The 288,358-nt window shown below is 38.9% G+C and overlaps 2 protein-coding genes across 2 annotated transcripts; one reads left to right on the top strand and one right to left on the bottom strand.

Moving 5' to 3' along the window:
* Window positions 1–69,080: 69,080 nt before the first annotated feature.
* On the top strand, window positions 69,081–263,245 carry CNKSR2 (connector enhancer of kinase suppressor of Ras 2; the record flags this gene model as incomplete). The annotated part of the gene is made up of 22 exons (XM_083362658.1): window positions 69,081–69,144; window positions 110,472–110,635; window positions 112,692–112,894; window positions 113,391–113,478; window positions 117,877–117,918; window positions 125,733–125,852; window positions 134,741–134,800; window positions 146,845–146,913; window positions 154,661–154,807; window positions 175,178–175,311; window positions 179,184–179,395; window positions 182,670–182,759; window positions 189,904–190,115; window positions 194,956–195,004; window positions 195,734–195,906; window positions 197,621–197,694; window positions 198,648–198,719; window positions 209,872–209,939; window positions 211,049–211,149; window positions 213,111–213,639; window positions 262,420–262,616; window positions 263,030–263,245. The coding sequence occupies 22 exons, from the start codon at window positions 69,081–69,083 to the stop codon at window positions 263,243–263,245; spliced, it is 3,084 nt and encodes a 1,027-aa protein (XP_083218784.1).
* A 3,827-nt stretch (window positions 263,246–267,072) lies between these two features.
* KLHL34 (kelch like family member 34) lies at window positions 267,073–270,972 on the bottom strand. The gene is made up of 2 exons (XM_083362670.1): window positions 268,742–270,972; window positions 267,073–268,044 (listed from the first exon to the last, which is right to left on the bottom strand). The coding sequence occupies exon 1, from the start codon at window positions 270,564–270,566 to the stop codon at window positions 268,794–268,796; it is 1,773 nt and encodes a 590-aa protein (XP_083218796.1). The 5' UTR covers window positions 270,567–270,972; the 3' UTR covers window positions 267,073–268,044; window positions 268,742–268,793.
* Between the last annotated feature and the right edge of the window lie 17,386 nt (window positions 270,973–288,358).

Raw genomic sequence — 288,358 nt, 5'->3', positions numbered from 1 at the left:
CCTGCTTTACTGTAGGTTTCACTCTGACTAATAAAGGTTATATGCTGGAATAAGCAGCACTGAGAGATGGTCAGAAGGGCCTAGGTGAGGGCGGGGGATAGCTTTGAAAGCTTTCTTGTTGTTGGAATAAGCAAGATCCAGTGTATTGTCCGCTCTGGTTGCAAAGTGCACATATTGATGGAAATGTGGCATGGTAGCTTTTAAATCCACTTGGTTAGTCTCTCACTGCAGTAAATGCACCCTCTGGGTGAGAAGTTTGTAAGTCACTGATGGTATGACAGAGAACCTTCAGGGCCTCTTCTCTGTTTGCATGGGGTGGTGGTGGTGGATATATACAGCTGTGATAATAGTAACAGAGAATTCTCTAGGCCAGGGGTAGACAACCTCGCTCTTTTATGACTCGTGGACTTCAACTCCCAGAATTTTTTTAAGCTATGCTGACTCAGGAATTCTGGGAGTTGAAGTCCACGAGTCATAAAATAGCCGAGGTTGCCTACTCCTGCTCTAGGCAGATAGAAGGGTCTGCATTTGATGGTCAGAAGCTCCACATCTGGGGAGCGCAGATTTGAATACAATGCTTTGGTAAGGCCACACCTGGAATACTGCATCCAGTTTTGGTCACCACGATGTAAAAAAGATGTCAAAACTCTAGAAAGGGTACAGAGAAGAGCAACAAAGATGATTGGGGGACTGGAGGCTAAAACATATAGGGAACGGTTGCTGGAATTGGGTATGTGTAGTTTAACGAAGAGAAGGGTGAGGGGTGACATGATAGCAGTGTTCCAATATCTCAGGGGCTGCCACAAAGAAGAGAGAGTCAAGCTATTCTCCAAAGCACCTGAAAGCAGGACAAGAAGCAACGGATGGAAACTAGTCAAGAAGAGAAGCAACCTAGAACTAAGGAGAAACTTCCTGACAGTTAGAACAATTAACCAGTGGAACAACCTCCCTCCAGAAGTGGTGAATGCTCCAACACTGGAAGTTTTTAAGAAGAGACTGGACAGCCATTTGCCTGAAATGGTATAGGGTTTCCTGCCTGAGCAGGGGGTTGGACTAGATGACCTCCAAGATCCCTTCCAACTTCTTCTTCTTCTTCTTCTTCTTCTTCTTCTTCTTCTTCTTCTTCTTCTTCTTCTTCTTCTTCTTCTTCTTCTTCTTATTATTATTATTATTATTATTATTATTATTATTATTATTATTATTATTATTATTAAAGAACTGTAGCTTTATATGAAAAACACCTGATGCATTACAGGGTATCAAGTTTAAACTACCTCCACGATGGTATAACCTGGGCAACATTCTGTCTTAAAAGCAACTAAAAGTGTACCCAATCAAACTGGAATCAAAGTGGATATTGCATCTTTCACAGTCAAACATTACAGAGGCAACAATTAAAAAATAAAAAATCTACTTTAAAGTACACTTTGTTGCATCTCAACATGTATAGGTTACAACCTATGATTTAGAGGTAAAAGATGGAGATAGTTATATATCTTGGAACACAAAAGGATGAGTTGCAGAACATCTATTCCAGATCACATCTTTCTGGGATGATTATTCTGGATCCAAGTCATAAACATGGAGACTAAAATGAATGAATGAACCTTTATTGTCAAAGTACAACCATGTATACATTGAGATTGGCTAAGCCTCCCTTTGTGCCCCCACCCCCAACTTACAGTGACACACACCCTCCATCTTATTACACCATGTGAGCTAATTGCACAATGCACCGGCCTTGCAAGTCAATCATGCATAAAGTTTATAAAATTATTTCCCGTTCAAAAGTCTAACAGCCCATGGATAAAAGCTGTTCTTTAGCCTGTTGGTACGGCTGGCTATACTCCTATATCTCCTACCCGATGGTAGGAGAGTAAAGAGATACCGTCCAGGGTGTGAGTCATCCCTGAGAATTTTCCTCACTCTTCCAAGGCAGCGAACCCTGGCGATGTCATCCAGTGGTGTCAGGGGACATTAAATAATGCAGGCTTGCATGACCTTTCTTTAAGCTGGACTTCAATTTTAAGGGAAAAAAAATGGACCAGTCCAAAGATTTTCAGCAGTTTATAATAGATGACACAAAATTGGATTGGATAGTTAATATCCTATAACACTAAAAAAATATAGTAACATAATGTAATCTAACCTAACTATAAACTTGTGCAATTAATAGACCAGGACATTTGGACAAAAATTTCATCAGTATGCTAAAGATATCTAACTCTATATTTCAATATAACTTGAGTCACAAGATGCTCAGTAGGTTCTGCATTGTATTTGAATGCTGAACAGGGCTTATTAATGATTCAACTTATTAATAAAATCTTGAAACAATGAAAAATTGTGAATAAAGTGGTTCTCTGCTCTGGACTTCAAAGGATTCTGAGCTTTGAGTGAGGCACAGTAGGTGCTTTGCTATCAATATGACAGAATAACCTTCGTGACAAGGCATAGTGCCTTTTGCCATCTTTTGACATATCCCAAACATTTTCCTTTGCAACAATCCTCATGAATGACATTTTACCAAGTCTGCAAAGAGCAAGCTGGATAAGGAGAATATCTGTAGATTATAGCAAGAAACTCAAATGTACTATGATATTGCTGTGTACAGAGTACATAAAATGAGACTATTTTCACAATGCAATTAATAGACCAGGGGATTTGGACTCTGTACAGTCCATTTTCCCTACTCAAATACATATTAAGTTCAAACAGGCCTTACAGCACAACATTAGTGCTTGTGATGTACATGAATATGCACCGATATACAATCTGCTGTGCTATAGACTCACTGGTTTCTGCTAGTGGAGATGCGAATTTTTGTATGTGTGCATGCATGTATGCATTCATCTGGAAAGGTCATGCCTTAATATTTGCACTAATAGCACAATCATATACTAAGCTACATGTTTACTGCTTTAAGTACAGTTAAATCAGTACTACTTAGAAACAGCGATGATTTCAAAAACCCATAAAATTGGCCTGGGAAATTCTAGGATATTGAGACTGAGGTGGTATGTGGCAGCAATGACAAATGGGTCATGTACTGCATGAGTGACCCAGATATGCAGTAATGAGGAAAATGGAATGCTCCATCTCTTCTTCTGCTGGTCCCCTCATTTCTGAAAATATAAAATCAGTTGTTCCCCCAGGGATTTGTTTCCAACCATAGTTGAAGCACAGGGAATCTTCATAGATTAAAAAAAAAGTAAAAAGAAAGCTCAAATAATCTTGACAGCATTATATCATTCAGTGTTAGCAAATAAAAACAGTATTCACAAATTAGCTGGCTGTCACATGCAGATACAATTAAAGTACATTGAAGGTAAACATAAAATTTTGGTACCTATCCACATACTTATCCCCTTATGCACCAGAGACAAATTCCTTGTACGTCCAATCACACCTGGCCAATAAAGAATTCTATTCTATTCTATTCTATTCTATTCTATTCTATTCTATTCTATTCTATTCTGTTCTGTTCTGTTCTGTTCTGTTCTGTTCTGTTCTGTTCTGTTCTGTTCTGTTCTGTTCTGTTCTGTTCTGTTCTGTTCTGTTCTGTTCTGTTCTGTTCTGCCCTGCCCTGCCCTGCCCTGTTCTGTTCTGTTCTGTTTCGTTCCGTTCCATTCCATTCTATTCTAAATTTTCTACTCTATTCTTATTCCTATTCCTATTCCTATTCCTATTCCTATTCCTATTCCTATTCCTATTCCTATTCCTATTCCTATTCCTATTCCTATTCCTATTCCTATTCCTACTCTACCCTACCCTACCCTACTCTACTCTATTCTTCTAATCCAGCCTGAGAAGCATGATTTTTTTTTGTAGTTGATGTCAGAAAAAAATCTTTCTTTCAAATGCTGTATTACTGTTGCATTTGTTTAGCAATCATTACAGGTAGTTGAGTTATAACCATAATTGAGCCCATAATTATGATTGTAAATTGTGAAAATCATATAACAGGTCACCATGTGACCAGACCCAATTTTAAAACGTTTTGGACAGCAGTCATTAAGCAAATGCAGTGATTGTCAAACAAATGCTGTAGTCATTAAGTGATCCCATTGTTCATTATGGTACACTATTTTTGTCTAAATCTGAAAGTAAATACTTTTTGTTTGGCAAAGATATCATAAATTGCAGGCCACAGCAAACAGTGGTTTATGCAGGATGGTGGCTCAGTGCCCAAAATGTGGTCATGTGACCATGGGAGTGGAACTGGACATCAGAACTTCAAAAGTGGGTCATAAGTAGCATTTTGGAGTCCATTGTAACTACAGACAGTTGCTAAGTGACTGGTTGTAATTTGAGGACTACCTGTAGTAATCTTTGGCATTTTGTTTGGTATATTAATATTCATCCATTGGGCTTGTAGTAATGGGAATGCTCCAACACTGGAAGTTTTTAAGAAGAGACTCGGCAGCCATTTTCTGAAATGGTATAGAGTTTCCTGCCTGAGCAGGGGGTTGGACTAGATGACCTCCAAGGTCCCTTCCAACTTTTATTATTATTATTATTATTATTATTATTATTATTATTATTATTATTATTATTATTATTATTATTCCTTATTTATAATTATTGGTTTATGATTGTACTAGATTTCATTTACTGAGAAAGAAAAGTTCAAGTTCATTTGGTCCAGTTTACTTTTGTGACCTATCCAAACAATTTTCCTCTCCCACTCCCTAAACAATAATTTGTTTGAAATTATAAGTGCCTCTGCAGCATAGGAACATTTTTTAAATCTGTATAAACAAGGCTGTGCAGGGGAAAAGGAAAATACCTTAAAGTAATTAGTGTTTTAACAATTGCAAATGTAATGATTGGTCAGATTCTGAGAGCTATCTTGTCTGTCAATGCTTATGAACTACTTTGAGAATTTTAATTTTAATTTTAATTGTTTTTTTTTCTTTTTCAGGGACTGTTGTAATTATTTTTAATTGTTTTTAACTTTTGTATTTCCTGTTTTAAATACCCTGTAAACCGCCCTGAGTCCTGCGGGAAAGGGCGGTATATAAATCCAATTAAATAAATAAATAAAATAAAAACAAGGCTTCCGGTTCTGCGCAGCTAGCACCACAGCTGAGGGATCAAGATGATCCAAGCCCTACGGCTGATTTCTCTCTGTTTGGGGACACTAAATGGGCCCAAAGCCACCCCGGAGATGTGGCAAGAAAGGAGGGAAGCCCTGCCAATCCTGGGGAGATGGTGGTTGATCCAGACATCTGGGGAAAGCTCTCCAAAAACCTACAGAAGAAAGGCTAGCGTCATTTGTGACTCTAGCCCAAGCTACATGCAGCTGAAGCAAAAAAGCACTGATTGTATACAGTGTGCATGAAATGGGTAAGAATATTGATCTTCTCTCTTCTACCTGACTGATTTCCTAAGAAAAAAAAACAAAAAAAAAAACCAAAGTAAAAATCCTCTGAAAGTGAGAGGGGGTGTGTGCCTTTGTTCCACCCTCTCTAAACGGAAGTGGCGAATTAAGTTTAGGGGGGGAAAAATACAGAAAATTGAAAGATGGAATGGTGCTGACATCTAGTGGTGGATAAAAATACTGCCCTAAATATACAGCCCAGAAAGAAAAGCCTGTTGTCATGACCTTCAGGGATTTGACTAAACAAAGACCAGCTGTAACAAAAGAAATGAAAACACTGTGGACTATATACAACAGGGCTTTTCAACCTTTTCACCCATTGTACCACTTTTAGGATATGGCAACATCTGAGTACCACATTGCCTAGCAAGGTGTCAAAAACTTGATGACCAAAAAAAGAAAAAAAAGAAAAAATGTGATGAAGTACAGGTAGTCCTTGACCTACAACAGTTCGCTTAGTGACTGTTTGAAGTTACAATGGCACTGAAAAAAGTGCCCCCCAAGCCACAGCTGCACAAGACACCTGTCTGCCTGCCCAGCAGTGTTCTTCCTCCTGTCCGAGGTTTTCATTGTTTTAAGCATTTCTGTTGAGGATTGGCAGTGGGGTGAGGTGGGGGGTGTTTGGTTTTTATTCTCCCCCATCTGCTGGGTGGTTGCAGCAGGTTTTGGTCACTTCACATGACTCTGGGACACTGTGACCGTCATAAACATGAATCAGTTGTCAAGTATCTGAATGTAAATCACAAGACCCTGGAGATGCTGCAACATTCCAGCTGATTGGTGTTTCTTCTGGGCTCAGAAGTGCCAGGATCAGTGCCAAGCTCGAACTGGAGCCTGGCACTGATCCTGGCGCTTCCATTGAGCCCTGACAGCCCTGCAGCTCCAGCCATCTTTTGCACAGGCTTGTGTGGTGCTGCCATTCCCCTCCCCTGCTGCCACTTTTCTAGGATGGTCACGTACCACCTGCCAGGTGCCAATGTACCACAGGTGGTACCTGTACCACTGGTTGAAAAGCCCTGTAATATACAGTTATTTAGATTAATAGGCCACCAAATGAAGAGTCTCAAGGTGGTTATAAAATTTAAGCAGCATAAGAAATTCAATATAAAACTGCATTTAATGGAGCAAAATAGCACTCAATATTCTTACTCAGCTAGTTGTCATTTATTTATTATGTTAAATGGTAAAAACTGTCATTTATGTACTGCATTAATAGTAAAAAATATATATAAATAATAAAAGAAACAAGAAAAGGGCATCCAAACAAAAACATTTTTAATTTCCCTTCTCTCCTTCGCCACTACCATTGCAATAAACCCTACATACATTCTAGAAATCAGATTCTACTAAAGAAGATATTATATAAACTTAGTTTGATTACTTTTCTTTCTTTTTTTTTATTGAAAAGTTTTAAAAATACAGTTTTCCTTTAAAAAAACCCCTTCGCCCTCCCTCCTCCCCTCCCTACCTCCCCCCTTCCCCCCCCTCCCTTGTATTTTCAGAATTTTCAGAAATTTATATTTCTGAGCTTTTGAAGTAAAAATCCAAAATATCTTCCTTTTCATCTTTTTCTAGATTTCACTTGAAAAGAGAGGTCACGAGAATCCCAAAACTGATTAACCCTGACTGATACAATAGCAACCTACTCTACTTAGTCTTTTTTATTCCTTCAAAAAAGGAATTCATTCTTCTTCTCTCCTCTTAAAACTGTAGTAACAGAGAAAATAGTTAAATGGTACTGTCAGAGTTGCCTATACTCAATCCCTAGTAAAGAAAAAGCCTTGACTCCATAGAATTAAAGTAAAGGTACTTTTACTAGGAAAGAAGTGACAAGGCAAGATCTTACACAAAAACGTGTGAAGCATCAAATTTAAATAAACCCTAGAGCCCACCCACCCCCTCCTAGCTAGGCAACCAGTGTTCAATTATCGACCAAGAAGATGTTTTGGGAAAGTCTCTGATTCAAGTGCAGCGTTCCTCCCTTCTGAATACCAAAGCTAGGACAGTTGGCCTTGAGGATGGTAAATTGTAAAGCTAGCAGTTTCAAAGCTTCTCAAAGCTTCTCAAAAATTTCCATTCTCACTTCCTGCATGCTTCCCTCCCCAAGTGCCCATTGCTCCCCCTCCCACTGTTTCCATGGCAGCTGGCAGCAAGCTGGCAAGCAAGCAAAGATGCGGGCTGACAGGTACATCCTGTGTTTTTTTTTAAGAAATTTGATATGGATCCTAACCCCTGTATTTTTTATTAAAAATAATAATATTGGTACACTAAGGAAAAGTCTTGGATACAGGATCCACAGTGTAGAAAATCTGTATAGATTTTTAAGGACTGCTAATTTGCATTCATATGATTATTAAGTATATTAGGCATAGTTTTGATTTTACTAACATCTTTTCAGAAAAAGAGACTTCATAGAAAGCCTGGAGGAAACCTGGAGTAATCCAGAAGCAGCCTGAATATTATCAGAGGAACACGCCTCATCTGGTTCTCATGATAATCCCTCTAATCCTATCTTAAATCTTTCTGTGATTTCCAAATCTCTCTTCTCATATATCAGCTCTCAAGAACAAATACAAGAGCAGTCTCATCAGGTCTTCAGAGTGCTGTAAGAATAGCCATTTCTTAGAGTCAAGGCTGTGTTATCAATTTAATGTTGCTTGAAAGGAAAAGCCTACTTAAAAAGGAAAAAAAATCTACTTGACAGGAATAAAAACAATAATCTAGTTGAGGGGCTGGAAGACCTCAAAATATGCATGTAAAGTCTTGTTTGATCTAACACTATTCTTTTAAACCTATTATCTGTCAGTTTCTGCAACTGGTGGGTGCTGTAGGCAGTAATTCATGAAGATCTGTTGACCAAGTTTGTGTGTTAAAGTAAAGGCGAAGAATATAATCTAATGGTATTCCTTCATTCTACTTTATCAGAGAAGGTGCTAGAGCAGTGGTCCCCAACCTTGCTGCCTCTGTGGATCAGCAGGGGCAGGTGGCGGAGGTGTGGGGGGAGTAAGCGTTGGTTTCTTGCACCCGTGCAAATGGAGCTTCGCATGCTCGCCTGTTCCCAACGGGCCACAGACTGATACTGGTCCACTAGATGCAGCTATAAAAATGTTAATTTGTTTAGTGATATGAGATCTTATTGCATAGATCCTTTTAATATTTGCACTGGCTACCTATATATCATCAATATATGAGAATATGTGTTTATTTGCTGACCATCTTGGGGAATACTTGTAGAGGAATGCATACATAAACTCTCATTTAAGGCAAAATGAAAAAGAAAAGAGGAGATAATTATCCTGAGAAATGAGGAGGCATGAGAAAGATATTCAGAATAGCTCACCTTGAGTCTAATCAGAGGGAAAGTCTGTTATTATACCCTAAAACAATAAAATATTTATATATTTCTTGTGCTGTTTCCTGACTTGGTCAATCTCAAATGGCTGACAATGATATAAACATTATAAAACAATACAAAAGACAATTTATGTCTTCAAGTGATGAAGAAAAATATTATAGCTGTAAAAGATTATGAAGCTGAAATATACAGCTTTAGATTGCTATGCTAGTATCATAAGGGTGAGCATGGTCATTCATGGACGTTAAGTGAATCACATAGTTGTTAAATGAAGCTGGTTTCCCCCATTGATTCTGCTTATTGGAAGGCCTCTGGAATGTTTGCAAATGATGATCACATGGTCCTTGGATGTGCAACTGTTGCAAATACAGGGCCAGTTGCCAAGTCCCTGAATTTTGATCATGTGACTACTGGGACATTGCAATGGTCATAAGTGTAAGGACTGGTCATAAATTGCCTTTTCCAGTGCCCTTGTAACTAAGAACAGTTTTACCTGTAAAACGAAACTGTCCTCCTCTGAAGAACAAAATAGATTCTTAAAGAGCATTGTTAAAAATGTGACAAAGAGTTATACAGTCAGAGTGACTCAGCTTTTCTGTCTGTTCTGAATGTCCTGGCTTCACCCACAAGCTGTTTAGCTTTGAATTATGTAAGAACGTTACTGACTGTGCTAGAAAGTTAAAGGAGAATAACCAGATAGTTTCTACAGACTTTGATGTATTAATTCCTTACGGAATGAACATATATTTTCATAAAATATTTCCTGTGGAATGAGTAAAGAATTAAGTGCCTAATCACAGATTATTCTGGGCACAGAGTTGGATGAATAATTTCTATTGGTACTGTTATATATTTGGTTCTTTAGGCATTAAGCGAGACAAAGTGTTGAAACAGCAAACAAGTTTATTAACAGAAGTAGCCATAATGGCTGATGCATAGCTATTTATACTGTTAGCCACTTAGGCGGCAACCAATAGGTTTAAAGAAACAGTTTCCCGCCCAAGCCTCATTATCAGCTTGGAGACAGCCAATCTGGCTTTCAGTAACCGTTACATAACACAGAATCTAGGTCAAACATTAAGCAAGTGATCAGACATTAAGCAAGTGATTAAAACAGTTATAATAATAAATAATAAACCTTTATTGTCAAAGTACAACATGTGTACATTGAGATTAGCTGAGCCTCCCCCCGTGCTCTCTCCCCCCAACACACAGTGACAACAAACCCTCCATCCTACCACACCATGTGAACCAACTACACCATACACCGGCCTCCCAAGTCAATTCTGCATAAATTCACAGAGATTATGTCCGATTTAAAAGCCTAACAGCCCACGGATAAAAGCTATTTTTCAGCCTGTTGGTATGGCTGGCTATATTCCTATATCTCCTACCAGATGGTAGGAGAGTAAAGAGATACCGTCCAGGGTGTGAGTCATCCCTGAGAATCTTCCTCACTCTTCCAAGGCAACGAGCCCTGGTGATGTCATCCAGTGGTGTCAGGGAACAGCCCACAATGTCTTGTGCTGTGCTCACTACCCTCTGTAATACTTTCCTTTCCACAGCTGTCAGACCAGCATACCAAACCACAATACCATACGAGAGGATGCTCTCTATACTAGACCGGTAAAAGAGGGTCATTAGCCATTGTTCTTCCGCAAGACCCTAAGAAAGTGAAGCCTCTGTTGGGCCTTTCTAGCCACCTGGGTTGTGTTAACTTTCCAGGTCAGATCTTCACAGAGGTAGACTCCCAGAAATTTAAAGGAGAAAACTCTCTCCACACAGTCCTCCCCGATGTAAAGTGGGGCAGTTTCCTCCTTTTTTCTCCGGAAGTCTAACACCATCTCTTTCGTCTTGCCAATGTTTAGGTGCAAGTTGTTGTTACTACACCATATGGATAGTTTTTGTACCTCCGCCCTATATGCTGTCTCATCCCCACCTGTAATAAGACCCACCACAGTAATGGCCAATACATTACACCCCTTCCCCCTAGATAGCTCAAACCCTCAATTGCTTTACATAGTCTTGCAGATATTTAGGCAGACTTCTTGACCGTTCTGAACATCTAAGGGTTGCAGGGATCTCCTGGTCTACCTGCTTGCCTGCCAAGCTGGGTAGACCCAGGTTCTGAGGTCCAGGGTAGTCGGTTTGCCTCGAGTCCCTTTGGCTGGCTTGTCGCGGTCGGCCCAAACCAAAGTCCAATTGTGTAGCAAGGTCTGCAGGCCTGTCTCTCAGCTCAGTTTGTTGGCCCTGTTCAGCAGGTACATTCTGTCTGTCCAGGGAAAACTCTCCTACAGCCATTCCCACGTCTCCTTAAGAAAATGTTCTGTCAGAGTGTGCAAGCTCCTCTGTTGGACCACAGTCCTGTGGGCCCTGTGTGCAGCCCTCTTGAAAGTCCTGAGCTGGTGACTGATTTGCCAGCCTTCGATGCAGCTGGTCAATGTGCCTGCAAATGACTCGCCCATCTTCCAGGACCACCTCGTACAAGAGTGGTCCTGTCACCTTAACAACCACTGCTGCCACCCACAAAGCCCCTTGCCCGTTACTCCAGGTCCAAACCTGGTCACCAACTTGAAGACTTCTGGGTGCCTTTGGCTGTGCAGAGTCTGAGGCAACTCGGTCAGGGTGTAGCCTGTCCAGCTTGGTGATCAAGCATTGGCCCCATTGTAGCTCGGCTGGGCTTCTGCCCATGGCTGTGTAGGGAGTTGTGCATTGGGAAAGCAGGAAATCTGTCAGTCTGTGGTGCCAATCCCCTGTGACAATCCGTTTCAGGGATTCCTTGGTTGTGCAGACCATGTGTTCCACTTGGCCATTCAAGGCCGGGTGAAAGGGAGCTGACTGAGTGTGCCTTATGAGATTTGCCCTGAGGAAGGACTGGAATTCTGAAGTGGTAGGATGCCCACCTCTCTGGGTGTGTCACGTTGAATTCTTTGAGCTTTCCTACTTTCACCATAGTGAGTTGCTTGCGTTGCTTGTTCCTCACATTGCCTTGTGCTGCTGGCTTCTGCGTTGGCCCTAGGGCGTGGTGGTCTCCAGCATGGCTTACTGGCAGACCAAGGGGGGGGCTCACCCCCTAGTGACTTCAGGCTCTTACGATGAAGCAGCACATCCCACCTTCGTCACCACTGTCATATGAATGAATGAATGAATGAATGAATGAATCTTTATTGTCAACCATGTATACATTGAGATTGGCTGAGTCTCCCTTCTTGCTCTCCCCCCACCACAACTCACAGTGATAACATATTCGGTTCTTTAGGCATTAAGCGAGATGAAGTGTTGAAACAGCAAACAACTTTATTAACTCAGAACAGAAGCAGCCATAATGGCTGGTGCACAGCTATTTATACTGTTAGCCACTAGGTGGCAACCAATAAGTTTAAAGAAACAGTTTCCCGCCCAAGCCTCATTATCAGCTTGGAGACAGCCAGTCTGGCTTTCAGTAACAGTTACATAACACAGAATCTAGGTCAAACATTAAACAAGTGATCAGACATTAAGCAAGTGATTAAAACAGTTATGGCCAATACATTACAGGTACTGTGGCATGTGAAGAGAAATGTTCTTTCTATGCTGTGAACTTGGATATAAATTCTCATTAACTATGCAGTTAAAAACAAGGAAAATATAACTCCTAGTGGCATCAATTAAAACTTTTGGTAGTGGAGGTGGGAGGAGAAAGGTTACAAATTTGTGATATTAGTGCAAGCACATTTTAACCAGAATATTATATGTCTGTCCACTTGGAGCTAATAAAAGCTTTGCATGCCTGATTACAAGTCTATAGATTGTGCATATGCAAAAGATGCATATACCAAAAGAAATAAAAATTATGGCCATCCAAATCAATTCAAAATTCTACAACAGAAGAGATAATACGGTGTTGGGTAGTTAACCTTCTGCTCACATCTCTATCTCTTCATCCATCCATTCACCTATTAAAACAAACCTGGTAGTAACTCCTACAGTACATACATGAAAGAAAATACGGAATTAAAGGTCATTTGAATATTAAGCTGCCTTAAATTAGATCAATACCATTCGTGGAAGATAATATTGAAGAAAATAGAACATAAGCCACATTGCATTTCCTCTCTGCTTGTTAAAATGGCTTGACTACATCATTTTACAATGGCTTAATCCATATGAGTATAGAATACAGGTAGTCCTTGACTTATGACCACAGTTGAGCCCAAATTTCTGTTGTTAAGTGAGACATTTGTTAAGTGAGATTTGCCCCATTTTAGGACCTCTCTTGCACAGTTGTTAAGTAAATCACTACTACTGATAAGTTAGTAACCTGGTTGTTAAGTGAATCTGGCTACCCCATTGGCTTTGCTTGTCAAAAGGTTGCAAAAGGTGATCACATGACCTTGGGACACAGCAATGGTCATAAGTATGAACCAGTTGCCAAGCATCTGAATTTTGATCACATGATCATGGGGCTGCTACAAAGGTCATAAGTGTGAAAAATGGTCATTGTGTTTACCAATATTACTTTATTAAAAATTATGCATTTGATGCTGTCACTGCGTCTTGTAATTTGATGGGATTTTACATTATTTTTCAACATGGGGATGCTACGAAGATTGTAACTGTGAAAAATGGTCATAAGTCACTTTTAGTGAATGGTCACTAAATGAACTGTTTTAAGTCGAGAACTACATGTTGTCTGTGGAAAGTTGGCAGAGATGAGTTGTCTGCGGTGAGCTGTCCCATTCCGCCTAAGAGATGTTTATCTATAAAGTTAAGAAATGTGAACATTGCAGCTTTGCCCCCATCTTGTTTAAGCACCTTTAATTCCATTTTAATTGGGGAAGTAGATGGAAATAGTAGGAACATTCAAGGAATGTGATTAGGCAAGGGTAGAAATCTTGATTTTAATGGAAACTAAACTTGAATTACAAATAATTCCAAAGAGAGGCAGAAAACAAAAGAAAGTAAAATAAATCAATGTAGCTGCACAGAAAGCTTAGTAGTAAGAAAGAATGCTAATAAGAAGCCCAGAACTGTAGAGATGGTGTCAGGAAAAGCTCAATGCCCAAAATGTGCTGAAACTGGTGAAAGTTTCTGACTAAGACTTCTTTAGTGATGTTTAAAATAATTTTTTTTAAAAGTTTACTAGCTACTCGGTGAGGACACCAAAAGAGTATCAAAAACAGAACTATTCAATTTTTATTTTGTTTCCCTCTTCAAAAAAAGGCTATATGTGTTCTACCAGAATACTTGTAAAGAGAAGTATGGTTTGCAGGAGAGAGTAGAAATTAGCCTGTCAGTTTTCTTCATCCATATAAAACACTGAAAGAGAATGTTGCAAGTTATACAAAACTTCTCACATATTCCCAGTTGACAACTTTCTGTTTTCATAAAGCTAAACTTCGTGCCATGGCCATTCAGAATATTTTGGCTCATGTTATAAACATCAGACTGTTCTAAAAACGTTTGGCTTTTAGCAATTAAAAAAAAACTTATTTGAGTTTGATATATAGAACTGATTACAAAAACATGAAGTTACTTAACCACAGTGTGGCATCATAACGATCTACATTTAGCAGATGGAAAAATGGAAGAGGCTTCTACCATGCTAAGTTCACTATATAGGAATGAACTGTCCATATCTTCAAAGCCTCCTGATACAAATAGTTTCAAAAAGAGATTGATTTCTGATAGTACTACTGTATATACTTGTGTGCAAGAGATTTATTCCCCCCTCCAAAATAGTCTATTTCTTAACTCATTAGACAGTAGTGGTTGTGCTGAGATGTGATGGAGGCAGATATAATAACGACCCAATTTTTCAGTGTTTGGCCTTTGCATCAGTGGTGGTGTATATATACAGAGTAATGAGATAGTTTTTAATTGTTTTGTTTACTGAATCCACACAACAAAGAATATTAAAAAGTCTCCCCAAATGCTACTCAGCAATATTGTTTTTAAAAGTACACATATTATCCAAGCTATTATTAGCACCTATCAAGTTCATTCTCTCCTTAAATAGCAGATATTAGTTTTGATAAACAACCTAAATTCGAGTGTTATGGGTAGGTTGACATCTACCTAAAAGAGAGTTATCAACATAGTCATCTGATACTGGTCATGTTTACTTTATGCATGTCATGACATCATCATGTAAGACACAAATAATGTAATTTTTTTCCAATCAAGGCTGACATAAATTACATAATTTATGTCACTTTGTGCTAATGTTAGGATTCACTTGATGTCACTTGTCCCCTACAGACATCCACAATTAGTAAACAGTGTAAGTATTGCATATTCTCAGATAGTAGTAAATTGGTGTCCACCATAACGGGAGCAACTCAAATATATAGCTTGCTAAGAGGAGGGCACTACAGGAGGGCACCTCCTGTAGAGGAGAATATAGGACAGAAAAATCAATAAGACTAGCCATAAATCTAGTGCAACAGTCAAAAAACAGGCATAAAATAACAGACACAGAGATTAATTTACCCAGAGTGAAGTTTAGCAAGCGAAAGTAATAAATTGAATCAAGGCAATGAAAATTAACATTGTTCACACCATTCAAAACTTATATGTAGGAATAACACTCTACACAAATTCATAGAAAATGGCATCCTATGCAACTCCTGAGTAAATCTTTATTCCCAGAAATCTGGCCTTGAACTTCTGTGCTTTGTGATTCTGTATATCATTCCACTATCCCTCAGCTATCCTGCAAGCTTGGCAGGAATAAGATGGGTTAGGTGGGAAGCTAGAAGGATCTTCAATGTGAGGTGTCTAAGATACAGGTTTAGAAGGAGAAGGAGCCTATTCTTTCCCTGGATTCCCAACCATGTATGAGACTTCAGGCAAATCGAACTGAGTCCAGGGTGTCTCTTTTTGTCCTGTGATGATTTATTAGTGGGATAACTCAGTTGGAAGAGCTGCAGAAAGTAGGAAAAAGTGGGAAAGAGATTGTTTGAATGCAAAATATTTTGGTGGTTAAGCTTATTCCAAAATTACATAAAACTTGGAAGACTTATTATGTGTCAAGTGCAAGCGACCAGATCCACATGTGTAGGGTTCAAGCTAACAGCTTTGTTGTATCCCGCTTCTAATACAGGAACCTCCTCACACTGCTGTCTTTCCTTGGAAACATCTAGATAAGGTTCTATGGAGCTTGGGAGAGGGTTGTCAATCCTGGACCTCTTGTGGCTGCACAACTATTCCAAACTAATTCCCCACTTGATTCCTCCTCCCTGCCTGGCTGGGCATTTCCCAAAATCATGTGTTTCTTCTGACAAGACCACCTTTCTATAAATACTCACATATTTGGCACAAATATTCTCTCAGTAAGAAGAAAGGGTAAGCAACATTCTTTTCTCTCAGGTTCATTACTTATATAAAAGCCAGTACACATATCTTTCTATATACTGTATGAAGGCTTCTCCTCCATGGATTCCTCAGTATGAGCATCCCAGAGCAAGTAAAATCCCAAAACATTAGGAAATTCCTGGATGCCTGACAAATCAGCCAATAATAGTCATAGAGAAATCACACTGTGCTGGACCAGTATATATTCAACTGCTCCATTTTATATCTAGTTTAGGAATTAAGAACTGTGTTAGTGTATTTAGCATTTACAGGGTTAATACAGCATCCTTAGCAGCATTGCATGTAAGAACATGTAGCATTTACAGGGTTAAACTCTATTTCCTCAAGAGATGGTGTATGGGTATTGTAGTATAGCTGTTCAGTGAATACCATGCTTACCTAGTTAAGTGGGTGGAGCTTCATAGTTTATGGCAGGATTTCCTGGCTTGGTGCCAGGGCTTTTGTCCTCTCTCTACATGAACCCTAGCCATGTGGCTGGGTGATAACAAGCTCCGTTTCAACATGTAACCTTGCACAGGATGGAAAGTTCGTCATTCTTTTACCTGATGAGATGGGTCCAGATTATGACCTTCATTCTGGAAGAACCTTTGCTGTAACCCTGAGTTATTGACTAAGGATGCCTGTGAATAAAATAATTTGTTCATCCCATCCATTTGAGTTTTATTCTGGCTGTCTCACGTGGAACCAGCAATCACATCTCTGCTTGAAACAGCACACACACCATTCAAAAGAGACAATAAAGAAAGCTAAGAAGGAAACAAAAAGACCAGAACACATCCTCTTCAGCCAGGTAAACAGTGATTAATACCAGACAAACAACCAAGCAGAAAACTATAATCAAGGAACTACCAAGGAGAAAATCACACCCCCACCAACCCTGGAAGGGCAAGCTACTGTATATAAACAGGGAGCAATCCCTCTACTCTCTAGCATTGATTATATTACCTAGTCAAGTAATGAAATGTCTGCAAAAAACAACCAGCTCAGAGAGTTCCACTCTATAATTCAGTGCTGAGCTACACATATTCTTTTCTACTGACAGGCTTTCCTCCTTTGGGTATTCTTTATTCAAAGAGGTCAAGATAAAGAGACTACCTTAAGAAGGAATTTGGAACTCTTCAGTCCATTGCTCTATCAGACATGTCAAACTCTCGACATCACATGATGTCACGCAATGTATCGGGACCATTTTGCCATTGCCGGCAATGGGGTGGGCACGGCTTCTGCATGACACATCTGGCCCGCAGGCCGGCAGTTTGACATCCATTGGTCCTGCTAGCAGGCATAACTCTGCTAATCTCAGAGTGCCAATAGCTGATATAATTAAGGTTTCAAATGTTGAGAACCCAATGCTCCAGAGCTTTCAAGTGACAGTAACTTAAAAAAAAACATGTACTAAGAATCAGATGACAATTCCAAATGATATTTAAAAGCAGCCTGCATAAAGCACATTGCATTTTTAAACCTATAAAAACTAGAACAAAATACATGAAAGTCCTTTTTTTTATCCAAATAAGTTTACACACCTAGGGTCTCAATATTGGCCTGCTATACCCTATCAAATCATGTATAGCAGAAAATATGCACAACCTTATTTGGATATGTAGGCCTTATTTGTATAGCAGGCCTACATTGAGACCTATAGTCTGATTGTTGACACAAATGAGCATCGATTAACACCATGTTAATATCAGATCAAATGTTAATTTGGTGTTAATCTACACTCATCTGTGCCAACAATCAAGAAGTAAATAATACCCCAATTAAGGCATAACAGTAAACAGTATAACAGTAAACAACCCAACTAAAAAAACCTCCAAGACCATTCCTACCAACACTGACAGAACAAGCCATTAGAATATAAACATCTTTCCCTTACTAGAGCTGATGATGTTATCTAGTTTGAATGATGAAATGACTGCAAGAAAAGAACTGAGCTCATAGAGCACCAACAACCTCTTCAAGAAAGACAAGGCTTGGTATTATTTTATAAGCCTTATAATGATTACAGTCCTTTCCAGATAAATAAAATAAACTTTTTTCTCCCAATCCCAAATGAATATGTCTTAAATATGAGACTTTTGGAGGATTTGGATGAACAAGTACTTGCCCACAGAGGTAAAGTTTACAAGGTTTGGTAGCGCTCATTAACTTTCTTTGTAGCATTCAAGTTGAGTGGGTGGGTGGGTGTCAATATGATACCAATATTAGAATAGTCAACACATGCTCATAACAAATGATTCACCTCTACCCCCCTCCCTTCAAAAAGAAGTTAGAGTGAAGTTAGCTGCTGTAGTAGCAGAACATTAACCATCTTACAGTACTTGGAGTGTCAGCATCTCCAATAAAAATAGAGAGAGAACAACACTAGCAACAAATTATCATATCCATCTGCTTTATTTTTTTTTTATTTTTTTTGCGAGAAAGAGATTTTTCTCTTAATTGTTAAATAAAGTCTTCAGATAATGTCTGCAGAGTGCTTTGAATTTATGGAGTGTGTCATGTTAAGTGTTACAATTATTGTCATTGACACACCTGACCCATACAGATAAAACCCTGAGGGCTTTTTCATTGGGATTGAAATCTGATATGAAGGTGAAAATGAGTAATAATGAAACCTCGTAGGTTCTCTGATACTATATGCTGTATTGCAGGGGTCCCCAAATCGCAGGCTGCAGCCCAGTACCAGACCACAACCTGTTTGGAATCAGACTGCAGAAGTGGCAGGCAAGTATGTTCGTGTGCGCAGCTCCACTTGCACGAGCAGCGGGTGAGCACATGTGCATGCTAAGCTCCATTTGTGTGACCAGTGTGCCCACTGCTTATGCAAATGGAGCTTCATGTGAGTGCTTGCCCACAACTTGTGTGGAACCATCCCCTACACCTCCCCGCTGGTCCATAAAGCTGAAAAGGTTGAGGACCAGTGGTTTTTTTTGTAAAAGAAAAAGGTGCCGGAACTCACACATGTCATACAACCTGCCTTGCCTACCCAACAAGGTTCCATCCAAAAAAGGTGCCGGAACTCCGTTCTGGGCGTTCTATGACAAAAAAGCCCTGTTGAGGACCACCACATTATTGGACTTAAAATGTCCGTATTTACTTTTTATACTAAATAGCTGTTAGAACATTTTAAATATTTCAGATTATATTGCAAACATGGATCAAACACTGTAATTTAATGATTTTTTAATTTTGATTTTCATTTTTTACTTGTATGTTTTAACTTTGTTCTTAATTTCATTTTTAATGTGTGCTTTTATTCATGTATTGTTTTATTATGTTGTTGTAAACCCCTCAGAGGGCTTAGGTGAGATAGGTGAGATAGAAATCTATTAAATAAATATAAATATATACAGTATTGAAAAAACAACAATCCTCTAAATATACAGCCTATTCTAGACCACTGGAATTTCAGGTTGATTTATGTAGCAAAGACATTACATTACAAATCTTGATGGTTTATAATTTCATTTGTTCTTTAACCTTACTGCACTCCTCATAATAGGACTTTATTGACTGCCAGCCTTCTTATCTTTTATATCCTTTACTTTTATCAATTTTTCTGGTCAATTAACTGAACCTAAAAAAACCCCAAACCAGATTACAGCTCCAGTCCTCAAATTCTTAGTTGCAAGTTACTCTGAATTTATAGATCCACTCAGGACACAAAAGGTTGTGGAGACTGAAATGTAGGGCTTTTTTTCTCATAGAACGCTCAGAACGGAGTTCCAGCACCTTTTTTGCATGGAACCTTGTAGGGTAGGCAAGGCGGGTTGTATGACATGTGTGAGTTCCAGCACCTTTTTCTTTTACAAAAAAAGCACTGCTGAAATGTGATAATTGTAGCCAGATACTTTTAAGGCATTTTAATTATCAAGTAATAGAGGAACCAGTAGGTGGGATTTATATGTTGAAACATAAAAGATATTAGTTCCAAATTTTATTAAAACAACTTATTAAAATCTTTGGGTTTTTTCTCTCATTTCTCTTCTTGCTGGGACAATATATCTGGTGTCAAGCATAAGAAATCAGGAGCCGCAGCAGTTCAAATGAACAAAGGTTTAGTGCACGCTAACATTTTCTACAAGAATCTGAACCACTAACAGTCAAAGCAAATTAGCAGTAGATAAGGGTCAATGGAATTCAAGATGGGCTAGATTTAGATCTCTTGTGGGCATGAAGGCACTCACAATGTTAATCGTTGTATCCAGTGCTTTTTTTCTAAAAAAAAAAAAGGTGCCAGAACTCTCATCTTGTTAATCTTTTATTTATATAATTTTATTTATATATTTATTTATATAATTAAAAATTATATATTCAATTCTTAACATAAATTTAATTTATTGTATTTAAGGCAAATGTTCATAGTAAATTCCAAAGTTTTGTCCAGTTCTCGTCCAGCAAATTTTTGAGATTTGAGCCAAATTTAATTCATAATTGCCTTTAGTTTTTTCATCTGTTTTTGGCTTAGATGAAGTAATGCATCTTTCAGGCATTCACCAGAATTTGTTGTGAGCATCTCCTTAAATACAAACAGCTCATAAGCCGGACCTACCTATATTAGCAACCACATTATTGGTGGCTTGTGCATACCATTTTAAAGATATGATAACATTGATTCAAGTGAATGAGATGCTCCTATAACCCAAAATGCATGCTATTAATTCATCCCTGCCAAAATAGTTATTTTCATCAGACTTAGTTCATGATGAACTTAGAACACTAAAGTCTGTTTTATCAAATTTATCATGAAGACAGCATAGTAGGCTGCCATAGGGGTGAAAAATTGTGGGATAGCCCCTCCCCATGTTTATATACTGCAGGTGGGTATAGTAAAGTTGGAATATTTTTTTTGTCTACTTGGAAAATGATGTGTTGCACTTTAATAGAGGAGACAACTTTTGCATATATAGTATGACATATATTGAGTTCCTTTTCGAAGGACAAGCAGTGGGAGATAATAGATGTCTAATACAAGTGGATATGCTGCCTTCAACATATATGTGCTTAATTGATGGAGTCATGTTACTGACAAGATAATGAATTGCAAAGAAATTGTTATTAATACATAAGTTAAACATTTTGTTTCTTTTTCTTTACAACTGCTGATAAAAAATGGCCTGGCTATATTCAAATTATACACACAGGAGAACAGGCATAGGTGAAGGGGAAAGTGTTACAATTCAATCTATTTATGAATATGAATGAATATGTCCATAATTGCCCAGTGTATTTTAACAATGATATAGAACTGTGCTATGAGGAGCTTACAATTTACATTTCTTATTCTTGGGGAATTAATGACAGAAAGAAAATGGATTGAAAAAAGTAGATGCAAAAGTAACATTAGATAAATATGAGAAAATATATTTGCATGTCCTTAAGTAATTTATGAAAAAAAAATGCTTAAGATTACCACTTTAGGTAGACGTACAAAATCTGCAAGAATTCAGATAACCACTAAAATAGTAGCCATGAGACACAGTTCCTGGCTGAGGGTGGTGACCCTCAGCCCCTCCAAGCCATACGGGATGATATGGTCAAACCAGGTTAAGTCAGTGAGCAGTTCAGGGCCAATCCGTGTGAGGTGATGTGTCTCCCGCAAAGCACACCAATGGTGCAGAGCTTGCAGTCACCGAGCCAGATGCCAGTGTGGGGTGGTGGGAGGGTGAGGGCAGCGGGCAGGCTGGGGCAGTGGCAGGCATCGCGGGCCAGGCACTCCAAGGTGGCCATGTAGGTGCGCAGAGTGAAGAGGCGGCGGCGCAGGTCCAGCACCAGGTAGGCCACCAGCTGGCCTGGCCCGTGGAAGGTCAGCTGTCTGCCATGCCCCATGCATGCCACCCCTGTGCCGAGCACCCACAGCCGCCCCACCAGCACCGCCTCCACCCGCCCCGCACAGCCCTGCCATGTAGAGCGGCCTCACGGCTCCCACAGCACCATGGCATTGCCACTCCTGTCTCCTCCAGGTATCTTCAAGACTATCGTTAAAAAGAGGTAAAGAGGGAAATCATGTCTGCCAGGCCTCGCCTCCCCATTGGGTCAAGGGTCTTGCAGAGGGCAGGGTGGACTTGAGAAATGTGAGTTATTTGTGGAGGGGGTTTCTTTGCCATTGCGTTTTCTCCTTCTGACTTGTGGTCAGCCTGGCTGACATGAGGTGAGCACGAGGCAGGCGTGCACATGGACTCCGCTTTTTTGGCAGGGCAGAATTAAGTGCTGCTCCCCACCTCCCACTCCTGGTCCTCTCTCTTACTTACAAGTAGGAGATGGTGTAGTTGGGCAGCAGGGAGGGGTGCAAAGTTCCTGCCAACTCGCCTTTGTTGCAGACAACTTGCATGTACAACATTTGCCGGCCGGGTCTTTTGGCATGCTCAGCCGCAATTCCTATCGGCTTTTGAAAGCCAGTAGAGGGAGTAGCACAGCTTGTGCAAAAGTTGAAAAAATCCATCAAAAAAAGGTGCCGGAACTCCGTTCTGAGCATTCTATGAGACAAAAAGCCCTGGTTGTATCTCCTTTTTTCTTATTTTTAAATGGAACATTTTCTGCTATGTATATGTTTCTTTTTTATTATTTTTCTTTAAGCAGAATTGTAACAGCTGAGAAGGCTATTTAGCCACTGAGTGCAGCTATATTGAGTGCAGGAATCTAAATTAAATCCTCTCTAAGAGTGGCTCACTAGCCTCTGCTTGAACAGAATAAGTGTTCTGTGATTGCTTGTCACATAGTATTCTCTGTATAATATGATAGTGCTGTTGAAAGAAAAAGTCTTCATCAGGGTCCAGTCCAAGCTGGGAATAAACGAAATGGAGACTGCTTTAGGAAAGAAGGTTGTAGTTTTTTGTGTTTGGAGTTGTTTCCTGTTCCTGTGGTATGGACTATGACCTGAGCTTTTGAGTGTGTCCTTTTTGGTATTCTGATGGTGGGAGGACTTTTATGTCCTAAAAGTCATATCCTGCTTTCCTGGGGCTGGGGAGAATGGCTATGTCCTGTGTTGGATTTTTTGGTGAGGGTTGTTGGTTCTAGGGATCTTTGTCTTTCTAATCCCATCAGCTCCAAGCTTCCTGGCTCCAGTCTTTCTGAAAAGATGATCAAATCTACATTTCTAAAAGCTGGCCTGCTTGCTTTCTGCTTGGGGGAGGGAGACTGGGGGGGTGGGGTTCTGCCTAAGATTTTCTATTATTCTTTTGGGAAAATATAATATTCTGTCCTTTTTAATATCCCCACCAAAATATTTCCTTCTCTAGGAGGGTGGGTGGATGCTGACTTCCAACAGTGTCAACCATCCCATTTGGCACATTCCAAAAAAATAAACTCCTGGCACGTAATGGTTATCAAGAGTAAAACTTTATTGAAAGATCCATTTAGGCACAGCAGAAGCAAAGTCAGTTCCCTTTTCCTCCCTATGGGCCACCCACAGTTCATTGTTCACCAATCCAATGTAGTCCTTTTGTTTTGGGAAGACAGTCATCAATTGAACAGTTCACAAGATACAACCTTGAGGTGTAAACTTTCTTAGACAACAGAAGGCTCACATGCATTCCTCAGCTCTCTCCCCTCCCTAGGAATTTACCAATCCTCCTCCAGTTTCTGTTTGGCAAACTGGGAGCTGAAAGCAGGTGCAACACTGAAGCTGAGTCAGCTGGTTTTTTTTTTAGATTTTCTTTTTTATTAGTTTATCGTATAAAATACAAAAACAAAATAATAGGAAAAATAGGAGAGGGGAAAGGGAAGGGAAGAGTGTAGAAAAGAAGGAAAAAAGAAATAAAAGGTGTTGACTTCTGACTCCCTTTGGTGCAGTAAAATAAGAAAGTAATATCAAATCTCAACTTTTTCTTGTTATATAATAGTAAAAACTAGCCATTTCTATATCAACAGATCTATCTACTTGGTAAAACCCAAAATCAAAGTTTCATTTTTTTCCACTTCAAATACAAAGTCCAGAAGTGGTTTCTAAGTAGAAACAAAAGTACTTATGTTTTTTTTTTCTTTTATCAAAGCAGTCCATTTAGCCATCTCTACTAACTCCATCAACTTTTGCAGCCATTCGTCCATTGTGGGGATCGAAGTGTCCTTCTATTTTTGTGCATAAAGTGATCTTGCTGCCGTCAAATATATAACATCAAAGTTCCAAAAAGAATTTCCAAGTCTTTTTCCATTAAACCCAAAAGAAAAGTTTCTGGTTTTATTTTTATATTCACATTTAGAATCTTCTGTATTAAAATATAAATCCTACTCCAATATTTCTTTTCTTTATCATATGTCCATCACACATGATAAAAAGTCCCTTCTTTACATTTACATTTCCAGCATTCATTTGAAATATCTTTATACATTCTTGATAACTTATCTGGTGTTAAATACCAATGATAGATCATCTTATAAAATTTTTCTTTTAAATTGTAATTTAGTGTAAATTTTAAACCTTTTGTCCACATATTCTGCCATTGTTCAAGCTTTACATTATATCCAAAGTTGCTTGCCCACTGAATCATATAATGTTTTACATATTCATTTTCCAAATTCAAATTCAATAATGTTTTATAAACCTTAGCAATAATAAGTTCATCACTACCGCACAGTAGGATTTCCAATTCATTTTTAACAAATTCAAACCCATAAGTCTCTTTGTCTAATTTAAATCTTTCTTTCAATTGTAAATACATAAACTAATGGCAGACATGTTCTTCTGATTCTAGCTCTTCCTTAGGTTTGAGGATAGGATCACCAGGATTAAATGATATTATTTTACCATAGGTCTACCAGTCTGGCTTTGACCCCATTTCTTTTCTTAAAAAAGCTTCCTGAGGGGACACCCAAAGAGAAAACCTTGTTTTATATTTATTCCAAACTCTTAGAATGGCACGTCTAACAAAGTGGTTGTTAAAATCAACATTTACTTTAATCTTATCATACCATAAATACTGTGCCATCTAAATCCTAATTCATCACCATCTAAATCAAGTAGCCTCTTATTCACCCATTCTTTTAGCCAGACCAAACAACAAGCATTGAAATACAGTTTCAAATCTGGTAAACCCAAACCTCGTCTCCTCTTAGCATCTTGCAGTAGCTTATATCTAATTCTTGGGTTTTTTTCCTTGCCATATAAACTTAGAAATAACCCTCTGCCAATGTTTAAATGAAGGACCAGTTGCAAGTATTGGTAACATCTGAAACAAAAAAAAAGCATCTTTGGTAAGACATTCATCTTGATTACATAAATTCTACCCAATAGTGATAAATGCAGTTTATCCCATCTTAATAAGTTCTTTTTAATATTGTTCCAGAGAGGCACATAGTTATTTTGAACAGTTTTGTTTTGTATTTGTCAATATGACTCTCAAATATTTCACCTTTTTCTCAACCCTAAATCCAGACTTTATACTCAATATATCACAGTCCTATGGGGCCATATTCTTAGAAAGCATTGTTGTTTTCTGTCTGTTTATTTTAAAACCCACTAAACCCCCTGTAATTCTTTATCTTCGTAACATCTTGACCTTCTTTCAGTAGTAGCACAATATTGGCTTCTTTCCACTATGAGGTATCTTTCCCCCCAGTAATATATTGGATGGTTGGCCCTGAGGAATTTCTGGCATGGGCACAAATTCCACTCCATTAGCTACCCGGAAAGGGGTAAATCCTGTACTACTATGTATAGAGTTATTGTATGCTACTTCTGTGAAAGCAGAAGCTTGGCACAATTGGTCTATTGATAATTAACATAACACCATAGGTACTGCTCCAGAACAGAGTTCTCTCATTCACAGGTTCCATTGGTACTCAGATGATGGGTGGAGTTTATTCCTTGTGAGTAGTCTATAATTGAGGAATTCACGCCAAAAAAGTTTATGTGAACTGCACATAAATGATGCACTTCGGGCCTCTGGGCAATCGATAGATGTGGTGCATGAACATTTTAGCCAGGGATCGGGTGGAGGGCCAATCTCTCAGGTGAGCCACCAGGCCATGGAAGTCTTGGATGTACTCTGCCACTGGCCACTTGCCCTGCTGTAGGGAGTGGATGCAGATCTCCACATGCCAGGCTGCTGCAGGGTCCTCAAACCTGTCTTGCAACAGCTGCACAAAAACATCCAATTCTTGCAACTCTGAGCCCCTTCGTTGTGGAGAGACACCAGTCATTTTACTGCATCTCCCTCTAGGTTAGATGTGATGGAGTTGACCTGGGCGCACCTGTCCAGGTACCTTGCTCCATGGTGTTTCATATAGCTCCAGACCTGAGTCAGGAGGTAAGCCACACAGTTGGGCTTCTCATTGAACTGAAGTCTGAAGGAAGGCAGCACTTGGTCCTCTTGCACTAAGATGTACCCGGGTGGCAGCCCCATAGTTTTCTGGAGAGAGGGCTCCCTCTGGTCTCATCCCTCCATCCACTTCTCCATCAATTGCTGATGTTTCAAAGCTGCAATCTCCTGGTGGGGTCCAGATAGGCTGCTACAGTGGAGAGCTGATTTAATGTCAACTGTCCAGTTGACATTTCCAGAAAAAGAAATTCCTGGGACATGATTTTACCAAGAATACAATACTTTACTGAAATGTTACCTTGGCACAGAAAAAGCAAAACCAGCTCTGATCTTACCACTCAAAGGCTTGCTTAGTTAAACAATAGATTCCCTCACTCCCACCCACTGGGTATTCACATTCTCCAATAGTAATATTTTTTCTGTGATGGCACAGTGGTTAGAATGCAGTACTACAGGCTACTTCTGCTGACTGCCAGCTGCCAGCATTTCAGCAGTTCGAGTCTCACTGGCTCAAGGTTGACTCAGCCTTCCAACCTTCCAAGGTTGGTAAAATGAGGACCCAGATTGTTGGGGGCAATATGCTGGTTCTGTAAACTGCTTAGAGAGGGCTGTAAAGCACTGTGAAGCAGTATATATGTCTAAGTGCTATTGCTGTTGCTTCCTGTTATGGAAACAGTCCACTTCTCCTTTCGAGCTCCTGTATGAGTGACCTTGGCTCTTGCTTGCCTAGATATCATCCATCCCACCTTTGCATTCCATTGTCAAGATATGAGTGAAAGAAAAAAATCTAGTTGAAAAGGCAAATCAGTCTTGGCATTTTTATCTATAAATGCTCGGAGCTCATCCATCTCTTTGAGGGTCATCGAGTACATCTTTGGCATGGGCTGCTTACCTCCTGGCATGATCTCTATCACATAATTGGTGGGTTGATGAGGTGGGAGCACATCTGAATCTCTGTTGCTAAAAACCTCAGCCAAGTCACGATATTTTGCCAGAATCAGCAGCTCTAACCCATTTCCTCCTGTTAGTGTATTCAGTTTCCACTTTTACTTTCTTAACCACAGGCACATGGCTAGCTCTTTGCACTTTCCCTGGCTCTTGCCAATTAGCTGCTTTTCTCCGCATCTGTCACTTATCTTTATCCCAACTCACAGAGGGGTTTCACTTTTGTCACCACATCAGACGTAAGACCATGGCCTTAGTCATCCCGGGAACTACAATAAATCTAATAGGTGCATGTGGCACTTCTGGCCTGGATCTCTGGCACGTATAACAGGCCTTGACCCGATCCTCAACCTCCTTGTCCAACCCGGGCCACCAGAGGTAGCTCCTAGCCAGTGCCTTCATCCTGACCACCCCCGGGTGCCCTTCGTGTAAGGAGTCCAATACCCTGGCGCGTAGTGCGGGTGGAATGATGACCCTGCTACCCCAAAGGAGGCACCCTTTGTGTGTGGAGATTTCATCGCGTCTAATGAAATAGGCCTGAAACTCTGGTCCCGGGGATTTGTCCTGCCACCCTGTGCAAACCCATGAGTGCACCCTGCCCATGATGTTGTCTGTGGCTGTGTGGCTGGCAATGTCCTTGGCAAGAACTGGGCACTCGGGTAGTTCCTGCAGGGCTAGGATCTGTGTGGCTGGTGCTGGGTCTGGGTCGTGTGTGTCTAGGGGCAGCCTACTTAGACCGTCTGCGTGGCCCATCTCCTTCCCTGGCTTGTGTACCAGCTTGCAATTGTATGCTACAAGGAAGATGGACCACCGGAGCATCCTGGGGGACAGAATCTGGGGGGTTTGCCTGTCTGTGGTGAACAGGCCCAGGAGTGGTTTGTGGTCTGTGAAGACAGTGAACTCCCTGCCATATAAGTAATCGTGGAATTTCTTGATTCCTGCCATGATTGCCAGGGCTTCTTTGTCTATTTGGGCGTAGTTTCTTTCTGCTCCAGACAGTGTCCTAGAATAGTATGCTATGGGGACTTGTGCCCCATTGGGCTCAAGGTGGCTTAGGACAGCGCCCACACCATAAGGGGATGCATCGCAGGCGATACAAATGGGCTTGGACTCGATGAAATGGGTTACTGTGGACTTGTCCGACAGCAATGCCTTCAGGGCCTTGAAGCTCTGATCATGGGTGGCCGTCCAGGCCCATGTTGCCTGTTTGTCTAGCAGCCTGTGGAGCGGTTCAGCGATGGCTGCCTTGTGTGGGAGGAATGTATGGTAGAAATTCAGCAGACCCAGGAATGCCTGAAGCTCTGCTTTGTTCTTGGGTGTGGGTGCTAGTTTGATGGCACTCACCTTGGATTCTGTGGGGTGGATTCCCCTGGCGTCTACTCTGAACCCCAAAAATTCTGTGGAAGGAACGCCTATGCTGCATTTTTCCTTTTTGAGTTTGAGGCCAGCTGTGCGCAGCCTTGCCAGCACTTCCCTAAGCCTCCCTGCCAGTTCCTCTGCTGATGCTCCTGCGATCAGGATGTCATCAAAATAGGGGCAGACTCCTGGAATGCCCTTGAGTGTCTTTTCCATAACCTCCTGGAAAATGCCGGGAGCAACACTGACTCCAAACTGCAGCCTGTTCACCCGGAACGCCCCCCTATGGGTTACTATGGTTTGGATGTCAGCTGTTTCCCTAGTGACCGTGAGTTGCTGGTACGCCTGTGCAAGATCGAGCCTTGCAAAAATGGTGCCGCCTTGGAGGGAAGTGAGAACGTGGCTGACCGCGGGAACCGGGTAAGCGTGCGGGTTTAGGGCACGGTTCACCGAGCACTTATAGTCAGCGCAGATCCTTATTTCCCCGTTGGATTTGAGGGGGGTCACGATGGGGGTTTCCCACTCCCCTCCATCTACAGGCTCTAAGATTCCCTGGGCCACCAACTTGTCTAGTTCGCGCTCGATTTTGTGTTTGAGCGCAAACGGGACTTGCCGCGGCCGGACCCTAACAGGGGAGACGTTCGAGTTAAGCTTGAACGATATGGGGCCCCCGGTGTACTTGCCTAATGACCCGTCGAAGACGTCGGCGAACTCCCGGCAAACGGCCTCAACGGAGTCCCCCTGGATCCGATGGATCCCGGATACTGAGATTCCCAGGGCCTCAAACCAGTCCAGCCCGACCAGGCTGGCTCTGCGGCCCTCTACCACTACAATGTCCAGGTGCCCTTCGCGACCCTTAAACCCCACTGAAATGGTGGCCTCCCCCTTCACCTTGACCGGCGAATTCTGAAAATCGGTCAGGGTTAATTTAGTAGGCCGTAATTTAATCCGTTGCTTGCTCCGGCTAATTATGTTTGTTAAGGGTCTCGTCCGAAATAATAGAGACCGCTGATCCGGAGTCAAGCTCCATGCTGCAAGGGACACCTTGCAAACGGATTGTTAATCTAATTTTGGGTTTGAGCAGCCGGCGGCTACCCGTGTGGTTAATGGCCAGCCGGCTCTCGACATAGCCAATTTTTGTTTTGGTGGGGGCCCCAGTACCTTCGAACGGTGGTTCCTCTGGCTGCAGCTCGTGGATCTCCTCTCGGGGGCGGCGGCTACGGCAGACGGTGGCTATGTGGCCTGTTTTCTTGCAGGCCCGGCACGTGGCGGACCGGAACTTGCAGAGGCTGTGCATGTGGTTCCCACCACACCCTGCGCACCTCTGGGGAACGGCAGTGTTGCTGGGAGGCCTGGGCCTGTCTGGGCGTCTGGCTCACTGGTAGGGGGTCAACTTCCGCTGGAGGAGGTCGATGCTCAGGTCGTCCTCCTCTGTGGCCCCTTGCCGGTGGACGCTGGTTGTCTGGTTGCCAGGCCGGGTTCCCTGGCAGGCTTGGACGGCCCCGCAGGCCGCTTCGTGGGCTAGGATGGCGTCCTCGGCTTCCTGGAGAGAGACCTCCTCTCTTTTGAACAGGCGCTCCTGTAACCGCCTGTCACGTAGGCCGCAAATCAGCCGGTCCCGTAGTCGCTCCTCCAAATTTGTGAACCTGCAAGCGACGGCAGCTTCCCGTAGGGCGGCGAGGAAGTTGGCGCCGGTCTCGTCGGGGCGCTGGTCCCTTTTCTCGAATTGTGACCGTGCAGCCACCTTGGAGCGCCGGGGCCTGAAATGTGCGTTGAGCCTGGCCACGAGGTCTCGGTACGCGATGGTGTTGATGGCCTCCTGGGGGAACAGGTTCGTGGCGACTTCCAGCAGCGCTGGTCCCCCAAGGCAGAGCAGGGCGGCCGCCTTTGCACCGTCCTCCGATATCTGATTGAACCGCATGTACAGTTCAACGTGAGCCAGGTAATGGGTCCAGGTTTCGGGGCAGCGGGTCTCGAATTCGCGGGGTTGTCCGGCTCTAGCCATGGCAGCAGTTGGTCGTGGATGTGGCACTTGGCGTTGCTGGTTCGGCTGGCGGTCGTGGGGGGAAGAAGGAAAAATGCCTTTCCCTTCAGCTCGCGGAGCGTTTCCCCAGTGACTTCAGCTCTTGGTCAGCAGCAATCCCACCTTCGTCGCCACTATTGTGTAGTGGGTCCGAAGCAAGAGAGACGCCAGCTGGTGTGTGAGTTCAGCTCTTTATTGGAAGGGGAAGTGAACTGAGGAATGAGGGCTACCTGGCCTCCTTATATACCTGGCCAGGTAAGCTAACAGCCAATGGGGTTGGCCCTAGGTTTCCCGCCGAAACTGTCCAGGCCAACGCCCCCTGATGGCTGTTGCTATGCAGATGCCTGCATACATAACACCCTGGAATGTAAAGGTTACCAGAATAAAACTTTATTGAAAGATCCTTTTAGGCACAGCAGAAGCAAAGTCAATTCTGAGGTTTCCCTCCAAAAAGCAACACAGGTAAACTCCCTTCTCCCCCAGTGGGCCACTCATAGTTCATCATTTACCAATCCAAAGCAGTCCTTCTGTTTTGGGAAGGCAGTCTGTACTGTTTGAACAGTTCACAAGATGTGACCTTGAGGTGTAAACTTTCTTAAGCAACAAAAGGCTCACATGCATTCCTCAGCCCTCCCCCCTCCCTAAGAATTTACCAACCCTCCCTTTCTGTTTGGCAAACTGGGAGCTGAAAGCAGGTGCAACGCTGAAGCCGAGTCAGCTTTGACAGATAGTCTACTTATTTGGTGGTAATGATTTAATTATATCTGATTGAAATAATTCTTATTCTTTGTACTAGAGTAAGTGTGGTTGCCTGATTGGTATGAATTCTGATAAGTAAGCTACTACTTATCAAAATTCAATAAAATGCAATGAAAAGTAATGCATTCAGTATCTTCTAAGCAACTTCAAGTTTTGTTTGAAGGACTTAATTAGCTTGATACATACATTCCAGGCAGGAACAGTCCGTATTACTTAAAATAGATTAAAAACATAGTTTTAGCAGAAAAACAAATGCTGTTTTGCACCTGTTTTTATTTTTTAAATTGTAACCGTTGTAGCACCTGCAATTTATATCTGTAAGACATAAATATCAATTATCAGAAAAAACTTGTCATTGTCTTCAACTGTGCAGAATCACTACAAATAGATACAGTTTATAAGGCAGCACTTCACTTTTTAAAATCATATAATTGTGATTCAATCTCCTCTGCCCTTCTTGATTGACTGATTGAGTGCATCAAGTTGGTTTTCAACTCTTCGTCACCACATAGAAAGATTTTCTCTGTGATGATCTGTCCCTAACCTGATCTTTCAGTTCTCCCAACAGTTCACTCATTGTTTCTGTAACTGAGTCCATTCACCTTTCAGCTGGTTATCCTCTTCTATTTCCTTCCACCTTTCTCAGCACTAGAGCCTTGACTAGCATTAGAGCTCTTTGACTAACAGTAAACAATATTCCAATGAAGGAATCACCAACACTCCCACCAACACTGACAGGGCAAGCTACTTTTATATTAACAGATAAAAACTCCACTCCCTTCTGATGATGTTACCTGGTTTGAGTAATGAAATATCTGCAAGAAAACAACCAAGTTCAGGACTCCACAATTCAATTGCAAGCTACATATATTCTCTTCTATTGGCTCCATATTTGTGTAGACATTAAGAAATGTCTAGTTTCAACATTGATTTAGGCTCATACAGAAGGGTAAGGGTTTCGTTTCACCTGACCTTTTTTTAAAAAAAAATCTTCACCAAATTGGCAAAATCCTAATATAGAAACCAAAATTGGTAGATTTCTTTATTCCTACAGAGAATTTATGGGTGAATATTCTGAGATCACAAATCCCTTATAGTTAACCATATCTGTGGTGCTGAGCAATAATTGATGTTGTTGTTGTTTTGTATTTTATGAGGCTTTTCACCTTTATCAGATTTATGGTTAAAAGGTATGAATATTGAGAGATTTATGCTGAAAATAGATGTGTGTGTAGAGGGATAAGGATGTCACTCAAGTTTTTAAAAAGAATAAATGGCAAGAAAAAAAGAGAATTCTAAATAATTATATTCCATAGAAAAACAAAACACACCAATCCTTACAGTTGTCAAAGACTTATGGAAGTAAAACCTGATATTTTTAATGTTGAAAAATGTCCAAATTGTAGGCAACTGAATGAATATGCAAATATTGATAATCCCATCTGAAAACCTTTTCTCAAGTCCTGTTTCTTAGCCATAGCATGTCACTGTCTGCAATTTTGAAGGCTGATACCATAATGTTCCCTTTGGTGCAAGGTTTTGAAGGTATATTGAAGTAGTGTGTTGTTCAATAACTGAAGGAAATCTCTTTCTCAACCCCTAAAGAGCCATGACTCATTGTAATGAAAAAAAAATGTCCTCTTGTAATCAAATCTTGTTGCTGATGCACCTGCACGTATCATGCTTTTGTACAGTGCTTTAGAGTTGGTACATTCTACCCAGAATGATTCTTGAAATGCATATTTACTTCTAAATATGATTTTGATGCAAACATTTATTCTCTTTTGCTTTTGAGACTGGCTTCTTTCTGGAATAAACAAACAAACCCAGCAATACAATAAACTCCCAAATTCAATTTAAAGCATGCAATTCACATTTTTATTTTTGAAGGAAGAAATAATAAAGAGCAACACAAATTGACCCACTTAACACTAATGTAGATGATCTGTAGCATACTGCATGATCTGTATGAGTATAAAATAATGTGTGGGTAGAGGAGTGGCTATTTGGAATACCCTGAAATACTCTATTTGGTTCTTGAATCATCTCCCTGAGATACTCTGTTTGCTGTGCTAAATGTCACTCATTTATTTGAATCCAGTATTTAACTGAAGCCCTCTTACTTTGAGATTGCAATATTATGCCTGTTTCCTTGTGATTGAGACCTACTGAAATCAATGGAGTTTGGAGTTGAGATGGAAGTGACATTGGAACTCTTAAATATAGAATGAAGATTACATCATTCAAATGCTAATCAAGCTTAGTATACAATATAAAGAAATACATTGTTTCTATTTCCTTATAAGTCCATCTTTTTACCAAATATTTTTATTTATTTTTTATTTTAATTCCATTTATATCCCGCCCTTCTCCGAAGACTCAGGGCGGCTTACAAGCTTAGCAGTAGCAGTATTATAAATAATATCTGACTGTGTTCAGCAGAACTCGTAATTGGAATGTGTTGTTTAATGCACATAAATATAATTAGCTCTTTGGAGTGCTCCTTAAATTTAATCAAAGCAAAATCATGCTAAGAGAAAAAGGTCATCAAACAGAAGTATATATATATATATGTATATATATATATATATATATATATATATATATATATATATATATATATATATATATATATATATTATTAACAAAGCCCTTGAGGATGTATTACTATCCTAAATATGGAGGAGCCAGATGCTGTCTTGGCTGCTGATAGATTCAGAATCAGACCCCAGCATGGCAACAACAACAAAAAAAAACTTGTGACCATGGGATATAAAGCCCTATACTTTGTGCAGAATTATTTGCAGGCCAGCTGAGTTGAGAGTGGAGGCCTGAGGCCACACACACACACACATATATCTATATGTTCTGACTTCTGATTGGTCTTTAGCCAAGCTGGTTTCTGATTGGTGCAGGTTGGTGAGGATTTGTCTCTGATTGTTTTTTTGTTTAGTGCCCAAGCCTGATTGCTCTTTTGGTGGTATCAGTCCTTTGTTTATGCTACAATTGACTAACGGCCAATTAGAAGTCAGGAAAGCTAGCAATAAAAACAGGAATCCAGTCAGTCCCTGCTTAGTTACCTGGGTCTGCATAGCAGATTTTCTTGCCCTGAAATGATCAGACACAATTGTTGATGAAATGGTAGGAAATCTGTTGGACAGTCTGTGGTCACTAAACCCTGAAGCCTAACAAATACTAGCTGTGAAAATCTACACTACTATCTTAGGAGGACTTGGGATATTTGGAAAGAAATACAGAAGCACAAAATCTGTACTCAGGTTCACTCATGCCCTAGTCACCTCCCATCTTGACTATTGCAACATGCTGTACATGGGGCTGCCCCTGAAAAGCAACTGGAAGCTCCAGTTGGTGCAAAATGCAGTGCCCCCTCATAATTTTGTGCAAACCTTGGTGTGCACATGTATCACCTCTTCTGCCGGAGCTGCATTGGTTGCCGATTTGCTTCTGGTTGCAATTCAAGCTGCTGGTTGTAAACTTTAAAAGCCTTCATAGATTGGGACCAGGTTATCTGAGGGACCATCTTTTGCCAGTCACATCTACCTGACCGACTAGAGTGGGGAGGCAAAGAATGTTGCAGGTCCCATCCCCTAAGGAGACACATCTGGCAGGACCCAGAAGACACCACAGTCTTCTCTGTGGTGGCTCCTTCCCTCTGCAATATCATCTTCCAGAAATTAGATTGGCCCCCATTCTAACACTCTTTTGGAAGGCCCTGAAGACATGGTTCTGCAAGCGTGCTTGGGGAACCCAGAGCAGGATAGAGTCCATTAAATGGTTTCATGGCTGGTATGAATATTTGTTGTCACTGGGGTGGGTGGGGTTACTATTTTTATTTTTTATTTTTATTTCTTTTATATTATGTTTTTATGTCGTATAGGCCGCCTTGAGCTGCCCTGTGTGAGTAAGCAGCAATATAAATTTTCTAAATAAATAAAAATAAATGACAAAACAAAATGTTTTTGAGGAGTCAAAGTATACGAAGATGCAGTTTTGAAAAATATAAATTTGTAGTCAGAAATATAAATGTGATGGGAAACTTAATTAGAAATATGTGGTGATGACAACTTTTGTCAACCAAATGCCCTTCTGATATGTGGCGAAAAGAAATCTTAAAATTCCTAGAAAGCATAGTATGTACAACTTATGATAGAGAGGTGAGAAAGAAACAACCAGAGCTGCTGATTATGCATATTAGATGCTCATAAAAAGTGTAAGTAATTTCCTTCCTCAGATTCTGAAAACACTTAAACACATATATTTAAGTAAGCAATCAAACTTCCTTAATTTCATGTGAAGAATATTCCAGTAATGCCATACATGATTAGCAAATGAGGCATCAAAGCTTAGAATGGTCTATGGTTGAAAAACCTTAGTTAATTTAGTACTTTGTATGTAGACACACATGCTTGGATCAGTAACTGTATAGGATTGCTATCTATACTCAATGGAATGCTCTATAGACATGCTCCCTGTCTCTCTTCAAGCCTGCTTACCTAACCTTACCTAACAAGTCATGTCCCATCTGTTTATACTTTAATTATCTAGGCAAAAATGCCTGTAAAGATAAATACATAAAGTCTATTGTAGCACATGCATACGTATGTTCCAATGATATTTTCCCCTCAAAGTTAAGGAATATGTGACATAGATTACTGACATTTCATCTTTCTTTTTCATGCAGAAAAAGAATTATGCTTAAAGGCATTATATATGCCTGCTGTGTAATTACATTAATCAGAAAGAGCTTCATCTTGGTGTTCTTTTACTGTTACTATGGCAGCACCCACATGTTTGCACAGAACAGATCTTGGCTGGGCCCACTCTTGAGCAGTCTTACAAACTTAGATTTCAAAGGAAGGCAAGTGATACACAGATATGCAGCTGAAAAAGGATAGGCCTCAAACACTGCAATTTCTTAACTTGCCACAATCCTATAGGTATATATTTATATTTTATATGTGTATGTGTGTGCATATATGTACATGTTATAATGTTTAATCTTGCCCTCTGTCCCTCCTCTTCCATTACTCATCTCTTGGCTGCTCACATACAGTAGGTAACTGTGCGAGCGCAGGGATTCATAAGTCTAAAAGCCCAGCTATACATAGCATTAATGTCACTGTACTGCCTTAAAACCAAATAACCCCAGACAAAATTATCAGGACTGTTGTACATAGAGGCACTTTTTATCCCTAGACACAATATTGATGGAAATTGCCAGGACCAAGTTGTTTGGCAATTAACATAAGGGACAAAACTGACCATGCTAGCTACTACTATCTTAGTAGGAAATGAACACATTTTATGGAGATCAGTATTTTGTGTGTGTGCTCCCTATCCTAAGCAGGACAGTAGGAAACTGAAGTTTAAAAAAAGGTATCAGGTAGTCCTTGACTTACAATCACAATAAGGACTGGAATTTCACTTATAAATTGTTGTAGTTGTAAGTTAAGGCACTCATGTGACCAGACCTGATTTTTCAACCATTTTTATTGCGTTTTTTAAGTGAATCACTCAGTTAAGTGATTTTGTATCACTTTTCAGCAATAAACACTGGAAACCAGAAAAAAGCATCACAATTTGCAGTCACATGAGTATGGGATGCTGCAACTGGTCATAAAATTAAGCCAGTTATCAAGTGTCCAAATTGCAATCATGTGTGTGTGTGTGTGGCATTTTACAATGGCTGGAAATGTACAATGGCTATAAATTATTCATTCTGAGGCCAGTTGTTAAATGACCAGTTGTAAATTGAGAACTTCTCTCGTGAAGATTACCTCAAATAAAGAACTAAATTTTGGCTGGATTTTTCTATGTTGTTTGGACTAGACTTGACAGAAACCTAATCACATTCCTTAAGAAATAATACCCACTGAAGCCCTAGTTTTTCTGAGTAAACACAATCAGGATCACATTGTCAAGTTCAATGAGTCAATATTTTTGACCTTGGAGTGACACTTGTTCTATTCTTTTTAAGATCTGGTTCTATCTCTAACAGTGCCATCTTTTCAAAGTTGCCTTGAGGACAGTGGTGTCAAATTCAGACCTGACCTTCAGCAGTGGTAGCACTGTATTCTGAAATTCATTATCTATCACCATCCCATAGTTTTACATAATTCTAAAATATCTCAAAACTTCTGCTAAACAGGAATAGAATAAGCTGAAGTGTGGGAGGACTTTGGCTGAACAACTCTTACCAAAAATAGCAAGACAAGTCAAACACAATGTTCCTTATTTGCAATATTTTGAATTAATAAACTCTTGCATACTCTTTATCACTTCTCTTCATTCCTTTGAAACATTTTTCTTTGATATGGGTAAAAACGTGATACATTCACAGTACAATTTGATCTTTCAGGTATATCTTGTGAATAGACCAGAAAATTATATTGGCACAATGTGCTTGTTGAACTAGACTGCCTAGTTAAGTAACAGGTAAAGGAACCAAGTGAAGTTAAAGATTTGTCTGGAGGTTACATTCACTTTAAAAAGGCAGTAGTAACTCTATTGCTTATTCTGATGCATCCAGCTATCCCCACAGATAGAGACTTCCTATTAAACATTGTGAGGCTACAACTGAGCATAACAAATGGGGGTACTTTCATGCAACTAGACCAGCCCAGAAGTAACTCCATGGGTCTGTGATCTCATTGTCACCTACACTATATATGGCAGTTGAGATAATTTATTTCTAGCTCAGCTGCAATGTAGCTAGAATTTTACAAAGCTGAACTTTCTATGTGCAGTGTTAATGCTCTGCAGAACTTATACTGGGTCCATGTTGATATCTTGCAACATCAAAAAATGTACATCAGTTTTCCCCTGTAGTATTTTAGTTTTTATCTTATTACAGTTTTTTAGATCTGCCATGCTTGGAATGACATATAAGCCTAGTAGAACAATAATTTAAAATACAATAAAAATAAACATATGTCATCCTGTCTTCTTGGACTCAAGCCAATCTCTGTTTCCTCTCTATTGAGGTTCAGCTGGTGTACCATCTTGCTAGGATGCTATCATTGCTGCAGGCGCTATTAATGTAATGGAACAAATAAAAAAATCAATCTTCCTGGCTCTCTATCTGTCCTTCATTGAAAATATTCTTTTTAAAAATGCCAGAAAAATGAACAACATGAACTAAACATTGATGGAGTAGGGCACTGACTTAATGTAGTTATTTGCATTCAGTTATTGGACAGCTGGAAAGAAAATCTGATTGAGTCACACAGTTCTCATCATATTGAGTTGGCAGTCATGAAAAACATTCCAGGTATTTTTTAAAAATTGAGGAGTAGAAACAGTGGTGCTGTGAAGATCCACCAAGAGATGTGCCAAAATTGGCAGAATCCATTCACACTTACTTACCAGTGTAATACTAAATTCAATGGTGCTATTGTCTGTAAAAGTGCTAGTTATTATGCATCAGTACTTTAAGTCAGTACTTCAGTCAAACATTTTAAATATATACATGCAAACACTTTATTTACTGTACTTATGTAAGTAAAGTAAATAATTTTATTCACTTATGCATTCCCTTACAATGAGAACCATGTTGTACTGATGATCACCAGCTCTTTCTGAGGTCTAAGATATCTTGCAGGATTATAATTTAACTTTTCTACACAATTATAGCTAAGCTCATAAGATGCCCTGGATCACAAACTAGTCACACACATTTTAGTTTAGTGTGATCTATGAATTTAGGATGTGTAAAATGTTCTAATATTTGAAAGGTTGAAACAGTGTTCAGATCTTGACACAGAGTATGTATTTTCCAAACATTTTTTTCAGGTTAGAATAAAACACACTGTAGGGAACAAAGCTTGGCTATTTCATGCTTGTACAAATGAAGTTTCTTTTTTAATTTCAGTCAAATTGTATAGCAACAGAAAATAGCCATGTCCTTACTGGTATTGGTTTATACTAAATCAAATTACATATAGAGTTCTCAGTCAAAACTGAAATTAACTTAGTACATAGATAAGCTGAACCGGTAGTGGACTTTGTCCTCTTGTAGAACAAGGATGAGGAAAGCTGTAAACAAGGATGAGGAAAGCTCAACTAATCAATTGCTAAAGTGAAGTTGCAAATTGTAAATGCCAAGATAATCATGGATGGACAGAGTTGATTTATTTAGGTTATAGAGTAGAAGCATAAAGTCATAGGGCTGGAAGGGACTTTGGAGGTCTTCTAGTCCAACCCCACGCTCAAGGCAGGAGTTCTTATACCATCAGGGACAAATAGTTGTCCAATCTTTTCTTGAAAACCTCTAGCAATGAAGCACCCACAACTCTGGGAGGCATACTGCTTGATTGACTACTCATTCTCACTGTCAGGAAATTCCTCCATATTACCAAGTTGGTTTTCTTCTGACAAGCTTCCACCCATTGCTGCTTCTCCTGCCTCAGGTGCTATGAAGACTAAATCAACCCCCTTTTCCCTGTGATAGCCTTCAAGCATTGGAAGACTGCTATCATATCTCCCTGAAGTCATCTCTTCCTTAAGCTAAACATACCTAGTTCCCTAGTTCATCATACAATTCAGACTCCAGACCCCTTATTATCTTTATTGCTCTTTTCTGAACTCTTTTTAGCGTCTCAACTTCTATTTTGTATCATGGTGGCCAGAACTTGATGCAGTATTTTAAGTGTGGCCTCACTAGTGTAGTATAGTGTAGTACAGTACTATCACTTCCCATCATCTTGATGCTATCCGTCTTATTGATGTAACCTAGGACTATGTTGGCTTTTTTAGCAGCTGCAACACTCTGCTGACTTATAGTGATGGTCCACAAGGACATCTAAATTCTCTCACAGGCACTACTGTTGAACCAGTACTGCCTATTCTGTACCTGTGAATCTGGTTTTTCTTGCCTAAGTGCAGGACCTTACTTTTTTCACCACTAAACTGTATCTCGTTGGGTAGTGTCCAATACTCTGTCAAGATCTTTCTGAATTTTGAGTGTATGTGAGTGTTTGTATGCATGTACATACACATTTGTTTGGTTGGTGTTTTTTTTCATTTATATAAGGTCAAATTCCAAATGGACTATCTGGAAGTACTCTAGGCACTATTCAGAATGTTTTTTGTGCCTTCTTAATATTCAATTTCAGATTGCCTTTAAAACCGAAGATTCTATGTGTCAACGTTCTGATAGATGAGACCATACAAATCAGAACTCCGAGGCTAGAGGTTTCCCCAAAGAACATGTTTATTGGCTACATAGTATTGGCATGGTCAAAAGTGAAACCAAGTCTGAAATCCCCTTCAAAGGAAAACACTATTACAAAGTTGAACTTCCCACCCCATTGCTATGCAATCAGCTACGTTCCCCAATAGAACAGTTTGGCGGGCTTTCCCAAGCACCCCCCCATCTAACTGACAGAAATGACCTTGGTTCCCATGGGACAGTGAAGTGTTTAGACTAGCAGAAATCCTCCATACCTCCTCCTAATTCTACAGCAACTTAAAATAAGCAAGATGGCTGCAGCCAGGTTCATTGTAGAGTTGACAGTGGGACCCCCCCTAGGAAGAAAGCAAGTCCTACAAAGAAAACATAAGCTCAGGTTAGGAATTCCCCCCAGGTTCTGAGGATGCTTGTCATGGATTTTTTTTATTAATCCGTCTGCCTTCACATTGGTATGTTTCACCCAGGTAGCTTCCAACAAGAGGTAACCTTTCCACTGAACCAAATACTGTAACTTTCCCTTATGTAATCTAGAGTCATGGATGCATTTTATCTCATAATGAGTTTCTCCCTCTACTAAAAGCAGGCCAGATGGTTTCTTAGGGATTGGCCTTAAAGAAGACTCTGTGACTGATTTTAACAAGCTGCAATGGAACTCGGGGTGAACCTTCCCTAATAGCCATGGGAGTTTTAATTGAACTGTGACAGGATTTATAATTCTGACTATGGGAAAAGGACCAAGAAATTTAGGTCCTAACTTCCTACTTGGTAATTTTAGCCTTAGATATTTAGTAGAGAGGTAAACCTTCTCCCCCACATGAAATGGCTTCTGGGGAGATTGCTTTTTATTAGCCTGTTCTTTATACATCTTAGCAGCCTGGGCTTTGGCTTTTTTTAATGTTTGCTCAAACAGTTAGCAAAGAGATCACCCACTGATCTAAGATATGCAAAGCAGGAGATTCTTGAGGGTATTCGGGCATAGGGACAAAGTCCTGACCAGTAGTTATCTTAAACTAAGTAAGTCCAGTGTTACTGTCTACAGTGTTGTTGTATGCTACTTCGGCGAAAGGCAGGAGGTCTGCCCAATTAGTCTGTTGGTAATTAACAAAACACCTGAGATATTGCTCCACCATTGCATTTGTATGTTCAGCCAATCCATTTGTACTTGGATGAAAAGCAGATGAAAGCCCCTGGATAGACCCAATTAGTTTTACAAACTCCCTCCAGAATTTTGCAGTAAACTGAACTCCCCTATCAGATATAATTCTTTGTGGTGCTCCATGGAGTCGATAAATATGTTTTTAAAACAACCTGGCTAGTTTTGGGGCAGATGGGTGTCCCGAATAAGCAATGAAATCAGTTTGATTTGAAAAGAGTTAGCTGCACAGGTGGCACAGCTTTTTACATAACTTTCAATGTCTTTTTTCATGCCTGGCTACCAAAACTGCTGCTGCACAAAGTGCAAAATTTTTAGAAAGCCAAAATGACCAGCTGGTTTTGCATCATGACTGTGTTGAAGGGCTTGAATTCTGAGGGATGCCAAAAGGTATAGTTTTGACCCCTTCCAGCCTAGTCTATCTTGAAAACTCAATAGTCATCTATTGTCTTTGAACCAGGGGTTTGTTTTTAATTCCTCTTTGAGTTTTTTTGTGAGTTGACTGGCTCATCGGATTTTCTGAGTTTGCCCTCTCATGGTTACTTGAGAGGCTGATTGTGGTTGAGGAATGATGGAATTAATAATTTCCTCCTGGCGGCTTTTATATTGGGGCATTCTAGACAGAGCATCTGCCAGGAAGTTCTTTCTCCCAGAAAAGTATTTGAGGGTGAAATTAAAATGGTTGAAATACTGCACCCATCTTATTTGCCTGGGTAAAAAATTTCTAGGAGTTTTTAGTGCCTCTAGGTTTTTATGATCAGTCCACACTTCAAAGGGCACTTTAGTCCCTTCCAGCAAATAGCGCCAAGTTAACAAAGCCCATCTCACTGCAAAAGCCTCCTTCTCCAAAACAGCCAATCATTGTTCTGTGTCCAAAAGCTTCCTTGAGGTATAGGTGCAAGGTTGAAGGTCACCCTTGTTATTTTTCTGTAGAAGAACAGCACCCACAGCAGCATCACTTGCATCAGCCTGGATGATGAATGGCTGTTCCGGCTTGGGGTGTTTAAGAACGGGTTCTGCTGCAAACAGTCTCTTTAAATGTTCAAAAGCTGCCTGGCATTCCATAGTCCATTGTAAAGGCTGACAAGGGTGAGGTTTTCCCCACTTTCCTGGTCTTTAATAGTTCAGTAATTGGCATAGCGATTTTTGCAAAAGAGGGGAGGAATTGTCGATAGAAGTTTGCAAACCCCAAGAAGCATTGGAGTTGCTTACGGGTTCATGGAGGTTGCCATTCCAGCACTGCTTTGACTTTGGTGGGGTCCTTCTCCACTGCCTCACTAGAGATTCAGTAGCCCTAATTATTGGGGGCATGTCTGATGAAATTTGCATTTAGAAAGCTTAGAATAGGGGCTAGCTTTTAACAGTTTCTTAAGCACCTTTCAAACTAACTTGACGTGCTCCTCCATGGTTTCAATGTAGATGAGGATATTGTCAAGGCAAACCAATTCCCTTGTAAAGGTGATCATGCAACACCTGGTTTATCAGTTGCATAAATACGGCAGGGGCTCCTTGGAATCCAAAAGGCATTACTTTGAATTGAAAACTCCCTAGCGGACAATTGAACGCTGTTTTCCATTCATCCTATTCCTTAATTTGCACCCAGTAATAAGCCTCTCTTAAGTCCAACTTTGTGAAGATCTTTCCTATGGCCAGGTGGGCCAGCATGTCTTTCATCAGAAGGAGGGAGTACATATTTTCTACACTGACAGTGTTTAACCCTTTAAAACCCACACAGAGCCTCAAAGACCCATCTTTCTTTTCTTTGAATAGCACTGGAGCAGCCATGCATGATTTAGCAGGCTGGATAAAGCCTCCGGCCAGGTTCTTGTCAACGTATTTTCTCAGTTCCTCCATCTCTCTAGGGATCATAAAATACATCTTGGACTTTGGAAATTTGGTATCTGGTAGAATTTCAATTGCACAGTCAGTAGTTCAGTGAGGAAGAAGTGTATCACATTCCTTCTTGCTACCCACCCACCCCGCCGCTAAATCACAATATTCACTGGGAACAAGTTGGATCCCTGGTATTCATTCTATGGCAGCCTTTAACACCTTGAGGGGTTCTCCCTGGTTCCCAACCACAGCAGCCCCCTTTACTTCACTAAGGTCAGTGGGTGGAAGGGATCCTTTCGCCAATCTCAGAGTCCTCACACCATTGTCTCACCAGATGTTTGGTTGCCACTTGTCAAGCCATGCCAAGCCTAGAATCACAGTCTCCTTCATCTTAGGGACCACCACAAAGCAGATGATCTCCCAATTCTGTCCCAACTCTAAATGCAATGGCTTGGTTAAGTGCATCACAGGGGACCCATCTGCCTGTTCAAATTTCATGGCTAGGAGCAGCAGTTTCATGTGAATTCCCAGCTTAAGTACTGTAGGGAGGTTGATTAGGCACCTGGTGCAACCTGAGTCTATTAGAAAGTCTAAGTCTGTTTGGGCCCCTGTCTTTGACACTATAATTTTGGCAGGGATAGCAAAAGGTAGGATGGGTCAACTTACCATCGGATCATCTTCACCATCCTCATCACTCTCATAAGGGACCAGAAGGGGCAGATGCTCAATTGGAGTGCTTGTTTCTCCCTGAGTTGGAGAGGAGATTTTGACAGCTTGCTCTGTTGGCCCCAATTAGACTTCTCTTGTCTGGCTCATGGTGGTTTCCTCGACTTGGCAGCTGGAGTGGGTGAGCTCCTGATTTGGGGGGGCATGAGCTAGGCACTCTGTGGCTCAGTGACTTTGCTGACCACATATGAAGTGCTTGATGGAAGCTCCAGTGGGTGCTTGGGGAGTGCTGGCCACTGAGGCAGACTGGAGGTGACATCCAAATTAGTGTTTCTCTGGTCCTCACTACAGTTTCAATTCTGCAATGGTCGGCTTCCAGCTCTATGTCTATGGTCACCACCATTCTATACCACTCTTGGAGTTTATTTGGAACCCCAGTAGATGCATGCTTGGAGTAGGTCACAGTCCAGCCCCTGTTTGAAGTGGTGAATCAGTGATTGCTCTGGCCACTGTCCCAAGTCATCTGTGACTCTCCAGAATTCCTGGACATATTCTTTCACCGGGCAACCACCTTGTTTTAAACAGTAGATCTCTTTTTCTGCCTGCCACTCTTGGGATACATCCTCAAAACTTGCCCTCAATTGCTTCATACATAGGTTCACATCTTGCAATTATGGAGCTCCCTCGTCATGCAGGTTGGTCACCCATGCATCTGCCTCCCCCCCAAGTTGGCTGTCACTGCATTCACCATCATGGCATCATCAGGGTAGGCATAAGCATAGTGATTGAGGTGGGCCCACACTTGGTTTAGGAAGAAAGGTAACTTCTTGGGGTCTCCATCAAACGTGGGCTTGATCAGAGGTGGCTTGAGATGTTGCAGTGCCAGGTACACTGGCTGCTGTGCAGCTTGTTGATCCCAGGGCTGTGGCCATATTACTCTCCAGAGCTCTCTCTGTTGAGCTCTCGGGCTCACGGCCCAAGGCTGCTGCAACAGGCTGGGTTGTGATTGAGGGCTTGAGATAGCTGCTGACAGGGGAGTGGGTGACATGGCACAGGCCCCAGCAACAGGACTGGGACTTTGGCGGGGAGGTGGCAGTGATGGATAGGGCTTTTCCTTAATCCCTACCGAACACTTGCATTGGGTGGCAGGAGCCACCTCTCTAACTTCCAACTGATAGAACTTCTCCTTTAGCTGCTCAAATGAGGGACTGTGGACTGCTGTCTGGTACTTCCAGTCCATAGAGTCATCCCAGCCAGTTGGCCCCTTCCCCTTCCTCCACACTGTGGCTCCCCTTCCTCCACACTTTGGATGCTTCTGCCTTGCGGAGGTGCCTGTGCCTGACAGAAGTCTGCCAGGGTTGTGGTTCCCTCTTGCTGCAGCAACTTTTCAGGTTGAATTATCCTACTCTTCGGATGAGCCCCTGTCAGTAGCACATCTTCAGCAGCTGAAGCAGCCACTTGTGCTCCGATGTCTGAATCCCCACTGTGGCCAGAAGCAGATTCATCTTTTTTCTCCATAACAAAATCTTTGCTGACTCTTCGCTCTCCTCCCAAAGTGGTGGGTAGGCAGCCAGGGCTCAGCACCCCAGAAAAAAACCGCATTTTAAATGAGACTTGGTTTAATGTCAAGGTTCTGATAGACAAGTCCAAACAAATCAGAACTCCGAGGCTAGAGGTTTCCTCAAAGAACATGTTTATTGGCTACATAGCATCGACATGGTCAAAAGTGAAACCAAGTCTGAAATCCTTGTCAAAAAGAAACACTATTACAAAGTTGAACTTCCCACCCCATTGCTATGCAATCAGCTACATTCCCCAATAGAACAGTTTGGCAGGCTTTCTCATCAAATGCTCAAGTCCCCCCCCCCATCTAACCAGGAGAAATGACCTTGGTTCCCAAGGGACAGTGTAATGTTTAGACTAGCAGAAATCCTCTATACCCCATCCCAATTCTGTGGCAACTTAGAATGAGCAAGATGGCTGCAGCCAGGTTTGCTGTAAAGTTGACAGTAAGTTTAAATCAGTTTGCTTAACTTTGATGTGGATACACATTTTATGCATACTTGTGTTCTCTGTTGATGTTGAGCTTTAGAGTACAATGTAATGTAGTAGTTTTTCTTTTATACTTTCAATATTATTCATTCAAAGTGACACATTTTTTGTTTATAGTCAAAATTTATTGTATTGTATTGTTATTTATATGCCCTGTGAACCGCCCTGAGTCCCTAGGGAGAAGGGCGGTATACAAATTAAATAAAACGTAAACGTAAAATGAAGGCAGGCAGACAAATTCTATGGACCAATAGCATTTTGCTGTTTTTTGCTGAGCACATGCACATTAGACAGAGACAAATCCCTCTCCCAACCTGCCTATAAATTCCATGACATGCTTTGCATAATAGGTGAGGTGACAGTCTATAGTGATTGCTATTTGCCCACTGAAACTACAGAAAAAGTTTAATATCTGCAATAAAATATTTGGGATAGTAAGGAAGGAGAATGCTTGTGTTTCTTCAATATCTTTCTCTAAAAGTCATTGTGGGGGGGGGGAAACCCAGAAAAGATATTTATAACTTATGGTACAAAGAGCAGATTCTTATTCTCTTTTGGCACCAGATTGCCTCCTAAATATCTGACATTCCCTCTCTACCATCATCAAGTTTTCAACTCTGCAGTAATCTTTGAAATGATATTTTAAAATTAAATCTGTGAGAGGAAGAAAAGGCCATGTGAGTGCCTATTTAAGCCTTCTGCTCAAGGTCTTACATGTCATCTTGCCTAGTACAATTTCTTTGAGCCCTCAAACAAAATGTTATACATTAACACAGAATAGAAAACCATCACCATGTGGCATCTTCATCTAAACACATATAAAATCATTGTTGGTATCATCAATAAGTAGGTTGTTTTCTATTATCTTTAATAAGTGTGATACCTCTGTGAAGGTTTTAAATGTAATGTGGCAATATGTTTACATTTTGTCCCATTCATTTACCATGGATTATAAGGGGCTTTTTTTAAAAAAAAAAAAAGATTCAAGAATTACAACCTTCCACATTTCTATTTTTTCCATTTTGCCTATTTGGATGTTCATTGGTTGGTACCCAAAACAACATGTTTAGGTATGTGAGCTGATAGTATTGTGATGTACATAATAGATCTGGCCATTTTTAAGAGTATAAGATGGATAACTTTGCTTCTTTGAAATGAGATGTACCTTAATGGTAATAGTCAGAAGGTCTCACAGTGTCTGTTTGGGCATGATTTCTTCTTAAATAGATCAAGTTGTAGTGACAATCCTCTGAATCACTGTTGGATTATTGGATGAACTGTTTATAGTGACATAATTCAAACATACCATATTTTCCGGCGTATAAGACGACCCGGTGTATAAGACGACCCCTGACTTTTGAGAAGATTTTTAAGATTTTTCGTCTTATACGCCGGAAAATGCTTACATGCCAGTTGCCAAGTGTCCGACACAAGCCCGATTCAGATTCAACCCCGTCTGATGCAAATGGTGCAAAGCCACGCGCTCTTCCAGGCCAGACTCTGCAAACAGCACGCCAGAAGCTGCAACCACCGCAGGAACTCTGAGTCCCCGCCTTTCGGCAGCCTGCACAGCCAAGCGCGATTCGGCTTTGAGATAGCATTTGCAGACGGAGCAGCCGCCGCGTCTGGAGCCAAGCCCTGCCCAGGAGACGGTTGGCCAGGCGAGCCCGGAAGACGCGCTAGAGAGCCGGGCTTGGGGCGACTATGCTGAGGCCGGCTGGCGAGGCTGGCTGGTGGCCATGCCGAGGCGAGGCCGGCTGGCGAGGGCCACTGCATGGTCTGCGGGCAAGAGGGGCGCCAAGTACCGCTGTTCCGCACTCCGTGACCAGGCAAGCGATTCTTCCAGTCGGCGTGGGTAAGGTGGTGCCTCGGCAGAAGCAAAGGTGCTCCCTTCCTACAGGCGTGACATTCAGCGGGGCCCCTCTTCGCAGCACGCTGCACGGGCCTCACCCTCACCCGTCTCCCCATGGACGCGCCTCCCTCGCTACGGGAGCCACCCCCGCCATCCCTGCACGCCACAGACGCAGGCCCACCTTGACTCGTCGTGAGCCTGCCTTCCGCGCGTCGGCTGCTTCCTCCGACCGGCAGCTGGCCAGCGCGCGCACATGCAGGACAACTCTGCCAGGTCTTGCCCGGTGCCAGTGGGCTCCGCGGCGTCCATCCGGGCTGCAACGTGCCTAGACACGGTGTGGGCTGGGAAGTTTGGTGCCAACATGCTGGCTGGGAGGCGGCTTCGGAGCACGTTGCCGGGGACTGCAGAGAGGTGAATATTTCCGGCGTATAAGACTACCCGGCGTATAAGACGACCCCCAACTTTTGAGACGATTTTCATGGGTTAAAAAGTCATCTTATACGCCGGAAAATACGGTATATCTACAGGTACAATTTGAGCTACATTTAACAAACATGCAAAGCTACAACAAAGCTAAACATGAAGCTATTCCGAAGTTACAAACCCTGCAGTACCCCAGTGGTCATTTGTCCTTATGACTGACTGCTGCAGCACAACCCTCCCTCCTATTACCCTCCCATCCTGCCACCATACCAGGTTCCACGCACTCCTCCCCAACCCCTGGCACCATTCACTCACTTACTTTTCAAACATATCCAGAGCTCAGGAAGTCAGTTAAGGCCGCTCCCTTGTTTGGCCATGTGGCACAATCTAGGAGAAGAATTCCTGTCCCTTTTGCTTCCGTTGCGATCCTTTCCTCCCCAGCCAGCCTAAATTGGTATGATTTCTTCTTAGCCCTGCCAACATAAGAGTAGCATAAAGCTAACACTGGCAGAGCTAAGAAGAAATCATACCAATTTAGGCTGGCTGGGGAGGAAAGGATCACAACAGAAGTGAAAGCGATAGGGTTTCTTCTCCTCAGTTGTGCCTTGTGGCCCAGCAAGGAAGCAGCCTTCTCTACCCTGATTTCCTGAGCTCTGGATATCTTCAGAAAGGTAAGTATGCAATTGTGATGGGGTCGGGTATGGAGGAGTCCCACGGGGCTTTGGGGAACCCAAGGGGCAGGACGCAGAGTATGGGATATTTCAGAGAGTGGGGGAGGCCTTCTGGGTGCACCTCTGCCTGCACTAGGTCTCCCACATTTCCCCCCACCTCTGAGTCACCCATGCTCTACCTAACAACCTGTGCACTTGTTTAACAAATGAATTGGGGAAAGCAGGGAGGGGAAGGAGTTAATTATGCATTTCATTTAATGTAGTCCTCAACTTCTGACACAAATGGGCAGGCTCCATTACTGTCGTGAGTTGAGGACTATTTGTAACATATGGCAACTAATGGTTGCCTAATTATGAGTCTTAGGTCCCAGGTAAGGCACAGATTTATTGCAAAAGATATATAACAGGCCCCAAATATGAGAAACAAAACAAATATTATATACACTGTTCTGACTGACACAATGCTAACCAAAAGATCCTACACTGCCTGGGATGACATATGCAAATCTGTATTAGGAAGGGGATGGTTGGTTTGGCTTGGTGCCTCCCTTCTTCCTGCCATCTGCCTTTTTCCTGACACCACGGTTACTCTTCTTTCTTCTGCTACTGACAGAGTCCCTGCATCATACCTGGTTATAATCTTACAGGATAGAAAGCAAGACTACTGTATATGGATTTCTACTCTACTTTCCCTAACCTCCAGAGATCTTCAGCTACCCAATTAGGGGGTCCCCCTGCAGTTCCCCTGCCACAGTTCCCTCTTAGCTTCAACCCCTGAAGCACATTAATGGTCTACCTTAGGAATTTTCTTTACTAGCAGAGCAAAGAGGCTTGCTGCAGGAACTGAGGTGCCATTCAACTTCCCCTCAGTTATGGTAACAGCATCTTTCCAAATGAAGAATGCTTTACTTGCAGAGTAATGGCTGCCACAAACATGCCCATACAAAAACACAGACATTTGCTTAAGTATAGATGCCCTGTGGAGAGGCCCATCCTTATTTGTAGCTACCTGCTGCTGTAGCCTGCCACCTCTCCTCACCCAAACCGAGAGTACAGTTACTTTTCGAAGCATGCACATTGTCCCTTAAAAGACAAAAATAAGAACAGAAGAAGGGTGTTAGTTGAAATAACATGATTTTGTTTGTCTTTGGCTTATTTTATTTCTTTTTTTGCATATGTGTGCGTGGGGGTGGGGTGGGGGCAAGAGAGAGAGAAAGGAGAACAAATGGAAATGAGAGGTTACATTGCCCTTCTAGATGTTTTAGTAAGTTCCCAGTGGGATTGTTCTCCTGAACAGGAAAACAATATAATCTTTTGTGGAGTAAATAAATTTTTGTGCATATGTGCCATATTACTTTTTAGACAAGTCTAGATTGTACTGCAATTAGTAAAATACAAATTCATGAATTCATAGCTGCTTTTTGTCATGTTTTATTTTAGTGAGCAGGCATTAAAAGAATTCTATTGTCATGGGGAGGGGGTGGTCTGCAAAAAAAAATGATGTTAAAAAGGGACCCTCTAGTTGAAAAGTTTAGAAATCACTGATTTGCATTAGAAATTATTATAATATTTTTGTAACAAGCTGGTGTGGTTACTATTGTGATATCATTTCTTGCACTTTTTATTCCTTGTGTTCATTGCAGCTGGATTTTTTTCTCTGTGTTACCATTCCAACTACTGTTGGGGATTGTTTATACTAAGTAAACTAGTTTATACTATTGCAAGATTTGGAAGAGATGAACATTACAGACCAAAAGGAACAAATAGTCAAAAACATCCTTGAATCTGCTACACCTATAGCACTGCTGGAAAAACACTTGGTACAGTCAAAAATCTCTGATGAAACTATTGATTTAATGAAAAAATGATGGTCAATGAAAAATATAGGAAGTTCACTAATCAATTAGAGTACATTGAACTTTGCAAGACCCTAAGAAAACATATCCAAGGTGAAATGCATCATTTTAATGTGAAGCTTGTGAAAAAGGCAATTGAAGAAAACAAAGAGATTAATAGAGCAAAATGCAAGCTTATAAATACAAGAAAGAAGTTTTTTGCATTAAAACATGAAGATGGCCATGTGTGTAGAACAAGACATGAAAAGTTAGAAATAATTGGAAAATATCTAATCAGAGTTATACAAAGATCAAGATCTCTCAAAAATAACATCAACCATGAAAATGGAAATGCCAGATATCCTGGTGGAGGAAGTATCAAGTGCCATAAAATCAATAAAAAATGGGAAAGCTTCAGGAAACGTTTGTGTTACGTTTGAAATGCTGAAAGCTGATGGTCACAGTTTACACAAGATACTAGCAAAACTACACAGTACTCAAGATGCCTCAGAGAAGAAAAGATACCAGATGCATGAAAAAATGCTTATGCACAAGAAAGGGGCCCAAGATGATTTAAAGAATTATTGCCCAATACACCTTCTTTCAGTCATCTACAAGGTTTTTTACCAAGATAATAGCAAAAAGGATATTGAGAACATGAAATGATGCACAGCCAAAGGAGCAAGCAGGGTTCAGAAGTGGCTACAGCACAATGGATCACATCCAGGTTGTTCAACAAGTTATTGGAAGGCACAACAAGTACACCATGTCTCTGTGCATGGTTTTCATTGACTATGAAAAGGAGTTTGACTCAATATTCCATCAAGCAATAATTAATGCATTGCTCAACCAAGGTGTAGACGTTGCTTACATAAACTTACTACAATCAGTATATGAAAAAACAATGGCAACAATTTGCCTTAATGATCTTAAAGTGGAAATCAGCATAGATCAAGGTGTATTACCAGGTGATACAATATCACCTATCCTTTTCTCAGCCTGCCTTGAAGAGGTATTTCATAAACTAGACTGGGCAAAAGATGGAATAAAAATCAATGGCACCTATTTAAATCACTTAAGATTGGCAGATGATGCTGTTCTCTTCTCACAAGACCCAGAAGAGCTACAAAGACACATACAAGAGCTGCACAAAGCAGAAGAACCATTTGGCTTAAAAATAAACCTGAAAAAGAGCCAGATTATGTTTAATAAATTCACTAAAAAAGAAAAAAAAACATATCTGGACACGAATTAGATGTAGTAGACCACTACATACTGTATACTTTGGCCAAGGGATCTCAATGGTAGATGATACAATAAAAGAAAGTGAATGGTGTGTTAAATGTGGTTGACAAGCATTCAGCAAACTAAGCATAATTTCCAAGAACAACCTTCCCCTATGCCTGAAGAGAAAAGTTTTCAATCAGTGTGTGCCAGCTGCTCTAACATATGCCAGTGAAAGATGGACACTAACCCCACAATCAATACAAAAGCTATGAGTGGGACAAAGAGCCATGGAAAGATACATGCTCGGCATTACAAGACAAGATAGAAAGAGCTGCACATGGATTAAAGAACAAATGAAAGTATATGATATCGTCAAGAGAGTAAAAGAATTGAAATGGAAATGGGTTGGTCACATAGCAAGAAGAACTGATGGCAGGTGGACCAAGACAGTCATAGAATGGATCCCACTTGATAAACAGCGTCCATGAAAGAGACCTAAAACGAGATGGATCGATGACATCAGCAAATATTGTGGGCCCAATTGGCAAAAGAAAGCTCAGGATGGTAGTGGTTGGAAACATGTGGAAGGGGTGGGATTTACCTTTGCAGAATGCATGCTGATCTTCTCTAACAAAGCTTGTTCCTCTATAGCCTTTTTAATATATATATATATATTATATGTATATAATTTTTACAAATTTTCCTGCGGCAAGAATTTTATCCTAACTGTGCTGAAATTTTGATAAAAAGCTTTAAGAAAAATGGTGTCATATCGTCCACTAACCATTTTCTACTTCTAGCCTTGTTAGGAAAAGTAATGCAACCTAAAGTGAATAATGTCACTTCCTTTTTCGCTCCATATACAGAATTATCTTCCAGGTTTTCTTGTATAAACATGGAAAAATCCAAGCTATATTCTATGACATTTGAAGGTGCATAATTAGGTCAGTATCATAAGCAATATAGCATTTCTGCTCAGGATTTATTCTGAAAAAGTTAGGTTCATTTTTCCTGAATTAATATGCAGAAGATCTTTAAGTGTGTGCCTGATTTTTAAAGTATCTCCTAGGAAACGTTATCTACTGATATTTAGGCCAGAATCCAGGTTCTGCTGTTTCTTATGCCACAAATTTGCTGGACTACTACAAAAAGTAAATTTTAGTAAGGTTTGCATGTTTATTTGATCTATAAATATTCTACAAGAGAGCATATTTCCACATTTAAATTATTTATAGTAGGAGTGCAGAATAACAAAAGTAGTGTGAAAATTTTAATACACTGAAATTCTTGGTGATTCTTAATCTTTTTGTGTTTGTGAGAAATTTTGATACAGGTTTCTGTAATCTTTCATCATATGTCAGAATTACATAAAATAAGAAATGAGGATCCTGTTGTTACTGTTATCATTATAATATATATCCCATTTTAGTGAACTCAACGTGGCATCATATAAAGGGCTTCCTTCTGTTGTAAGTAAAATTTAATGCGGTTCCAAGCCGGGAGAAGGCCACAGGAACCAATGAATTTGGAAGCAGGCTGCAGGAAAAGAGGTCTCCATTTACTTAGGAATCAGAAGCAAAGTGATGTAGCAATCAGTTCTGGGACAGCTGACAGCCTGGCATGGCAAGTAGAGTGATTTTTATATCCTTTTGGACCTTTGAGATTGAGATGCCTGGTGGGGTTATTTGATTAGATTAATAGTGTGCCTTTCTGTATTCTAGTTGTCCTCATTTGATTTCTTGGGTGGTGGTCAGCTCAAGGCTAGCCTTGGGGAAAGGTGGGAAATGTAAATTCTGTATGACTTTGTGTTTTCTGACTTAATCCTGTCAATTAAGCCCGACTCAGTATAAAATGCAGAAGCAGCTTCTTGCTACATTTCTAGCTGGCTTTGTTTCTCACTAATGGATATAGTGTATCCATTGACAGAGTTTATTCTTACTGGGGTTACTTGAGGCCATTCTGGCTGGGAGGCAGGGATTGCTTTAGCTTCTGTGGATGGTTTTCCTTTGCCTTCTCTGGGGGCATGGAAATAAAGGGAGAGGGGGTGTCTTAAAAATTTTTCTACACTTCATTTGATCCCCACCACAAAAATCTATATATAGCAGGAAGATCTAATTTATAACTACCCAATAAGCTCTATGTAAGGATTTAGATATGCTTGGGAGTAACATGCTATTTTATGCTCTAATTTCATGAAAATGCCACATCAGAGAGCAAACATTAGCAACTATTGGGACTGAATTGGTTTTTCTAGTACTACTTGGTAAATATTTAGGAATTCCAGTTGAATTTTGTCTCTGTGCATGGGACTTCAAAGTGAGAATTTTAAGTTAAAAAATGAGGTAAGAAACTGATTTACAATGGGTTCCCATAGTAAAATAGTAAACTATTTTATTTATTTATTTAGCATATGGCATATCATACATGGACTAGCAATATATATTAACATTTCACCTAGATTAGTAAAACACAATAAAATATACAGGTAGTCCTCGAGTTATGAATGTAATAGAGGCTGCCCATCCATTTGTAACCCAAGGATTCGTAGGAGTGAATCTCGTATCTTGAATGTGATCACACCCTGCTTTCGCCCATGCATTTGGTAATCTAATGCAGGGCTTTTCAACCTTTTCACCCATTATACCACTTTTAAGATATGACAACATCCAAGTACCACCAGTCGCCTAGCAAGGTGTCAAAAAAAAAAAAAGGAAAAAAGTGATGAACACAGGTAGTCCTCGACTTACAACAGTTCACTTAGTGACTGTTCAAAGTTACAATGGCACTGAAAAAAGTGCCCCCCAAGCCACCTGTCTGAGGTTTTCATTGTTGTGAGCATTTCTGTTGAGAATTGGTAGCGGGGGTGGGGTGGGGTGTGTTTGGGTTTTATTCCCCCCATCCGCTGGGTGGTTGCAGCAGGTTTTGGTCACTTCACATAACCCTGGGACACTGTGACTGTCATAAATATGAATCAGTTGCCAAGGATCTAAAGGTAAATCACAAGACCCTGGAGATGTTGCAACATTGCAGCTGATTGGCGCTTCTTCTGGGCTCAGCAGAAGCACCAGGATCAGCGCCGAGCTCCAGCTGGAGCCTGGTGCTGATCTTGGCACTTCCGCTGGACAGCCCTGCAGCTCCAGCCATTTCTCACTCAGGCTTGTGTGGTGCTGCCACCGGTTCAGCTCATTCCCCTCCCCCACTACCACTTTTCTAGGATGGTCGCATACCACCTGCCAGGTGCCAATGTACCACAGGTGATACCCGTACCACTGGTTGAAAAGCTCGGATCTAATGTGTGGCTGAATGTGCGGTTCATTAAGTAAACATGAGGGTGGGGAAGGCCATGGGAAGGCCTAGTGATGGAACAGGCCACCTGCTTCAGACCACCCAAGGCCTCCTCTGACAAACTGAAATACCTCATTCTCCCTCCCCTGGGGTCCCCACAATTGCTTTCCCACCCATCCTACCACACTGGGTCACTTACCTTGTGAAGATCTGTCTCCTCTCCAGCCTGTTTCTTTGTCTGCTCCGTGTAAGAGCAGAAGGAGAGCTGGAGAAGCACCCTGCTTGCCTTCTCTGACTCACCAGGCTACCGGCCATTTCTGGAGTGATGGGCAACTTTGGTAAGTCTCCTCCAAAGGCTTCCAGGCATGGCACAGAAAACATTTGCACGCCAAAGTGAGGTTTGGGGCAATGAAATCACATTGCTTCAAGCCTCCTGTTGGTGTGTATACACTTTTCGGCCAGAGGCTAAAAGCTTTTGGATGCCCTGATCTCACAGGAAGTCAGGCACCCATTCTCTGCAAAAGCGGATGGGTGCCTGAGCATGAGATCATGGCCTCCAGAAATTTTCGGCCTCTGGCTGAAGTGTTTATTCTGGATGGACCTCCAGAATCACATGGCCATGGCCAACCTCCGTTCTGGGCAGCAGAGGCCTGGAGGAGGAATCAGCCACCAAGAACAGACCTCTGGAGCCACATGGCTGCCATCCCCAACCTCCATTCTGGGTGACAGAGGCTTCAACACCCAGAACGGAGGTTGGGAACAGCAGCCGCATGGCTCCAGAGGCTTGTTCTGGGCACCAGAAGCCTCCTCCAGGCCTCTGCCACCCAGAACAGAGATTGGGGGAAGCGGCCACATGGCTCGAGGTCTGTTCTGGGCATCGGAGGCCTCCTCCAGGCCTCTTCCACCTAGAATGGAGGTTTGGGCGGCGGCCACATGGCTCCAGAGGTCCGTTCTGGGCATTGGAGGTCTCCTCCAGGCTTCTGCCACCCAGAACGGAGGTCAGGGATGGAGGCCACGTGGCTCTGGAGGTCCGTTCTTGGTGGCAGGGGCCTTTTTTAAAGGCCTCTGCTGGCAAAATGGAGGCTGGGGGTGATGCACACATCAACCCAGGGCTCCATTCTCAGCAGCAGAGTCTTTTTGCAAAGATGGCAAAAGGCTTTGCAAATGGAGGGAAGGCTTCAATGTTTCAGCCCTTACCTTCATTTGCAAAGTTTTTTGCCACAGATCTCGTCCAGGCCTCCGTTTGCAGAGAACAGAGGCCAAATTACTGTGAGATCATGCCAGATCAGTAGCAAGAGGTCTCACACGTGCTCTTGACGTACTGTAGGCCTCCATTCTCTGTGAATGCATCGAAGGCCTGGAGCAGCGAAACAGCCAAGAAAGCAAATACTGTCTAGATCTTTGGAAGGTGAGTATCCACAGGCCTATTGCCTAAGGAGACCCGGGGGTGGGGAGGAGGGAATAGCCAGGGTGAATGTTGCAGTGCCTCTGCAGTCATTTGTAAAGGTGAATGACCGCCATACTGTGGCAACATTAATAATTTCAGGACTTTTTCGTAAACACTAGGGGGCACTTATTGCATAACTTTGAAGATCACTTAAGGGAATGTTTGTAACTCGGGGATTACCTTAAATGTTAAAAAGATCTATGTTCAAATACCAACATCTAGGCCATCTAACCATTGAAACACGTCTTTTATATTTTAAAAAATCAGATATTGAACTGGTATATGCCCTCATCTTAAGCCAGTCATATTGTGATTTACAGTTTGATGTGGGATCCTGCAGTCACACTGAAGAGAGAATACAATGCCCCATTTATATAGAGTCCCAGCAGACGCTGTGTGAGGTGCAAATCCTATTTAGGATTATCCATTGCTGATGTAGTAGTTTACACCCTGGTAGCTTTTTTGTGGGGTCATTTATATGTCTTCCTATATCTGGGTATTCAGTGACCTTTTTGGCTTTCCATTGGGAATTGATGTTAAAGCGAAGTGAACTCTTAGTGAAGTGGTAGAAATGTAGAGCACTCTGAAGTTCAAAGATGGGATTGAAGGAGAAAATGGCATTAGCTAGGGCTAAGCAAATTACTTTCCCCTCTCCAATCACTTTTCATGGGCCCTCAGAGAAGCAATAAAAATGCCAATATATCCATAAAAATGCTTAGAAGGCAAAGGAATACTAAGAACGAGGTGAAGAAATACATAGTAACATGTGACCTAATATAATATAATTGCAATTAGTTTACTAGTTCTTTCCAAGCAGCCAGTTTCAAAATAACTTTGCAGATAGGCCAGATTCAATTTTTGGAGATTCTGCAAAAGCTGGCAGAATTTGAGGGATTCCTTATAATATACAGTACATAATTCTGTATGGCTGCTAACATGATCTTCCACATGTAAAGTTGAAAGTCTGATGAAGGAATTAAAATGAAATTCTTTACAAAAGTGATTGTCTTCAACTGTCTTTAGATTAGGATAGGATTTCACTTGACTGTTGAGACAGCACAATTTATGATGGCCTGTTTTTCTGTCAACTCAAGGACTGAAGTTATGTCTGTTAACATGGCTATGAAGAAGGGGCCTAAGTTTAACTACTGTGGTTTAAGAAAACAGATGTTGGGCTCTTCTGTCCCAAATCCTCTCTTCCCATGCCAACCGACCACCTCTGTCTCATGGATTCTTCCATGGCTGCTGTCTCCTCCTTCCATTCAGAGGGACACTCTTCTGGATGAGTCTTGGTTGTGGACTCTTCCCAGAACTCGGACTCATCCAGCTCGCTGTCATAAAATGACATGCTGTGCATGATCCCCAGGGTAGGGGCGGATGCCTCTCCAGTTTGACCACTTTGCAGATCTTGCCTAATGTAAGTTCTTGCCTCCGCTAGTGCTCTCAAGAAAGCAGAACTCTTGAAACCAACATAGTTTCAAACAGGAACTTGAGAAACAGTGAAATCAGACAGACAAGATCTAAAGAATTCCCACTTCCGGTTTGCGTGCGTGGCGCTTCTGGAAGCGCAGGAACAGTCCGCTTCCTGCTGTCCGTTCTTTCTTTTTTGGAGGACCCTGAAAAGGTCAAAAATCACCCTGGAGGGGCGATTACTGCGAGGAGGACTTCCCTGCAATCGCAGAAGTTTTAGTTATTTAAATGTGACGATAACAAAAGCATAAAAATGTGTTTTGAATTAGAGTTAAAGGATTAGATGATTAGATCTATTGAATGCTTAAAGTTTAAATAGATTAAATATATTCTCAGCTATGGTTAAAAAGAATAAGAAATTGAGGGAATAAATATATATTAAATTAGGAGGGATACATATTTTAAGTAGTATGTTATTTTTGTATTTCAGTGTTTTGGTCTTTTTTTCTTTTCTTTTTCTCCTCTTTTTTGTCTCTCCTCTTTTCTTTTCTCTTTCTACTTTTTTACCTATTGATTAAGAAATACAAAAGTATGAGAGGGCTTATATGGAAAAAACAGAATTAAATCCACCAATGTAAATGTAATTAATTGTTGAGAAAACTGTCACTAGTAAGAATATTTAGAATTTGGGGGGAGAAATAAACTGAAATAAGCACAGTAACAGGATTTACAATAAGGCAACTAAGATGACAAATAGGAATATTGGAAAAACTATATACTTAATTGTTGTTTATCAAAATAATGAGAATTGTTTTAATCTAATGTTTGCAAATAAAGATACTTTGGGGAAAGGGGAAATCAATTAAAATTAACATATGGAATTTAGATTATAGAAATCAATTGTTAAAGATTGTCTTATAAATGGTACCCAGACAACATACTGAAATTACTGAATGATTTATGTTCTGTTAAAAACCCCCAATAAATATATACAAGATAATTTGGAATGATATATCAAAAGATAGTATTTTAACAATTGATGTATGGTTAAGACGACTTTTAGAATATATTGTTACTTTTGAACTATATTATAGAATCTAGAATTTTATATATAAAAGATAGTATTTTAATAATTGTTGAACGGTTAAGACAAAAAATATCTTTCTAATAATTGGTGATTTGTTAAGATGAAAACTAGACTTTAATGGTAAAACATAAGAATGTTTTGTAATGAACATGTAAGTTTTGGTAGACAAGAGAATTATTCTTTATTGAAATAGGGCACGGCTTTTCAACCGGTGGTATGCGTACCACTGGTGGTACGCGACCACTGGGTTGGTGGTACGTGGTGTCGCCTTCTTCCCCCCCACCCCACATCACGCCCATGCACCTGCCTTGCTGTGTTGACCCGTCAGGAGCTCTCCTTGGACTGGAGTCCTTCTGCAGAGGTCGGGCCGGCTGTATGCATCAATCAGCTGGCGACTCCATAGGGCTGGCCCTGACCTCTGCTGATGAGCTCTAGTCTCCCGGCAGCAGCTCTGGCCGGTGAAGAGGCTGGGAGCGAGGTGGCAGCCCGACCTCCATGGAAGGTCATAGCTGCATAGAGATGAAGCCCCACCCCCAGCCCACAAGCCAGCATCTGGTAACAACATAAGTGGCAGTACAGAGGCCTGTTTCCCCCCCCCAGCAGGTCAGGCCCTAGCCAGCCACCATATCCTGCGCTGCACCAAGCCACCTCCCTGCACTCCACATCCCATGGGGATTCTCCCTCCCCACAGTTGCCATTCCCCCGTCACTGCGTCACCTATCAGCCGGTGACCCCCTGGAACCAGCCCCCGCCTCCGCTGACGTCGGCCGGCGAGAGGATGCACAAGGGAAGGTGGCAACTGGCCCCGGCCTCTGCTGGCTCACTCTCCCACAGGGCTTGACAGCCACTTTGCAGCTGATCATTGCTTCTTTGGGGCTCTGAGGGCTCAGTGGAAGCACCAGGATCAGCGCCAGGCTCCAGCTGGAACTCGGTGCTGATCCCGGCGTGTCTGCTGAGCCCAGAAGAAGCACTGATCCCTGCTCACACAGACACACAAAGATGTGTGAGCAGTTACAGCTGAAGGCGTTTCAGCCTTCAACTATGGCTCCCAGTGCTTGCTCCCTCACAGGGCTCCTGATTGGCCCTGCGCCAGGCGCCTGCCCCCTGGGAGAAGTGCAGCCCTGTCCAAGACATACATGGCCTGCTCGTCTCTCATCGCCCTTTGCAGGCCTGCCATAAAGCTAGACGTGAAGCGCCCGGGGAAGGAGCCATAGAGGTGGGCGGGTGGGTAGCGAGTCCCCTCTGAAGCGAGGCTGAGATGCCACGTCCTCCCTGACCACACTCCATCTGTCGCCTCAGCGCCACACCTGTCTTCTGTGTGGCCACCACCATCCTTTTCCAATGGCCACATCCCTGAGGAGGCCATTGGGCACCACCCGCCCAGCCCCAGGCTCTGCCCCCACCCCGCCGCTGCCATCTGAGGGTGGATTTCTGGCCTCCCTCTGCGTGTCTCCCATAAGGAGCAAGGCCCCTCATGCCTTCTGAGGCAGCCAAAGCCCATGTGGGAAAGAACGATCTTTATGGAAGCAAAATAAGCCCAATTTCGGGACTTTAAGGGCAACTGCAATGGAAGCATGACTGTGTCTGATACCTCCCTATCTTGGACTTCAGAAAGTGTTTTTTTCTAAACCAAAAGTGCCTGGTAGCAAGAGGAAATAATGGGGAAAAGAGACAGGGTGGGGTGGGGAAGTTGGACTGGTTGAAAGCACAATTGCTCGGAGAATGGAGGAGAAAAGAAGAGAAGAAGCGACCCAAAAATCTTGGGGAAGAACTGGAAAAACAAAAAGGTGACAAAAGAAGAAGCCCAGAATTGTGTACTGCTGAGAATGAACTGAGGTTGGTGGAGGAATAAAAAGAACTTCAAATACGATCAAGTTAAAAGAAGAAGAAAAAAGGAAGGAAGGAAAGAAGAAAGGTAGGGACAGTGGGAGAGAGGGAGGGAAGGAAGGAAGGGACAATGGGAGAGAGGGAGGAAGGAGGGCACCCACCCCAGTCCCACCACCCTCCACCAGAGACCCATGGATTCCCCCCACACAGGCACCCTGCAACCTGAGTGATGAGCTGCCCACCCCGGCCATTGACTTCGTTTGTCAAAAAGTTGCAAAAGGTGATCACATGACCCTGGGACACTGTGACCGTCATAAGTATGAATCACTTGCCAAGCATCCGAATGTAAATCACATGGCCCTGGGGATGCTGCAACAGTCATAAGTGTGAAAAATGGTCATAAGTCACTTTTTTCAGTGCCATCGTAACTTCAAACAGTCACTAAGCGAATTGTTGTAAGTCGAGGACTACTTGTACTTTATCATTTTTTCCTTTTTGTTTTTTCGTCAAGTTTTTGACACCTTGCTGGGCGACTGGTGGTACTCGGACATTGCCTTATCCTGAAAGTGATACAATGGGTGAAAAGGTTGAAAAACCCTGAAATAGGGAATTGTGGGTTACCCAAAAATTAAGCTTTCTTTTGTATATTATAGGCTAATCTAGAATATTCTATTGCAATTAGATAAAAAATTAAAAACAGGATATTGATATGTATTAGTGAAAATATATTGAAAATTTTGTTAATTGACTAGGTTACAACTAGAAGTGCATTAACTTGATTATTTTGACTATGTGATAACTAAGGGAATCAGAGGGAATCCCTGTTGATGCAACCTGAACTATTTACAACTTGTTATCTGTTATTTTGACTACCCAACCACCATATTGCTTCACAAATACATGTATATGTAAATATTAAAAAATCAATAAAACTTATACAGAAAAAAAAAAGAATTCCCGTGCAAAGCAGTATGTTAAAACTACCCTTTGCAAACCCCTCCCCAATGCCCAACTGTCCAGTTCATTTCCAGCCAATCCACAGGTGTGAAGTTGTTATGGGAACCGGAGCGATAAGGGACGGTTCCGTGATGCATCATCTCTACCAGGCTTGGACATAAGGCAGATGGCCCCAGGCACATTTCTCCCCCTTCTTCACACCCAGGAGGATTCATCAAGTATGGATAGAACAAAGCAAAAGAAATACATAAAATACATCCGCTAACCCCCTCCCAAGCAAGCAAACCCCTCCTCCTCCCAGAGTGGCAGAGCCCTGAAAAGGATATGGAGGAATCTGACATGCTGCCCCCCCGGCTTTAAAGAAGGAATAGTGTCAGAACACAGAAAATAATAAAATGGGAGAGAAAAAAGACAAATGAGTTTACAGTTAGTCCGGCTTGCCCATTTAAGCAACCTGGGGGCTCTCACATGTTTTTTGTGAACCCATTTGTTTTGGGAAGCAAAAAGGTCTTTCCAGGCCACCAAATATTGGGTTACTCCATGGTGCTTGTGGGAGTCTAAGACTTCTTTAATTTCAAAATCTTGTTCCCCCTCTACCATTAAAATGCACTGGCGCTGGGGAAGCTGCTGGCCTTAAAGGTGAGGTTATTTTGGGCTTTAATAGGCTACACTGTCATGGTTCTGATAGATGACACCATTTAAAAGAACTTCAAGGCAAGGATTTCTTCCTTAAAGAACATTTTATTTAGGAAACAAGATATTGGCACATACAAAGGTGTACCCAAGACTAAAATCACCCCCCTCTCAGGCTACAAAGTAACAAGTTGCAATTCCCACCCCAAATTGCTGTCATAAATCATATTCACCAATTATTTCAAAATGTGGGCTCTCCTCCCAGCTATTCAGCCCGCCAAAACTCTTATCAGGACTGACCTTGATTCTCACACAGAAGTATTGTTATGGCTGAGAAACTTAACATCCCCCCTCCCCCTCCTTCATCTAAAATCTCTAAACTAAAATGTGGCAAGGAAGACAAAATGAATAATGGCTTCAGTTCAGTTTGTCATAGCACTGACATAGAGCGGAACACCGGGTGGATTTGTCTTAGGGTTTTTGGGAGTTCCAGTTCTACTGTAACAGGGTTTATAATGCGTTTAATGGGAAATAGTCCCACATATTTCAGGCCCAGTTTCTTTGATGGTTGTATGGACTGCAAGAATCAAGTGGACAGGTACACTTGGCCCCCTACTTGGAACGGCTTAGGTTGCATACTCTTTTTATCTGCCTGAGCTTTATACGCTGCTCTGGCTTCATCAAGTGCTTTCCTAACCACCGGCCAGATATTTTGCAGCTGCTTGATCCATTCCTTAAGGAAAGGGATGGTGGGTTCATTATTGGGTAATTCAGGCATGGGATTGAATATCTGTGCTGTGGCTACGTGGACAGGGGTATACCCAGTGCTGGAGTGTACAGCATTGTTATATGCAACTTCAGCAAATGGTAACAGGTCAGTCCAATTGTCAATTATAGTTGATGAAGCACCACGGATACTGCTCCAGAACCAAGTTTGTTCTGTTCCCCCATTCATTTGAGGAAAATGACTAGAGCTCAGGTCCTGGTCAGTACCCAAAAGATCCAAAAATGCCCTCCAGAACTTAGAGGTGAATTGGATCCCTTTGTCTGAAATTATACATAGTGGCACCCCACGTAGGTAGTAGAAGTGGTGCAGGAACAGTTTTGTTAGGACCTTGGCTGTTGGGATTTTCTGACAAGGGATGAAATGGGCCTGTTTGGAAAACAGGTCAGTCACTACCCAAATAACTGTATTTCCTGTGCTTTCAGGCAACTCCACAATGAAATCCATGGAATCTCTCTCCAGAGTGTTGAAGGGCTCGCAACTGGTTGCAAAAGGCCAGGCGTTTTTCTTTGCCTTCTTTTTGCTACCTCACATAGTTCTCCACATCCTTCTTAATGGAAGGCCACCAAAGTTGTCTCTTTAGTAGATGTAAGGTTTTCACAAAACCAAAGTGCCCCGTCACCTTCGAATCGTGGCAAATTTGCATAGTTTTCAGTCTTGCTAGCAGGGACGTATAATTTTCCCCCTATCCATGCCAGTCCTTTCCTCACGGAATAAAGGTTTTTGTGACTGAAGAACCAGCCGTCTTTTTCTAGGGCTTGTTTAAACTCCAAAGCGGTTGTGGTGTCTAGTGAGGGAGTTTTTTGCCTGTGCTCTCATGGCTGCTGATGCTGCTAACTGCGGTTCTGGGAGCATGGATTTAATCACTTTGGTTTTAACACTATTGTATTGTGACAGTCTCGACAAGGCATCCGCCAGAAAGTTTTTCCTCCAGGTAAATAGCAGAGGGTAAAATTGAAATGCTGGAAGTGTTGTGCCCACCTAGCCTGCTTAGAGGACAACTTCCTTGGAGTCTTCGGTGCTTCCAGATTTTTGTAGTCAGTCCAAACCTGGAAAGGGATTTTATTCCCTTCTATGAAATGCCTTCATGTGAGGAGGGCCAATCTTATAGCATAAGCCTCGTTCTCCCATACCACCTAGCATTGTTCTGTCTCAGTTTTTTCAAGATATGAGCGCAAGGCTGTAATCAGCCCTCTTCATTCTCTTGGAGCAGAACCGCCCCCATGGCTACATCACTTGCTTTGGCTTGAATGGTAAAAGGGTTTCTCTGGGGATGGGTGTCTCAGTACCGGTTCCGCAGAAAAAAGCTTGACATTCCATGGTCCATTTTAGTGGCTGGCCACATTTTGACTTGTCCCCCATTCCCTTAGGTTTCAGCAAATTTGTGATAGGCAGGGAAATTTGTGAGAATGAGGGGATGAACTGTCTATAGAAGTTGGCGAAGCCCAGGAAACTCTGCAGTTGTTTTCGGGTGCGTGGGGGCTCCCATTCTAACATGGCATGCACTTTCTCTGGATCCATTTCCACCCCCTTGTGTGAGATCCGGTAGCCTAGTCAATTTTTTCTTTGTGGAATTTGCACTTTGAGAGTTTAGTGTGTAGCATGGCTACGTGGAGTTTATTTAAAACCGCTCTGGGCAATTCCCTGTGCTCAGCTTTAGTTTTGGTGTAAATTAAGTACAACAAAACCCCTTTGTATAGGTGCTCATGAGCACATCATTTATCAGCTGCATAAACACGGCAGGGGCCCTTGTAATCCAAAAGGGAGTACCGGTACTTTAAATTGAAAACAGCCTAAGGGGCAATTAAAGGCTGTTTTCCACTCGTCTCCCTCTTTGATCCTAGCCCAATAATATGCCACTCATAAGTCCAGAATCATGGCATTAAGATCCTTATAGTCCATGCAGAGATGAAGAGACCCCTCCTCCTTTTCCCAAAACAATACTGGGGCTGCTACCTGGGGTCGTGCTGGCTGTATGAAACCCCAGGCCACGTTTTTATCCATAAATTGCCGCAGCTCACCTAGTTCTCTAAGAATCATGGAGTATATCTTGGAATTTGGCAGCTTGGCCCAGGGGACAATTTCAATGGCATAGTCTGTGGGCCGGTCAGGGAGCTTATCTGAGCCCTTTTCGCTGAATACCTCCGCTAAATCATGGTATTCTCTGGGTATGCCTTTTAATTGTTTAATTGTTTCTCGATCTGATTTCCCTTCTTTGCTCTTGTGGCTTATAGGCAGGGGTCTCAGCTCCTTTGGAAAGCTCAAAGAAAGATTCCTAGCAGAAATGTAACAGCCACTTGTCATCAGCTATTTTAAGTCCTATACAAGCATTCAGATTTTCTGCACAATAGTGTGCAAAATAATAATTCATTAAATATGGTTCAGTTTGTTGTGCACATTTATAAAAAAAGCTATATACTGAATAGTTTTAAGAATTAACTAAAATTTATGTATTCAAAAATGTCAAATTATATCTGATACTTTAATATTTTTTCTTCCTTTCTATGTGAGAATGAGCATGTTTGATACATGGTGGTCATGCAAACATTTGGCCTTCCAATTTTGCAAAGTGGTATTCTCCAAAAAGTTCATACATGTTTTTAAAAAATATTTCAGTTAGTTCCAAACACTATATTTATTCTTAAACATAAAGTTAGAAGCAGATTCTGACACCTTGATACTAGGAATAAACTCAGTATAATGTTTCACTAATTCGCTCATTAGTGTTTCAATGCTCTTCCTACTTTTTAAATATGAACATATTGTCTTGAGATACTCCTATATATTTTACCTTTAAGGTAACTCTGTAAAGTAGATGAATCTGGGGTACATTACTGACACCTTTAAAGTTTCAATAAAATGTTCCTGGCTAAATATAGTTTTGATTCTAGGTCTTTGTCCAACATTCAGATTGCTATACCACAATCAGTTTGAGGTTTGAATCAGTCCAAATCCAGTTCAAATCATGAAGTGTGAATTGATGCTGACATGTGAAATTAGATTTTGAGAAACAGAATTCCAATAGTCTACATGGGAAAAGACAAACACAACTGCAAACATTGGGCATAAAATTTGATAGCAAACTCTAAAGTATGCCAACTTAAGGGAAATTGGTATGCAGATTTTGAGTTAAAACAGAATAATAGATATTCCTGGGTTCAAAGCAAATCTCTGACACACAGCTCTGGAACATTTGTTTATTGTAAGATAAACTTATATAATAGAAAAACATAACATTCACTAGCATTCATATACAAGTACATATAGACTATGTTTCAATCAATTTAAAATGGTGCAGTTTTAAATTCCATTGCTTCAATAGGATGTGAAGCTGAACCCTCTGCTTGTTTACTCAGAACTAAGCACTGCTGTGTTTACTATGTGAAAAATTGCAGTTTTAATCACAAGAGACATCAGCTGTTTTGTGACTATCATATTTAATATTCTGGCTTTTGGAAAACCTGATTCTAAACAATGATAATGAAAGGTAATGATTAAGCCCAGGATTACATCTCTAGCTTGACAGAGGAACCCATCTTGATGCTACTTGATAGAGGAGTCTTTAAAAAGCTATAAGTTGTATACAGGGAAGGAATGAGCATGCACCATGAAGTATTCAGATAAACTTGTTTTTCAATATAAATCTCGGTATAATAATCTGAAGCTCTTTAAGTATTATGATCCTATATGTGCTGTTCTCTTTTCCTCAATTATTTTTCCCCTTCTGGTCTTTTTCTTCACTCACCCCTTTCTCCTCCACTGAACAAATACATTCCTTGTAAGACAATGTAGTATTTCATCTTTATTCATCCCAAACTTTTTTTTTGCATGTTTATGGCAGATAATTAAGACTGCATTCTTCAAGATTTCATCCTTGTTCCACCTCTTTCATGCGGCATCTTTCCCCTCCACCTTTGATCCTGTGAAATCACTTTTGGAAGTTACTTTCTCTGAGATTAACATCAAGTGCTCATGCACTTACAATCAGGACTTTAGCATGTAATGAAATCTGCAGACTTTCAAGTATTTGGCGATTCCACATAGCACCAATGGGAACATCTACTGTTGAATTTTAGCAACAGGGTCTGCCTTGAGAGCCACTAGTCTCCTGAAAGGGAATCCTCAGTAATGGCGAAAGATATGGCTCCTCGCATCAGAACCATTTAAAAGACAGCATTTGTTGTTTAAGCCTTGCTCAGCATGGAAAAATAGTCGACTCTTTCAAGTCCCGTTTCTCTAGACTAGCTATAAATATATGTAAAAAAACACAAACACACATACACCGCATTCTCAGTGACAAATTTTAAAAGACCACAATCCACAACCCGCCGATCCCCTCCTTCTCTCTCTCTCTCCAGAAGAGCAGCAAAGTCAGGAAAAGCCGGGGGTAAGTCGGCGCCACGCTCCGTCAGATGTAACGAAACAGGTGCTATACCTACCGCCACCGCTTCTGAACAGCTTTTGATCGGAGGCTTTTGCTCAGTCGGGGATCCTTCCCACTCTCCCCTCCCCACGTACGGGCAAGGAGGCGAGGGCAGGGCTGCTTTCTCGCCGCGGCGGTGGGAGAGGAGCGCTTTTTTTTTTTTTAAAGCCATGCCTCTCTTCCACTGAAAGGCTGCCGCTCGCAAATCACACGGGCGACCCGCTCCCCAAGGGGGAGCACAAGGGGGGCCGCTTGGCTTCAGATATTTTCGGCTCCAATCTCGTCATTTCCGCCGGTGGGGGAAAGGTGGGGGAATGTGGAGAGGGGTGGGCAGAGAACGTGCGACAAGCGTGCAGCTCCGGAGGGAAAGCTAACAGCTCGGTGCAGGGAGAAAAAGGCGCGAAGAGAGGCCGGCGCGAGCGGCGGGCTGCGCCGCGGGGTGGCTAAGCCTCGCGAGCCTTTCAGCTCCCACAGCAGCGGTCGGAGCAGCACCAGGACCCGTTTCCAGCATCCTGGCGCTGCAGGTCGTGGGTGGGGGCGCGGAAGGCTGTAGGCGGCGGAGCGTGCAGCAGCCGCTTTCTCCGGCTCCCGCTGAAACATCAACAGGAACGGAAAGCTCTAGAGGCACACACTCATCCACACGCGCCGCGCGCCCACGGAGGCAAGCAGAGAAGGGGAGCCTGGAGAAAAAGGAGGAGAAGGCAGCTGTTTCGAGGCGCCTCACACAAACGCGGCTTCGTCGTGTAAACGCCGGGAGCTGCACTCAACGCCCACCGCCTTTCGAGGCCACCCGGATTCTGCCTCGCTTCCCTCGTCTTTTCCGTGGCCCCTGAGAAGAAGCGCTTCTCTTAAAGTCCCCCCCTCCCCCATGGCGCTCATTATGGAACCTGTTAGTAAATGGACGCCGAATCAAGTGGTGGATTGGATGAAAGGTAAAAGAGAGAGCCTGGACGGCGGGGTTTCGCCTGTTGCTGAGAGAGTGGCTTGTGGTTATTGTTTCCTGCTACTAGTTTTCGGCTTCTAATTGTTATTTTTCCTCCCCATGCCTGTTACGTGTTTGGTATTATTCGGTCGTGAGAGAGTTGAACCTCGGATAACAAAACGGGTTGCAGCGTGCGGAGCAACTCCTCGCGGGCTTTCTCAGCGTTAGATGATAGGCAGAAGGCAGAGTGGAACCGAGCGCTCTGCTCTGGACGAAGTGCATTGCATTTGATTTTGCCTAGTTAGGGTCCCTCCGTTCCTTTGGGCGCCCCCGACAGATAGGCTTCGTCACTGTCGTCGCGGGAAGATGAGCGGAACCCTCCCGAGCTGCTTTCGCGCATTCAGATTGCTCTATTCAGAAGGCAGGGTGGGTGGTGGTCGCTAAGTTTTTATTTCATCCAAGGTTTAAGGTTTCTGCATTTTTTTTCTTATGTCTCTTATTTTACTCGAGGGGTCGCCCCTCCCCAATTCTCCGCCGTTGGCGCGCCTTCTTAGGCAGCGATCCAGCAGTTAAATTGGTTGGATTATTAAAACTTTTCACGAAGGCATAATCGAATCCTGCAAAAGATCGTTCGGAAACAATGGGATGGAAAAATGCGTTGTTGCGTTCTAAACACAGGGAAGAAATGATCGTGGGAATATTTGTGAAGGGTCTTACAATTGATGGGGCGATGTAAGCCATGGTGGAACGGCCAATCCGTAAAGCCAGTAGGCAGAACCACATTGCAGAAGGGTAAAACAATCCTTGGGGTGGGGTGGTGGAGGAGGACTACAAGGGAGATAATAGAGACCAGGTGCCAGGAGACAGCAGTGCCTCTTGAGGAGAGCGTCTGAAATGGCAGCATGTCATCATGTCGCCCTGTTGGGGAACAGTGAATCCAGTCTCAGCATGAACCTGAAACCACAACTGACATGGTTGTGACAAACTGAAATCAAATGTTCTGGAATATTGTGGGGACAGCACTGGATTGGAAGCTGAGTGCCATCACAGATCTTGGAGGCAGGTGCTTAGTGTCAACATAAAGGAGTTCTGTGGGGATTAATTTCTCTAGGCATGTTCCTATGAACTCATGGAATATTTTGCAATAAGTGACAATCTGTATGGCATCCATTAGAACTTTACATGGAATGATTTAGTTTGCTACCGTTGAATATGCCACTTGTTTTCCTTTGAAGTCAGTCATACTATTGATGCACTTGTAGCTTGAGAAGCCAGGCTGTCATTTCACTCCACTTGTAAAGCAACAGCTGAGCAGCTACCACCTCACTTTCAGCAACTGTCCTGTTTTAACTTTTATCCCAGCTGACATTCCTCCACTTCTTCTAGTGGCATACTCTTTCATTTAACATCTGTAACAGTCAGCTTTCTTTGTTTTGAATCTCTCAAACTTTTCCCATTAATTCCATTTTTTTCCTGTTTTTGTTTTATTACATCTACCAGAAACTGTTCCACCAATTGTGATCAGCATGGCTTTTTAATAACTGAAACATGGATCCCAGGCCATTGCAACCCTTATTAATGAGGGTGGTAATTGCATAGATAATCAGCCCAAATATTTTGCCTTTTTTGACATGAAATTAGGAAAATGTGATTCCATCCCTTACTACTTCAATGAAAGAGCCGAAATGTATATTTGATCATAATGTGTAGGCCCCATTGAATACCACTAATTTGTATCTGGCTGCTTTGTAACCGTAGTAGCAAATATTAAATTAGTGGCTCAAGGTACCAGGCTAGAAACCATTGGGTTGTCCTGCCTTGGTCATGAAGCCAGCTGGATGACTGGAAGAGTCACTTTTTGTCACCTCTAGGAAGAAGACAATGGCAAATCATTTCCAAATAAGAAAACTGTAGACTTGGCCTGATGGAAAGGCATAAACATGCGCACGTAGAGACAAACATAAAGTGGGAAACTGTGGAAGTGACTAACATATTAGTAGCTATCAAGAGTGATAAATTTGCTTTTTCTTCTTTCTAATACTTGCTTTCATGACCAGTGATTTCAGAATATCAATAAAATTTAATGCGTTTTGAAGTACTTAAGCTTGTTCAGCTAGCAGCTTTTAATGATGAACATTGTTTTAGAAATTAAATGACATGATTTGAATTTCATAATTTTACCTAAAATGATATGTGGTTGAATATAACGAGGGTTTAACTTTTTAAAACATTTTTTTTCATTTCACTTTTTAAAATGTTTCCATTTTTCATTTTAAAAACTGCTTTCATGTTTCAAATGTTTTCTAAAGATGTTAATATTTAATATTTATTATATTGCTTTATGTGTGGTTAGTTAAGGTCAGTTCCATCCTATCTGTTTCATAACAAGGTGCTTCTGTTTTATAGTAAAGGAAAGCATTGGAAACCAATGTTTGGTTATGAAATGAATTGCTGAATGTTAAATTATACTTGCCAAGTAGATGTAAGTTATTGTGAGGCTTCACAAAATGCAAAAGTATTTGAGACTAGAATAAAATGAAAAATTTAAATTAGAATAAAATTAAAAAAGATGGAAAGTGAGGAAGGCCACTTAGTATTTGATAGGTGCCTAAAATGGATAAAACAACTTGCTCAAGTATCAATCTTTGTGTGCTAAAGAGAGGACATCTTTCTAAAGTTTGTAGGTTTATGAGGAGCTGATATAGCTGGCTTCAAATCTCACAATATTGTTAGCACTTTTAAAATGAAAGGAATTATCCAGATTCTGTTTACATAATTTACATGGTTGACAAACATGAACAAAAAAGATAACATTAATTTCAGTATTGAATTCACTTCCACAAATCAGATTTCAATGGTAATAATGTCTTTAGAAATACTGTACAGTATATTGTTAATGTCATTGTCTTCACTAGATTTTATATAAATGCTTTTATAAAGTATAGCTAAACCTTTTTATTTAGCTAAATAAGCATTGTGTCTGCAAATTGTTAGATATATTAAGGAAATGATTACAGTTTTAATTAAATAGTTAAGCTAAATTTCTCTTGTATGAATCTAGAGAAAGAGTAAATGAAATTAATGCCATGTTTCTTATGCATTTTCTTAGTAGAATGCAACTCTTCTAATTTTTTAAGTCTCTGCTGTAAGTTTTACATTGTTTGATAGTAGTAACAATTTTTCTTCCTAATAGCAATGCTCCCCTCCCATGATTATTTCTACTTATTTATTTAGAAAGAAAGAAAGAAAGAAAGCTTGCTGAATATACATTTCAGCTCTTTCATTGAAGTGGTAAGGGATGGAATCACACTTTCCTAATTTCATGTCAAAAAAGGCAAAATATTTGGGCTGATTATGCAATTACTAACCTCATTATCTATGCAATTACTAACCTCATTAATAACGGGTTGCAATGGCTTGGGATCAATGCTTCAGTTACGGTATTAAAAAGCCATGCTGATCACAATTGGCGGAACAGTTTCAGATTAGTGGCACTGTAACTAAACTTTCCTTTCTGAAACATTTTAGCCAAGAGCATTTCCCTGACAATAAATATTATTCTACAAACTATACTAGTTTCTGTCTTAGTAAATTACTTAGCTGAACTGACCAATTAGAAGACAGAATGAATGAGAGTGTTTCAATCCTGTAAACCTATTCATTAGAAATTTTATTGTTGGCTTTAAACCTAAGTTTGGATATGCCATTAATATAAACAGTTATTCTGTCCTCATGCTATACAGCTTTGTAATTTCCTGACTCTTCTGTTGTGTAATATTCATTAGGTTCAAATGGGTAATCTTAAACACTTTTTACATAACTAAATTAATTTATTTTCAGAACATCAAAGACTTCATTATACAAAATGAAACAGCTTGGTTTCTTATAAAGACTGTGTGCAGAAAGAACATTTTAAAAACAGCTTAGTATTTTCAGTTAATTATATACTACTAAAACTCTCGTGTTTGTTTGATAACCTTCAAGCTAACGCTAACACCACCATAGTTACTGGACCAAATGACATGGCTTCACGTATACATTAGTAGCATGAGAAACTCAAATAAAAGTCTGAACCAAGATCTTGAATCACTGCCTTCTGAAATTATCTCTCCAGAAAGGACCAGCGCTATTGTAAAATTATACCTTGAGATAAAGTTAAAATTGAGTGGTACAAAAATACTGTGGTTAATGGTGCAGGAATTAATGGAGGAGGCCCTCTAAAATCAAATAAACTGAATTAGTTTAGTTCTTGGTATATACCAAGAATAATCAGATTCATCATTCAACAAACTAATTTGAAAATACATTCAAGTACATCTCGATAATCTCATATCAAAAAAATCTGGGAACACATCTAAAAACAGATTAATGGTTTTGAGGATAGGTTTACCAATGTATTCAATGCTTTCTGTACTTTAAGGATTAGTAAATATTAGTACAGATGTGTATCTAATCTCGGAGGTCTAAATAAGCTTTATCTAGATAAGTAGGAAAACATTTCAGTTGTTTCACATCAAACGAGTGAATCCTTGTTTTTCTGCTATAAATCATCTAGTACTAGTAAAGCCCTGAATTTTTTTACAGTCCTATATAAGTTCCTTCTCCCTGAAATCTTCAGTAAAGTTTGTTTTGCATTGCAAGCTCCTATTAATTATTGATTGCATCTTATATACAAGGCATATAACTGCATTTCTTAGTGTAGATACGAGTTTAACCTCCAGCATATTCACTAAACTGACTAGTCACTAGCCTATTATGTCCAATTTGGTTTTCATTAGCCACCATGACCCAGAATTGTACCAGGAAAGAAGATTAATTATTATGTGATATGGAGGGTGCAGAAAGGAAGTATAGTCACCAAAATTGGTATCCCAAACAGTCTAATAATGAAAATGTCGATAGTATTGAGCAGTATTGCATCAATAAAATGATACCAGTTAAATATACTGTACATCTTAATATCCTGATCTTTTGTTCTTCAGAAGTGAATTCACAAAAAATATGTATGCAATAATTGTCATACATATTTCACATGAACTAATTAGAAAATCTAGATTAGTAGCTAAAGTTATGTTTTGAAATTCATAAAAGCAAATTTTAGGTTTATATTTTATTAGAACTGCAAATAGGTTTTTAATGTTACAAAGACTTCTGAAATGTGTCAGTAAATGAAATACAGGTAATCCCTAAATTATGATTGTTCACTTAACACTTATTCAAAGTTACGTGATAAGTGCCCCCTATTGTTTACAAGCAAGTCCCAAAATTATGAATGTTGCAGCACACAGCAGATGTCTACCCTTATGAATGACTGTATAGGCTCTGCAACATTCACCCTATTCCCCCCTGCTCCCCACAACAGCTTCCCCCTCCCATCCTGCCATGCTGAACTCACTTACCTTGCAAAGATCTGTCTCCTCTCTGCCACGGTTTCTTTGCCTTTGAGGGAGAGGAGAGTCAATGGAAGTTCCTGGATGCCATAATATCAAGCACCCCATTTGCACACAGGTGGAGTCTCCCCAAGGTCTTCGTTCGGATAAGAAGTGTTTGAATGCCTATAGAACGCTTGGAAAGCAGCAAATTGCTGTGTTTCCAGGCACCCCATAAGCACTCAAAACACTTTTTGCCTTGATGGAGACCTTGGGGAGACTGGAAGCTCTGTGAGCAAATGGGGTGCATGGAAATGCAGCGAATTGGTCCCATTTTCAAGCAGCCCATTTGCACACAGACAGAGCTTCCTGTCTCCCCAAGGTCTCCGTCTGGGTGAAAACGTGAGTCCAGTGCAGCAGGAAGGGAGGGGGGGGAAGCATGAGGTATCTTAGTGGATTCGGGGAAGACTTGGGTGCCTGTTCCATCACTAGGCCCCTCATGGCCTTGCCCACCCTGAGATACCTCATGTGTACTTAACAAACTGCACATTCGCCCATGCATTTGATTAGCAAATGCATGAACAAAAGCAGTGAGTGATCTCGTTCATAGTACGAGATTCACCCCTACGAGTACTTGAGTTACAAGTGGAATAGGCAGGCTCCATTGCATTCGTAACTTGAGGACTACCTGTAATGCTAAGACAGGATCTTTACAGCCAAAATAAATTTTGTCTAATATAAACATTGAAATTGATTTGTGAACCACATTTTGTACTACCCGTGGTTTCCTTTATACTAATTGTGGTTTGCCATTATGTCTGGATTTGTATAATTGAGAGACTTTGAAGGAGTTCAAAATGCTAAAATATACTGAGGCAAGAATGAATTTTCAATCATTAACTGATCACTAAACAGATGGAAAATGGAAGCAAAGAACCAATTTAAATTGCAGATTGTCTTTACAGGTTCCTAAATAATTTTGTATTGAAATCTGTTTTCCAGTTTCCTGAAAATTTTCTTTCCAGGAAAATGAGGTGGTTTTTTTAAAAAAAATTAAAATTATTGTTTGAGTTTTTAAGATATTTACTGGATTTTATTTTGATAGTGTTTTCCAACTTAATTTCAAAGCAGTGGAGGGAACCAATGATTTTTTTATTGTTACATATCTTTCTGTCATGTTCTCTTGTTTTAATTTTGGTTGAAGCATTTCTGTTGGAATTCAAGAAATGTCCAATTTGATTCTGCTACAATTTAGTTTTTAAATAAATTTAAATAAAGTTTCTTTTTTCTTGCAATTAAATTCTGGAATTATTTTCTTACTGCACATTTTGATTGCATAATAGTCCATTTCATCTTCTTAAAAGTAATTATATTTTCCACACAAACTTAAGATTTTCTTCTCCCACGTTTCTGTCCAGTTTAGTCCAGCAGGTTAGGCATGCTACAGGTTCTTGTAGGTCCAAGGAATCTTTGTTGAAGGGTATTTGGAGGCATGCCTTCTCTGCCATAGACCCTGCCCTCTGCAATATTCTCTTTCCAGAGATTAGAATGGACATAAACTTGTTGGCCTTTCCTAAGACCTTGAAGACATGGTTATGTGTCCAGGCCAACCCCAAGTGGGTTAAAGGCCTCATTTCCTGGTTATATTGAGAGTTATAATTTTTCTTGGCTACTATATATTATTTTTCTTCTGTTCAGTTGTGTCTGGTTTTCGGAGATTGCATGGAGTAGTCCCTGAAGTTTTCTTAGCAAGGTTTTCCAGAAATAATGTGCCATCGCCTCCTTCCTATGGCTGAGAGCAAGTGACTGGCCCAAGGTCACACAGCTGGCTTTCTGGCTAAGATCTCTGTCTCTTTCTCTCTCTGTCTTATCCTTCTCCCTCTCTTCTGTATCGCTGTTATCGCTACAGGTAGTCTTTGACATACAATCATTTGTTTAGTGACTATTCAAAGTTACAATGGCAGTGAAAAAAGTGACATGACTATTTTTCACACTTAACAACCATTGCAGTATCCCCATGGTCATGTGATTAAAATTTGGATGCTTGGCTAAGTCATGTGATTACCATTTGAAACCTCAGCCAGCTTCAGAACAAGCAGAGTCGATGGGGGAAGCCAGATTTGCTTAATGACTACATGATTCATTTAACAACTGCAGTGATTTGCTTAATAACCATAATGAAAAGGTCTTAAATGTGGCAAAATTCACTTCACAACAGCCTTGCTTAGCAATGGAAATTTTGGGCTAAATTGTGGCCATAATTTGAGGACTACCTGTATCCAGGCCTTTTTTTCTCATAGAATGCTTAGAACGGCGTTCCGGCACCTTTTTTTTTTTGCAAAAAAAAAGCTCCCTCTATTGGCTTTTGAAAGCCTATTGAAGGGATAGACAATCTTGGCTCTTTTTTATGACTAGTGGACTTCAACTCCCAGAAATCCTGAGCCAGCCACACTGAGAGGAAAGGAGAGGTTTCCAAGCTGAACCATGCTGGCTCAGGAATTCTGGGAGTTGAAGTCCTTGAGTCATAAAAGAGCCTGCACTAGAGGAGGACATTAAAATTATTTACAAGGTTACTTCTTTAGGAACTAAACTTTTAGAATCTAAAACAGCTAATTCAAAAAGCCAACAGGAAAGAACCTCACATTTTTCATCTGCTTCTGTCTTTTGGAAGGTAAAATTAGATAACAAAATAATCTATTTCCTGTGTTAACATATCTGCAATGAAATCAATAAAGGTAACAGGAAAGAAATGAGAAACATTTTTCTCAATGTAATATGTCTAATTTAGCTGATGCTAGAAAAAATAGTATCTTTTGTAAATACTCTTGAAAACTATTTTGAATCTATATCTATTACAACTAAACCACTTTAAATTAAACAATTCTTAAGAATGAAATATTCTTAATTTGGACTTTACTTTTACTGTTAGGACTGTTGTGTGTTTTGAAAAATAGATTATTTAGAATCTAGTTATGTTGCACTTCAGTCTTTACATAATTAACCTAGTATATACATAGCAATATATGATGTTTTCCATGGTGAGCTTAACAACAATAACAACATTTATTAAAAAGGCTAAAATAATTTCTAGTGGTATTATCTGTACATTAAAATTTTGTTTAGTCACAATCTTTCACTTTTCACATTCTGGACAAGCAGTGGTCATGTATCCTAGCAAAAGATGTTACATACGTGCATAAGCGTAGTCAGTAGCATATGCCTTTTTAAAAATATCAAACATGCAAAGAAACAAAAATAAGTCCAAAATATCTGTATTACATCCAGAAATGCCAACTTTGGAACCAATATTTCTCATCCATAACTGTGGCACCCTAAGGATACCTGCATACATGCAGGGGTATTTTGGGTTTCATTGGTTAGATTCATTTACTGTTATAGAAATGGCTAGGTTTATAATATTATAGAAAAGCAAAAAGTTGAGGTTCAGTGTTAATGCTTCCTTCTACTCCTGTAACAGAGGAAGTCAGAAGTCAGTGCCTTTTCTTTTTCCCTTCTCCCCCTCACTTTTCCCTTTTTCTCTTACCCTTCGCTCGCAAAAGCCCCCCCACTCACTCACACTTTGCTCACAAAAGCCTCCAGTCGCTCTCACTCACTCCTCCGTCTCTTTCAAAGGCACCTCGTTCAGTCTCTCCCCCACTCACTCCATCTCTTTCAAAGGCCTCTTGCTCGCTTGCTCACTTACTGCCTCGTCACTTCCAAACGCCATTTGCTCGTTTACTCACTTACTGCCTCAATGCTTCCAAACGCCATTTGCTCGTTCACTCACTTACTGCCTCAATGCTTCCAAACACCATTTGCTCATTCACTCACTCACTTACTGCCCCGTCGCTTCCAAATGCTTCCAAACACCACTTGCTCGCTCACTCACTTACTGCATTTGGAAACGACGGGGCAGTAAGTGAAGGAGTGCAGGTGCTGGAGGCCATCAGCTGTTTGGCGCCGGAGACCACTGTCACAAGGAACACAGCTCTGGATCGGGGTTCGGAGCAGCTCCGGGTGGGGGCTAAGTACGGGCTGCGGCATGGCAATTGCGGGGAGGGGAATCCCCCTGGCGGCTTAGGGGATGGGAATCCCCGCAGCATGTGGCTCCGAGCTGCAGGGGTGGGGGATGCAAAGGATGGACGGCGACGCTGTAGGAAGACACCGGCATCGCTCCCAGTGACAGCACCTCTTGAGTTCCGGCACTTTTTTTTTTTAGAAAAAAAGCACTGCCTGTATCTCTATTATTATCTTTGTCTCTATTCTTTCTCTTCCTCTCCTTTTCTCACTCTATATTGTGTTTGTACTTGGCTTTAACTGATTTTATTATTGTTCACCATAGAAAGATGGAGTAGTTGTACTGAATCTTAAACATGTTCACTTGTGCACAGAAATCAGAAAGAATGAACTTGGCACTATTGTAGTGCAGACCTGTCATTTTATGGCCCCCAGGCCACATCTGACTCTTTGGCTGTCCCTGTCCAGCCTGTGTGGCTTTTATTTTGAAGGTGACTATTTTTTTTAAAGTTATGTATGTGTGTCTGAGCATGCCTACACATCTTCACAGCCCAATTTTTCTGCCCTCCACAACAGTCCCAGTTCCTCATGGGGCCTCTTGGGAAATTAATTGTCCACCCTTGCTGTTGAGAGTAGCTGAGTAAAAGTAAAGGGTGATGATTATGATGCCTTACAAAAGCAAAAGGCAGGAAAAATTGTACTGCTGCTGAAGTATAATTATCCCAACATTTATTGAAAAGCAAACTCTGCCAAATGTGATCTTTGTAGAAAATTTCTGACTTACCTTGATGAAAAAAATTCTCCCTCAGAATCTTTGTCATGATATTAATAGGAAGCCTTAATTGAGGAACTAAAACTAAAGTAAGCATTTGCAAACAACTAGGTATTTATCCTAGAGGAATCTTTAGAAATGATTCCTAAATTATTGGAAAAGATAGAACAGTTTGGAGAGATAGCAGGACTGAAGATAAACAGAGAAAAAACCAAAGTGATAGTTAAAATCTTACAGATAAATAAAAAAAACAAATGTCAGGAAAAATAGAATTACAAATAGTTACAAAAGTTAAATACTTGGGAATATATTTGACAGCAAGATGTTCAATGATAAAAGAAGACAACTATAAAATTACTGAACCAAATAAGACTTGGAAAAATGGAAAAATCTGCAACTGTTGATGTTAGGAAAAATTGCTACGGTGAAAATGAATATATTATCAAAATACTGTTTTTATTCCAAACAATACCTATAAAACTGGAGAAAAAATTCTTTGAAGACTTAAATTCCCTAACTTCAAAATTTATTTGATAAGGAAAGAAAGCTAGAATTAAACTGAAAATATTACAAGAAGCTAAGGGAAATGGAGGTTTTGGCTTGCCAGAGTGGGTCTTATATTATCAAGCATCAGTATTAACATGGGAAAAGAATGGATAATTCTTAGAAATAAAAGATTGTTGGAGGAACATGACTTACAACTTGGTTGGCAACGGTTTCTTATGGTATGGGAAAAATAAAATACATAAATATTTTCAAAACCACTATATTAGAAATGCATTAGTTGAAAATTCCAGGATGGCTTTCAACAATGGAAGCATTTGTACATCCAGATTTAGTCATCTTGAGTAAATATGGACATATAAAGATATTCTAAATTATGAAGGAAACCTAAAATCTAAACAAGAGATGGAAAATCAGGGTATTGATCTTTCATGGTGGTCATATTTACAAATGCAAGTGAGATATGATAAAGATGTTAAATTGTATGGATTTTACAGAGAGCAGATCTTGTTTGATCAGATATTATTAACCTCTGATGAAAAACTAAGAAAATGTGTAACTTTTTATTGAATTTGGAAATGGAAGATGAAGAAGTAAAAGAAACAATGATAATATGGGCAAATAATTTTGGATACAATATAGATTTAGAGAAATGGTAAAGCTTGTGGGAATCAATTATAAATTGACAATGTCAACCTCTTATTAAAAAAACTTATATAAAATGTTTTATAGATGGCACTTGCCACCAGCAAGATTAGCAAAAAAGTTTAAAAATATGTCAGATGTTGGAAATGTAATCACAAATCAGGTACTTATTATCATGTATGGTGGACATGTGTTAAAGTAAAGAGATATTGGACAAAAATACATACTTGGCTAGAAAGGATGTTGGGAAAACATGTAGATTTTAAACCTGAACTTTTTATTATTAGGTATAATGCCAGAAAAGCTTGACAAACAAAGTATATACTTAATTTTACATGTGACAGTAGTGGCAAGAATCATATTTGCACAATATTGGAAAAATGAAGAAACACCACCAGAGGAAGAAATAATTAAAAATATATTAGACTGTGCGGAAATGGACAGACTTATTCTGAGGATGAAAGAAAAAGAAGAGTCAGAATATTTTCAAATTTGGGACTTATTTTATCAATGGCTGGAGAAACGAACAAGGGATTAGGAATTAGTGTTAGTGAATGATAAACTCAGACAACATGTTGGTTGAATAAGTACTTTTGAATTGTATTTAAAAAATCAATAAAACATAAAAAAAGAAAATTTCTGACTTGTCTTGATTAAAAATTTCTTCCTCAGAATCTTTGTCATGATATTAATAGGAAGCCTTAATTGAGGAACTAAAACTAGAGTAATATTCAGGGAAAGTGACCAAATAAATTGGAATTTTTAATTGCCAGGTATGGGTAAACTAAAATTGAGCATAATAAAACAAGTGCCTTTGATTCTGAACAGCATATCTTAAATTGTATAATTCAGTGAAAGGTAGGATCTAGAGAAGCTAATAAGAAAATGAAGACCTCTCATTTCAATTACAATTAAAAAATGGCAGGGGGCAAAAAAAGTTAAGGTGGCTACACAAAAGGCTTAGTAAAAAAATTGTCAAAAAAGAAGCAAAAATAAAATTAAAAGAGGGCTAGGTCGCAAAGGAAAAGGACAGGTGTCCTGGAATTTTATAGGGGTGTCAAACTCACAATGTCATGTGATGTGTTGCGATGTATTGTGACTTTTTTTTTCCATTGCTGGCAATGGGATGTGTGCGGTTTCGCCATGACACATCCGGTCTGCTGGCTGGCAATTTGACACCCCTGTTTTATAGCTTGTGGCATGAAAGCAAAGAATAAGTTATTGTAGGATGCTAAGAATTAAAAAGGACATTTTTCGTATTGTTAAAATAAATGGAAAAGAAAACACTATTTTAAATTACTTATTTATTACATTTATATTCTGCCCATCTTGGTATCCATAAAAGTACCCTAGCTTCTTAGCGAAGAAGGCAAAATTCTATTAGGTAGCTATGAAAGAGCTAAAGTCCTATTTTGGATCAGTCTTCATAAAAAACATGTTTTCTTTATGAGGAAACTGAAGAGCAGATTAAAAGATGAGGATCAAAGTTTCAGATTGATACCAAATTAAAATATATAGAAATTTGTTTAGGTCTTCTTTAAAGTGCAGTGCAACAATTGTATTCTGTAAGTTCTTTCAGTCCATTCAGGGTTGGCTACAGTATCACAAATTCCAGAATGATTTGCCTATTCTAGGTTCATCGAAGAAAGAAATTGAACACAGACTAGGTTTTGGATTTTAGAATTAAGCATCAAAGCTTTGTATAGTATATACTGGGATTAATTATTCATATTCCTCCAAGACACTATTCCTAATGGGTCATGGACTGCTCAGTTATTTAGCTTAGTTGGATTGTTTCTTGTTTATATTGAGAATGACAAGTACAAATTGTATGGTCATATGAAGTGGGCAACCTATAAATCAGACATGTCAAACACAAAGCCCGGGGGCCAGATCCGGCCCGCGAAGTGGTTTCATGCGGCCATCCTGGAAACAGGGAGGGAACGGCCCCCACTGCCTTGGCCCTGGCCCAGAGACCCTCCTTCTGCCAGAGACCCTCAGATCTGTCCCACTCCTGCCCAGGCCCCCATAGGCACCCTTGATGCCAACGATGTAGAGCTGGCCACACCCACCCAGTAGGCCATACGCACTCTAGCCACGCCCACCCTGACCATATCCACCCGGCCCCCTGAGGGCAACTGCAATGCTGATGCGGCCCTCAATGAAATTGAGTTTGACACCCCTTATAAATAATTAAATAAAAAAGGCTGAAATTTTTTAAAGAAGAATTCAGGAAAACTCAAACAGCACCAGAGAAAACCAGTAATGCTTGTGATATTAGAAGCAGTCCTGTGAAGAGAAAATGAAGGAATTTAAACTGTTTAGCTTTCAGAATAAAGACTGAAGGGTTTATGATAACATGTGTAAAATATTTGAAAAGATGTTACATAGAGGAAGGTAAAGATATATTCCACAGTGCAGAATATGCCATAATGGATTAAATTTCAGGAAGGCAGATTCCAACTGAATTTTGTAAAGATATTTCTGGCAGATTAAGATAAGTTCTAATCAGCTTCCCAGAACACAAAACTGGATATATTCAGCAAGGCAAAATTAGCTGTCAGTAATGCTTGAATTAGTATTTCTGTACTGAGCAGGTGGATTGGATTGGATGGCTTAAACCTTCCAGTTCTTTGAATATTAAAAAAAATTCTTGTCCTTTTTGAGACTTATATTTTTTCCTGTATATATTTATGTGTTCCTGATTCATTAATGGTGCCCGCTATTACAAATTACTTATATTTGTTTCTGGGCTGCTATTAAATTACAAGTACCATTTTTAGTGAAAATAACATGTTTGAATAAAACACAACTTATGTTTATTCATATATAGCTGTGTTGCCATAGCAAAAGAAATATTGTATATTTCTTATTTAGAGAGAAATAACATATTAAAGATAACATGAGGCATGGAAAGTTAATTATATGCACATTTGGAATCAACTCGAATGCAGAAAGGTTTAAATTCAAGAAGAAAATTAAATTGACAATTTGATGAGGGCTTCACTTTTAAATCAAAGAATTTTTAGTTTCGTATATTTATAAAATATTGATTGGCATTAGTATGATACCACATCATGTTTTCACAAAGGAATAAGCAGGAGTTCAGTATATTTTCTTAACTAAAATAAGATAGAATAAACTAAAATAAGATAGAAAAATGTGGGTTAGACAGCATCACAACCAGATGGATTCTTAACTGGCTGACCAATTGCACTCAATGTGTAAGTCCTCAATGGAACTGCATCTACATGGAGGGAAGTATGCAGTGGGGTACCCCAAGGCTCTGTCTTAGACCCAGTACTCTTCAATATCTTCATCAATGAGTTAGATGAGGGGATAGATGGGGAACTCATCAAATTTGCAGACGACACCAAGCTAGCAGGAATAGCCAACACCTTAGATGATAGGCTTAAGATACAGAAGGATCTTGACAGACTTAAACATTGGGCCCTATCATAACAAAATTAAATTCAATGGTGAAAAAAGTAAGGTTCTACATTTAGGCAAGAAAAAACAAATGCACATGATAGTATAGGTGGTATTTTCTCAATAGTAGTAACTGTGAGAGGGATGTTGGAGTCCTAGTGGACAATCACTTAAATATGAGCGAGCAGTGTGCTGCAGCTGCCAAAAAAGCCAAAATAATCCTAGGCTGCATTAACGGATGGAAAGAATCAAGATCACGTGAAATGTTAATACCACTTTATAATGCCTTGGTAAGACCACACTTGGAATACTGCATTCAGTTTTGGTCACCAGGATGTAAAAAAGATGTTGAGACTCTAGAAAGAGTACAGAGCAGAGCAACAAGGATGATTAGGGGAGTGGAAGCTAAAACATACAAAGAACGGTTGCTGGAATTGGGTATATCTAGTTTAATGAAGAGAAGGACTAGGGGTGATATGATAGCAGTGTTTCAATATCTCAAGAGATTGCCACAAAGAAGAGGGAGTCAAGCTATTCTCCAAAGCACCTGAAAGCAGGACAAGAAGCAATGGATGGAAACTAATCAAGGAGAGAAGCAACCTAGAATTTTTTTTAACTCCAACTTTTATTCTATCCAAGTATAAAATATAAAGGAAAATAGAAATATGAAATTAGGGGAAGGAAAAAGAAAGGGGGAAAGAAAATATGTGGGTTCAAGGGGAAAAAAATTTCCAACAACATTACAGCCTCAACTTTTTACTTTTACACATTAATATATACTAGCCATTTCTATAACAAATTATTTAATTGGCAAAAGCAAAGTCAAAGTTTCTTTTTTTATCACAAGCACAAAATCCAGAGATGATCTCCAAATAGAAAACATAAATATGTCCTCGTCTTTGAATAAAGCAATCAGTCTAACCATTTCTGCTTTTTCTTCCTGCTTGAACTTAATAATCTTTATAAACTGTCACCATTTATATTAACAAAATTCACTGTATTCTTTCAGATTCTTTAACCTTAAACCATCTATTTTAAAAAACTAAACTTTTCTTTAAAAACATTTCTAAAATCAAAGAATTCTATTTTTTTAACTTCATCTTTTAAATTTCACTTTCAGTTAGACCAATAAAGTTCCAACTAATTCCAATTAACTCATTAAATTTAAATCATTTCAAGTTAACCTCATAAAATAAAATATATATTTTGTATACATCCTTTTAAAAACTCTAATCTTTTCTTTAAGCTAATATATAGGCTGGCTTGGTTGCTTAACAGCAAGACACTGGTGAAGCAGGCACAGCAGCGCCTGCATTTTCTGCGTCACATGAGAAAAGTACATCTTCCTTCCCCCGTCCTTACCACTTTCTACAGAGGGATGATTGAGAGTATCCTGTCAAACAGTATTACAGTCTGGTTTGGAAGCATCACTGCTTCAGACAGGAAGGTGGTGCAGAGAGTGGTGAGGATGGCTGAAAAGATTATTGGCAATAACCTCCCTTCCATCCAGGACATAGCATTTAAGCATTGCTTGAGCAGGGTCTGCAAGATTGTCTGGGACACTACACATCCTCTTCATGACCTGTTTTCCTTATTACCTTCTGGGAGGAGGCTTCGTGGTATCCGTAGCAGAACATCCAGATTCAGTCATAGTTTCATTCCATACAGTATTAACCTTGTGAACTCTAAAGCTTCCTCTTTCTGCTATGTATTCAAGATGGACAGTGATTAATATTTATATGTATTTACAGTTGCAAGAAAAAGTATGTGAACCCTTTGGGATTACGTGGAGTTTTGCATGAATTGGCCATAAAATGCGCTCTAAATGTCATGTAGGTCACAACAATAGAAAAACACAGTCTGCTTAAAATAATATTACACAAACATTAGCTGTTGTCATGTTTTAATTGAACATAAGATGGAAACATTCACAGTGCAGGGTAGAAAAAGTATGTGAACCTTTGGACTTAATAACTGGTTTACCCTCCTTTGGCAGCAATAACCTCAACCAAACGTTTCCTGTAGTTGCAGATCAGACCTGCACAACGATCTGGAGTAATTTTGGACCACTCCTCTGCAAAAAACTGTTTCAGTGTAGCAATATTCTTGGGATGTCTGGTGTGAATCGCTCTCTTAAGGTCATGCCACAGCATTTCAATTGGGTTGAGGTCAGGACTCTGACTGGGCCACTCCAGAAGGCGTATTCTGTTCTGTTGAAGCCATTGTTTTGTTGAATTACTTGTATGCTTTGGGTCATTGTCCTGTTGCATCACCCATCCTCTGCGGAGCTTCAGTTGGCAGACAGATGGTCATACGTTTTCCTGCAAAATGTCCTGATAAACTCTGGAATTCATTTTCCCGTCAATGACAACAATCCGTCCAGGCCCTGAGGCAGCAAAGCAGCCCCAAACCATGATGCTCCCTCCGCCATGTTTTACAGTGGGGATGAGATTTTGATGTTGGTGTGCTGTGCCTTTTTTTCTCCACACATAGTGTTGTGTGTTTTTCCCAAACAACTCAATTTTGGTTTCATCTGTCCACAGTATATTTTGCCAGTAGTGCTGTGGAACATCCAGGTGCTCTTTTGCAAACTTCAAACATGCTGCAATATTTTTTTTGGATAGCAATGGCTTCCTCCGTGGTGTCCTCCCATGTACTCCATTCTTGTTTAACGTTTTCCTTATTGAAGATGTGTCAACAAAAATGTTAGCATGTGCCAGAGATTTCTGTAGGTCTTTAGCTGACACTCTAGGATTCTTCTTTACCTCATTAAGCATTATGCACTGTGCTCTTGCAGTCATTTTTACAGGATGACCACGCCTAGGGAGAGTAGCAACAGTGCTAAACTTTCTCCATTTGTAGACAGTCTGTCTTACCGTGGACACATGAACATCAAGGCTTTTGGAGATACTTTTGTAACCCTTTCCAGCTTCATGCAAGTCAATAATTCTTGATCGTAGGTCTTCTGAGAGCTCTTTTCTGTGAGACATGGTTCACATCAGACAGTGTTTCTTGAGACTAGTAAACCCAAAAGAGGTGTGTGTTTTTAAAGGGCAGGACAGCTGTCAGTAACATATCCAATATCATCACACTGATTGGAGTCAAGGTTGGCTCACTCCTGGCTCCAATTAGCTCTTGGAGAAGTCATTAGGCTAGGGGTTCACATACTTTTCCCACCCTGCACTGTGAATGTTTCCATCTTATGTTCAATTAAAACATGACAACAGCTAATGTTTGTGTAGTATTATTTTAAGCAGACTGTGTTTTCTATTGTTGTGACTTACATGACGTTTAGAACACATTTTATGGCCAATTCATGCAAAACTTCACGTAATCCCAAAGGGTTCACATACTTTTTCTTGCAACTGTATAATAAGGGTGTGTGTGTATGTGCATGTATGTATGTATGTGTATATACATATACATATACATATACATACATACATACATATATATATATATATATATATATATATATATATATATATATACACACACACACACACACACACAAACACACACACACACATATATAATGTTTAAATGTGTGTTATGTATGTGTACACTTTGAGAGCAAGCAACTAAATTTCATTTTTAATGTGTGTCAATGTGCCCACAACAAAAAATAACAATAAAAATTATTCTATCTACATCTTTTTTTTTAACTTTTTCTTAACATAGATACTTTCAAATACACTTTCAGTAATATTTTATAAGGTTTAAGAATTAATCATTATATATAAAAGAAAAAAAACCACATTTTCAGACCCATTTTACATTAAAACTTTCTTTAAGTTACAAATATCAGACCGATAAAAATCCATCCTAATGCCAACTGACTCATTACATTTAAATCACTCCTTCCACCTTATCTTCATGAAATAAAATCTTTTTCTTCTCTGGAATGGTTATCAAGTAGTTGTTAATGTCCATGAAATAAAAATCCCATACTTTGTTCTTTTGAAAATTGCGGATTTTCTTGGAATTCTTCTTTCAATTGTGCTGGGAGGTTTATATTTAAATCATCATAATAAAAATTGGTTTATATTCCAAAATTGCAATTGACTCCTGTACATTGTCAGCTACTTGTGAAATTGCCTTTGTGATTTGGTAACTTTCTAATATATATGCATCTCTGAAGTAGCTATTGGCACACAGGCTGCTTCAAAGCACAGCTCCTGAAGCTATTTGCAGACCGTTGCTTTATTGGAGGATCTTATGGGATGATTCTAGAACTTTCCCTAACCCAGAAAAGTTGGTAAGTTGAAAAAGCGACAGCCAAGGAAAAACCCTTCAGGGATCATTCCCTGGGCATGTTCTTTAGTTGGCCATCTTAACTGGATGTCAGAGAAATTTCCTGACAGAACAATTAATCAGTGGAACAACTTGCCTCCAGAAGTTGTGAATGCTCCAACACTGGAGGTTTTTAAGATGATATTGGACAGCCATTTGTCTGAATTGGTACAGGACTTCCTGCGTGAACAGGGGGTTGGATTAGAAGACCTCCAAGGTCCCTTCCAACTCTTATTCTGTTAAACAATTTATTACAATATTGTAAAAATCTATTGCTCTAAGATATTAGAGAAGTAATTCCCATATAGACCTAAGAGACAATCCAATATATAGTGGGAAAAAATATTAAAAAAATATTTTAAAATATATTGTTCTAAGATATTGGAGAATTAACTCCCATACAGACCTTAGAGACAATCCAATACGTAGTGGCAGGTAGTAAGATGCAGGTAGGACCAGCATACACTGACTAAAGGAAGATTAAAGACAGGTATTATCAATATCAATAATATAAGCATGTTTATAAAAATGCAAGAAGCTGTTGCTAAGGGTCAAGCTCAAAGAAACCTTACGGTGTTTCAGCCATTTCTGTTTCTTGGCTTGTCTACAGACCCAGGGGGGAGGAGGGAAGAATGGAATGTGGATTGCAGGTGCTGAGCTGCAAGCCTGAGAACTAAGGTCATTCAAGATTTTACTTACTGAGAAATGAAGATTTTCTCTTATAATAATTGTCTGAAGCTTAATTGAGTATCTGACCTGCACTAATAAGGGGAAGGAGATTTCTCTGCTTTTAATATAGCAATTTAGGTATGAAATATTCAGAGCTGGTTTTCCGTTCATCTGTATTGAAATGATTTTCTCAATAAAGTTTTGCATTTGAGATTGGATCATCTCTGCTAGGCTTACTTCGTAGGATTCGTCAGTTGGAATCTTGACACTAAGTGGTTCAATAATGTTCATAGGATCACAAAGACCTGGAAGTGACCAAAAGCCTAAATAGTAATGACAGTCTTCATGCTGTAAAAACCACCATTTCAGTTATATGTTGAATAAAGGTGGTTATTATTATTATTATTATTATTATTATTATTATTATTATTATTATTATTATTATTATTTAATTTTATTTGTATACCACCCTTCTCCCGAAGGACTCAGGGCGGTGAACAGGGCAGTACATATTAAAAGACAAAATACAAAAATTAAAAGAGATTAAACAAAATGCCCACAACTCTTACAATAAGTTAAAACACAATAAAAAAGTAGGTTAAAACACATTAATAAAACCCAACCCCATCCCATCAGGCCAGGCCAGCTTGTTCGAAGAGGTAAGTCTTTAGATCGCATCGGAAGGAGCGGAGGTCGGGCGCCATCCGGAACTCAACCAGAAGATGGTTCCATAAATCCGGTGCACCCACAGAGAACGCCCTCCCCCTGGGGGCCACCAGTCGGCATTCTTTGACCGGTGGCACCCTGAGGAGGCCCTCTCTGTGGGAGCATACTGGGTGGAGGGAAGTTGACGCCGGCCGCAGGTGCTCCCCAAGGTATTCCGGACCCATGCCATGTAGGGCTTTGTAGGTCATTACCAACACCTTGAATCTCACCCGGAAGACAACTGGAAGCCAATGCAGCTCGCGGAGCAGAGGTGTAACATGGGAGTATTGGGAAACTCCCAACACAACTCTCGCGGCTGCATTCTGTACCAGTTGGAGCCTCCGAGTGGTCTTCAAGGGCAGCCCCATGTAGAGAGCGTTGCAGTAGTCCAAACGAGAGGTCACGTGTGAGTGCGTGAGTGACCGTACGTAAGGCATCCCGGTCTAAATAGGGCCGCAACTGGCGCACCAGGCGGACCTGGGCAAAGGCCCCCCTAGTCACAGTTACTATATGGTCTTCTAAAGAAAGCTGTGAATCTAGGAGGACTCCCAAGTTGCGAGCCCTATCTACGGGGGGTAATAACTCACCCCCCATAGAGAGAGATGGAATATCCTGAATATCCCGAGATGCCGGTACGTACAGCCACTCAGTCTTGTCAGGGTTGAGTCGAAGCCTGTTCCTCCCCATCCAGACCCGAACCGCCTCCAGGCAACGGGACATCACGTCGAGGGCATCACTGGGGTGGTTTGGGGTCGAAATGAAAAGCTGAAATACATTTCAGTATTATGATTATGAAGATAAATATTGATTACAGGTGGAAATGATATTAATAGGGCTTTGAATGGACTGTCCCTCCTAAAATGTTGTGAATTATGTGGCAGGTACTAATGTTCTTGGGGGGGGGGGAAAGGATTATTTTTTATTTAATTTCTTTGAATTTAATTATTAAAAACACATCTTATTGTGAATTGTTTAGCTATATTTTTCTAGAGTAAAATCCATATCAAAGTGAGCTCATTAGATGTAGTGGTTTAGGTACCTGTTTAGAAACTGAGGTGGTGAATTCTAGTCCTGCCTTAGACATGAAGTCTGCTGGCTAACTTTGGGCCAGTCAGTGTGATGACTTCCCCAAACTCTTCCCTAGTTACCTTTCCAGATGTCAGCTCAGAGGAAGATGAACCAATTCCAGGCACCTCAGGAGGGAAGTTGGTCAGTGGCTCCAAGCAGCCACCTGAGAGTGATTTGGCTGAAGGACAGCTGCAGCAGGACAGCCCTGAGGTGTCCGATGGGGAAAGCTTGCAGCTTCAGCCAGTCAGCATGCCAAAGTATAAATCACCTTAGTAGAGGGTGAAGGACCGTGCTTCAGAGGATGCATGATGTGCATGAAGGAAGGAAATAAAACACAACGCATAATCTTACTAAATACCTTTTAATTACAAAAACTGAGGAAAAGGAACTGCCTTCTGCACTTGATCTGAGAATACATAGGGCAGAGAAAAGGCAGGAGCAGAGAAGGTCAGCCAGATTACTTGTGAGGAGGCAACCTTGCCCTTCTTGATGGTCTGCACCAGAAGTTGGCTATTTAGCATAGCAGACAGATGGAGATGATGCTGAGATCAATGTTTTTCTTTCCTTGCTGTGTGTGTTTTTGCCTTGAACTTTGGATCACTGTCCCTTCAGCTGTTTTCTTTGCCTTGCCTTGGCTTGGCTTGTGGATTTGCCTTTGTCTTGGAATTTCTCTTTGCCTTGGGAACTTGCTTTGGCCAAGTGGACTGAATTTGCCTTTGCCGTGAGGACTAGTGTTGGCTTCATTTGAGTACCCTATGGAACTCATTGGGGTTGAGCTGGTGCTGGCACAGGGAATAGCTGGGGAATACTAATTCAGGCTTGGAAGCTTAATAAAGACTCCTTACCTCCATGGTGTGTGTGTGTGTGTGTGTGTGTGTGTGTGCGCGCGCGCTTGTGTGAGTTGGACAGCAGAGCCCTTCTCCCTTAGATCTACACTAGGAATAAAGCTATGGCAAACCACTGCTGAAAACAGGCAAAATGAAGGAACTACATGAGTTGCAATGATAATTGTGATCAGGATTGCTGTTGCTAAGTGATGTGGTCATAAAGGGCAATATTATATGACAATATTGCTTAATAACAGCAATCCTGGCAATCTGTTGGGAGGCCTGGAGTAGGCTGCAGGCCCATCAAGGCCAGGAAAGGGCTTGGAAGGCTCAGCACAGGCAAGGTATGACTTGGGGGAGGCCCAGGAAGTCTTGGTAGAGATGGTAGAAATTGGATATTGGGGTGGGGGTGGGGTTGCTGCATGTAGGAGGGATTTGCTGGAATTACTTGCAATCTTCCATGATATTGACTGTGCTTGTGGGAAACTGACAGGGAAGATTGCAAATGGTGATCACATAATTGCTGCTCCCCACAATGCTGAAATCATGAGTTGGGCATCTGAGCCCAGATCAGAATCACATGGCTGTAGGGCTGATGCAATGATCTGAGCTATGGAATCAGTTTTTTTCAATGTCACTGTAACATGAAACAGTCATTTAATTAATGAACGTAAGCCAAGAATTACTGTAGTTCAGGCAGTCACCAGAAGTCACAGCAATAATGATGTTGATATTATAGTATTATTTTACAGCTGTTGCTCAGAAAAAAGCCACAGAAATTCCAGCCACTAGTCATTTGAGGTCCGTTTATAGTAAGTGTTCCTTAATGTTTTAGGTACACCTTATTTCTTCCATTCTTCATCTACTTTGCTGATATTTTATGGTATCTGCAGTAGAAACTATTTCATCATTTTCTCAGTATAATCAGTTATAAAAATATTAAAAAGATTCTCAAACATAATTGATTTTGTTATAAAAGAATTCATTGGAAAAATGCACTATTAATCAAGAAGTAATGTATTTGTTTTCTAAAATAAAAAATAGTTCAGATATTTCTCTTTTTATTACAAAGTTTCATTTTATCATTTAATTTAGATTTACTAAATCTCTAATTTAATAAATATGTGATAGGTATAGGTGAAGTCAAGAGTTCTCTGTTGCTATAATCTATAATCTATAATCAAGATTATAGATTGAGAGGACTTCCTGGTGGCAAGGCTCCGTTGACGGCAGCCATTCCGGCTGTCAGCCCTGCTGTTTCTGTAGAGCCGCCAAAAACAGCAACGATCAGCTGTTTGGCGGCTCAGAAGCCCGCTCCTCGGGAGAAAAGGAGGGGGTGAGCGCCCAGGCAGGGGTAGAGCTCCCCTAGACCGCCAGAGTTGAAACTGGTGGTTGAAGGGTTGAGCCCCCCCGAAGCCTGAGTTTGCTCCGGACTCCGGGACGCCTCTGCTCCAAGGTTTTGGAGCAGAGCAGGACGCTGCAACAATCCCTGCCAGCGAGAATGAACTTTGGATTACTGGGATGCAGGCAGAGCTGTGCAGGAGAGTACTGTCAGAGCAAGTATTTTAACTTTAACTCAGTAAACTTTGTGGCGACTTTTAAAAGTGAAAGTGCGCAACAGACTTAAGTGGGTGAAAATGGCTGCCAAGTCAACTAAAGTTCCTAGAAGCGCGGGGGCTTCGCCAGTTCAGCAATCTTCATTACAGGCTTTAATGCCCCCCCTCCGGCACCCACACCCGCCTTGACAATAAAAGATCTGCAGGATGTTTTGCAAGAGGCTTTGAAAAGGCAATCTCAGCAATTAGCTGAGCTTATTGAGGAGAGGAATACAGAAATGAGGGCAGACATCTTATTAGCACTTTAAGGCATGGCTGTTTGTATCGAACGTTTGGATGAGAGAGTGGAAGATCTTAGCCAAAATAATATGAGATTAGATGCCAAAATGACGGATGCTGAAACAGTGATGGAAAAGATTGACAACGATTTATTATTGGTCCAGCATAGAGAGATGGAGTTTGCTGTGAGAATTAGAGGGTTGAAGGAAGACCCTAAGGAAAATTTGAGAAAAGTAGTTTTAGAAGCTCTTGAAGAGGTTTTGGGGCGCTCAGCAGAAGATATTATGGTGGATATAGATAAAATATTCCGTGTTAATTCCTGGATTGCAAGACAAAGGAAGCTACCTAGAGATGTGGTGGTTTATTTTACAAAGAGAGCAATTAAAAATGAAGTTATTCAAGCTTTTTATAATAACAAATTTACAGTTGCAAAGCAAGAAGTTTTAATTTTAAAAGAGATCCCTCCAAGAATTTTAAGGAGAAGGAAAGAATTTGCTTTTCTGGCAGAAGAATTAAGAAGGCGGGATATCCAGTTCAGATGGGAGATTCCAGTAGGTATGTTGGTGATGCATGCAGGCACGAGATATCGTCTTCTCACAGTGTTACAGGCACGTGATTTTTATGCTAACGTTCTGAAGGCAGTCCCCATACCACTTCTGGAATCCAAAAGGAAGAATGGTGAAGGAGAGTGTCAACCACAAAGTGAGAGTACACAAGGTGCTGAAGGAGTCACGCAGCTGAAAGATGGAGAATTCCAGAAAGTTACAGGAGCGGATCAGATTTCAGTATCAACGGAGGAGGTCAGAGACCAAAGAATGACACGCGCTGCAGCTAGACGAATGAGACAGGAGCAAGAACAGCAGAGAGTTATGATGGAATCTCAAAAACTTACTTACAGTGAAGCAGTGGGAGGAGCGAGGCCAAAGAGAGTGCAGGTGATTTTGGAAGAGGCGCTCCAAAAGCTTCAGGTCGCAAAAGATGGCGACAAAGCTTCTAACCTGGAATGTTAATGGTCTAAATTCACCACATAAGAGAAAGAAAGTATTTCAATATTTAAAGCAATTAAAAACGATGTTATTTGCTTACAGGAAACACATTAGAACGGCTGACCAAAAGTACTTGGTAAACCTTAGGTTGGGCACACAGTTTATTGCTTCTACGCCTGATAAGAAAAATGGAGTTGTTACTTATGTCAAGAATACTTTAACAGCGAGTTTAATTGAAGCAGACAAACAAGGAAGATATATTATAATTGAATTATTAATAGAAGGCAAGAAAACGCTTTTGGTTGGATTATATGCTCCTAACCAACACCAAGGAGATTTTTACAATTTATTACACAGCAAGATTATTCAGTGGGATTATAAATCTTGTATTTTTATGGGAGACTGGAATAGCGTCTTGGAAGTACAAATGGACAAGGGAGGTCTTTTTAAAAGCACGCCAAGTCATGCCAAATTGCCTAAATCTTTTTTTGAGATGAAGGATGACTTGGAATTGAGAGATGTTTGGAGAGAAAGGAACTTGCAAGAAAAAGACTTTACTTTTTTCTCCGACAGGCATCAGTCTTTCTCCAGGATCGATTTTGTATTAATTACTAATGATTTTTTTTTCTAGGATTAAGAAGATCAAGATTTGTCCAAGAACTATATCTGATCATAGTCCAGTATGGTTGGAGATAGAAAAAGATAATGGAGACAGACGGTCTTGGCGTTTAAATGAAAATTTGTTTAGATACCAGGAAAATGTGGAAGAGTGTAAAAAACAGATGAAAGAATTTTTTACAATTAATATGCATAAAGGTACTACTATTGAGATGGTTTGGGATGCATGTAAAGCTTATATGAGAGGTGTATTAATATATTTGAACAATAAACATAGATGTAAATTGGAATTTAAGAGGAAAGAATTAGAGGATGAAATTAAGGAAAAAGAAAAGGCTTTAATTCTGAATCCATCTGATGGGAAGATCAAAGAGGTAATTAGTTTATTAAGGGGTCAGTTTATTTTTATTTTTATTTTAATCCCATTTATATCCCGCCCTTCTCCGAAGACTCAGGGCGGCTTACAAGCTTAGCAGTAGCCTTCATTCTATGTATATGCCTGCCTTTACCTTACCAATAACATTCCTACACTAAGTTAATGGCAGATCAAGTGGCAACTAACTTATGGTATGCTAGACATAACACTAATAATGCTAATAAACCAGGTAGATGGTTAGCTTAGTTGTTAAGGAAGAAGCAAAGGCCTTCTAATATAAATAGAATAGAACATAAGGGTAAAGTAGTATGTCAGCAGAACCTTATTAAAAAGACTTTTGTTGATTTTTATTCTAAGCTGTATGCTAGAGATAAGATTAGAGAAGTAGATATAGATGGATATTTGATGAATGCTAATATTCCTGTTCTTAAAGGTAAAGGTAAAGGTTCCCCCGCACATGCGTGCTAGTCGTTTCCAACTCTAGGGGCCGGTGCTCATCTCCGTTTCAAAGCCGAAGAGCCAGCGCTTGTCCGAGGACGTCTCCGTGGTCATGTGGCCGGCATGACTAGATGCCAAAGGCGCACGGAACGCTCTTACCTTCCCACCGTAGTGGTCCCTATCTTTCTACTTGCATTTTTACGTGCTTTCGAACTGCTAGGTTGGCAGAAGCTGGGACGAGTAACAGGCGCTCACTCTGTTACGCGGCACTCGGGATTCGACCCGCCAAACTGCCGACCTTCAGATCGACAGGTTCAGCGTCCAGGGATGAACCAATTGATAACTGACGAAGAAATTTTTCTAGCAATTAAACAATTAAAAGTGGGTAAAGCACCGGAAACTGACGGTTTGACTGCTGTTTATTATAAAAATTTACAGTTAGAAATGGTGGAACCTTTAAGAGAATTAAGACAATTCAGTTGGGAGGAGGAGTGCCTCCATCGTGGAAAACTGCTTTTATTTCGTTGATCCCGAAGGAAGATCAGGATGCTACCCAAGCCAAAAACTACAGACCAATATCTCTTTTAAATACTGACTATAAGATATTTGCAAAAATTTTGGCCAACAGATTAATGAAGGTAATGCAACAAGTTTTTCATAGTGATCAAACTGGATTTATAAGTGGTAGACAAATGAAGAATAATGTGAGACATATTGTAGATTTATTGGAATTTTTGGAAAGAAATAATCAGATCCCTGCAGTGCTGAGTTTTTTGGATGCTGAAAAAGCTTTTGATCAATTGGACTGGCAATTTTTGATGAAAGTATTAGAGAAAATGGAATTTGGGGAAATTTTTTTACAACCTATTAGGGCAATATATCAGAAGCAAACAGCTCGTATAATAGTAAATAACAGTTTGACAGAATCATGCAATATTGAAAAGGGTACAAGACAGGGGTGTCCGTTGTCACCTTTATTGTTTGTTTTAACATTGGAATTTTTACTGATTAAAATACGAGAATCAAATAAAATTAGGGGAATTCAAATAAGAGGTCAGGATTATAGATTGAGGGCATTTGCGGACGACCTGGTTATTACAGTAACTCAGCCGGATTATTCAGTTGTAGAACTGATGGAGATAATAATGTTATATGGGAAAGTTTCTGGATTCAAGATAAACACACAAAAAACTAAAATATTGTCTAAGAATATGACTGTACCACAAAAGGCTGCTCTAGAAGAGCTAATGGGATTTGAAATAGTTAAAAAGATTAAATATTTGGGGATATACTTGTCAGCCTCACATGTGAAGTTATACAAAAATAATTATGAAATGTTATGGGGGAAAATACAAAAAGAATTAGATAGCTGGAAAAAATTACAATTGTCTTTATTGGGAAGAATTGCAGCAGTGAAAATGAATGTTTTGCCAAAATTTTTATTTTTATTTCAAATGATACCTATACTTAAAAAGGATTTAAATTTGGAGGAATGGCAAAAAGGAATTAATAAATTTGTTTGGGCAGGGAAAAAGCCACGAGTTAAATTTAAGATAATGCAAGATACGCGTGAAAGAGGCGGTCTTAAAATGCCTAATTTTAAATTTTATTATGAGGCTGCTGCTTTGTCATCGATAAGTTACTGGTTTAATTTAACACAAGGGAGATTATTAAATCTTGAGGGTCATGATTTGTTATTTGGTTGGCATGCATATTTATTGTATGATAAGAAGGTGGATAATGTGTTTATTTTAAGGTATGCTTTGTTGCGAGTTTGGAAAAAGCATAGATATAAGTTAAATTATAAGATACCAATCTGGGCAATACCTAAACATGCAATAGAAAATATAAATGTGGGATTTAAACATGATGAGACTACATATAAGGAAATCTTAAGTTTAGAGAGGAATGTATGGCAATTAAAGCCATATAATATCTTAAAAGAAGAAAAGATTGTACAAAGTTGGTTCCAGTATGGGCAATTACAGGCTAGATGGAAAGAGGACCAGAAAGTTGGCTTTTCGATGACTGATGAAAATTTGGTAAAACAAATTAGAGATCAAGGTCAAGCACATATAAAAAGGATATATAATGCATTGATAGAAATCGATTCAGAAACGGAACTTGTTAAAGATTGTATGCTAAAGTGGGCCCAGAATTTTCAAGAAGTTATAACAATGGACACTTGGGAAAAGATTTGGGTTAGAAATGTAAAATTTACCCAGGCCCAAAATTTAAGAGAGAATTTTTATAAAATGTTTTATAGGTGGCACTTAGACCCTAAAAAATTAGCAAGTATGTATCCGAACTACCAGCCCAAATGTTGGAGGTGTGGTTGTGAGGATGCAACGTATTTTCATATATGGTGGACTTGTAAAAAGGTTAAAGCTTTTTGGATTAAAATTTGGAATGGAGAAGATGGATTGAACATATTCAGAATAAATATGGGACTAAAAAGTTTCATTTAGCATTTGAATAAGTAGTGGATTTTTATGATATATAACTAGTTAGTAGTTATTTCATTAATATTTTTACTATGGAGAGTTAAAGTGCAATAGAATTTAATGTTTTATTTTTGTTAGCATATTTTAGATTATGCTTGTTTGTATTATTATACCCTGTATTCAGCTCTGGGAAGTCGGGGAGGGGGGAGGGTAGGGTAGGGGGGGTTGGGGAGAGGGGAGGGGGAGGAGGGGGGGTTGTATTTAAAATGTATTGTAAAATTTTTCAATAAAAAAATTATAGATTGAGAGCGTTTGCAGATGACTTGGTTATTACATTAGCTCAACCGACTCATTCGGTTATAGATTTAATGGAAATAATTTCGCAATATGCGGAAGTTTCTAGATTTAAGGTTAATAGACAAAAAACTAAAATTTTGTCTAAAAATATGACTATGGAACAAAAGGTAGTTTTAGAAAAATTAACAGGATTTGAGATAGCTAAAAAGATTAAATATTTGGGGGTATATCTTACAGACTCAAATGTGAAATTATATAAAAATAATTATGAATTCTTATGGTTAAAAATAGAAAAAGAATTAGATAGTTGGAGGAAACTACAATTGTCTTTATTGGGAAGAATTGCAGCAGTTAAAATGAATGTTTTACCAAAATTTTTATTTTTGTTTCAAATGATACCTATACTTAAAAAAGATTCAAATTTGGAAGAATGGCAGAAAGGCATTAATAAATTTATTTGGGCAGGCAAAAGACTGAGAGTAAAACTCAAGATAATGCAAGATATACGTGAAAGAGGTGGTCTTAAATTGCCCAACTTTAAATTATATTATGAAGCTGCGGTTTTATCATCAATTAGTAATTAGTTTAATTTAACAGAAGGAAGATTGTTGAATATTGAGGGACATGATATATTATATGGATGGCGTGCATATTTATTGTATGATAAAATGGTGGATAATATCTTTAAGACACATATATTAAGGTATGTCCTGTTGCGAGTTTGGAAAAAATATCGATATAAGTTAAATTATAAAATACCAATTTGGGCAATACCTAAGCATGCAATAGAAAATATAAGTCTGGGATTTAAACATGATGTGACTACATATAAAGATATTCTTAGACTGGAGAGGAATGTATGGCAATTAAAGCCATTTAATATCTTAAAAGAAGGGAAAATAGTACAAACTTGGTTTCAGTATGGTCAGATACAAACTAGATGGAAAGAAGATCAGAAAATTGGTATTACAACAACAGATGAAAATTTGGTAAAACAAATTAGAGATCAAAGTCAAGCGCATATAAGAAGGATATATAATGCATTGATAGAAAATTTGGTAAAACAAATTAGAGATCAAAGTCAAGCGCATATAAGAAGGATATATAATGCATTGATAGAAATAGATTCAGAAACGGAACTTGTCAAAGATTGTATGATAAAATGGGCCCAGAATATTCAAGAGCCAATAACGATGGATGTTGGGGGAAAAAATTGGGTCAGAAATGTAAAATTTACTCAGGCTCAAAATTTAAGAGAATTTTTATAAAATGTTTTATAGGTGGCACTTAGATCCTAAAAAAATTAGCATGTATGTATCCAAATTATCTGGCTAAATGCTGGAGGTGTGGTTGTGAGTATGCAACCTATTACCACTTGTAAAAAAGTTAAAGTTGTTTGGATTAAAATTTGGTGGAATATGCAGAAGATATTTAAGAAAAAGATAAGGTTTACCCCACAGTTATTCTTATTGGGTATTATTACTGATTGTACTGTTATAGAAATTAAATTGATGTTGAATTTAATAACAGCAGCAAGACTTTCGGTTTCGCAATATTGAAAGAAGGAGGAACTGCCTACTATAGAAGAGTGGACTTTGAAAGTTTCAAACTTGGCAGAAATGGCAAAAATTTCAGCATACCTGAAAGAACAATCGCAACAGAGATATATTTCGGAATGAAGAAGATGGATTGAATATATTCAGAATAAATATGGGACTAAAAAATTTCATCTAGCATATGAATGAATATTAGAATTATAAGATGTACTATTATTTACCTATGTATAAGGGAAGTTAAAGTGCGATAGGATTTAAAGTGTATTCACAGTTGGTTAGAATATTTTAGTTTAAGCTTGTTAGAGGCAATACCCTGTTTTCAGCTCTGGGAAGTTGGGGGGGAGGGTGGGGATGTGGGGGGGAGGGGGAGGAATGGAGTATACTTAAAATGTATTGTAAAACTTTTCAATAAAAAAAGAGTTCTCTGCTGCTGTGTTATTCCAGTTGAAGAAAGATGGTAGTGTTGAATATTGTATTCATTAAAAACCAGCACTAGTTGAAAAAGACCAAGAACATATTTTTATTTTTATTTCACATAGTCCTGTTTTCAAGCTGGAATACAACCTATTGTGTGTTTAAGGAAAAATAGAACTTGAAGGGACTTGTTTCTGCATCATATTCCATTTTGGAACAGCTGATTGGCAGTATTCCAGCTTTACAATAAGACTTATATGTCTGCTGTCTTAACTGTTGTGCTTCTGTGTAAATTTTCTTGTCACACTAAAATGACAAGTACTGGAATTTTATTTTAGACAAAAGTGAAATATTCCATTGGGGTTTAAAGAATACTAACATTGAAAAAAGTTGCAAAACAAAAATATCTTTTTTTCTAAGGAGATAAAAGCAGTTCATTGATAAAAGGTATTCGTTTATAAATAAAAATTGTCAGGTGTGCTTTTGTAAATCTTGATTATAGTGTTTTGTTTTTGCTGTATGTAATTGGTTTAAGCATTTACTGTATATTGTATATTAAATAGTAACTTTATGGAGTTGAAGATGCAAATTATACTAGATAATCCAAACTATCAGAATATATTTGACAGGATATTTATTTTTATTTTTATTTTAATAAGTGGAATATTTTGAAAGCAGGATAATAGAGAAATAGTTGTTTCTCATGAAATGAAGTAATGAATTCTGAGATTTACATAGTACAAAATATTTTTTTTAAAAAAGTGCAGGCATGATCACCTAAAGCAAAACACTAATTAAGATTGAATACGTGGGTTACAAAGTCTGGTTACTGACCATTTTGCTCAGTGTTCATTTTTCTGGAACAAATTGCAGTCACTAAACAAGAAAAGATTCTATGTGGTTTATTCCCTTTGGTCTATGAACACAAAGCAGAGAGGGAGAAATCGACTAGCATGCTTTTAAAATGCATTTTTATGAATTTAGTAGTTTTAGAATTGCTCATATGTATTGCTAGCTTTACTTTGATTAAAATGGCTGATCTTAATTTGTGGCATTTTATTATTTTTAAATTTTTCTGAAAATCTTGAAACTTTTTAAAGAAAATATTAAATCAGTACATTGTGAAATGAAAGACTAGGATTTCGTTGCAGGTCTCGTCTGTAATACATTATTGGTTCAAAAATATCTTTTTGAAGAAGGAGGAGTTATGCGAGTAGTTACATTTTCTGACTGTACAAGTGGTGCTGCCTAGGTTTCTGTTGCGTTTCATAGCAGGCAGATACCTCCCTTCTAACTGTGCACTTGTGAACAGTTACCTATTTACTCCAGTTACTGGTTGATGCCCCATTTTCTTTTCTGTTGGTTTTTTTTGTACAAGATAACCTCTCAGCCCTAGAAAGGATGCAATGACAAACCCCTTCTGAAATTTTGGCAAGAAAACTGCAGGGACTTGTCCAGGCAGTTGCCAGCAGTCAACACTGACTTGAAAGTGGGCACATATGTGTATATACACACATATACACCTGCAGAACATGAGAAGTTTTTTTAACTTCTCATGTTAAAAGGACTTAATGCTTTCCCCCTCCACTGGGTGGAAGAGTTCTGGAAGTTTCTAGCTGAAGTTACAGGAAGAACTGTAAAAGTAAAAAAAACAGAGAAATCTACTGATCAAGGAATGTGGACAGAACAGCAATTCATCATGGGCTGAAACAGTGACTAGGGTTTGAGAAGGCCTTTAACCATAGAGTCCAGCTCAGGAGGAAAAGATCCAGAAGAAATTGATTCATTCAATAGAAAGTAAAGGTTCAATATATAGAATCTGAGGAGCTGAATAATCCCAAGCTCTTACTTGCATTTAGGTAAAGGTAAAGGTTCCCCCGCACATGCGTGCTAGTCATTTCTGACTCTAGGGGCCGGTGCTCATCTCCGTTTCAAAGCCGAAGAGCCAGTGCTTGTCCGAGGACGTCTCCGTGGTCATGTGGCCGGCATGACTAGACGCCAAAGGCGCACGGAACACTGTTACCTTCCCACCGTAGTGGTCCCTATTTTTCTACTTGCATTTTTACGTGCTTTCAAACTGCTAGGTTGGCAGAAGCTGGGACGAGTAACAGGTGCTCACTCTGTTACGCGGCACTCGGGATTCGACCCGCCAAACTGCCGACCTTCCGATCAACAAGCTCAGCGTCCTAACCTACTGAGCCACCGCGTCCCTTGCATTTACTAGTAGCTTAATTAAGGCAAAGTGTCTGAGAGTCAATTGAACCTCCTTTTCCCATGTAAAACTGAACGACTGTCCTTTCTTTTCCAAGATAAGACAGCTGAAATATCCACCTGCTCATTAGTATTTTTTTTTTAGATATTCCCATGACTTTCCCAACAAAGAAATCAGTTCCAGAGATAACCAATATCATGCCAAAGGGAAAGAGTTAAAAGCCAGAAAAAGATGTTTAAACTGTTTTCATTTCCCACTGGGCTAGGCACAGATGACAAGCTGCTGAAAGATGCTGTACCAAAGAGCATAAAGTAAAAAGCTGCCTTTTTCTTTTATACCCTTTGCCTGAGCTCATGTTACTAGTTTTAAATATGTTTTAGCCTTGTTTAATCTTTTTTTCCCCTTAGCCATATTTGTCCTGATTGAGTTTAAGTTTAAAAGTGGGTCAGAAATATTTTATGGAAACAAACAATTATATAAAAACAAATGAGAGAAATAATTATGCAATTATAGTCTCTTGATTAGGTCTAACAAATGATAAATTTGTATAAGTACCATAAAATTTAGTCGAACTTGTTTCTGAGCAGAAAATTATACTGCAAGCTATCTACTCTTTAGGTTAGTTTTTTATTTTAATTTATTGAATGAAACCACATATGAAAATTGCAACATTGTTCATAAACATAAACTTCATTGAAATTGTGTACCAATTAAGTTGTAAAATATGTTAGATTTATATCTAGTTGTTTGAACTATAAACCAGTGGTTAGCTTCTAAGAAGCTGTTTGGAATTCTGATTGTTCTAAATGAAAAAGAAATTATTATGTCACTTGATAGAATTCAATAAATCCAGATCCTCCTAGGAAGTGAGAGAAGAATGGGCATATTAAGATCCAGTCATTGTTAGCTAGATAAGTGCACCTTGGAAATTATAAAAATCATTAAATAACTTTTTTGGAAAAAGAATATGACTCTTGTTAATGTCAATCCTGAATTGACAGTGCTTAATCCATTAGATAGTCATTGCATGCTGCTGAGTCAAAGAACTTAGGCTTATCCTTTTCCGAAATGATTTATAAACTCTGCCTTTTATAAATCAATGTCATAAAGTAAATTCTCTATCAATAATATACTTTAAATATGAATTATAGATTGTCCTAGTTTTGATATATGACCAAATAAAATATATCTTGATGTCAAAAGGACTATGTAAGAGTCACAGCTTGTGTTATTATGTCAGATCATCTCCTACACTGTCCATGTGTCTGATCCTATCTTGGATTGCATTGGAGATATGGAATGTGCTTTATATTGTTGTTACTTTATTTCATTTTCTATGTCAATCATTGTTTATCTGTAGAGAAAATTAGATGAATAATAAGCATGAATAATATGTATGAACAAGAACTATGGTAAAATTTCAGTACCAAGGTGTTTGAATTTTCTCTTGTTGTCCCATGTAAATCCAACTATCCAAATCTTTACTGAGAAGATAGTGCTGTATGATTGTGTAAAAATAGACATTCAAACCAGAGTTTTCAGGAAAGGATCACAGTATTTCTCAAGATTTGAGTAAAATTACATGAAATTCAGTATGATGTTTACTGGGATCTTCTAGAGATTATTGTAGCAATATATGATTTATATGTAATATTTTAGGACAGAACATCATATCTGGATATTTGAAAAAAGAACGACTACTGATCTTGGAGATCCATGATCAGTTATATTTTTAGAAGAAAGAAAGGAAAAAGCCAGTATAGTGGTTGAAACTATAATTACCATGTGAACAAACTGAGGGGAGTTCATTGGATTTTGCATGGTAATATATATAAACAATAATAATAACAATAACAATAATAATAGAGTTGAAAGGGACTTTGGAGATCTTCTAGTCCAACCCACTGCTCAGGCAGGAAACCCTATACCATTTCAGAGAAATGGTTGTCCATACTCTTCTTAAAAACTTCCAGTGTTTGAGCATTCACTATTTCTGGACGCAGGTTGTTCCACTGATTCATTGTTCTAACTCTCAAGAAATTTCTCCTTAGTTCTAGGTTGCTTCTCTCTTTGGTTAGTTTCCATCTGTTGCTTCTTGTCCTTCCTTCAGGTGCTTTGGAGAATAGCTTGACTCCCTCTTCCATGTGGCAACCCCTGAGATATTGGAACACTGCTAACATGTCACCCCTAGTCCTTCTCTTCATTAAACTAGACATACCCAGTTCCAGCAACCATTCTTTTTATGTTTTAGCCTCCAGTCTCCTAACCATCTTCATTGCTCTGCTCTGTATTCTTTCTAGAATCTCAACATCTTTGTTACGTTGTGGTGACCAAAACAGGATGCAGGATTCCAAGCGTGGTCTTACCAAGGCGTTATAAAGTGATATTAACGCTTCATGTGATCTTGATTCTGTCCCTCTGTTAATGCAGCCTAGCACTGTGTTGGCTTTTTTGGCAGCTGAGCACACTGCTGCCTCATATTTAAGTGACTGTCCACTAGGACTCCAACATCCCTCTCACAGTTACTACTACTCAGCCAGGTACCACCTATACTGTACCTGTGCATTTGGTTTTTCTTGCGTAAATAGAGAACCTTATTTTTTTCACCATTGAATTTCATTTTGTTAGATAGCGCCCAGTGTTCAAGTCTGTCCAGATCCTCCTGTATCTTCAGCTTATCTTCTGGAGTGCTGGCTATTCCTGCCAGCTTGGTGTCATGTGCAGATTTGATGAGTTCCCCATCTATCCCCTCATCCAAATCATTGATGAAGATGTTAAAGAGCACTGGGCACAGAACCGAGCCCTGAGACACCACACTGCACACTTCCCTCCATGTAGATGCAGTTCCATTGAGAACCACACACTGAGTATGGCCAGTTAGCCAGCTACGAATCTATCTGGTGGTGATGCTGTCTAATCCACATTTCCCACATTTTTCTATCTTATCAAGTAGTAGATTGTGGTCTACTTTATCAAATGCCTTACTGAAATCCAAGTAAATTATATCCACAGCATTCCTTTGGTCCACTAAATTTGTCACCTGGTGAAAGAATGCAATAAGATTTGTCTGGCATGATCTGATTTTGACAAACCCATGTTGGCTTTTGGTAATGATTTTGTTTGCCTCTAGGTGTTCGCTGATTCGTTGCTTGATTATTGTCAACTTTAGAATGAGCATGGTTGCAGCCATCTTTTTTTCTCATTCTTAGTTGCCACACATAGCTTGGAGGGAGGGAGTTTGCCAGGTGTTGTGCTAGACAAAACAGACTTTCTCGGACTTTCTCTCATGGGAATCAAGGTCATCGGCTGCTCCTGAGACTGCAGGCTAGGTGTTTCATGAAAAGCCTGCCAACAACTGAGTAGGGAAACATGGCTGCTTGCATAGTTTTGGGGGTGGGATTTCTTAACTTTGTATTGGGGAATTGTTATGCATTTCTTCAGACTTGATTTCACTTTTGAAGTACCAATACTCCGTATCAATAAACATGTTCTTTGAGGAATTTGCAAGCCTCTGTGTTCTGCTTTATTTATCTCTGTCGATAGGAATCTTGACAATTATCTTTTCAATTACATTTCACAGAATACCTAGACTGACATTTAAATAAGGGACTCTGGAAGTCTTCCAGTCCAACCCGCTGCTCATGCAGGGGCGCAATATTATTTCTTTCACCCAGCTACTTATGGAAAACAGTATATAGAGAAAATATCTTCCTGATAAATTAAGGTCAAAAAAGTAGCAAGTTATTCCTTGTTAGTTGAGAAACTCTCCAACATTAAAGATTGGCGTTATTTCTACATATTTTAAAAACACATACTGTACATTTTAAAATGTGTCAATGAAAAATTAAAATAGATGCACAATGCCTTTTGGTTAGCCCTACCTACTTATTTCATATGGGTTTGAGTTCTTTTGACTTGGGAGCTGAACCAGGCTTGGCATATGGCTATTCTGAATAAACAGATAAACAAGAGAAGCACTCTAGAAATGAGCAAGGCCTATTTCTAAGAGGAATTTTACTTTGAAGGATAGTTCCTTAAGACCTACAAGGCTTATAACACTCATTTTGTCCCCTTGCCTCCACTACAAAAATGAAAAATGAAGACTTGTTTTTCTTACTTCATTTACTGGGGAGGAGACACTGTTGAAGAAGTGGAAAAAAGCTTCTGGGAAGCTACCTATAGCTCCAGAGTCAAGATCATTTGCAGAGATTAGTTTTCCTGTCTTGTTATCCACTTACCTTGGAATAAGCCCATCAATCTTTAGAAGAATTTAAGGAGAGAAAACCTGTGTGATACATATATATCATATATACATGTACAGCTGACTTAAGTAAAAGAGTCAGAAAAGAGAGAGTATTGAAAACTGACATTGGATAACAAAACTATGAAGAAAAGCAGGGATAAATATAGCAGTTTTAAAAATTAAAAAAAAAGTTATTTTGGGGGGAAGGATTGAAAGAGGAGAAAAGATTAGTCCCTATTGCTGAAATAAATTCACTTGCAAATTGAAAAATATGATGAAGGAAATAAAGAGAAAGACAAATGACAAGGAAGGTTCTGAGATCAACATATATTGAAATATATATTTAAAAGAAAATTAAAAAGTAAATAAGTAACAAAAGAAGTGAAACTTCTTTTAAAAGACATAAAAAAGGAATGAGCAAAAAAATGAAAGGGGGAAGGGAAAAAAACTAACTGAGGCAGAGTTTGTGCCGTTAATGCCCAGTTAATATATTAGTTATTAATATGAATAATATTTGTATTAAAATGTAGGAGAGATTTAGGCTTATTGAATAGCACAGTGTTTTTCAACCTTTTTTGGGCAAAGGCACACTTGTTTCATGAAAAAAATCACGAGGCACTCCACCGTTTTCCACACCGTTGGACCTCCCCACGGTCACTACATGAATGGTCGTAAGTCGAGGATGGCCTGTGTTCTCAAGGGGTTGGACTAGATGACCTCCAAGGTCCCTTCCAACTACTTCTTCTTCTTCTTCTTCTTCTTCTTCTTCTTCTTCTTCTTCTTCTTCTTATTATTATTATTATTATTATTATTATTATTATTATTATTATTAGCCTCTTTATTTTATTTTATTTTATTTTGGGGCTTTTGTTTGTTTGTTTTTGCTGTGAAGGAAAAGGAAAGCTTGCATTTCTTTTTAATTTATCTTTCTGTATTTTCTTTTTTCCCTTCTTTTCTTTCTTCCTTCCTTCCCTCTCTTCCCTCCCTCTCTTTTCTTTCTTTATCTTCCTTCCTTCCTTTCTCTCTCCCACTTTCTTTCCCTCCCTCTCTCAATTTCTTGCTTTCTACTTGTTGTGGAAATTGGAAGCTACTTGCATTTCTTTTTAATTTTTCTTTCTGCATTTTTCTCCTTCATTTATCTTTCTTTCTTTCTTTCTTTCTTTCTTTCTTTCTTTCTTTCTTTCTTTCTTTCTTTCTTTCTTTCTCTCTCTCTCTCTCTCTCTCTCTTCTTTCTTTTCTCTTTCTTTTTCTCTCTTTCTTTTCTCTTTCTTTCTTTCTATCTTCCTTCCTTTCTTTCCTGCCTTTCTCTCTCCCACTTTCTTTCCCTCCCTCTCTCAATTTCTTGCTTTCTACTTGTTGTGGAAACTGGAAGCTACTTGCATTTCTTTTTAATTTTTCTTCCTGCTTTTTTTCCTTCCTTCCTTCCTCCCTTCCTCTCTCTCTCTCTTTCTTTTCTATTCTCCTTTTTTTTCTCACCTTTACCATCAAAAGCACTTCACTCCAGGGGGGGGGAAACCCCAAAGGTTTTTAATTGCTTTGGTCCAAAGGACATTTTATTATGCAACGTATCAAAAGGACAGGTTAAAAAAAAATCAGCCATGTAATTTTTCAGACGCAAGCGAAGCCACCCAAGAGCGAAGCGGTCAGATCCCTCTATTTCGGGCTGGGGCGAGGGGTCGCGGCGAGCAACCAGGCAGCCGACCAGGCGGGAGTCTCGCATCCTCAGCCGCGCGGGGAGTAAGGAGTAAGCGGCGCGTGCTGGGGAAGAAGAGCTTTTTCGAACATTGCAGGCAACCAACCACGCGACAGCTCAGGCGAGCCGGGCTGGCTGCCCGTCCGTCCTCTTCCGATAAGCGAACCGGTCGCCTCTCCCCAGCTTCTCTCTCTTCAGCAAGAGACCCTCCGAAGCCAGAGAAGGGGGCGGAGCTACACTGCCGTGGAGCCCTGGTGCTTAGAGAGGTCGAGCCCACTTCTTTTCCCGGGCTTTTGCTTCCAGCAAAGTAGGGCCGTCAGCTTAGCCAAGGCTCCCTGCCAGAGAGTCTTGCAGCACCGCTCTGCCCGTGGCTGTCCCTCCTCCTCCTCCTCCTCCTCTCACCGCTGTCTCCTAGGTCAGTGTTTTTTCAATTCTTCCCACGGCACACCAGGCAACATCTCGCGGCACACTAGTGTGCCGCGGAACAGTGGTTGAAAAACACTGGAATAGCATAGCAGGTCATGACATTTTCTTGGCCATGTTAACAGAAAGTTATGACTCCTTGACATAGCACTCCTTGATCTTTCTGTTAAATTGTGAGTGTTGGAACTCAGTGAGGGCAACTGCTCTCTGAGATGTATTGATGACTTAATCAGGAATAGCTTTAGGGGGTTCAAAAACTTCAAAATGGCGGGCATGAACAGACAAAGCTTTTTACATGCATGCAACAGATCTTAAAAAGAAGTGGGACATCAATTGCAAGATCTCATCTGCTGATTCTATTGACTATTGATTTTGTGGAAGCCTCTGGACTTTGTTGTGAAAACAAAAAAGAATCTTAATTATTGCCATATATAAAATGAGAGTTCAATTTCAGAAACACTACATATATTTTTTACTAGTGATTAAAAAAAACCCTTTTCCTGAGAACAAGCAGAAAGCATCACATCACAATCATATACATGTTTATATTATTATAGTAAAATATTTATATTAATAATTAATTATTTTTATATTAACATATATAAATCTGCCACTAAGAGTTCAACTACAATTTTTCACTCCTTGCAAAGAGTTTAATATTTGGATTTGCTTGTATAAAATTGTATAGATTTTACAGTTTAAAGGAAAATCATATACAAATGAGGAAAGTTTAGTACAACTACAGTATATTCTGTGTGCCCCAGCAAAATGTTTTTAAAAAGGATGGAAAAATTAAGATATGCAAATGCAGTTTTCTTTTGCTAGAAAAATGGCAATAGGTATTCTGCAAGAAGTAAAAATACTATAACGTAATTGCATTTCCACCCCCTTCTTTATGAGCATTGGATATGTGGTGCAAAATCTAAAATTAAGCATATTTAATGGACTGGATTATGTAAGTATACTGATTTGCTCATATAAAGAAAATGAATGAAGATCAGATTGCAAAACAATTTGAAGAGAAGGAGTGAATGTTTTGAAAGGAAGGGAAAGACAGAAAGTCATGTTTGTGTAAAATTGTTGAAAAGAGAAATGTTAGGTTAAAAGAATAGAAGGGAATGTATAAAACACTATATACAGTAAGCAAGATAGAAGGATGCTTTTCAAAGATAGAAAGGTATGGAGAGTTTTAGTGATTGCTGTTGGTATTCAGTAGATTTCTGTTCTTTCATTTCTTTGTTCACTACTTAGTATTTTTCTATGACTTGTGCTGAATATGTATGGCAGTGATGTATGCAGATAAAAATACCTTCAAGCTTCAAAAAGTTTTCCTAAACATACTTTGCTTCCAGGCATAATTTTTAAAAATGTATGTAACTATACTAGAACAAAAGTAAATATAATTCAGGTGAAAAAATGTCAGATAATCTAACATTGATAGATAGCAGAGTTAAAGTATCAATTTTAGTTTGTAAATATTGTATTTATTGTTTTTTTGTGTTAGGCCTTGATGATTGCCTGCAACAATATATTAAGAATTTTGAGAGGGAAAAGATTGGTGGAGACCAGCTACTACGTATTACTCATCAAGAACTGGAGGATTTGGGAGTTACTCGAATTGGTCATCAAGAGCTTATCCTGGAAGCAGTTGACTTACTCTGTGCATTGGTAAATATTTTGAGAATGAAGAAAAGGGTTCTGAAATAAATATGAAAATTGTATAAATCGATGGGATTGTGCAAAGCTATTTCAAGGATTTTGTGTAATATTAATATATTTAATTTTAGTGATACAAAAATTGAATTGCAGTACAAATCATAGTTGAAAATTCTGTCATTTTAAAATCGAAGTTAGCTCTTTTCAGAGAAAAAAAGGATTTTTATTGAACTGAAAATGACTATTTTGTTTTTAGAAATAATTTGATTCCAAAAAAGGGAAGCATTGATTTCTTTGAAAATCATACTTACTTTTTACAACAGCAAGCAAGATGCCTTCTTCTCAAAATACAAACCAGGGCACTTTGACTGGATTTATCCCCATATTAAATGGTAGTTGTAATTATGATTTGATGAATACATTGCAATGGGTGAGTTACAAAATATCCCAAGACAAAAGCAAATCAGCTTAGCTTTACATGCAATTAGCATTTCACTACCAATCCTGCTGGACATGGCTTATGCGCATGCACATGTATCAGTAGATTACCTGGAAATAGATGTACTGAATTTTTGAAAAGCTGTAAACTTCTCAGCACTTTAAAGAGGAAAGCTTCATTTGTGATATTACTGCAGCTGAAGCAAGTGTCTGAAGCAACTTGCCTGAAGACAAGACTGATTTCATGCAAACATTATTTGATTTTTATGAATTTTCAGTTTCTATGGAAAGAGATTCTGCATCATTATACATGATTTTTAAAGATTTTATTGCAAATATGTCTTAGAATGATTATGGAGATTTTCTAGAAGACAAAGTTTTATAAAAAGAAGCAAATAAGTTATCAAATCATGGGATTTCTGGCCCAGAAAAGCAGATTAAACATTAATTTTCAAAAATAAATTAAAATAAGAATTCTATTGAAAATATCCTATACAGGTAGGACCATTCACAGTTACAATGGCACTGAAAAATGTGACTTATGACTTTTGCAGCATCTCCATGGTCATGTCATCCCCTTTTACAACCTTCTGATAAACATCCCATGGTCATATGATCAAAATTTAGATGCTTGGCAACTGGTTCATATTTATGACCACTACTATGTCCCAAGGTCATATGATCCCCTTTTACCACCTTCTGATAAGCAAAGTCAATGATCAAGCCAGATTCACTTAATAACTGGATTAGTAACTTATCAACTGATTCACTTACCAACTGTGGCAAGAAAAGTTGTAAAATGGGGCAAAACTCACTTAATGTCAACCATCCCATTTGGCACTCTCAACAAAAGAAACTCTGGCTCTTTAAGATTGACCAAGAGTGTAGCTTTATTGAAAAATCCATCTAGACACTGCAGAAGCAAAGTCAATTCTGGGATTTTCCCATGAAAACTGACATAGATAACTCCCCTTTTCCACCCCTGGGCTGCCTACAGTTCATAGTTCACCAATTGTGTTCAGTTCTTTTGGTTTGGGAAAAACTGTCTGCTCTGGTCAAACATTCTTCATGTCTTGGCGGCCTTGGTAGATAAAGTTTCTTCGGCAACAGAAGGTTCACTTGCATTCCACAGTCTCCCCCCACCCTTAGGAATTCACCACACTCCTCCCGTCACTGTTTGGCAAAGCTGTGAGCGAAAGCAGGTGCAGGCAACTATGGAGTCGAGTCAGGTTTGACACTTAGCAACAGAAATTTTGGGCTCAATTGTGGTCATAAGTTGAGGACCACCTGTAATGTATTGAAGGGTCAGAACAATGCTTAAACTTATATTGATGTCATATATAATTCCTAAATTGTTAACTGAATTTTTCTTATATATTTTTCAAATAAAACTTCACACTGTTTTCATAAATACATTTATTTCTGTTTCTTTTAGCTAAAAAGCAGCATTTTACTGTGGAATTATATAATACTCATATTTCAAGTTTATAGTTGGTAGATTTTTAATTTCTACTTCTAATACAGAAATAAAATGATGCAAGAAATAATAATTGATGTATTTATGTGCTAAGTACTAACATGGCTTTCTTATCAATAACAATAAACTTTTTGTACCCTTTTTTAAATGCAGAATTATGGATTAGAAACTGAGAACCTGAAAACACTTTCTCACAAGCTAAATGCATCTGCCAAAAATCTTCAGAACTTTATCACAGGAAGAAGGAGGAGTGGTCATTATGATGGTAGGAGTAGCAGAAAATTACCAAATGATTTCCTTACCTCAGTGGTGGATTTGATTGGAGCAGCAAAAAGTCTCCTAGCATGGCTGGACAGGTAAAACCGTTTCAGTTGTTCCAAGGATGACTACCTATTGTTCTTATAAATAAATGCAATGTATTATAAGCCGTATTAAAATACTAACTACAAGTTATCTGCTTTATTTATTTAAAACAACAATAAAATTTATAGAGATCTCAACATAATTTAAGCTTAAATGTGGATTAAATTTAATTCTATACTGAAGATTTAGCACCAAAACTAATCTCATTTGGCAATTGCTTTTGAAGGCTACCTGGAAATTTTTAATTGTTTTTTTCTTTCTCCCTGCTTAAAATAGCTAATTCTTAGAGAATCAATCTAGTTATAGTAGTTAATGTATTTTTAGTGATTGAAGCACAACATACTGTACATCTCCCTCATTAACCTTGGGTGAGGCTGCATTCTCCATTAGAGAGAGGTGTTCTACCTGGGGATCTTTCTGGGATCACAGCTAGAGTTAACAGTGAATATAAATAACAAGATTTATATTTACCATATTTTACTTTTCCAGATCACCTTTTGCTGCTGTAACAGATTATTCTGTCACAAGGAACAATGTCATACAACTCTGCCTCGAATTAACAACAATTGTACAACAGGTGTGAAACTACATAATATTAAATGTCACTATTTAAAAATATTCTAGGTAAAGATTTTACATTCATAAATTTTTTGGAGTTAAAAATATTTCTATTTACCAATATACTAAGATATGTTGCAAATTCCTTATAATAAATTAAAGTAAATTTTATTACTGCATTTAGATATAAAATTAATATCATATTAAACAGCTATCTCAGGTGTGCAATAAAGCACTTCGAGCTCAAAATATTTTAAATTTGAACTGTTTTACATACTCTTACTGCATTTTTTAATCTTACTGTACACAAAATTTACAAATCAAGAGTATTTTAATTTAGGGGAAGAGAAAAATAATTTACACTAGGCTACGTATCTTAACATTTATGAAAGGAAGTGATGTTTGTGTGAAAAACAGCAAGAAAAAGATTAATTTCAAGTTCTCTTTTCTTCATGCTTCGGCTTCTAACCTCTTCTCTGAAACTAATTGCAAAGCCCATTTGAAACTAGTTTTGCTGGTTGGTGTTGGCAATGTTACAAAGGCAAAACAAACTGTTTTGTGCTTGGTTAAAAAAACCCAAAGCATATACCCTTTATGTTATTGGGATGATTAGAAGTGAGGGAATTCCCTTTTTATTTTTCTATCCTTGGTGGACAGAATCCGCTATATCCACCAATCCATTCTATCCACCCCTATTTATGTTTCAGGCAGAGAAAATGGAGTCTGTGTTTACAGATTCTGTATGTATTTTTGAAAATCAGTATGTCTCACAATATGATTGACTTCCACATTGCTGTAAGTATTATTTATAGTGCTATTTATCCTAAGAGTATCTTTCTGGCAACATAAACTGTTTCATAGCTTATATGCAATGAATAATGTGTATAGTGAAGAGCCTTCAAGGTTTTTTTTTAAAAAAAACCATATCAAATATGCAGCTTCTACTTTTTTGTTATTTGGCTTGCATATTGCTGTATTCTTGTATTTCTAGGAGGAAAAATATGTTACCTTGGGAATTTTCACATTAAAATTTTCATCTGATGGCATTATAATTCTGTCTTAACAGCTTGTCCATTTTTAACCTATTTTCTCTTATGTTTATTGTAAAAGAAATATAAATTATTGCAATGTACTACTGTATTTATTTGGATTTAAAATATGTTAACGGATGCATAGGAAGAAAAGGAAACATGCTAAGGAAGACATTATCATTTTGATACTGTAGTTGGACAATGTTCTTAAGTTACAAATACAAACACAAACACACATATAAACTGTCTGCAGGTTTACTCTGAATCAAATTGAATTAAGGTTGACATCCTCAGCAGTGGTTTTTGCTTAAAAATATTCCATATTATAATACACTAGTTATTGATAAATATGTCTTTATGGCGTTTATGTATTGCTTTTAATATGAAAAGCAATAGATAAAACCCTATATCATATTATAGTTTGCTTTTCATCAGATCCTTTATTTTTTTAATTTAAAAAAGCTAATAGATTGTATAAATCAGATTTTTCTCAGAAATTCATTTTGTATCTTTGGCTCCCTGCTTCCCAACAGTATTCCACAAATTGTGAAGCTTTTCCTTGAGTTAGCCGTTTCCTTTATATAGCAGAGACCACTAAAACTGGTCTGTTATCTGCCAATGCCGTTTCCATGGCTGAAAATACAGACTGCTATTCATTTAATGCTGTTTTTAATCTTAAGTATAGTGTCGATTTATATTAGTGCTAGAAGGCAAGTTCTAAAATTGTTGCTTTAATATTGTAATTAATGGAAGCAAATCAAAATAAGTGATTATACTATTGTGAAATAGAGCATGTTTGTGAGAAATCATGAAATCCCTAGATGTTTTTAAGAAGTTCATGTCTTTTTTGTCATATGCAAAGAGACTAGAAACCTAATTGATTCCACTTGGGACAATTCATGGATAAATAAACATTAATCCTTTTTGTAAATAGTTTACATTGCTCTTGAGACTAAAATAATGCCTTAGTCAATAGGGTCCATAGAATGGGTATGTAACTATCTGTTGCCATTATTGTGAATATCTCATAGTCTGAAGATTTGAAGGCAGACTGTGAATCCCTCTTCAATAATGCGGGGAGTGGGCTTTGCTCTCTGCTTATATACAAATGGCTTGCTCAGTCAGTGTTGATGGAAGTGTTCTTGATGGTTCCTTGATTAGGCTGTTTACTGTTTGGTTGTTTGTCTGAGTTGGAAGTTCCTTGATTGGGGTATTGCTTACTACTTGATTGTCAGTCTAATATTAATCTTGATGTTAATCTCTGCTTATCTGAGTACTGATGGCTGGCAAGAAGGTATTTGGTCTTTTTTGTTTCCCTTTTAGCTTTTTGGTTGTCTCTTGAATGATATGTAGATGTCATTTATTTATATGCAATTTGTCTGAGTGCCAGGCTTCCAGGAATTCTCTAGAATTTTTAAACTTAAACTAGAATTTAGTTTGGTCTAGGTCTAGGATCCTCACAATTCCTAGTTGAAGTGATGATGAAGTCTGTCCATCTGTTGTCCAATTCAGGAGTTTCATCATGTTTTCTGAGTGCTAGTTGGTGTTCATGGATTCGTTCTGCTTGGCTTCTGCCTATTTGTCTTACATAGCAGCTGTTACAGTCCTTATATTCTGTTGTAGATTACTCCAGGCAGGCAAACATGCAGTAAATATGAGTAGATTAATTCTGTTCTGGTTAGGAAAAGAATCCCATCATTGTTTCTCATTTATGATGAAAAGCATGATGTGTGGGAGCAGTTCAGCTTGAATGTGGGTGACACACAGTTGGCTTATTTTTCCCCCTCTATAAATGCATTTGCCTTATTCATGGAAACTTTTTGTAATGGATATTTATGTCTGTAGGGGAGAGATGGGCAGAGAGAGGGAGAGAGCAGAAAGGCAGCAAGAAATTTTAATTGTAAGCTAAAGTATTAAGAACATTCAGTGGTTTTGACTGAAATATTTCAAAATTGCAAAAGCTATAACTATAAATTATATTTTAGTGATGTTAGATTAATGAAGCATCTTGATGCTTTTTAAAGAAATTAAGGAGTTATTTTTGTCAGTTTGAAAAAAATACTAAGCTATATTAAAAGTTAGATGAACAGAGATCAACAAATTGTAGAGTTTTTAGTCCTATACATGAGGCAAAAAGATGTCTCCCACATTTATGCAACTTAGAAGTGAAGAAAATATTTATTGTAAATAGAACTTTGGCAGCTGGCTTAATTCCATTGTTTCTAACAACAAGCATTAGAACAAAATACTTCATGATAGTATAAGAATTTCCAGGACCCAAATTGTTTCAGATTCAGAAAAAAATCATTCTGAATAGGCATTCCATAGAAAATAGGATTTCCCTCTCTCCTTTTACTTGCGGTTTTTCACTTTTTAGATTATTTTCTGTTCAAATTATTGAGAAACTATGTATACACATTAATATTTTTGTTCTTGCTTTAGAATAATGGGTCAGTCAGATTTCATTAGAAAATTAAGGGTACTTTGGTTACTTATATTTCAGTGAATCATATAGTAATTATAAATGAACACTGAACACTGAATTTTGATAATTTTCAGATACTCATATCTAAAACAGTTTATTTTACAATATCACATGGTAAATGTTATACTAATAATATTTTAAAGACCTAAATGATGAAATGTGAGATGTTGTTATATATGTTGCATATTCAATATATAAATATGGTGTTTTAGTTTAATAAGAACATTCATAATTTATTAAGTTATTAAATTATTAAAGCAAGCTGCTTGTCTTCCACTGATATACATTTAAATTTATGTTTATTGGCATGACTATAAACATTGATATTTATTTTATCATATATAGAAAGCATATTTTAATATGCAAATCAAATTTTTCTTTGTCAAATATAGATTTTTCTAACCAATTAAGTTAGATAGGCTTAAGCAGACCAGCTTGGTCATTTAATAAATAGTTGTAGAGGGAAAATAGTTGAAATGCTTTCTTTATAAAGTAAACCAACTATGTACAAGAAATAATGTATTTAAAATGTGGAGGGAAATGTGGGGAGTTATAGATAATGCTCTATGGTTATGGGCAGTATAATTTCAGAATTATAATAATCAAAGGAAGGAACTAATATTTCTTATCTCCAAATGATGACTTTCTTTCTTTCTTTCTTTCTTTCTTTCTTTCTTTCTTTCTTTCTTTCTTTCTTTCTTTCTTTCTTTCTTTCTTTCCTTTCTCTCTCTCTCTTTCTTTCTTTCTTTCTCTTTCTCTCTCTCTCTCTCTCCCTCCCTCCCTCCTTCTCTCTCTCTCTCTCTCTTTTTCTCTCTCATATTATTGAAGTATTAAAAAGTAGCCATTTTCTCCTAAATGCTTCATTTAATTAAATTAATTTCAGTTTGTCTTATCTTTCTAGGACTGCACAGTATATGAAACTGAGAACAAAATTCTGCATGTGGTAAGTAGCATTTATTGCATCATCGTAGATATTAATAGTGAATTCAGTTATCTAAAAGTTAATCCTTATGTAGTCAAAAGCTCTTGGGTCATCTATACAGTCTACTTATATTCTAGGCTTTATTCTACACAGTTGTTTTACTAAGGATATGGTTTGCTTAAGTCTGCCTACATGCTGAATCATTAGCTAAAAATATAAAACTATATAGATTTCCATGTACCGTGCACCTAAGGGAACAAGGTACTTACCACTAGCCATTCTTCCTTTCTAATCTTTCCACTTGGAACCACCAAGACTATACAAGCACTATATCAAAAGTGGATGGTGTGCCAAACCCAAGAGAATATGTTATTTTACTATTCCCAAGAAGAATATGACTGGTCCTTCTTATCTTTACCTTTTGGAGCTCTTTTATTTAAGGCTGGTATCAGTTGTTTTTCTTTTCTACAGAAGAACTGTAGTTCATATAATTATGTATAAGATGTGTACTTTTATCTATGAATGTTGTTCATAGATAAACCATATATTTCTTCCCTTTACACCACACTTTATCTTTCATTCTACCATTGTACCTACCTATAGCATTTGGAGATTTATTTAGCTGTATGACATGCACTCAGTCATTCAGTCCCTAGTGATATCATGGCTGACTATTGTAAGGCACTCTACATGTGTCTTCCCTTGAAGAGCATTTGGAAGCTACAGCTGGTGCAGAGTGCAGCAGTGCTGGTAGTTTCCCCCCCCCAAGAATGGCTCCTTTAACACTACTGCTCCGTGAGCTGCATTGGTTGCTAGTCTGTTTCTGGGTGCAATTCAAGAAGTTGGTGATCACCTTTAAAGCCCTTCGTGGCATGGGTCCAGGTTACTTGAGGAACCGTCTCACCCAACTGGGATTGGCTCATACCACTCATTGTCATGGTTCCAATAGAGCCAAATAAATGAGAACCCCAAGGCTAGAGGCTTCCTCAAAGAACATGTTTATTGGATACAAAATATCGCTATGGTCAAAAATGAAACTAAGTCTAAATTTCCCTCCACATAGTTACATTATTACAAAGTCAAACTTCACACCCCAGTGCTATGTAATCAGCTATGTTTCCCAATAGAATAATTTGGCGGGCTTTCTAACACCCCGCCCAAACCCCTAGCATAACCGACAGAAAGACCTTGATTCCCACGGGACATAGAATTGTTTAGCAAAAATCCTCTGTACCCCCTCCCATTCGTGTGGCAACCTAGAACGAGTAAGATGGCTTCAGCAAGGTTTGTTGTAGAGTTGACAGTTGGACCTCCTAAGGAGAAAGAAATTCCTACAGAGGAAACAAAAATACAAGTTAGGAATCCCCCTCTGGGTTTCTGAGGGTGCTTGTCATAAAACCTTATTAACCTTTCTGCCTTCACATTGGTACTTTTCACCCAGGTAGCTTCTGACAAGGGGTAACCTTTGCACTGCACTAAATATTGTAATTTTCCCTTATACAATCTAGAGTCAAGAATACATTTTATCTCATAGTGGGTTTCTCCTTCTACGAGAATGAGACCAGGTGCCTTCTTGGGAATGGGTCTCAAGGATGACTCTGTGACTGGCTTTAACAAAGTACAATGGAAAATGGGGTGAACTTTCCCTAAAAGCTTTGGGAGCTTTAATTGAACTGTGACAGGGTTTATGATTCTGACTATAGGGAAAGGACTGAGAAACTCAGGTCCCAATTTTTTGATAGGCAATTTTAGTCTTAGATATTTTGTAGAGAGATAAACTTTCTCCCACACATGAAATGGCCTCTGGAGAGATTGCTTCTTATCAGCTTGCTCTTTATAAGTCTTAGTGGCTTAGGTTAAAGGGTATTTTTTACATTTGCCCAAATATTCTGCAAAGGAGTCACCCACTGATCGATGGTCTGCGAAGTGGGAGGTTCTTGGGGGTATTCAGGCATCGGAACAAAATCTTGACCACTAGCTATTTTAAAGGGAGTAAATCCAGTGCTACTGTGTACCTTATTATTGTATGCCACTTCGGTGAAAGGTAGGAGATCCGCCCAATTAGTCTTCTGGTAATTAACATGGCATCTGAGGTATTCTACCATTGCATTCACATGTTCTGCCAATCCATTTGTACTCGGATGAAAAGCAGATGAAAGTCCCTGGATGGACTCAGTCAGCTTTACAAACTCCCTCCAGAATTTTGTGGTAAATTGAACCCCCTGTCTGATACAATTCTTTTCGGGACTCCATGGAGTCAATAGATGTGCTTCAAAAATAGCCTGGCTAGTTTTGGGGCAGATGGAAGCCCCGAACAAGCAATGAAATGAGCTTGTTTTGAAAAAAGAATGAGTCCAAATTACTCTATTTCCTCCGCTATCAAGCAATTCCACAATAAGATCCATGGCTATCTCCTGCCAGGGTCAGGAAGGATCTGCTACCTGCTGCAATAAACCAGGAGGTTTACTAAAGCATTTTTTTCATAGCTGCACAGGTAGCACATCTTTTTACATAATTTTCAATGTCTTTTTTCATTCCTGGCCACAAAATTGCCACCATACCAAATGCAAAGTTTTTAGGAAACCAAAATAACTGGCTTGTTTTGAATCATGACTATGTTGAAGGGTTGAATTCTGAGGGAAATCAGAAGGTACTCCCTTCCAGGCTAGTCCACCTTGATAGGTTAATAGTGATCTATTGTCCCTGAACCAAGGGTCTGTTTTTAGATCCTCCTTGAGCTTCTGCTAACGACTATCAGGCTCGTTGGATTGCCTCTGGGTTTGACCTCTTTTGGTTACCCGAGAGGCTGATTGTGATAGAGGAATGATAGAATTAACAACTTCTTCCCTGCAACTTTTATATTGGAGCATTCTAGATAAGGTATCCACCAGAAAGTTTTTCCCCTCAGGGAGGTATTTTAGAGTAAAATTAAAATGATTGAAATACTGTGCCCAGTGAACTTGGTTGGGGGATAACTTTCTTTTTTTATTTTTATTTTTATTTTTTTATTTTTATTTTTCCATTTCTTCCACAAACAAGTCAACACATATACCGCAATACATAAATACATACTCGTAAGTTTGGGTGCTGCTTGCCCATTTCCCCTTTCACTGTATCTACCCTCCTTCTCTCTCTTTCCTCTTCTCTACTTTCTTTTTCCCTTTCTCCTTTCTTTCCTACTTCCCTCTTCTTCTTCTCCTCTCCTCTTTCCTTCACCACTCCCCTCCCATTTCTCCCCACTTCTCCTCCTCTTTTCCTCTAACCTTTCTACTTCCCTCCTCTTGGGGGATAGCTTTTGGGGTTTTAGTGTCTCTAAGTTCTTATGATCAATCATACTTCGAAAGGCACCTTACTCCCCTCCAGGAAATGGTGCCAAGTTAGTAATGCCCATCTCAATGCAAAAGCCTCCTTCTCCCAAATAGCCCACTTCCTCTCCATATCTGTAAGCTTTCTTGAGGTATAAGCGCAAGGTTGTAGGTCCCCCCCTATGGTTTCTTTGTAGGAGGACAGTGCTGCAACATCATTTGCGTCAGCTTGGCTGATGAGCTGTTCCTCAGGATCAGCGTGTTTTAAGAATTGTTTCTGCGATGAACAGTCTTTTTAATTGCTCAAATGCTGCCTGGCATTCCATAGTCCATTGTAAAAGTTGACAAGATCAGGGCTTTTCCACCCCTTTTCCGTTTTTCAATAGCTCAGTAATTGGCATAGCTATCTTCACGAAAGAGGGGATGAACTGCTGGTAAAAGTTTGTGAACCCTAAAAAACTTTGAAACTGCTTACAGGTCCATGGAGGCTGCTATTCTAGCACTGCCTTAACCTTGGCAGGGTCCATTTCCACTCCCTCGCTAGAGATTCGGTAACCTAGGTAGTGAAGGTGCATCTGATGGAATTCACATTTAGAAAGCTTAGCATAGAGTTTTGCAGTTAGCAGCTTTTTGAGCACTTTGTGAACTAAACGTGCTCCTCCATGGTCTCAGTGTAGAAGAGGATATCGTCAAGGTAAACCAAAACTCACTTGTACAGGTGGTCATGAAGCACCTGGTTAATCAACTGCATAAACACAGCAGAAGCCCCTTGAAGGCCCAAAGGCATCACCTTGAACTGGAAACTTCACAGGGGGGAATTGAAGGCTGTCTTCAATACATCCCCCTCCTTAATTCACACCTGGTAATAAGTTTCCCTTAAGTCTAGTTTCGTGAAGATTTTCTCTTTTGCTAGGTGAACTAACATGTCTTTCATCAGAGGAAGGGGGTATATGTTTTCAACACTGACAGCATTTAACCTTTTAAGTCCATGCACAATCTAAAAGACCCACTTTTCTTTGAATAACACAGGGTAACTATGCACGACTTAGCGGGCTGGATAAACCCTCTGGCCAGGTTCTTGTCTATGTATTCTCTCAGTTTATTCATCTCCCTAGGTGTCATAGAGTACATCTTGGGCTTTGAGAATTTGGCACTTGGCAAGATCTCAATTGCGCAGTCAGTGGCTTGGTGAGGTGGAAGCGTGTCACATTCCTTTTCACTAAAGGCTCCCGCCAAATCATGATTTCACTGGGAATAAGTTGGATCCCCAGCACTTGCTCTATGATAGCTTTTAAACTCTTGAGAGGTTCCTCTCTGGGTCCCAACTCTAGCGGCTCCCTTTATCTCACAGGTCTCAGTAGGTGGAAGGGGTCCCATTGCTAACCTCAAAGTTCTCACAACGTTCTCCCACCAAATGGTGGGATGCCAGTTATCAAGCCAAGCCAAGTCTAAAATCACCATCTCTTGTCATTTTTGGGATCACCACAAAATGGATGATTTCCCAGGTGTGTTGCAGGGGAACCTCTGATAACAGACCCATCCACCTGTTCAAATTTCATGGCTGGGGCAAGAGTTTGGTATGAATCCCCAGCTTAAGTAATATAGGGAGGTTGATTAGGCACCTGGTGCAACGTGAATCTATGAGAACGTTTAAGTCTGCTTGGGCCCCTGTTTTTGGCACTAATCTTGGCGGGAATAGCACAGAGTGACCATTGGATCGTCTTCACTTTCCTCATCACTATTTTAAGGTGCTGAGATTGGCAGGTCTTCAGGCAAAGCTGTTGCTTCTGCCTGGGAAGAAGAGGAGATCTGGATGATCTGCTCCTGACGAGCCCAATTCAGTTTCTCTCATCCTGCCCATGTGGCTTTCCTGGACTTAGCAGTTGAAGAAATGTGCTCTTGACTTGGGGAGCAGGAGCCAGGCATTCGGTGGCACGGTGAACTTGCTGTCCATATCTGATGGGAACCCCAGTGGGTGCTCAGGAAGTGCTGGATGCCGAGGTAATCTGGGGACATTGACCCAATAGGCACTTTTCTGGACCTTGCTTCAGTTTCAGTTTGGCAGTAGCAGGCTTCTTTGCTTGATCTAACTCAATGTCCACGGTCACTGCCATACTATACCAATCTTGCAGTTGGTTAGGAATCCCTCAGTAGAGGCACTCTTAGGTCACGGTCCACCCTTTCCTTGAAGTAGTGGATTAACGATCGCGCCAGCCAGTGTCCTAACTGACCAGTGACCCTCCGGAACTCCCGAACATATTCTTTTGCTGAGCGGCCCTTCTGCTTCAAATGGTGGATCTCTTTTTCCACCTGCAGTGCTTGGGATTCATCTTCAAATCATGCTGTCAATAGCTCCATGAATAAATTTGCATCCAACAATTCAGGGGCCTCCTCATCGTGAAGGTTGGTCACCCACTCAGCCGCTTCTCTATGTTAGCCACCACTGCGTTCACCATCATGGCATCAAGGTATGTATAAGTGTATTGGTCGAAGTGGGCCCACACTTGATTTAAGAAGAAAGGTAACTTCTCGGGTTCCCCATCGAAAGTGGGCTTGTTGGTGGGTGGTTCCACAGGTTGTGGGGCCAAGTATACTGGTTGCTGGGCAGCTTCTTGATCCTGGAGCCGTGGCTGTACCACCCTGCGGAATCCTCTCTGCTGGACCCCTGGGCTCGCGGCCCAATGCTGCTGCTGAGGGCTTAGCTGGGACCCAGGGCTTGACATCACTGCCGAATGGGGAGTGGGAGATGCAGTGCGGGCTTCAGCAATGGGGCTGGGGCTCCGGCAAGGTGGTGGAAGTGATGGGTAGGGTTTTGCTCTTCACCCCATTGAACACATGCACTGTGTGGCAGGGGCGAACTCTTTGACTTTCAGTCGGTTGAATTTCTCCTTTAGCTGTTCAACTGGCGGGCTGTGGACTACTGTCTGGTACTTCCACTCCACAGAGTCATTCCATCCAGTCGATCCTTTCCCTTCTTAGGCGCTATGGATGAAGAACCGTGGGATGTGATCAATAAGAGCTCCTCTTCAGCAGTCTTAGAGCTGCTTCTGCGCTGAGGAGTCACCTCTGCCTGAGAAAAGTCCGCCAGGAGCATAGTTCCCTCTTGCAGTATCAACTTTCCAGGTTGAAAGCTTTCCAGGTTGGATTATCCGAGTCTTCGGCCAAGCCCACGCCTGTAGCACTTCTTCGGTAGCTGGAGCAGCTGCCTGCACCCTGAGAGCCAAAGCCCTGCTATGACCAGAGGTGGATTCATCTCTCTTCACCATCCCAAAATCCTTGCTGAGTCTTTGTTGTCTTCACAAAGGTGGTGGGTAGGCAGCTGGGGCTCAGCACCCCAGGAAAATGAAGGGTTTTATGAGACTTGGTTTAATGTCATGGTTCCGATAGTGCCAAATAAATCAGAACTCCGAGGCTAGAGGCTTCCTCAAAGAACATGTTTATTGGATACAAAATATCAGTACGGTCAAAAGTGAAACCAAGTCTAAAATTCCCTCCAAAGAATTACACTATTATGAAGCCAAACCTCCTGCCCCAGTGTTATGCAACCAGCTACGTTTCCCAATAGAATAGTTTGGAGGGCTTTCTAACACCCCGCCCAACCTAGCATAACTGACAGAATGACCTTAGTTCCCACAGGACACAGAAGTATTTTGACTAGTAAAAACCCTCCACACCCTCTCCCATTCATGTGGCAACCTAGAACAAGCAAGATAGCTGCAGCCAGTTTTGTTGTAGAATTAACACTCATGCTGGTAGAGGAGGCATTATTCCAGCTGGCAGGGTCCAGGAAAAGGGCCATCTCTGCTGTTGCTTCTGCCTTCTGGAACTTCTTGCCCCCCAATGTGAGGTTGTCCCAACCCTCCTATCTTTTTGCAGTTGGCTTGGGGCCCCAGTGGGGGAACAGCAGAATGGAGGTCATTGATTAATAACAGATACCACCTCCCCCCCCACTCCGTCACCACCCTCCCCATGTCTCTTTGGTTTTCATGTTTGATTTTATGTTTTAATTTAGATGTAACTGTAAGCCACCTAAAATTATCTTATGGTAAAATGGGCAGCCAATAAATTTTATAAACAAACAAACAAATGGATATGTTTGAAACAAACTAGTTTTATTTCCCTATTTGCTCTTACTGGGGATGTGTCCTTTTACAATTTTTTCTCCTTTTACATGATTAGGTCAGCTATTAGATCATTAGCGTTACCTATTTAACAATAATTATTAAATAATATACAGTATAATACGGGAAAAATCTGGATTGTATTTGTTATTATGGTTGTAAAATAAGTTTGTATATATGTGTATTCATCAGCCATATATTTGCTAATGCTCTCAGAAATGGGGAAGAGAGAGAAATCCCCAATTTCTAAACTTTTTTTTCTTTTTGAATTTTTTATCTGAATGATTATTTCATCATAACTGCAATCTTATAAGGGAGTGAAATTATATCTTTACTATGCCCAAGATTTGCTGTGCTAAGCTTAAAGTTCTTTGGCTAATGTATTTTTGTTTGTTTGTTTGTTTTCTAGTGTAAGACTTTATCTAGCGTCTGTGATCATATAATTTCACTTTCATCTGATCCCCTTGTGTCTCAGTCTGCTCATCTGGAAGTGATTCAGCTAGCAAACATCAAGCCAAGTGAAGGGCTGGTAAGGTGTACAGAGTTAATCAAAACTTCATCCAGAATGGAAGAAATACATTTTCTGAATAAAATGTTTATTTGGCATATCTAGACCCTTTACTGCAAATCTGTATGAAGCAGTCAGATATACCATGGTCAGTATTGCGCGTTAACAGTTATTTTATAAAATCCTTAAGAAAATAGTATTGATTAAAGCTATTTTTAAAGTACTGTAGTGGATTGTATTCTGCAGCTTTCTAGAATTGGTTTTCAAGTTTAAATTACAGAATACTGTAAACTTTTCTGTGTCTCTGACTGATAATATATTATTAATAATTTTATCGTATATTATATAATACTTGTGAGGTATTCAAATACTTGAAGAAATCCTCATTAATTTATGAAAATGCCTTTGATATAAATAATGCCATTACAAGTCTGCTTATACAAATATATTAATATTATTATACTGTTTTCCCCAAATATTGTTGTTTTAATTTCCTCATAGCTATGCTCCGTAAATTTGTTATGAAACTAAAAATAACACTTTTATTTTTTTGGATATGTATTTGGTTTCACCTAAAATATTTTAAATCCTGAACTCATTATTTTCTAAATTTCACAATATCCTTCGCACTCAATCTGCCTTCTACTGTGCTATTTTGCAGTTCCTTGTTCTAAATCTTGTATTTGTCTGTGTCATGGTAGCATATTAAAGTCATTTTCTATTCTACCATCTGTAATTTATTCCATGTCCCATGTCATAATCTGATTAAAATGTTTGTACTTTTAATTTCATTGGATATTTGTACGGCTTTCCTACTCCAGTCTCTTTTTAGAAACGCTTCTTATGAGATGACCAAATTCTCTTTTTATTTATAAAGATGCCATGCCCTCTACCCCCGTTTCTGTTACAGATTTTCTCCTTTTTATTTGTTTAGATTTTAAGACTGTTCCTATAAGGAAATACTTATTAATGGTTTGGTTGTACTGGATATAGTACAATAAAACCAATTCTTTAAGTACAAAAAAGAAAGTATCAGAATGGATTTTCAGGTTTTTTTTTAAAAAATTAGCTCATATGTCTTTTTTCAAATGTATTCTGTAAATTATCTTGAGTAGTGGTCATTTTGTCTATTTCTTGCTGAAACATATTATTTTGGAATCAAATAGTAAGTTGTAACATTAACCTTTTATTAGCCTAGAAATGGAAAGTGTTTTATAAGTGACATTTACATAAACGGCATAATGTTAAAAATAATTAGAATGAAAGGATAATTATTCAAATTTTCTTATAATTATTGATACTTGATGGTTTTTAAATGTCTTGGCATTTCTGACATAGGAAGTACAAACAAAGGAGTTGTGTACCCAAGCTCAAATAGAGTTTTGTTTTACTTGAGGTTTATGTATTGAATTGCTATCAACTTGGAAGTTCTGATAGAGGTAGAAAAATAAGTTACCAAGAAAACACAATATAATAGCAAGGAATATGGATAAAGTTTCTTAATATACGAGAAGAATAACAGTTTCAGAAATAAAGGCAAATGAAATTAATGTTATGGTTGATGTTACACTTGGACCAAATAATAAATGGTAATGGCAAGAAGGAAAGGAACAAATTGCTCAAGCCAGATCAAATGCAATTTGGTTTCAATTATATAGTATATTATTCTTCTGCTATAATTCCTACCAAAAGTATTGCGATATCAGTGTAAGGATTAAGGCTTTAAATAGTTCTCAGGGAAAAATAACCATTGTGTAGAAGTACAACAACCGTTTCAAGGCTACCAAGAACTATAACAAGTATCCATCAATGGGTGAGGAAGAAAGCATAATTTTAAAACCCCAAGGGTATAAAAAGCCATTGCTTCTTTTTACTGGCAATCAACTGTTGTGTATGGCTTCATTCTTCTCTGCAGTACAGATTTTAATTTTGCAGAGTCGTATCTTCTATGAAGTCACCCTGAGGAATCAAGTTAAGTGGTCAAGTACCAGGAAATATGAGATTTACTGCAAAGTCCAAGCTGAAAAAGTTGACAATTAAAACTTATTTGTGAACTTGGTTGATATATTAAAAATAAATTGGATATTTTTTGTTCAATACAACTGGTATTGAATGTGATATGTATATTGACTATGTATTATCTGTGAATGTTTTAACAGTTAATATGCAGAACACAAAGCCTTTTGTATTTGATCTTGTCGAATTTTTAAGAAATAGTCATAGAAGTGTTGGGTGGAGAATCTTTCAAGATTCCTTATATGTAATCAATTCATAGAAATTTTTCATCAGCTGGGTAAAGATGTAAATATCTGTAGAAGGTTTCATGTCACTGATTTTATCATAATGCATTGAGCTTTTGAAAAAAATGTTTGCTTAGTTGATAAAGCAAGTGCTTATTGTTTCAATGAATTTGCCTGTTCACTCTCACATGTGTGAAATAATAGGGATTGCAATGTTTCAAAAGCAAATTAATTTTTATATACTTCAGCTGAGCCACTAATCTTTCCTTCAAGACATACATACCAGATTCATTGCATATGTGCAAATGCCTGTAAACACACTTTGTTTTGACACTTATATGTCTTAAATTTTGGGGTTTTACCTTCGAAAGCATTGTGTTAAGCGTCATAATTTATTTTAAATTGTAGGTCAGAATTTTTTAACTTTTTAAAATCATTGTAATACATTTTAATAATTAGCTATGGTTAAATATTTTATATTATCTGAAGCGTACCTTAAAATGTTTAAAAGATTATTTTCATTATTTTACTAGTAAAATCAATTAAGTTATACAACATTGAACTTTCATAAGTCTAAAATATTGTTTTTATAAGCAATAACAAAACAAAGAATTTTGTAGGATCAGGCAGAGAAATAGGCATATGAATATTGTAATTAGAGCTTAAATCTTCCTCTGGTATGTGTGTGAGGTGAGATGGGACAGTGGTTTCGACCTCATATCTAAATTGCCCAGGATCCTTTCCTGTGGCCCACAAATGGTGCCTTCCAAAGTTAGAAGAATTAGTCATAAGAGCTCTCTTTCTGTGTATATGTGTGTTGGTTTGGGCATGTACTGGTGTGTCTTTTTCTTGCAAAATTAAAAATTAGTTTTAAAAAATATATATTGATTATTCTGTTCTATTTTTCATTATGTTACCTTAATCTTGAGCATAGGTTTATGTAAATTTTCCCCTCTTCACTTTGAATGTTATGGAAGTAATGTGTTTACTTCACAATAATATAACATGTTCTTTGGATTAATAGAAGTATTATCTCATAAAATTGATACATATATCAAATATACTTTGCTATGATATTCAAAGGCATAAGGTTTGTAAAATACATTAGCTAGAGTGTAATTATGTGGGGCAAAGCTTTTTCATGAAGAAGATGTATACCTGTTTGTGCAGAGCACACTGTGTCTGTATATATATTGTTTATTTATTTTAAAGATTTATAAGGCCATTTCTCTTAAAGCAAAACTCTGGGTAGTTTACAACAACAATGAAAGTACAAACAAACCAAATACAATCCAAACTAGATTTGGGTTTTATTTTTTCAATAGAAACAATAAAACTCAAATCTAGCCCCTCAGCAATCCTGCTTCAAAGCATCCAATGAACAATCCCTTTTACTACTATGGAAAATGTGCTTCTAGGTCCTTCTAAATGGGAAGAAGAAGGAAGGGACCTGGAGACTTCACTGCCATCCTATCTGACCTGGTGAAACAGGCAGATACACTTAGGAAAAGATGATTTCAGTGATCTAGGGCTTTAATAATAACCAGCAGCTTGAATTGCTTCTGGAAAGACTGGGAACTGGTGCAGCTCATGCCACAGTGATGTGACAAGGGTGAATCATATGGGGCTGTGTGTGTGTGTGTGTGTGTGTGTGTGCGCGCGCGCAATAAAAAATGGGGTGAGGGGTGAGGAAAAAAAGGAAATAAAACCCAGAAGGACATACATATTTGTGAATGGAGAAAACTACAGTTATTGAAGAAAATCTGCCATTTATATATTCATTAATTTTAAGTCAGTTAAAACAAAAAACTTTGAGAATTAAATATATAAATTAGTTCTTTCAACATTTGTAACCAGCCCACCAGAAAGAAACATGCAACTATATATAAGAAAAATAATAGGTGAATTATTTGGGCTGCATATAATTGGTGAAGGGAAGGTATCTTAGTCTTATGACATACTGTAGATGCATTCTACGGTATATCTAATTTCCTTGTCTCAAGTTAATTTGTCAAATCATTGATATGTACTTCAAAAGGATGTAAACATTTACTCAAAATATTTCTTCTTAGACTCAGTTTAGTTAACTAACTTAGAAATTGTATTATTAAGTGATTAATATGTCTTCAAAATAGCATTATATAGTTACACTAGATCAGGTCTTTTCAACTTTTTCACCCATTGTACCACTTTTAGGATATGGCAGTGTCTGAGTACCACCAGTCACCTAGCAAGGTGTCAAAAACTTGATGACAAAAAAAAAGGAAAAAAGTGATGAAGTACAGGTAGTCCTCGACTTACAACAGTTCGCTTAGTGACTATTCAAAGTTACAATGGCATTGAAAAAAGTGCCCCCCCAAGCCACAGCCGAGCAATATACCTGTCTGCCTGCCCGGCGACGTTCTTCCTCCTGTCCGAGGTTTTTACTGTTGTAAGCATTTCTGTTGAGGATTGGCAGCGGGGGTGGTGTGGGGGAGTGTTTGGTTTTTATCCTTCCCCTCTGCTGGGTGGTTGCAGCAAGTTTTGGTCACTTCACATTTAATTTAATTTAATTTAATAATTTGATTTCTATACCGCCCTTCTCCCGAAGGACTCAGGGCGGTGAACAGGGCAATACACAATAAAAATCAAATACAAAAATTAAAAAGCCATTAAACATCATGCCCATAAAATCAATACATATTAAAATTAAAACCAGTTTTAAAAACCCAACCTCATCCCGTCAGACCAGGCCAGCTTGTTCAAAAAAGAATGTTTTGAGATCGCGCCGGAAGGAGCGAAGGTCGGGGGCCATCCGGAGCTCAACCGGTAAGCGGTTCCAAAGGTCTGGCGCACCCACAGAGAACGCTCTCCCCCTGGGGGTCACCAATCGGCACTGGGACACTGTGACCATCATAAATATGAATCAGTTGCCAAGCATCTGAGTGTAAATCACAAGACCCTGGAGATGCTGCAACATTCCAGCTGATCGGCTCTTCTTCTGGGCTCAAAAGCGCCAGGATCAGTGCCAAGCTGCAGGTGGATCCTGGCGCTTCCGCTCAGCCCTGCAGCTCCAGCCATCTCTCTCTCAGGCTTGTGTGGTGCTACCACCGGTTCAGCTCATTCCCCTCCCCACTACCACTTTTCTAGGATGGTCGCGTACCACCTGCTAGGTGCCAATGTAGCACAGGTGGTACCCGTACCACTGGTTGAAAAGCCCTGCACTAGATTATCTTTGGAGTCTTCACATTGCAGTACCAAGTAATTCAAAATATTAGATGTAACTCAATTTAGATGCAATAATTTTAGCACCCAAATGCATTTCTTTTAAGTCAGTAGTCCCCAACCTTTCCAGCTTGGCAACCCAGCCTAGCGGGTGGTGGTGGTGTGAGTGGCAGGTGCGGCAGTCAGTGGGCGCATGTTCACTCCACTCATGCAAATGTAGCTTTGCGCACGAATAGGGGGTGCTTGTGTTCATGCGTGAAGCTTCCCTAACACGAGAGGCAAGCACTTGCACTTACTCATGGTCCACTCACACGAGAGGATGGTGCTTGAGTTGTGGGCACTTGTACTTGTGCATGAAGCTCCATTTGTGCAAGCAGAGGGCCTTGGCATGTGAAGCTTCATTCACATGAATGGAGCTTCGCTGGTAAACTCGAGCACCCTTCACATCCCTACTTCCCATTGCAACAAAACACGTTTTAAAACTAAATATGAAAACACCTAAAAGACAGTTTATTGTGGTTTTCCCTATTTAGATCATTATAAACCAGACATTGTGCAGTGATATGTGGGCAGAAGGAACACAGAAAAGATGAAAAAAATGTTAACAGTGACAGGAATTTTGATTGTTTTTTCCCCAGGAGTTCAATAAATAAAAATGTATTATTTACTGTCTACACTCTATTGACTAAAGTGGGCCATTTCATGTTAAAATTAACACTGACATGACAAAATAACAATTGTTTTCTAAAAAATAGCAACAAAACATTTCTACAGAATAGGAAGATGAACCTTCATTGCAAATTTGAAAGATCTTGGAGTTATATTTTGCTGCAAAGTGAAAAGAACTAGTAGAACTAGTCTACTAGTAATAAAACACACAGATGAATAGTTTAAAAATCTGGAATGGGACAATTCGCTATAGCGAATTTGCCACGGGACAACTCACCACAGCTAACTTGCCCTGGAACAATTTAACAATTCAATTTAATTATTTAAAATAAATTAAAAATATTTTAATTTTTGTCATTTACATTTCATTTTGTCCCTCCTCTTGCTCCTTTCTTTAATTATTTCATTCCATCATTTCTTTGATATTAGTTTAACTCTTGTCCTGCAGCAAGTTGTCCCGTGGTGAGTTGGCCAGTTGTGACATGATGAGCCATGGCAAGTTGGCTATGGGGAGTTGGCCACGGCAAATTGTCATAGACACCCCCTCCCAAAAAAAAATCAAACCCCCATTAAAACTAAAAGGAGGGGAAACAAAGGAAAAATTCTCTGTCAAGTGTTGATGCAGGGCAATTATCAAGAAATAAGACACCAAAGGAAGTTCTGTCAGCAAGAACTATAAAATCATATTGCAGTTTCCTAAATACTCATTTTTTTTTTAAAAAAAAAGAAAAACCAAAATGACAGTTTTTATGGATAGAAAATAAGTATGTAGTTTTAACTATATATTCAAGAGCAAACAATCCTTATCTTGGAAGCCAGTTAACTATTAGTATAAATAATATGGAGGATATTTTTTATTTTATTTTATTTTATTTTATTTTATTTTATTTTATTTTATTATTTATTTTGAGCTAACAAGCTATATCCCTACAAACTGTTTATGTAACACAGAGCAGAGGGCATTTTCTTCTAATGGATAGTTGCAGTTACAAAGAGTCAGACACATAACTGTGTTAAGCCAGAAAAACAAAAAAAAGTTGATAATAATAACAAGGTTTAAAAATCCCACAAAGAACAGAGATAGTTAAAAAAAACTCCTTAAAAATAAAGTAGATAAAAATATATTTAACCAAGATAATTTGAATAAAGAGTATGTGAAGCTAACTTCTTCAGGAAGAGAATTTGACAGGGTTCAGTGGAAAGAGTTGTTTATGGGAAGTGTTCTTAAAGCAGATTTTAAATAAGGGTGCAAATTTAGTTAATCATTTTCATCAAAGAACAACTAAAAGTAAATCCATACTTATCATTCGAGAGTCTTGTTTATTAAAGAAAGGTTGGAGACGGATTATAATTATGTGAGATGATACATGAAAATACTTTTTTCAAAGTTTTTACCATACCTTCTTTAGTATTCCTCCCCCCATCAACAGGAGATTCAGTTCTGTCTGGTCATTTCTTTTTACCAGGGGTATAAAAACACAGATAAATAGATGCTTTAGTTCAACAGATCATAATCATGAGTTAAACAGAGTAAAACTGGACAATCAGTTTCTTCAGCTAGCACTCTAGACCTATCTACCAATTATGCATCTAAAAATATTAAAACCATAGAGATAGACTGGATCTGTCATTTAAGAAATGTATCAACGGGTACTGTAAAACCTAAAATTGAAAAATATAACCTATGTTTGTATCAGCATGAATTTGGAAGTTTATGTTCGCTGTAGACATTATATTCATTTGAACATTTGGGAACACTGTAAATTATAAAAAACAAAACTTTCCAGTAAAGTTCACAGAATTAAGGTATTTTATAGGATTGTCTTAATTGTTAATTTTGAAAGACATTTAACCTGAGAATTTTACTAAATTTCAGTGTTAAATTATGTGTATCAACTGATTATACATCAATTTCACACAGTTCTTGAATCAAATTTATAAGTTTGCAAAATAAATATATTAGAAGCCTTTTTATTGATCCTGTTAGTACTGTTAATAATTCAGTGATTATGATTTGAAATGCTTTATAGTAATTTTCTGTTGCATAATTACCTATTTTTTGTTTCAATCAGCATATTTCAATGAATATGTTTATTAAAATATTATATATTAAATCCTATGAAATCAGTATATGTTTCTTACTTTATTGAGAGGATTTGACCCATCTTTTATCATGAAAAGATGACCTTTTACAATCTTTCTCCATTTTCTTTCATGGCGACTTCTTGAAACTTCAGATTTTTAAAGATCACTTCAAATAATTATAAAAAACCCCAGATAGCTTCCTGCTACCTTGAAACCATATGTTGTGCAGTTTAAAGTGATTGACACATCTGATAACTATGCCTGATTTGATTCAGTACACATCTGGATTTACCCTATAGTTTGGATTGCCTTTATAGTTTGTAGTGGTGTACCGATAGATTGCACTTATAAATGTGAGACTGCGTCCAGCTCCAGGGGAGTAGACATGAAAATGGTGTCATATGGAATTATTTTAAATAATTCCATGGTTCATTACAGTTGTTGCCTGAAGATTGAGAATTTGCTTCATATCACACAAATCTAAGCCAGATGATGAGTCATTGCAAACAAATTTGAAATAATTTACATCTAGTATACATCAATCTTGGGTGTCTTTTGAGAAACGGGATGGAATCAATTTTATTATTCAGAGTAGTATTCCATTGTATCACTCAACTGTCAGCAGATGAATTTTAGACAGATGAGAAGTGTATGTTGGATGGTAGTATGGAAAAAATTTTCAAATTCTTTCCCATGATGTCTTTTTCTTAGGGTATGTACATTAAATCTACATATGATGGTCTCCATGTAATTACTGGAACAACAGAAAATGTAAGTATTGATAATATGTTTTGCTGAGATCTGGAGCATTTTTAAATTTAACTTTAGATTAAATTATCCCTGTGATTGCCTATCTTAATTGCAAGGGATCAAGAATATATTATATTGTTTATTCATCCATAGCTCACCCATGGATACTCTGCTGTAATAATCTATATAATAGCCACCGTAAATATATAGTGCAGTAGTTAGAATTTCAAAAACTCTCCAGCTCTCATCTAAATTCACTTGTGCAGTTCAAATAAAAACAGGTTGGTCTGACATTAATTCATGCATAAAACATTACAGCTTGTTCCTTCACTCCCATACCACACACTGGAGAATAACTACCTTTAATTTGTATCATGCAAATGAAGTACACTAGAAACTTCCAGTGGGAGTAAACAATGGAAGGGCCTCTAGCTCAGGTTAAATTTATGACAATGTTCTTTTCCACAAGCTCCTTTTACACTAAATTCATACAGTACAGTATCCTAAATCCTATGACTGGCTGAGCAATCCACAGATAAATCTGGCATGTTATATGATGTGGACATTGTCTTCTTAAAAGAAAGATCAGACTTTTCAGTTTTGATAAAGACTTAACATCTCTAAATATAAACTATTTTAACAACCATCTTAGCACCATCATACAGTTTATTTTACTATGGAAGGTCCTTGTTTAAATATTAATTTCCAGCTTACAAAAACTAGAAGAATCCCCTCCCTGTACAATTGTACACCAGAATGAGTTTAACTGAATGTATGTAAGCTAGAGTTAAAGCTTGCTGCTACAGTTGTCTCACCTTTTCATATTATTTAAATCCTCACGAGTAGTTGAGAGGGCTATTAATGCCCCATTTTTAGGTCAGCGCAATACAGATGAATGCCCAATCTATTTTTCTTTTTTTTGTTGGTTTATATTACTTGGTTAACATTTTTCTTAGGGTGGGAATGATATCAGATCAGGTTATCTGGGTTGCTCCTTCATACACATTACATGAGTGGTCTGTTGGATATATATGAAACTAAACAAAACTGATAAGAATTCAAAACTAAATGGGATTGTAGAGAATTACAACTATGTGTGAATATTTGTTTGTAGAAGAATCATATGGATTGTTAGATTTGTTTGTTTTTCTTCTGAATCAGTACATTTTACCAGAATGAGAAATCCTTGGATAAAGGATGTATTTATTGTTTCTTGAAAGGCTAAATCCTGTATTAGCAACATGTTTACATGAACAGTTGTTAGAAAGATGTTATTGTCAGCATCTCTTAAAATATATATAACAAATATAAGATATCCACCCATTCTTGATAAATACAAGCTTTTTTTAAAAGGAACGCACTGCTTATATCCATAATATATAATAGATAGATTTATTCAGAAAGAAATAGATTCATATTTGGGCAGAAATAAGTTATGTTTTTGAAGTCCAATGTAATAAATTGCCCTCACCAGCATTCAGGAAGCTATTGGTATAATTAAACAAGTTTAGGTACACTTATCCTTTTTGTGGATAAGAAAAATCGATCTATTGTAATTTAGAAATTGCTATACAATCATAATTTAAAGAATTCAAAATCATTAATTAATCAAAATAATTCATAGTAATTTTAGGCACAATGATATATTTATGAATTCCTGGGTGTTTTTTTATTGTTTTTAACCTGGCAAAATCTTGAGAAGAAATTATGTAAATTGAGTTGGGACTTTGTCCAATAGCATAATAAGCATCTGATATTCAAACTGAATGGGACCAAATTTGGTGTGGGAAGAAAGGCTGGCAAAAAAAATGTTAAAAAGTGGGCCAGACTGGTGCTTGTAGGGCAAAAGAATGAAGTGATCTGGTGTTTCTGTGTTATATGAAACACACTGAGCCGTGGTACCAGACCTGCTCCAATCTGATTCATTAGGAAAGAAAGACCCTGTATTCCATTTGGTTGAAGTGAAAGGTTCTTTTATTAATAGATGTTGACTGGAGTAAAGTCAGGCAAGCTCTGGGTTTCCCATGCTCAAAAGATGCAGAAAGGTTTCCCAGCCCTCCCTCCCCATGACCAGTCCGTCTTCAGCCAATCAGAACTTCCTGAAGTATTTTGAGAATGCTGAGGTGTTTTGAGGTGTTCCACATTCTTTCTCTGGGTGCCTCAGGGCTTTTTTTCTCATAGAACGCTCAGAACGGTGTTCTGGCACCTTTTTTTTTTTTGCAAAACAAAAAACACCCAGCTCCTTATTGGCTTTCCTAAGCCTATTGCAGGGCTAATAATCTTGGCTCTTTTTTATGACTAGTGGACTTCAACTCCCAGAAATCCTGAGCCAGCCATGCTGAGGGGAAAGGGAGAGGTTTCCAAGCTGAGCCATGCTGGCTCAGGAATTCTGGGAGTTGAAGTCCTTGAGTCCTAAAAGAGCCTGCACTAGAGGAGAACATTAAAATTATTTACAGGATTACTTTTTTAGGAACTAAACTTTTAGAATCTAAAACAGCTAATTCAAAAAAGCCAACAGGAAAGAACCTCATATTTTTCATCTGCTTCTGTCTTTTGGAAGGTAAAATTAGATAACAAAATAATCTATTTCTTATGTTAACATCTCTTCAATGAAATCAAAGGTAACAGGAAAGAAATGAGAAACATTTTTCTCAATGTAATATGTCTAATTTAGCTGATTCTAGAAAAAATAGTATATTTTGTACACTCTTGAAAACTATTTTGAATCTAAACAATTCTTAACAATGAAATATTCTTAATTTGGACCTTACTTTTACTGTTTGGACTGTTGTGTGTTTTGAAAAATAGATTATTTAGAATCTAGTTACGGTATGTTGCATTTCAGTCTTTAAATAATTAAGCTAGTATATACATAACAATATATGATGTTTTCCCTGGTGAGGTTAACATCAATAACAACATTTATTAAAAAGGCTAAAATAATTTTTGGTGGTATTATCTGTATAGTAAAATTTTGGACAAGCAGTGATCATGTTACATATGTGCATAAGCATAGTCAGTAGCATATGCCTTTTTAAAAATATCAAACATGCAAAGAAACAAAAATAAGTCCAAAATATCTGTATTACATCCAGAAATGCCAACTTTGCAACCAATATTTCTCATCCATAACTATGGCACCCTAAGGATACCTGCATACATGCAAATGTTTCTCTGGGATCAGTAACGCAGCAGGGATTGCTTTTTCCTTCCAGTAACACATACCTAAAACCAGTTTATTGCATTTGGCAATTGTACTAAAAAAATAATCTCATTGTCACCCAATATAATTCATTTAATTTGAAATCAAGTGAAAAATTGATTTAAATTATTTTGTTAAAACAAATTAATGGCAATTCTTTTATGAGAACTTGCCTCAAACAAAATGAGTTTGACATGCCTGCTCTAGATAGTTGAATGCTCCAAAATAAATTCTAGACCAGGCCTGTACATGCAGCCTACCAAGCACCCTTCGACAGAGCACAGCCTTTTTTTTAAGTAATAAAATCACCACCACTGCCCTGAAAGTAATGTTGCCTAGTGCCTCCATGGCTTACCATGACCATGAACTTCAACACTGTAGATGCTCCTTTAGTCACCAAATCATTGATTAGCCCACCAGCATTCCTTTGCAGACCACAAAGATTTTTAATTTATCAGTGTGGGCTTTTCCCCACAGATCTCTTCTAGATTTTCCTCTTACCTTTCCAAGTTAACTCCTTGGTCTGTCATTGAGCAAGAATTGACTTTGTAGGGAAGCATATTATCATTTGATGTATATTTAACATATGTTCTATCTTTATTTACCAATTATATAATATTTGTATGCAATCCACATGACGAGGTTTGGGGAAATTTACAATAGAAAAAAATATATTTTCAAAATCATAAGATTGAAACATCACCTGGCCCGCACTGCCTCCGCTGCCCGCACCATGCAGCCCCGCCATACAGAGTGGGCTCTGCTGCTCCCACAGCACCAGCCGCACCGGCTCCAGCCCCGGGGGGGAGCCCACTGCCAACACCCTTCGCACCTGTGACTGCAGCAGCGCCCCACCCCCACCCCCCGCTTCCTGCGCCCGCCAAGATGAGAGTTCCGGCACCTTTTTTTTTTTTAAGAAAAAAAGCACTGGGTTGCCTGTCCTTGGATGTTGGTACAGCTGGTAGATGTGCTGCACAAATAGCTTAAACCAGGGGTCAGCAACCTGAAACAGTGAAAGAGCCACTCGGAACCGGTTCCCTCACAAAAGGAAAAACTGGGAGCCGCAAAAAAATGTGTGCACATGCGCATACATGCATGCATGCGCAGAACAGGGTTTGACTGAAGAATGGAGCCAAGGTGAGATATGCACCTACCCTGCATATTTGAATTGATTGGTTGAACTTTTTTAGTCCCACTTTTTTTTTTTTGGATTGCACATGGCAGAGGACTGGGAGCCGCAGGTTGCAGACCTGTGGCTTAAACCAAAGTGCGAGCGGAGAGGATTTTTTAACCGGGTATAAAGTGCACATGTTATCAACCAAATTACGGTATTACCCAAGCTTTTGGGCAGTTCTACTATAAAGTCCATTGATATCTCTTTCCATGGGGTTTTAGGTTCTGCTACTAGCTGGAGAAGCCCTGGTGTGTTCCCTTGTTACCTCTTGGTGGGGGCACAGATAGGGCAGCTAGCAACGTAACTCTTTATGTCCTTTTTCAATGATGGCCACCAAAATTAGTGCTTGACTAGGTGCAGGGATTTTACAAAACCAAAATGCCCTGCCACTTTTGAATCATGGCTTTTTTGTAGAAGAATTAAATGTTGGCTTTGTGGGACATACAGTTTGTCCCCCACCCAAGCTAGACCATCTTGCATTGTACATTCACCCTTATACATTTGGAACCATTTGTCTTCCTCCAAAGCTGCTTTTAGGGTGCCCTTTAGATCATCGGCTATTGGGGTTTTCGCTTTGGCCTATGCCCAGATGGTGACTGGGCTACCAGTTGCCTGGAGGAGATGACCGGCCTAATCACCTCTGGCTTTGCACTATTGTACTGTGGCAGCCTGGATAAAGCATCTGCTAGGAAGTTTATTCCCCCGGGAGATGTCATAACATGAAGTTGAAGCAGTCAAAGTTCTGAGCCCAACAAACTTGTTTGGGTGAAAACCTTGGGGGGGGGGTTAGAGCCTCCAGATTCTTATGGTCAGCCCATACTTCAAATGGGTTTTTTCTCCCTTCTAGGAAATGTCTGTAAGTTAGGAGCGCCAAGCACACCACATAGGCTTTCTTCTCCCAAACCATCCACCTCCACTCCGTCTCATTAAGCTTTTTTAGAAGTGTAGGCACATGGCTGTAGGAATCATGGTGGCACAGTGGTTAGAGTGCAGTATTGCAGGCTACTTCTGCTGACTACCAGTGCCAGCAGTTTGGCAGTTCAATTCTCACCGGCTCAAGGTTGACTCAGCCTTCCATCCTTTTGAGGTTGGTAAAATGAGGACCCAGATTGTTGGATGCAATATGCTGACTCTGTAAACTGCTGTAAAGCACTATGAAGTGGTATATAAGTATATGAGTCAAGTGCTATTACTATTGTTATCCCTTGCTTGTTTTCCTGCAGAAGCACCGCACCCACTGTGACATCACTGGCATCAGCCTGGATGATAAAGGGGGCATTGGGTCTGGGTTTTTCAGCACTGGCTCCATTGCAAACAGGCGCTTAAGCTCTTTGAATACGGCTTGGCATTCCATGGACCATTTAAGCAGCTGGCTAGGCTTGGGCTAGGCTTGGGCTTTCCCTCCCCTTTTGTTTTTAGCAGATTGGTAATGGGGAGGGCTATCTGGGCAAATGAGGGAATGAATTGGCTGTAAAAGTTTGCAAATCCCAGCTTTGTAGTTGTTTCCGGGTGCAGGGAGGAGCCCACTCTAGTACTGCCTGCACCTTTTTGGGGTCCATCTCTGTTCCCTCATGGGAAATGCAGTAGCCCAGGTAATCAATTTTATTCTGATGAAATTCACATTTGATAGCTTGGCTATAGTTTGGCCACTTGACGTTTTTTGAGCACAGCTCTGACAAGCATTACGTGTTCTACCATTGTCTCAGTATAGATTAAAATGTCATTCAGGTAAACTAGGTAAAGGTAAAGGTTCCCCCGCACATGTGTGCTAGTCGTTTCCAACTCTAGGGGCCGGTGCTCATCTCCGTTTCAAAGCTGAAGAGCCAGCGCTTGTCCAAGGACGTCTCCGTGGTCATGTGGCCGGCATGACTAGACGCCAAAGGCGCACGGAACGCTGTTACCTTCCCACTGGAGTGGTCCCTATTTTTCTACTTGCATTTTTACGTGCTTTCGAACTGCTAGGTTGGCAGAAGCTGGGATGAGTAACAGGCATTCACTCTGCTACGCGGCACTCGGGATTTGACCCACCAAACTGCCGACCATCTGATCGACAAGCTCAGCGGCCTAACCCACTGAGCCACCACATCCCACCACATCCCACCACAGTGTTAGGTAAACTAACACACTCTTATATAGGTGTTCATGCAGCACTTTGTTTATCAGCGGTATGAACACAGCAGGGACCCCTTGCAGTCTGAAAGGGAGGACTTAGAATTGGAAACATCCTAAGGGGCAGTTGAAACTGTTTCCCATTTATCCCCTGCCTTGAGCCTAACCCAGTAGTACGCCTCCTGCAAATCCAATTTGGTGAAGAAAGATCTTCCCCCTTGGCCAAATGGGCTAGCATGTCCTTCATCAAGGGGAAGGGGTAAATGTTTTCCATGCAGGCAGCATTGAGACCCCGATAGTCAACACTTAGATGAAGGGAACCATCTTTCTTTTTCCTAAACAATACTGGGGCAGCCACCCTAGGTCTGGCAGGCTGGTTGAAACCATGCTTCAGGTTTTTGTCTATAAAAGTCTGTAGTTTCTCCAATTCCCTAGAGATCATGTAGTACAGTTTAGGTTTGGGTAATTTGGCCACCGGTAGGATTTCTATGGAACAGTCAGTCAGCCGGAGTGTGTGGGGGGTGCATCTGACCCCTTTTCACTGAAAACATCCTGCAATTCCTAGTACTTTTTAGGGATCTGAGGACCACCTTGGGCCTGGTCTTTGATGGTTGTTCCCACCTCCCTTTTTGGCTTCACCTGTGTCAGATTGGGTTAAGCTTTTTATGGTCCTTCTCCTATTCCCCTTCACAGTTGGCCTCAGATCTTTAGCAGCCCCTTCCTCCAGTTCACACAGGGGTTCCATTTCAGAAGCCAAGCCACAAGGGACCTCTCCATGCCAGGGACCACAATAAGGCTCAGGCTCTCTGTGTTTGCACCATCCTCATCTCTATTGGCTTGGTGATGAATGTCACTGGGATCCCCTCCACCACTGAGTTGTCCAGCTGGCAAAAAGCTATGGGTACTTTAGGTTGTCTTTTACTAAAGGTTTTTTTTACTAAAAGGTGTTGGCTGAAGTAAACTCAGTTGAGCTCTGGGTTTCCTGCACTCAAAAGATACAGAACGGTTTCCCCTCATTCTATCCCTCCCTCCATGACCAGTCTGTCTTCAGGCAATCAAAACTCACCAAAGTGTTTTTTCTCTGGGTGCTTGGCCTTGAATGCTAGTACAAACTGGTTCTGAGCTTCTCTGGTCTTTCTCACCTGTCATTCCCCCCTCCCTATTTCCCATCACATACACACACAACTTTATTGTCCATCTATCCTCCTTGCCTTTGATAGTAGGATGCCTGTGAGGTGCCAACCTGAGCCTGGCAGACCTGACATGTGGCTTGGAATACAGTATTAGCAACTGCTCCATTCTAAGCCTCATTCCTCTCAATCACATAATGTAAAAGGAGCATTTCAGTTTTCCATGTATTGTGGAAGTCATACACATATACAAAGTTATAGCTATTGCTGTTAAAAGGGCATGGAAATAATTTAAAAAGATACATTCAATGTGCTTCATTTATTTTATTTTTATCAGTAAATGGTACTATGAAATACCACTAGGATAAGCCATGTTGTTGTGTTTTTAAAATAGTTTTTGTCGTTTCCAGATGGGTAGGGCAATCCTGGGAAAATACATAGAAACTGTATAATGAAAAGCAAAACTATATAGAACTCTGTTACATTAATAATAATCCTTGAAGATAATTTACACTTAGAACTATTGCCTAAAATTGTGAAAATTTATGCTATCCTTATAGCAACAACAAAATGTATTACAGAGATCCAAAACAGAGAACTGTAAATTAATTACTTACAACTAAATGAGCTATCATTGGCAGTTTATTTAAAAGAATCCAAATTTAAAAGGCAATTTTAGCGTTATAATAAAACAAATTCTTTCAAATTACAGAAATTGAATAGAAGCTTTGGTATTATGAATTTTCTTTGGAGCGATATTGTTATGAAACATATTTGTGTTTTTGTGGATAAGAATAAGTGGAATAAAGTTTAGAAAAATTATATTATGGCTATCTGAAAATGATGTGTCTTAGTGTCTTATTGTTAAGAAATGTTATAGAGGCTATAGAAAATGCCTTTTGCTTTTAATATAGTATATCCAATTTAAGTGGTTCTGATATTTGTTGCATGCTGGGAGTGGTTTCCATTTATTTGTCTCTTCTAAATGTCCTTATTGTATAAACTGTGGAATTCAAAAAGGATTCAAAATGCCTTTTCATTTGGGATACACTTAGTTTGTCTGTTATAAATGAAATGCATGTGATATGCTCAGCACTTCCTTTACCCTTGGAGGGAAAATCAGTAATGTCAAGGAGTTGGCTTTGAAATGGTTAATATAGAGGACTGAAAATCACCCACCTTTGTTCACAAAACCATGATCATGTTACTGTTTCTTTGTGGATATGATTGTGAAGATTACTTGCCTTCCAGCCTCTCATACCAGGTATTAATCCACATAGAGGGCAGCCAGCCTTCATGCTATAATTCAGTACACATCCACAGCAAGTAAGAGGTGTTTTCAGTCATGTACAGAATGATATACACAAACCTTCCTTTTATGGGAGATAGCGAAGGTTGGTTACTAAAAATATGTGTATTGACGTTAGAGAGTGCAGAGTTTTATCATTTTCTTAGGAGCCCATGATGAAAACTAAATTTCCAACAATCTGGAGAAGTCAGGTAATTGGTGCAGAGGAAACATGCATTGCAGGAATTCTTCTATTTCCTGGCAAAATATTTAGCTAGGTATTTGTACAAGATTGATTTATGTTTACTGTGTAGTACTAAAGGGTCAGATTTTTTTCCTTTAAAGAAATGTTGGAATAGTTAATGTTCATTTATATCAAACCAACAACATTTTGTGGTCTGTTATGGGCCCTGGATTATCTTTCTTTTTCTTCATTTTTTTAAAAAATTGTCAGCTATACCATCATGATTTGGGCAACTCTGTAGTTTATATTTTTATATTTTGTGCATTTGGATTTCTAAAATTTATAGTTAAAAAGGAACTTTTAATCTTTCATTTTGTATACTAAATCTTATACTTTGTTTTCCTCTTCTAAAACTGATCTGCCTCCCATGAGAGAAGAAGGATTTTGTCCTCTAGATGTTTCTGTACATTACATGATCAGGAGGCTGGAATATTGAAATTACTTCTACTTTTTATTCTTTAAACATTTAATTACTAGAAAAGCAGCACAGGGTATGAAAGGCTATCTCTCATATACTCAGGGTTAGGCAATACTCATCAAGTGAGTAGTTCCCAGAATATAGCTGGTAGCAACAGGAATTAATAAGTCACTATTCCAAAACTGGAAGAAAGAATAGGATGCGAAGTGCTTCTGGTAAAGAAAGTTTGAGACCTCCATCCTTATATCTTATGGATTCAGTTGGTTTGCTACATTGTGAGATTTCTTTTTTCTAGTTCAGGGGTGTCAAACTCAATTTCATTGAGGGCCGCATCAGCATTGCAGTTGCCCTCAGGGAGGCTGGGTGGGCGTGGCCTACTGGGTGGGTGTGGCCAGCTCTATATCATTGGCATCAAGGGTGCCTATGGGGGCCTGGGCAGGAGTGGGACAGATCTGAGGGTCTCTGGCAGAATGAGGGTCTCTGGGCCGGGGCCAAGGCAGTGGGGGCCGTGAAGTAGCCGAAGGACCACTCGGGACAACAGGCTAATTAACTAGAGGTTTATTTAGAGCAAGGCAAAAACAGAACAACTCGTCCGGCTTTTATAGCCGGCAGCTGTCAGTGAGGACCAATCAGGAACGTCTCTTTTGGCACCGCGTCTAACCGAACCAATCCGCGCCGTCTTCTCTTGACAGCTCTTGTTTCCGCATGGCTCGGTGTTTTGACAGCCGCGAGCTGTCAGTGGCTGCGCCTGCGCCGTGCGGGGAACTTTGACAGCTGTCAAAGTTCCCGCGTGTTCTCCTGTCAGATTTGTTTCCCCCTCACAGTAATAACGGAATAACTGTTTAACTTATTATTAATGTTGTTTACATATATAATACAGGCCGTTCCCTCACTGTTTCCAGGATGGCTTCGCGGGCCACATGAAAACACTTCGTGGGCTGAATCCGGCCCCCGAGCCTTGTGTTTGACATGTCTGTTCTAGCTGATATTACCACTTAAGCAAAAAAAAAAAAAAGAAAGAAAAAACTTCGAACTAGCCATAGATGGATTTCTGAAGGGGAACATTAAACAAAATTCCTGTTAGAAAGGCAATCCACAATTTACCCTTAGAATCCAATAACCAGCATTCAGAATAGGTAGAATATTGAATACGTATGTGATTAATGAGATGGAATTCCTATGACCAGGTTATTCTATGTCCACCCAAATCTTACTTGCTGTACAGTACCAAAAAGTAGAATAGCAGATGAACTAGGGGAAATGAATTCTCCTTCCTTCTTCAGCCTACTTTCTGATTTATTTATTTACATTTACAAATTACATAGGTAGGTTTTTTTAGGATTAAACACAGCAGTCCACCTGGAACTGAAAAACATAACTTTTTCAGTTGGAGATGCTACCGTAATTGTAGCATACTGCCTCAGTTTGTTCTGCCTTTCTCCTGTTGTTTGGATTTTAAAGCAGATATTGCTGTGTTTTAAAAAATTTAAAAATTGTGTCTTGGCAATTGTTGGATTTTTATTGATGATGTTGTTGAGTCATATTGTTACTTTCATGGGCTGGTAACAATAGCAATAGCACTTAGACTAATATACCGCTTCACAGTGCTTTACAGTCCTTTCTAAGCGGTTTACAGAGTCAGCATATTGCCCCCAACAAACTGTGTCCTCATTTTACCAACCTTGGGAGGATGGAAGACTGAGTCAACCTTGAGCCAATGAGAATTTAATTGCCAAACTGTTGGCAGCTGGCAGTCAGCAGAAGTAGCCTGCAGTACTGCATTCTAACCACTGTGCCACCACGGCTCATATGATATGAACAGATTTACTACTTATCTCACAAACAAATATTTCACTAGAATTTTCACATATAGAAAAAAGATAATGAGCATTCATTTTCAAATTAAAATACAGTAACAGAAATAAAAATTTCAGGAATATACTTGTAATCTCTGCAGATTTATATTTATACTTGGCAAATATCTAATTGGTGGTCAAGTTAGCAAACTGGATAACCATATTAAAAAGGCTCTTTATCTTGCAACTATTAATAAAGTTTACATTAAAAGATATAAAATATTCGTCTGCCTCCCCAAAATCCTAAAGAGAATGTTCTGACTGTTGAAGGATGGTATTTAGAAAGAATTGGGGAAGAAAATGGAAGATGATGGGTTAAACTTAAATGCTTGAGCAGTTGTATTGAAATAATAGTTTCTATCCAGAATTATAGATTTACTTAATTGCTTGTGTGATTTTATATTTGTGGTTTTCTATTTGTTTCCATATTTACATCCTAACTGGAAAATAATAAAAATTGACACATGACCAAGAATTCCTAATTTACACATTTTAAAAATTTAAAATAAATTTACTTATTTACAAAACTATTTACTGGAACATTTAAATACAATCTTCACAGCTTAATTATATTTTTTTGCAAAAGGAGAGATGATAATCAGTAAGGATTATATTCTTTATCATCTCTTTTATTTTAAATTCAGTCACCTGCAGATCGATGTAAGAAAATCCATGCTGGCGATGAAGTGATTCAAGTTAATCACCAAACTGTGGTATGTATAATTGAATTCTGTTTGACTTGAAGATGAAAATGCATTAATTTATCAGCAACTCATGTTAACAGATTTGGTTTATTATGTGAGCATCATCTGCATGAGGTATTTAAAAATTAATAATTCTTGTGATGTTTATATGTAGTCACTTCTCCAACAATTAAAAAAAACATACCTGGCCAGTTTATAAAACGCTTCCTCTTAAAAAAGTTTTGTTTTTATGATAATTGGCTGCTACTTAATGGGAATATTACTTTCCTAGAAATAGCTGTTGAATATGTCAATTGTATCATGAGAAAAGAGCCAGTGAATTTCAGCCTACCACATTACCTTATACAACTAAAATATATTTCTATCAGTACTTATTTGCTAATATTCATGCAGGAGAATTTTTATAAAGAAACCTCTAATAGGACAACATCTTAGGGTATTAAACATTTAAAGACTTGGCAGATTTCTTACTTTCCTAGTAGTGGTGTAAATGCTATGGCAGGAAAACAGTATTAAATCATACATTGTTCAACTCCTACATGCTTATTAATTGGAATCACAAGTAATTTATTTTGTGTTTGATGCTTTAGTGGGATAATATATACTTTATTTCATTCCTTATTTTAGCTATTATTAGGATGTAATAATATTAATGAACTTTGCAGTTAGCAACACCTAGCTGACCATGGCCATTCTCTGAAGTTAAGCAGCTAAATGAGCACTTGTATGAAGGTCAACCTAGGAAATCCAAGCCTGTTTTCTTGATTGTAAAATAAAAAATACATATGGAAAACAATGGCAAACATCTGTAACACCATAAAAAACCCCCACTGTAGTAGATTCAGTATGCAGGAACTGAGGTCAATTTGAGTGAGTTTGTAATTTATTTAGTCTGACAATGAAAGTGCTATAACTTGGGATGATGTTAGGATGATGTTGATGCTCCTACATTTCTGTAGCGATGGACAAAAACCCGATTCACAGGAAATGAAATAAGTTGTATGACACCATAAAAAGGGCAGATGAAGATGTTATGCATGCGCACTTGAGTAAATCCCATTGAATATTATGGAACTTACTTTTGAATAAACTTACGTCTGTTAGAATGAATCAGGGTTTGCCTTTTAAAAATATGCTTAGAATTGTACTGTTAGAGACTAATAACATTTATTGGGAAATTTGAACAAGGTATTTTTATAATGTGGGAACATGATTGTGGGATGCTGTATTTTTTGCTTTGATTTATTTTACTGGAATACTAAACTAGAGATGAGAAATTTTTATTAATTTGATTTTAACATAATGATTCTTTAAGATAAATGTAAATTTTGTAGTTTGCTCCATTTTAAAAAATATTACTATATTTCAGGAAGAATACATATGAATGTATTTATAATTTATATTTCAGGTAACATTTAAATGATGACCATACTGGTGAACTTTAAGAATTGTTAGAAAGTTACAACTCAGTTCTAACCTTCCATCGCAACGTACATGTTAACTGTACTAGGCAGCATAGTAATCAGCTCCCAGACCTGAAGTTGTAGTTTTCAGTTAACAACAAGGTGAAGCATTACAAAAAAAATGAGAGAGCAATGTTATATCCAATTAATAGCTGGTTGTAAAACAAGAGGCAATCAAACAGACTGTAAACCAAATGCTATAATTAACTGCTACATTCAAAAAAGTTTTAAATGAAATATGAGTACTTGATGAAATGAATTACAATGATTGCTGAAATCCACAAAAGATAGTTATTGCATCTACTTCATTTTTCTAGAAATCTTAAGTTAAAATCTGTTTTTCCAATTTTATTTGTCTCTACTGTCATGTACCGAGTGGCTTTCTAATTTCTTTCAAGTCTGATTTATATATTGCTGTTTTGATAAGCTAGGTCCTCTGCATTTTGTCTAATGACAGATATTCTTAATATTTCTAATATTTTAAAATCATCTTAACATTATTGAACAAACTGAATCTAATTTATTACTTAATTTATTTGATTATTTGTGGCAATGTCTGGATGGCAGTAGCTTCTTATATTTGTTCTCAAGCTATGCTCTTGAACAAAGTACTCAATCATTTTTCATATTACCAAATTTTATATGCTAATTATGCATGATAAATGTGGTTAAGGTGTGATATAACACTGAAGAGTTATATCATGGAGTACAGAGTTAGTTGACATTGTATATTTCATTCTGTTCTCTCTCATATGTTCAAAAAGAGTATTTTTTAGTTACAATCTCCTTTTTTGTTTAAAGGACAAAATATCAGCTTAACCAGACCCATAACAAAAGTGTGAGACTGGGATTTAGGCTAACATTATTTGAGCTGTTCATTTTCAGTTGAGTGATGTAGATATAATACTTCGCTAGCATATTCCTGGGAATCCACTGAACAGATTCTTGATAATAATGCATGTTCAGCATACTTTGATGCAGGGACTTAAAATACTTTAAAAGCTGCTGAGCTGATGCACTTGAAAATAATATTACTATTATAGACAAGAATTTCCCAGTTTTACTCTAAGTGTCCTGATATATTAGCTCTTTATTCAAGTGCCAAACAGTGAAATAGCAACTTTTCCCTGGTTGGTGTACAACTTTGCTCAGTCATACACATTCCACTTACATAAAATATGTTTGTTGTTGTTAGTTGCGAAGTCGTGTCTGACCCATCGCGACCCCATGGACAGTGTTCCTCCAGGCCTTCCTGTCCTCTACCATCTTCTGGAGTCCATTTAAGCTCACGCCTACTGCTTCAGTGACTCCATCCAGCCACCTCATTCTCTGTCGTCCCATTCTTCTATTGCCCTCCATCTTTCCCAGCAGTGGCTCTTCTCCAGTGAGTCCTTCCTTCTCATTAGGTGGCCATAGTATTTGAGTTTTAGCTTCAGGATCTGGCCTTCTAAGGAGCAGTCAGGGTTGATCTCTAGGACTGACCTGTTTGATCGCCTTGCAGTCCAAGGAACTCGCAGGAGTCTTCTCCAGCACCATAGTTCAAAGGCTTCAATTCTTTGGTGCTCAGCCTTTCTTATGGTCCAACTTTCACAGCCATACATTGCAACTGAGAAGACCATAGCCTTGACTATACGCACTTTTGTTGGCAGGGTTATGTCTCTGCTTTTTAGTCTGCTGTCTAAATTTGCCATGGCTTTCCTCCCCAGGAGCAAGCGTCTTTTAATTTCTTGGCTGCAGTCCCTGTCTGCGGTGATCTTGGAGCCCAGGAAAATAAAATCTGTCAATCTCCATTTTTCCCCCATCTATTTGCCAGGAATTGAGAGGGCCGGATGCCATGATCTTGGTTTTCTTAATGTTAAGTTTCAATACATAGGACGCTGAATTTAAAACCATCTCACCAAAGAAAAGACATAAAGAAAGACTAGGTAGTCCTAGAGCAATCTGTTGTATCAGTGACATAGGGAAATAATTTCAATATATTTCCTAGGGTGTACTACATTGTGGCATCTTAGTAATCCAGAAAGCAAGGTCATGTTTCCATCTGAGTAAGACTGAGAAATGTTTAACTGCAGCTTTATGGTTCGTATTTTATGAGAACATAGATGCATCTTTGAAATTGATTTTAATGAGAAAAAAGTCCTGAATATAAGGCACTTTTATTTAATCCTAGATGTCACTGATAGAAAATATAAAGTTTGTGCCTAGGAATGTGCTTGAGCTCTAAATGTCAGTTTTTCTTTATTTGCTTACCATTGATTCTGTGTTTTGACAAAAGCATTTTAAAAGTATAGACTTTTAAAAAAAAATAATTGTGTTCCTTGCTAAAGTCCTGAAGTCCTAAACAAATCCACTTCTGAGTCTAGAGAAATGCAAACTTAAAGTCAGCTGCTATAGTTCTGTTTCTCAGGAATTTATTGCATTATTGAGTTCAGGTATAGAAAATAATATAAAGGATAATTCTAACTCTAATTTGTCAATGTTCATTTAAAGCACAATTATATATTCAGTAGGTAGAGCAGAATTAGCCATAATTTAATGCAAATTCCAATAACCTTACTTTGTTTAAAAATACAGTATTACCTCATCATTGTGGCAACCAGTTGTGGTCATCTTTAACAATAATTAACAGGGATACATTAGAACAATAGACTATTTAAATATAGGCATCTTTTTCATTATAGAACCCAGGCAGCAGAATTCTGTTGAGAGTTGGAATGGACTGTTTTTGTCTTGTCCATTTTAAAATGAATTTGATAATCAAACTAGCTAATAAAATGTACAGTTAAATTGTTTGTTTAAAATATGATTCATATATTACTCTCTTCCTACTCTAAGCATTTTTTCACAATTAAGCCCAATAGCAGAACTATAGCTGTCTTCATCCTAAACTTCTGTGTCTCTTATCTTTGCATATAATGTAAGTGATGCATCCTGACCCACATGCTGTTTGTCAGAGTCAGATATTTTGGTTAGTAAAATTTCTAATACATCTTTTTCTATTAGAATATATTCAAAAAATCCTTTTAATGTTGCAAATTGAGTACTTATTAATTAAAAAAAATCAGATAATTTTGATGAAATCTTTTGAATGAGAATATATTCATCTAAAGACTTCTAATCATTCCATCAGTTGCTATTTACATCAATCTCACTAAAATAAAATTATTATTATTATTATTATTATTATTATTATTATTATTATTATTATTATTATTATTATTATTATTATTCCTTTTAAAAATTGAAGAGAAACTGATCATTTCTGGAATTTCCCTTCTTAAATAAATAAATATGTAGTAATTTCAAAATAAAATGGCTAATGGCATGGGTCCGGATTATCTCAGGGAGCACCTGCTGCCAACATCAACTTCCCATCGTCCTGTGCGCTCCCACAGGGAGGGCCTCCTCAAGGTCCCGCTGGTCAGGGAATGCCAGCGGGCAATCCCCAGGGGCAGGGCATTCTCTGTGGGCACACCTGCCCTATGGAATCAATTGCTGGTGGAACTCCGGATCGCCCCCGACCTTCGTTCATTTCGCCGGGACCTAAAAACCTGCCTTTTTGAGTTAGCTGGCCTGGACTGATGGGTTTTAAGGTTTTTAAATTCTAATTTTAAATTTTGGGGCTGTTGATTTAATTTTATTGTAATTTTTATATTGTATTGTTTTAATTTTGCCCTGTAAAGCGCCCTGAGTCCTTCAGGAAAAGGGCGGTATATAAATTGAATTAAATAAATAAATAAATAATGTTTTTAAATGAACTCAATTATTCTTTACTCAGTGCATCTTAGGTCATATACCCTTGACTGAAGAGTCATTCTCATTTGAGAAAGATCAAAAGGAGATTGAGAATATTTTGATTTTTGCAGCAGTAGTAAGATGACACCAGGACTAACTTTGATCAACTCATATATCCAATTCCTGGGAAGGCCACTGTTTCTATTTAGAGTCAAGAGCAACAAAATGGTGGGTGATTGGCTATAGAAAAATATCTCCACATGCAGGCCAATTTGGAAGTATTTTGGAGCTAATGTATTCTGGCAAAGAAAGAGACACTGGGTTCTTATATTTAAGGTGCTATCTGAGTAATGGAGTAATACTGTCATGTTTCTGATGTATGGGCTTTTCAAGTGACTGACATGCTTGCTTTAGGAGGTGACTAGACAGAATGCATTTTCCCTTAGTTTCTACTTCAGCTTGCTGAATTAAATACAAAATAACTTTTTAAACTACAATCAAAACAGGATAATGAGCCACTGTTTGTGCTTTGCAGTTTCTATATTTTCTCATAAAAAAGGATTTATGAAGGAGTGTTAATAGGGCATGCAGAGGGAGGGGAGGTCAGGTTTTAATGACCCTTGTATTCACCCCTACATTTGTTTAACATATGCATTGGGGTGATGCAGGATGGGGACTCTTTCACTTAACAAGTTTCAATTAGCATCCTCCCGCCTTACAGCTGAAATAGGCAGACTCCATTACTGTTGTAAGTCGAGGATTACCTGTATTGGCTTTTAGTATATAAGGGGAAATTAATTAAGTAAGCTTTTCAAATTCATTGTGCTTATTGCTTGGTACTTCAAGGCAAAACTTTTCAGTTATCTTAGTTCATTTTTTAAATCCTCTACTTATAAATGCATTAAAGGGGGAAAGATAGAATATTATATCCAGCAATAGTAGTATCAAGGGGCATTTTAGTACTAAACCAGTAATGTAGAAAGCCATCTCCCACTATTTAAAAAAAAAAAGTGCATTTTATGTCCAGAGCCTCTGAAATCTAAAAGCAAATTTAACTCATTACTGTACACCCAACATTCTCTTTGTGTACAGTGCAGGAAACAATTATACACACACACACACACACACACACACACACACACACACACACACATACATATACATATACATACATACATACATATATACGTATATATATATATACTGCTCAAAAAAATAAAGGGAACACAAAATAAGACATCCTACTATTAAATACAGTACATTGTGTTGTTTAAGCAGCAGGAGGAACACTCCGGCCTGAGGATGACGGATGGGATTTCATCGAAACGTCGCCACAACTTTCTGAAGATGAAAGGAACGCGGGAAGAAACCCGAGACTCTAGATCTACACACACACACACACACACACACACACACACACACACACACACACACACACATATATATATATATATATATATATATATATATATATATATATATATATATATATATATATATATATAATTCAAATCACTTTTTTATCTTCATATGAGTGACTCCTGAAGTGTTAGCAGCTTGAGATAAATGTATTCTTTCAGAAAACATTTCTTCTGACCTTACCTGTGTTAGATCTGTTGAAAAGTTACCATTCAAAGTTACAATGGCACAATTTTTTACACTTACGACTGTTGCAGCATGCCCATGATGGTCACATGATCAAAATTTGAACAGTTGGCAATTGGCATGTATTTATGACAGTTGCAGTGTCCTGGGGGTGTCATGTGATCACCTTTTGTGACCTTGTGACAAGCAAAATCAATAGGGAAGCCAGATTCACTTAACAACCATGTTACTAAATTAACAACTGCAGCAATTGACTTACGAACTGTGGCAAGAATGGGGCAAAACTCACATAATAACTGTCTTGCATGGCATTGGAAATTTTGGGCTCAATTGTGGTCATAAGTCAAGGACTACCTGTACTGTATCTGTATTGCTACAATGTTTGTATAACCAAAGCTAATTTATATATATGTGCACTTATTAATAAATTTTGAACAATTTGAAATTTAAAATTTTGTTACAAAAGACATTTCAGTGCTTGCTTTTTATTTGATTTTTGGTCAGTCTGAAAGAATAATATTTTTATGATTAATTTTATAACATTAATGCCTACTGAAATGATGGATTAATAGCATGGTTAATTTAAGAGCATAATTAAAGGTGAATGTGCAGCTAAAATAACGATAGCTAAATTGTAGGGAACACTCTGGGAGTGTTCCACTGCTCAACTTTAACTAGTTTTGAACTAATTATTGAAATAACTCATAAAAATAAGAATAAATCCCCCAGTTTGCATTAGTGATTATTCGTTCTCTAAGTTTAAAAATCAGATAACCCATTCTAATGCATTCCAGTAATACTGATTTTAGTCAGCATGCTTTAGTGATGTCAACTGTGAAATTTTAAACAGCAATCTGCAAAATCTAATGATTTTACTAATCTTATTAAAAGGGGAGGATTACACTGTGAATAATTTATCTCAATTTTATTGTAATAATTTTGCTGGTTACCAGGTGGGGTGGCAGTTGAAAAATTTGGTGAATGCACTACGAGAGGATCCGAGTGGTGTTATCTTAACTTTGAAAAAGCGACCTCAGAGCATGCTTACCTCAGCACCAGCTTTACTGAAAAATATGAGATGGAAGCCCCTTGCTCTGCAGGTAATGATGCTTAATCATAAATCATACACCATCATTTTAGCTTTAGATTATCTCAGTGCTACTTTATTGTGCTTCATTTCAGCAGCATATGTGGATTTAATCTTGTATGCTTTGAAAATGCTTTGTGAAATATCTGCAGATTTATTTGCTATCTTAATATTAAATCCACAGCCTGCAAACTTGAGGCAATCTTTCATTCCTCAGTTTCAAATGTATATACAATCTGAATTCTACATATCCTTTTTAAAATGCATAAAAGTATATGCCTTATTAAACCATAAATAATTTAATATGGGCCCTGATTAAGTAAAAATGAAACACTAATCACATGCTTGTGTCTTTTTGTTTGTTCATTTTTGAATTGTGAATCTCCTTCCTCTGCTTAATAATCAAGTGATACTTTGCAGGATAGAAGGAAGTCAGTGGGTGCAAACCAAATTTCAAATTGCTTAAGATGAGTTGTCCCAATTTTGCTAGACTTGTTTGATGCTGTTTTCAACATTTTGGGAATGTTCTGTGCTTAAGCTGTCCTGAATTTGAAATGCATTGTTTTTAGCTTGAAATGATTCAGATGTTAAATTCTTTCTATATCACTAGAAGAAAGTTGTCCTAGGAGCATGGATTATTTCAATTTTCCAGGCAAAATAAAATAATCTTTATTTTGTACATTGGCTCCAAACCAAGTGAGATTTATTCTTTCCACTGTTGTTGATACCATTTGTAGATTTTTGGAGGAGTTGCTTAAAAAAATTAGAGGCTTGCGAAAATATCTACTTTTATTTTTGAAGACAATTTAGTAGGTTGTTGCCATATACTGAGATATTGTTGCTCTTATAAACAGCACTTGTGCACTATGTTTGTATATTGGCAGAAAGAAAAATAATGAAATGAAATATGAATTAAGCAAATGCTACTTTTTCAGTGTAGGTGCACACAATGTCCTAAGTTAATGATTTGACATGGAAATAGAGCTCTTGTGTAATTTAAGTTTCATTTGTGGCATTGCTAAACTGATCTGGAACATATTTGTAAATTTTCTTTTTAAAAAAATATATTTTATTTTTTACAATAACAATCTTTAATGCTTCGTGAACAGTGTGCTGTCTGGGTACATATACTCAAAACAATAACAATTTCTCCAATTAATTTGTTGGTAATATATTTCTTCATCCTCTCTTCTTCCAATAATCTCTTTTTGTCTACATTAAACAAATATAATTTTTTATAATTTCAGTACATATCAAGTTGAATATAAACCTTCTTGTATTTATGCATATGATAACATCAACATATAACAGCTTATGTTTCCATTATATTTATAAAAGACATTAAGTCATTATATATCCTGTTTTCAAACTTTTTATTAAAGCTTAATTTCCCCTCAGTATTCAGACCACTATTATCAGTCATACTTTTCTCAAAATTCATTACCTTTATATATCCAAACTTTTCATTTAAATACACCATCTCAAAGTTTTAATATTTCATATATTCTAGAAATGTTATACTACTTACAGTATATATCTTATTTCTCTTACTATAGGGCCCTTTTACAAATTTTATCTATTCTTTTGGCCATATTCAACAATATTTAATCTTATACTACACCATCTAATAATCTTATATATATATTAACCATATTCAAACAAGTGTTTAGTCATATAATATTTCCTCTGATATGTTGAATCACATTTCTTGACTCCAACTCTAGTCTTCTTCTTTTGCCATTTCCAAGTCAGTAAGTTTAGCTTGCCAGGTTTTATTTTTGTGAGTGTTGTTGGGGACAAAAAAGACAACTCAAGTAAAATATCGATTTTTTGTCACCCACGTTGTGATGATTCTTCTGACAGTTCTTTAATCCATTTTATTAGTTTTTCTTTTTTATCCTCAAATTTGTTTTGAAATCCTAGAGGATAAAGCATCTTTTTTGTCTTCTTTATTACAGTGAGGTTTTGCAGATTTTTTTTGTATTAAATTGTAGTTTTCTTCATTTATAGCTTTTCTATTTAAGTCACTTTCATTTAATTTATGTTCTGTTGTCTGATTTATTTGTTCATTCCTTGTTGTCATTTTTTGAGTGTTATTCAGTTGTAGATTTATGTTAAGAGATATGTTCATTTATATTGTCAAGCTTATTTCTAATTTCATCATGGTTTGAAACAATTATCATTTGAATCTGTCGCAGCATTGTATATATTTCTCCTGGGATGTATTTGTTTTGTATTGAGTCATTGTTCCTGCAGATCTTTGAAACTCCAAACTGGGTCTTCCGGAGAAGGTGTTGTGTATAGTTTTCTATCACTTTTAGATAGGTATAAAATGTCCATTTTATCACTCCCCTTTAAGTAATTTTTCATCGGTGTCATAGTCTTTTTATTGGCTTTATCAAGCCAGCCCGCCTTAAGTTCCAAATAGCCAAGTCTTACGTAGTTTGTATCTTTATATAATAGTTTTATAGTCCAGTACGTTTAATTGTCCAGGCATCACTGAAAACAATATTTTATAACAGTTCTTCTTTTCAGGGGCCTTGTAATTATCAACCAGTCAGGATTCAATCCAAAGTATTTAATCAACTAAAAGTTTTCTAGTAATTTCTCCTTTAGAAGATTAGCCAAAGGCCAAGATTTTTTTCTTTCTCTGCAAACAGTTCTTAAGTTTAAACATGCAGTTCAGTATGTTTGTAATCCCAGAAGGTCAGCAGTTTTTAAACAAATGTAGTTTCACTCAGTAAGAAATAACTTAGTGCTTTGTTCCCAGCTTTTTTGCTGTTTCTAGGTGTCTTGCCAAATTCTGAGTCAATACAGTTGTACTTTCCTCTAATCCTCCACTAGGTGTCACTGTTCATTTCCCAACTTTTTTTTTAAACAAAGTTATTTTTGTTCATGGACGTGTGTGTTTGTGTGTGTGTGTGTGTGTGTGTACCTGAAAAAGTATTGATAGGATTATATATATAATTTGCCGCTTCTGTCTATGGAAGGGGTGGTGTAGTCCCCTTCCTTCTCACTTTGGGAAGCTTTTTGCTTCTTGGGGATCTTTTCCAGGAAATTAGGCATAAAATAGGAGAGAGAAGGTCAAATTCCTCACCCGTTTTCAAGCACGCTGTTCACTGTTATGCTGGTTATTACCTTTGGACTTCAGCTGCAAGTGGCTTAGGCTGATCAGTGAAGTGTGGCCAGCCTTTCTCCTGTCGAGTTAGAAGGCTTTCCCCGAATCGAATGGAACAACCACCGTCATTCCAGAATCGCTGGGGCACCCTTCTTTTCTTCGCCACCTCTCCGGGGCAACTTAGACCCATTTAGGGTCCCCTGGCAGGGCAAAATTAGCCGCAGGGGTGCAGAAATCTGCAATCCTGCAACAGGGCACTACTGCGCAAAACTGAAAGTCCCTCATATTTGTAAATTTACAAAAAGACCAACAGGAGTGCTATTTATAAATTATATTTGCATGATTTGGACAATCAAATCAAGATTATTGATTTATTTTATAAATTTATTGACTGCTCATCTTACCACAAGGTAACTCTTCACCATTTGTAAAATTTAAGGATATATATGGTCTGCAAACAATTTTAAAAATTAAAGCTGACTTTGTAAAAATGCCGCTTGGGGCCCCCCGAAAGCCCTAATAAGCAGTCATATACATAGAGTGAAGGCTATTGCTAAGCACATTGATTTGTGCTTCTTAGATTGTAAGCCACCCTGAGTCTTCGGAGAAGGGCGGGATATAAATGGGATTTTTTAAAAAAATCAGCCTGTCATTGGGAGAGATACTCATGGAGGTAAGGGGAGAGTGCAGTGTCAGAAATAGTTGTTCTGCCTCAATGAGCTTCCAGGCTAGGCCCTATTACTATACAAATTCACAGACATCTTATGGAATTGCATTTTAAATGTCCAAAGATTAACTACAGTGTTTTCTATAGGGATTGTAGTAAGCTGCTTTCCTTTTCTACACATTAGTTAATGTTTTAGTTTGTAACTGTTGCTACTTAATGTATAAAAACATAAAAGCAGTTTCGATAATAACATATTCTGTTACATAATATTTATGTCATAGCTTTTCCTCAAAATATTTTACCCTCAACATTTAATGCATTTGAAGGAATGAATAAAAAAAGTATTCCTGATTTTGTATGGAAAATTGGATAGGCAGAATTTTGTTAATTAGTACAATTATTTGGTACTATCCAATAATTCTGAGATTAGGTAGATCTTACATTCAAATAGTATACCTTGAAACTGAAAATCTAGAGAGTGAATGACAAGATGGCGTGCATGCTGTGATGTCATAAAGCAAATTGCACTCTTAAGTGTTTGCATTCAAGGAGGCAGGTTGTGGTAGTGGTATCACAATACTCATTTTATCATTTGCTCTCTCTTCCTCTCCACTGGACACTGGGATGGTGGCGATGAGATTTGTTTTGGATCTTAAAAAATACTTTGATATGTAAGTGAAATAAATAAATCTTTGTGATTCTCCTATATAATCCTTGAAAGTTATGAAAAGATCAGTATTTATGCCAATCATTATACTATTGTACAGGTAGTCCTCAACTTACAACCATTCATTGACTGGCCATTCAAAGTTACAATGGCACTGAATTTTTTTTACTTATAATCAGTTTTCACACTTAAGAACGTTATAGCATCCCCATAGTCTCATGATCAAATTTTTTGACACCTGACAATTGTCATGTATTTGTGACAGTTGCACTGTCCGGGGGGGTCATGTGATCACCCTTTGTAACCTTCCCAGTTGGCTTCTGACAAGCAAAGTCAATGGGAAGCCAGATTCACTTAATAATTCCAGTGATTTGTTTAACGATTATGGCAAAAAAGGTCATAAAAAGGGGTGCAGCTCACTTAACAACTGCCTTGCTTAGGAACAAAAATTTTAATGCTCAATTGTGGTCATAGGTTGGGAACTACCTGTACATAATTAATCTACATATGCAAATATTATGTTGCTTTGCTGTTATACTGCTCTACCTCCTAGAGGAGCCAGAACTGTGCACAAAAGAAAAAATAAGAACAATCAAGAATGAAAGTTTTATCCCCAAATAAGACAATAACACCTATATAAATAATGGCATTAAAACAGTTGTTTTTTTTAAAAAAAACTATATAAAGGTATTTTTTATAATATTCAGCCAGAATTATTTATAATATTCTGGCTGAATATTATAACCACAGTTGTTATTTAATACAAGACAGTATGAAGGTGACACATATGTCTCTTATAACATAAGCATAATTTGTGTTCTAAAATGCTACAAATATATCCAGATGATATATTTATGTATAGTACTTATATCTTTTTAAAAAAATACTTTTTCAAGCTTCTTATAAATGTCCATATGGCCACTACTATATTAAGGAAAAGCAAATCAATGCAAATTCCATGGTTCCTGGCCTTCTGAGAAGCAAATTAAGACATGGTTCTTCTAGACGGTCTTTAGGATTTAAGTGTATTAGCATTTCCCCTTCTTACAATGTTATATTTTTTGCTTGATATTTTTGTTATTATTTTAATCATTTTGTTTTGTTTCAGTATCTATTAATAAATTTGGTAAACTACTTAGAGTTCAGCTGGTTTCAGGTTGTCAAATAAATCTTATATATAACTAAATCAGGTTAGATATCAGCTGCCAATTATTAGCAATTTTACTCCTGGAAATATCTGGAGTATTATGATGTTATATTCCAATTCTGTTGATGTGAATTTCTAGTGTTTCCATCTTAAAATATTCTCTACAGCCTTCATTTGTTAAAATTGAAATTACAGAAGAAATGCATGGTTTTTCTGAAAATTATTGCTACATTCGCTTTTCAGGGAAATCATTGTCCTTTTGTTGTTCATGCAATCATTGCTTTTTTTTCCTTTTTGGCAAATAAACTGCAGTTGCAATAATTGTTTCAAACATTTGTAGTCTTAAAGTTATTGTATTTTAAATTATTATTCTTTCACTCGACTGCGTTGTACCCATGCGACCTCTGACCCGTCGCAGATCTCGTTGGGCCCCATGGTTCTCTGTGGAGCTCCGGGAGATGAAGCGTCGGAGACGAGGTCTAGAGAGCGGTTGGAGATCCAGCCGATCCGAATCCGACCGATTGCAGTTAAGAACCTTTATAAGGTCTTATCTTGCGGCGATAAGGACGGCGAAGTCTAACTACTTTGCCGCCCTTATCGCGTCCGCAGATAATCGCCCGGCCGCCCTGTTTAGGGTGACTTACTCCCTCCTTAACCAGGAGGTGAGAGAGGACCCCGTGCAGGGACGAGCCGAGGAGTTTAGTCATCATCTGGCGGACAAAATCGCTCGGATCCGGACCGGCTTGGACTCTGACTGGGCAGAGTCTGATGTGGAGGAATCAGGCGGTCTTGAGCACGTTATCTGGACGGAGTTCGACCCTGTTTCCCCTGATGATGTGGACAGGATCATGGGGAGACTGAGCACCACCACCTGTTTGTTGGATCCGTGCCCCTCCTGGCTAGCTTATGCGGCTCGGGAGGGAACACGAGGCTGGTTCCATGCAGTAATAACTGCTTCCTTGAAGGAGGGTGTCTTTCCTGCTGCCTTGAAGGAGGCGGTGGTGAGACCCCTTCTCAAGAAGCCTGCTTTGGACCCGGCTGTTTTAAACAACTATCGTCCAGTCTCCAACCTTCGCTTTCTGGCGAAGGTTGTTGAGAGTGTGGTGGCGCACCAGCTCCCTCTGTTCCTGGAGGAAACTGATTATCTGGACGCGTACCAATCGGGCTTCAGGCCCGGACACAGCACAGAGACGGCATTGGTCGCGCTGGTGAATGATCTCTGGAGGGCTAGGGACAGGGGTTGCTCCTCTGTCCTGGTCCTATTAGAACTCTCAGCGGCATTCGATACCATCGACCATGGTATCCTGCTGCGGCGTCTCAGGGGGTTGGGAGTGGGAGGCACCGTTCTACGGTGGTTCTCCTCCTACCTCCAGGGCTGCTCGCAGGCGGTGTTGACAGGAGGGCAGAGATCCGCCCCGAGGTCTCTCATTTGTGGAGTTCCTCAGGGGTCGGTTCTCTCGCCCCTCCTGTTCAACATCTATATGAAGCCGCTGGGCGAGATCATTCGTGGTTTTGGGGTGGGGTATCACCAGTACGCTGATGATACCCAACTTTTTCTTTCCACCCCGAACCAACCCAGTGATGCCCTCTCCGTGATGTCCCGGTGCCTGGAGGTGGTTCAGGTCTGGATGGGGAGAAACAGGCTTCATCTCAATCCCGCCAAGACTGAGTGGCTGTGCATATCGGCATCTCGGGTTAACCAAGTTATTCCATCCTTAATGATGGGGGGTGAGGTGTTACCCTCCGTTGATAGGGCTCGCAACCTGGGCGTCCTCCTGGATTCACGGCTCAATTTTGAAGACCATATAGGAGCCGTGACCAGGGGGGCTTTTGCACAGGTTCGCCTGGTGCGCCAGTTGCGTCCCTATCTGGACCGAGACGCCCTACGCACAGTTACTCATGCGCTTGTGACCTCCCGTTTGGACTACTGTAACGCTCTCTACATGGGGCTGCCCTTGAAGACCACTCGGAGGCTTCAGCTGGTGCAGAATGCGGCCGCGCGAGTTGTAATGGGGGTTTCCCGATACTCCCATGTAACACCTCTACTCCGCGAGCTGCATTGGCTTCCGGTTGCCCTCCGGGTGAAATTCAAGGTGCTGGTTATCACCTATAAAGCCCTACATGGCCTGGGTCCGGGTTATTTGAGGGAACACCTGCTGCCGGCATCAAATGCCCTTCGCCCAGTGCGCTCCCACAGGGAGGGTCTGCTCAGGGTTCCGCCGGTGAGAGATTGCCGGCGGGTGACACCCAGGGATAGGGCCTTCTCAGTGGGGGCGCCTGCCCTCTGGAACCAGCTGCCGGTGGAGCTGAGAACTGCCCCCGACCTCCGATCATTCCGCCGGGGCCTGAAGACCTGGCTCTTTGAGCTCTCGGGCCCAGGCTGAGGAGAAATTTTTAATTGGGGTTTTTAAGTGTACAGGGTCAATTTAATATTTTTAATTTGGTTTTTAACTTTTGTATGTTGGATTTTTTAATTCCCTGTAAACCGCCCTGAGTCCTCAGGGAAAGGGCGGTATATAAATGTAACTAAATAAATAAATAAATATCATGTTGCAGATTTTTGGCATATACCGTATTTTTTGGACCATAAGATGCACTTTCCCCCCCAAAAGTGGGGAAATGAGGGTGCGTCTTATGGTCCGAAGGTGTGCTACCCCAACAAAGGCGAGGGTGACCCAGCCCACCCCCCTTTTTTCTTCCTCCTGTCTGGCTGCCAAGAACAGGGCGTGGGCAGCCGCAACGCTCTTCTAACTCCTCTGCAAAACGGCTGCTGCCCTTGCCTCCCATGCAACGCCCGTGGCTTGCTGCGCAGACTGCGTCGGCGGCAAACCCAGAGATGCCACCCGTTCTAAGGAAAAAGGGGACGACCGCGGTGGGGGGGAGGGAAGGAGAGGGGGGAGGCAGGCATCGCACCAATCAGACCCCCCCACTCCCGCGGGTGGCTTTAATGCAGATGGTCTCGGAAGTTCCTGGATTTTAATCACTGGCTCTGTGCTCTGCCAAGCAAGCAAGCAAGAAAAGGGCAAGCTCTGTAGAGATCTGCGTAGGTGGATGAATTATCTGAGGAATGCTTGCAGGGATTGCTCACATGTGAGCTTCTTTCATGAAGGATTTCCCTGGCTCCACATGCTGACAGGATAACCGATGGGCTTTCTGCTGCACTGAAAGGGAAATTCCATTTTTTCTTCAAAAAAACCCATAACCTCCCTGGCCGTGCAAGCGGAGCCCTGCCACCCGTTTCCCCCCCCCCTTGAGCCTGCAGCGCCTGCCCGCCTCCCCAATTGCTTTTGAAAGAGTCGAGAGGCATTTCGGACAAAGGTATTGTTGGGAGTTTTTGCAGCAGGAGAATCAAAGGCTGGACAGACCCAGACTGTCTGTCGCCCTCTCCCCTTTGTGTGTGTGTGTCTGCCCCTGGCATTTCTAGTCCCTTTTTGTGGAGCCCACTCCTCTTCCTTCCTTGCTTTATTTTTTTTAAAAAAATAAAACAACAGCAACAACAATAATACAATAGGATCCCTTTTCCCGAACCCTAACCCTAACCCTAAATATTTTAGTATACCGGTACTATTTGGTTCAGAATATTTTTCTTGTTTTCCTGCTCTAAAAACTGGTTGTGTCTTATGGTCAGGTGCGTCTTATGGTCCGAAAAATACGGTATTTACTTCCCAATCTGAATATTTCTGTTTTGTGGGAAAGAGTTTATGTCAGACATCTCAAACTTGCGACCTCACATAATGTCACACAACGTATAATAACTTTTTCCCCATTGCCAGCAATGGGGTGGGCACGGTTTTGTTGTGATGCATCCGGCCCATGGGCCAGCAATTTGACACCCCCAGTTTATGTGATAGGATCTAAGAATTCAAATAGACCTACTGATAGAAATTAATGAAAAAGCTATGTTTCAGGGGTGGAAGTGGCTACCCTGCCTTTTATTACTCTTCCTTAAAAAAATAACTTGAGAGTATAATGTTTAAAGAGAAACATAAGACTCATGAATGAAAATTCTCTGGATAACTCTCCTGTAAATGAAGACTGCTATAGCCTTTAATCTATAGCCAGATATATTTTTTGATGTTTGTTGTTTATTAATAATCATAATTTTGCTTTTATCTAGAGCAGGGGTAGGCAACCTAAAACACTCAAAAAGCCACTTGGACCCGTTTCCCACCGAAAAGAAAACACTGGGAGCTGCAAAACCCTTTTGACATCTAAAACGAAGATAACACTGCTTAGATTGTTTTTTACCTTTATGCTATATATAAAAAAACTATATAGTGTGCTGCATTTATGAAATCAATGAACTGCTACAAAGTAAACAAATTTTTATTTCTGCATGCAACAAAAGTATTTTGAAGTCCAAAAAAAAAAAGACGCTGGGTCGAAGGTTACTTTCAAATAAAATACTCAAATGTCTCTTTGAGTCCTCATATTTATGAAATAAAAAGCCGGTGCAAACTATAAAAACTACAAACAGAAAAATAGAAAAGAAAAAAATGCGGCGGGGGGTGGGGAAGAAAAGGACAGGAGAAAGAGGGAAAAAAACCTTTTTCCTTCATCCCAACAGGTAAAAACAATTTTAGTAGCTTATCTACCATTTTTAAATACAGCATAATTATCCCCATACCTCACCTCTTAATTAAAAAACACATCAAAATATTCCATTAAATGTTCTTTACTAAAAGTCCAGTAAGGGCAACCACATATATTCCTATTTTTTTCTCTCTCCCTCCCTCCCTCCCTCCCTCCCTCCCTCCCTCCCTCCCTCCCTCCCTCTCGCTATCCATCCCTCTCTCTTTCTGTCCTTGGGCTGCCAGTCCTCTTCCACTCAGTGTGTTTGTGTGTATGTGTATGTGAATGAGAGAGAGACAGAGATAGAGGCACTTACGTTTCCCTTCTCTCTCCCTCCCTCTCTCTCTTTCTGCCCTTGGTCTGCCAGTCTTCTTCCCCCACTCTGTGTGTTTGTGTGTTATGTGTGTGAGAGAGACAGAGAGAGACAGAGACAGAGAGAAGCACTTGCACTTCCCTTTCTCTTTCTCTTTCTCTTCCTCTCCCTCTCTTTCTGCCCTTGGTTTGCCAGTCCTCTTCCCCCACTCAGTGTGTTTGTGTGTGTGTGTGAGTGAGAGAGACAAAGACAGAGAGAGGCACTTGCACTTCCCTTCTCTCTCTCCCTCCCTCCCTCTCCCCCTCTCTTTCTCTTCCTCCCTCTCTTCCCCCCTCTCTCTCCCTCTCTCCGATCTTCTGCTCACTTGACAAGCTGGGTTCACGTTGTTTTGGACAAGCTGATACACATTCTTATTGGGCTGGCTCTCTTCTTGCTTCCTGTTGGGTAGGAGCCCTGCTCAATAAGCTCATCAGCTTCTCGGAGGACAGCATGAGTTACAAACACACACACACACACACACACACACACACACACACACACAGAGAGAGAGAGAGAGAGAGAGACAGAGAGAGAGAGAGAGACAGAGAGAGAGAGACAGAGAGAGAAGGGAAGCGCAAGTGCTTCTCTCTGTCTCTGTCTCTCTGCAAACTGGGAGCTGCAGGAGAAGGCTGAAAGAGCCACATGCAGCTCCAGAGCCACGGGTTGCCTACCTGTGATCTAGAGTTTAAATATATAGCCTCAAACTGCTACTGTGCTTCATTTTATATTTATACATATGTTTCGTTTGATCTGTAGATACTATTTGCAATTAAATAATATGAATAATATGAGTATCCAAAATGATTTTGGTAAACAAATTTGTATTCTGTTCAGCAATTAACTTTATGCTATTTCCTTAGGTTTTGAGAGAAATAAACTTTTCTCACCATCTCTATTGTGGACAATTTTATTTCATATTCTCTAACAATATGTATTTATTGAAATATTATCATTTAATGAGCAACCATATTGTGTGCACTATGATGGGCTATTGCCACATTAAGAGAAGTAATATCAAGAGGAATATGATTGCAATTCCATGCTTATTTAGTAAAGACATAAAAATTTAAAAAAATAGCTATCTTTAGCAGGAGTTAAACGGGAGTTTCTTTAGTAGGCTTTGAAATAGGGTGGTAGATACATTGAATATTATCTTGATCAAGCATTCACAAAATTAACTTCATCCATATTCTGTACCTTCTGCAACTTGGCTAAAAAAAGTGATGTGACTGAATTTTCAGATGTTTGTAAGATGAGATGTTTATTAAACATTTGTTAATAATGTCATTTCCATTGAAATGTGATGGTAAGGATTTTACAATTCAGGAATATAAAAAGACTGCTGTCTATCGCTGTATTATTGGTGAATTTAAATTGCTACAGTCTGATAATGGATAACGTTGTAGAGAAATGAAGTTTATTAGTTCTTGCACAATCCATCTAGACCAATAAAATGTATTATATAATCACATAGCAGTAATACAAATGAAAATACTAAGTTCCATACTTAACAAATATCAACAAACCAAATGACTTAAACTGAGAAAATTGCAATATAAACTTCATATTTACTATGAAACTTTAAAAAAATATTACATTTAATTTATTAAAAAGACAACCTTCTCATGAAAAATACTCAAATATTGACAAAGAACACTGTAGTAATTCATTTTCATAAATAAGTTATGGATGTATAATTGTTTTGAGTAATTTTCTTCCCAAATTGGAAAATCCGGAATTTTTGATGTCTTCCTAAGTTGTAAATAGGGGTCAAGAGTCTTTAATAGGAAGCAATTATTCTATTGTGAATGCCAAACCAATCCACATTGGCTCTGTAATATAGATACAGAGATGTTCTCTACCTTTCACTGAATCTTTTAAAAATGCAAAGGTAACAGTGGTGGAGAAAATTGAAGGAAATGTTGTGGATTGAAACTAAGAGGAGATCAACACTGCTCTCCTCTTAAAGTTCAGATTTTTGGCAAAAGTTTGTAAAGGGTTTCTTATTCAAGAAAAAAATGCTGTTTCTATAGAAAAAATATATATGCTACAACTAGGATTTCTATTAGAATATTTTTTTCTGTATTGCTACCTTAATTTCAAAGGTTTAATGAACAAGTTAGGAAAACTGATTGCATGCCCTAAGCCTTTCATTACTGTCTTCAGTCTAGGCAACGAAATATTATATTTATTTATAATCTAAAAAAACAACTATGCAGTGTTAAATGTGTCTATTTTAAGGTTTAATATTTAAAAAAAACATTTTAGATTTTATCTCTTTAAAACCAATGAATGATTTTGTTTATTTTTGCTGTAATTGGTCTATCTTCCAAGAAGAGTGGGAATAAATAAAATTTCCAGTCACATGCTAAAATGCTATATAGTTGAGGTAGGATTAATTATATTATTTCAACTTTTGCATTTGTTTTTATTGTTAATAATGAGATATAGTAGGGTGATAAAATATTATCTCTCTCACACATGGTACAAATCATTAAGATGTTAAGCCAGGATGTAAAAACATGAGGATGTTTTGCGTATTGAGATACCCAGATTACAGCAGACTCAGCTGTTTTACAACAACTAAAAATATAGAAATAGCAGGACATAACCACACCACATGAATTAGCATTCCATCATCTAAATTACATTGCAATTACTATTTATTAAACTTAGCCTTTGTTTATAATATCTTTCATTATGAGAAATGTAACCTTATTCCAGAATTCTCTCTTTTAGAAAATACATAACCATAGCTGGTTTGAAAGTTATGATTGCAAGTCCATTGCTGATATTTCTGGTTTGTCTTCTAAGAACTAAGAATTTCTCCACTCAGAATTTCTTTATAAGTGGGCTTGAATAATACTGAGTAATTACCAACTATATCAACTGTATCTTATGAAATCAGTTATAGCTTAATATCTACACTATTCATATACTTGGCTATCCAAGGAATTCCTGTCTGCAAAAGTGGAAATAGCAATGTTCTGCTGGAACCGTCAGCAACAATTATCTTATCCTTAAACTATTAAATGGTGCTGAATTATAAAATTCCATTGTTTTAGTATTTTTTGCATATCTTGTTTGAATTTGAAGGTATGGCCACCATGATAAATCAATACCTTGTTCCTGTAAATCTTGCAGTTTCCCTTCATTGTCCAAAATATCTTTATAGTTCACAATTTTCTTGTAGTTAATTAAATTTGGGTAAGCGAATGCTTCCATTGTTGAAAGTCATCCAGGTATTTTAATATAGATTTTCGCTTTTATTTTTCCCATTCTAGAAGAAGTGCATTTCTTATAAAGTGGTTTTGAAAGTATCTATGTATTTTATTCTTCCCATACCACAGGAAGGCATGCCATCCAAGTTGTAGGTCATGCCCCTCTAGGTTTAATAGTCTTTTATCTCTATTATTATCCACTCTTTTACCCACATTAATATAGTTACTTGGTGGTATAGCATCCAGTCTGGCAGTCCGATCCTCCACTTTCTTTTGCTTCTTGTAACATTTTCAGTCTAATTCTAGCTTTTTTTCCTTTCCAAATAAATTTCAGTATTGTTGTATTTAGTTCATGAAAAAAGGTTTTTCCCAGTCTTGTAGGTATCATTTGAAATAAAAAAGAGTATTTACGATATTCATTTTCACTGTTGCTATTCTTCCCAGCATTGAGAGTTGTAAATTTTTTCCACTTTTCCAGATCCAATTTTATTTGTTTTAACAATCTTACACAATTGTCTTCTTTTATTGTTGCACATCTTGCTGTTAAATACATTCCCAAATATTTAACTTTTTTGATTATATGAAGGTTGTTTTTTTTGCTAGTTGCATTTTTGTTTTTCTGTTAAATTTTTAGTTAGCACTTTAGTCTTTTCTCTGTTTATTTTCAACCCTGCCACTTCTCCAAATTCTTCTATTTTATCCATAAGCTTAAAGCTTGTTTCAAGCGGTTCTTCCAATATAAAAACCAAGTCGTCTGCAAATGCTTGTAGTTTGTATTTTTCATCTTTTATCTCCAGTCCTTTAATTTCTATATCTTGCCTGATGTTTTTATTCAATACTTCCAGTGTTAATATAAATAACTGTCTTGTGCCTTTTTTAATGGCAATGTTTTCTGTAAAATCTCCATTTACAATTACTTTGGCTGATTGTTTATAATAAATTGTTTTAATTACGTTTATAAAGTTTTCTCCAAAATCCATTTGCTCTAGCTGCTGGAACATAAATTGCCAATTTATGTTGTCGAACGCTTTCTGTGTATCTAGAAATATTAAAGCCATCTGTTTCCCTGGATGAATTTCATAGTACTCTAAAACATCTAGGATCATTCTTAAGTTATTTTTTAATCTGTCTTTTAGGTAGAAAGTCATTTTGGTCTGTATGTATAAATTCGGTCAGAAATTTCTTTAATCTTTCTGCTATTATTGAGGTGAAAATTTTATAATCTACATTTATTGGTCTGTAATTTTTTTATTTAATACCTTTTTTAGGTATTAAAGTGATGTTAGCTTCAGTCCATGTATTTGGTATTTTAGCCTCCAAAAGTATTTCATTACACAGATCTTTCAGTATTGGGCTTAGTATATCTTGTAATGATTTGTAAAGCTCTGCAGGTAATCCATCTGGGCCCAGAGTCTTGTCTTCCCCCCCCCTTTCCCCCCCTTTTTATGGCCTCTGTAATCTCCATCATTGATATTTTTCCATTTAATATGCTTTGAATAGTCTCTGGAATTTTTGGTAAGTCTACTTTTTTTAGGTACTGCTGTATTTTTTCCTTTGAAATTTCCACTGTGTTGTAAAGTATCTCGTAAAAGTCTTTAATAATTTTTAAATTGTGTCATTTTGAAACTGTAATTCACCTTTTGACTTCATCAGTTTTTTCTCTTTCTTTTTTCAGTCTATATGCAAACCATCTCCCCGGCTTATTGGCATTTTCAAAAAAGTTCTGTTTAGCCCTTTTAATCTGTTGAGCCACTACTTTTCTGCTCTACTAGGTTTAGTTTATGTTTTATTATCTCCATTTGCTTTTTAAGTATTTTCTTTTGTGGGTCTATTTCTATTTCTAATTTTCTAAATTCTTCCTTCAACTTTAACTACTGTTGTTTTCTTTCTTTATTCTTTTTAACAGTATAGGTTATAGCCAGCCCTCTGAAATATGCTTTAGCTGTGTCCCACACATTTTGAAGCGACGTCTCTTCTTTCTTATTTATTTTGAAAAAGAAGTCCATTTCCTTTGTCACTTAATAGGAAAGAACAATGTTATACTTTTTATAATAAATAAATAACATAGTATTGATAGAACAAACAAATGCACCTTGCCATTGGCTATATAGCTGCTTTTTGTAACCCATACACATGCTTATTCTGTGAACCCTGTATGCAAGGTGCTGTTACAATTTGTGCAGTAAAGTTTACAATACATACTTTTCTACTACAACAGATCAAGACACCAATGTTTTGCATGCCCTTGCATATACAAACTAAGTTATTCAGCTTGTTTGGGGACTGTTTGGATGAAAGAGATTTTTATCTTCATAAAGCTACTAGACTCAGTTGTTCAAGTCAGGATATTAATAGGGCTGTGTGTATTCATGTGATTAATGGTTTTGTGGTTTTACTGAGCCTGAATAGAGTTTTATTTGTTTCAGGATTCTTGTTTGCTTAATGGAATTCTTTGTTTTTATCTTCTTTTGCCACCAGAGTTTTTTTTTGATAGATGGGCAGCCATATATACTGAATAGATATGTGATTGATTGATAAATAGTTTCTATTGATATGAGAACTGAGTAATACACCTTTAGCTGCATATCTACATATGTTACTTACAATGTGTTGTGATTATCTATAGATTGACTGAAACCTTCTCATGGTAAGTTGGGGAGCAAAAAAAAGGGAGCAATAATACAGGGCTGGTTGATGACTTGAATGAAAATGTTTTACTTACATTCTGTTTCTTTACATGGACAACATGCTATTCTTATGGTAGGAATGATGCCTGTGGAAATGTATTCTTCCTAAGCTTTGTTTTGCTCTATACCTTTGAATGTAAGCATAGTTTCATTATTCTACAGATGATTAGCAGCATCTCCCATTTCTTTCAACCAGTTTATGAAAATATATTTGATCTTAATCAAACGTTGAGAAGCAATACCAGTTTAAGATTTAAAAACAAGTGTGCTATAATGGAATGGGATTTTTTTTCATCTGTAATATTGGGTAAAGGAACAGAATTTTCCATATTTGTATTCTTACTGACATTGAACATAGTATTTCTCTGTTTCTTAATTGTATCTGAAAATGGAACAAGCACAAACTTAAACAGAATTTTATAAAGTTATATTTCAGTTTTGTTTTTTATTTGTTTTTTAAAAGATTCACCTATTACTGAAATTGATTAGGACTCTTGTTAATATGGAATATACCAAACTGTTAATTTATTATGTGAGTTAGGCAGCATATACATGTTATTATTAATAATAAGGCTTTGACAAAATCATCATCAATTAATTGCAAATGCATATTTCCTAGGAACAGCTTACAGTCTATGATGATACCTTTAACATCATCATAAAATGCCTTTCCCAGCTCAATAGATGGATAAAAGTGACAAATCCAGTTTAAATATCTGCTTGACTGTGCAACCAACTATTATACAATGTAATACATACTAATAAAAAATAATCTGGGGCTGGTGACTCCATGGTAATCAATCCCAAAAGGTTTTCTGGAAATATCTTTATAAAATAAGTTTAATAACTTATGTGCAATGCATTTTCATTGTTAAGAAGTAGAATTTTAATTTGTTAATTCAGCCTGCTCAACTCTTTGTTTTCGTACATTTGACTACTTTATTTACTTATATAATATAATTCCTAGCACACAAATTATCTTAAACCTAATTTTACTGTGTATTATTGATGAAAAAGAAATGAAAAATAGCAGGAAATAAATCTGCTCTAACACATAAATTATGATTTAAGTAAAGATACATTTTATCATTGTTACCAGTGCCACATTCATCATGTACCAGAATTAATCTATGGGAAAGCATGCAGTTTTCATAGCAGCTAGTCTGTTTCCAATACAATATCATAGTATTATTAAATGGGATCTATTTATATTGTGTATTTCTTGTTTGTGAGTGTGTGTATGATATTTTCTTATAGCTTCTTTTGGGTAACCATTATTTGTTTTATCAATAAAATGAAAGTGTAACATTATATTAAATGATATTAAGTGATTAGGATACTTGCTACATACCTGTGGTCATGTGATCAAAATCAGGGCACTTGGCAACTGGCATGAATTTACAATGGATTAAAACAGTTACAGCTGGGTCACATGATCACCATTTGTGACCTTCCCAGGGGGCTTCCAACAAGCCAAGTAATAGGAGAACCCAGATTCACTTAATGACCAAGGCAAAATATATTGTAAAATTGGTGAAGGAAATTCCAGTCCCAATTGTGGTCATAAGTCAAGGACTACCTGCATACTGGGATGCTACTGGAAAATGAGGAAAATTTGTTGTGAAATCATGTACTATTGCTTGAAAAGCTATTCAGAGTCAAGGAAAATTACCTGTGAATTGTAGAGTCGTTCATATGTAGATGACAGCCAGATTCACCTCTTCTTTCTGTCACCAGAATGGATAGTTAATGTTTATAGAAGCAAGTCAAAAATGTAAGACAAGATGGAAATAATGTTGAAGGGCCATTCATCTGTCTAGGGAATAGGATCTAGTATGTTCCCAAAGGATTGGGACTCAGCTTTGGGGGTGTTCCTGGAGACATCATTGTTATTTGAGGCTTAAATGGTGCAAACAACACATTTTCTCTGCCTAGTCTGATAATTCCCATTTTAACTGTCTCTGTGGCAATATACTGATTTCAGCTTCAGTCAACTCCTGTTTTGATTATTGTGAAGATAGGCTAAAATTGAAAATGTTCAAATATTTAAATTATTCTAATATGGACCTAAAAGAGACTTTATTATCTGGGGTTACTATTTGGTGCAGATGAAACCAGTGCTTTGTTACTATGAATTTTAGCTTATCAGCTCCATCTGACATTGACTTCTTTTTAAACCTTTTCAATTACTTAAGGTGGAAAGTGTGAAGTGTGAATTCTAACTTTAATCCTAATGACTAGCTATATACAGTACAGTTGCTAGTAGCCCAGTCAACAGGTTTGGGTTTGTGTGTGGTTGTGTGTGTGTGGGGGGGGCATTTTGATTCATTGGGGTTTCTGCAAAAGAAGCTAGAAGGCTATGCTATTTTGCATCACTCTGGCTGTTGAAAACAATCTTCTCCTAACTGAAGTCAGTCTAAGTCTTTCTAAAAAGATTGCTCAAATGCTAATGTAATTTTATACATTATAAAAAATCATAATGATGAAAACAAATGAAACCCACAAAAAACAAATAATTCACAAATTTAGGTGAATTCTGTACTCCATGTGTTGCTTATGTACCTTAAAGTGGTTTTAATCATAATGGAGAAGCACATCAATAAATTCCCCTCTCCTATTTAATGAAAATAATTTATGATAGATAGCATTATATGGCTGCTAATTATGTACTCTCCAGTGAAAATGTTTTAAGAGTCAAGAGGAATTTAATACTTTTTGCTTGAGATTTTTCTCTCTTCCTATTCATCAGGACAAAAAAAATAGTGCTGATTTTTACTTGTTTGTCTGGTGTATACTGTAGAATAATATATTTTAGTAAATATTTCAAGTGTTTCTCTATTTAGCCAAATGAAGTATATAGGGGAAGCTCTATTTTCTTCTTTAAATTCTTGATGTACATTTTTATGTTCATACTGATGTATATCTGTTCCATTTTTATGTGTGTCTCCATTACATTTCACTATACTATATTCAAATCTATTCTACACGATAAGGCAGATTTTATATTTTAATCTTTGATATACACTTTAAACCTTGGACAAACAGCATATCTTCTACAAAAGTATAATAATATTTGGAAAATGAGACCTGATTTTTCTTTATGGAAAATCACAATAGCTTGCCACAAATAATTTTTCTTAATTCTTACAATGTAAGCTTTCCTAAGTTTTATGAGGCTAAATTATTAGAGAATAATGTGACTTGTAGCCCAAAAATAATATATTTTGAGAACTCTAAATTGAAGCCTGGTTTACATTCATGTGTGCTTTCTATTTCTAAAAGCTGGGTTCACATTTCTTCTATTGACAGTTCCCAAAATGTAATATTTGTGTTCTCTTGTCTTTCAATACATTTATCCATTTGTATAATGCTGTTCAGAAAATCCCAATAAATATTTTCCTAAATGGCTTCTCTGATTACATGAATATCTGGCAACCATAAAACCAATATCTGCTTACATGTAATGAAATCATTGTCTTAAAATGATATTTGTATTTGAACAGCTGGGGATAATAACATTTTCCCCAAAAGAAAGCACTTCAGTAGTTTAGCCAGCTCTGTAAATTATTGAAATTAAAATATGGTAATAATTAAAGAAGTGAAATTTGAGCAAGATTGCTGGATAAACCTGCCAAAATATAATTTATATGATTTCTATTAAGTTATAAATCAAAATATGTCATGTTGGGAGTACTTACAGATCAATTTATATTGGATTTGATTTTAAGGCATGAAGAGCAAATGCTCCAGTACAGGAAATCTGCAACATATAAATGGAGAATTGCAGCAGTTCAAAATATACAAAATTAAAAAGTCATTCCCCAGTTAAGCTGAAGCTGATGTTTCTTAATTTATTAGCATTACCTTTTCCAAGATTATATATGCTTAATTTATTGTAATATAAAAAGATAACTAGATATGACTTTAAATCATTTTGCTTTGTTTTAACCAGCCACTTGTATCTAGAAGTCCTACAAGCAGTGTTGCAACACCTTCCAGTACTGTCAGCACACCTACTAAAAGAGACAGCTCAGCCCTCCAGGACCTCTACATACCACCACCTCCAGCAGAGCCTTATATTCCCAGGTGAATTATCACAATTGATCATACTCTTAATTTTACTCAGGGTTATAAGAATATGCAATAATCCATGTCTAGGAGGGGAAAAAAAGAATGTGAAACCATCATTACTATATTATGAGCATGGCAGTACTATATAAGTAAAAGAAGAAAGGTATTAACAATTCATTGACCATTCAGTGTCCCAAACCCATATATCATCTTAATTCCTTTTTATATTTTGGCACATTGCCTTCTCTCAATTTGCATTTTTTGCAACTGGATATTAATTGGCTTCAATATCCGTACTCCTTCCTCCACCCCCAAAAAAGCTAGCTCACCTACTTAAAAAAGTTTCAATACACTTATGTGGAACTGAAAGTGAAAAAAACTATTATCAGGCACAATATTCAAATATTAACTCATAGAACAAATTTATTCACGTTAAAAAGGATCCTTTTTTTAAAAAAATAATAATGCTACTGCTCTTTGTTGCAATTGGAAAAGTATAGGCCACTGGATTCTGTGCTAGATAGATGCAATGCCTTGCTCAGAGTTGCAAGTTGCATATTATTATTTCTGTATTGAAGTTAGAAGTGTCATTGTATAACTAGTTTCAAGATAAAGGAAAACATAAACCATAAAGCAGGCATGTCAAATTCCCGGCCCATGGGCCAGATGCATCACGACAAAAACGCACCTACCCCATTGCCGGCAATGGGGAAGAAGTCCCAATACATCATGCAACATTACGTGACGTCGCGAGTTTGATATGCCTGCCATAAAGGATAGCAAAAAAGCTACATCACAAAAAGGGAGAGGGAATCCCAGTTGCTATTAAGAAAAGCATTTTGTTTTACTTAGAGAAATGTTTACAATAGGAGCTCTTAATTTCATGATACAAACTTTCAGACAAGAACATGATTCTGTTGTATAACCTGCCCTTCCACCAAGGAAGTCAGAAAAAGAGTGTGTGCTCCAGATTCATTCATTGAAGAATATGACATGCTAGCCTTGTTATTTTCACAACTGAAAGTTGAGATGTGTTTGAATATTAGTAGCTCGGGTTGGTAGTTGGGCTGTTGGTTTGCTCTCCGAGCTTGGCGATTTGGCTGCAAACCAACAGCCCAACAACTGAAAGTATTTCAAGCATTTTCTGAATATTACTGCTATATCAGGATTTGATTCATCTGGTTAGAAAGAAAAATACAGAGCAACAACGAATGAAGAAATGAAAGAAAATGGATATATTAAAAAACTTAGATGTGAATCTGTAAGACATATGTTGCCAGATGGGACAATCCAGGCATACAAGTATAAGTTCATATAAAGTTCTGATATTATTGATTATAGAATGCTGGATATTTAAGTTCCAAAAGGCAGATAAGTTCCTCACTGCATAATATGATTGATTGCAGCAACCATTTCTAGTTGTACTTCTAGTTGTACTTCTAGTTGTACTTCTAGTTGTACCTAAATCAAAAAGTCCTATTGCATTCACACTACAACATAAATTGTACAGTCCTTCCAAATACTTGCCATTGAAAAATTCCTAGGAATAGAACAAGTCTAAGCACAATTATTTGCTTTTCATGGGTTTTAAAACTTTTATTCTCCTAACTGCTTGCAATAAACAATTTCAGCATGGCTTAAATAGGAGTCACTGAAATATTTATTTTATTATTTTATTTATTTTATTTTATTACATTTATATACCGCCCTTTCCCTGAGGACTCAGGGCGGTTTACAGGGAGTTAAAAACCAGCAATACAAAAATTAAAAACCAATTTAAAAAAGATTAAACTAACCCTGTGCAATTAAAAAACCCCGATTAAAATAAATTTCTCCTCAGCCTGGGCCCGAGAGCTCGAAGAGCCAGGTCTTCAGGCCCCGGCAGAATGATCGGAGGTCGGGGGCTGTCCTCAGCTCCACTGGCAGCTGGTTCCAGAGGGCAGGCGCCCCCACTGAGAAGGCCCTATCCCTGGGTGTCACCTGCCGGCAATCTCTTACCGGTGGGACCCTGAGCAGACCCTCCCTGTGGGAGCGCACTGGGCGAAGGGCATTTGATGCCGGCAGCAGGTGTTCCCTCAAATACCCCGGACCCAGGCCATGTAGGGCTTTATAGGTGATAACCAGCACCTTGAATTTCACCCGGAGGGCAACCGGAAGCCAATGCAGCTCGCGGAGTAGAGGTGTTACATGGGAGTATCGGGAGACCCCCATTACAACTCGCGCGACTGCATTCTGCACCAGTTGAAGCCTCCGAGTGGTCTTCAAGGGCAGCCCCATGTAGAGAGCGTTACAGTAGTCCAAACGGGAGGTCACGAGCGCATGAGTAACTGTGCGTAGGGCGTCTCGGTCCAGATAGGGACGCAACTGGCGCACCAGGCGAACCTGTGCAAAAGCCCCCCTGGTCACGGCTCCTATGTGATCTTCAAAATTGAGTCGTGAATCCAGGAGGATGCCCAAGTTGCAAGCCCTATCAACGGGGGGTAACACCTCACCCCCCATCGTTAGAGGTGGAATAGTCTGGTTAGCCCGAGATGCCGATATGCACAGCTACTCAGTCTTGGCGGGATTGAGACGAAGCCTGTTTCTCCCCATCCAGACCTGAACCGCCTCCAGGCACCGGGACATCACGGCGAGGGCATCACTGGGTTGGTTCGGGGTGGAAAGAAAAAGTTGGGTATCATCAGCGTACTGATGATACCCCACCCCGAAACCATGAATGATCTCGCCCAGCGGCTTCATATAGATGTTGAACAGGAGAGGCGAGAGAACCGATCCCTGAGGGACTCCACAAATGAGAGGCCTCGGGGCGGATCTCTGCCCTCCCGTCAACACCGACTGCGAGCGGCCCTGGAGGTAGGCGGAGAACCACCGTAAAACGGTGCCTCCCACTCCCAACCCCCTGAGACGCCGCAGCAGGATACCATGGTCGATGGTATCGAAAGCCGCTGAGAGATCTAATAGGAGCAGAACAGAGGAGCAACCCCTGTCCCTTGCCCTCCAGAGATCATTCACCAGCGCGACCAATGCCGTCTCCGTGCTGTGTCCGGGCCTGAAATCCGATTGGTACGGGTCCAGATAATCAGTTTCCTCCAGGAACAGAGGGAGCTGATGCGCCACCACACTCTCAACAACCTTCGCCAAAAAGCGAAGGTTGGAGACTGGACGATAGTTGTTTAAAACAGCCAGGTCCAAAGCAGGCTTCTTGAGAAGGGGTCTCACCACCGCCTCCTTCAATGCGGCAGGGAAGACACCCTCCTTCAAAGAAGCAGTTATTACTGCATGGAACCAGCCTCGTGTTCCCTCCCGAGCCGCATAAGCTAGCCAGGAGGGGCACGGATCCAACAAACAGGTGGTGGTGCTCAGTCTCCCCATGATCCTGTCCACATCATCAGGGGAAACAGGGTCGAACTCAGTCCAGATAACGTGCTCAAGACCGCCCGATTCCTCCACATCAGACTCTGCCCAGCCAGAGTCCAGGCCGGTCCAGATCTGAGCAATTTTGTCCGCCAGATGATGACTAAACTCCTCGGCTCGTCCCCGCAAGGGATCCTCTCTCACCTCCTGGTTTTGGAGGGAGCGAGTCACCCTAAACAGGGCGGCCGGGCGATTATCTGCGGACGCGATAAGGGCGGCAAAGTAGTTAGACTTCGCCGTCCTTATCGCCGCAAGATAAGACCTTATAAAGGTTCTTAACTGCAATCGGTCGGATTCGGATCGGCTGGATCTCCAACCGCTCTCTAGACCTCGTCTCCGATGCTTCATTTCCCGGAGCTCCACAGAGAATGTTAGTTAATGAAAATCTGCGATATTTATATAATAATATAGCACAGCATGAGCAGTAATAATCACTTTCATTTTTAAGCACCTAAAAATAGGTTTTGTTACAGAGATGAGAAGGGGAACCTTCCATGTGACGATACTGGAAGACACCTAGTGGGAAAGCCAGTACATAAAGGATCTGAATCTCCAAATTCATTTCTTGACCAAGAATATCGAAAGCGTTTTAATGTTGTTGAAGAAGATGCCATTTTGTATTGTTATGAATATGAGAAAGGAAGAACAAGTAGTTCTGGAAGAAGAGAAAGTACACCAACATATGGTATGTATTAATACCATTAATTATTTAAAAGCTATTTTTTTTAGATTTGGTTCTGTTTATATACCGTATATTCAATCCCAAAGATGTAAACATTGTTTATGCCTATAAAAGCTAAATTATCATGTCCTCCTTCTCACTTTATTCCTCTTTTGTGTTTCATTAAATTCAATCCCAGCTGCGGAAGACAGTTTTTGAAATCTTTTGAATTGGCCTAGGATTGTTCATTGAAATACAATTCTTGACAGGTTTGGGCTGGTTCAAAAATAAGGAGAAAAGTCAATGAAAGTTGATGGATATATGAGAACTACTAATTTGCATAAGCTTCCATTTTCATTTGTACAAAGTTGCATTCATTTATTTAATTAGATAAATTAAAACTGGAAAATTATAATTGTATATAATTCTAAACTAATTTCAACTCCAGACATCTGGACTTTTTATAGATTTGACTTAATTTGCCAACACTGCACAGATAGAACAGGTAGGTCCATGCTAAATAGGGAAACAAACATAAAAGCCCATTGAATGATTCCAACAGACTGTTTTTGCTTCCTCTCAGTCCTATTATGCACATAAATATTCATGATTGATGTAATAAATGCCACTAAAAGATCCAGGAAAACACTTCCAATACCATTGCCGCTGTTCCTCTCCAGATTAATATCTTCTGGTGGGGCCATTAGTACAGTTTCTGTTCTCAGAGCAGATGTAAAAGCTAGTTATATCAGTCTAAAAGGGAGATATTTTGTGCAAGAGGATAAATTGTTAAATCCTCAAGCATGCAAATACCTCCTGCTTGTATGTTGGTGGATTATTTTGGTATATGGAGATCAACAGTGTCCTCTTAATATTGTTAGCATAGGAATTATTCTGGTTTTATTTTTTGCAGTTATCTTAATTACTTCAGAAATTCATGTGGCACACAAAAATACAACATAGTAAAGAAGCACAATAAATGCAGTAATCCCAAGTCCTTGGGGAAATCTTGATAGGTAGATAAAAATGCCAAATCCAGTATAATCATCTGGCTGGCTGTGCAATGTATAATAATAATTCCCTTTAGGTTGGGAACATCCTGGATAGACAACTGTGTGGGCTAGTCCCTGCAGTTTTCTTGGCAAGATTTTTTAGAAGTGGCTTGCCTCCTTCAAGGGCTGAGAGAGATTGGCCGTAAGCCCCCTAGCTGGACTCATGCCAAAGGTAGGACTAGAACTTAATTTCCCAGTTTCTAGCTGGTGCCTTAATCACCACACCAAGATGGATCTTTCACACTCTATACTAGTAACTACATTTCAGGATATTCAGATTTTGATTTGATATTTATAATATGCCAGGATTTGTAATAATGATATTGGCTTTGCAGTGTCACACCAAACTATATATAATATTTATAGATAATTTTTCTGACTATCACGTAACATAAATCCTCTTGAATTTGCTTACAAAATAGTTAACTTTTCAAATCTCCATTTGTTTTTGATAATAAGTTATTTGTGCTATTTCTTTATAATGGAAAAGGTATAAATAGGCTTATTAATCTTATCTTTATTTTTAAATATATGAATATGTGTCTATAGAAACAGAATTCAGAACTGTTGGGACTATCTGACTATGTGTCTTAACGTTGAAAAATAAATCGTTGTGTTTTTTGTTTACGTTCTTTGTAAAGAAACCTTATAATTGTTGACTGTACTATATGATCTTTAAATTTTATTTTAAAAACAGCAGTGAGTACTGAAAAACATATCATTTGCATCAGTATCTAAGAATTGCTTTCTTTGTGATTTGAAGCTACAGCAATGCCCAAATTAATTAAGCTATAAATTAAGTGGTTTGTGTATGGCTTACAAAAACAAAACTAAAATTTTGGCAATTTGTATTACTTTTTCACAAGAATAGAAATTCTGATTTAAGGATGTAAAACCACTGAATACAAACCAAGGTACTGTATCTAACATAGTCTATCCTAACAGTAAACCCTTTCCAATCAATGGGACTCAAATTAATGATACCTAATTGAAATACCATTTTTTCATTTGATCTCTCTAAAGATGAGAAGGTTTGAATTTAGTATAAAGCATCTGGAAAACGTTGACGCATCCCATTTCAGTTGTGTTTTTTAAGTTCTAAACTGTTCTTCTTTCATCTTTAATTATCAGCTCTAATATTACCATCTCCTAATTAATGTTTTAATTCATTTTGAAAAGGTTGAATTATTGCAAGTTAAAAAACAGTAATTTATACTGGGAAACACATGACTAGAATTTCATGAAAGCAGTTTCAATTAAGCACTAAATTTTATTATTTTGATATGAATAGAAGAATTTATTCCATGGGTAGGAGTTTCAAAAAAGAAAAGAAAACCCTTAATTTTACGAAATTGGAAATCTTGTTTCTGTTTCTCATACATATGTCCTTATATATTATATCAAAAGAAAGGTTAACTTTCAGAACAGAGGTAATTAGCATAAAAATCAAGCAGGCCATTGAGAAAAAGGTGACATTTCCTAGAAATGTCTGAAGAAAAATATCTGATCTATGCGCTTGTTTTATTTATTAGTTTGGTCTGCTTTAATTTTGTATTAGAGGAGGTGAGTGAAGGTTAAGTGAAATAAGACTGGAATAGCAGAGAAAAGTGGATAAAGTATCAAATTTATTTTTGCAATTTCCCCTTTAGAATTTGATTATATATTTAAATTAGGCTGAGCAAAAGATTAAATGCAGGACTCAAATTCTTTTCTGATTCTTTTTAGAATGGATATATATATCCATTCTAAATATACCCCAAGCGGCATTATTACAAAGTCAGCTTAATTGCCCCCAACAATCTGGGTCCTCATTTTACCTACCTCAGAAGGATGGAAGGCTGTCAACCTTGAGCCTGGTGGGATGCGAACCTGCACTAATTGCAGGCAGCTGGTGTTACTTAAGGAGGCATTAGCCCACTGCTCCACCAAGGCTCTTTTCACCCATAGTATTGGATGTTAATTGATGCTGACATGTATGGATGACCATGTTCCATGCAAATGTATTGCATACAAAAGTTATGAAAAGTAACATAGATGATTTTGAACAATTGATATGTCTATTAAATTGAGGGGATTTTTGTCCTTATATGTAAAGTAAAAGATTTGTAAAAAAAACCATCCACTTGATAACATTAAATCACATCAAATTTTATGCATGTGCTTGAATAAAATTCAGTTACATCTTAACTCTGCAAGTTTGCTACAAGTATCCTCAAGCCCAAGCAATCCGATTTATTTTGTTGCAGGGAAACTAAGGCCTATATCTATGCCTGTAGAATATAACTGGGTAGGAGATTATGAAGAACCTAGCAAAACAAAAAGAGATAGCAGGAGAGGTAAGTAATTCTAGTCACAAATTATGCATAGCATTATTTGGTTATTTATTAAAAATAATTTCATTCTAAAATAGACACTCTTTAACTATATATTTTTATTAACTATTCCACAGTTATAATAATAATAATAATAGTAAAGGAGGAAGGGACCTTGGAGGTCATCTAGTCCAACCCCCTGCTCAGGCAGGAAACCCTATACCATTACAGACAAATGGCTGGCCAGTCTCTTCGTAAAAACTTTCACTGTTGGAGCATTCACCGCTTCTGGAGGCAGGTTGTTCCACTGGTTAATTGTTCTAACTGTCAGGAAGTTTCTCCTTAGTTCTAGGTTGCTTCTCTCCTTGATTAGTTTCCATCCGTTGCTTCTTGTCCTGCCTTCAGGTGCTTTGGAGTATAGCTTGACTCCCTCTTCTTTGTGGCAGCCCCTTTGTGGCAGCCCCTGCAACACTGCTATCATGTCACTGCTAGTCCTTCTTTTCATTAAACTAGACATACCCAATTCCAGCAAGCATTCCTTATATGTTTTAGCCTCCAGTCCCCTAATCATCTTGTTGCTCTTCTCTGTACTCTTTCTAGAGTCTCAACATCTTTTTTACATCGTGGTAACCAAAACTGGGTGCAGTATTCCAAGTGTGGCCTTACCAAGGCATTGTAAAGTGGTATTAACACTTCATGTGATTTTGATTCTATCCCTCTGTTAATGCAGCCTAGCACTGTGTTGGCTTTTTTGGCAGCTGCAGCACACTGCTGGCTCATGTTTAAGTGATTGTCCACTAGGACTCCAAGATCCCTCTCACAGTTACTACTATTGAGCAAGGTACCCCCTATACTCTATACCTGTACGTTTGGTTTTTCTTACCTTATGATATGGATTTTTTAAAATGCCTTATTCATATATTTGGTTGATCATCATCATCATCTTAGCCATTGTCTATCCATTGCAGGATGAAGGCCTCTTCTGCATGTTTTCAACCTATACAGTCCTGAGCTTTCTTTTGCCAGTGGGGCCCGCAATACTTGCTGATGTCATCGATCCATCTTGTTTTAGGTCTCTTTCATGGACACTTTTTATTAAGTGGGATCCCACTTGATTTGGTTGATATTTAAGCATATATATTGTTTATATTTAGTTAATATCATAAATTATAAATTCCTGTTTCCTAACTTACCAATTTATAAGAGTACATTGTGTTGAATCAGTAAGGACATAACTAAAATGTTCCATTGATGTTCTCTCTCCCCATGTACTTAAAATGTTCCTCTTTAGTTATCTTTCCCCACCATTTAAATGATTAGACTATACTGCACATCAAAACACTTTAGGTACAGAGTACATCACACTGCATGTGGGACTTCAGATCAGGGCATTGTGGTGTAAATTAATACTTTGTGGATATAAACTGTGGAAAGTTATAATCGTGTTTTCTCTGAAAATTTTAATACTTTGGAAGAGCTAAGCAAATGCAGTAATGTACAAATATCTGCAGGGGAAAATCTCATGTTGTATAATGTCTGTTTGTTCTACTTACATTGGTAGAAAAAAAGATCAGTAAATCTGATTTATTTTATAACAATAATGAAAGATAAACTTAGTGAGGCCTTCTTTAAAAAATACACATATTTCCCTCTTTTTCTATTTTAGTATTGTACATGCTTTGACAACTATTCAGAAGTACTTTGAAACACATGGAAGGGCAGTATCTCTGTGCTGTTCATTAAACCAGCCCAACTGCTTTCAGGTTTCAATGTAAATCTGAAAAAAAGGCTGCTTTTTCTCTGAATATCTTCTGAAAGAAAGACAGGATATACTGTGTTTCCCCAAAAATAAGAACAGGACTTATATTTATTTTTGGTCCAAAAGACCTATTAGGGCTTATTTTCAGAGGATGTCTTATTTTTCCATGTATGAGAGACGGTGAGCGTGCAGGGGATGAAGGTGTCTGGTAGCAGCCATAGTCCTCCAGCCCCTTGGTTGGCACACTCTAGGGCAGTGAAGCCCACGCAGCGCAGGTGCTACTACAGCCAGGCCGGCCCCCACTGGACGCACCACACAGGCAACCACTCCATCCCACTGTCTGGTTGCTTGCGGTTGCAATGAGGCAGCAGGCCATGTGGCGCATCAGTGCCACCACGAGGTGAGGTGAGGCAGGTGACTGGGGAGTGGAACTGCCCCACGCACCCATTACCCTCACACCTCAGGGCCCCCACAGCCAGGCTACCCATGCCCCACCACCTGCGTTACCTGGCCTGTTCAGGGGTGGCTTCTCCCACTATCTCCTTCTTCCTCCTCCTTTGAACAGGACTTTGCTCCCCTTGCTGTTTTTCAGTCCCAAATCTTGGTTTTTCTGGAGCCTGAGCAGAGAGTCTTTGGAAATGAAGCCCTGCAGCAACTGGGTTGGGTGAGAACCATTCTCTTTGCTTTTGGACCAGCTCCAAAATGGGCTAGAAGGAGCGGCCCAAGGGCTCCAATCTGACTTTGCATCAAGGAATGGGATTGGTGGCTAGTTTGTTGGGTGAATTCTGGCTGGGTGATCGATTTAGCAAAGTGAGGTTTAACAGGCCGAGGGTGCAGTGGCCACGACGTCATTTGCAACATGAGTGGCATCTCAAAGAAAAGGTTTGTGAAAGGGCAACTTTTTTGAGGGAAGCTGCTGGAAAAGGTTTCAGGTTAATCCAATCAGCTCTATTGTAGTTTGTCAGAGAGCGGGCCTGCAAGGTTGTTTGAGGCACTTCAAATCCCGTGCCTGCTTAGGGCAGGGAAGGGCGCAAGAGCAGGGATGTGATTCCGCAGTCACTGCTGCCGGCGGTCAGCCTTCCTGGTCCATTCGTCATACCAATTCACTTTTCCCTAGTGTGGAATCAATCTTGACCCCAACAGGAAGGATCCGCATTCTCCATCAAGTGAACTTTGAAGCAGGTGTGAAGGCAGAGGCAGGGGGGAAGTGGGCTGTGCAGATTCCCTGTATGTGGGATCGGGTTTTTTCCCCTGCTGCCGGATTTTTGCTGCCATACTGTATATGGTAACTTTCTTAAAAGTTTACTTGATGCAGAATGTGGATCCTTCTTGTTGCAGTCGAGAACGATTCTGCACTGGGCGAAAGTGAATCGGTACGTCAAGCAGGCCAGGAAAGCTGACTGCCAGCAGCAGTGACTGTGGATCCATGTTCCCACTCTCGTGCCCTTCCCTGCCCTAAGCAGGCATGAGATATGAAGTGCCTCGAATGACCTTGCAGGCCTGCCGTCCAATAAACCATGCTAGAGCTGATTGGATTAAAATTTTCCAGCAACCTCTCTCAAAAAAGGCTCCTGTCACACTCCTTTTCTTTGATACACCAGACTAGCGTGCATTCACATGCCTTGTCCACTTGTGTTGGAAGTGATGTGGCCCCTGCGTGCTCGGCCTGCTAAACCTCATTTTGCTAAATCAATCATCCCAGCCAGAATTCACCCAATAAACTAGTCACCAATCCCCTTGCTTGCTGCAAAGTCAGATTAGAGCGCCTTCCAGCCCATCTTTGAGCTGGTCCCAAAATGAAAGGAATGGTTCCCACACCCCTGGTCACTGAGGCGTTTGTTTCCAAAGACCCTCTGTGTAGGGTCTGGACAAACCAAGATCCGGGACTGAAAAAGCAGCAACGGGAGCAAAGGGCTGTTCAAAGAAGGAGGAAGAAGGAGAAAATGAGACAAGGCAGTCCTGAACAGGTAAGGCAAGGCAGGTGATGAGGCAGGAGTGGTGCCATGCCACGGACTATGCACGCTTGACCTTTGCCATCCAACCTCATCCTCCAGAGAGCCTGCCGCCCCACCCGCAATAGCTCCTCCGGTGGATCAGGCCCTGGTGCCCACCCTTGTCCTGTCTACTCCACCAGAGACCCCAGGATCCCCCCAGCCCTGCCCAGGCCTCCCAATGCAAGCGACATCAAGATGGCCACGCCTCCACCCCTGCTACCACAATGCTGGGCTTATTTTGGGGGTAGGGCTTATATTATGAACATCCTGAAAAATCATGCTAGGGCTTATTTTTTAGATGGGGAAGCATGGTATATCTAACAAAAACCAACCAATTAACTAATCAAGTTGGTCTTACAGGTAATTCCTGAGTTACGAACATTCCCTTAGCAAACATTCGAAGTTACACGATAAGCATCCCCTAGTGTTTACGAACAAGTCCTGAAATTACGAATGTTGTAGCACCACGACAGTCATTCACCCTTACAAATGACCGCAGAGGCACTGCAACATTCACCCTGGCTATCCCCTCCCCCTCCCACCCACCACTGAGTCTCCATAGGAACTAGGTCTGTGGATACTCACCTTGGAAAGATTTGGTTTCTTGGCCTATTTTGCTGCTTCAGGCCTTTGGGGCGTTCACAGAGAATGGAGGCCTAAAGTACTGCAAGATCATGCAAGATCAGTAGCGCTAGATCTCACACTGCTGATCTTGCATGATCTTATACTTTAGGCCTCTGTTCATTGCAAACAGGGGCATGGACGAGATCTGTGGCAAAAGGTTTTGCAAATGGAGGGAAGGCCTGAAACATTAACGCTTTCCCCTCCATTTGCAAAGCTTTTTGCCATCTTTGCTGCTGAGAACGGAGCCCTGGATTGATGCTTGTGTCGCTCCCAGCCTCCATTTTCAGTGGCGAAAGCCTTGAGGAAAGGCCTTTGCTGCTGAGAATGGAGTCCCAGATCGGTGCACACATTGGTCCCAGAGGCCAGGAGTGACACACATGTCAATCCGGGGCTCCGTTCTCAGCAGCAAAGGCCTTTCCTCAAGGCTTTTGGCATCGAAAATGGAGGCCAGGAGCCACACATGGAGACTGGAAGCTTCTCAGCGCTGTAATCTTGTGGCTGAAGTCACACAAGATTACCGCATTGACAATCTTCCTGTTTCGGTGCTCAAAGCGTTTGCAAGCTGAGTTGACGCTTTGAGGCAGCAATTTTACTGCTTCAAAGTGTCCCTCAGCTTACAAAAACTTTGGGCACCAAAACTGGAAGCTTCTCAACGCCGTGAACTTGTGTGGCATAGAAGCTGGAGAGGAGACAGCTTGCTAGATATTCGCAAGGTGAGTCTGGTGCTGGGGAAAGTAGTTTTGGGGAGAATGAAGTGTCTCAGTGAGTTGGGGAGGTCTGAAGGAGGTGGCCTGTTCCATCACTAGGCTCCCCATGGTCTTCCCCACCCTGGGATACCTCATGTGCACTTAACGGCCTGCACATTCGATTAGTAGAATGCATGGGCAAAAGGGAGTGATGGCATTCTAGGTACACCATTCACTCCTACGAATCCTTGAGTTATGAATGGAATGGGCAGGCTCCATTACATTCGTAACTGGAGGACTACCTAAATTTTTGTGCAAGGCCCAAAGCACTTTATAAAAAATCATGTTCAAAGAGTTCCTAGCCATTTTGTGTGTTATAGTTCTGTGTACGTGTGTGTTTACGTATGCTTTCCTAACTAGTGTAATTGTTCTTTTAATGGAAGCTACTACTAATAAGAAAGCTACTATGACTGAAACCAGAGAATTTAACCCCAAGGAGAAGGCCCTTTCTTCTCATACATTTAGGTTAACAGCATAGTTCACTGACATAAAGTGTGACTTTCAGACTCCTGGTATTTACTCAAATTCTATGCTGTGAGCAACGCAGGATACTGAGATTCAGCAACAATAAAACTTCATTGATTTCAAAGTTTGTAAAAGAAAATTCCAAACACGTATTCATTCGCTCATCCAAACTTACATACCCACAAGCTTGTTATTTTATCCTTTGCCAAAGTTCTGTTCATTTCATTTCAAACTTTTGTTGATTTGCCCAGTGTCAGTCAGTGTTCTTATCGCTGACCAGTGTCCTCCTGTCTCTGGTCTTCCACGTTTTCCAGTTTAGCAATTTAGCCTCTAGCTGAGGCTCTATTCTTCCAGGTTTCTTTGTTCATTTCCCCTGTTTATTAGAATAGAATAGACCTGGAAGGGACCTTGAGGCTTTCTAGTCCAGCCCCCTGCTCAAGCAGGAGAACCTATACCATCTCAGATAAGTGACTGTCTAGCCTCTTTTTTAAAAAACTCCAGTGATGGAGTGCCCACAATTTCTGGGGGCAAGCTATTTCACTGGTCAATTGTCCTCACTCTCAGAAGTTTCTCCTTAATTCCAGGTTGCTTCTCTCTTTGCTTCTCTCTTTTGCTATTATTTTGACTATCGCTAGTACCAGTGAAATACAACGAGTTGTATTTCAAATTTCAGGGAAATTGAAGGAAAAGTTAAATGAAGTTCCTTTGATCCAGCTTATAACAAGGATCATTTAAAGATCTGAATCAGAGCAAGCTGGATAGTTAGAACTGATCTAATTGGTACTGGCAATGTGCTGAATTTGCCGTATTGGTTCTCTGCAGTTTAAAAAGTATTCCTTCATCTTTTGACTACTTTATTGCCTCTAATTAGTAAGCAGAAAACTCATATTTATTTAAATTACTGTTCTGTGGTGGTAAGTTATTGATTTTAAAAAAAGAGAGAGACAAGGCAAAATCAATTCTTTCTCATCTGAATGGAAATGAGAACAGTTTGTCAAAGCTGAAGAACAGCCAAATATTGAATTAATTGCTGACCCATAACAGAATACAGAAAATAAAGGGGGGGAAAAGCTGTGTGAGGATCTTTATTTCTTTAAAATTTATTTCTTATGATTTGCAATCTTTTAGAAAAACTGAATTTGTGCAGATTAAAAGCAGAATGAATGAAGTGAAAGACAACTTTTTGGGAATAAAGCAAAGACATGATTATTCTGATTTCAAAATGGTATAATTAAAACCTTAGTTATGATTCATATAAAAAAGAATCATTCAGCTTGAGAACTATAGTTTGAAAGTAAATATGTTCAACATGAAATAACCAATTTACAAGGATACTTCACGTGTATTCAAATCCTCAGGTATTTTTGGTATTCTAATTTGGATTAAATTTTGAAATGAATAGATACAGCATTATTGGATCAGATTTTATATAATTAAAACATTTTTGTACTTTATTCATAATGTTTGTGGTTTTTGAGAGGCAAGTATGTTTATTATTCAACTCTTTTTAGTCAAAATTATGTTAAATTGCTAGTATTTAAGAAGTAATTTTGTAATAAATTTTTATACCTCCTATCTAGAAAATTCACTTCTTCGATATATGAGTAATGAGAAAATAGCTCAAGAAGATTATATATTCCAAAGGAACAGCAAAAAGGACACAGGGAAAAAATCTAAAAAGAAAGACAAGAATAACAGTCCTAGTCATTATTCTCTGCTACCTAATTTACAAATGGAATCATTAAGGCAAGACAGCATGAGCACACCTGGGCCTGAAACAACTTTGTACCATGTAAGTAAAATAATAAAATGCTTCATTCTTTGTTGATACTGTTGTTGAATAACTAAAATGACTACATATATTTGTTAACACCTTATACATTCTTATCTTTTAAAGATGATTTCCAAACTTATTTTTTTATTTTGCCAGATGTTTAGATTGTTTAGATTGCATGTGGCATTTTTACCCATCTATTAAGTCCTTCCCAAGGATTTGACATGTTATTGAATGATGGTGTTAAATGTATTGTCTCAGGATGTAAACTGTTCCAAGTAAAGCTGCCTTTGTAATTGATAATAATTTTGTCAAGGCCAATGGTGTTCACCCATTGCATCGAAGGCGCCTATCATTATTGATACTATCTTTATTTTATTTTGCCAAAGTGTTATTACTGTTATTCCTTCAAGTAAGTATTGACTTGTAGAAAGTACCTGTACAGATCAATTCGGTTTTCTTGGCAAGGTTTTTTTTAGAAGTGAAATTGCTTTTGTCTCTTTCCTATGCCTGAAGAGATTGACAGGCTCAGAGTCGCCCAGCCAGTTTTTCACACTTAAGGCAGAAGTAGAATTCACAGGCTCCTGTTTTCTGGCCTGATGCCTTACCAATTACACCAAACTGGCTCTTTCAATTATTATTCGACATTATTATTTTAATATTAAATGAAATAGGAAAGTCTGGCTCTTCAGTGGTTTAATTTGTAATGCACTATCCTTACCATTTTATTCTGTGGGTAGGAAGCTGTGGAATAGCTATTACAGGTAGTCCTTGACTGTTCATTTAGTGACCATTCAAAATTACAATGGTACTGAAAAAAGCGATTTATGACCATTTTTCACACTTATGGCCATTGCAGCATCACCATGGTCATGTAATCAAAATTCAGATGCTTAGCAACTGGTTCATATTTATGATGGTTGCAGTGTCTTAGGGTCATGTGATCACTTTTTCCGACCTTCTGACAAACAAAGTCTATGGGGACTCCAGATTCTGTAAGGTCCTGCCTCAGCTATCCCCTCAGGAAAGCACAAGTCTTGAAACAGGCATTGTTTCAAAAAGAATGTTTTATTGAGAGAAAATGATTACAGAGAAGATAGGCTGAATTTGAAGTTCCCGTGCAAGAGCATTAAATTAAAAGTCCCGTTTCTTCAGTCCCACCTCAATGCCCCAGTCTATCAGGAGCCAATCCGCTGGTGTGAAGATGTTGTGAGAACTTTGAACCGCGAAGGTGATCACTGGCTGTTCTTTGGTGCCTTGTCCTTGCTAGCCTGCAGGAGTTTAAACAGATGGCCCTGAGGGTCCCCCCCTCCCCAGTTCCATGCAGATACATCAAAGTGAAAGTAAAAACAAGGCATTAACATCCTCAATCCACAATAATGCATGCTCCCTCCCCCTTGTTTAATGGCAGCGTTCCGATACAGACCTGACAGATTCACTTAACAACTATGTTACTAACAAATGAAATGATTCACTTAACAACTGTGGCAAGAGAAATCATAAAATGGGGCAAATGATTCACCTAACAACATAAATTTTGGGCTCAACTGTGATCATAACTCAAGGACTATTCTTTTTTTTAACAACTATATATAATGGAACTAAAGCTATTGGTTTGCATGGAGAAAGATGTCAATGATTAAATAAGTGGCTCCCAGAAAACTTTTTCAAATATATCCAGCTTAAATCTGGCCATTAAATTGCCTTGGTGGAGCAGTGGGCTAATGCCTCCTTAAGTAACACCAGCTACCTGCAATTAGTGCAGGTTCGCGTCCCACCAGGCTCAGGGTTGACTCAGCCTTCCATCCTTCCGAGGTAGGTAAAATGAGGACCCAGATTGTTTTATTTGTTTTATTTATTTTTAATTTCATTTATATCCCGCCCTTCTCCGAAGACTCAGGGCGGCTTACAAGCTTAGCAGTAGCCTTCATTGGGGGCAATAAGCTGACTTTGTAATAATGCCGCGTGGGGTGTGTGTGAAAGCCCTAATAAGCAGGCATATACATAGAATGAAGGCTACTGCTAAGCTTGTAAGCCGCCCTGAGTCTTCGGAGAAGGGCGGGATATAAATGGAATTAAAGTAAAATAAAAATAAAATATAAATCTTTTTGATTTCAAGAATTACTAACATTTTTTTATTTTGAATGACCATTAAAAGAACACTGAACCGTTAGTCTTCATTAGAATGAGGGAAAGAAAAGCCTTTTGCAGTGCCATAGCCAACATTATCTTACATTATTACTGCTCAACAGGTTCTTTGGGATTTCATGTTTCTCTCTGCATCACAGTTTGATAGCCCAAGATGATTCTCCATCAGCCTAATTAGATATTAACGCTCTGCTCTTATTCCAGAAACCTATTTATAACATTTAATTAAATGTTAGTATTAGAAAGACAGTGTGGATTTAGTGAAGTATAATATATTGATTTATATATGCAAAATAAGAAACCAAAACCTGTAAATGAATGAATGAAAATATAAATATTCATCCAGATAGACAGACAGACACAGACACAAACATATACAATATATGTATAGTTTTATGGTGCGTTTCATCTTCCAATAGAAAACATTTTTGTTGCATTCTGTAAAAGATACAGACTTGCTAAATATACAAAGAAAGGTGATATGCACATGCATATCCACCTTTTAAGACATAGATTTTTAATTTGAATATTGGTCAGTGGCAGTCGCTGGCTGATCTTTTTTGTGTTTGGAAACTAGTCATTCTTGGGAATTAGAACTTGCAAAGGAAATGTTCAAAGGAAGAATTAGGACTATAGACTACACTAGGCAGGGTTTTTAAAAAAAATGTATTGAAGAAAGTGATAACGAACCACTTTGGTTTTGTTACCAAACAACTACTTAGATATGTCTATGAAGTCACAAATAGTTGAGTTCTACACCAAGATTAGGCTTGAAATTTTTAGAAAGTTTACAGATGTTGTGTTTATGTATCTTCATATACTTTGTATAAAATGAAAATGACCAGTTTGTATACAATAATTTTTAGACATGTGAATTATCTTTAAATCAATTGAATTTTGCTTTAGATACTAAGCTTAGGAAAATAGGCTGAGAATTTTTTAATCTTAATTTTAACTGGGTTTTAATTTTCTCAGGGTTCTATTTAATCTTTTTTAATTTGTTTTAACGTTTGTATTGACTTTCTTTTAAATGCCCTGTAAACCGCCCTGAGTCCTTCGGGAAAGGGCGGTATATAAATCTAAATAAATAAATACATAAATATAAGTGCAATTTATATACAAATATTGTAAAGATATATCAATCAATTTTTATTATGATTACAGACCAGCATTACAAATAAAAGCATTAAAAATAATGCTTTGTCTGTTTTTAAATAATAAAAAATAGACAAAAAATATATTATGATTAGTGGTGGATTATCAGTGGGCAGTTAGAGTCTGCCTAATTTTGCATTCAGTATAACAAAATTTGGCTACATTCAAAGAAACTATATCAGACTGATCTGATAGCAGCTATACATAAATGAGATCAGTATTTCCTGGGTACATTAGTCCTGACAGAAGACACAGTATAGTAGGACATGAGCTGTAGTTTCGATAGCCCCTTGTCCACAGGACACAATCTCAGCCCATATGATGTGTGGGGTTTTTTGTAACAGCCATCCAAAACTATACAAAAATGTTAAGTTTGATTTCATGTCATGGCTTGAATCGGCAACTAAACACAAAGACTTTTTGAAAAATATAAAATTTCTTGGAAAGTTAGTATTTAGCAAACTGTAACAGAGTTGTCATGATTAGAATTTACAGGAACAGAAGCACAGAATTAATTATCATGCCTTAATTTATTAGATCTAAATCCAACTGATGAATTTTTTCAGAAGAGGCAAGAAGAGTTAAATAGCTGAGATATCATAGAATGTAATTGTAATATTTTGATGCAGTTGTATCAAACCTTTGCAGTGCATAAAAGGAATGAAGAATAGGAATTTCCCCAGGCTGATTAATACATAGCATGAAACTACTGAGGAATCATGTAATATCTACTTATTTCTAAGTAGCACTGTATGGCATCTGACTTTCCAGAGAAATATGATATTAAATATATGCTTGGTAGCATAATATTTTTTCAGGGAAATCAGATGTCGTATAGTCTTACTTAAAAATAAGTACAGATTTAACTGAATTAGAGTTAAATGTCTGTGATTAAAGACATTGATTTTCTTTTCAGTTATAGTTCATTTATATTTCTTTTCAGTTTCATAGAAATCAGCTCTTTGGCTAATATATGTGGAATGCCAGGCACGAATTTTCTAATTTCTTTTCCTCTTTGAATGATCTATTATAGTGTGACCAAATCACAATTTCTTTAAATTAGACTTGACAGACTTGTTTCAACTTCTTCCTTAAAACATTTTTTTAAAAATGTTATTGTTGAAAAGAAACAATGAGTAATTTTTTATATAATAATTCCATCACCTTTTCAGCCACAGTTATATCACACTTATCCAGAATAAATAATTCTAGAAGTTAAATTTAATTAGTTCATAAACTTTTCATTTCCTTTTCTATTTGCATGAAATTTGAAATGTAAACTTTACAAGTCAAAGACCAGCATAGAACAATATAAAATAGGGGTTTTTTTTAAAATCCTCATTGATGAAGAGGGAGAAACAAACAAAACCAAATAAGGTCCAAAGATAACTTAGAATACAATATCCCTAACCCATCTGTTTTTCTCCCACCTCTACATCAATGTGGTTGATGTAGAATTTTTTTCTCTCCCCTCTAAAAGTTTGATAATTATTTTACATGACTGTGATTAAATTGGCATATATTAACCAAACCCCACGTATGTTTTTCCCTCCAGACATTTCAGCAATCCTCTCTTCAGCATAAGTCTAAAAAGAAGAATAAAGGTAAATATTATGTGAAATAGTTCTTGTACATCTGGTGGCAAATAAAATAATGTTGTCAGTTGTAAAAAAAACCTTTTAAGGAAAAATAAGTATACGGGAAGTCATGAATTTTGTTCAGGAAATCTAATTTTCAGTCTATTTCTATAAAAACAGCCTTTTCACTGATTTTCTTTTAGGTCTATAGCTTTTCAAGCACATGCGATTTAAAAGATGTTTGAGCTTTACATAATTATAACAAGCCAAATCCTTAAATATTCTTCCTATCAGAGAAATATATTGTGTCTCAGGCATAGCTGTTTATTACGGGGCAGGGGGTGTTGCAGACTTTAGCCTTAACAGTAATGCATGGCAGAAAAAAACATTCAAGTTAGACTGGAAGTTTTATTAAGATCAGAATATAATTTTTCTGCATTAGATTCAAATAGTCAACTTTCCCCAAATGATTGAATTGTGGCAAGATCATAGCAAAAATGTCTGAATAGCATCCCCACTCAAGTATATAGTCCTTACAACTAACAAATGTTAACACTCTTTGCTTTTATCATAGCAGATACACACTAGTTGAAGTTTCCCTTTGTCCATTTATCAATTCCTTAGTAGCTAAGACTCTTGTGCATGTACCCTTTAGGGTTTATACTTTGTAAATAGCATGATTTTGCATGTATGCATATTAATTCATTTTCCATTTTAAATACATTTATATAAACGTTGAGTCAATTTTTTTTCCAGGTCTAGCACCTAGTAAGAGTAAGCGACGTATTTCTTGTAAAGATCTAGGTCGTGGAGATTGTGAAGGCTGGCTGTGGAAAAAGAAAGATGCTAAAAGTTACTTTTCACAAAAATGGAAAAAATACTGGTTTGTTCTAAAGGAAACTTCCCTGTACTGGTATATCAATGAGGAGGTATGGAGTAGACATTACTATTTCTCTTTTACCAAAACTAACAAATATATAAACATCAAAGACACAATGTATACTTATCTAGACTTTCTTTATTTTAATTATTTTTAGAATCAAGGAATACTCCAAAAGTCAGCACTTATTTCTTCAGCAGTAAAAACTCTTATAGCATAAAAAAGTAAACGGAGCACACATTGTGTGTACAGTTCCTCCCATGCATGTATTAAAATTAATATTTAATCATAATGAATTAAAGCAAATGAAACCTTTGTCCTTGCTTTAAAGAAAAGCAGCATGCATGTATCTTAGGAGGGAACTGGAAAATACTGTAGTTATTATTTGAAAGACATGCATTTACAAGATTTTCTGACTGTTCTGTATGCATATATCCCATTGCATCAATGAATCCTATACATTGTAACAAACTTTTGTAGCAAAACACATCTGAGATTTTAAGAGCAGGTTATAGGGGGTCTCATAAAATGACTGCCAGAGTAGTAAGGTCAATTACACAACAATGAATGAGATTGTTCTGTAAATACAAGTTCCCTGCTTCTACTAGTCATATGCAGAATTCACTGTCCTACATAATAATATCAATTTGGGGACAAATTGATTTTTGATATGTATTTTATTTCAAAGAACTTAACTGTATTTTTAGTTAGGCTTCTTGGAAAATTTAATATTGTTAGATTGATTAGAATTAAGCATAGAAGACTGTGACTGGGGAAAAACAACGAAGTAAAATTAAGAGTCTAAAATACTTGAGTTTAACATGAAAAAGAAAAATGATTGGTCAAAAGACAGAGTAATTAAAGAGAAAATTGACAATGACATAAAATACAGTCATGATAGCTTAGTAGGTTGTGAATATACAATTGAGAAAAAGGATATTCAGAATAAATATCCACATAACTTCTTACAGTTCAGAGAGCTGTGCACTCTTGTCAAAAATATGATAACCAGACAAGGGCAAAGAAGTATAGAATTGCTAGATCTAGAAACTGGATCTCAGAAAGAAAAGTCTGATTGTAGTTCTAAATATAATAGTTACACAAGTAAATTAATTCTAAGAAGAAGTGATAGCAGAAATAGATGTGAATTTCAAATTTTAGGTGGCCATTCTGGATTTTACATCATATGTTCCATGCATCCATCCAGTTAGTAAGCCATGTATAAATAAGATGCTGTGCAGGTACAGGCAGTATGATTAAACCATCATGGATTAATTTGTTTCTTGAACTCAGTTATTGTTTTGAAATAATCAGGTAATATTTTAACAGTAGATTTGATATCTTTAGGCCTAGATCTGTATTATACTTCTAACAATATTTATCATAATATTCTAACAGAATTCTTATGTTAGTAGGATTTAACTAACATCTATTCACAACAATTAATTTAATCAAGATTTTTTGGTAAGCCATTATGGCCTGTTTCATATATTACGCCACTATTAATCATTCCATCATCTGAATTCTCTCACATCACTAAGCCAAAACAACACTGTTATTTCATATTGCTTACTCTTGTAACACAGGTTACACATTTCTCTTGTTAATAAACCTTAACTGTCACTATGATCCACTTTTTAGCAAGGTTTTTAAAGTGCTTCTAGCTAAAGTGTTTATTTGGCCTTGAGAGCCAAATAGGTTATAAGTATACTTGCATTTGCTTGTTTTCCTGCTTTTGTTTTTTAATGTATTCATTCTCATAGGATGAAAAAGCCGAAGGATTCATCAGTCTACCAGAATTTAAAATTGATAGAGCTAATGAATGTCGCAAGAAGTAGTAAGTATTCTAAATTAACAGTTAGAAACAGTAGGACAAAAAAGATATCTTTCTCTATTTTAGCCTTTATTATTATGATTGGTTCACAACAAGCTGATGTTTATGTGGATTTTGCATGTTTATCCACTTGAGTCATTATTATTTAATGTCTATTATTTAATACTGTCTCAACCTATAAAGGTTTATCATTGCTGTTTCTTACAGTGCTTGAAGAAGGTGAAAATAAATAGTATAGCTAAAAATGTAATATGGATCTCCAGCTACCTTTTACATTACCAAGATATTTTACAAATGAGTTTATATTAACAAATTTGTAATACCTTAGAACTAGGCTTGATGATTTAACTCAGGACTAACTTTTTAAACATTTTCAGGCTGTTGAACCTGTTAAAAAGTAATCCTGAGTACCGCTGATCAAGAGGCAAACCTCGTTATAAAAAATTAGCTGCCTTTTAGTGATTTTTTCCCCCCTTAGTCTGTCACAGAACCCTCTCAAGTTCTCATAAAAGCCTAATTTCCATGGGAAGCAGTTTGAAAAATCCTTGTCTAAATTTGAAGATATTATTTTTGTATATTGAAAGAAAACAGATCTATGGAATTTCCATTACTGTGAATGTTTTCATATTTAATAGGTTGTCAAAAACTTTTTTCTTCTACTCAACTACTAAGAAGTTGAAGCTCCAATCACATATCTAGAGATGCATCTAGATTGCAGCATCAGACCTATTGAATTCACTGTGTTGTTAAGTAGACTTGTATCATATTATATTTTAAGAGCATTATGTGATTACACTTCCATATTTCAGTTAAAAACAGAAATAGGCATAAAATATTATTGATGTCAATTATGAAAGCAGATTTATTTTACAAAAAGAACATGAATATGAAATGCAGAAAGAAATGCAGTAACATACTTAATATTTTGTTATGATTTTTTCTTATTTTTTGTGTAGTGCATTCAAGGCCTGTCATCCTAAAATCAAAAGTTTTTACTTTGCTGCTGAACATCAAGATGACTTGAACAGGTAATTCATTTTAAAAGATTAAAATAATATTTTTATTTTATAAATTTTAATTATATATTTTGTGTTGTGTATAATTCAAGAAAATATATACTTTTACATATTAAGACTAACTGTGAAAATATAGGAAAATATGTAAGATATGTAATTTTTCATTCAAAAAATGCTGTTTGTATGTGTGTTTTTATCTATATACATGTACACAGTGTAACATGTATATCACACACATGCATACAGGTCTGTTAAAGATAAGTTCTGAGTATTAAACACTGCAAGAACAAAAGTCTTCTGGGTTTAATGAGTGATTTTGGATATAACAATCCTGATATTTTCACAAGTAGCAAAATTCAGTAGGCATCCACAGGTAGCTCTGATGATAGAAAATAATTCATAGTGATGTCACAATTTAAAGTCCCATATTATCTCATTGCCTCCCAAGATCTGATACAAATACAGGTAGTCCTTGACTTACAACCACAATTGAGCCCAAAAATTTTGTTGTTGAGCAAGACATTTGTTAAGTGAGTTTTGCCCCATTTTATGACCATTCTTGCCACAATTGTTGAGTGAATCACTGCAGTTGATATGTTACCATGTTTTCCCGAAAATAAGGCCTAGCCTGATTTTTATGCGTGTGCCTAATATAAGCTCTACCTCAAAAATAAGCTCTAGTTAAGACCCCGCCCACTCCATCCCAGACTGCATTGGTGCCACTGCCACAAGTTGAGGTGAGGCAGGTGGGTGGGAAGAGTTGCCCCATGTGCCCCACACCTTCCACCTCGGCCCCCGCAGCCAGGCCACTCCCTGCTTGATGACCTCTCCCCACCCATTCAATGACCTAGCTGCTCCCCCGCCTTTTCCTTTTATTCCCCTCCCGAGCCAGACTGCCATGCTATGGAGGATGGGCAGGGGAGGCTCGATCACCTTACCCGGTCCCCCTCCAATGTTTTAGAGCCAGGGGAGAGTGACAGCGAAAGGCTCCGCCACTGCTGCTCAACAGCTGCATCTGCCGCTGGAGGGGTTTTGTTTGGTCCCCGCCACCCCTGCTTTGCCCTGCAGATCACCTACCCAGCCACCTCCTCTCCTCCACCAACTCTCCTGTGGCTTGCGCCATGACCGGGCAGCACAAATCTCCCTTGCCACCTTCCTCCGCCAACCCTGGTATCCCTCCATCAGCCTTCCGTCACCACCACTGTGAAGAATGGAGAACAGGGAGAGGGTAACTTTTGCTGTGGGGCTGACCGAAGTTTTTACACCAGACAAATGTGGGTCTCCAGGGTTTAGGATAGAGTGCAAACAGCAACTTAAGGATATGTGAAAGCACGGGCTTCCCTGAACACTAAAAGTAAAGGGGGGGGAGTAAGCCACCTGAGGGAGAGGCAGAGGAGGAAAACTGCTGCAGGGTGATCAGTTTCACCCACCATCACCCAGGAACAAACCTTCTCAAGTGGCCCTGAGGAGCCTTGGTTGCCAGGGTCGTACTCCCTTGCACGAAGCAGCAGCCCATGCGGGCTGCCTCCGCCCCAGCCGGGAAAGGGAGAAAGGCGGCTTATGGTAGCTTCCTTCACCTCCCTGGGTGTTCTTAAATCTTCCTTCCTTCCTTCCTTCCTTCCTTCCTTCCTTCCTTCCTTCCTTCCTTCCTTCCTTCCTTCCTTCCTTCCTGCAACGATCACTGATCTGCACTTTCTCACCACCCTGCATCGGCACGCATCTCCCTTCTCTGTTCTGGAAATGGCAGCCCCGTTTTCTGCCACTTCTCCCAGCATTGCGTTCCTCCTTCGTTTGGAAGGATACTAAGCTTCAGGAAAACTACACCAGCTGGAGCTGGGCGAGAAAGACCAGGCTCCCCTTCTCCGATGATTCTGCAAAGCCCTTGAGGTTTTGCGTGGAGGAGCGAATTGCTTCCCACAGAGTTGGCCTCAGCACCTGCTTCGGATGGCAAACAGAAGAGCTATGATTTTTGTAAGAAGCTGAGTGTACTGGTATGTGTGAGTCCAGCCTCCTCGGCCAGTACACTCAGCTTTTTACCAAAACCATAGCTACCATATCCTCAGCTGATCAGGAGGAAAACGTGTCTGCTCTAGATTTTAAGGCAGAAAAGTGAAGGGGGGGGGGCGGAATTTCAAAGGCCCTGGAGAAAAAGAGCAAAGCTCTTCTGTGCAGAGTAGCAAGAAAGTGCAGGCCAGCGATAGCTGTGGGAAGGGAGGGAGGAAGGAAGGAAGGAAGGAAGGAAGGAAGGAAGGAAGGAAGGAAGGAAGGAAGGAAGGAAGTGTTCTGAACCAGCCCTCTTCTCGCACCCCTAATCAAAGGAAGAGTCTGGAAAGCGTCCAAGATCAAAAGGCTTCTGCCAAGTTTTAATTACACTGTTACAAAAATACAAGAGCTTGACTTCTCAAACGAAAAAGTTGCTTTCAGCAACTAGCCCCTCCCCAAACACTTCTTTTATAGAGAGCTCAGGGCGTGGTCTCCCTGTGCCTCCTCCCGAGGAGTCCCATAGCCTTCCTTTGTTTGTCCCTGCTCGTCTGCCTCCTGCGTCGGGCGTCCTTGAACAGGGCCAGCTGTGGGTCATCATCCTCCGCACTCTCGGGCTCACACAGCTGAGAAGAGGTTCCCGGCTGAGGACTCTGCAAAGTCTCCAAATCATCATCAGCCGGTTCGTTTCCCTCCTCCCCCACATCTGAGTCCTCCGATACATCGGACCCGGCTGTCGGACCCACAGGCTGGCCCTGAGTCACAACACTATCCCGCACCGCAGGGCCCTTCCCCCGGGTCTGCCGATCCGGATGCGGTCGGGATGGGAACTGTTCGTGAAAAGCAGTCACCAACGCAGGGGCATGAACGGCGGTCGCGTCTTCCCATGTGAAGTCCTCCGGCCCGTACCCTTTCCACTCGATCAGGTACTGGAAGCGACCTTTCAGCCAGCGGGAATCCCTGATGCTGGCGACCTCGTACTCGGGGGTGCTGTCGCCATCACGAGGTCCTGATGGGGGAGGTTCCGCTTGGCGAAGTGGACAAGCCGGTTGTTCGGGGACCAACAAGGACCGATGGAAGACGGGGTGCACGCGCAGGGAACGTGGCAGAGTTAAACGATAGGCGACCGGGTTGATGACGGCCTCGACTGGGAACGGTCCAAGGTAACGGTGGTCCAGCTTCCTCGCCGGCCGAGTGGATGGTAGGTTCCTGGTGGACAGCCAGACCCGATCCCCCACCGATAATGGAGGCGTATCCCTTCTCGACCGATCGGCGAACCTCTTGTAGTCGGCCTTGGCCTTCTCCAGCTGCCGTCGCACCAACCGATGGATCGCCTGTAACTCCGCCATGAATTCGTTCGCTGCCGGCTCCGGTGAGTCCACGGGAGAAAGGGGGAAAAACCGAGGGTGATAACCCACATTGGCCAAGAACGGTGTCATCTGCGTGGAGGTGTGCTGCGAGTTGTTAAAGGCAAACTCGGCTATGGCCAAATAGTCCACCCAATTGTCCTGCTGCAGGTTAACGTAGCAGCGCAGATACTGCTCCAAAATGCCGATGACCTTCTCGGTACCCCCGTCGGTCTGAGGATGATGCGCGGACGAGAGGCAAACCTTAATGTCCAACGCCCGCATCAACTCCTGCCAGAAGCGGGCTGTAAACTGGGCCCCCCTATCGGAGACGACTCTATCGGGAAGGCCGTGCAGCCGGAACACCTGTTGGATGAACATGCGACTAGTGGCGCGAGCTGACGGTAAGCCGCGACAGGGGATGAAGTGCGCCATCTTGGTCAACATGTCCACCACCACAAACACTGTCGTGAAGCCGGAGGATGGGGGTAGATCCGTCAGAAAGTCCATGGACACAGCCCCCCAGGGTCTCTTGGGCGTTGGCAAAGGCTGCAGTAAACCAGGCGGGGCCCCTGTCGCTGACTTGGCCTGCCTGCATGGGACGCAGGAGGTGACATAAGACTGGACATCGTGTCGGACTCGGGGCCACCAGAATGTACGGGAGACCAGGTTCAGAGTCTTGAACAGGCCAAAATGCCCCGCAGCCGGGTTATCATGACATTGGCTGAGGACGAGTCCCCTGAGTGGCCCTCCTGGAACATAGAGCCGGTCACGATAATACAGGAGTCCATCCGTGACCGACCAAGGCGAATCTGGCCCCACCTCTTCCTTCCGCTGAGCCACCCACGCCTCCTGCTGCTGCGCCTCCCGGATCCGAGCCCGTATATCCACCGGCTCCCGCACCGCAGCAAAAGACTCGACGGGGATCACGGTCCTGGGCGGAAGCTTGTCTTCCACTCGGGTGTACTCGGGCTTCCTGGACAGAGCATCCGCTCTCTGGTTGTGCCCGCTTGGTATGTACCGCACCCGGAAGTCAAACCTCGCAAAGAAGAGGGACCACCGGATCTGGCGTTGGTTCAAATTCTGAGCGGTCTGCAGGCTTTCCAGATTCTTGTGGTCCGTCCGGACCTCGATTTGATGCCGCGCCCCCTCCAGATGATGCCTCCAAGCCTCGAACGCCGCCTTGATGGCCAGCAGCTCCTTCTCCCAGATGGTATAGTTGCGCTCCGAGGGATTCAATTTCCGTGAGTGATACGCGCAAGGGAAAAGGGTACCGTTGGGCGTCGCTGCCTGAAGTAACACGGCCCCAATGGCAATGTCGGAGGCGTCCGCCTCCACGACAAACGGCCGTTGCGGGTCAGGATGCTTCAAGATGGGCTCCTTCATGAAGGCGTCCTTCAGAGCTTGGAACGCCTGTTGTTCGGGGGCGTTCCACTGGAACCGAGTCTTCTTCTGCAGGAGCCGGGTGAGGGGGGCTGTCAAGGCAGCAAAGCCAGGGATGAATGTCCGATAGTAGTTGGCAAATCCAAGAAGTCGCTGAATATCCTTCACGCGACGCGGGGGTTGCCAACTCTGCAACGACTCAACTTTACTCGGTTCCATGGCGATGCCCTCAGGAGAAATGCGGTGACCCAAGAAATCAATGGTCACCTGGTAGAACTGGCACTTCTCCAACTTGGCAAACAGCCGATGATTCCGGAGGCGCTGCAGGACCTGACGGAGATGCTGATGATGCGCTTCACGCGACGGGGAGTAAATCAGGATGTCGTCCAGGTAAATCACAACAAACTGGTCCAACAGATCCCGAAAGACGTCATTCATAAAATGCTGAAACACAGCGGGGGCGTTGGTCAGGCCAAACGGCATCACCGTGTACTCGAAATGTCCATAGCGAGTACCAAACGCCGTCTTCCACTCATCACCCGGCCGAACCCTGACGAGGTTGTAAGCTCCACGCAGGTCCAGTTTCGTGAAGATCTTAGCCTCCCGGAGTCGGTCCAAGAGCTCGGGGATGAGGGGCAGCGGGTAGCGGTTACGCACCGTGATAGCGTTGAGTTTCCGGTAGTCACAGCAAAGCCGTAACTCGCCCGACTTCTTTTTGACGAAGAGCACGGGCGCAGACACTGGCGAGGACGAGGGCCGGATGAAACCACGAGCCAAGTTCTTCGTCAGGAAGTCCCGCAATGCAGCCAACTCGGGCTCCGACATGGAGTACAAACGCCCCACTGGGAGAGGCGCATCAGGGACTAGGTCAATGGAGCAGTCGTAGGGCCTGTGCGGGGGTAATTGGTCCGCCTCTGACTCGCTGAACACGTCAGCAAAGTCGGACAGTTCGGGAGGCAAGGAAACCCCTGAGGAACCCTCCACCTGGCCGGCACAGATATGGCGGGTGTGGTCCACGCACTGCAAACTTGGGAAGGTGACCAAGTTCTGAGACCAATAGATCTGTGGATCATGCGCCCGGAGCCACGCCAGTCCCAAGACCACGGGGAAGTGCAGATCCGAAGTGACGTAGAACTGAATGGCCTCCACATGGGTACTGATGGCCATACACACGGGTTGCGTGGCGGCCGTGATAGGCCCGGACAGGAGCACTCGACCATCGATGGTCTCCACAAGCATGGGCGGATCCACTGGACACTGGGGAACAGCCCATTTGGCCACAAAGGCCGAATCCATAAAGTTAGTGGTAGCCCCAGAGTCAATTAAGGCATGGACTGGAATCCCCTCTGACTTGCCAGGGAGGATCAGACGTGCCTCCAAAATCAAATGCCGTGGAGGTTCACAGGCACCGTCGGAACGGCGTCGCTCGGTGTGGATGTTGTGGGTCGCCCGATCTTTCACACCGTCTAGATCGGGCTCGGGCCGTTTCCCGATAACAAAGCAGGGGACTTTCTCGGGGCAGGCTTGGTCACTGACGCCCGCTGACGCTTCTTCGGGCAAGAAGCAGCCAAATGTCCAGGGTCCCCACAGTAAAAACACAACCCCTCCGATCGTCGTCTGTCCATTTCCGTCACCGATAGACGGGACCTGGCGGCACCCAGCTCCATTGGCTCCTCCCTCTGGACCGGGGGCTCACGCACAACAGGGGCGGCAGGGGTCTGTGGGGTGGCACGGCGACTCTTACGCTGCTGCAGCCGGGCATCGATCCGCAGACAAAGATGGATCAGCCCATTCAGGTCTGAGGGAATGTCCACGCGGGCCAGCTCATCCAACATCTCCTCTGACAAGCCATCCTGAAAGGCATCCACGAGCGCAGCCTCATTCCAGGCGGAATCCTGGCTAAGCAGCCGGAAATCGCTGATATAGGCCTGTAGAGGGCGCTGACCCTGCCTCAAAGCTTTCAGGCGTCGGGTGGCCGTCTGTGCCTTAATCGGGTCCTCGTACATGAGGCGCATATGGTCACAAAACCCCCCAAAGTTATCCAACAAAGGGCTAGGCTGTGCCAACAGAGGCGTGCCCCAACGAGCTGCATCTCCCGACAGAAGGCTCAACACGAATCCCACCTTATCTCGGTCAGTGGGGAAATCAGCTGCTCTCACGCTGATATAAAGCTGGCATTGTCCCAGGAAGGCAGGAAACAGTTCTGGATTACCAGCGAATTTATCCGGCATAGCTATCTGACATTTCCTCCTGGGTGGGGGGGCAGCATGTACCTGAGCCTGCAGTTGTGCCACCTGAGTGGCCAGCAAGGTGAGTTGCTGGTTGAGCTGGACATTCTCGGCAAGAAGCTGCTCCATCGTAGTATTAAGGGGTGGGTGGCTGAAAGCAAACTGTTCTGAACCAGCCCTCTTCTCGCACCCCTAATCAAAGGAAGAGTCTGGAAAGCGTCCAAGATCAAAAGGCTTCTGCCAAGTTTTAATTACACTGTTACAAAAATACAAGAGCTTGACTTCTCAAACGAAAAAGTTGCTTTCAGCAACTAGCCCCTCCCCAAACACTTCTTTTATAGAGAGCTCAGGGCGTGGTCTCCCTGTGCCTCCTCCCGAGGAGTCCCATAGCCTTCCTTTGTTTGTCCCTGCTCGTCTGCCTCCTGCGTCGGGCGTCCTTGAACAGGGCCAGCTGTGGGTCATCATCCTCCGCACTCTCGGGCTCACACAGCTGAGAAGAGGTTCCCGGCTGAGGACTCTGCAAAGTCTCCAAATCATCATCAGCCGGTTCGTTTCCCTCCTCCCCCACATCTGAGTCCTCCGATACATCGGACCCGGCTGTCGGACCCACAGGCTGGCCCTGAGTCACAAAAGAAGGAAGGAAGGAAGACATAAGGCCTCTCTTGGGAGGGAGGTTATCACACTGCTGGTCCCCTTAATATTCCCCTCTCCCCAGCCCAAAAGTCAACACGCATCTGCCTACCTCAGTGACATTGCCTGAGATTGACATCGTGGTCAGGCTTCAGGTTCCCGGCAGAGAAGTTGAGCAGGGCCTTGAAGTGGTAGCGGCTACACTGGCTCTGCACCCGCTGCCCACCGCACTTCTCCAGGGGGATGTGGGCATTGAACCACGCCACGCTCAAGTTTGTATTAGCAGGCACTCAGCACCAGTGCTGGGGAGTGGAGGCCAAGAAGACAGTGGACAGCCCCGTGTAGCCATTGGGGATGATGCTGGCACTGAGCAGAAGAAGATGAGGTGCTGGAAGGAGCCCAGTATGGAAGAAAACCCAGCCAGCTACTGGCTGCAAGTGGGAAGAAGCAGAGGCCACTTCAGGAGGCTACCTGTGGGCATGGTTTGTATACAAAGGGCTGAAGTGCTGCACTCAGCCTGCAGCTGACAAAACCCGGGCCATGGCTTTGCGAGTTCCCACATGGAAGAAAGGGAATCACCACTGCCTTTTTAAAAAAAATAAATTTGGTGAACCAGCTTTGCCTCATCTGCCTCTCAGCCCTGGATTTTTAAGAGACAAGACAGGTAATGGGGCGTAGAAGACCTGGCTGTGGGGGCCCTGAGGTAAGTGGGTATGGGGCATGTGGGGCAGCTCCCCCGTCCCCCCACCTCGCCTTGTGGTGGCACTGGCGCAACGTGCTACGTGGCCTCCTGCCACAAGCAGCTGCAGAAGTGGGCCGGCAGCCACGCAGACTCCTGCTGGATGGGGCCATTGGTGCCGCCACCGTGAGGCGAGGGTGTCGGGGAAAAATAAGACATCCCCTGAAAATAAGACCTAATGCCTTTTTTGAAGTCAAAAATAATATAAGACCAGGCAAACACAGTAGTAACATGGTTGTTAAGTGATTCTTGCTTCCCCACTGATTTTGCTTGTCAAAAGGTTGCAATGACTTTGGGACACAGCAACTGTCACAAGCATGAACCAGTTGCCTAGCATCTGAATTTTGATCACATGATTATGGGGACACTATAAAGGTTGTAACTGAAAAATGGTCAAAAGTCACTTTTTTCAGTGCCGTTGTAACTTTGAATGGTCACTAAATGAACTGTTGTGAGTCAAGGATTGCCTGTATAGTTTTCCAGCTGGAGGCAATCTGGGTTCAGAGATTTTATAGACTGATTTCTAATGTTTTTGCAGTTAATAATAGGAAAAAAGCCTTTAAATTAGTGCTAATTATTATCCATGCTTTATCTTTCAGTATGCTTACGATTTTTATCAATTGTGCATATTTTTCAAATGTTTGACCCCTTAAATCAGGTATGTCAAACTCACGATGTCACATGACGTTGCACGACGTATCACAACTTTTCCCCCATTGCCGGCAATGGGGAGGGCGTGGTTTTGTCATGATGCATCCGGCCCACGGGCCAGATGTGCCTGCCTTAAATGCTGAAATATTGAATACTCCATAATTTGATGTAATTAGGGTAATGTTGATAACAGTGCTCATATAGGATTTTTTTGCAGAGAACCATTATTGATTATATCAAAACAAGTCTAATAAGACAGACGAGCATGCTTGGCATCTATGCTGTAGTTCTGAAACTAGATTGTGCAGCCTGTACAGTGACTGCCCTGTTTTCTTCTGTACTTGTGATGTATTGCATATAGCTCACTCCCTGACATTAAAACAAGAACAACTTGTGCATATCCAAATTCTACTAGGTCCTGCTAAAACATGTAGCATAGTTCAGAATGTTCTAATATAATCAGATCATTTTGTCTTCCAACAGGGTATTTTTCCTGTCTTAGCCAGATTATGTCTTTCAAAATGAAGACATTTGTGAAATGAAATTAACTTAAATAATGAAATATGTATTTTACTCTGTATAGTTAAAATATTATTACAAATTACTGTTACTGATAATATTGTCCTTAGTCGGTCTCTGTACCACTAATTTATTATGAAACAATAATATAAATAATGCACATCATATGCTAGAAATGTCATGGTAGATTATGGAAAAGAGGTTACATTGCCTTTTCATGTATTGTTTAAATATCTTTTTACTCTTCTTGGAATGTAATCACTAGCAAAACTCCTAGCAAGATTACAGGATGGATGGATGGATGGATGGATGGATGGATGGATGGATGGATGGAAGGAAGATAAATGCACAGTGTAGATTCACTATGGATATGAAGCCTACCAAATTTAAAGAAATAGGTTCATAAGGCTGAAATCTAAAATTCAGATTGTTTTTTGTTTATTTGCTTTGTTCAGTTTTGTTTTGCCTATGAATAGACATTTGGAAATCTATAAATATGTCGGCTCTTCAAGGTGGATCAAATAAGACTCCACAAGTTTCACTGGAATTCTATTTTACTGCTGGAGGTTATAGTAACAGAATCTTGAGAGCCTGACTGCCTTCAGAAAGATATGTCCCACCTGCCTATTCCCCTACCCACTCTCGTTTTACCTTAGTGAGTTTCTTGCTCACATTTTTTCTTTTCTTGGGCTTAAAAATGCGAGTCCCTTGGACTACAAGGTGATCAAACAGGTCAGTCCTAGAGGAGATCAACCCTGACTGCTCTTTAGAAGGCCAGATCCTGAAGCTAAAACTCAAATACTTTGGCCACCTAATGAGAAGGAAGGACTCACTGGAGAAGAGCCTAATGCTGGGAAAGATTGAGGGCAAGATAAGAAGGGGATGACAGAGAATGAGGTGGCTGGATGGAGTCACTGAAGCAGTAGGCGTGAGCTTAAATGGACTCCAGAAGATGGTAGAGGACAGGAAGGCCTGGAGGAACATTGTCCATAGGGTTGCGATGGGTCAGACACGGGTTCACAGCTAATCACAAAATCTTCACTATCTACAGCTCTCGCTCTCCCCTCCCCTCCCTTCCTCCCTCCCTCCCTCTGTCTTCCTGTCTCTGTCTCTCAAAGCAGAATAGAAATCTAATAATAAAAGTAAATTGATTATCCTGACACATCTATATAAAAAGAGGTCCAATTTTACTACACGTGACTGTCATGTTGACAGTAGTATTAAATCAGAACCTGATTTAATTATAGTTTCTGGATAATGATAATACAAAAAAATGTGCAGGCTGGCGTAATAGACTTGTTATCTCTCTCAGTACTATCAGTATTGCTTCAGTTCAGTTAAATCTTTTTAACATAGAAGGGGATTCCTTACCTTTCCCTGTTTAATGTCCTCAATTGTATCTGTTTTGTTTTAGTATTTGATTCATGAACTTTAGCAAAAGGAACATATAAAACCACTTTATATTTAAACTTCATGGTATGATGAATAATAGTTAAGATAATTTAGCATCTGTAAAAAATAAATTTAGAGGAGCTTTCAATATCTTAAAACATTTTTAAAGTTTTAACTTATTGAAGACTAAATAAAAAATTAGCAAGAAGCTTTGCTGTCTTGATCTTATCCAGATGTGTTATAGTTTTTATAAATGTGTCAGTCATGTCAGTAATTCAATAAACATGTTATTTCAGGTGGTTGAACAGAATTAATATGCTTGCTGCTGGATATGCAGAAAGGGAAAGGATCAAACAAGAACAAGGTAAAAAGTTACTTGCTTAACTACTTCAGTTTACCCCTAGTGAAAATGAACTATTGCTTTTTTCCCCCCTATGCATTCTAGAAAATGCATTGCGGTATTTCTTAAGTAAGAATATTCCTTCTTCTGAAGAAAGAAGGCTGAGGAAGAGTATTGCCTTCTGGCCACTCATATCCAGAAAGTATCAGGGAGAAGTACCTGACACCTCCAGACTTGGAAGTAGAAGGCAAGGAGAAAATCTGGAAGGCAGTAGTGTGGGAAATTAAGCTGGCAAGGCAGAAACAAATACTTCTTACGCTAGAACAGGGGTCTTCAAACTTGGCCCTTTTATGACTTGTGGACTTCAACTCCCAGAATTCCTCAGCCAGCAAAGCTGGCTGAGGAATTCTGGGAGTTGAAGTCCACAAGTCATAAAAGGGCCAAGTTTGAAGACCCCTGCGCTAGAAAAACCCATTATGGCCAGATGACTTCCAAGGCAGCAAGAATGTTGACTTGGAAAGGTATCGAGAAAAACAACAACTGGAACTAAAATCCTGGAGAACAAACAGTCTGTGCACTGAAGTAAATAAATATTTTTATTTAGCTTCATTCTTATCTCTAATGAAGACACAAATTTAAACAAATAGTATCCAAAAGCATTCTGGATAGTAAGCCATTTTCTGTATTATGTGACTAGAAAGATACATAACCATCCCTTCACCTAATGTGAACCCTGATATTTTTTTATTGTGAACCTCTCTAGATAATGAGTTACTTTTTATTTATTCCTCTTGTATTTTAAAAACCTGGTGAAGTTTTCAAAACACATCACTCTTCTTTACAGCTAACAGTACCTCTCGTTAAGTCTGATAAATTCCTCTCTATTTTAAGCAGCAACTGATAATATCTGAAGTTCTAACATAGAGATATATCTGCAATCTTAAATTTCAGCAGAATTGCTGAAATCACTTGTTTAAATGATTTCTTAATGGGAAAATCATGCCACATTTATGTTACAAATCTGTATTCTTTATTAATTTATTTTTAGGCATTTTTATAGCTCGATGCTACTTAAACACCTGTCAGCATTTGCTTCACAGTAAATCAAGTTTCTGGCTTTCTAATTTGTTTAGATTATTGGAGTGAAAGTGATAAGGAAGAAGCAGACACACCTTCAACACCTAAACAAGACAGTCCACCTCCACCATATGACACATATCCACGACCTCCTTCAGTAAGTGATTATGTATAATTAGTTGTCATTATTCAGAGCTGTCTGCATAAATCTTGTTTAGAAATGCTTTCAAATTTAGGTACCACCTATGTACAGCACATATGAGTATTCGTGATGGATGATATCCAAATTAACTTTTGTAGATGCTTGCTTTGAGGGAATCCTGCTTGTACATTTTTTTTCTATTAAAATATAGGCAAACAGCCTAAATCAGTGCAGAAACAAGGGCAACAGAAGTAAAGTATTACCTGAAGCTGATAAAGCTTCCAGTTGCCATTTAAATAGCAGAGCAGCATTTGCTAAAATCTTAGAATATCCAAAAAAGAACTAGTTTTAATTGCAAATTGCCAAAATTAACTAAAATACAAGCAAGATCGCTTTGGCAAGTATGTAATATTTTTCAGGAATGTATATATATGTGTATCTTCAAATGAAAATATATTAATTCCTTAACCTTTTACTTGGAAAAAAAATAACTTGGAAGAAGGATGTTCTTAAGCTTACAAGATGTTGTATTCTGTATTTTAAACAACTCTAAAAGCCATTTCCAGCCGCATCCAAGTTTTTGAAGATAAGAGATGCTTACTGTATATGTGATCATATGGTCCTTCCAGGAAGTTTTGTTAAAGAACCCTATAAAAATAAATAAATAAAACCTTGGCACCATAATAAATCATGTTTTTTTAAGTTATTATTTTTAGAAAGTTCAAGAAGTTAATAAATTTAGAAGCTGCTACTAACTAAAGAAGTGATATTCTAACTATTATTAATATTTACAGAAATAATGTTCATCTGGTTCTGATTCAAAAGTGGTATATAATTTACTGGATAATTAAGCACGATAATTAAACATAGATGTGCTGTATGTGCTCAGTTCTTGCCTTCAGTATTTCAATTTTACCTGTTTGGTTTTCTTTTTAATTTCATTCATACCAGTAGCACAGAAGTGACTGAGTTTTGTAGCGAAGTTGTTCTGAGTAGTCAAATCAAAATAATTTTCAGCAATCTTCACATAAATAAAAGAAATTAAAAGGCAAATTATAAAAAATGTTAGAAAGTGCAAAGAAATCAGATGAAATTAGGTTTTCAACTGCTACAAAACTGGGCTCATGTAAGAGAATTTCAAAGGTACTAAGGATCTCATAAGCTCTGATGGGGATTTCAAATCTGAAATCAATGATTATAGGCTATCCTTCTGATACATTATTAATTCTAATTAATATATCATCTATATTAATATATCATTTGGAGCCAAAAGCTAATTTTTAATTAATAAATAAATAAATAACTCTTGATCAAATTCTGTTGGATTGTATACATTTTATCCTACACCTTAAAGTTTGAAGCACATTATTTGAAAGATAGATAAAATTAAATAAAATATACAAACTAATCAATAATACAGATGCAGATATACATAGGGCAAAAAGCAATTTAAAATTAATTAATTAAATTTATATGTCACTCATCTGACCAATAAGATGACTCTGGACAGCTTACCAAAACAGTAAAAAGATAAATACTGTATAAAAACGATTAAAATTTGAAAAACTATAAAAAACTAGAATCAAGGAGAGAAATGGCAGAGGAATGAGATCATCTTATTCCACTTCCAGTGGTGAGCATCTCCTCAGGGCCCAATGCTTATGACTTCTAGTCTCTTGCAATATGTATTTTTACGTGACATATCTTCTTAAGAAATATGACATATCTTCTCAAGAAATAGCAAGGATGCTTTTGCTTTAAATTCTGTGATTTACAATTAAGAGAGTGGTCTGAAGAACATTTTCTGAATTATCTTTATAAAGCAGTTCATTTTTAATGTATGTTCCTAATGTGCATGCTTTTAAAAAAATGAATATATAACTAAGTGAGCTGGAATGTATAAGTAGTTACTTAAATGTATATTGTATACTTATTTTACCATTGTCTTCAAGCCAGAATGTAAATTTCTGTTGCAGATGAGTTGTGCAAGTCCTTTTGTGGAACCAAAGCATAGTCGACTGTCATCTACTGAAACTTCCCAGTCTCAGTCTTCACATGAAGAGTTCCGTCAAGAGCCAGTGGGGAATACTACTGATTCTCCCATCCGCAAAACAGCAAGCCAGCGACGGTCTTGGCAGGATTTAATAGAAACACCACTGACAAGCTCAGGGTTACACTACCTTCAGACTCTGCCCCTTGAGGATTCGGTATTTTCTGACTCAGCTGTTATCTCTCCAGAACACAGGCGGCAATCAACTCTTCCTACCCAGAAATGTCATCAGCAGGATCACTATGGCCCTTTTCCTTTAGAAAGTGAACGAATACAAGTTTTAAATGGGAATGGGGGAAAGCCCCGTAGTTACACTCTGCCACGGGATGGTGGGTTCAACCATTGCTGCCATACACTTTCGGTCAGTACTTCAAGCCATCAAGAAGTGCCACAAAAAGAGCAAGAAGAAGAGGAACAAGGAGGAAAAATTGCAGAAGAAAATCAAGTAAATGAAAGTAAGCATGAATCATATTGCCATCATTAAAAAAAATTTCATAGAAATAATTGAATACTAAGAAAAATTGGATTAAATTTATGGTTTCAAATTTACTTTGTTTTGCACATGGTGGAAATAGTTTCTTTAGATATACTGTAGTTATGCACAGTACTTCATAGACTATGCACAATACTGTAGTTATTCACAATACTTCATAGACTATATTTCAAAACTTTATTTACTGCATAGTAATTAATTTATTTATTGCATAGTAATTAATGAAGGCATTGTCATACTTTCTGCGAGACTTTTAAAATTGTTCTTGTTTGGCCACATCCTTGCTTGTTGATGTATGTATGATTTGAGTATGGTAATTTATTTTTTTATGAATGGATCTGCAGAATTTTGGAAAGCAAATATTTCATAGAGTATGAGCCCCTTCCATTTGGTAAGGTTGCATTTCATAAAGCAGTGAAGAAACGTTTAGGATGACCCATGTAATCTCTTTTTGAAAAGTATGCTCATAGTATTTATAGCATAGTAGTTAACGAACAGCTTGTAGATTGTTTGTTGTTTTTTTAGAATAGTTTATTGGTTGCATTTGTACAATCAGACAAAGGAAATAATTAATTCTAATTGGACGCTAATTTAAAAAATAAATGTCCAGTGAAAGAAACATATATAAAGTATAAACATATTAATTGCTGAGTGCAGAAGCTGAAGCCTTATTACTATGGTTACCAGTGTTATTTCCACATTACTGACTCTTACTTGCTCGGTATACACACAATATGCATATGCATAGCAGTTGGGCTGCTAAATTTTTATTGTTCTGCCTGACTGTCTTTAATAGTAACCTTTCATTCAAAAGCAAATGGAAATTTTTGAGAAACATAGTTATAATTTCCAAGCTTACAACTATTGCATTTTCACATATATGAATGAAGGTTTGAAATCTTCATATACAGTATTTTCTGTGGCTAACAACATTATACTCACTATACATCAAAGAAGGAAAATGGTTGCTATAAAAAGAGATGTATAAAATAATAATAGCATCTCCTGATGTAGAATAGTCATAGTTTTTTTCTAGCTCCCTGATGAATTTAGTAGAATATTTTAATGTTGTGAATTGTTGGCTAATACCTTACTACAGGTAAGTAGTACAGGTAGTTCTCAACTTATGGCCCCAATTGAGCCCAAAAATTTGATTGGTCAGCATGACAACTGTTAAGTCAACTTTGCCCCTTTTTATGACCTTTCTTGACACAATTGTTAAATGAATCACTGCAGTTATTAAATTAGTAGCATAATTGTTAAGTGAATCTGGCTTCCCCATTGACTTTGCTTGTCATAAGATCATAAAATATGATCACATGACCCCAGGACACTACAACCATAATAAATACATGCCAGTTGCCAAGCGTCCAAATTGTGATCATGTGACCACTATTGATGCAAGAGTCATGAGTGTGAAAAAAAGTTATGTCACTTTTTTCAGTACTGTTTTAACTTTGAATGGTCACTAAATGAATGGTTGTAAGTCAAGGACTACCTGTATGTAAATCATCCCATTGATTTGTTTTCAAGAAATTCTGGATAGGATAGACTTCAGTGATAATAAATCACTTTAGTATAATAAAGATACATAAATGATACAATGTTTTGGATGTCCCAGGCTATAAAATGGTATCAAGTAATATGTATTAGAATAGAATAGAAATGTGCCTGATTTGTGTGAATGATAAATGAATTTCAACTGAATACACTATAACTAATACAAAATAAATATGTTGAAATATTTGGTTGAATGGAGAAAATGTATGAGATACAAAACAAATTACAAAGCAAATGTAGAAAAAGTTAGTGGATTGAGAGGAAAGTGAGAAATGTGGTTGAATTAAGTTTCTCATATCTTCAGGAGAAAAGACAAATGTAGAGAACAAAAGGCAATGTCTAATGTATATGGACATGATAGAAACAAGAATGATTGTATAATTAAATAGGTATGGAGACATATAGTGAAAGGTGTTAGTTTTAAATAGATTTGATTAGATTTTATTTTCTCTTATGTCTTTAATTTCTTTGGTTTACTTCTTATATTTCTGTGCTTTGCATCATGTTGCTTACCATGAGATGGATTAGGATAATAGATATGTACCTAAATACACATATACCTAATAAGTTATAGTACATCAGACTTGTCAAACTCGCGACGTCACGTGACGTGCAACGCATCGGAGCCTTTTCTCCATTGGGGTGGTCGCGGTTTTGGGATGACGCGTCCGGCCTGTAGGCCGGCAGTTTGACACTCCTGTAGTACATGGTTGAAAGTGCACAACATATGGTACAAAATTTACTCTTCCACAATACAATAATTTAGAATTAACCTGTATCTACAGTATATATGTAAACACCAAAAAGCACATTTTCTTCATATTTTTAGGAGTGTCTGTATATAATATGAAAATGAATTAGAAGTGTGGAGATTTCACTTTTGATTAGTACAGTCATACTTCAACCGTCAACTGCTTCAAAATGTATCAAATTCAATATTTGATGTGTTTTGAAGGAAAAATCTTGTCCCATCACTCATCTTTCTCCCAGTAGTTGAACTTGCTGATGTTGGCTGCCTCCTGACTCACTAGTTCTTCCGGCCAAAATAGTGAGTCACACGGACTACCAGGAACAGTTACTAGTTTTCTTGGCAAGATTTCAGAAGTGGCTTGCCTGCTTTTTCAAATTCTTTCTGTAGGTGATCTTTATCCAAGTAATATCCCTCTCACACTGATTATCATTTTTAATAGGTACTATCAAGTTTGAAGCATGTTTTTGCTGATCTGACAATTATTGCTTCTCAGCTTGCCAGCAAACTTGGGGGGAGGGAAAGAGAAAGGGGAGGGAGAATTCTACTCTTTTACTATTATTGTGAGTCCTCGCCTGCCAGCAGATCTGGCAACCAAGTCAGATGAATCGGATGAGAGGGACGGGTTGCCTGGGGTCACATTGGACTCTGTGGAAGGCTCTGAGGAGCACAAAGACTCAGAGCTAGATGTGATACTAGGCCCATCTACTCACATTCAAGCAGAGAGACAGCTGGTTTGGGGGCCTGAACTGAGCGAAAACGAGGACAGCTGGGGCCTATTCTAGATGCACGAATGCGCAGGGAGGAAAGGCATGCAGGAAGCAGGGCAGTGGGGCAGCTCTCCAGGACAAGTAAAAGACTCTAAGAAGCCACGCCCTGGCTGGTTATAAAGAGGAGAGGCATGGGAGGGGCTGGTTGCAGTTTATGCTACGCTTTTGTGCTTCTGTCGTTGGATTTCTTGCCTCAGGATTCTTGGATATTTAACCACGTTTGTCGGATTTCTGTGTGCTTGAGTGAATTAAACCTTGAGCATTCCAGCTGAGAACTCAGAGATTGAACTTTTTCGTTTCAACAGCTAAAGCAGGGCTTTTCAACCGGTGGTACGCGTACCACTAGTGGTAGGTACGCATAGGACGGGTTGAACAGCAGTGTAAAAAAAAAGTAAAAAGCATTTTTTTACTAACCTGCTTTCAGCTGCATTCCATTTCTCCATTCACTTCTCAGCCGCATGTTTGTGGGACAAAAAATGTTCCATGAGACTTTCTAACTTCTCGCGAGATCTTGTGAAAAATTAGAAAGTCGCATGGAACTATTTTTTTCTTTTTTACTGATAGTCCCACAATCACGTGGCGAAGGCAGAGAAGTGGAGAAACGGAATGCAGTTGAAAGCAGGTTAGTAAAAAAAAAATGCTTGGGGGTGGTGAGGGCATCTGGAGGGGGGGGCTGGCAGAACCTCACCCCAGCCGGTGAGGAGAACGGGGGAAAGGCGGTGAGCCTGGAACCAGGCCCAACCGCTCTGGAAGGCTCCCGGCATTCCGCTGGCCTCCCGGCGGTGGCTCCAGCTGGTGAAGAAAGCAGGAGGGGGGGCGGTGAGCCTGGAACCGGCCCTGACTGCTCCAGAGGGCTCTCAGCATTTTGGTGGCCTCCCAGTGGCAGGTCCAGTCAGAGAGAGAGAGGGGGCGGGCTGGCACTGGGTTTCCCCCCCTCCGTTGTGTGTCAAGCCCATGGGGCTTGACATCGCCCTCAGCCAGCGCCAGACTCACCTGTGCTAAGCCGCACTGTGGCTGAGAGGTGGTGGCAGATGGAGGAGGAAGAGGAGCAAGCCTCGGTGGGGAGCAGTGGCAGCAGCAGCGCAGCATCCCCGAGTTTCTCCAGGCTCTGGACAGATGTCATGGGGATCTTGGTGAGCAGCTGCCCTACGGAGACGGGAAAGGTGACCTGGCTGGTGTGCCAGGGGCTTTGGCATCCTCTTTTGAAAGGGGACTCTTGGGGACAAAATGGGCCAGCCCGAAGAGTCACCTTGCTGGTGTGTGTGTGTGTGTGTGTTGAATCGGGCACACTGGCAGGGGGGGAAACGCTTGTCCAGAAGCAGCACCTCTTCCTTTGCATGCCAATGCTGCTTCTTGGCCATCCCAATCCCGCTTAGCTCGAGCAACCTGCCCCCTTTCTTGTTCTGCAACAGAAGGGGACAGTTTTGGGTGGGTTAAATGTATGGGCTGAAAGCGGGTCTGCTGAGCCCCGAAGAAATACTATCACCTGGAAAGCAGCATGGCAGGTCACATGGGCAGCCCTCAGCCTCTCTCCTCCCCTCTGCACCTCCAAATCGATCCCCGGGCCAGCATGCCTGGCTGAGGAATTTTGGGTGTTGAAGTCCAGAAGTCATAAAAGGGCCAAGTTTGAAGACCCCCTGCTGTATATCAATTTCACCGCATGTCGAGAGGCATTACCTCACAAGAGCCTCAACTCTGATCATTGATTGGTTCGCTGTCCCTTCAGTTAACTCCCTTGTCAAGCGGCTTGTAATTGGGTGATGCCATTAAACTCTCGTGCTGAGCTGGAGGGTGTGCCGCCGTGGCTCTTGCTCTCCGATAGGCTGCGGGGGCCAACGTGGAGGGGAGGGTTATTTTGCGATGGGCGGGTAAGAGAGAGGAGGGGAACTTATGGCGGGAGAGACAAAAACGCTTTCGAGTGGCCTCATGGCTGCCACCTCCCATTACGGGTTGTGGTGCTTTCGATCCTGGAGACCAGCTCTGGTAAGCGGGCAGGTGAGCACAAGACAGTTCAGGGCATCCCCAGCTACCCCTTTTCCTCTTGAGCCTCTTTCTGCTAACGGAGGCTCAGGATGCCTAAGTGGCCTTATTGTTAGGAAGTGATGATGAGCTCATGTTGATTTCTTAACCGGAAATCCCCCATCAATATATTTCTTATCATTAGAAGCATGTCTTCTTGTGACAGTTTAGGCTATACCGAGTATTAATTTTCCTCAATTTATGTCTAAAGTGATTTGAGGGGCGTGGTTGCTTGGATTATGATAGAAGTGTTAAAGTTAAGTGGGCATCAGGTTTCTTGGTAAAAATGGATTTGGAAGTAAGTAAGTAAGTAAGTGACAATGAGGATGAGGGAGGGAAGGAGGAAGGGAGGGAAGGAGGGAAGGAAGGAAAAGGAAGGAAGGGACAATGGGAGAGGGAGGGAGAGATAGAGAGGGAGAGGAAGAGAAAGAGAAATAGAGGGAGAGAGGGAGAGGGAAATAGAGGGAGAGAGAAATAGAGAGGGAGAGAAGGAGAGAAAGAAAGGGAGGGAGAAAGAAATGGAGAGAGAGGAAGAGGAAGAGAGGGAGGGAGAGAGAGAAATTGAGAGAGAGAAAGAGAGAGGGAGAGAGAAATAGAGGGAGAGAAAGAGATTAAATTAGCAACATGGTTGTTAAGTGAATCTGGTTTCCCCACTAACGTTGCTTGTCAGAAGGTTGCAAAAGGCAATCACATGGAACAATGTGACCATCATAAATATGAATCAGTTGCCAAGCATCCAAATGTAAATCACATGATCCTGGGGATGCTGCAACGGTCATAAGTGTGAAAAATGTTCGTAAGTCACTTTTTTCAGTGCAGTTGTAACTTTAAACGGTCACTAAAGGAACTGTTGTCAGTTGAGGACTACCTGTACTTCAATAGGTACAGTAAGATGGGAAGCTGAATTGAGCATACAAAATGCCACTGCTCTCGCTATTTCTAATGGTCTTTATTCTCTGAATTCCCTTCTTATCAGACCTCTGAGTAGCTTGTTTATCCTCTTTAAGTTACAGTCTACTGAAAGACATGTTCATCCAGAAAACTGGTTCCGTACAGATATATAAGGGTTTTGCGATTCTGTTTTGTAAATTGAAATAAATAGTAAATAAATAATAAGGTTGCAAAAGGCAATCACATGACCCTGGAACAATGTGACCATCATAAATATGAATCACTTGCCAAGCATCCGAATGTAAATCACATGAGCCTGGGGATGCTGCAACGGTCATAAGTGTGAAAAATGGTCATAAGTCACTTTTTCAATGCCGTTGTAACTTCAAACAGTCACTAAGTGAACTGTTGTAAGTCGAGGACTACCTGTACTTTATCATTTTTTCCCTTTTTTTGGGGGGGGGGTCAAGTTTCTGACACCTTGCTGGGTGACTGGTGGTACTCGGATATTACCTTATCCTAAAAGTGGTACAATGGGTGAAACGGTTGATAAGCCCTGAACTAAAGGACTGGTTGGAGTTTTATTCCATAAAAGCTGTCAAAATAAGAGGGGTTTATCTTACCAAGTCCTGCCTTGTTCAGTGCAAATGGGTTTTTCCTTGCAAGTAAGCAGTTGAGCAGTATTCGCGGAGGCTGGGACAGAAGAGCTATATGGGATTGGGTGGGGGTTTGCCAGAGCTGGTTTTGCCTGCATGCATGCTGAAATGATGTATTGAATGAAGTTTTACATTAAGAGTTTGGAAACCATGGATGGTGTTTACTTGGTTGGGTTTGTCAGTTGGAATGTTGACATTAAATCAGCTCTCTTTTAAGAAAAACTTTCTCAAGGAGTCCTGAGCTCCTACAGCCTGTCCAGTCCTTCCAGAAGAGCTGTGAACACGGGAGAAGATGGCCAGAGTGAGACTGGTGAAAGAGAGCCCAGGTATGGGCCAATTGGACTTAGGTGCCCAAGCACTGGAGACCCGTCCAAAGAGCAAGCAACAATGTGAGACAGGCCACAACGGTGGGAAGCCACAGCCAGATGGGAAAGGAGCTATAGAGTTATGATACCAAAGGAGGCTGAAGCCGAGTTCCCGCTGATCTCCCCTGGAGGGAGAGTCTGTCCAGGTCCTAAAATGGAAGGGAAAGAGACCAGCGGAATGGGAGGAACAAGTGCAGTGCAGCCCATCAGTTGAACAGGGGAGGGAAGCCAGCGCAGGGGGTAGAACTGCTTCCTGGAATGGGATCCAGCCACTCCTCAGTGACCACTTCAGGAGCACTGCCTCAACCCCAACAGAGAATGGGACCCATGGCGGCCATAGGAGGAGCCAGCCGCCAAAGAATTGCTATCCCTCAACCCAGTCTGGCCCCAGTCTAAGGAGCCACTGGTCTCCTGTGGACAGAAGCCTAGCACCAGGACTGCCAGACAGCCACCTCCCCAGCCACTGGTGCCCAGCCCTGGCATTTTCCCTACGGAGCAGCTACTGGGATAATGGGGGGCACCGGACCCCTGGGACCCCCACCAATCAGAGTTACATTCAACAAGAATCCGGAGAAATTTGCATTTTTCATAAATCAGGTGTGGGCACACCTAGATCGGTATGTGCTAATGTACACCGATGATATGGCCTGCATGAACACCATTGTGGCCAACCTCAAAGAAGCAGAAGCAGAATGGGTGATGGTACTCCATGACAAGGGAGTCCCCAAGTTAGGAGACCTTGATGCATTCTTGGGGGAGCTTAGAGACCACTTTGGAGACAACACACAGATCCGGTGAGCAGAATCCAAGATCCATGCCATCAGACAGGGAAGTAGACCATAACAGAATACATTAGAGAATTCCGGAGACTGGCAGGGAAGCTGAGAAACTGGCTGGAGTGGCTCTTGATCCATTACTTCAAGGACAGCCTTAACCGAGAAATGTACCATATATGTTTGCCTCAAGGACTGACGGATTGAATCCAAGACTGGTATCAGCTGGTGACAAACACGGAGCTGGACCTGATAGAATACAGAAGGCACAGAGGAACCGAAAACTGCCCAAAGAAGAGCCAAGGGAACTGTTGGGGCGGAAACCTCCTGCCATGTCAGCTGCTGGTCCTACTGAAGTTTGAAGGTGCACATCTGGCCCCTGCTTTTGATGTGGCCAGGAGGGCCATTGGGCAGCAGATTTCCTGGCACTCCACAAAACCCAAAAAAGCCACCCAAGAACGGGAAAGAGAAAGCTTGAGTGGTGTGTCAGGTCATTGAGGTTTCCCCCCCCCCTGAACAGCAAAGGGGAGAGAACTCCACCTAGGAAGGGTTTGCAGCTAAACCTCTACAAGCGCAAAAGTGAGGGGGAAGATGACCCTATAGTAAGTGGGACCATCAGCCCCTAGTTGGAGATTGTAGTGCCTAGCTTGGGAGTGAGGGGAATGGTGAACACCCTAATAGACTCCGAGTGAACCAGATGCTTGGTCAGCTTGCAGACAGTATGCAACCTGGGGTTGTGGGTGCAGAAGCTGCGCCAACCTCTAAAATTCGAACAAATTGATGGCTCCATGGTGTGTGTGTATGGGGGGGGGGCTTCAGCCTCCTATCTAACCAAGCTGGTGCTCCTGAAGTTAGGTGACCACAAAGAAACCATTGGATTCTTTGTGGCACCAAAGATGGCTGAAACCATGATACTGGGCCTAGCCTGATTACCAAAGAAGCACTCTACCATGCATTGGGGGAAGGACAAGAGTTGTTTAGTATTGGTGAAGATGGGTCCCCCCCTTCAGGGAGAAAGCCCCCCCAAAGCTAAATGTCAGGGGAAGAAGTCTGAGAGCAGAAAGGGGGTGTCAGAACAAACATCAGAAGCTCCAGCTATCTCCAAAGAATACTGGGATTTAACAGAGGTGTTCAGTGAAAAAGAAAGTGATACCTTTCTTCCCCCCACCTCACATTGTTCCACAGACTTTGCGATTGAAATCTTGCCCGGGGCGAAACTCCCCAAGCCAAAAATGTACTCAATGACTCCAAAAGAGATAAAGTTGCTAAGAGACTACATTGACAAAAACATAGCTAGGAGGTTCATCCAAGCCGCAAAATCCATGTGGCAATCCCAGTGCTGTTTAAAGAGAAGAAAGATGGCTCACTTATCCCATTTATCCATGGGATAAATGGTGTGTGTGTGGAAAACATGTATCCCCTCCCTCTCATGAAGGACATGCTGAGTCATCTAGTTAAGGGGAAGGTGTTTACTAAGTTGGACCTGAGGGAGCTATATTACTGGGTGAGGATCTAGGAAGCGACAAATGGAAAACACCCTTTAACTGTCCGCTGGGTTGCTACAGTTTAAAGTGATGCCTTTTGGGCTACAAGGAGCCTCTGCTGTGTTTATGCAACTGATTAATGAAATAATAATAACAATAACAACAATAATAATATAAAGTTGGAAGGGACCTTGGAGGTCACCTAGTCCAACCCCCTGCTCAGGCAGGAAACCCTAAACCATTTCAGACAAATGGCTGTCTAGTTTCTTCTTAAAAACTTCCAGTGTTGGAGCATTCACAGCTTCTGGAAGCAGGTTATTCCACTGATTAATTGTTCTAACTGTCAGGAAATTTCTCCTTAGTTCTAGGTTGCTTCTCTCTTTGGTTAGTTTCCATCATCCTTCTCTTCATTAAACTAGACATACCCAATTCCAGCAACAGTTCCTTATGTGTTTTAGCCTCCAGTCCCCTAATAATCTTTGTTGCTCTTCTCTTTCTAGAGTCTCAACATCTTTTTTACATCATGGTGACCAAAACTGGATGCAGTATTCCAAGTGTGGCCTTACCAAGGCATTGTAAAGTGGTATTAACACTTCACGTGATCTTGATTCTATCCCTCTGTTAATGCAGCCTAGCACTGTGTTGGCTTTTTTAGCAGCTGTAGCACACTGCTGGCTCATATTTAAGTGATTGTCCACTAGGACTCCAAGATCCCTCTCACAGTTACTACTGTTGAGCCAGGTACCACCTATACTATACCTGTGCATTTGGTTTTTCTTGCCTAAATGTAGAACCTTACTTTTTTCACCATTGAATTTCATTTTGTTAAGATAGCACCCAGTGTTCAAGTCTGTCAAGATCCTTCTTTATCTTAAGCCTATCTTCTGGAGTGTTGGCTATTCCTGCCAGCTTGGTGTCATGTGCAAATTTGATGAGTTGCCCACCTCATCCAAATCTTTGATGAAGATGTTGAAGAGCACTGGGCCCAGAACAGAGCCCTCGGGCACCCCACTACACACTTCCCTCCATGTAGATGCAGTTCCATTGAGGACCACATGCTGAGTACGTCAGGTCAGCCAGCTACGAATCCATCTGGTGGTGATGCTGCCTAACCCACATTTTTCTATCTTATCAAGTAGTAGATTGTGGTCTACTTTATCAAATGCCTTACTGAAGTCCAAGTAAATTATATCCACAGCATTCCTCTCATCCACTAATTTTGTTACTTGATCAAAGAATGTAATAAGATTTGTCTGGCATATCTGTTTTTGACAAACCCATGTTGGCTTTTGGCAATGACTTTGCTTACCTCTAGGTGTCCGCTGATTTGTTGCTTGATTATCTTTTCCAGAATCTTCCCAAGTATTGAGGTCAGGCTGATAGGTCTGTCATTTCCTGGATCCTTTTTTTCCCCTTTTTTGAAGATGGAAACTATATCAGCAATTTTCCAGTCTGGTAGTTCCCCAGTGCTTCAGGATCTTTGAAAGATATAGTTCAGTGGTTTCGAGATCACATCTGCCAGTTCCTTCAGAACCTTGGGGTATAATTGACATTAAACCAATGGCTGAAGCAGAATAACGTTTTTTTGAAACTTGACAGGCTGCCCCCCTAGAAACTGGAAGGAACCTAAAAAACAATAAGCACACATTATTTCTCTTGCAAGGGTCCTGGTTTCTGGGGGTACTTATGGAATTTCTCTACTGATCGATCCGCCTTGACATTATGGGCTTTTGTCCACCTAGCCTCTGAGATCGGATAACCCTTCCACTGGATTAAGTACTGTAACTTCCCCTTGTGGATCCTAGAGTCTAGGATCCACTTTACTTCATAGTGTGTCTCCTCCGACACCATTATTGGACCGGGGGTTTCTCTCTCAACTGACTTCATCCTAGAACTCTGAAATGGCATCAGTAGGCTGCAGTGAAACACTGGATGTACTTTACCCAATATTCTGGGCAGCTTTAACTCTACTGTAACCAGATTGATGACTTTTACAATAGGAAAAGGCCCTATGTACTTCAGACCTAACTTTTTGCAAGGTTGTCTCAACTTTTAATACTTTGTAGACAGATACATTTTATCTCCTACCAGGACTGTCCCTTGGGGAGCTTGCTTCTTATCTGCCTTTTTCTTCTGGCTCTGTTGCTTTGGTTAAGGTTTTCTTTACATTGCTCCAGACACTCTGGAACAAATTTACCCAATCAGTTAAAATACCTGAGGAGGGAGGCTCCTGAGGGCATTCTGGCATAGATGCAAATTCTAACCCCGTGGCTACTTTGAAAAGGGTGAAACCTGTGCTACTGTGTACTACATTATTATATGCCACCTCAGCAAATGGCAGGAGCCCTGCCTAGTTAGACTGCTGGTAATTTATATAACAACACAGGTACTGTTCCACCGTTGCACTGGCTCATTCTGCAGCCCCATTCGTACTCAGATGAAATGCTGGGAGGACCCAATCATTCTTATAAACTCCCGCCAGAACCTAGCAGTGAACTGGATCCCTTGGTCTGAAATGATGTGCTTGGGCACCCCATGCAGTTGGTAAATGTGCTGCAGAAACATTTTTGCTAGCTTTTGGGTGGAGGGGAGTCCAGGGCATGCAATGAATTGGCCTTGCTTGGAGAACAGGTCCACGATAGTCCAAACCATGGTGTTCCCCCCACTCTCGGGTAGTTCCACACTGAAGTCCATGGCTATCTCCTCCCAGGATCTGGTCGCATAGGCAACTTGCTGCAGCAACCCTGGGCTCTTCCCTGGCATCCTCTTACCTCTTACTGCACACACAGCACAGCTTTTCATGTAGCTCTCAATGTCTTTTTCATCTTTGGCCACCAGAAGTGATGGTTGGCTAGATTTAAAGACTTTAGGAATCTAAAGTGGCCATCTTGCTTGGCATCTTGGCTACATTGTAAAACCTGTAGTTGCAGGTTTTCTGGGACATACAGCTTGTCCCTCTTCCTTACCAACCCTTCCCTAAGAGCTCTTTTCGATGAGCCCCAAACCACATAACACATGTCAGTTGCTGGACAAAGGCCTTGGTAGGAGGTGAGCCCTTTTCTTTCTACGCCGCTTGTTGCCTTATAGGGATGATGGAGTTCACCTCCTCCTCTCGGTTACTCTTATACTGAGGCATGCGGGACAAGGCATCCACCAGGAAATTCTCTCCCCCTCCCCCCCAGGATGTATTTCAACTCAAAGTCAAACTGGTTAAAATACTGCGCCCACCAGACTTGCTTGGGAGAAAGTTTGCGGGGAGGATTTCAGAGCCTCCAAGTTTTTAAGGTCCGTCCACACCTCAAATGGGATTTTTCTCCCCTCCAGGAATTGCCTCCAGGTTAAAAGCACCCACCACACTGCAAAGGCTTTCTTTTCCCACACAGCCCACTGTCTCTTGATCTTGTTCAGTTTTCTGGACATGTATGCGCATGGTTGTAGCTTCTCCACTTGGTTTCGCTGGAGAAGGACCACTCCTATGGCCACATCGCTGGCATTCACTTGAATTAAAAACAGCGCCTCTGGGTTTGGGTGTTTTAGAACCAGCTCAGCAGCAGACAGCCCTTTCAGTTTTTCAAATGCTGCTGGGCCTTCCATTGTCCAGTTCAGGGGCTGGTTCGGCCAGGGCTTCTCTCCCCCTCCTCCCCTTTTCAGTAGTCCTGTGATGGGCGGGCCAATCTTGGTGAAGGGGGGGGAGTGAATTGTCTGTAGAAGTTTGTGAACTCCAACAGGCTCTGTGGCTGCTTGCGGGCCTGAGGAGCTTGTCATTCCGGGATGGATTTCACTTTCTCCAGGTCCATCTCCACCCTCTCCAATGATACTCTGTAGCCTAGGTAATCTAGTCTGGTTTTGTGAAACTCGCATTTTGACAGTTTGGCACATAGCTTAGCATTCAATAGTTTTTTAGCACCTGCTGCACCAGTTTCACCTGTTCGCCCATTGTCTCAGGGTGGATGGGAATGTCGTCCAGGTGGACCAGAACCCCCTTGTAGAGATGCTCATGTGGCACCTCATTTATGACCTGCATAAATATGCAGCTGGAGCAGTGGGCTAATGCCTCCTTAAGTAACACCAGCTGCCTACAATTAGTGCAGGTTCGCATCCCACCAGGCTCAAGGTTGACTCAGCCTTCCATCCTTCCGAGGTAGGCAAAATGAGGACCCAGATTGTTGGGGGCAATTAAGCTGTCTTTGTAATAATGCTGCTGGTGTGTGTGTGAAAGCCCTAATAAGCAGGCATATACATAGAATGAAGGCTACTGCTAAGCTTGTAAGCCGCCCTGAGTCTTCGGAGAAGGGCGGGATATAAATGGAATTAAAATAAAAAAATAAATAAAATAATCTATTTGGCCCTAGCAATTTGAACTCGTCTAGGGTGGGCAGGTGCTCACCATTTCCTTGCTTGTCTTAACTTGTGTTTCTAATCTGTTTTTTACGGTAGTAAAAAGTCCTGCATGAGCGCCTATACCAGACATGTCAAACACAAGGCCCGGGGGCCAGATCCGGCCCGCGAAGTGGTTTCATGTGGCCCGCGAAGCCATCCTGGAAACAGTGAGGGAACGGCCCCCACTGCCTTGGCCCTGGCCCAGAGACCCTCAGATCTGTCCACACTCCTGCCCAGGCCCCCATAGGCACCCTTGATGCGAACGATGTAGAGCTGGCCGTGCCCACCCAGTAGGCCATACGCACTCTAGCCATGCCCACCCAGTAGGCCACGCCCACCCTGGCCACACCCACCTGGCCCCTTGAGGGCAACCGCAATGCTGATGCGGCCCAAAATGAAATTGAGTTTGACACCCCTGGCCTATACAAAGGGGTCCTAGAGTATTTAGATTACATCATCTATTCCAAGACAATGGGGGAGCACGTGGAGTGCTGAAAAAACTTTTGGATGCTAAGCTGTATGCCAAATTGTCAAAATGTGAATTCCACAAGACCAGTCTAGACTATTTAGGCTATAGGGTGTCTTGTGAGGGAGTAGAAATGGATCTGGGAAAAGTGAACTCCATCCTGGAATGGCAAGCTCTCAGAACCCACACTCAATTGCAAAGCTTTTTGGGGTTCGAAATTTCTACTGGCAGTTTATCCCAGCCTTCGCAAAAATCACCCTGCCGATCACAGAGCTATTAAAGACAGGCCGGGTGGAGGGAAACCTTGACCTAGCCAGCCATTGAACTGGGTAATGGAGCAGCATTTGAGAGGCTTAAGAGACTGTTTGCAGCTGAGCCAGTCCAAAAGCACCCTAACCTTGTGGAGCCATTTGTGATTCATGTGGATGCCAGCCCTGTGGCAGTGGGGGCAGTGCTACTTCAAAAGAACGGAGAGGGGCAACTGCAGTCATGCACATTCACCTCCAGAAAGCTAAACAAGACTGAGAACCAGTGGACAGTATGGGAAAAGGAAGCCTTCGCCGTGCAATGGGTACTACTGATCTGTAGACAGTTCCTAGAAGGAAGTAAAATCCCCTTTGAAGTGTGGACTGATCACAAAAATCTAGAGGCACTGAGGACTCCCGAAAACTCTCCCCTAAGCAGGTCTAATGGGCTTAATATTTCAACTGGTTTGACTACTTCTTGAAATATATTTTTTTGGGGGAATTTCCTGGCTGACCCACTGTCCCGCATGCCCCAATACAAAAGTACTTAAGAAGAAGTGAACCCTATTAGCCCCACAAAGCAGCTGGCAGTGCAGGTAATCACCAGACAGCAAGCTAAAAGAAACCCCCACCCTCTTAGTGACACTTTTGCACAGCAGATTGAAAAGGAACTGCAAACTAATGCATGGTTTGGTGCCCACAAGGGGAGCTAATGTGGAGGGGATAACTAGCCTGGAAGGGGAGCAAACTGTATGTCCTGATAGTCTATAACTACAATTGCTACAGAAGAGTTATGATGCTAAACAAGCCAGCCAACTCAGATTCTTAAAACCTTACACTTAACTAAACAGCAGTTCTGATGGCCAGGGAAGAAGGACATAGACAGCTATGTGAGAAGTTGTGCCGTGTGTATGGCACACGGTATGGCAGAGACCAGGAAAGAGTTTGGGATTGCTGCAGCAGGTAGCTGACCTGACCCGGCCGTGCGAAGAAATAGCCATGGACTTCATAGTCGAGCTTTCAGAAAGTGGAGGAACAACATGATATGGATAGTGGTGGACCTATTCTAAAATCAGGCCCATTTCATAGCATGCTCCAGCCTCCCATCAGCCCAGAAACTAGCTAAGATGTTCCTGCAACATATTTACCAGCTGCACGGAATGCCTAAATACATAACCTCGGACTGAGGGGTCCAATTTACTGCCAAATTTTGGCCTGAATTTATAAAGCTGATAGGGTCCTCCCAAGGTCTTAGTTCAGCTTTTCATCTGAGTATGAATGGGGCCACAGAATGAGCCAATGCATTGGTAGAACAATACCTGTGTTGTTATGTCAACTACCAACAATCTAACTGGACAGAACTCCTGCCATTCGCTGAAGTGCCATACAACAATGCAGTGCACAGTAGCATGGGGCTTAACCCCTTTAAAATAGCTACCGAGGTGGAGTTCATGCTGATAGCAGAATGTCCAAGCGAAATCCCCTCATCAGTAACACTGACTGAATGGGTGGATTCCCGCAGAAGCACGTGGGACAATGTGCAGAAAGTGCCAGCCAAAGCAACAGAGAGTCAAAAGAAACAGGCAGATAAGAAGCGAGCTGCCCAAGGAACTTTTCATGTAGAAGATAAACTGTATCTACCTACCAAATATCTAAAGTTGAGGATTTCCTGCAAGAAACTAGGTCATAAATAGATAGGGCTTTTCCCAATTATGAAAATTATTAATTCTGTTATGGTAGAATTGAAATTGCCCAGAATATTGGGTAAAGTGCAGTTTGCTAAAGCTGGCTAAGGAATCTAGACTAAGACCAGTTGAAAAGGAAGTCCCCAGTCCAATAATACTGGAAGGTGAAAGAGACTACGAGATCAAGCAAATCTTGGACTCTAGGATCCATAAGGGGCAACTACAATATTTAGTACAGTGGAGAGGTTGCCCAATAGCATAAACAACATGGTTCAAACCCCACAACATCAGAGCAGAATGTTTAATAAGTAGATTTCATGCAAAGTATCCTCAGAAACCAGAGGCTTCTTAAGTAGGAAGCAGAGGTAGAGGAACAGTCTTAATATGTGTTTACAATTTTTCAGGTTTCTTCAAGGTTTTAGGAGGGTCCACCTGTCAAGTTCAAAGCACATTTTTGCTGGTCTGACAATTATTGCTTCTTAGCTTGCCAACAAACTTGTGGGGGAGGGAAAGGGATTGGAACACAGACTTCAAAAGATCAAGAAAGCAGACCATGAGAACCAAGGACAGTTCAGGTGTCTGGCCAGATCCAGAGATACTTTCTCAAAACAATATTTTCCCACCTAATTGGGCAATGTGACCTGATCAAGAAAGGGGAGGGGGAATTCTATACTTTTATTATATGGGATTGGATGGGTTTTTGCCAGAGCTGGTTTTGCTTGCATGCGTGCCGAAATGATGTACTCAATAAAGTTTTGCATTAAGAGTTTGGAAAGCCTTGAAGGTGTTTACTTGGTTGGGTTCATCAGTCAGAACCTTGACAGGTACTTCTCTTGCATTAATCTCTGGGCTAGTCTAGGTATTCATACATAGTCTTTTACTGTTTAAAATGATAAATTACTCACTAAAATGTAATATGGTTTACAAATGCATAGAATATATACAGTATAACTTCTCAAGTAGTGATGAAAGTTTTTAATGAATATATTTGAAATAGAGTTTGGAACTTTTCTAGATTGAAATATGCTTTGTTGCTGTTCTCCGTACCTTTATAATTTCAGGGATGTCATTGTACTGTGTTGGTGTAAGAAATTCTCACATGGTCATGAAAAATAAGAAAAATTGAAGGCAGATAGAGACAAGCAGGCTGGCTCAAAAGAGGAGGCCAAATAACCCCTTAGAACAGGAATGAAGGATTGAACATTATTTCCAGCATTCATTCTTGATGTACAGAAGTTGTTGATATTCTTGCATTATGGTTTCTTACTTACCTCAGTAAATTTAATCTAGTTCTTGGTTTATGTGAAATGGCCTAAGTGGTCATTCCTGTCTGTGTCATCAATCTTAACAGCCAATTTCAGCAATTTCTTATTACAGTTGTTAACAGGGAAAACTTGCTTTGAGTGACTAGATCCACATGATAGCAACTGACACCCCTCCTCTTGCTGCACTGTTCATTGCTGAACAAATGGCAGCACAACGTGTATGCTATGTTTGAGAAATGTGATTTTTCTGTTTTGGATTACTTGGGATACTTGGGATTTTTTTTCCAGAACATCCAAATGGATTGTGTTAAACTGGATTCCACCTTGTTCTGCCCTGCCCCTGAGAAATATTAAGATGCTTTACAACTCCTTAGGGTTCTGTAACATTCATTGCCACTTCATACATTATTTTTCATCTTTTGGAAGAATTTCAATTAGTTTATTAAAAGTGTCCTATTTACATGGAATTCAAATATGGCAACAGGTCTTTTTATTACTAAAATAGATGGGGGGGTGTGGGGGGGAGGAGATTGGCCTTCCAAGTTTTTCTACCTTTCTGATTACATTCTGATTTTGCTTTGATAACAATAAAGATATAGTTAGGTTTCTACCACCCATTGTAATCCTCCTTGGATATCCTCTGTGCCCCTTATATTCCTCTGTTCCATGTTACAGTTGGAAATAATAAGAAATTTCAAATAGAATATATCTTGGATTTCCAATGTAGAAAATCCAGAATGAATTTACTGATTCATTGCATCTGGAGACAGAACATATAAAGCTGCAGAATGCTTCCTTCATCAATTCATTTTACCATTCCATAAACTCATGAACCTAACTCATTCCAGTCAATGTCAGTCAGAGAAGCTCTTGGGCAGTAAGAGAAAATAGGAAAAAGAGCATTCATCAATGGTTTCTAAAATAGAAAAAGAAAAACATAATGAAATAGAGAGTGATGGCAAGGATGAAAATCCTAGTAACAAAGTAGGAGATACAAGAATACATACCCAAGACCAGTAAAGGACTCAAATGCCTATATTCTAACGCTCAAAGTTTGGGGAACAGGCAGCGTGAACTTGAAATATTAATACAAGAAGGTGGATACTATATAGTTGCCATTACTGAAACCTGGTGGGATGAAACTTATGACTGATGGAAGGATATAAACTATTCAAAAGAAACAGACCCAACAAAAGAGGAGGTGGAGTTGCACTATAACATAAAAGATCACTACATCTCTACAGAAATACACAAAACCAAGGATGAAAATCTCCTAAAATCCATATGGGTCAATATAAATGGAAAAAAGAATGACATTGCTATAGGATTATACTATAGGCCACCCAACCAAGCAGAAGAAATAGATGAATTGTTTGCTAATCAATTAACAAGTGTATGTAGGAAACATAGCACAGTAGTAATGGGAGACTTTAACTACCCTGATATCAACTGGGAGACAAACTCTGCAGCAAGTTGGAGATAACCAACTTAGCTGACAACTTTGTCACCCAAAAGGTAGAGGAGGGAACTAAAGGAAAAGCTATACTAGACTTAATTCTTACTAATAGAAAAAAAGTGATAAAGGGAGTTGAAATTGCAGGAACCTTGGGCGAGAATGATCATGTTATACTGGAATTCAGTATAAAGCAAACACAAGGATTATAGAATATAATCCAACCAGTGTCCTAAACTTTAAATAACTGATTTTAACAAACTCAGTAAGCAAAATTTCATGGATAAAAATCGTAAAGGGGAAAACAACTCAAGAAGTGTGTGAAACACTGAAAAATATAATCATAAAAGCCCTGTCTGACACAATACCACTGAAAAAGAAAAACAAGAAATCCAAGAAGAAATCAGCATAGTTGCACAAAGATCTCTGATAAACTCAATGACAAAAAGGATAAGTACAAAAAATGGAAAGAGGGACACATAACTAAGGCAAAGTATCAGCAGATAGCCCAAATCTGCAAAGATAAAGTCAGTAAAGCAAAGGCTCAGAATGAACAAAGACTTGCAACAAAAGTCAGATAATTAAAAAAAAGTTTCTTTCAACATATAAATAACAAAAAAAGTCAAGGAAACAGTCGGTCCACTAAAGAGAGAAGATGGCAAGGAAGTAATAGGCAGTAGAGAAAAAGCAGAGCTGCTTAATTCATTATTTGCATCAGTCTTCACACAAAAAGAAACTGTAGGCCAACCTACCAAAAACATATCTGTAAAAGACGAACTAGAAATAAAAATTGAAATAAGCAAGAAAATGGTAAGAGAACACCTGTCTGACCTTGATGAATATAAATCTCCGGGACCTGACGGATTACATCCCAGAGTTCTGAAGGAACTAACAGATGTTATCTCAGAACCATTGTATCATATATTTAAAATTCTTGGAGCCCTGGAGGATTGGAAAAGACCTGATGTGGTTCCCACCTTTTAAAAAAAGGGAACCCCCGAGGAAACTACAGACCAATCAGCCTGACATCAGTACCTAGGAAGATCCTGGAAAAAATAATCCAAAAACAGATCTGTGAACATCTAGAAACAAATAAACTTCTTACTAGTAGCCAGCATGTGTTTGTTAAAAACAGATCATGCCAAACCAATCTTATTTCATTTGTTGACAAAGTGACTAAATTAGTAGACCAGCGAAATACTGTGAACATAGTACAGGTAATCCCCGAATTATAAGTGTTCACTTAACACTTGTTTCAAGTTATGCGATCAGCACCCCCTTGTGTTTACAAGCAAGTCCCAAAATTATGAATATTGCAGCACCATGGTGATCATTTGCCCTTATGAATGACTGTAGAGGCTCTACAACATTCACTCTATTCCCCCCCCCACTTCCACTGCTTCCTCCCTGCCTACCATGCTGGACTCACTTTGCAAAATCTGTCTCCTCTCTGCTGCAGTTTCTTTCCCTTTGAGGGAGAGGATAGTTGGCTTGGAAATCCTTTTCACGCTGACAATGGAAGCTCCTGCGGGCTGTAAGATCATGCAAGTTCAAATACAGATTCTCTGCAAAAGAGACCATGGCCTCCGGAAGCTTCCATTCTGGGGGGGGGGAGTTTTTGCTTCGTTTGCATGCTTATGGGGCAATTGGAGTGGAATTGGAGTTGGCTGGGCACAGGAACCAATGCTGTCCATGCGTGCGCTGCTCGCTTGTGTGCACCAGCCTTAGTTTGAGGGTAGGAACCAAGCTTCAACTGAACAGGGAGGCATTGCTGGGCGAGTCCCCTTACACCTGTGTCCAAGTTGCTGGTGGTGTGGCAACAGCCACCTGAGTGAACATGATCTCCCCTCCCAGCCAGCCACCCACCCCACCTGATGTATTCCTCGAGTGACCAGCCCTGTGGCACAAATTCTGACTGCTCTTCTCTTTGTTGTCCTCCCCATTCAAGCAGCGGCAGCAGCCTGAGTTTCTCCACTCCATCCAAAAAGAAGAAAGCAAAGGCACAGCAGGATTGTTGTCAAGAAGATGTGGTGCACTGCTCGCTTGTGTGTCCTGGCCTTATTGAGAGCAATCCCACTCTGTGCCTCCACTTCTTTCCTCTCGGAGGGAGTGGAGAAACTCAAGCTGCTGCAACTCAAACACTTTTTATCTGAAGGGAGACCTGAGATAGATTGGAAAGTCCGTGTGATTGCCAATGGGGTGCTTCAGAAACTGAGCATTCCTTTCCTTTTCTGAAGCCCCCCCCCCATTGGCACTCACACGGACCTTCCAATCTCTCTCAAGTCTCCCTTTGGATAAAAAATACTTGCGTGCCTCTGGGGCTATTCAAAACGTAGGGATTCACTGAGTTTTGAAGCTCCATGTGATTCACAGTGTTTTGAGATATCTTAGTGGGTCAGGGATGCCTTGGGGGCCTGTTCCATCACTAGGCTCCCCATGGACTTCCCCACCCTGAGATATCTCATGTGCACTTAACAAGCTGCGTGCGTCTTAATGAGCAGGGAGTGATCTCATTTGAGGTACGAGATTCCCAGAAATTCTCATGTTACAAATGGAATAGGCAGGCTCCATTACATTCGTAACTCGAGGACTACCTGTATATTTAGATTTTAGCAATGCATTTGACAAAGTAGATCACAAACTACTACTTGGTAAGCTAGAAAAATGTGGGATTGACAGCATCACCACCAGATGGATTTGTAATTGGCTGACAAACCATACTCACTGAGTAGTCCTTAATGGTACTACATCTACATAGAAGAAAGGAAGTAGTGGGGTACCACAAGGTTCTGTCTTAGGCCTAGTACTCTTCAATATCTTCATAAATGACTTAGATAAGGGAATAGAAGGGGATCTCATCAAAGTTGCAGATGATACCAAGCTGCCAGGAATAGCCAACGTCCCAGAAGATGAGCTCAGAATCCGAAAAGATCTTGATAGACTTGAACAATGGAACCTATCTAACAAAATGATTTTTAATGTGGAAAACAGCAAGGGCAGGAAAAACCTGGGCAGGAAAAACCAAAGATACAAGTGCAGATTAGGTGAAACCTGCCTCAAAAACAGTAACTGTGAGAGGGGCCGTGGAGTCCTAGTGGACAATCACTTAAACATGAGTCAGCATTGTGTAGCAGCAGCAAAAAAAGCTAATACAATCCTTGGTTGTATAAACAGAGGCATAGAAACAAAAGTATTAATACCATTTTATAAAGCCTTAGTAAGGCCAGATTGGGAATATTGCATCCAGGTTTGGTCATCAGATTACAAAAAAGATGTTGAGACTTTGGAAAAAGTGCAAAGAAGAGCAACTAAGATGATTAAAGGCCTGGAGACTAAAAACATATAAAAAATGGTGCAGGATTTGGGAATGGCTAGTCTAGAGAAAAGAAGGATTGTGGGAAACATGATAGCAGTTTTCTAGTATTTGAGAGGTCAATTTATTTTCCAAAGCACCAGAAGGCAAAACAAGAAACAATGGATGGAAATTAATCAACGAGAGATGCAATCTGGAATTAAGGAGAAACTTCCTAACAGTGAGGACAATTAACCAGTAGAACAGCTTGCCTTCAGACATTGTGGGTGCTTCATCGCTCGTAGGTTTTTAAGAAGAGACTGGCAGTCACTTGTCTGAGATGGTATAGATTCTTCTGCTTAAGCGGTGGGCTGGACTAGAAGACTTCCAAGGTCCCTTCCAGCTCTGTTCTGATTGGTTGATAGGAAATAAATTATTGAACCTTTAATTGAATTTTACATTTCTTCTCTACTTACCTCTGATTTGCAGCTAACAGATTTTATCTTCTGCTAGATCTTGGGGTGGATGAATGTGATCAGGAGGTCTGCAAGTTTGAAAATCTTATGCTTCACTTTCCTCTTTGAAGAAGCTACAAATTCTGGTTTGCACCCCCTCCCCCAACTATTTGGGAAGTGAAGGTGGAGTAAACCTTTCAGTGATCCTTAGATCAGGTGAGACAAAGGGGAAGAGTTTTGTAAACTACAAATATACAGAGAACAACTACTGGAGTATCACAGTTATTTCCTGGATCAGGGGAAGGAGGAAGTTTCAAGGTCTTCTAGGAACAAGGGAGGAAAGAGGAGTAATTTAGAGGAGGGAGGTAGTATGAATGTTCTGATGCAGTCAGGAGAAAAGGCATGGTTAGTACATCAGAATCAGTTACAAAAGTAAAGGACAAAAGAAGACAAACCAGCCTTGTCCCAAAGAGTGGAAAAAGTGGTCCATTATGTAGCATAGAAACGAAATCAAAGTATTTGATAGTCATTTCTATAAATAAGACGTATTTGAATTATTGGAATTGCTGATACATTTTGGTTATGGTTTGCAACTTTATTGAATAAATCTTAATTATCTGCTGTTGTTTGCTATCTTGTGAGATGGCCGAAATAATACACTCCTTGTGAGGCAAAACCTAAGATCTTGTTTAGATTGTAACTGAATATTTGACCTTAAGTGACTCCCATCTGAAGACTGAGAATCATAGCTTGATTTAGGTGAGCCTTCCTTTGTTTTTGCTTTTTTAAAGAAACTGTTGTTAGAATTCATAGGTTTGATTCTTAATGTGAAGGAACTAATATTTTAGGATAGTTACAATATAAAAATGCCTATCATATGCAAATTCCACTACAGTTGTTAAGGTAACAGTAGATAACATGCTTTGCATTCATTCAATATTTATATATATATATATATATCAAGTAAAGCTATTATGTGGATTATAGATCATAGAAACCAACTGTTAGTGAATGTTTTTAAATGTAAACCCAGACAACACACTGTTTACCAAATATTAAGGTGACTATATTCAAAAATCAAAAAATATATTATATATATATATACATATATATATATATATATATATATATATATATGTGTGTGTGTGTGTGTGTGTGTGTGTGTGTGTGTGTGTGTGTGTGTGTGTATGTATGTATGTATATATATATATAATATATTTTTTGATTTTTGAATATAGTCACCTTAATATTTGGTAAACAGTGTGTTGTCTGGGTTTACATTTAAAAACATTCACTAACAGTTGGTTTCTATGATGTATAATCCACATAATAGCTTTACTTGATTTCCTCTTTTTCCCATAATGTTCTCTTTTGCCAACCTTAACTTAATACAATTCTTTTTCTTTTGGTAGATAACAAATGAGTATAGAATTTTTTCTAATATTTCTACAGATATTAATCACATCAATATAATATTTCTTTACTATCTAGTCATTCTGGTTGCCTCATCATAGATCCTGTGTACAGTTCTTGTTTATGTTTGTTTTTCCCACAGTGTTCAAGATATTCTTACTGGTTAAGATTTTCTCCAAGTTAATTACAATTAGATATTTAAGTCTGTTAAGGATTGTTGTGCAGTGGTCTCCTTGTGCTACCAAGTAGTTGCACAGACAAGGAAGGGTACTGAGAGCAGTAAGAGTCACACAGTAACCACAAGAGTACATTGAGTTGTGAAAGCAAAAAGTACTTTACTTTTGAGGTGGTGTAAAAACAAAAATGCACGGTCAAAAATAAACAGTCCAGGTCATTCACAATAGCAACAGTCCAAGGAATAATCCAAAATACAAAGTCTTCTTACTGGTCCAGAGGTCAGTACACAGTTGTACAGGTTTATCACAGTAGTAAACCAACAGTACAGCAAAACAGAGCAAAAACAGTAATAGTAGAGAGCAGTGAATTCAGAGAGAGAGAGAGAAGCTACGTTCCTAGCTCCCTCTTATGGCCATGAGAACACTTACACACCCATTGGCCAATTAACATCTTAAAGTCACAACATCATGGTTAATATATTTTTAACCCAACATTGTAGGCTATCACCATATTCCTAACATATGCCTTTTTTTCTCATGTAAGCCATCCCAATACTTTTACCTTTCTTAAGGAATAAATAAGACTAAAAAAGAAAAAAGAAGAATAAGAGTAAAGAAAAATAAAAAGATAATGTGCTACTTAAAATCCATGTTTCCCCTAAGCTAATACATATTTATTTCCAAAAATTTTCTGTTCTTTTTTACCATAATTAAAAATATATTTAATCTTTAAATATTCCATTTAATAAATCTAGTCATCTGGTCTTTTAACTCTTATTCAAAACATCTTTTTTTAATCCATTGTAATTTTCTTAAAGTCAATCACATTTAAATATCTAAAACATTTCCTTTATATAAGCCATTCTAACTCTTTTATATTACTCATATCAAGAAATAAAGTAAGAACAGAGAAGAAAAAGAGAGTACTATGTTACTTGAGGGGCTCCTCTCTCTTAAAATAAAATTCATATCCAAAATCTTTCTATTTAACCATATTCAAACAAGTGTTTCTTTTTTAAATATTCTCTGATAGGTCCCATCATCTTTTCTTAATTTTCACATAGCCCTTTTCTTTTGCCCAGTATCTTTCTTAATCAATATGTTCTGCTGAATCTAAGAATCTTTCCATACTCTTGTAAGTATTACTGCAGATATAAAAGGTAAGTCAAGTACAATAACTTTGTAAGAGGCATTTGGCCTTTCATATTTGTTGAAAATCTTTTTCTTTCTTTTTCTCTGTTTCTCTTATCATTTTTGTCTCTCCGGTTCTAGTGGTGTTCCTGACATCTCTGCAGTCCATTTTGTCCAATCTTTTTTCTTATCCTCAAATTTATTTTGTGGTGTTAAAGTATAAGTTGTCTTTTCCAAATCCAATATTTCTCGTGAATTTTTTTCCACTTGGGTTAAATCATACTTCTTTGTTTTGTTAGGGTCCATCTTTAAGTCTCTATCCTCGAATTTGTGTTCAGTTATCTGTTTTCTCTATTGTTATTTTCTGGGATTTTTTGTTGTAAAGTTAAATTGGAGATGAATTGGTGTATATTTTCAAAGTTATTTTGGATTTCTTTGTGGTTGAAATCATTGTTTGAATTATTTGCAGCATATCATATATCTCCTCTTGAAAAGTATTTATTTTTTCTTGATAAGTTCTTTCTACAAGTCTCTGATTTTCCATGATGGCCAAGAATCAAAGTTTTCTTTCCTTTGCAAATAGCTTTGGAGTCACAGTGAAGTAGATATTTGTAATACAGAAAGTTCAAAAAAGTGTTTTTTTTTTCTGAAGTTTATAGGTCTCTCTTTGTCTGCAGTCTAGATTGTTTTCTTTTTGGTCACAGCTGTTCTCTATTGTTAGAGCTTTGAAGGTCACAAGCACAGATTAGTTTTTTCCTGATTTTTGCCAAGTCTTGTATGAAATCCATAGCTGTCATCCACCACTAGATGTCAGCACCGGTTTATTTTTCAATTTTCAAAATAAACAGTTGCCTTTAAAATGAGAATCTTAACCATTCAGCAATTTCAAACTTATCCAAATTTAGGTTTTATATTCATTTCATTTCATTTCTATATGTTTTGGTCCTCCATAAAAGGTTTAATTCGCTGCTTCCATTAGTAAAGGGTGGGGCAAAGATCCCCCTGCTTCACTTTTGGAGGTTTTTTGCTTCTTGGGATTTTTTTTCTTCAGGAAAGTTAATAAACATGCTGTTTACAATCAGCTTATAGTAGTATTTTTTGACTTTGGTTGCTTGTAGCTTGGGCTAGACTCTGAAGTTGATCTAGCCTTTCTCCTGTTGGTTTCTCGAAGGCTTCTCCTCGACCGATCAGGTCAAACACCATCTCTCCATGATCCATGGGACTTACTTCTTTGGCGCCTCTTCAGGGTGACTTCTGGCCCATTTAGGGTCCCCTAACAGGAAGAAATTCATCCAAAGGGCACAGAGCCCCCAAATCCCTTGGCTGCTGCACTACTGCGCAAGACCGGAAGTCTACATTCATTCAATATTTTTAAAAAATTCTAATATATGTCCCCCATGCTCTTGGTTTGAACCGGTATGTGCATTGTGAAACAGGCAGGAGTTTTTATTTTGAAATTTTGACTAATGCTTTTGTCATTCCCTGATAATGGTTTGACTTTTTAAAATAATAACTTATTCAGCCAAAGTTTGTTCCTTGTTCCTTCTTCATTTTTTAAAAATAGATTTCTTAACTACAGGTCTCCATGAGAGAGACCTAAAGCAAATACTAAATTAGAACAAATTAGTCTGTGTTCAGATGGATCAGTGGAACATGTTCTTTTTTAATTTTCATCAAACAATTCTGAGAACATTTTGTTTAAAGATCTTCAGTTTAGACCCTAACCCTAACCTACCTAGTTTATTTTGAGAGGCTTATTCTTTTTAATTCAGCTAAATATCACATAGAGGGTATTCACTTCAGTTTAAAGGTAATATAGCTTATATATTATGTTCAGAGTTGCTCACTATGCCATTGTTCTAGGTGTAGATGTGCTTTCATTCTACTAGGATTGAAAAGTGTGATTTAATTACTTAGATTTGATCTTATTTCTCTCTCATGTATACTGCATACTATATATGTCAACACTACAATGATCCTGGCTAAAGCCATTTTTGCTTCGTTTTCAGTTGCCACATTACTGGAAGGAGGGATGAGTGATTTTAAGGTTAGACTAAACAATAAATTGTCCCGTGGGAACCTAGGTCATTGCTGCCTGACTTTTGGCGGGCTGAGCCTTCCATTAGGAAGTCCGCCAAAGTATTCTATTGGGAAATATGGATAATGTCATAGTGCTGAGGTGGGAAATTCAACTTTGTAACATTGTAACGCTTGGGAGGAAACTCCAGACTTGGTTTCACTTTTGACTGTGCCAATACTTTGTAGCCAATAAATATGTTCTTTAAGGAAACCTGTTGCCTTGGAGTTCTGCTTTTACTGGTCTCATCTATCAGAACCATGACAATATACAATAATGAACTTTGTGAACCACCTACTTACTGTCCTTTGGAGTCAGGCAATGTATAATTTAATAATAACAGTAAAACACTACTTGACTATCAGACATACCGAGTTTTCCCAAAATTAAGACCTGGTCTTATTTCTTTTGCCTCCAAAAGAGGCACTAGATCTTAATTTCAGAGATTGTCTTACATTAGGACCACCACAGCCAGGCCTCCCACACCCCAGCACCTGTCGTGCCGCTGCTTAACTTCTATGGCTTCTTGCTACCACTTGTGCCCAAATGACATGTGGCGCATTGCGCCATTGCCGCTCCTGGCAGGATGCTGCATGGTGCTTTGTGCCATTTTTGCTGCTCACAGCAGGACGCTGCATGGCTCTTTGGGCCCTTTCTGCAGCAGAAACGGCCCAAAGCGCCACATGGCCTCTTGCCGCAAGCAACAGAAGCAGCCCGAAGTGTGCAAGCAACAGAAACGGCCCGAAGTGCTGCAGAAACGGCCCAAAACACATGAGCAGTGGAAGCAGCCCAAAGTGCTATGCAGCGTCCTGCTAGGAGGAGTGGCAACAGTGCAATGTGCCACATGGCAGCCAGCCACAAGTGGCAGCAAGCAGCTTCAGAAGTCAAGCAGCAGCACAACAGTTGTTGAGGTGTGGGAGGCCTGGCTGTGGTGGTCCTACCAGTAAAGCAAGTGGGTGTGGGGCACATGGGGCAGCTTTACCCCCCCTACCCTTGCCCTAGCTTGATTTTTAGTGGTGCGCCTCGCCCCAAAACTAAGGCTTAGTTTTGAAGTAGGGCTTATATTAGGCCCACCCCCCAATATTAAGCTAGGGCTTACTATCAGGCTGGATCTAACTTTTGGGAAACACAGTAATACATTACCTTAATCATGTATTATCTAGTGTTATACATGCTAAAATAATAACTCTGTCCCAGATTTCTAATATCTGCATTAAGCAACTTCATAAGGATATTAAAAAGCATTGGGAACAAGGTAATATTAGAAATCCCTACTAGATTGCTGTAGTCCAGGGGTGTCAAACTGCCAGCCTGCGGGAGGGACGCGTCACACAGAAGCCGAGCCCACCCCATTGCCGGCAATGGCAAAACTGTCCCGATACGTTGTGTGATGTCACATGATGTTGCGAGTTTCACGTGTGTGCTGTAGTCCACGGGTGTCAAACTCGCTGCGGCATGTGATGTGTCGTGACGTATCCTGATTTTTTTTGCATTGCTGGAGCTGGGGTGGGCGCGGCCTCCATATGATGCAACTGGCCCTTGGGGCAGCAGATTGATACCCCTTCTGTAGTCTCTTTTTTTTGAACATTGCTAAAATAAGGAGCATTTATGTTGCATGTAGACCACCTCCCAGTTAAATCTCCAAGTAGTGGTAGAAGAATTAGTGACTGAACTGAGGGAAGCCATAGGCAGTAAATGTTATTGATACAAGACTAATTATATCAGTACATAGGTTGTGCCCCAAAATTTGTCATGTAATGCTTTAAGTAATTATTTTCTTCACACTTATCCTCTGGGGCAAAAGCTTTTTTTAATTAATTAAGATAAATGGAAGCAAATCAGAGAATGTGCGGATTTTGTTGCCAATACTTACTGTAGATTTGGGTACGTTCTCACCTAATTTATTGTTAGAAAAATGTTGTATTATCTATTTCTGTTACTATGACAACATTAGATAACAGCATGATGACACTTAGGTTTTATCATTTGCTGAGTTATAGGAAACAGTGTGCCCTGACAGTTTTTGCAGTGAACTATGAAATGTTCTTCTTTCTGTCCTTCCCACTCACTTTCTCATCTCCAAGGCAACAAGTGTCTGCTCCCATAATTGAGATCTGAGATCAACTGCTTCAGGTGGATTGTTCAAACACTAACACATGTGTTCTTACTTCTAAGATATTTGTCATGGTAGCCTTGTATAACTAAAAAAAAAATTATTTTTCAGAAACAGAACTTGATTTTTTGCAGATTTATATATCAGGGCTATGGAAAAATAATAGATATGGACAGAATGTGATTTGAAACATCCATAGGCACATATGTAATAACTGATGGTAAGACCTGCAGTTGTGGTTTTTGCTGGGATTATGCAGCTTTCCTTTGCAGCTAACAATGCAGTCCTCGGGAGGGATGGGAATGTTTAGGTTAAGATCTTCTCAGACACAAGCCCTGAATTACATTTCTAATCTGGATGTGTGTGTGCGTGTGTGTGTGTGCGTGTGTACACATTTACTTTTCTCTATATTCTTAACCAAAACCTAGAACTTGGAGGAATAATTAGGAAAACTGAAAACCAGTATAACAGATATTTTTTATGAAGCACTGCTTTATTCATTTTTTTTGGTTATGTATTTACACAGCTCCCATGTAGGAGGGAAGAGTGGATGGCAAATAAAATGTGACTCTGTTTAAACAAGAATTAGCATTGTAATCCAATTGATAATGTAAATTTGGAGTTTGTGAGACCTAAGTTTAGGTTTGTTTCCCAGCTTTAGATGTAATGAACCATTTCAGGCATTTCTTGGCTGCTGTTTGTTCAATAGAAGTAATCTGTGGCTTTCCCACGAATGTGGTATTACAGTCTGCAGTAATACAGTGAACATAAGTAAATGTGCAAGATGTTGGGAATTAGAGATAGTAGTAGTTTGAAGGTCAAGAGTTGCTACTGCTGGTTTAATGAAAATTTAAAAATGGTATTTTTCAAGATATTGTGAGAAGCAATAACCTTTTGGGTCCAACACACAATGTAAAATATATCTTGGATGGTGATGATGGTGGTGATAATGATGATGACAATGTGATGATGTCACATTTCTTAGACGCTCGAGGCAGCTCATGTTAAAACTCATACTTGATTTTATCCCCATAACAGCAACCCCATATGGGTTGTGCTAAGAGAGAATGATTAAGAGTCATTGAGTTTCCGGCTGACAATAATTTAGAACTTTGATCTTCTCAGTCCTCACCCAACCCTTGACCATCATACCCTATTGGCACACTTTACAAATACTGATATTTTTGAAAAAAACAAAATCTTACTGTTTGATTACATAAGATAACATGATATTGGTTAATTAATAAAAATATTGAGCAGTTGAAGAACTAGGGAAGCTTTAAATATCCTTTAAGCTGGAGTAGGATCATGTCAGAATATTTATGTATGATAAGCACTGACCTTTATGCCTTCTGAAAAAAGTCATTCAAAATAAAATGTCTAATATCAATAATATTCTTAACAATAAAATGTTATCAACTAAATATTTCACTTTAGTTGTAGTTTCACAAATGCACATCTACTAGTTCATTCAGTAAAAAGGTTAATGCAAATGGTAATATGGAAAGAAATAAGAAAATAATGGTAAAATGAAAAAGAATTATTGCACAACTACAATATACAGCAATTAATGATGTATTGATATTGAATATTATATGTACTCTCTTTAGTATTTATACAAATTCTAAAATATATCTAAAAAGCAAATATTTTTCTATACATAGCTCATTATATATTTTAGTCTTTAATGTGAAAATAGTGCAAGTATTCCATCTTAGGAACAAAATGGAACAAAAGTGTTCCATCTTAGTATATGTCAGGTGATGTGATACTGAAGTATTCTCATTGCAAGCCATTATTTAAGCCCAGCTGTTGTTAGACATGAAAATAAACTCTATTCACAATCATTATTTCAAGTTCTTTATTCCTAGAACCATATGTGCTGTTGTTTAGCAAAATAGATGCTCAGTTGCTAAGAAAAGGAACTAAGGAAGGAAAATGTACTGGATTGCTTAAATGGAATAAGAAAAGTGGAGCCAGAGGAAAGAGTGAAAAATTGAAGGCAAAGGACTGCAGATGGTGCAACAGCACTAGGTACCTACAAAACAGATAAACAGTATGAACACGTGCCTGCACACATACAGAGACATGAACCCTAAATTCTCCCCATAGATTTGTAAGGAGTTGCAGGAAAGAGATGGAATGAAGCAGATAAAGGCAAAGAATGCTTTTTTAAAGCTAAAGAATGTTATTGCTATAATTATGAGTAGAATTATATGCAGTGAAATAGAATGCCTAAAAATGTCTCTGGTGGATTCTCAAAATTAAAATAATGCGCTACCTAACATGCTCCTTCTGTTTTTTCCCCTTAATGTTTCTTTGTTTACATATTGGTTTGATTATATAACAAGAATGGTTTTGTAAACAGAAAGAAACAAAGCTGCAAAGGCAGAGACAAATCTCAATGCTGTTGGTTGTTTCTATCTTTAAACAGGGTTGTAATACACTGGGGATGTCGTGACATTTTTGCTACTTGAGTCCTGTAATAAGAGTTAGCATCCTAATAAAATCCCTAGTTCTGATTTTCTCTAATTACAGTGCTAAGTGGTAGCATATTATATATTTGGTATCCAGATGCTACCTTAATAACTTCAATTAGAAGCTTTCTGGTTTGTATAGTAATAAGGGTCTAAAATAAGGCTCTTGCAGAATGTTTGATAGGATTTTTAGATAGTGCCTAAATGTAATTCATATACAAATCTGAAAGCAGTTGTCACCTACCAACTTTTTATTTCAATTAATATAAAGTACTTTTAGTTTCAGATTTATTGTCAAAATTAAAAATACTAACCAAATTTTATGTGGTATGTGCCGTTTTCTGTCCCTTCTAGCATAAATTGAATTGTCAACCAGAAAAACATAATTAACAACAGCTTTACAAACATAAATTTGAAAAGTACAGCCAGCTTCATTTGCAGCCCCAGGTTTTTGTGAATCAGAAGTCATATTATCAGGCATTTGCTAGTTGTTGAGCATTACAACATATATGAATATAATATACTTCAAGCTTGAAGAAAGGACTTTTCAGAGCCTGGCACAATGTCTGTCATCTACATAATTATTTGGCAGGTATGCCAATGTTCCTCTATCTCAACAACAGTTGCCTATGTGATCCCAGAGAGGTCAAAACAATCCAATATCTGTATTGTAATTTTTAGAAGAATCTTTGAAGCATAATCCTCTTTTACTAGGTCCACCTGGGAGAATGGACAATTTTTGCTCCCACTTTTTACTTTCAAACTCACACCACAAAACTACCTAAACAGTAGCTAAATTTATTGTCACAACAATAAAAATGAGGCAAAATTGACATTTAATATAACGATAGGAACTTTCTTGTTTCCTTTTCTTGTAACTTTATTTGGTTGTTTCCATTGCTTATAATTTGAAGACAATATAAGAGGTAACAGTAGTGGGGCCCTTGTTGCTCTCCAAGCTTGCTTGTTTTCTCGCAGGTGTTCTATTACCCAAACTAGGTAACATCATCAGGGCTAGTAAGAAGTGCTGTTTGCTGTCAGTTTATATTATGATGGCTTGACTATCAGTGTGGGTGGGGATGGCCTTAGAGATTCTTTGGTTGGCTGTTTGGCAGTTTCTTGATTGGGGTATTGTTTACTTGATTGTTGGTCCGAAGTTAACATTGGAGTTAACCTATGCCAGACATGTAAAACTTGTAACATCACTTGACATCGTACGACATATCGGAACTTTTTCCCCATGCCAGCACTGGGGTGGGCGCGGTTTCCTCGTGACGCATCCAGCCCATGGGCCGGCAGTTTGACACCCTGATCTATGCTGATCTGGGTGCTGATTGCTGGTGGAGAGGTGCTTGGGTCTTTTTGTTCCCTTTTGGGCTGGTTGATTGTCTCTTTTGCATAGTCTATAGATGCTGTTAATGTCTGTGTGTTTATTGATGGCTAATTTGTCAGAGAGCCAGGCTTTTATTTTATTTTTTATTTATTTTTATTTGGATTTATATACCACCCCTCTCCCGAGGGACTCGGGGTGGTGTACAGGGCAATTAAAACACTATGAACAACGCACAATATACAAAAATTAAAATGAAATTAAACCAAATAGCCCTAAACAATAAAACACATTCTAAAATTTAAATTTTTTAAAATTTAAGATCTAAAATCCCAGTCCCTCAGTCCAGGCCAGCAAATTCAAATAGCCAAGTCTTCAGGTCGCGGCGAAAAGAGCGAAGGTCGGGAGCCATCTGGAGCTCAACAGGGAGCTGATTACAGAGGGCAGGCGCGCCCACAGAGAATGCTCTCCCCCTGGGGGTCGCCAGTCGACATTCCCTGACCGACAGCACCCTGAGGAGGCCCTCTCTGTGGGAGCGCACAGGACGATGGGAAGTTAACGCCAGCAAAAGGTACTCCTGTAAATAACCCAGACCCATGCCATTTAGGGCTTTATAGGTCATCACCAGCACCTTGAATCTCACCCGGAAGACAACTGGAAGCCAATGCAGCTCGCGGAACATAGGTGTTACATGGGAGTATCGGGAGACCCCCATCACAACTCGCGTGGCTGCATTCTGCACCAGCTGGAGCCTCCGAGTGCTATTCAAGGGCAGCCCCATGTAGAGAACGTTGCAGTAGTCTATCTGAGAGGTCACGAGCGCATGGGTGACTGTGCGTAGTGCATCTCGGTCCAAGTAGGGCCGCAACTGGCGCACCAGGCAAACCTGGGCAAAAGCCCCCCTGGTCACAGCTCCTATATGATCTTCAAAACAGAGCTGTGAATCAAGGAGGACACCCAAGTTGCAAGCCCTATCTACGGGGGGTAACACCTCACCCCCTATAGATAAAGATGGAATAGGATGGACAACCCGAGATGCCGGTATGCACAGCCACTCAGTCTTGTCAGGATTTAGACGAAGCCTGTTCCTCCCCATCCAGACCCTCACCACCTCCAGGCAACGGGACATCACGGAGAGGGCATCACTGGGTTGATCTGGGGTGGAAATAAAAAACTGGGTATCATCAGCGTACTGATGATACCCCACCCCAAAACCAAGAATGATCTCATCCAGCGGCTTCATATAGATGTTGAACAGGAGGGGCGAGAGGACCGACCCCTGAGGGACTCCACAAACGAGAGGCCTCGAGGCCGACCTCTGTCCCCCTGCCAACACCGACTGCGAATGACCCAGGAGGTAGGAGGAGAACCACTGTAAAACAGTGCCACCCACTCCCAACCCCCTGAGGCACCGCAGTAAGATACCATGGTCGATGGTATCAAAAGCCGCTGAGAGGTCTAATAGGACTAGGACAGAGGAGCAACCCCTGTCCCGAGCCCGCCAGAGATCATTCACCAGTGCGACCAATGCCGTCTCCGTGCTGTACCCGGGCCTAAAACCCGATTGGTAGGGGTCCAGATAATCCGCTTCCTCCAGGAACAGAGGAAGCTGATGAGCCACCACACTCTCAACAACCTTCGCTAAAAAGCGAAGGTTGGAGACCGGACAATGGTTGTTCAAAATGGCCAGGTCCAGGGCAGGCTTCTTGAGGAGGGGCCTCACCACCGCCTCCTTCAAGGCGGCGGGGAAGCTACCCTCTCTCAAAGAAGCAGTTATTATTGCCTGGAGCCAGCCTCGTGTCCCCTCTCGAGCTGCAAAAACCAGCCAGGAGGGGCACGGGTCCAATAAACAAGTGGTGGAACTCAGCTTCCCCATGATCCTGTCACAGAAATTCCCTGGCATTTTTGGACTTGGCCTGGTCTAGGATTGTCACATTTTCTCAATTGAAATTATGGTTAAATACGTCTGTAAGTTGTGAAATTAAAGAATTTTCATTATGTCTTCTGATTGCCAGTTGGTGTTTATGGATGCGTTCTGCCAGTCTTCTGCCTATTTGTCCTACATAGTAGTTGCTGCAGTTTTTACATCGTATGTTGTAGATGACTCCTGTTTTTTCTTCTGGAGTTGCTGGATCTTTTGGTTTGCTTAGGATATTTTGAAGGGCTTTAGGTTGCTTGTGTGCTACGCTGATTCCGTGTGGGTGAAGCGATAGCTGTCTTCTGGTACTTGAGGGACAGTTATAGGGAGGAGGGGGTCAACCTGAGCACCTGAGGGCAAAGCAAGAAGCAAAGGGTGGGAACTTGCTAAAGAGAGATCCAATCCAGAAGTAAGGAGATATTTCCTGACCGTAAGAACAATGAACAGCTTGCCTTCCAGACTTGTGGGTGCTTCATTGCTGGAGGTCTCCAAGAAAAGATTGGACATCAGAGGACTGGACTAGAAGAAACCCAAGGTCCTTTCCAACCCTATAAATCTATGATTCTATAAATATGTTATATGTTGAAGTTTTAGCAATTCTATTCCAGTACTCTGCAAGCCAGTTTGGTATAGTTGTTAAAGCATTAGGTTAGAAACTAAGAGATGATAAGTTCTAATCCCCCTTGGACACAAAGTTAGGTGACCTTGGCCCCAAGATGCTTTTTCAAGAGGCAACTGGACTTTCTTTTTTTCCTTGAAGACGTTTTGCTTCTCATCCAAGAAGCTGAGCTGAAAACTGAAGAAGCTTCTTGCATGAGAAGCAAAACATCATCAAGGAAAACAAAGAAAGTCCAGTTGTACCTTGATCCACACTGTTCATATCAAATACCTGGGGCTTTACATACCCCAAAACATTTTGAAAAATGCAAAAATGTTTATAAAAGATTGGATTGAATTTAAATAGATGGGTTAGAATTCCCTTTAGATTGCGGACTAAAATTAATGTTAGTAAAATGGATATTATTCCTAATTTAATTTATGTCCTTAGAGTTAAAATTAAATATACATTTCCTTTAAATTGATAAGAAATCTATTTGGGATAATCAAATACCAAGGTTTTCTTTAGCTAAATTGAGATTACCATTGAAGAAGGGAGTTTTAATTTATCTGATCTTCTTTTCTTTTGACTTATGGATATAAAAAAGCAAGTATTTCAATTCTTTTTCAGATCATTGCAAAAACTGTTATTGCTTGAAACTATTTTTGTATGCAGTCTGAATGTGGTGTAGAAGTGATTATTGTTCCCAAGTTCCCAATCCTTAAACTATCCTCATAGAATACGTATTGCTTCACAAGGTTTGAAATTCATAGATTCTGGCCTGGATTCCTTACATCCCTGGTCAATTTAAAGATGAAAAAGTGAAAGAAATGAACATTTATCTTCAAAATGTTGCACACATTGCAATATGAAGGTAGCTTAGTAAACTCAAAAAAAATGTTCAGAGTTAGTGATTGAGAGCTAGAAGTAAATGGCTTGATTGTACTTTTGCTCTGCTTTACAAAGATTTCTTTGTAGTTCTTTACACCAAGAAAAGAAATCACCCAGTTTTATAATTTGTAATTTCATGATGACTACCTGACAAATTGAACCCTTTTTCTGTTAACTATTGTTCTCCCACTGCAGTCCCCAGCCTTTCCAGCTTGGCAGCACAGCCAAAGCTCCACTCATGCAAGCAGCAGGCACTTGTGCTTGCATGTAAAGCTCCATTCGCACAAGCAGAGGGCACATGTGAATGGAACTTCGTGCATGAGCGCAAGCACCCTCGGCTCGCATGAGTGGAGTTTCTTGCGTGCAAGTTCACCCATTTCTCCCATGGCCGAGTTTTGAACAGGCTGTGACCTGGTAGTGGGCTGCGGCCTGAGCGTTGGAGACCTCATGCTACCGTATTTACTAACTGGCATTGTTGTGGTACCTATGCTGAATTAATATAAAATGCTTCTAATCTTGTGTTGTTGTTGTTAGCTGCGAAGTCGTGTCCAACCCATCGCAACTCTATGGACAACATTCCTCCAGGCCTTCCTGTCCTCTACCATCTTCTGGAGTCCATTTAAGCTCACACCTACTGCTTCAGGGACTCCATCCAGCCACCTCATTCTCTGTCGTCCCCTTCTTCTATTGCCCTCCACCTTTCCCAGCATTAGGCTCTTCTCCAGTGAGTCCTTCCTTCTCATTAGGTGGCCAAAGTATTTGAGTTTTAGCTTCAGGATCTGGCCTTCTAAAGAGCAGTCAGGGTTGATCTCCTCTAGGACTGACCGGTTTGATCGCCTTGCAGTCCAAGAGACTCACAGGAGTCTTCTCCAGAACCACAGTTCAAAGGCCTCAATTCTTTGGCGCTCAGCCTTTTTTATGGTCCAACTTTCACTGCCATACATTGCAACTGGGAAGACCATAGCCTTGACTATATGCAGTTTTGTTGACAGGGTGATGTCTCTGCTTTTTAGTGTGCTGTCTAGATTTGCCATGGCTTTCTTCCCGAGGAGCAAGCTTCTTTTAATTTCTTGGCTACAGTTCCCATCTGCAGTGATCTTGGAGCCCAGGAAAATAAAATCTGTCACTACCTCCATTTCTTCCTCATCTATTTGCCAGGAATTGAGAGGGCCAGATGCCATGATATTGGTTTTCTTAATGTTAAGTTTCAACCCAAGTTTTGTACTCTCCTTCTTCACCCGCAACACGAGGTTCTTTAGTTCTTCTTCACTTTCTGCCATTAGAGTGGTATCATCTGCATATCTTAGGTTGTTGATATTTCTTCCAGCAATCTTAATTCCAACTTTTGATTCATGTAGCCCTGCCTTTCTCATGATGTGCTCTGCATATAAGTTAAATAGGCAGGGCGACAGTATACAGCCTTGCCGGACTCCTTTCCCAATTTTGAACCAACCAGTGCTTCTGTGTCCAGTTCTCACTGTTGCTTCTTGGCCCACATATAGGTTTCTCAAGAGATAAATAAGATGGTCTGGTACGCCCATCTCTTTAAGAACTTGCCACAGTTTGTTATGATCCACACAATCAAAGGCTTTAGCATAATCAATGAAGCAGAAGTAGATGTTTTTTTGGAACTCTCTAGCTTTCTCCATGATCCAGCGTATGTTGGCAATTTGATCTCTAGTTCCTCTGCCTCTTTGAAATTCTGCCTGTACTGGTAGTTCTCGATCCACATACTGCTGGAGTCTAGCTTGTAGGATTTTAAGCATAACTTTACTAGCATGTGAAATGAGTGCAATGGTGCGATAGTTTGAACATTCTTTGGCACTGCCTTTCTTTGGAATTGGAATGTAAACTGATCTTTTCCAATCCTGTGGCCACTGTTGAGTTTTCCAAATTTGCTGGCAAATTGAGTGTAGCACTTTTACTGCATCGTCTTTTAAGATTTTGAATAGCTCAGCTGGAATACTGTAACCTCCACTAGCTTTGTTGTTGCTCAGCTTTTCTAAGGCCCACTTCACTTCACATTCTAGGATGTCTGGCTCGAGGTCAGTGACCACCTCATTGTGATTATCAGGGACGTTAAGCTCATTCTTGTATAGTTCTTCTGTGTAATTTTGCCACCTCTTCTTAATCTCTTCTGCCTCTGTTAGGTCCCTGCCATTTTGGTCCTTTATCATGCCCATTTTTGCATGAAACGTTCCCTTCATCTCTCCAATTTTCTTGAAAAGATCTCTGGTCCTCCCTATTCTATTGTTTTCTTTTATTTCTTTGCACTGTTCATTTAAGAAGGCATTCTTATCTCTTCTAGCTATTCTCTGGAATTCTGCATTCAATTGGGTGTATCTTTCTTTTTCTCCCTTGCCTTTCGCTTCCCTCCTTTCCTCAGCTATTTGCAAAGCTTCCTCAGACAGCCATTTTGCTTTCTTGCATTTCTTTTTCTTTGGGATGGTTTTGGTTGCTACCTGTTGTACAATGTTGCAAACCTCTGTCCATAGGTCTTCAGGCACTCTGTCTATCAGATCTAATTTCTTAAATCTGTCACCTCTACTGTGTATTCAACAGGGATATGATTTAATTCATACCTGAGTGGCCTAGTGCTTTTCCCTACTTTCGTCAGTTTAAGCCTAAACTTTGCAATGAGAAGCTCATGGTCTGAGCCACAGTCAGCTCCTGGTCTTGTTTTTACTGACTGTATAGAGCTTCTCCATCTTTGGCTGCAGAGCATATAGTCAATCTGATTTCTGTGTTGACCATCTGGTCATGTCCATGTGTAGAGCCGTATTCTCTTGACAAAATTCTATCAGCCTGTGCCCTGCTTCATTTTGTACTCCAAGGCCAAACATCATTTTTTGGTGTTAGTTCTATAAGGTGCTGTAGGGCTTCATAGAACCAGTCAATATCATCCTCTTCAGCACTGGTAGTTGGGGCATAGACTTGGACTACTGTGATATTGAATGGTTTGCCTTGGATTCAAACTGAGATCATTCTGTCATTTGGAGGATTGTATCCCAGTATTGCTTTTCCTACTCATTTATTGACTATGAAGGCTACTCCATTTCTTCTGAGGGATTCTTGCCCGCAGTAGTATACCTGATGGTCATCTGAATTAAATTCACCCATTCCTGTCCATTTTAGTTCGCTGATACCTAAGATGTCGATGATCAGTCTTGTCATCTCTTGTTTGACCACATCCAGCTTTCCTTGATTCATTGATCTTACATTCCAGATTCCTATGGAGAACAAATCTTTACAGCATTCGACTTTCCTTTCACCACCAGACACATCCACAGCTCAGTGTCCTTTCAGCTTTGGCCCACTCACTTCATTCTTTCTGGCGCTACTAGTACTAGCCCTCTGCTCTTCCCCAGTAGCATATTGGACCCCTTCCGACCTGAGGGGCTCATCTTCCTGCGTCATATCGTATTGCCTTTTTGTACTGTCCATAGGGTTTTCATGGCAAAGATACTGGAGTGGGTTGCCATTTCCTTCTCCAGTGGATCACATTTTGTCAGAACTCTCTGCTATGACCTTTCCATCTTGGGTGGCCCTGCACGGCATAGCTCATAGCTTCATTGCATTATGCAAGCTCCTTCGCCACGACAAGGCAGTAATCCATGAAGGGGCTTCTAATCTAAATATACAGTAATAATTATACTTGCTTCCCAACTATACTTTGCTGCAAGAAAAGATGATTAGTTCTAATTGTTTTCTCTATTCTTCTCTCATAACTTTAATATTTAATGCTGAAATTACTGTAAAAGTTCGCATAAGAATCTTCTCTTAGTAAGCAGGATTCCTATGGTTTTTTCAACTACATTTTTTCTATCTCATCCTCATGAGACAACCATGGATCATTTATTTTAAAGCAATTTGCCTGTTTTTTGTTATTTTCACATAGAAATCAAATCCTTTGTTCCAATTTTGTAGAATGGAAGATTAGTTTTAATGCCCATTCACTGTATATTTTAATATATCAGCCATACCTTGAGTTTCTGTTAAATGTCCTGCTGAGATATGAATTATTTTTTCTTTTCCATGTTCCCAGTTAGGTGATCTTGAAAATCTAACAAGATCAGACATGATTAGTACATGAATGAAAGATCAGCAGGAAACAACAGATACACGTAGTCCTCAACTTACAACAGTTCATTTAGTGATGGTTCAAAGATACAACGGCACTGAAAAAAGCGACTTATGACTATTTTTCACAGTTACAACCTTTGTAGCATACCTATGATCATGTGATCAAAATTCAGATGCTTGGCAACTGATCCATACTTATGACCATTGCTGTGTCCCCAGGTCATGTGATCACATTTGCAACCTTTTGACAAGCAAAGTCAATGTAGAAGCCAAATTCATTTAACAACTGGGTTACTAACTTATCAACAAATGTGGCAAGAAAAGTCATAAAAGTGGCAAAGTTCATGTAATAAATGTCTCACTTAACAACAGAAATTTTGTGCTCAATTGTGGTTGTAAGTCAAGGACTATCTGTACACCATGTAAGATAGACTAAAAGTTGGAAGAAACATCCTAGAAGAGGCAGTAGCAAACCATTTCCATGTTGCAGCTAAAAAATAGTATGGATATGTCATGAGATCATCAGAAATCCTTACTGACTCAAAGAAAGCTTTATTCTTACCCTTTATATTTTATTTTTTATTATGTTGATCAGTGTTATATGACATAATTTATTTGTTAAATACACTAGGCAATTCTTAACATTTAAGTTTATTTAAAATTAAATATGTAAATATATTTTGTATAAATATATAATATATTTGTTACTTATTTTACTTTGGTGCTAGTTGTTGATTTAATAGTGCTATTGCAAATTGAAAATATAAATCTATATCTAGCTAGCATTTTTTCCTCTAGTGACAGATTTTTTTAAAATTGTTTTAAAAATATGCCATGATTTTATTACTTAAGTATGTTTGCATGCTAATATAGAAGAACTCTGTGGAGCTAAACCATGTGGAACAATCTTTTCATATATCCTTTCTCTTTTTTTTTAATCAGGATTGCATGATTATAATGCTATACTGATATAAGAACGGGCCACCACAATTCATTCATCATATTGTATCACTGCTTTATTGTATTAGGCTAAAGCTCTGCGAGAGTTGATAGAACCTCTCCATGCCAACTTGGATCTACTTCTTTTGGCACTGGATCGATTGGACACAGAGATTGATAAAGTGTTGGTTAGAGAATTTAGATCGGAGAGAATTGGCACAACAGAGATTCGTCTTCAGCCTCTTGCAAGCAACCTCTAGTATCCTGCATTCAAGAAGCCAATCAATTCTTCTTGAATATCTTTGATGTTTATAAGCAAAAACTGACTTTAAAATATAGACAACCAAATGCCTGGGTAAGGGGCCTCCAGGAAAGGGGCAAACCTATTACCAGTTGTATTGATTTTATTTTCAAAAATGCATCCTTTCTACAGAGGAACTAGGCACAATATCAGATCAAGGCTACATGGAATATAGTTGCACAAAATTCAGCCTTCAGTGTGGGGAAAATAGAAGGGGAAAGAGAGTAATTAGAGGAAAGGGACAATGGTGTTACCCCGGTGTGTTCTGCATTCTTCAAGGGAAGAGGGATCAAATGTGATTAAGCTCCTCTTTTGAAAATGGACTTCTATCTAAAGTGGAAAACACTAATATTTTTTCCACATTAGTAAAGGAAAATAATTGCTGTATAATATTAATTTAAATGCATCCTGTCAAAATCAGCTGTAAGTGCACTGTTTCTACTGTATTTTCTTGGAATCAAATGCTTTTATTTTCATTGAGATTTGATCTAAAGTTATACATGCAATAGACCTAAGATAAGCTCCAAAGATAAGAAAGAAAGAAAGAAAGAAAGAAAGAAAGAAAGAAAGAAAGAAAGAAAGAAAGAAAGAAAGAAAGAAAGAAAAAGAAAGTTGCATACTTGTTTACTAAAAGATTCTTTCCTGTACTCTGTATTCTCATAGATTTTCTTTTAAAGCAAAATTGAGAAACAGATGAGCTTGAGGAAGGAAATATGCAGATACTAGTGATATATATGCGCACATTTCAGTTTAAAAACTTTACATTACTCAAGATTGGAGTAGATCATAAATAAACAGGCCTGTCACTGTTACTTCTTGCTTAACTATTACTTTCAAACAAGGTTATTTAAGAGTCTGAATCAGTTTAAAAATGATGCACAAATTCCTATTTATGAAGGTTCACCATAAAATATTTCAAACTCTGCAGATAATTTTGTATCGCCTTATACTGCACAACTTTAATGCAAGTGGTGCTACTTTGCATCATCTGTATGAAATACTCTCTAATTTAGCCAAGAAATAGTATGAGACAGTTTTGCAGACAAGCTTTTATCTAAATCCCTGTTTAAGGATTTAAGATGTGTTTCTCAAAAGATTCCCTATCTATCCTCCTCCAAATATATTGGATTTCAAACTCTTATTATCCCTAGCCAGTTTGTCCAAGTATCATAATGACTAAACATTATGTAAATTGAAGTTCAACACATCTGAAAGATACGAGGCTGGAGAATGGTCTAGCATTATTCTACACAATATCCTATGTATCATTGTTTGCCTGTAACTCTGTGATTGGATGTTCTTTTTTTCTCCTTTTTTGGCTGAAGGTATTCTGTAATGTCATTGCTAATTCTTGATATTTTGTATAATACTATGGACAGAGAATTCTAAAATGTATTTTGAAATGTTTTATTTCTGTCAGGTCCATGTACAGTATTACATTATGCTGATATCAATAAAATATATAGTTATTTATATAATATTTCACTTTCTATAGAATAGTGAATTGTAATTTCTTTTCATAAATGAATCCATATACAACATTTGCCTAACAGATGTAAGAAAATCCTAGCAGTTTAATATGCATTTTAAAATACTGTATATTGTAGAAGAACCAGTGGGAACTGTATTACAATGCCTGTAGTTTACATGCAACATTACTTAGACTGATTTTAGGTTTGTTTGTTTTTTTTAAAACAAAAACAAAAACATCAGCTTCTATTAGTTTTTATGAGCACAAATTTAATGTATAATTTTATCAAAATAAATGATTACTTGGTATTTAAAACAGGAACAAATTGATCGCATTTAGACAGGATACATTTGAGGCTAAGCATTTTGGGTCCCATTTTTGTAAAAATAGACTTCCCTGGAAACCAATTTTTTCCAGTTCTAGTCTTAGTTGGAATGTGAAATTCATTAGTTGCCATTATTATTTATTCATTGACTACTGTTGATTGAATGAAGTTGCACACTGACAGTTTTTCTTCAACATATACTCTAAGGAACCAGTTTCTGTTCTAATTTATTGCTGCCTTTTGCTGAACAAAAGCAAATGTTAGTTCTTTATATAAAATTTCCACTGAAATACCTTATTCGGATTCTATAAATCACTGCTTAATGCATAAAGATTTTGTAGTTTGAACAATTTAACAGTAAAATGACATGGAACTTTATGATCAATCATTAAATTTTGTAATTGAATAGAAATGGAAAAAAGATTAGGAAGGGTAAAATTTGAATTTAGAACTTAAAATACATAGATTGCCATTTTACTTTTGAATGATGGGTTTATTTGCTACAATGTCAAAAGCAGAAATGACATCATAGTGATATCACAATGTATTAAAATCTTAGAACAGACATTTTTTTCCTCCAAAATTGAGCAATCAGTTACATTAAATGCGCTTACGTTTGTCAAATTTCTCTTACGTTGGTCAAATTTCTCTGTATTGTCAGTAACAAAATTTATATTATACTATTTGGGAGATAAAACAGTTTTTACAAAGGAGAAAATATATTTTAAATTATTTCATAACTATATCTTGGAAACAAATTAATAATATTTTTGGATGAGTCAGGGTATCATACAATGATTCAGAATTTTCTTGATGTACTTCTCATACCAGTTTTAAAAAGAAACTGATTTTTAAAACCTAACCTATATATTTACTCAAGGTATTTTTGCACAATTCCTGTATAACATTGATGAAAGTCTTTGGGTTGTTATTCGACATGGAAAATCTTAGGAAAATGTTTATACATAGAATCTCGAACAAGTTGCCCCAGTCATTTCTATGGAAGCAATAAGCTCTTGGACTCATCGATCCAAAGCAAAGGAAATATAGTTTGGGTTTTGAAAGATTATTGTCTTTTGATTGTGATCATCTGTTGTTCTTGTTAATTATGTCCCCAACATATGAGTCTAGGCATATTATTTAAGCTACTTGCAAAATACGCATGCTGTTAAGTTGCTTACGTATGTATTTCTGGAACATCTGCCTAATGTGCTGTAGAAAACTAATTACATGCTAGTAGTATACAAGCAAAATATGACCTGTGTTGGTACACAATAAAAAAGGTATGCTCAGTCATTCAGCATTTTTATGGAATATAATTACATATTGCTTGTATTAGTTTATTCTGAATCTTCAGTAAAAGTATGCAGACTAATGAGCAGATTTTTTAACCTTAGAGAAATGAGAAATATTCACGTTTGAATCATATATGTAGTTGCCATATTGATAAAGAAAATGTCTCAGGTTCATTGAGTGAATGAATGTGTGAGTGGAAATAAGTTCCCCTTCACTGAAGCTAAGATCAGCTGTTCTATTAAGGAAAAATTATGCATGCAGAGCAAAAGGCAATGTCCAAATATGTAAACTATATTACAGCATCTGATGTAGCATTTCTGATCTGAGAAAAGAACATGAATGTTTATTCTGAGCTGAATATTTGTTTTAGGCAACCGTGATTTAAGTTTAATTTGTGACCATTCATAAAAAAAAAACCATCTTACTTATTATACATTGCACCTTTGTCTATCAGGCATCTAGGATGATGTACCATAAAAAAGTCAATTTTTAAAAAAACTGATCTCAGAAATTAAAAAATATCCTGCCAATTAATCTGAAATCTGCTATCAAAATATAATGGGATTCACTAAAATAATACACATTTGAGTCCTTTGGTCATAAGGTGATTTTTTTAAAATACAACTTCCTCACCCAATCCTTCCATGACCTTAAATTTATTTATGTTATTTAAAGGGCTTTGACAAATGTGCTAGGTCTAGGGCACATTCTTTAGAAACATATTAGTCTTCTGCAAATTTGATATAAATTGTATTTATATAAATTATATTATTCTCTGCACTTTTTGTTAATGGCTGCATCTTGAAATTCAGGTAAGAACATTGGCTGTTTCTCTGTATTGACGTGATCAAAAACTTATGTTGCATAACATAATACAAAATACCATTGCTCAAATCTAGCCTTAAGTCATTTACTTTGAAACTCCAGCTAAGTAATTTTTGAAGATTGTGTACTAGGGGTAAGGTAGCCAGGTATTTACAATTTAATATTAAATTTAATTTAATACAATTAAATTTACAATTTAATATTAATATTAAATATATTTAATATTAAATATTTAATATATTTAATATTAAATATATTTATATCCTCAAGTTTGAGAATATGGAATATTTCTTATTTCATATTTGTTTATGACCAAAAAAGTCCAATTTTAGTTGAAAGTTATATCTTTTAAATAATTTAGATTATATCCATTAAGTCTATCAATGATTTCAAAATTTTTGTAAATATGATAGAAACAGTAGTATTTATATTATTATTTTGTAAGTTTTACAATGGGAAATTATAAATGTTTTTTTTAATTTTGCTAGGAGATGTAATTTGAGTGGCTAAACAAAGCTGTTTCCTGTATCCAATTGCCTGTCCAATGTCACCCCAAAGCCTATCTAACTAATAACTAATTTTTATTTCTTTTTTTCATATAGAAAACACATGGTATGGACTACAATAGTGTGGTCAGTTTATTACAACAATTTTAGCATGTGGGTTTCCTGCTGTTTTATATTTTGTACAATATTGATTTGTTTAAAACATTTTTGTGCAAATAGCTTACTGACTATACAAAGTCTGAACTGAGATGGCAGGTAAATAAAGAAATAAAATAAATGAATTAAAACCAGACTGGGGAAAGTTTGCAGACTGGCAGCATGTCATTTAAAGAAGACTATGTCTATTGCTGTTATTTACTATAAGCTATAGTGTTAATACCTAAATCAACATCCACATAGTTTTTCAAAAAGGTAGAGGGGAGAAATAATTGCAATGGATATGTAGCAAGTGAGACTTCTCTGATTCTATTTAGCATAGTTTTATTTGTGAATAAGGTGTAAACACTTGTTTTAAAAAGTGACATGTTTACAATTGAAACAATAGCAAACATTTAGAAGAATATTCATGATACTGAAATTATGTATTCATGTGTGATTTTGTTAAATACATCTACTGAAAGAAAAGTCCTTGAAACCTTTCTACACAGGCATTAGTTATTATTTATAGATAGTTCTGTAATGCTTTAAAGCTCGAGAAATGTAATGAGTTAAAAATACCCTTATGCCCTAAGTTGTTTTGCAGAAATGTTAGAATGCTAGACAACGTTGTCTTTATGAGCTATATAGAAGCAAGACTTATAGATTAATACTAATTTGAATACAGCCATCTAATTTCCTTGTGACATAACTGTTGAAAGTTTAGGCATATTTTATGAACATTTTTAATGAAATGTTAATAGGGCAAAAAGCACTCTATTGCAATATTTCATTGTATTATCATAGTAACAAAATAGAATGCTATATTGTCTGAAAAGCTGATTTAAATGGGAAACTTCTACACTGCATGAGTATTATCCTTCCCAAAACTGGACAGAGAGTATGCTTTGATAGGAAACCAGAAAGTCACAAGATTAATAGAAAATGGTCTGAGGAAATATTCAATTAAATAGAGAAAGAAAGATGAAAGTTTACTTGGTGATAAAAATATTTATCCATGGACAAAAAGGAAGGCAATGAAATTCTAGCATAAGAGCTTTTCAAGTTAATTAAAAATAATGTAATGTCATTGCAGAGTTTTAACTATTTAAAATAATAGTGAAAAATAATAAATAAATAAATGACTATTTTCTATTATTATTTTTCCTTTCCCCATTGCTCCCACTAGAATTTAGGGTTTGGAAAATAATTTCTTAAAATAAGAGTGACAATGTGCTTTCCAGATGTTTTACCCCCCAATTCTTATTCTTAGATAGTGTGTCATGATGATTTCTGATGACAGCATTGTACCCAATATGCTGATGGGCACCAGGCTGAAAAAAGATGGCTATAGTATTGGATATAGATTTTTAAGGGAGGTGGAATATGTCTAGACTCTTATATAGTTTCAATGCCATGAGATTAATGAAATATAAAAGGTTCAGTTGCCCATTTTTTAATATTAAAAGAGGGGTTGTTTTTTGTTTTCATTTTTTTGTCCTTGATGTCTTAAAGTGTACAAGATTAGAAATAAAATCTTGACAAACTATATTTTCTGTTTATAAACTTTATATACATTTTGCCTAGTGTAGTGGGGAAAAAAATCCCATAAGATTCCATTTTTGTGGCGTCTATTATCTGTGGATGGTTCTAATTATAAAACAAATATTTAGAGTTCAATACACAACACTTCTTTTTCAGCATATAGAAGAGCACTGTACGTGCCCTCATTCATACTGAACACTTGACTAAGTTGACTAAACTCTAAGAGCCCCACTGAATGCACTGTAGAACTGTATGGATTACACCTTAACATTGTTTCCTAAAATTTTAAGAATTGATAGGTTTTTTTCCTTCATGATATCCTAAAATGGAGTAAATGTTTCAAGCTCTATCCAGGCAAACCATTGTGATTGGTTTAAATTGAACAAATTAGTTTGCAACCTAGCATCAATTTGATGAAATCATGTGAGCATTTTTTTGCTGAATATAATACAATACTATACATACTACATTCTTCTGTACAAAATGAACTTCTGCACTTCATTATGAATACCCTATGATGAAATCTAAGCATAATTTATTTTTCTCATAAGGAAATGGTTTCAAAGCAATATTTTGTATATTTGAATTGCTAAGATAGCATTTCACCTAGCGATGCTGGCATAATTAAAACTGATTTAGATGGATATCTGAAAGCTATGGAGTTTATTTTTTTCATGTCTTACAGCTGAAATTTTAGAAGACAAACCTGCAGATTCATTGCAAGATTTGTACCGATCTTTGGAACTAGCTAGTTTGTCCCCTCTAGGAGATCGGCAAATTTCTACTAAAATGGAATACAAGAAATCTTTCATTAAAAGATGCTGTGACCCAATAATCAATGAAAAATTGCACCAATTGCGAATTCTGAAAAGCACTTTAAAGGTAAGATGAAAAAGACATTTTCCTGTGTAAATGCATGGCCAACAAGTGGTGTTCTTCAATTATCACTGGTAACTTACTTCTGAAGCCACAGAATGTTTTGTGTTATTTTGATTGACATTTTCTCTGTTTCTTTAATATACACACCAATTAAAGTTAGAAGACCCAAAATGAAACAAATGTACTGTTAATATAACTTATTTATTTGTAAGACATAGAACTAGAAAATTCTTAAATATAAAGCAATGATTAAAACCTTCCACCAGAGTCAATTATTTCTCAGTTAGTATGGCCATAGGATTAACTTTATATACATATATAAACATAGGATTAAGTTTCTAAGGAAACCTATGTATTCAGAGGTGTGTGGGTTTTTTCCTCATTTTCCTCATTTTTTTCTTTTTTGTTTCTTCAAGGCTAGAGAAGAAGAAGTAGCTATGATAGATAAGGTTCTAGAAAATCCAGATTTGACATCTAAAGACTTTCAAGACTGGAAACAAATGTACCTTGATCTCTTCCTAGACAGTTCTCAGAACAATGCCGCAGAGGATCCAGTAAATGACTCTGATGATGCGGATGTGCTTCTAGGTTCTTTAGCACACAGCCATTCCTATATTGAAACACATGTATAATAATAATTTTAAACATCTTAATCCTTTGTTTTCAACCTTCTTTGACACTCCAGACTTTTACTCAAAGAGTAGCTTTTGTATCACGTTGCAGGATATCTATTTTAATGTTTATGACATGAATAAAGTACAATTTAATGGTCATTGTGTGAATAAAAACTTATATCCTTTTTATGCTGCTGATGCTCAGTTTATGTTTATGTTTACAAATGCTGGCTATGATCCAAAGGAGTGTGCATTGATAGAATAGAATGATAAGTATTTTGTTTGATGCTGGTGCTGACACAATCTTCACTGCTGAAAAGTCAGTTTACTTTTTAAATGGAACAGAATCTCTCAAGTTGCTTCTTTGGATCAAGTCCATTGTCTATATGAGTATATGTTTTGAAGGATTGATTTTGATTTCTCAAGAAAAAGTTGGCATAAAGAGCAGTGTTTAACTACTGAAGGTTACTTATATTTCCTGTTTTAATAATATGTAATTGTTGTAATGTGTTACATTTTCAAAGTGCAGCCTTTGTTTTAGCCAGTGTGACAATCAAACTTTTATATTTAGTGGGATATTTTAGATATTTTCATAAATTACAGAAGAAGCATAATGCTGTGATTATGACTGCATTTAAGGGAAAAGATCAGGGAATAAGAAAAATGTACTTTCATAAGCTTGAATATTAAAAAATATCATTTTTCCAGGTTTTTAGGGGGTTGATTAGCAGACAATCTGTAACATAGATTAATAATGATAAAGGGCTCACTTTGTTTTGATTTTAACACAGATCTTCAGAGCACTATGAATGACATCTATCATTGTCCCTTGGGTGATTTTTAAAGCTATTATACTGAAAAAAAATGTTGATTTACCAACCAAAGTATCCCATTCATTAATTGGTCTTTAAAAACCTCAGTGTTATGACATCTGAAACCATGTTTTAAATTTTGAAAAGACTTCAAAAGCTGACTATTAACAAGGCCTTTATTTACTAATCTCTAGACATTCCATGTTTTGGGAAAAGTTATACTTAATTCTGCATAACAGTTTCAAAAGACATATTCACAATAAAATCAGTGTTCTAGATGTTAAACTAACCTCAGGAATCATTTTAAATATTTTAAATAGTTATTTTTAGAACAATTAAATCTAAATCAATCTATAGCAAATTATCTGGCATATAAGATTGAAGAACTTCTGAACATTCATAGTGAAATATTATCTAGTTGTTCTTGAGCTCTAACTCTTTTCCATTCCTAAGTGTGTGAAGGATAATTTAGGTCAACCCTTAATGTGGACCTAAAATCACTGGAATATAATTTATTAATAACTCAATTGCTAGTAATTTTATGTGTTTACTCCTGAGCTTTCCAAACCACCATAGCAAAAGTCACTAGGGCATCATGAGATTCTTTATATTTGGCTCTAATTACCTACTAAATGGAATTGTTAGATATTCTTGGGCTGGGAGGTGCCATGAAAAAATGATCAAGATACTAAAGGTGCAGAGAAAAGAAAAAGAATAAAAAAATCTGATCAAGTTCACTATTTACTTTAATTTTTTGTATGCCCATTTGTTCATGATGTCATGAATTTGTTTTTAAAAAATATTAATTTACAGTTCTCCCTTGAGTTTCCAGCATAGGTGTAGCAAATACCTTTTGAGTGTGAACTAACACATAGTGTTTAATCCCCTTCCCCCCCTTTCTTAATCACTTCTCTGCCATAATTATTCCTGCCTTTGCTCTAGAATTGGGACTGTAGCACATTCAATTACTTTTAAGACAGAAAACAAAGGGAACATTTTGCCCTGAAATTGTAAAGTGAAAGTGAAAAAAGTGAAAGGAGAAAGCACTCAATTCCAGTGTGTTTTATGCCCTGTTTATGCGAATGGACACACCATCCTTGCTTAAGCACTGACCTTCTCCCAGAGTAAAGGTGGGGGGAAGGCAAAAAATTGACAAGAGCTTTCTCCATTATTTTGTGTTTTATGACAAAGCTGACTGGGATTTTGCATTCATAAGTGCATTTAGAGAGCAATAAGAAATGCAACGGAGGGAGAAGAAGAAGGAGAGCAGTGAAATTCATCCAGTGAATAATAATAAATTGTAACAGCTGGTTTGATTTTTTTTTGTTAAGGGAAAATGTCTTTCTGTCTGTCTATTTATCATGTGAGATGAAAAATGATGCTTGCAGAACACGTGGCTGAACGGCAAGTACAGTGTCCAGTTGGAAAAAAGAAAAAAGGAGTCATGACGTTTCTTTACCCCATCCTAATTGTTTGTTTAGCTTTATGAAAAACCATATGGTTGTGATGACTGCATTCTGCAGGACATGCATATCACAAAATTATTCTTTCTATAATATAGCCAATATAGCAATGTAAAGTATCACAAAAGTCCAAATGTTTTTGAGAAAATCAGTTTGTGTTTGGCTAAGGATGCAAAAGCCAACTTGTATATTTTTGCCTTTATCAGCACTTTGAATTTTATCCTGGCAAAAATGTCCATGTGGCTTTTTGATGCTTTTCTGCACATGTGAGGAACTGAAATACAAGCTTGTAAGCTTGTAAGCTTAGTCTTTCCTTTAAAAAGAAAAAAGATAATGTACTTTTCTTTCTCGACTTGCTTCCAGCTTTTGCCTGTTCAGCTCAGTGAATGTATTTTTTTAAAAAATTAAAAGCACTATTACACTCTGGTCTTGGGACCAACATAAAGAGCAGTGTTGTTTGTTTCTTTTCAAAGGCATTTTGAATTGCAAACATTTTGCAAACTTTGCACAATTGTTCAGGAGAGTGGCCTTTTTCAGCTCATTTAAGTTCATATCTATTCAGTTGAATTCAGAATGAAAACCATGCATTGAGATTGTATAAAATTCCAGATCCAGTGATCCATTTATATCACTTAGAAGAATATGTTTGTATAAACAGTTATTGATTGCATGATTTGTTATACTTTGTGGTATTTTGTATATTTCTCACATAAAAATGCTTGATCTCTAATTCTGTTTACAATGTTTATTCTAAACTCTTGCTGGGCTTTTCTTGTAATGTCTCAATGCCTAATTTTTATGTGTTGCTACATAACTTCCACATAGATGAGGAATCAAGTTAGAAAACAGATATTGCTATTTTTACCATACATTTTATGTGGTACACTGAAAGCTTTTGCCAAGACATATATTATAAATATGTTTGTGATTAATATTTATTAATTATTTTTATCACAATATTTATTACAAATAGAGTGACCTGCAGTTACAAATGACTGAGTATAATAAAGAAAGTAGTGGGCATAATTCTATATCTTCAGTTCTATGTTTCTTTGATGCAGAAAATGTATTTCTTGGGAAGTAACTTGAAAGCTACATGTGAATACTTATTTATACCTATTATTGTATTGGTATTGTAAGAATCTGTACTTGGGTTCTTGATAAGTCTGTTGAGAAGCTGAAAATGTTCACGGCTTCTCAGAGTATATATATAATCTGGGAAAGTGTGACCAGCCACATCTTCAGACAGCTATAGATGTAGGTTAACATTTCAAATGCACATCATGTAGGAAAATGGGAGATAATGCAGTACATCAGGCAGTGTATATGTCAGCCTGTTGCTATGCAACAGTTATTCTGCCTACATGGTACCATAGCAAAGACAGTTTTATGACTTTCGCGGGCAAAATTCAACTAGGTTTTATATGATTTGTCTAACTTGAAATAAGGCTTTTATACTTTAACAAAAGCTACATTGCTACACATTGTATTAGGTGAACTAACAGATTAACATGGATTTCCTTTAATGCACCAAGCTTTGAACTGAATATAAACTTCATTTATTCCCGGATTTCACACTGGCATACAGAGAAGTGTAAAACATACAATTCTACTCCAACAGTAACAGAGGAGGTGTCTATTTATGCCCTTTGCAGTCAAAAGTGAATCATATATAATATATACATAGGCAGCTTTTATTAATGTGTATGTAACAAATATTTTCTCAACAGCATGATCCAATAGGACACAGAACAAAGCTATACAAGAGTTAAACCTCCAGACACTACTGTGTATACATTTACGTATATTGCCTTGCTTAACAAACAACATTTTAACAATTATTTGCAGTTGTCGCTTTTTCCTGCTCCATAAATTTTACCAAATGGAAACAATGGAAGGCACAAGTGAATATTTGGGAGTGAAAATTTTTTCACATGATGTTTATAATTACATTTTCCAAAGTAATTCCACCTAGCATTTCAATAATAGTTGAAAAATGGCTTTTTCCTGAGATGATCAGCCTATTTATGTATGTAAATAATGAATTATATAGGCATGGGAACATGTTATGTGGCCATTTGATAAAACTAGATTGTAGTAAGTACAGTTGGCAAATCAGAAAAAGAATAACTGTACCTTTAAATAGAATAAGAAAATTAAGAATGCCTGATATCATGACAGCTGTTACAATCATATTTAATTATTTGTTCATTTCCTGGTTAAATAAAGATGATATTCCTATGAATTAACCAGCATTGTTAAACAAATGTGGACCACACAAAAATGCAAAATTAGAAGTATGCATCTTGTTTTTCATAAAACATTGTCCCTATTTCAGGTCACTCCTATTACAGCATAGTGAAAATCTTAACATTGCATTTCTTAGATTCATCCACTCCCTATTAGCAATAAAAATACAATTTCATACATGCTAATTTGCTGTTTTAATCATTAACATACCTATGTTTAACCATATAGATTGTAGTGTGTGTGTGTGTGTGTGTGTGTGTGTGTGTAATAACTGTTTAATCCCTAATAATCCCTGTTGTATCCTTTTTTTTATTAAAGAGTTTTACAAAAACAAAATTTTACAATATATCCCCAAATCCCTCCCACCCCAAACCCACCCACTTCCCCCCCCCACTTCCCAGAGCTAAATACAGGATTATAGTTACAATAATCATATTCTAAATAAAAATTATGCATAATATATACAATTAACCAAATTCATAATGTGCTTTAACTCCCCTTTGACATAACTACAAACAAAGTACCAATAACAATATCCCACTAAAATCTACTCATAAGCTAAATGGAACTTTTTAGTCCCATATTTGTTCTGAATATAATTTATCCATCTCCTCCAAACTGAAATATATCTTTCCTGTGAATGATCTTTCAAATAAGCAGAAATCTTAGACATTTCTGCAAGATTCGAAACTTTAAACACCCATTCTTCTATAGTGGGCAAACTATCCTTCTTGCAATATTGTCCCACCAGTAACCGTGCTGCTTTTATCATATTCAACATCAAATTAGTTTCTTTAACATCACAATCTACAACAATACCCAATAAAAATAATTGCGGAGAAAACTTTATCTTTCTCTTAAAAATCTTTTGAATGTTCCACCAAATTTTGATCCAAAAAGCTTTTATGTTTCTACAAGTCCACCACATGTGAAAATAGGTAGCTTCTGAACTACCACATCTCCAACATTTAGACTGTAAATTAGGATACATGTTGTATCCTTCTATTATCCTTGTTTTCCTAGTTCAATGACTAGGAAACCTCAACATTTGGTCTCTTGCTGCTGAATGTCTTTACCTTCTACTAATTCAGAAAGTTCTAGCACTCCGCACTGCAATCCATACCAAGGTAAAGGAGATTTGCAGATTTCTTCCCAACAGTCATTATCAATATCATAACCTACAACATTCTGAGTTGGAATCTCCTGAGAGTCTTGCCATTTCTTCCCTCCAATAAGAATGGCTGTTTCCTCCACTAGTGCTAAACCATAACTATATCGATCATATACCAATGGCCTTAAACGGGTCCATTGATTCTGGTCAGGGTCATATTTTTCAATCTCAGAGAATGGCTCATAAAAACCTAAAAATGTAAAAACTGAATCTCGGATTGTGGTCATCTGATGCCCAAAACGAGCAATGCTCATTGGAGCTTGTTTTCTCCATTCCCCTTCAAAATTACTCAAAGCATACATATCTTTACTTGTGTTACTTTGACCCATGTATTTGCCACCTGATATATAAATAGTGTTCTTACAAACCGTACCAGCATGGCCATGTACTTTGCATGGCAAATCATGAAGCTTTGTCCACCTGTCTTTGCTAATGTCATAGAGTTCAACAGATGAATGCAATTTTTTATCTTCACTTTGTCCACCAATTGCAATGATTGCATTTTCTAAGATACAGCAAGAAAATTGACACCTTTTTTCCAGCATCCCAGTAATTTGTATCCATTTATTAAATCTTGGGTCATAGCGATGGACTTTATTTGTAACTTTCAAGATAGGACTTTTTGGATCACTTTGCATATCTTCGATTTCTCCACCAAGCACATATAGAAAGTTTCCAATAGTACATACACAATGATTTTGTATCCTATCTGGTAACTGTGTTAAATTTTGCCACTTGTGATTGTAAACATCAAAAGCCATCACTTCTGTGACAAGCCCTTCATGTGCAATCATACCTCCAAGCAGGATAATCCATATTTTCTGGTTTCTCAAAGTGCTGTATTTATCCTGCAAGATAGGCTGTTTATAAATAAGTGAATGATAGTTTATTGCTTTTCTAATTAAACATTTTACAGGAGTTGTTAGAAGCACTTCTGACTGAGTGTAGATATTTCTCAGATCTTTCACAGGAATGAGACTGTATCTTACGTGTTCCAAAAGATTAGTAATGTGGATGAGCCTCAATTTATCATATGCTAACCACTTTAATAATAGATCTAACAAATTAAGTTCTCTCACCATAATTATATCAGGAGATTCTACTACTGCTTTCAAAGACTGGAAATTCAGTTCCAGCAGACCTGCAAAATCCTGGTCTAGTAGTTTCCAGAGATTAATAATAAGATATTTTTCTGCTGCAGATACAACATCTGGAAGATAAAATTTTGTCGCAATATTGGCTGAAAAACAGCAGTTCTCCAGATTGAGATTGTTAGCCAAATATTGGCTGCATAAACAGATTGCCTCAGGTACTTGTAAGTAGGTGGCAGCTTCTAAGGTATCTTCCAAGGTGGTAAAAGACAAAGGCAGCCAGGATGTATAAATGAAATCCAGAACATGTTGCAATCCAGTCACCGAGACGACTTGCAGATGAACAACAGCAGCCTTTGATTCTTTGGTATAATTCTTGAACATGGCCTTGAAGTAATCACTGGAACAGGCTAACAAAGACTTGTGTGCAGGAAACTCATTTTCTTTTACTTTTAACAGAATGTCACAGAGCAAGCCTTCCTTTCGGAGAGTTTGGTATTGAGACAATACGGAACTACAGTGTCTTTTGCAATAAGACAAGAAATAAGTCATTGTGCAGCACAAAATGCTCCCAAAGCTCTTTGCCACTGATGAGAGAAGGGGGTAAATGTGCAAAGTTCAGGTTTGAAAAGAAAAAATCCTCTTCCCCCGATGACAGACAGCTCACATACTAATTTTACATTCCTCTCCAATTCAGCATCTGTTATTTCATGCATTCATTCATAAAGTTGATTCTAGTCTCATCTTTCAATATGTATTTCTCTCACCTCTATTTCCTGTTAAAAGAGAGTTGGTCCTCAAAATGTGAGAGTTCTTATTAGGCCAGTCTCAGATGACCAATTTGAGATTTAGATGGCGTTAAGTGACATTTCTCATCAGCTCAGATGTTTCTCCAGTCTTTTCTTTCTCTTATCGATGATTAAATAAAACTTCTGGGCTTGCCGATGCATCAGGAAGCATCTGAAAGTAGGAAGAGTTATGTTTTGCTGTGGCTTTTGCCTGAGCTCTGTATTTCCCTCTTAGACAACTTTAGATCTTATTCCCATGGGGCAACAAGCCAAGTATGGTGATCTTGCTCAAAGGAAGTCTCCACTGAAAATCAAATCGGCACCTACCGTTAAGAGCAGGAAGACTTTGTGAACATGTAAACCTTTAACCCGGAGTGGAAAGATAACAAAATACTATGATTACTCAGAGGTTTAATTTGTCATACATTTTAGAGCCCTTTGGCTTATATATCACTATAACTCACAGTGACCAGAATAGATTGCAAACATTGCCTGTTATCATAGCTGTCCAAGTGCTGAACAGAGCATTCACGTGGGAGGGAGGGAGTGAGCAAAGGAGGGAGGATAAAGCAGTTATTTTGCAAGGAGTGCAGTTCAACGCATCTGACAGTGAGTGACTTGGATGGAAATCACAAGAGCAACATAGTTCTTTGGAGGAGTGACAGAATTATACCTAAAACTGTATCCTCCCAACGAATCTATTTATTGTGGAACCTTAGAATACAGTAGTTGAATTAATGGATTGAATTTGAACTTCTTCTCTCACAGTAGGAATATAGTAGCCAGATGACATATAAGTAACTAGAGATTAGTGGCTTTTCTAAATATCTGGAGCTTAGAAAATCCACCCCCTCAAAAAAAAAAAAACAGCACCTGCATATTCACATTGAGATGATTTGCTTGAGTCTGAGAATCCTTGGATCAACTGACTTGATTTGCTTTCACAATTTTTTATTTCGAGTACAAAATGCTAACCTAGAAATAAGAAATCTCACACAGTTCTGAGGCATAATTATTTGCAGGCACAAGGATCTGGAAAGGATCTGTCTTACTGGTAAGTCTCACCTTTTGATCACATAGTGGGAAATTTTCATGATGATTGATTATGTGTCAGCTATTTAGATTATGAAGTAACACAGCTGATTGTACAAGCTATTCAAGTTTCCTGAGAGAGTCCGATTTCCAATTATAAACATGAGTAATATTTTTAAAGCTTCATCATATATCAATATAGCCAACTTTCCTCTTTTTTGCATTCTTCAGTTTTAAACTTTGCTGCATCAATAGTGGTCATATGATGCCAAGAAATCTGCTAACCATCTCTAATTTTTGTCTCAGAACAAAATTAATCAGTTTTTAAACTGCCTGAATTTTAATTGTAGAAAGTGAATTGTATTTTTCTAGTAACTCTTATTTTAGAAATATTTTCCTATAAATGAAAAATTAACACAAGAGGGGAAATTAATATAAACTACCTTTCTCTCTTTTATACTGGTATAAATAAATGACTTTTCTTTAACATGAAAAAGCCAGATATTTCAATCATATGATACCTTTTCATTCAGTCTAATTTTGAAATGGTATAGCCCTGAGAAAAACTGCACTATACTTTGATTACATGTTTCTATTTATATTGTTATGTTTATACAGTGTTTGTCCCACTCTTTTCATTTAATCATTTAATGTAGCTTAAAATTTTAAAAATAGTACAAAACGTAAAATGTTAATGACCCCCACCAAGTAGGCAGAGCAGGAAACTATGTCTTCTAAAATGTACATGGTGAAAACAGTGCCTTTCTTTAAAACAGATCTGATGATTATATAAGATGCTCTAGCATCTTATTTATGTAAATGACAATCTAAACAGAGGAATCTGAACTTCCTTATTTTCCCCCCAAACTGCTTTTTAAATGAATTAAGAGCAAAAAGTGAGTTATTCCATGAAAGTACATTAAATGATGTATGTGAAAAGTGAACTTGGCCAGAAAGTTTGGGTTTCAGTGAGGACAAGGAAGATGATTCTATATTGTTTCTTGCTGCTCATGGTTTTACCCCCACCATTTCCAGGAAAAGGACCAAAATAGCCAGTGGCAACTTCTGGAGAGCCAATCCCATTTAAAAAGGATAAAGAGAGTGTCAAACTAGAGGGCAGCACAAGAAACAATGGTTGGAAACTGACCAGAGAGAAGCAACCTGGAATTAAGGAGAAATGTCCTAACAGTGAGGGCAGTTGGCGCTGTTTGAATTTGTTCTACCAGCAGCAAGATCTGACTGCTGGCCTAGTGATTCAGGGCTGTTTCCAGGGGAGGCAAGAGGAGGAGAGGACCTGGAGCTTATGGAGCAAAGGAACTGGATGAGGCTGTCGGCAGGCCCAGAGGAAGAGAGAGAGGCTTTTGGAGGAGTTGGTGGCGGCAGCAGCGTGCTCCAGGGGCAAAAAGAAGCAAGGCCTCTTTAAGGAAAAGGTAGAAGAGTCAAGATCAGAAAAAGGAAAGAAGGCGAGGTTGTCAGAATACAAGCTAACTTGAGGGCTAATCCACATGGAGCCCCATTTCCATCTGTCCTGTGTGCCATCATTCACTCCCTAGAGACTAAAATGGACAATGTGAAATTTGAGCGGGCCACGAACAATATATCAGAGGTGGTGACCCTTTGAGAGCTGTATGCAACGAAATTTCATTTTGATGTATGCCGATTGGTGTACATTCAAAGTGACAATAAAGTTATCATCATCATCAGTTAACCAGTGGAACAGCTTGCCTTCAGAAATCGTGGGCGCTCCATCCCTGGAGGTTTTTAAAAAGAAACTAGACAGTCACTTGTCTCAAATGGTATAGGTTCTCCTGCTTGAGTGGGGGGCTGGTCTAGAAGACCTCCAAGGTCTATTCTATTCTATTCTATTCTATTCTATTCTATTCTATTCTATTCTATTCTAATGTTCAGCTAGGTGGACAAGAGTTCAGGCTTGCTATATAGCAACTATCTGCAGTGCCTCTTCATGTGTTTTGGTTGAATAATTGGATAATCAATATCTATAATTAGATAATCTATATCTATATCTATATCTTCTCAAAAATATTACTATTGCTTGCTTGTGAAAATCCAACAAAGCTAAAATAACATCATTAATTTCTGCCCTCTAGAAAACTCAGACACTAATTTTAGTAGTCATTCTTGAACAAAGGTACCACAAAGATAGATTTTCTTACAAAATAAGTGAGCAACATATTGTCAGGTGCTTCAATTCTATCTTCATTGGCCTGAACTGGGAAAAACGTTATCCAATCATGACCAGAAAGTCAGTCATTATATAACTTCCAAGCTCAGGATAATACTTTATACTTTATAACACTGTATAATACTTTATACTTTATTATACTGTAGCTGATGTCACCAAAGCTTATGTCTTATTAAATACACATTTTAAATGCCACATGATTCCTTTGTTTTTATTTATCAGCTTATATAAAACCAGAATGTGTTAGCAGTGGAAAAAATACAACATTTTAAAATGTCCAGTTTTCACTCTGGCATGATTGAAAAACCTGACCTACAAATACTGCCAATGCTGAAGCCAGCATCTGATGCCCTGAATTGTAATTGATTGCAAAGCTGATTCAATGCCTTTTTATATGTGGATTAGGTAACATGACTCTTACTGCATCCTGTGGACAAAGAAATTAGGAAGTGATACATATTAAATGGTTCAACAGAGATGTGTGGCTAAAGAACTGAAAGATCAACACAATTATTTGGTTTCTCAATCACATGAATTTTTGTTTTATTTATTTATTTTACTGGCAATGATGAACTCTTGGGTTGTTTTATGTTTGTTGTAAGATAGTAAGTGATTTTCAAGGAACAGCCAGGATTCTGATAAGAAGCTATCAAGTTCATGTTGAAGCCATGCTGCATCCTTTGGAACTGTCATTAAAATAAAAGTAAAAACATGGCAAGATATTTTTTTTAAAAAAGAGTGTTATTTCACTTTGGAAGTCCTGAAAAGTTCAAGTGATAACAATAAAAAAAGATTGGCTGCCAGAAGTCATAACTCAGTATTATTATTTTGGCACTCTGTAGCAGGTATCCTGAAGGAACAGAGATTTGTGTTTGACATACCAATCTCTGCTGAGGACTGGGAGAATTATTATCAGTGCTTGTTTGCTCCCACCGAACTGGTAAAGAAATTACTTTTAAACAGTGATTTAGTAAACCCTAGAACTCCTCCCTCTTGGCCACCAGTCTCAGAAAAGGAGATACAGTCCATCATTAAAAGCTTAAAGAGCAATAAAGCCCCAGGTGAAGATTTTTTACTGGCAGAATTATTTAAGAAATTTCCCAACTGGTGTGGCCCTGTATTAGCAGGTCTTTTTACACACATAAATAACACCTGCCATATACCAGATGGGTGGAAAATGGCAATAGTTGTCCCCATATATAAAAAAGAGAATAAAAAGGATCCTAGTAATTATAAGCCCATCAGCCTGATTGACATTGTAGCAAAAATATATGCTAGGTACCTTTTGAACAGAATTGAAATCTGGGTAGAAGAAAACAACATCCTCACAGAAGAACAAGCAGGTTTTAGACAAAACAGATCTACTATTGATAACTGCTTTGTCTTGAACCATCTAATTGCCAGATATGCCTATAAGAGGAGACCCCTGTTTGCTGCTTTCATAGACCTTACAGCAGCATTTGATATGGTAAATAAAGAAGTACTATGGAGTAAATTGACATCTCGTAAAATAAAACCCAGACTCCTGGCTTTGATTAAAGCCCTTTACACAGGTACCTGTTTAAGGGTGCGGTATGGGGTTAATGGGGCCCTGACTAACAGGATTCACACAAATGAAGGGATAAGGCAAGAGTGTATCCTGGCCCCATTATTATTTAATTTATACATCAATGACTTGCCAGGGTTAATGAAGGATCCCATGGTACACATGCCGATGATCCTAAATACTTACTGTAACAGCTTGCTTTATGCTGATGATATGATTTTATTATCATACAAGTAGGATTACGTAGGCTATTAAGAAGATTCAGCTCTTATTGCCAGGATAACTCCCTAATCATTAGCAAATCTAAATAAAAAATAATGGTGTTTGGAAGACACCATCAGAGACATAAGTGGCAATTAGATGGTGAACCAATTGAACAGGTTAATAACTTTGTATATTTGGGCATAACTTTTTCCAAGACTGGATCTTGGGCCTGCCATCATCAACGGAGTACATTTAGAGCAAAAGCCCGTTTGAATTTATTTCTCAAACTAAAGAACCATAGTTACCCAGGGTCCCTAGCCCCATTAATCAAGGTTTATAAGGCAAAGTTTACCACAGTGTTCTTGTATGGAGCAGAAATTTGGGGTCTTTACTCACCCACAGTCCTAGAACAAACACAGTCCCAGCATTTGAGATGTATTTTGGGTGTAGATCCAAGAACATCTGCTGCAGCAGTTAGAGCTGAATTGGGAATTCATACAATTCAGGCATTATCTAAAATTAGATCTTATAACTACTGGTGCAAAGTTAATGAAATGGAGACTGATAGACTCCCCAAATTATGCCTACTAGAGCAAATAAAACTACAATCACAAATCTCCTGGATCACCAAACTAACAAATTTTGTAAGAAGCTGTGGCCTTCCTGTCTCTTGTGTAACAGGAGAACAATCTAAAAAAAGAGTTGCCCAAATAATTAAGGATATAGAAGCACAACCTGATATAGCTATCCTTAGTAAGGTGGGTAACTTGAAATGGCTGAGTAAATATAAATGTACTTTTCAAGTAGACAGTTATTTGAAGTTACAACTCTTAAAACATCTTAGGGAGATATTTACAAGAGCGAGATTCGAACAGGTTGACACAATGGTCAGATATGGGAGATTTCATGCCATACCGTACAATGAGCGTCTCTGCATTTGTAGAGCGGCAGAGGCAGAGGACCTGGCTCACATCCTATTTGACTGTTGCCTGTATAAGAGGGTGAGAGACAGGTATCTTGGTCTATATACCAAACAAATGACCCATTGGGATCCCCATATCAAAATAACATACCTTATGTCCGGCCAGAACTTGAAAATAACATTAAACGTAGCACAGTACTTAAACAAAATGATCCGGTTGAGATCTGCATATGTGGGACTGATTGGGGTACATTGCAAGGGCGACTCCGAAATATAATGTTATCATATTTTATCTATATCTTAAATTATTGTACATTATTACAATTTCATTTTAGATTGTATTTTATTACTATTTCATCTCAAATTGTATTTTATTTTAATTCCATTTTAAATTGTATTTTATCAAATTCCATTTTAAATTGTATTTTATCAAATTCCATTTTAAATTGCCTTTATCAAATTTTAGTAATGATTTGTTGCTGGAACTTTGCACTTTGATATGGCCCAAGGGCTAATCAATAAAGACTTATTATTTTAAAAAAGAATATTTCAAGTTCATTAAACCACAGACATGTCTTAGTGTCTTATACTCTGCCCGCATCTCTGTTAAAACAGTAACATAAATAAATTGATTTAGAAAAAAGTTAAGGATTCCCATGAGTTATTTTCCATTGTTACAATATTGTCCGAGGCTGAAACTTTAAGCATACCATTAGAATCAATCACATTCATGTCCCCAACCTCTATGACCAGAAGCACCTCAGAGAATGCATTAAATTTGTGTTGCTACAATCCATGTCACTCTGAAACTGAGCTTAATTGACTGACCTCCCAGGAGACATTCATTCATGCAGAGCTGCTGAAGCATTTCACACACTCATTAAATATGAAGTCTATGGCTGATAGGTTTACGCCAGGTGAGTGCCAACCATGATTTCTCCTGGCTGACTTCAAATAATCCACAGTGTCTAGAGGTAATGACATGCCAAACCACCAAAGACCCAAATGAATGGCTTTGAGAAATTATTGGCACTGCATGAAAAAACAACTTATGGGCAATCTAGTCTAGTAGCAACGAATTCCCAGGAGAAAATGCTGCAAAAGTGGAAATAGAATCAGAATTTTGCCTCTTACTCAAACTATTCTGTCAGTTTCATGTTAAATAAATCTATTTAAGAGAATCTCTTATCATTTTACAATACAGTGCATTACATTCCAATATACGTCCTTATCTTCACTTCTTTTATAATTTGGCAAATATAAAAAGTTATTCCCCAGAATGATTGCTGTCACAATAGATCCATATCAAAAACTGGGATGACAGGACATCCTTTCTCATCATTGCCAATTGCACAGTGTTATCACTGGAGATTGGCAGCTGTGCACTATCCCTGAACCAATGCCATTGTGTCAACCTTAGAAAAACTATTTAACATATAAATGCAGCTTGAGAAAGAGCACCTTATTGCTGCCTTGTGCTTAAAAGAGAAGAGGTGGGGGTCTTGTTCAGTCTGGCCTTCTGTCTTAGCATTATATTGACATGTTTAGGAAAAGTGCCCTAAATGCAGGATAAGTACTTCAAGTTGTTGGAGTTTGGAAGACATGTTCTCTACTTGCGTATATATTACATCCATGGCAATAGTTTTACCCATGACCATACATATTTATTTGGTATAGTTTCAATTGTTTTGATATTTTTATGATGCATGCTGCCTAGAGTCCCCTGTTGAGATGGCCATCTATAGAAATCAAATTAATCAAATCAAATTGTACTTTAGAATATTAAAAGAATTAGCTAATGGCCTGGCCAATTTCTTATGAAATATTTTTGAAAAATCCTTGAAAACAAGTAGAAAGCAAATAATGTCCCTCTCTTCAAAAAGGGAGAGAAGAAAGACCCAGTAAAATGCAAAATCAGTCCAGCATAGATACTGGGACAATTTACAGCAGATCATGAATAGATTGATATATAAGCATTGAGGGAAGAATGTAGGAAGTACCAAAAATCAACATGGCTTTGCCAAAAACAAATTTTGACAGTCTTACCTTATTTTTTGACTGGGTAATTTTCCTAACAGATTCCAAGAGCAAACTATTTGACAAGGAACCCTAAGTTACTCATAAGTATCAACTAGGTGGTTAGTCAATTAAGTGTATACCTAGATGGCTCAGAACATACTCAAAGTCGTTCCTCATCATGCTAGATAAAGATTTGGAGGAGATGCCCACAAAGGTTAGTCCTGTGTCCTAAGCACTGTTTTTGTTAATGTCTTGCTTGAAGGCTAGAGAGAATGCTTATCATATTGGGTGAAAGAGCTAATACATGAAAATATTAAAATAAAATTAAACATGTCTGACAAGCTTAGAAAAATGGGTTGAAAGTAACATAGTTCAGTTTAACAGTCAAATGAGACTTTTTCATTCAGACAAGAGTGTCTGTAGAGTGGGTATAACAGGCAAAATGGTGGCCCTATGCAATTGAAGTTGTACCATTTCTATATAAATTGCTTTCTCTAGTAATCATTGCTTGTTACAAGTCACATTAAATTTATTCACTGAAAGACTTCATATCCCACCTCCCACTGCAAGATTGATTTAAAGCACTCCAAAGTTTGGCTAACACTTCAGAAAGCCTTTGTTTGATATGGGCTCAAAACTGTATTTTTGGAGAACAAAGTTGATAAGGTATCTCTGTAGAATAAGTGCGCAATGAGTGCTTCTCCAGATATTATTAGTCTCCAGTTTCAATTATCTCCAGCTATTTGGAAGTTCCAAAGGTTGCCTGCTTGTCATGCCCTCTAGAATAGATTTATTATTAGAGGATGAAGATGAAGCCAACATATATTGCAGGGTCTTCCTGCCTTATATTGAGAAATAGATGATGTGGGGGATGGGGATCAGCAAGGTCATTATCAGATTGGTTCCCTGGAAGGTTAAAGATTCAAATCATATAAAGAAATAATGCCCTGTTCCGGTTTTGATGTCATGGCAAGATGGACACAAGAAGACGGGGCTCCATCTTTCATATTCAATTTTGCCCCACTGGGGGACTCTGGAAAGGGTCAAAAGTCACTCTGTAGAGGCGGCAAGCAAGGAGGGGATCCTTGTTAATTGTGGGGGGAGTGGCAGCCCTCCTGTTTGATCTGAGGAAGCCCTCCAAACTGGCAGGGGAAAGACAGGCTACATTCGCGTAGCCAGTCCTAAGATGCTGACAATGAAAGACAATAAGCACCAACAAGCAACAATACAGCAATGTGGATGAAACTGGGTGAGACTTGATCCTCTCTCTATAATTGTAAGACCTCTTCCTGAAAAACTGCCCAAAGCACACACCCCGATGATAGAGGGAAGAGGAATTTCTGCCCCATTCCCTCAGGAAAAGAAAAGTGACAATTTAATTTTTTGGGAAAAATGGAGAAAACTACACAACTAAGTTGGAATATGAAATTTGGGGACTAAAAGTGCTTTTAAGACCTTTTTTTTAAAAAAGAGACTTGAAAAGTCTGAAGTATAAGTTTTGGGTTTAAAAAAACAACTGGAAAATGGCATCAATGACATCTAGGGTGAATTTATGGCACTACAACTTATTATGCCTAAAAGAAATCTGGCTTGAAGCCCAGATTTAGATAAGACTTTGACTGGCCTTGGAAGCTTTTACTTTTGAAGATTGCAGCTGAGAAAGGAAAGACTTGGGGGTTGCTTATCTGTGTGGCAGAGATGATAAACTATTCTAAATACAAATATTGACTTTCAGAACTGTATTGTGGAACTATTTTCTTGTAGAAGAAATATACACCATTGCCTGATATGATGGAACATTTTAGATAATAAATCTTGACTGATAAACAACTTTTAATGGTTCTTTCTTCTCTGGACAGAAAGGATATATTTCTCATTAAATAGAAAAAAATGAATTTTACTTAGATTTGCTTAGGGGAGATTTAAGAAAGGATCGATAAGTTGGTTGGATAATTTGGAGCTCCAATAATAATTAACTGAAACTTCCTAAGTTTTCAAACAGATTTCTATAAAGGTCATTTACAAAAAATAAAATGGATGTTCCATATTTAGCTGCAAATGGTAAAAAACCATCCTTAACATTTGTCTCCAGAAGCCTCAGTTTGACATACCACCAAGAAAATACTAATGAATCACAGAAAGAAATTTTCTCCATGTTGAAATTAATACAAGAAACAATTGCCTTAGCTCATGATGGGATTAAAAAACACAAAGGAGATAAAAGAACAATTTTCTAATTTAAATCTATAAACCCAGAAAATAACCACAGAGAAGGAACTAGCAACCCAGAAAATAGAAGGAAAACTAGAGAAATCTGACCCAAATATGGAGGACCTAATGGAAAAAACTAATGGCCAGACTCAGACAAATGAAGAATTAGAAGACATAATGATAATATTAGAAATGGAAAAGACATTTTATCAACCAAGATTTCAGAACATACTGGAGGATAAGGAAGGAGAGCTGATGGAATGTAAGATAGAGCCGTTAACAGAACTGTGGGGAACTGGAGAAGGAGGGAGGCTGTTTAATGAATATCAGTGGGCTAGCTCTTCCAAAAATACTTTAACTAAATTGTTTCTTTTGCTCCAAATAATATGCACAAAAATAGAGGAAGAATTATTTGATGATCCAAATGTACTGACTTGGAAAGTTAGTTGGCAAAGGAAGAAAGCTAGAGTAAGACTGAAGAAAACAGAAGCTTTGACCTATCAGAGGGAATGTTATATTATCAATTAGATGTTTGAATATGGTTAAGAATAGATTGTTAGAAATAGAAATATGATTATAACTAGAGAGATAAGATTAGTAATCAGAATATCATATTTTTGCCATGAAAAGGGAAATAAGAAAATGCTAAGAAGTTTGAATAAGGGAAGCTTTTGGTTACCCAAATATAACTTGTTTTGAAACTATAAATGATCGGGATATTTTGAATATGGATGGGAAATTAAAACTGAAAAAAAGCAAAAATAGGATAATGACTGAATAAATGGATATTAAGTGCAAATGCAGTTAAGATATGTTTTGGTTAGAAAATATATTTTAAACTGATATATTGATATTATTAGAAAACTGTAGTAAATGCTGGTATTCAACTGTATATCTATTAATAACAATAAGAATTGTATTTGCTTCCAGTTCCGGACTTTCAATGCTCCCAGATGCACGAGGGAATTGCTCCTCGTGTCGCCTGGATTTCTTCATCGTGGGGCCCCTGTAAAGGGGTCGAAAGTCACCCTGGAGGGGTGACAAGCGGGGGAGAAGTCTCTCCAGTCAGCGGTAGAAGGGCAGTGGCCCTCCTGTCGGCTTGGAGCTACTCTCCAAACCGAAGAAGAAAGGATCGGCCACTCCCATGGCCCATCATTTAGCCGTTTCCTGCCAAAGCCAAAAGCACAACAAAACACTTGAAAGCACTTGAAAACTGGGTGAGAATTGCCTTCTTGTTTTCCTAATTGTCTACTTTCCCTGTCAAAAGCTTATTGAATTTGCTTCCCCCTGTGAGGAGAGAGGGAAGGGATTTTTTCCCCCACCCTCCTTATGAGCGGCCTTTGTCTACATTGGGAGAGAAAAGAAACAGCCTTCTACTAAATTATACTGATTTATTGGACTTACTGCCTTTCTACTTTTGGCCCAAAGTTCCTATATTTACAGAAATGGACTATTTTACCTATTAGTCTAAAAAAGGGGACAAAAAAATAGAAATAAATAAAAAGATACTGTCTGAAAAGGTTGAAGTATTCTGGAGACATCTAGTGAATACTATTGGCAAACAAGCTTGCTTACATTTTGGACTGACCTTGGCATTAAGATAAAAATCTGAAACAGCTGGAGATGAGTTTGGCTTAGTCTTGTGGAGGTGGACTTTTACTTATTTTTGTTTGAAACATAGCCTCCACCAAAGACTATTTATAATTATTACAAAATGGAGAAGGATCAGCCACAAACCTTGCTTGATTATAACCTCAGATGGGGACTGTAGCCAAGAAATTAAAAGATGCTTGCTCCTGGGAGGAAAGCCATGGCAAATCTAGACAGCACACTAAAAAGCAGAGACATCACCCTGTCAACAAAAGTGCGTATAGTCAAGGCTATGGTTTTCCCAGTTGCAATGAATGGCTGTGAAAGTTGGACCATAAGAAAGGCTGAGCGCCAAAGAATTGAAGCCTTTGAACTATGGTGCTGGAGAAGACTCCTGCGAGTCCCTTGGACTGCAAGGCGATCAAACCGGTCAGTCCTAGAGGAGATAAACTCTGACTGCTCTTTAGAAGGCCAGATCCTGAAGCTAAAACTCAAATACTTTGGCCACCTAATGAGAAGGAAGGACTCACTGGAGAAGAGCCTAATGCTGGGAAAGATTGAGGGCAAGAGAAGAAGGGGACGACAGAGAATGAGGTGGCTGGATGGAGTCACTGAAGCAGTAGGCGTGAGTTAAATGGACTCCAGAAGATGGTAGAGGACAGGAAGGCCTGGAGGAACGTTGTCCATAGGGTCGCGATGGGTCGGACACGACTTCGCAACTAACAACAACAACACAGAGTCACTGAGATGTTTATCTCCAGATTTAATAATTTACATGCCGGACTTCCGGTGGCTGCGCGGCGCCGGAGACAGCCTTCCCGGGCTGCCCGCGGCTCAGCTGTGTGTTTTTTCACCCGAAACAGCGCCGATCAGCTGTTCGGGCGAATTTGAAGCCCCCTCCTCGGGAGAAGAGGAGGGGGTGAGGACCCAGGTAGGGGTCGAGTTCTCCGGGGCCGCCTGAGCTTGGAGCTTGGGCGGCTGAAGGATTGAACTCCCCCGAAGCCTAGGTTGCTCCCAGCTGGCCAGCGTCTCTGCTCCGGACTTCTTGGAGCAGAGCCAGGCGTCTGCGACCACCCCTGCCTGAAGAAAGGACTATGGATTAAAGGAGCAGGCAGAGCGGTACAAGAGGAAAAGGTGAAGAGGATTATTTTATTATACTCTCGAGCTTGATGGACTTTTTAAACTTTAAGTGAAAGTGCGTCACAATTGAAAAGTAAAAGTAAAAGATGGCGGCTAAACCTCCCCCTAAAACTCTTTGGAGTGGTGGATCTTCTCCGGTGCAACAATCATCATTACAGGCGTTGCACCCTCCTGATGTACTGACACCGAAGGACTTACGAGATGCACTGGATAAACATGCCCAGGTACTTTTGGAATCAATTAATCAATCAATTGGTGATAAATTTGCACAGATGGAGGAGAAATTGGAGAAACTGGAGGAGAGAATGGAAGAGAGGATGGAACAGAAGTTCAGCGTGATGAAGGTAGACATTTTGTCTTCAGTGCATAAAGTGGCGGAATGTGTGGAAGATTTAGATGAAAAAGTGGATGATTTGACCCAAAAGAACGCAATATTAGAAGCAAAAGTACGGGAGAATGAAAATTTAAGAGACAAAATGGAAAGGGAGTTAAGCCTTGCTCAATATTACCAGATGCAGTTTGCTGTTAGAATCAGAGGTTTAAAAGAGGATATTAAGGAGGATTTAAAGCAGCTGGTTTCTGAGGCTTTTGAAGTGGTATTGAACCAGCCAGCATCTGAAATAAGAGCAGCTATGGATAAAGTGTTCCGTGTGAATTCATGGATTGCCAGACAGAGAAAGTTGCCTAGAGATGTGGTGGTATACTTTGCAAAAAGAGAAATTAGAGATGAAGTTATACAAGCTGCCTATGATGCTAAAGTTGTGATTGCTGATCAAGAAGTCTTGGTTTTAAAAGAAATCCCTCCAAAGATTTTAAGGAGAAGGAAGGATTTTACATTTCTTGTGCAAGAGCTCAAGCAACGAGATATAAGGTTCAGATGGGAGATTCCAGACGGGCTGATGGTGATGCATGAAGGTAAAAGGTATCGGCTGATTACTGTGAAGCAAGCGCGTGATTTCTACAATAATGTCTTAAAAGCAACCCCATTAACACTTCTGGAAGCTGCAAAGGGATCTGGAGAAGGAGAACATCAAGAGGATGAAACAGAGGAAAATGGAGCTGGAGGAGATCAAGTTATAACTTCTTTGGATGATCCTAGAGAGCAAAGGGTAACGCGTGCTGCTTTAAAACGAGCAAAGAAAATAAAAGAACAAGACCAGCAAAAGTCCTCAGAATCTTCACAACGTACTCATAGCCAAGCAGTGGGAGGAGCACGGCCTAAAGAAGATAGTCCTATCAAAGCTGTGGTCCAAGAGCTTTGGGAGGATATGCATGGCAACTAAATTCCTAACCTGGAATGTTAATGGACTAAATTCACCACAGAAGAGAAAGAAAGTTTTTCAATATTTAAAACAATTTAAGACAGATGTTATATGTTTGCAAGAAACGCATATTAGAGTTTTGGATCAAAAGTATTTATCGAACTCGAAGTTGGGTACGCAATTTGTTGCTTCTGCAGAAAACAAGAAAAATGGAGTGGTTGTTTATGTTAAAAGTGCCTTAACAGCAGACTTAATTGAAGCAGACAAGCATGGAAGATATGTTATGATTGAGCTGCTGTTAGAAGGTAAAAAGACGCTTTTAGTTGGATTATATGCACCTAATCAACAACAAGATGACTTTTTTAGTTTACTTCACACAAAGCTTACCCAGTTGGATTATAAATCTTTTATTTTTATGGGGGACTGGAATGGTGTTTTGGATGTACAGTTGGACAAGGCTGGAGTTTTCAAGCGCACTCCAAGTCATGCTAGATTGCCTAAATCTTTTTTTGAAATGAAGGATGACCTGGAATTGCGAGATATTTGGCATGAGAGACATTTGCAGGAGAAGGATTATACTTTTTATTCTGATAGACATCAATCTTTTTTGAGGATTGATTTTATTTTGTTGACTAATGATTTTTTTTTTGAGGACCAAAAAGGTGAAGATTTGTGCAAGAACTATCTCTGATCACAGTCCAGTTTGGTTAGAGATTGATAAGGAGATAAGAGACAGGCGCTCGTGGCGCGTAAATGAGAATTTGTTTAGAAATCAGAGAAATGTGGAAGAATGCAAACAGCGGATGAAGGATTTTTTTGAGATTAACATGTATAAGGGTACCTCTATGGATATGGTTTGGGATGCTAGCAAGGCCTATATGAGAGGGGTGTTGATATATATGAATAATAAACATAGACGTGCAGTGGAAACTAGAAGGAAAGAACTGGAGAATGAAATAAAGGAAAAAGAAAAGGCTTTGATTTTGAACCCAGAGGATGTGAAGACCAAGGAGGCTATTAGATTGCTAAGAGGACAATTTGATAAATTAATGGCTGATCAAGTGGCGACCAATCTGCGGTTTGCTAGGCATAATACTTTTTGCAATGCTAATAAACCAGGCAGATGGCTAGCTTATAGATTGAGGAAAAAACAAAGGGCTTCTAATATAGATAAGATTGAGTATAAAGGAAGGGTTGTGTTTCAACAGAATCTTATTAAGGATGCTTTTGTGGATTTTTATTCGAAATTATATGCTAAAGAGGAAATTAATGAAAAAGATATTGATATATATTTGGAGAATGCTAACATCCCGGTTCTTACGCAAGTACAAAAAGAGGGGATTAATCAACTGATTACAGAAGAAGAAATTTTTACAGCAATTAAGGAATTGAAGGTGGACAAAGCACCAGGTACGGATGGCTTGACTGCGGCCTATTACAAAAATTTACAATTAGAGATGATAAAACCGTTAAAGGAACTGTTCCAGACAATCCAGAGGGGGGGAAAGGTGCCACCGTCTTGGAGAACAGCTTTTATTTCTTTGATTCCGAAGGAAGACCAAGATGCTACTCAAGTTAAAAACTATAGACCGATATCGCTTTTAAATACAGATTACAAGATATTTGCTAAGGTTTTGGCTAATAGACTGATGAGGGTTCTGCAACAGGTGATTCATGGGGATCAAATGGGGTTTATTAGTGGTAGGCAAATGAAAAGTAATGTGAGGCATATAGTTGATGTGTTAGAGTTTTTGGAAAGGAACAACCAGATCGCTGCGGTGCTAATTTTTTTAGATGCTGAAAAAGCTTTTGATCAATTGAATTGGAAATTCTTGTTGAAAGTTTTAGATAAAATGGATTTTGGGGAAAAAATTTTACAACCGATTAGGGCATTATATCAAAAACAAACTGCCCGAATTATAGTTAATAATAGCTTGACAGAAGCATGTAATATTGAGAAGGGCACAAGGCAAGGGTGTCCGTTATCGCCCTTGTTATTTGTGTTAACATTAGAGATATTATTGGTTAAAATTCGGAATTCGGAAAAAATTAAGGGGATACAAATTGGAGATCAGGACTATAGATTGAGAGCATTCGCAGATGATCTGGTTGTTACAGTGACCCAGCCAGAGAACTCTGTTGTGGACCTGATGGAGATAATAACACAATATGGGAAGGTTTCTGGATTTAAAGTTAATACACAGAAAACCAAAATTTTGGCTAGAAATATGACAGTTTCGCAAAAGGCTCTCTTAGAAGGATTAACTGGATTTGAGATTGTTAAAAGGGTTAAATATTTGGGGGTGATTTTGTCGCCCTCTAATACAAAGCTATATAAAAATAATTATGAAAAACTATGGGGGAAAATTCAAAAAGAATTGGAGAGTTGGGAAAAGTTGCAATTGTCTTTGTTGGGACGGATTGCAGCAGTAAAAATGAATGTCCTGCCTAAATTCTTATTTTTATTTCAAATGATACCGATTCTTAAGAAAGATTCTAATCTGGAGGAATGGCAGCGAGGTATCAATACGTAAATTTGTGTGGGCAGGGAAAAAGCCACGAGTTAAACTTAAGATTATGCAGGATACTCGTGAGAGAGGTGGCCTTAAATTGCCTAATTTTAAATTATATTATGAAGCTGCTGCATTAGTAGGAATAAGTGATTGGATTAATTTGACGCAAGGGAGGTTATTAAATCTTGATGGCCATGATTTGTTGTTTGGCTGGCATGCAGATTTGTTGTATGATAAGAAGGTAGACAACGTGTTTAGGGTGCATATTTTAAGACAGGCATTGCTGAGAGTTTGGAAGAAGTATAGACATAAGTTAAGTTGCAAGATACCATTGTGGGCAATTCCAAAACACGCAATAGAAAATATACATGCTGGCTTCAAACACGATGTGACTATGTACAAGGAGATCCTTAGCTTGGAAAGAAATGTTTGGTGTCTGAAATCATATAGCCTCTTGCGAGAAGAGAAGGTTGTTCAAAATTGGTTTCAATATATTCAGTTACTGGCCAGGTGGAAAGAAGACCAGAAAAATGGATTTACAATCACTGATGAAAATTTGATAAAGCAAATTAGAAATCAGGGACCTGCACATATCAAACGGATATATCTTGCATTGATAGAGATTGACTCAGAAACAGAGCTTGTTAAGGATTGTATGATAAAATGGGCCCAAAACATTCAGGAAGTTATCACAATGGACACGTGGGAAAAGATTTGGGTGAGGAACGTAAAATTTACTCAAGCTCAAAATCTAAGAGAGAACTTTTATAAAATGTTTTATAGATGGCATTTAGATCCTAAAAAGCTTGCAAGTATGTATCCGAATTATCAGCCTAAATGTTGGAGGTGCGGTGATGAAGATGCAACATATTTTCACATATGGTGGACATGTAAGAAGGTTAAGGCCTTTTGGA

This window comes from Vipera ursinii (genome assembly GCF_947247035.1).
Source record: "Vipera ursinii genome assembly, chromosome: 4".
Classification (NCBI taxonomy): Eukaryota; Metazoa; Chordata; class Lepidosauria; order Squamata; family Viperidae; genus Vipera; species Vipera ursinii.
This window is presented reverse-complemented; position numbering and strand designations above follow the sequence as displayed.

Coding starts and splice junctions, on each gene's coding strand:
- KLHL34 (XM_083362670.1), bottom strand. CDS start 270,566: ATGACTTATTTCTTGTCTTATTGCAAAAGACACTGTAGTTCCGTATTG.